The 221,766-nt window shown below is 40.3% G+C and overlaps 3 protein-coding genes and 1 non-coding gene across 5 annotated transcripts; 2 read left to right on the top strand and 2 right to left on the bottom strand.

Moving 5' to 3' along the window:
- Positions 1 to 14,788: 14,788 nt before the first annotated feature.
- Positions 14,789 to 91,552, top strand: LOC148346680 (tyrosine-protein phosphatase non-receptor type 14-like). The gene is made up of 20 exons (XM_088325081.1): positions 14,789 to 15,143; positions 34,466 to 34,863; positions 39,001 to 39,176; positions 58,058 to 58,155; positions 61,139 to 61,206; positions 61,289 to 61,359; positions 61,446 to 61,533; positions 61,611 to 61,699; positions 61,774 to 61,861; positions 63,807 to 63,889; positions 64,003 to 64,063; positions 64,523 to 64,601; positions 66,704 to 67,170; positions 73,250 to 74,446; positions 76,606 to 76,746; positions 79,689 to 79,907; positions 88,404 to 88,532; positions 89,698 to 89,932; positions 90,008 to 90,171; positions 91,047 to 91,552. The coding sequence occupies exons 2-20, from the start codon at positions 34,690 to 34,692 to the stop codon at positions 91,173 to 91,175; spliced, it is 3,756 nt and encodes a 1,251-aa protein (XP_088181207.1). The 5' UTR covers positions 14,789 to 15,143; positions 34,466 to 34,689; the 3' UTR covers positions 91,176 to 91,552.
- A 2,497-nt stretch (positions 91,553 to 94,049) lies between these two features.
- Positions 94,050 to 116,609, bottom strand: LOC148346679 (N-lysine methyltransferase SMYD2-B-like). The gene is made up of 12 exons (XM_088324840.1): positions 116,442 to 116,609; positions 106,841 to 106,904; positions 106,091 to 106,201; positions 105,962 to 106,022; positions 104,336 to 104,460; positions 104,208 to 104,275; positions 101,704 to 101,806; positions 101,515 to 101,625; positions 100,470 to 100,584; positions 97,474 to 97,648; positions 95,291 to 95,399; positions 94,050 to 95,233 (listed from the first exon to the last, which is right to left on the bottom strand). The coding sequence occupies exons 1-12, from the start codon at positions 116,606 to 116,608 to the stop codon at positions 95,126 to 95,128; spliced, it is 1,317 nt and encodes a 438-aa protein (XP_088180966.1). The 5' UTR covers position 116,609; the 3' UTR covers positions 94,050 to 95,125.
- Positions 116,610 to 126,060: 9,451 nt separating this feature from the next.
- Positions 126,061 to 126,143, top strand: trnal-uaa (transfer RNA leucine (anticodon UAA)). The gene has a single exon. It is a non-coding gene; the product is annotated as a tRNA-Leu (tRNA).
- A 36,233-nt stretch (positions 126,144 to 162,376) lies between these two features.
- Positions 162,377 to 211,792, bottom strand: LOC148346677 (prospero homeobox protein 1-like). 2 transcript variants are annotated; one of them, XM_088324751.1, is made up of 5 exons: positions 211,439 to 211,792; positions 207,444 to 209,514; positions 204,038 to 204,145; positions 188,999 to 189,193; positions 162,377 to 168,172 (listed from the first exon to the last, which is right to left on the bottom strand). In XM_088324751.1, exons 2-5 carry the CDS (start codon positions 209,442 to 209,444, stop codon positions 167,987 to 167,989), a joined length of 2,490 nt encoding a protein of 829 aa, XP_088180877.1. In that variant the 5' UTR covers positions 209,445 to 209,514; positions 211,439 to 211,792; the 3' UTR covers positions 162,377 to 167,986. The 2 variants fall into 2 exon arrangements, with proteins under 2 accessions (XP_088180877.1, XP_088180878.1); XM_088324752.1 differs by lacking the exon at positions 211,439 to 211,792 and adding an exon at positions 211,226 to 211,322.
- Positions 211,793 to 221,766: the final 9,974 nt, after the last annotated feature.

Genomic DNA, 221,766 nt, shown 5'->3' with positions numbered 1-221,766 from the left:
GTGTACTTATATTAATCGCACCAAACTATAAATGTTCTCCAATCATGTTTCTTCACAGTATAGTCCTCAAGGGCGTCAAGCATGCATCTATTCAATGATTCTCTCCTCCAATGCACCTGGTTCAAATGATCATTATCGTTAATAGGCAATCTATAGATTGCTGATAAGTTCATCATTTAAATGAAGCGAGTTGGAAAAGTGAAACACTTGAGAACATTTTGGCTCTCAAGTACAATAGGTCTATGTGGATTTGATGTTTCCCTCCTCAGACACACCTTAGTCAAATAAGCAGGATCATTAGCATGCTGGTTGTATAAATCAGTAGATAAACAAACATGCCAGAGACATGACATGCGTCAATGTATACCACCTTGAACACATCTGATTAACATAAACGGAAATATTAGCTGGCTGATTATTTGAATCTGGATTTTTGATTCAGGTGTATTTGAGGTGGGAGACATTGAGGGCTTTCTTTACTCCAGCATGTTTTTTTCATGTTCCCCTCCTGATTCAAATAATCATCCTGCTAATTACCCTGAATATTTGACTCAGGTGTGTTTAAAGTGGTAATACATGAATGGATTTCAGGACTCTGGCATGTTTCTGATGTTTCCCTTCTCTAACACCCCTATGTAAATAAATGGGATTGTTATGTTAGGAATTAAATATATTAAAATGTATCGTTTAAAAAAATTGTTCGAATTAGTTATCTGACTCCATTAACCCAACACAACCTGCATTCTTCTAATAATGCGCGCTCGTTTCTTGATGGAAAACTGAAAAAGAGACCGGCATTTCCACACGGGGGCAGATTTAATTTCTTAAAATAATTTAACTAAGTGAACTCCATCGTAAATAGACGAATTAGCCGAATTAGTGTCGCTCGAGTCTCCGTCAAGCCTCCTCTCTCGATCTTCTGCCTCTCTCCCTCTGCCCAATGTTCCCTCTAATTTTCCACGGGTCTGAGCGTTCACACAAAGTTGGTGAGCAACGCTTGAAACAAGAGTGAGCCACCATAATCCCAAGTGTGGCAAGATAATTAATTATCAAACATGTCCAAAACTTGACATCAAGTTACATTTTGCTGAGTTTCCGGCAATGCAAAATTATTTTTCTCTTTTGAATGAATTGACTCATGTACTATTGCAAAGGTTGTACGGCCTACAAACGTTGTTTGTTCTTACAATTCTTTCACAAGTTATCCATTTCTTTTTATTTCCTGATATAATTTGTGGCACAATATTAAAATTTGGGGGGGCTCCTTTAGTCGGTTGTAAGCTACAGAACTGTACTTAATCACATTTTTTAGTGGAAGTACAATGTTGGCAACAAGATTCACTTGATATAATTGGAAATTATTTGATTGGAACACAAACTTTTTCTTCTTTTTTCTGTGTTTTTTTCTACTTTTTTAAAAATTCCTTTAAAAAAATCTCATAGTGTTTATTTTTTCCGAGCTGTTACTTTTTTCTTTTTGTTCTCTATTTACTTTTTTTCCTACATTTCTTTCTTTTCTTTTTTTCTGGCTTTTTTCTAAATTTTACTTATTTTTTCTCTTCCTTTTGTTTCTTTTTTTCTCAGCTTTTCACTACTTTTTCATTTTGGTATTTTTTTCTTTTTTGTTCTATTCCCCCCTTCCTTTAAGTCATTTTGTGCATAATTTTACATAATATTTGGTCATGTTGGGATTAAAGAAGCAAAAACAACCCGAAGAGCCGTTTAGGACCCGAAAGAGCCGTTTTTTTTGTGAGCCGAGCCGAAGAAGCCGGTTCCCCGACAAACTCTACAAACTTTACACAACTTCGTTCTCCTTCGACTCGACTTTAAAATACCGCATTTAGGACACAACGTCAGGGGAACCCATGTATTTTTACGTTCATGCACTGTAACTTTGACTTGAGTCGCTTCTTAATTAGTAATTTTGAGCCCTCATTTTTGTGCGCTGGCTAGATTTTCTTGTGCGCTGATAATGTGCGAGCAGTGCGCAATTGCGCACGCGCGCATCTTAGAGGGAACACTGCCTCTACCCACGTTTTTTTCCCTCAAGCTGGTGTGTCGGCTCCTCCCATGGACGTGCCAGGAAAACCCCCACAAGGGGTCCACCCCCTCGCCTCGATGTGTGGAGAAACTCAAAACAGGAGAGCGTTTCTACGTCATCGGGGCCTTGTTCTCCAAACATTGCCTGCCGTCCCCCCCGTCAGAGTCCTGTTATCAAAATTCCCCAGCCAAAACAATCCGCATTCGGATCAGCGTGACCTGACATTGAACTTCAGCCTACCCGGTGAAAATCTTCATTGCACTCGATAAATGTAACTTTAATCGTTTTTTTGTCCCTGTGGTGAGGGGGCCTCTCCTTGTGAGAGGTAAGAGAATTCTCCCACCATGGTCGCTGTGTGTCGTAGGTGGCGACTAAAGTGGAGGGAGCGAGGGGATTGGAGATCCTCTCCTCTCTATCTCTGCTCCCTAAGACACAGCAAGGCAAAGAAAGGGGGGCGGGAGACCGAAAGGTCTCGCAAACCCTAGTGATAGGGTCATTAAATGTGAGAGGATGTGGAAGTAAAGCGACTGAGTGGAAGAAAGAGGAGATCGGAAGGATGATGACTAAAAGGAAGGTTGATGTATTAGCCCTGAGTGAAACAAAGATGAAAGGAAAGGGCGAATTACAGCTTGGAGGTATGTATGGTAGAAGGTCTGGAGTTACGGGTGGACATGCTAGAGAAGGAGTGGCTGTGCTTGTGAGTGAGAAAGCAAAGGAAAAACTGGTGGAGTGGAAAGAGATATCTTCCAGATTGATGTGGGTGAGGTTGAAGTGGGGTGTAGAAGTATGGGTGTTTATAAGTGCATATGGACCTGTTTCAGAAAGAAGCGCTGAGGAGAGAGGAGTTCTGGAAGGACTTGTCCGAATGTGTGGCAAGTGCGAAAGAAGGGTGGAAAGTGGTAATACTAGGTGACCTGAATGCTGGAGTGGGTGATGAAACGGTTGAAAATGTGATTGGTAGATATGGAGTACAAGGAAGAAATGAGAGTGGGAAGAAATTGATTGAGTTATGTGTGGATAATGAGTTGGTGATTGGAAATACATTGTTGAAAAAGAGGGACGTGAATAAGTATACCTTTGTCAGAGTGGATAGTGGAAAGATGGTGGACAGAGCACTGATGGATTATGTAGTGGTTAAGAAAGGGATGTTAAGTAGATTGTTGGATGTGCATGTTTACAGAGGTGAAATGAGTGGTATGTCTGATCATTTTTATGTGGAAGGAAAACTGAGAATAAATGGACCGTGGAGGGCTAGTTATAAGAAGAGTGTGAGGGAAGAGGTGAAAATGTCAGAGTTGAATAAGGCAGAAAAGGAAAGAGAGTTTAAAGAGAGGATAAGGAAAGAGTATGAACGGGTTAGTGGAAGAGTAATGGAGAGTGTGGAAATTGAACGGACGTGGTTTAAAAAGGGCAGTGTTGAGGAGTGCAATAGAAGTGTGTGGAATGAGAAAAGTTGGTCGAGGTATTAGGAAAAGAAGTGAATGGTGGAATGATGAGGTATCAGAGGCTGTGACAGAAAAGAGACGTGCCTTTGAGGAGTGGCTGTAAGATAAGAGTGGCGATGCGTATGAAAGATATAAAGTGAAGAAAAGGTTGGTAAAAGCGGAAGTGGAAGCAGCGAAAAGGAAAGCAAATGATGAATAGTGTCGAAAGATAAGAGTGAACTTTGAGGAAAGGAGAAAAGTGTTCTGGAAAGAAGTGAAAAGAGTAAGAAACAGGGAGTCTGGAAAGGTAGAGAAAGTGAAAGATAAGGATGGCAGATTGCTGGTTAGCGGTAGTGCAGTCAGGACGAGATGGGCAGAGTATTTTGAGGAGTTGCTAAATGTGGAGAATGGGAGAGAAGTGAGAGTCGAGGCGATCGATGGTATGGAGAGAATGCCCGTGTTGGGTGATTTAAATGTGAAGCCTCTGGAAACATGAGAGGTGCAAAAGGCAGTGAAAGAAATGAAAGGGGGAAGGCACCTGGGTTGGATGGTTGTACTGCTGAATGCCTGAAAAAAGGTGGCACAGCTATGATTGACTGGTTAGTACGCTTGTTGAATGTATGCTTTTTAAGTGGTGTGGTTCCTGTTGATTGGTGTAGTGCATGTGTGGTGCCATTGAATAAGGGTAAAGGTGATAAGTATAAATGTAGCAATTCGAGAGATATCAGTTTGTTGTCTGTGCCGGGTAAGTTGTATGGAAGAGTCTTGATTAAGAGAGTGAAAGAAAGAACGAATGAGGTGGTGATGGAGGAGCAGAGTGGTTTCAGGAAAGGAAGAGGATGTGTGGATCAGGTGTTTGCAGTACGACAGGTGTGTGAGAAATATTTTGCAAAAGGTAAGGATGTTTATTTGGCTTTCATGGACTTGGAAAAGGCGTATGACAGAGTTGATAGAGAGGCGTTGCGGCAAGTGATGGTGATGTATGGAGTGGGTGGAAAGTTGTTGGAAGCATTGAAGAGTTTTTATATGAGCAGCAGAGCATGTGTAAGAGTAGGGAGTGAGACAAGTGAGTGGTTCCCTGTGTTGACTGGTGTGAGACAGGTGTGTGTGATGTCACCATGGCTGTTTAATGTGTACATGGATGGTGTGGTGAGAGAGGTGAATGCAAGAGTATTTGGCAGAGGTGTAGACATGATGGACAACAGTGGAACAGTGTGGCAGGTAAGTCAGTTGTTGTTTGCAGATGACAGCGCTTGTGGCTGAATCTGAGGAAACATTGAGAACATTAGATTGTTTAGAGGTCAGATTGCCTTAGTTAACACATTGCATCCTGTCTGACGGGTAGGACCTAAACCACGAGAGTACAGTTCCTGAGATACCAATGCGTTCTAGACGAACCAATAATATGTTGTGGTCGACCGTATCAAAAGCAGCGCTGAGATCCAGCAGCAGTAACATTGATGAGGCACCGGAATCTATTGTTAAAAGGAGATCATTGGTTACTTTAGCCAGGGCTGTCTCAGTAGAGTGATTTGCCCTAAATGCTGACTGGACAGTTTCAAAAACGTTATTTTCTGACATGAAGTCATTTAGCTGCTGTGCAACGACCTTTTCGAGTAATTTCGCAAAAAATGGCAGATTTGACACTGGCCTATAATTACCTAGGCTTTCTGGGTCAAGGTTAGGTCGCTTAAGCGTAGGCTTAATGACGGCAGACTTGAAGGCTACAGGAACAATACCCGAGGATAGCGATGTATCAATAATATTTAAAACTGATGGTCCTAAGATCCCAAACAAATCCTTCACCAGTGAAGCTGGAAACGGATCAAGCAGGCACGTAGTTTGTTTGGCCCTACTGACCATCTGTGTTAGATTATCAAGGGACAAATCATTGAAACTGGAGAATGTTTCTGAACAACCGCCGACACGGTCCATACCTAACACCTCCACATTTTTGATATAGGAGGAGGAAACAGAGTGTTCTTTTGAAATTTCATTCCTGATTAGTTGAATCTTTTTATTAAAAAATTCCATAATGTCGTTAGCAGAATAAGTGCAACCATTTGGGTTAAGTTGTTGTCTGGTGAGTTTCGCCACTGTGTCAAACAAAAATTTCGGATTATTCTTATGTTTAACAATAATCTTAGAGAAAAACGAAGCTTTAGCTGAGGCAAGAGCTACTTTATATTTCAGCAAACTGTCACACCAGGCCAGTCGAAAAACCTCCAGCTTAGTAGTGCGCCATTTTCGTTCAATTTTTCTGCAACTTTGTTTGAGTAACCTAGTTTCTTCAGTAAACCAAGGTGTATTCTTCTTGGGTCGGAATTTATACTTTAGGGGCGCCACAGAATCAAGAACATTAACCAAAGCAGTATTGAAGTTGTTTGTAAGTGAGTCAACAGACCCAGTGTACGAAGGGAAGGCTGCAGTTACCGTAGGTAATAATTCTTTTAAGGCTAAAACCGTTTCAGGTCGGATATTGCGACTGCTAAAGCCTACATTTTCACAGTCACAGTAAATCACAGTAAACATTAAACAGCACCTCACATTTAACAAGATAGTGATCAGAGATGGCATTAGGATACGGTAACACTGTAACATTTGAGGCTACTACGCCACGGGTCAGGACGAGATCTAGAGTGTTCCCATCTTTATGAGTGGGCACATCAACTATTTGATTGAAACCAAATGTATCAATCAGTGACTTAAATGCAATTGCAAGTGAATTTGATGGGGAGTTTATGTGAACATTAAAATCACCAATAATTACAACATTGTCCGCATAAGTTACTAAGTCTGTTAACAGTTCCGAAAATTCTTCCAAAAAATTTGAGTATGGTCCAGGTGGGCGATACACAACAACTAAATAAATTGGTGTTGACATTAAGGACCTCATAACAAGTGCTTCAAACGTTTTAAAACTAGTAGGGGTATTAGGAGTAAATTTCAACTTATCTTCCGATATAAGAGCAACACCTCCACCTTTTTTGCATGGTCGTACCAAGTGCGAACTCACAAAGTTAGGGGGAGAAGCCTCATTCAACACTACAAACTCATTTGGTTTTAACCAGGTCTCACAAAGGCCAATAAGGTTAAGATTGTGTTCATTAATAAGGTCATTGACAAGTAAAGCCTTGGAGGCTAGTGATCTAATATTCAGAAGGCCAAGATTCAGCACTGTGGACTGAGCTGAAACCTTTCGCGAGTTTTGAACCTTAATGGCAACCTTAGTGGTAACCTCCACAGGATTATACTGCCGGTCCCGGGTCTTGTGCCTTGCATGACGGCAGATGCGGCACGAATTCCATACCACAGGAATATTGTTTACAGGTGGAGTAGCAGGATGACTATTGGTAGAAAATAATGTTATTTCTTCTCCCTCCTCACCTAACAAGGGAGAAACAGAAGTAAGAAGCACAGAAGAAGATGCTATAGGAGAGTATAAATCAGGGTGTATGGTGCAGTCAGTAGAACGCTCTAAACTACAAAAACTATGTGAATTGCATGAATCTAGCATAGCGCTAGTTAGCTCTAGTGTTACAGACTCCACACCCATGGTTACAGGTTCACTAATCACCTGTGACCTGGCCTGCACTAGTGTGCCTTGTCATGGAAGGCTTAAACAGTAATCTATATTTTTAGAAAGAGTGAGAGCACCTTCCTCAGCAGGTCAGGTCGGCCCCAGAAAGCAGGCCAGTTATCCACAAACCTAAATCCCTTCTGATTGCAAAAACTTGCCAGCCACCGGTTTAGCGAGACTAGTCTGCTAAACCTCTCATCATTGCCTCTCGCAGGCAAGGGGCCAGAGACAATTACTCGATGCTGACTCATCTTTCTGGCGAGATTACAGGTCCGAGCAATATTTTTCTTTGTAATCTCAGATTGTCTCATTCTAGTATCATTAGAGCCGACGTGAATGACTATATCGGTGTAGCTAGCCCTGTCCTGGTGTCTAGGTTTGCTCGTCAGCTCCCTCAAATTAGCCTCAATGTCGGGTGCTCTGGCCCCAGAAATACACATAACCGTTGCTGGGGTGCTAAGCTTTATGTTACGGGTGATGGAGTCACCTATAACTAGGGTGCGGGAGCCAGTAGACCGGGGTGGAGTGGGAATAGCTAGGGGGCTGAACTTGTTATGCGTCTGAAATGGCTCACCGCGATTAGCATGCCGTTTAGGGCTAGTGGTAACCGGACTAGCAGGTTCGCTACAACCCACGCTAGCAGTGGTGTCCGAGGCACCTAACATTTTCCGTTTTAACTGCTCTAGCTCACGGACACGTCCCTCTAGAAGGGCTACTTGCCTACGGACACGGGAGCAACCTTTACAGCAACCCATACTCACTTGTAAGCGTCGGATGCCAAAGAGCGTCTTAGCAGCCGTGGGAGGGGATGCCCTTCAACAACGATTGGCAGCAGCTTCCGACTGTAAAACAATTGTGCGCGGCACTTACCTTGCGCCAATCGTCCGAGATACTTACCCGAAACTTTTCAAGATAAAAAGTCTCAATCCAGAATTCTGCTATAGTAGGAATCTGAAACAATCTCGTAGACGCGACTATGAGGACTATGTTAGGAGTGACAAGATTGGATAGACTGAGTAAGGTGAAGTGTTCATGTGATGGAGTCGGCATGACGTTAGAAATCAGGTTGCATGGACAGGTGCTGGAAGAAGTTGAAAGCTTTAGGTACTTGGGTTGTGATGTGGCCGCAGTTGGTGAAATGGAGTGCGAGGTATTGCACAGAGTGAATCAAGGAAGCAAGGTTTTGGGTGCTCTGAGGAGAGTGATGAACAACAAGAGTATGAGTATGGATGTTAAGAGGGGACTGTATGAGAGTGTGATTGTGCCGACTGTGTTGTATGGTGCAGAGACTTGGAGCCTGAACGCAGATTTAAGAAGGAAGTTGAATGTTTTTGAGATGAAGTGTTTGAGGACTATGTTAGGAGTGTCAAGATTGGATAGACTGAGAAATGAAATTGTGACAGACAGAACTAGAGTAGTCGTGGAACTGAGCAAGCGTGTTTATAAGAGAGTACTTGGTTGGTTTGGACACATAGAGAGGATGGATGAGGAGCGAATGTTGAAGAGGATCTACAGAGCAGAAGTCAATGGAAGGAGACCAAGAGGAAGGCCACAATTGACGTGGAAGGATGGTGTTATGAGTGCACTGCAGGAAAGAGGTCTAAATATAATGGAAGCTAGAGCTCTTGTTGGTGATAGAAAGGAGTGGAGAGGTGTTGTGAAAGGATAGTGGGATTGTGGACGCGTTCTTAAGGATGGGCTGGGCACCCGTATGATGAGCCAGGGGTAAACCAGTGAAAGCTGTCGGGCCCTGCTGTTGAACAAAAGAGTGTGTTGTGTCACCCTGACCCGAGTGACATGGCCGCTTTCTGGTGTCCCGTTTCATCTGGAGGGACGAAAGCATCACCATCTTGGGTGCCAAGGTGCTAACTTGTTTGGGTGTTTGGGCAATTGGGTTGGCCATGGTCCAAAAAATGTTGTGTGGGTTTATTTTTTTCATTATTATTTTTTTGTTATTGTATGTGTGTGTCTTGCTGTCGGTCACCCCTCTTGAGGGATATGACCAAGGTAGATAGATAGATAGATTTAATCGTATAGAATCCTTTATAGTAAAATGTATGAAATGCTTCAGTTAGCAGGAAGGAACCCATTGAGAACAAATTATCAGGATCATTAGCCGGCTACTGCATAAATTCCAGATAACATTTAAATAAAGTGTGCTGGAGGAGGTAATCCCCGTGAGAACAATCAGGCGCTTGAGTAAAGGAGGTTTCCCTCCTCAGACACACTTGGGTCAGGTAATGGGTCAATTGTGATTGATAAAGGTTGGAAACATCTAAATCAATACTGAATCTGGCCCCTGTTTTTTGAGTGGTTTTGCGTCAGGAACCCGCTCTACAATACCTTATTCAAATCATCTGGCGTTTTAGCTGGCTGTCGTAGATCTTGCCGATAAAATTATTATTTTTTTAATCAGATTTGCCTCGTCACAGCCGCTTGGAGTTGAGAGAGTCCATACAAATTCCAAGGGCAAGGCATACAGTTCTCATTTTGACCACAAGATGTCAACATTTGGCCAAAAATAATGACAGCGCGTCTATGCAGAATACAGATTGAGAATAGTTTATTTTATCCTTCTAAAAATACATTCAGAATAAAAAACTAAACGAGGGCCGATTTCAGGTTTTAAGCTTTGAGAGTGCTGAGCACCCAGATCAGTGGTGGGCAAACCACGGCCCGAGGGCCAAATGCGTCGGGCTATTTCATCCGGCTCGACAAACAAAAATGGTCCATATATATCCAGCCATCTATCCATTATCTGCACCGCTTATCCTCAGTAGGGTCGCGGGGGTGCTGGAGCCCATCCCAGCTAACTTCAGGCAGTGGGCAGGTGACATCCTGAACTGGTTGCCAGCCAGTCGCGGGGCACACAGGGACAGAAAATTTGCTCGCTCATTCTCACCTAAAGATAATTTGGACCGGCCATTTCACCTGACACGCATGTTTTTTTGGAATGTGGGAGGAAACCGGAGTGCCCGGAGGAAACCCACGCAAGCACGGGGAGAACATGCAAACCCCACACAGGAGGTTTGATTGTCGTGTCCAGCATGGTCGCCGTGGCAACCGACTGGCCCCGCCTCCTGGGCAACAGCTGAAGCAGATCGCCTAATTTGCGCTTTTGCTTCTTAAGGGGGGGTTTGGGTTTTGCGGGTGCTGGCTCATTGCATTTTCTGTTTTGCATTTTCTGTCTGCATCTCCCGTTCTGTTTTGCTCTGTCCTGTTTTGTTTGAGTCAGAAGAAACCTGTGTTTGCATGTTTTTAGTTAAAGCCTGTTTGTTCTGTCTTGTCCCTGAGTTTTGGACGACTTTTATTTTACTAAATAAAAGTTTTGATCGTCAACGCAATTGAGTTCTCCCTTCCTGCCTCCTGCCTCCGTTCTGGTCCGGTCCCTCGTGACATCGATCTCATGTCAAGTCATGTTTATTTGTATTGCCCTTAATCACAAAGAGTCTCAAAGGGCTGCACAGATCAAAGAATATTGCAAACCATTATTACAGACTAGGGCGTAAATGATACACATATTATCAACATAAATTATAGGTTATTCATATGCTATAGAATAGAAGTGTGATTTAAATATTTTTACTGAGGTTGCAGATCGAATCTCAGGGGGAAGAGCATTCCACAGCACAGGGGCCCAGACAGAAAACGCTCTCGAACCTGCGAATCTCTTCTTGGCTCCTGGGATGACCTCAGAACTGTGCTGCACAGGCGCTAACCACTGTGCCGCCGCCGTGCTGCCTCGGTCAAAATATAAAGGAGATACATATAATAGTTAATATAATACTAGTGATAAAAAAAACTTTTCTTCAGTGCCAAGTTTGTCATCATTGTCCTTTTCAATGTTTGTAACAAACATACTACTATAAAATTACCTCAAGACTCAATATTAAATTTACTGCTTAAAAAAGGGGCCTAACATACAATTTTGTCATCATTCTGATAAGAAAAATAATATAGACATACTACAAAAATACTATTACAGTAACACTATGATATAAAATACTATTACAGAAATGTTACAACATAAATGCAACAAAAATATATAAACAGTAATATAAAAAATACTAAAGGAATACTACAAAAATACTAGTATGTAACTTCTTCAAAATACTTCGACAAAAATACCATTTCAGAAACACCATACTGTAATAGAAATACTGCTACATAAATGTTACAACAGAAATACTCCACACATACCTTTACAGAAATAATACAACAGAAATACTACAAAAATACTACTGAAGAAATGCTACAAAATACTTAATAATAAAATACAGTATTACTAGAAAATACTATAGAAACACTACAAACATCTTACTGCAGAAACACCACAAAAATACCACAAAATACAACTAAAGAAATTATACAAAAATACTACAGATTTACTACAAATATTCTACTATGGAAATACTACAAAAATACCATAAAAATACAACTTAAGTAATTCTACTACAGATATACTACAAATATTTTTGTCACAAAACGGACCAGGAAGCAGAAAGCCGGAACTCATTTGCGTAGCCGATCTGTCACTTTAATTGAGAAATAAAAGTTGTCCAACACACAAATGGACCAAAAACAAAACAAAACAAAACAGATTCAAAGGCAATCAAAATTAGAAATTAGGCATTACACAGATCAAACAGGCATGAACAGGTCTTCAACAAGGTAAAGCAATGGTCTGGCAACGGGCAGTCCCAAAAGGAGCGTTTAAGTACTCCACAAGCAATCAGTTCAATGCGTCTCAGCCGGTGTCAAGGGGCGGCGCCAGCTGGGCGCCATGACAACCGTGCAGGACATGCCAATTTTACTATGGAAAAACCACAGAAATACAACTACTCTACAGTAATACTACAGATATATTACAAATATTGAATTATGGAAATACTACAGGGCAGCACGGCGCCGCAGTGGTTAGCACGTGTGCGGCACAGTTCTGAGGTCTCCTGCGTAGGTTCAAATCCATCTACCGGCCTTACTGTGCGGAGTTTGTATGTTCTCCCCGTGCTTGCGTGGGTTTCCTCCGGGCACTCCGGTTTCTCCCACATTCCAAAGACATGCATTTCAGGTGAATTGGCCGGTCCAACTTGTCCCTAGGTGTGACTGAGCGAGTGAGTTGTCTGTCCCCGTGTGCCCTGCGATTGGCTGGCAACCTGGCAACCCCTGCCCACTGCCCGGAGATGGCTGGGATGGGCTCCAGCCCCCCCGCGACCCTAATAAAGATAAGCGGTACAGCTGATGAAATGAGAATACTACAAAAACACTACTGCAGAAAATACTGCAGAAATACTACAATGCAGTACTAGGATTTAAATAGTTTCAGCCATTTCAAGGCAGTGGAGTAATACCAACGCTGCATTGTTCACATTTTTGTTTTGTTTTACTTTTTTTATATAAATAACGTTTTCCATCATATTTCAGCCTATCCTGTCATTTTTATGGAAAAGAGAGTTTCAAAAATTCGATACAAGCGACTGTTTACACCCATGAACTCAGACGTTTATTAGTTGTAACATACCTGTCAACTTGTACGTTTATTCTGCATTTTAAGATGTGTACGGCGCACAAGAAAATCTGTACGGAAAAACGCAAATTTGTCAATTATGGGTACCTTCCGGTACACCGACTATCATGAAACGGCAAATCAATCAAGTATCGTTTTTTTCGTTGCAAACGAAGCGAGCGGCTTGATGCTACTGTGCGCATGCGTCTGCCGCCTGGGGATTTCCAATCATGCATCATTCAAAAAAAAAAAAAAAAAAAAAAAAAAATATATATATATATATATATATATATATATATATATATATATATATATATATATATATATATATATATATATATATATATATATATATGGTGTATGATTCTTTTGCATTTTTTACGGGAAAATACGACAGTTTGTACGGGCATGGAGCCGTGGAGGTTGACAGGTATGGTTGTAACGTAAAGAAGACTTTATTAACTTTTCATTCAAAGTGAATTACAATGATTACAAACATCCAGCTTACTCTCATAGCAATCGTTTGTTTTAATCACTTTAATCAAAACATTCAAATGTTATCAATGGAAATAAAATGTGAAGATAAACAGTCGTCATTACTGTTACTGTGAAAGCTTAAAATGCTTGTTCAGCGGTCTTATCTTCTAAAGATGTGTGTAAAACGATTCCTCAATTGAAGTTGTGGGTCATAAAGAAGATCAAGAGAAGAGGCGAGATATAATTTAGAATTATAGTCTTGTGGGTCCTTTGTTACACTTGTGTGGCCCCTGGAAAAGCCTGAAAGCAGGAGCCCCGCATACCTTACATTCCAGACTTGTGATGTCACAGTCTGCTGCCTTCATGTTACCCCCTAAAGCTGGGAAGTTTGAAAACTTAGTCATGATAGCCTCTATTCATTTTTAAAATTTTCAATGAATCTTTAATAAATCAGACAAAATATCGTTAAATTATCAATATTATTATTATTATTTTTATTATAGTGATAACTTATATCACTATTATTTATATCGCTTGTTAGATTTAACAGTTTGAAACAAGGTTACAAGGGGTTACATACTCCCAAAAAATGGCTGAGAACCATCTATCTAGACTAAATTTTGTCATCACTATATTTTTAATGAGCCGCATTATAAACGTTGAGCATTATGTGAAATAGTTCAGTCAAAATGAGCTACTGTGAGTTCAAATTTTGTAATGATAAGACATAATCGAATGCCTTTTCTTATGTAATTTAGACCCTTAGCGGTCTAGTGATTACTCAATTAATTTGGGATTATTATTATTATTTTTATAACATTTTTTACAAATTTTATTATTGGGACGGGTTGCAAGAATATAGTCATCCTGTAAACCTGTCCTGTCCTCGCGGCTTGCTCATTTGGGAGTATCGCATCTGATCCCATCTTATAAAGTTAGAGGTGGTGTCTGTAAATTCAAAATATTCTGCTTGCTGATGCCATCTTCTTGCTGAAATCATCATTGCAGCCACTGTCAAGCTGCTTGCATGGCGCATGCACATACATGTCTCTCTTTAATGCGCTTGAATTTTTTTTTTCTGGTTTTATCTTTTTGGGAGGATATATTTTCTTTCTTTCACCATTTTCATCCTAGAATAAAAGAAAACCACGAGCACGCACGTGAAATCACCCTAGAAGCCTCCTTTCCCTCAGCCTAATGTGCTCCGTGGCCGAAACACCAATGAGAAAAGTAAGATCAGAGCAGATAAGCACTGTGGGAAAAAAATATAAAGGCTCTTTGAACTCAGCTGGGCATACTTGACACATACTCAACTGTTTAATTTTAAGCTTTTTAAGGATATCTAAAACAACGCGCCACACCTTAAAATAGATAGTTTTATGCACTGTATTTTTGCTAGACAGTAAGAAAGAGGGGGAGATGGGAAGACAAAAAACAAAACAAAAAACTTCAGAAAATATAATATGTAGGTTTTGAGTTAACCCATTGTAATCCTTTCTGAATTGACTAATGACTGCTATAATGATTTTAGAAATGATATATTTTATTGTTTCTGATTATTTATGATAATATATACAGTTCCACTGCAGATTGGAGCAAAATCTTGTGGACATAATGCCCTAATGCAAAGCGTTGAGAAAAACAAAAACAAAAAACGATTTCCCTAAATTCCGATCTTAAGTGGTGTCGATGAATGCAGCACTGCCACCACCAGCTCACCCCCGCCCTCTGGTGTCCAGAACGCCCCCTTGGGGCTAGCAGGGTCTCCTCGACTGCTCCGCTTTAGCCTAGCAAACGCGCCCCGGCGAAGATACAACATCACGCCGCTTTTCGACTGTCCTGCCTCCGCTGAGTTTTTTCACTTTCGCGTGGGAGCACTTTTTCATAAGTTTTGGAAGAACCCAGGTCCAAATTGGGCCAGCTGAAAACTTTTTTTTGGGGGGGTAAAGAACAACCGAGGGTCATCCGAGATTTTCCCCGATCCCGAGAGTCCGTTACAATATCCAGCGTTTCTAGTGGAAACTTAATCCAAACTGGATGTGGATTATGTTTTTGACCCAAGAAAAAAGACGAGAATTGTAGAAGATTCTTTAGACCACATCGGCATGTAGTGGGGTGAGTTTAAACTTTGAAGTGTCTGTTGTGCTACGTTTTGGAAGGATGCGGATCTTTTGGAAAAGGCCGTCAGGGCCACGTATGGAAACGAAACGGAGCATCCCTCACCTAATAGGCACGCCTTGCTCCCCACCCCCTTAAAAACAAAACAAAATTATTTTAAACTCTAATATTAAGATGATCTACATTTTTTTTCAAGACTGAAATAACTCGATTCTAGATTGTCATAAAATGAAGTATTTAATCAAAATCTACTACCAACTAAAGGTTAGCCAAAATTGACACTCGATTTTGGGTTTAGAGCTTTGGGTGTGCGCAGCACTCAGAGTGGTTGGTTAAAAATATTTCTATTTTCACCTAAAGTGATTTAGGATCATTCAACACTGTTCAGGAGTGTCACTTTGGTAAATGGATTGCAATTTTATAGTGATTTAACCATCACTGAAGACTTTCTAAAGTGCTTTCCAACATACTTCACTCTTACCTATTTGGACAAACACTCTAAAACCAATTGCGGAGTGAGCTATACAAGGCGCTTAACTGCTTATCAGGGCGATTTGGGGTTCTGCGTCTTTGAGGAGCTCGGAATCGAACTTGGGACCTCTTGTTTCCCAGACGAGCGCTCTACCTCTACCTCTGCAGAGCCACTTTGCGGTTAGCAACAAGACTATTACTACTCTATATGAGCGGCAGGGGGGAGGTGGCTGGCCTGAGCATTGCTAGGAAACAAAGAGACTGAACCATTTCAAGTGTTTCCGACGCTGAGTTGTTCATTTCTGTTTTGTTTTACTACTTTTCAATATTTTCATCTGGCATTTTTCCGTCGTATTCAAGGCCACGTCTCCTTTGTTAAGGAAAAGAGAGTTTTATTAATGCTATAACTTTGGGGGGTTCTTGGGTTGAATATGGAGGTGCTTGAGCACCCCCAAAAGGGGCTCTTTACGCCCATGCTCCAAATTTAAAGTTTTTATGTAGCCTATTGGTTCTCGTGATGGTAGCCGACACCACGGTCGTATGCCTTCAAGTAGCCATTCAACAATAAAAACCTAAAACCAAAACAAAATGACACTCCAGTGAAAAGTTAACAATTCTGTTACCAGTTTATCTAAGGTACTGGTTTTCATGGTGGTGGTCGATACTATGGTTGACTGATGTGAAGTGTTCATTTATGAATTTGAAAAGCTAAAATAAACCCAAAAGTGACAATCCGGGGAGAAGTTCACAGTACAGATAACATCTATCCGTATCAGTTTCGATACGTAGGTTTTTAAGGTATAAGTTTTCCTTATTCTACCTGGTATCATGGTCTGCTGCTTTCACGTGGCGGTATAACAATCAAAAAACCTGAAATAAAAACAAAAATGACTCCAGTTAGGGGTAACAGTACTGGTACCATTCATTGGGATTAGCGCAGATGGCAGTTTTTTTCGCAATGTATTTTTTCTCAATATCAAATTGACCATTGTTGGTTGCCTTGAAATGGCCATTTAACAATCTGAAACCTGACATTATAACTAGTTTAAGACGTTAGAAGTTTAACATTTCAATACAGTACCAGTTTTTATGAGGTTTGGTTCGTGTGATTGTCGCTGATACCATTGCCGGTTGCCTTCAAGTGGCGGTATAACAATCTGAAACCTAAAATTAAAACAAAAATGACACTCCAGTGAGATAACAATTTGGAGTCAGGGGCCGCATTTGGTTAAAAAATTCGACCGAGGGGCCAATCCTTGGTACAGACATATACATGTTCAATTTCTTCATATTTGTTTTATAATTTATTTAGTTTCATCAAATTGGTTTTGAAACGCTCAGAATTAAAGCAGAATTGTTTTTTCCAGTTTCAAACACTAAATTTGATATGTAGTTTTGTAGTGTTACTTTAGTTTTGTTTTTGTAGTATTACTCTTGTTTTATTTTTGTAGTATTTTTGTAGTATTACCATTGTATAGTTTTTTAGAATATATGTAAAACTGTTGAACAGAAGAGTATGGTGTGTCACCCTGACCCGAGTGACATGGGGTCATAGCATTGTGTCCCATTTCCTATGGAGGCACGAACGCACCACCAACTTGGGTGCCGACGTGCTTAACTTAATGGGTTTTTGGGCATTTAGGTTGGTCATGGTCAATTTTTTGTGTGTTTTTTTTTCCTTTTTTCTTTTCTTTTTTTTTGTGTATGTGTTTGTCTTGCTGTCGGTCACCCCTTTCAAATGATTTGACCAGGGTAGATAGATAGATAGATGGATAGATAGATAGGCACCCAAGTTGGAGGTGCATTCGTGCCTCCATAGGGACACAAGAAAGCGGCCATGTCACTCGGGTCAGGGTGACACACCATACTCTTCTGTTCAACAGCAGGGCCCGACAGCTTTCACTGGTTTACCCCTGCCGCATCATACAGGTGCCCTGCCCCTCCCTTAGAACACATCTAAACATCACACTATCCCTTTACAACACCTCTCCACTCATTCCTATCACCAACAAACTAATACTATTCAGTAATGCAAAAATGCTACTGCAAAAAAATTATATAAGACTACATAAATATTCCAACATTAAAAGTACAACAAATACAACTACAGTAACACTACATCAGTATTACATATATTCTAAAAAACTATACAATGGTAATACTACAAAAATACTACAAAACCAAAACTAAAGTAATGGTACAAAAAATACTACAATTATCCAACTGCAGAAATACTACAAAAATACCCCCAAAAATACAACTATAGTAACACTACAAAACTACATATCAAATTTAGTGTTTGAAACTGGAAAAAACAATTCTGCTTTAATTCTGAGCGTTTCAAAACCAATTTGATGAAACTAAATAAACTCAAAAACAAATATGAAGAAATTTAACATGTATATGTCTTCACCCAGGATTGGCCCCTCGGTCGAATTTTTTAACCAGATGCGGCCCCTGACTCCAAATAGTTGCCCACCCCTGATCTCGAATTTATCTATGTGTGTTTATCTTGTATAACCTTTACGAGTTTCTGTGTGGAGAAATTGTTTTGACATGCCTCTTGCACACACAAATATCTAAAGGTAAATATAGCTGTTGGATGTGTGGTCATACGCACACAACGCACACAAAACACACAAAACACACGCATATACCCACAAATATACACATCTGGCTGCATATCCCGACCAAAAATACGCAGTGTAAATGACACGGTAGCAGGGCCGGCGGTTTTTGGGGAATATGCAAAGTTTGCAGTTTGCAAAAGAATGTAAAAAGTCTGAAAAATTTCCTGTCCTTCCACTGCTTATTTAACACAGAGTCGAGGTAATTGGTTGTGGAGCAAATGCATTGGTGTCTGCGTGTGTTTTGGTTCAATTGGGTACACATATTTCAAAAACAGATTGCTCTCGAACGTAGCTTGACTGTTTTGTGGCAGTCAAACATGTTAAGACCTGCCTCTTACTATGAAGCAGGTGGGAAAAGGTTGTCATGCCAATGCAAATTTGCCCCAAAATTCAAGAGCTAAGGGCCCCCTTTCGGACAGAAGTTCTCGATACTTGCTAAAATCCCAAAAGATCAATAAAACTGATAGATTCTTACTTTGAACGTCAGAAACAAAGTACGATGAAGTTACCTACCTTGTGGAAGTACCTTGAATGCACCATTTTAGTTGCTTAGCATTAACAACTGACAAGTAATGTTTGTGATTTTTTTTCCATGTTGACTGTTTTACTTTGTCTTTAAAATCAAATCAAAATATGCATAACATATGTAAACATATCTTCACTTCTTATGTGAGAAAAAAAACAATCTCCAAATTTACTTTTTTGTCAGGAGGATGAAAAACACTGTTATTCTGCAACAAATGAATGATATATTCAAATGAAAGCAATTGTACTTTTAATATATATAGATTTAAGATACAAGTACTCTTGATATAAATATTTGATATGCTGAGGGAAAAAAATCAGAGATTTGTTTGTCTTATATAAACACAACAATAAATATTAATACTATTAAATCATATTAAAATATTCATTTAAATTATACATTTTGCAAAAAAAAACAAAAAAATATACTCTTCCTTCTTTTCTTTTATGCATTATTTATATCTAAAAACAAGCAGCATAATATTCAATAGTTTTATTTATATTTATTTTTCATCAAAAATCTTTCAGGCCCTAAAATAATTTTACACATGTATTTTCTGCTAGTCAATGTGATGTTAGTTGACGAAAGGCGAAGTTTTGAAAATAATTGAATATTTGGATCAGTTGTAAAGAATATCCATCCATTATCTGCACCGCTTATCCTCAGTAGGGTCGCAGGGGTGCTGGAGCCCACCCCAGCTTTCTTCAGACAGTGGGCAGGGAACACCCTGAACTGGTTGCCAGCCAGTCGCACAGCACACAGAGACAGACAACTCACTCGCACATTCACACTAAGGGACAATTTGAAAGGGCCAATTAACCTGACACAAGCGTCTTTTGAAATGTGGGAGGAAACTGGAGTGCCCGGAGGGAACCCACGCAAGCACGGGGAGAACATGCAAACTCCCCCCAGGACTTTGATCTCATGACCTCAGAACTGTGCGGCACACGCGCTAACCATTGCACCACGGTGCTGCTGTAAAGAGTATATAAATACAATTAATGGTTAGTGTTGAAATTGCGCAATTTAAGTGTTGAACTGTTGAAGAGTTTAGAGTTTAGAGTTTAGTACACACTTTTCACAACTTGTACTTTCTACTGTACCCAATGGTACCAAATACTACGAATCGTCCGTATTTTTCTATGCCAGTTTATTGTAAATAAATGATACTAGTGTCTGATATAACAAATAAAATAACGATGAGGAAAATTGAAAAATGTAAAAATTATTTTCATACTTTCTGGAATTCGATTTTCAATGTTTGGCATCTGTGCGTACGAAATTGGTCCTGATCCATGTTGGGAATAATGCCGTTATAAATAACACTGTCACGTAATGGAATTATTTTTTCAGTAACAACACCGTTACCTTTACTGACGGTTAAAAACGGTACGTTACTTTTGCTGCAGAATGGCAACAGCAGTGTGACCCCGCAATCCTGTTTTCCGCTCTCCTCTGAGTTGTTTACATCACGTCTTTTCGGATCGTGTCACCATTCAAAATAGTGACTATCATATGGTTGTATAGTGATTATAAATAAAGTATGATAGTATACCAATCTGCCGAAAGAAAAGGATAATGAGGGCTGAGTTGCAACCGACTCGTGAAATGTCCCAATGAAAGTGAACAAAGGGAGCCAGGTCCCCACCAATGAACAGCTGAAATGCCATTTTTCTGTTGTGATTGGCTAACATGCTTTTTTAGCATTAAAAAGGTTTCTATAATTATTATTCTTATTAATATTCTTTTTTTGTAGATTTATAAATATTTCAATTATATTTCCTGTGTTTTTCAGTGTTAATGTGTTTATATAAAAATGTTAAGTTTATTCTTTTTTTGCTTCTTTTATCTCTCTTTTTTACCTTTTGTTATTGTATTTTTGAGTGAGCAACTATAACTAATTACTTTTTTAAAGTAAAGTGCGCAATCCTGACTAGTTTTTTTCTTAGAGGGTAAAATTGATAAAAGTGCAGTTTTTGGTAGCAAATTAGCATCAGGGGTGGCTGTAAACAGAAGCCATATGTTAACGCAAAGCAGGCGCCCGTATTGGAAGCTCTTGTTTTGGTTTCGAGTTTGATGTGGTTCCCAGGCGCGGGAGTGGGGGATTACAACTTGGGGTTGGTGGAAATGTCATGGAAAAAGTGAACAGTTCGCTTGTTCGGCGCCACCATGAGATGCGATGAGATGTGACGGCGTACGTGGTTCCCGTTGTTGACTTTTTCCTCCTTTCCGTACTTCTTCGGAAGCACTGGAACAACATGATAAGAAATTCTTCTTAACATTTATTTCCCACGAAAAGTGTCCCTGGATCCACTTCCTGTTGTGTCCGTGTAATGGCCATTCTTCTTTATTTTTCGATTTTGCATTCCCTCAATTGTCAGATACATTAATATAGAGTACATATGAGTTTAGGGTTGCAATTGATGAATCAGCTGATTAGTTTGTCGTTAATCAATTAATCGGATTGTTAAAATACACATTTTTAATTAAATTTTTTTCATTCAATTACTAAAGTTTGGAGGGATAGAAAATAGTGCACAAAACAAATATAATGTAATATAAAACAATAAACGTATGATAACCACCTGCAAACATGTAATATACTCTTTTCCCACTATCTTATCTAAACATCAATCATTTTACATTTGGACTCATCATACAAAACAAAAAACGAAGAAAGAGCAATGAATTTAATTTATCTGTTGCCATTTTTTTTCATCGACAAAAAATATATCAAAAATGTAAACCCACTTTTCTAAATGTTGACATTAAATGTGCTTTTGGGTGAAATCTTTGAATATAATAAAAAAACGTCCAGTGTTTCCGATATCATTTTGTGAGACCCCGATGGGTGGACAGGGTAGGGGGGGTCCGGGGGTGTTTTTTTTGTAAATACAACTTTGAGACCCTGGCAGGGACAAATTAAACCCGAGCAGTCCAACAATAATTTGTATGGTTTGGTATACACTGATGTCCAGTGTGAAAATGATATATAACAAGAATCTAAGAATTTTAAGAAGTTGAATATTTCATCATTATTATTTTACTTTTAACCTTGTTCATTTTTCAAATATATTTTCAGATTTTTATCTCTGTATTTCTGCAGCAATTTCTGTTTGCCTACATTTTTTTCCAACTTTTTAGTGTTTGACTGTGTCATGCCAATTTTGTTTGTAATGATGCAATGTTCAATAAAAAGTATTCAAAAAGATGTACCGTATTTTCCGCGCTTTAAGGCGCACCTAAAAGTCTTAATTTTTTTCAAAAGCTGACCATGCGCCTTATAATACAGTGCGCCTTATATATGGCTCAATATTAAATCGCAAGGTCTCGCAACTTACGATACAGCCGCCGACTCGATTTTCCCCCGAACGTGGAGTAGTCCGCGGTGTATGCTGGGATTTATATACCAGCGTTTCATTGGCTAACCAATGTGTCAATCATCATTTGAATCGATCGCTATTGGCTAAAATTATTCGGTACCTCGGATAGGCTAGAGGGCCGAAACAAACCCTGCAATTGGCCGAAAAAGGTGTGTCAATCATCCATTAAATCGATCGCTATTGGCTGAAGTTATTCGGAGCCTCGGATTGGCTAGAGGGCCAAAACAAACCGTGCAATTGGCCGAAAAAGATGTGTCAATCATCCGTTAAATCGATCGCTATTGGCTGAAGTTATTCGGAGCCACGGATTGGCTAGAGGGCCGAAACAAACCCTGCAATTGGCCGAAAAAGATGACTGAATAGCAAGCTTGCTAAACTACGCCATAAAGAAACATGTTTCATTAGTCTGTATTTGTAAATATTTTACTCTCCTGGATTTACTACACTCACAGTTGTAAGAAGACCATGATTGCGTATCATTATTGAACGTGAGAACTTATGTGAGCTATGCGGCTTTATATTTTCCCGGTATCTTGTTTTAGAACGATCTTGATGTTGCTGTGATGAGTTGAGTGAATTAAACTCAATTCCAAGTGTTTATTGTCATATGCACAGTAAAGTTGCGAGGGAAAAAGAAAATAGAAACTAAGGAATGGTTGGCATTTCTTGAATTCCAAGACTTTAACCTTCCGAATGATGTTTGAAATGATGCATTTGAGTGACATCGTACGGACACCGCATCCGCACGTGTCTATGACACGTACTTGCTTCTTTGCAAGTTTTGGGAATGTTAAGGGGGTAATCAGTTTGACTGAATCATCTGACTGTTATGTCGACGTTCCCATTGTAGCGCCTTATAATCCGGTGCGCCTTATCTATGGAAGATATAGGACCAAAAACTATTTTTTGGGGGTGCGCCCTATAACCCGGTGCGCCCTATAGTGCAGAAAATACGGTAAGCTATTTTTTTATGAATAAATCTGTTTCGAGGTGCCTTGCCAGACCAAAGTGGTCAAAACAACTTCCAAACGGGATTTAATACACTCTTTTGCTTTGATTTCAACACATCAACATCATGTATTATTTTATACATTATGATTTTGAGAGTGCATGACTTTAAAACAGGGGTCTCAAACTCAATTTCCCTAGGGATTGCTAGAAACAGGATTCAGGTGAGGTTGGGTCGCATAGGGGTTTTCACAGGAAAACCTCTGAAAAAAACATCCCGATGTTTTCAAATGCCTTTTTTACACAAGAATAAGATAAAAAAAAACATGAACATCCATCCATTATCTTCACAGCTTATCCTCAGTACGGTCGCGGGGGTGCTGGAGCCCATCCCAACTATCTTCAGGCAGTGGTCAGAGACATCCTGAACTGGTTGCCAGCCAGTCGCAGGACACACAGGGACAGACATTTCGCCCGCTCATTCACACCTAGGGACAATTTGGACCGGCCAATTAACATGAAATGCACGTTTTTGGAATGTGGGAGGAAACCGGAGTGCTCGGAGGAAACCCACGCGAGCACGGGGAGAACATGCAAAATCCACACAGGATGTTCGATGTCATGACCTCAGAACTGTGCTGCACACGTGCCAACCACTGCGCCGCTTTGCTGCCCACCATGAACATATTAAAAATAAACAAGGAAATCAATCAAAAGGAATAAAAAAATGATAGAGGAGATCCAAATGGCCGAAGAAACCACATATAGTTGCTTATTAGATAGACTTATTTAGTTCGGTTGCCTGTATTGACAGTTCTTTAGCTTTTAATTTTCTAAACATGAATGGAACAGTGAATATAATTGTTCTGAAAATGGCTTCTTTTGCCTACTTCTTGCTGCTTGAAAAAAAAACTACTCAAAATGACAACGCCAAAACAACTGAAAAATGACCGACCTCAAATTTAAAAAACGACCATAGTGACCCCAAAACCGACCAGAAAAAAAAGCACCCCAAAAATATAACATGTAAAAAGGATGAAAAATTTACTGAAAAGTATGACTGAATTACTACTGAAAAAAGTACAAAAGCAAGTGAAAATAAGTACAGAAACAAAACCAAATAGCATAAAAAAACATGGATGAAAAAGTGATAAAAAGTTTGTACAAGGACTGAAAGGTAGCTGTCACGAACCAGAAATGGAGACGGGACCCAATCGCGTTTGTTTACTCAGCTTTATTTAGAAGGAGGAAACGGCTTGCACCCACGATCCGGTGATCGTCGGTCACGGGTAGCAGATCGCTTGGAACTTCCGTTTCGAGCGAAGGCAGTGTCCAGAGCAAGAAAAAACAGGCCGATGGCTGGGACGGAGGAGTAAAAACGTTAAACGGGTTCAGAAAAGAGGTCGGCACCGGGAATCAGACGGGAAACAGGGCAGAATAGAGTCAAAAAGAGCTGGCCTTGTGTGTAGCTAAGGTTTGCAGAAGAACTGACAATCGTTGACAGGAAAGCTGGGGTTTAAAAAGAGGTCAGCAGCCAATCAGCGTCCGTGGCTGTTGGCGCCAACAGAGCAGACTCAGGTGCCCCGCATCAGTAGTCATGACAGTAACAAAAAGTACATATTACTATAGCAACAGAGAACCTATGAAAATCACGCAAAAATATAAATAACATGCTTAAAATAAAATTAATACTTTTATTTTTCATTCATTATTTATTTAAGACGGATTCCACAAACTACCAAATTAAAAAGAAAAATATCATTCCTATTTTTGTTTTGACAATTTTGACTGCTCCTTATCCATTTATAATACTTTAGTGCCATAGCTATGGTAACAGCAGATTTGATGTGCGATTTCTTTTTAAGCGACATTGTCTAAGAACTGCTTTGATGTAAAAATGGCGCTCTCAAATGTAACTACGAAAATTAAAAAAAAAAAATATATATATATATATATATATATATATATTATATATACATTTTTAAAAAATTGATGTTCAATGTTTGACAGGTCAGGTACCCAAACATATAATGACGATAATGTTTATTTAATACGCAAAAAGACAAAAACATAATAAATAAATCTATGCCACCCTCGGAAACCTAATTCCTATGTGTCTGTTTTTTCCTTTGCATCCTGAGCAAAGGCTAAGGGTTAGCATCTGTCCAAGAAGGAATTCTTATGTTCTTGCCACCACATCCTTCCCTTTTGTGAGAGGGATCAAGGTGGAAAAAGAGAGTGCTGAAAAGTGAACAGATGCGCTTTCCACCAAAGTCTGGCCTCACCAGCTGTGTGTTTGCAGCTGCTTGTGTGTGTCTGCATGCATGTACTGTATGTGTATGTATCATGCAATCGCAATTCACTAAACTGCATAACGGGTAATATAGTAACCGCCTTACATGAACATTTTGCTGTTAAAATATATTTGTAATCAGAGTTTCCTGTAGAATTTTCCGAGTCCCTGGTTGGTGGACGTTCGGAAGAAAATCTTTTACATTTTGAATTCAATTGCATCTATCAGGATGATTTCTAGAGTAAAATGAAGACGCTAGATCTATGATGAATGTGTTTTCTTGTAAAGTATTGAATTGTAAATACACTAGTTATGAAAGGCACTGACACAGAAAACAAGCCACACCCACAAAGCATGGGAAAGGAGAAAGGAGTTTAATGCAATAGAATAGTTGCCCTATTTATTCACAGCAAGGCTGACTATGTAGGATAAAAAAAAAATTGTGTGAACAATACGCTTGAAAAATAAATGCTTGATCGAGGATAACATTTGCTAGTGTACTACAGTAATATTATCAATTTACGAGACGATCTGGATTAGAGCCGAACTGGGCAAGAGAGAATCACTTTAACAAAAAACACATTTTTCTTTTTTCATTTTTCTTGTACAAATCAAAACGATCAAAAACGTATAATGTTTAGAAAAATTGTATAAGTTGATAGGTATATTTTTAAAATAAACAACTTATTAGTGATGGGGATTCTGGCTTTTTAGAGAAGAGGTCGCTCTTTAAGCTCGGCTCACTACAAACGGCTATTCAGATTTTTCTTTTGCTTTAACCTATATATTACCAATAATAATGTAAATTTTTTAATAAAAAGAATTATTACAAACTGTATTATACTACTGTTATACTAGCATTTATTTTTTTCACTCTACAGTGAACTTTGACCTAATTTTAAACTTTGAACTTTTTTTATACCCAGCAATTTTTAAGTAACACAGAATCCCTAAAAAAGAAACTACAGAAAAAATAAGAATGTAAAATATTCTTCATTGCTATAAAAAAAGTATTACATAAAATAACTTAACTCATTTTACAATTGGGGCGGCATTACCTCAGGAGGTAGAGTGCTTGTCTTGGGATCAAGAGGTCGCAGGTTCGAATCCCGGCTCCTCCGTGTGATATGTCCTTGGGCACTGAATCCTTAATGCCCCCGATAGCAGGAAGTTGGCTGACGTTGCTATTGGTTAGTTAGTGTGTAAAAAGGGAAAAATGTGAACCAAATTGTAGAGCGCTTTGGGAGGTCCTCATTGACTTGAAAAGTGCTGTATATATGCAGACCATTTACGTTTACAATTGAACCTTTAACAAATGTAGACTAAAGCAACAGAGAACCTATGAAAATCACGCAAAAATATAAATAACATGCTTAAAATAAAATTGAAAATATCATTAGTTTCTACTTATTGTTGGCGTTTAGGAACACCAAGCTTTGAGGGACCGATTCAAGTTCTTGTGTCAGTGATAGGCAATGCTCCTGCTTTGGTGCCATTAATAGAATAAAAAATTAGTCCAAATTGGGATCATTTTATCGTTTTGATTTTTTTTTTCTTTTCTCTCCTCTCTTGAACCGTTCTTGTGCTCAATGTGCTGTGCCGCTGCCCGCCAACCGCTCCTTCCTATGATCAGCGAACAAATTAGCTCAGCAACAGAGATGACGCCACGCGAATTATCCAATCAACCAAAAGCGAATGAGAGGACAAAAAAGTTTTTTAATACATTTTGCATTTAGAAGTATTTAACGATATTATTACATTCTCTGATAGTACAGGTTTATGAGACTTTGCAAGATCAATTAAACCTTAACGGCTCACCATGGACTTTAGATAATATGGGAAACACTGGTAATTATGGATGAAAATATCAAGACTGAAGAAAAGTCAGGCGGCAAAGCACTTAACCCACTTGTTGTGCTACAGCGCTTATGCACAACAGATGGTTGTGTGTGTGTGTTGGGGTCATCGTTGGTATTTGAGCCCCAGACGATCTACACAGATCAGATTGATTGAGTTACACATGCTATACTTGTGTCCTCAACTAACATCTCAGCGGTGGGCAACAAAGTGCTCTTTTGTCGGCGTTCCCCCCTTTTGTTTGGCCCTGAATGGGCCTTTAAGCGACTCACCCAACTGGGGAAAAGTGTGGCTGCAACCGGGAGAACTTGTGTCTATGTATGCATATGAGTTGCAATAATCGTGACATACTTGACATGCTTGAATGTTTTAATGTTTTGTTGACAATGTAGTAAAATCAGCGTCCATACAGGTGTTTGAAATCCTTGTAAATGCTTGAATTGTAATGTTGCGTTTTCAAAGATTGAATAGTGCTTGAATTTTAAGTGCTGGTAAATGATTGAATATTTTTCCAACAATGTGCTAAAAAACGATTCCGACAATGCTCTCTGGTGGCTTCGCTTTGCCATAGCATCTTCTTCGCTAATGATTAACAGCAGCTGGTATTTGTTTGTACGGAATTATCCTATGAAGTGCCAAGAGGACAGGTGAATGTTACCCCTAGAAAATGCACTAGGAAGGGTGTATTAGTAATAGGATTACATATCAAATATGGACATTTTTTATGCGCCATGCAAAAAAAATGAAGTCGTGTTTCCCAGTGTATAAATTGTACTAGGGAGAACTTCCTGTAACTGAAATTGTAAGCTACGTTTTACATGATTTTTACCCAACACCTTTATGTGGGGAGATTTGTCTCAAAAACAATTATATTTGCAATTTACTCGAGATCTAAAAGTCATATGTCTTGATAAAAGCACACAGATTTAAAATCGCATGTGTAAATCATAGATATATTTATGGCTCTGCACAAACCATGATTCACACCGGATATTTTCTTTTAATGGTACTGGAGAAATTGAAAACTTTACTTTGAAAGTCCTGAAATAGTGCTTGAATTTGGCCATGAAAAAGGTGTACAAACCCTGTAAAATACTAGGCTAGCTACTTACTGTATTTTCGTCTCTATAAGGCGCACCGGATTATGAGGCACACCCCCAAAGAATAGTCTTTTGTGATATATTTTCTATATGTATGGTGCACTGGACTACAGAATGAACACTACGGTAAGCGCTAGTGTTGCATAAAAAACAAATAAATACATTTAAAGTGAAATCATGTTTTTATAGAACATTAATTTACATCACAACCTCTGGTTTCGCTACTAAAATAACTTTTACCAACAAACAATTAACAGGTTGACCACAAGGGGACACTCAAAGACCACTCTATATGTTTCTCAAAGGCAGAACAGTTATCATATGCAGTATAATCTGATAACAATTCAAACAAGAGCACGTAATTTTGTACAAAACATTACCACAGTGGTCCCCAAAATACGGCCCGCGGGCCTACACTGCTGGTTCGGTCCGCTGAACAATACCAGATAACATTTTGACACACTTTTTTTTTTATCAGAAAGAGAAATCAAACTGGGGGTGTGAATTTTTGGTCGTGAACAGATTTTAATCTGGGTCTTGGTTTTTTGGTTTGAACAAATTTATTGACACTAAAAACAGAAAACAATCATGACAATCTCAACAGCAATTAAGCACATTCACAATATTATATTCCAATATTACGTTTTTAACAGCAAACACAAAGTGAGGTTTGAACAAACCTTCTCGAAAATCAAACATATTCACAATTTCATTATATAACATCTTTGTTAGTGTCAATAGATCCGTCCAGGCCAAAGTCGATTGTCCTCGGTCTGAACAAATCCACCGACACCAACAGCAGCAAAACACAGCCATCAAGCATATTCACAATTTTTTTATATCTGACAATATGACGTGACGATATGACGTTTTAACATTTTTTCCTGACATTTTCAACATCAATTAAACAATTTCAGAGTTATTTTCTTTTAACAGTAGTTAACCAGTGTGTAAAAGGCAATACTATTGTGCAAGGGCATAGCTCTGCCATCCCACCCTCCCAAGCAGCATTCTTCCAGTCCTCTGTGTGGGTCCTCTCCCTTCTGCGTGGGTCCTCTCCCTTCTGGGTTCCACAACCCAGGCCGTTGCTGCCGGGACTCCCACAGTGTAGCTCCGGCTCCCCCCTCCGGGTGGGTGCAGACGAGTCTTCTTTATGGCTGCGTCCTAGGCCCGCCGCTCGCAGATTGTATGGTATCTGCAGCCATTTGGAGCACAGCCACGGGGGGGATCTGCCTGCACCTCCATACCAGCAGGTTTCTGGAGGTCCAGATGGCGTCCTTGATGGCGGCGAGAGTGAGCCAGTCCCTGGCAAAGTCGTTCCGAGGCCTCCTCGACCGACTCACCCCGTAAAGCACGTACTGTGCATCAGGGACCTCTCCTGCTGGCAAGTCCGGGAACTTCCCTAGTTGTTCGGCCATTGTCCACAAGACCTGGGCAGCGCTGCACTCACAAAAAAGGTGCCTCACCGACTCCTGGGCGCCACAGCCAGGTCGAGGGCACGTCGAAGTCGCTGACATTCCTCGGTGGTGCATTACAGCTCTGACTGGGAGAACTTCATGAGCCACCATCCATGACAAGTCTCGTAGTCTGTTTGGGAGGGCAGGATGATTGACGTTGCTCCAAACCGTTGTGGATTCGCCAAACGCAAGCCCCCGCACAGGGCTTACTGTAGCTCGCCCTTGCACAATAGCAATAAGGGCCCTGTGGTTTTGTAAAGTGTGACATTCTTGTGTTTCCAAATCAAACTTCTTCAAAAAATCCCGAATAAAGAGATGTGTTGGTGGCAAGTTAAACGAAACTGGAATCAAACGATTGTCTGGTACAAGCTTTAGCTTCCGCAAATATGAGCCCATCCAAAACCGGGTCATTGCTTGACTTTTCGGGTTGTTGGGTGGGCCCACAGCGTTTTGGAAGTGGAGAGAGACATATTTGCTTCCCAGGAAAAGCTGGAGGTCAGGCACTCCTTTCCCCCCTTTTTCCTTTTTCTTTTTCATTGTATCTCTTTTTATCCTCTCCCACTTTGAGCCCCAGACAAAGCGAAAGATGGCTCGGTCCAGTTGTAACAGCACGTTTCTTTTAGGCATGAAAATTAAACTGATTGACAAAAGCATTGGGAGGATGATCGCTTTGATGATTAGAGTGCCAAACTCTTTCCAATGGACTACCAGTGATATCGATGACTTATTAAAAGGGTTTTATCTCATCATCACACTATCTTTAGTCACAGTACCAGCGACAAACATTATTTTTGTCGTGTAGTTTACATGTTTAAATGACAATACACATGTCACTTATATTTCTTAGATGAGAATAGAAGAAAATAATATAATTTATTGTCATTGTAACATAAAATGCACAACAAAATTAACATTCCTTTGTGCTACTGTGACTAAAAATAGTGTGATAATGTTATAAAATCTATTGCCTTTTTGCATGTCATCTATTCCACTGGTGGTCCAGTGCTCTGAACAATCGGATGATTTCGGACTTGCTCGGCACAACAGAAAGTTAATGTTTTTCTGTATAGAAACCACAGTATTATTTTGTTATTTATTTATTTTATAAATAGCATTCTTACTTATCTTCTGGCTTTTGTTCTGTTAAGAATCCAGAAGTGATAGTTGATTGTGGCTTTCTGGAAAGCAATACATTTTTACATTTAGGCACTCCTGTCAGAACCAGAACAAACGGAGGACCCAGATGCGTAACGTTTTCACACAAGCTTTATTTTACGGGAATGGGGCAGTCATGCGCGTGAACACAAACGCCAGTGATTCGACAATCGCTGGGCGGAAGAAGTAAGTCAGAAGACCGGCGCGGAAAAACAGAAGTCAGAGGCCGACGAGATCGATACCGGATACACGAGCAGATACCGGACAGATACCGGACAGGACTGGACAGGATCGATACCAAATACTGGAGCAAAATATCGGACAGGACGAGCTAGACGGGATCGATACCGGATACTGGAGACTGGAGACTGGCACAAGATATTGGACAGGACGAGACAGGGGGGATCGATACCGGATACTGGAGACTGGAGTCAGATATCAGACAGGACGAGATAGACGGGTTTGATACCAGGTACTGGAAACTGGAGTCAGATATTAAACAGGACGAGATAGACTGGATCGATACCCGATACTGGAGACTGGAGACAGATATCAGACAGGACGAGACAGACAGGATCGATACCAGACAGGACACACGTGCATGATACCGGACAGAGTCAAAATACCCGTCTTGCAGGTACAGAGGTTCGTTGACGGACTGACAAGGTGTGAATGAGAGTTTAAATAGGAGGGAAGCCAATCAAGCAACGAGCCGCAGCTGGCGCCAAACGGACGGGGCCAAGTCAAGGAAATGGGCAACCGTGACAACTCCTGCAATTGTCACTCTTCAAATTGACAATATCTTTTATACTTATGGACAATTATTGTCCAAAGCATGAACAAAAGTATTGTGTCACTGGTTTTAAATCACTTCACCTCAAAATTAACTCAAAGCTAGTGAAAAAAATTGTTATTTATATCTTGAGCATAACCTAATTTAAGTCAAACAATTTCTTTAACTATCATAGTTTGATAGTAAGCAACATGTTTTACTATCACATTCAAATTTTTGAATTTTGACGGTTTGCAAAGTTTACAATAAAGATCATTTTAATGTTTTTGATTTTTGAAGTGACAAATTCAATTTATTGCTCAGTGCTACTCAGCAGAATGTTTACTTGTAAATTCAGCCGAAACTTGATACAGTGGAAAAGAATAACAACTCCTTGTCACGCCGCAAGATTACAGTGAGCAAACTTTCAAACGTTCACGGCTTTGAATAAATTTGGAACCTTATACGTTTACTAAGCTATTGTCTTATTTTCTGTCTGCCTGTCTTGACCCAGCCGCATTTTTCACTGTGTGACACTGATTACTAGCTGTAGAATGTGTTAAACTGCAGTCTGGTCCTTGGCTAACCTTGCACTGTGTTTTTGTTGTTCTGGTGTGTGTTCGCGGTGCACCCGTGTTAGCGCATGTCTGTGTTTGTTTGCTACACTACAAAAGTATGTGATGCTTTTGCCAAATTTGGTACGCTTTGTCAGTGTCCCCTTCAGGTCAGCAGGACATCTGTAATTCAAGGCTAGTAAATTACTCCTTGTTTGGATTTTGTTGCTTTCCAGTTGATACAAAACACAAATTCCTTAGTTTTACGCTACTCTGAAAAATGCAATGCCATTCTGTATTTTTTTTTAGCAGTGTCAACATTTTTAAAGCTCACCAAACATTGATATTAGGAATCCACTTTGTAGTTTATATTTTATTGCTCGTGCTTCATGCTTCGGTCAGGTGTGCCTTGTTTTGCGATTCGGAGACTAAAGGAATCTGGGCGGACGTCCAAATTGACTATCATCGCTACGTTGCCAGTTCCCGGGACAAGAAACAACACATCCACAGATCCACTTCATTGATTCTGCACCTCCCCTCTGATCATTCAAGCATTCTTTTTACACACATTCTTCTACTTAACATTCATTTTGTTCTTTTAAGATAAACACAGCGTTCGTACAGGTCCTTGAAATCCTTGAAAATGCTTGTAATGCTTTCAAGGTGAGGGAAATGCTTAAAGTTGTTGCCATTGCTATGTTTCTTGGCAGTCTGACCCTATAGACAACGCAATAAATGAAAAAAAAAAAACCTGTGAAAATGACGCCGACACGCCAGCTCTGGTGGCTTGTCATTATGGCGTTGTCATGTGAAGTGTCACCGCCCCCCTACTGGTCGCACCCAAGAGGACCGCTCTATTTAGAAAAACGGCTCTTTTGGCTCGGTTCACTGAAAAGAGCCCTCTTTTGTCTCCCAAATGATATATTATCAATTGTACTAAACCATTATGCATCACATTATCGGTCCATCCATCCATCCACTATCTGCGCCGCCTATCATCACTAGGGTGCAGGGCCCATGTCAGTCATTCTTGAGCAGTGGGCAGGGGACACCTTTAACTGGTTGCTAGCCAGTTGCATGGCACACAGACATACACTATTCATTCACACCTAGGGACAATTGTGTCTGGCCTATTAACCTGGCATATTTCTGGATTGTGGGAAACCCATGCAGGCATGGGGAAAACATGCAAACTTTGCATAGGTAGCTGCGGTAGCTGGAATAGAACCCTGGACTTATGCATCGTGGGGCTGCTCGCTAACCACCAAAGCACCGTATTTAGCAATTCATAAATTATATATTTTGCCAGGGATCCCTTAAAAACATAATACATATATCTAAATATTCACAGATCTACAAAAAAAGGTTAAATACAAAACAATTTTTTAACACTCAACGTATTTAAAGACGAACCACAACACAAAATCACTGAAAATATAGAACAATCAAATACAAATTAAAAACAGGAACTCTTTAGTGCTATTAAAAATGATAACATGCAAAAACAAATGACTAATTGCAAGTCTATTTTTACCGATTAAGTCACAGAAAACACAAAAAATGAGAAATTCAAAAATGTAAAAGATCAGCAGTCGATCGATAGACTGATTGGACTCTGCTTCGGAGCAATCAATTTAATTAGAATGAGTCAAATTTTGGCTCATTTTTCTGTTTTTATACCTACAGTACTTTCTTTTTTTCTCTTCCGTATATAACTGAATTATTACTCAACACCTATTGAGGCCTTTCTGTGTTTGTAAACAAGTGTGACGTAGCCTAGCTTCGCGCGCAATGTTGAAGTAGAACGCTAGAATTTGTGTCAATGAAAAGCAGCTAATTGACACAAAAATATGGTAGATTATAGATAGGAACAACTCAAATGAGCGCAAAGTATGTGCTAGCAGGAAAATGCTGACTTTGTTGAAGGCATCGAAGTCTACAAAAAAAAAACGCTCTTATGACCGGCACTGGATTTTTTTCCTTTGGAGGCACTGGAAGAATTGAAAAATTGTCCTTGAAAGTGCTTGAAAAGAGCTTAGTTTTGGCCATCTAAGGTGTACGAACCCAGAGTACTGGCTACATTGATTTAAAAAAAAAAAAACACTGCTCTAAGTCTATTATAATTTGTGGAAGTCAGCATTTGTTGACATTTGCCCCGTTTTCTGTCTTGCAGCACCAGTCCACCTGTCCTCATCCCTTGGGAATGGGCCAGCTTCTTTCCAGGGAGCTTCACTTCAGGCGGTGGTGCGGCCCGGTGGGGCTCGAGAGTGAAGGGGGCCACGGCCTGTTCCCAAAAGCGGCCTAATACCTCCCCCTCCTTCTCTCGCTACCCTCTTTGCCGCTCTCTTTCTATTTTTCCTTCTCTCCCCCATCTTTGCCGTGACTCTTGAACTTGCCATGCCCTTCGGACTGAAGCTGCGGCGCACCAGGCGCTACAATGTCCTGAGCAAGAACTATTTTGTGACGCGCATCCGCCTACTGGACAATAACGTGATCGAATGTACTCTTTCGGTGGAGAGCACGGGGCAGGAATGCCTGGAAGCTGTGGCGCAGCGACTCGAACTACGTGAGGTGAGGCTTTTAAATGTTTTTTTTACATTTTTATTCCCTATCACGGGGTCGGCAACAATCAGCTCTGGAGCTCAGGGTTGGAATGGGTGCTTGAATTCCTTGGAAATGCTTCAATTCTAATGTTGTGTTTTCAATGATTGAAAAGTGCTTGTAAATGCTTAAAATTGTTGACATGTTTCTCAACAAGTGTGCTTCGCTTTTCCATTGCATTCCTTCTTTCCTCGTGATCAACGGCAGCTGGCATCTGTTTGTATGGCATTGTATTAAGAAGCGTCATTGCGCCCTAGGGCTCCCGCCCAAGAGAACAGGTGTATGCTCCACATAAACAGGGTACTTTGACATGTGTCACTGTGCAAGAATTACGTCTCAATTATAGATATTTGTTATGGACCATGCAAAAAATTAAGGTAGCGTTTCCTAGTGGGAAACAGTGTTGGGCACGTGACTTTAAATAAATAGTTAGTTATAGTTACTCACTATTTCTTCCAAAAGGTAACCAAGTTATTAACTGTATTACTATATAGTAAAAGTAACTAGTTCCCAGGGAAAGTAACTATCTAAGAAGAAGTTTTATGTGAAAGTATTTGAAAATGCCTACAGTATATGGGGAGAGATTTTTCTAAGAAATATTTACACAAAATTTGTTCAGATCCACAAATAGATTTAAGGTTTACTCAAGATCTGGAAATCACATGTCTTGATAAATACAGACACAAGAATAAACACCGCAAATGTAAATATGTCAAGAAAACACTTTTGCATTTGGGTTAATTTATCTTATTAAACTTAGTGTTTGAAAAAAAGGGCATATAATATTAATTTGCTTTAATTATGAATGTTTCAAAACCAATTGTTTGAAATGGTCCTTTAATAAACAAATATAAAATTAAATACAGTGACACCTCTACTTACGAGATAAATTTGTTCTTGGATTTAGCTCATATCTAGAATTTCACGAATCTCGAACAGTTTGTTTGAAATAAGAAATAACCGAAAACCAATTAATCCAATCCTAGCCCTCTGAAATTATCCAAGTTAACCCTACATAGATATAAAACATATCTTCTCAAATACTATTAACACATTTAATTAGGGTAATGATTTTACCATGGTAATATACTTGTACAATAGATAAGATGATACTAAAAAATTAAAATGCGAGTTTATTATGAGCACTTACAATGAAGGAAATCAGCGTTTGCTAATGGAGTATCCAAGATTTTTTCCCGAAAGACATCTCGTATCTTGAATTTCTTGTGATGAAAGTAGCTCCCATGTTAAAGGGCGACTGTATAATATGCACATATGTCTGCGTGTATATTTACATATTAATACATATTACAAGTTTAAGATATCTTATTTTCCTCATGCATTGCAAAGGTATATGATCCAAACACTGTATCGCCCGCCACTAGCGTTAGCGGCTATCGTCGCCAACACAAACACTAGCACTAAGCAGTTAGCACTTGATAGAAAATCCAAATTTCTGTTAAAAAAGAAACCACAGAGATCTATTATTTTACAACACTGATTAAGCAGTAAGCAGGGGTCAGGAACCTTTTTGACCCAAAGAGCTATTAATATATATATATATATATATATATATATATATATATATTTTTTTTTTTTTTTTTTTTTTGAAAGAGCCATACCTTTAACATAGATTTTACGACAAAATTCAACAAAACCTCCAAACACGCTGTCTTGACAAATTCTTTAGCACATTTTTTTTCACTGTTTGTCGTTTGATATTTTGATAAACTCTAAGAAATAATAATATACCTCTGCCCCATATCAATATGAGACACACAATTTGTCTCCCTCACGCAATTACCTAAAAGTGTTGAGTCTCATTTTTACTGTCATTTTTGTTCCAAATAATGTTTTCAAAACATAGTGCAAGCAAAGTTCTTTTGTATAAATGTCCCAAAACAAAGATACATACTGTACATATTTACCTTCAGAGCAGACGGCAGTGGGATAGGAAAAAGAATGTGTGTGCTGCATGTATAGCTCCGACCATTCCTACAGCTCACTCAATCAAGTTGCCCTGGGTGTTTTGCTATCTTTCTTATGTAGCTTTTCATCATAAATTGTCTCAACAATAAAAATAGATTGTTTAATGAGCTCCCGTCTGAAGGATTATTTAGCGATTTCCAGGCAAAACGGGGTCTGTTGGTGTAATTCTTTGACTGTAAATTGTCATAAAGATACTGGACCGAACCCCATTAGAATTTAGTGCCATCTCGGCTTTGCACATACCATGATCGGCTCCGTGTATATCAATTCAAAAAATACATTTGCATGTTCCATTTTAGCTCTTAGCCAGACTTACCCATGAAAGGAGCCATAGGGTCCCGACCGACCCTTGTGAAATAGAATTAGTGATGCCTCAGCTCCTTGGCTGTTGATCTCCATTATTGTTTACGCAAGAATTTGCTGCTCTTGCGTGTGAAGGGGATTTTCTTTGACTGATGGTGGGTGGGGGGGTCACTGTGCCGACGTGCGTCTTTGCAGCTGTATCAGCTTTTTTGCTGCATTTTACAAGTGTAGAAGGCATTACTGTATAGTGTTTGCACAAAGCAGGTGTTTGGAAAGTGGTGACACATACGCTAACAGAAAAAAAAACAAATGTTACTTTTGCAGGCTCCTTCACGTCACAAGGATGATCAAGTCACGTCACGGTGTTTTACAAGCTCACAAAATGCTCACTTGCCTTGAGGGAAAAGGCCAATGTGTGTTTATTTTAAAGGATATTTTGGATTACATGATTGGAAGGTTTTATACTGAAGGTCTCATGGGAAAGCTATGACATTGATCTAATTTTGCATGGACAGTTTCTTAATAATACATTAGGCTGAACTGTATATTTTTGGGCTGTAAATATATTGAAATCATAACTATTCTGATATTGGTAGTGGTACGGTACATACATATGGTTAAGAAATCCATAGTTTTTAACATCATCTACCGTAATTACAATATAATCACTAAAAATACATGGATTAAACATGTTTATTTTACTGCATTGAGTTCTAGTTTTTTTATTTGTTTCTGAGCAAACCAGTTTAAATGAAACTTTCCAAAAGACCAAGTATTATGAATCATCTCTTAGCAAAACACAATAAATTATCATTGTTTTGTTGTATAAACAGTACACGCATATACATCATTGTATTTGTATTGTATTGGATCCCTTAACCACTAGGGTCGTAGGGACACCATTTTCTGTGGTGTGTCCTGGGCAATCCCAGATCAAAAATTAGAAGATAAAAGGAAACAAAAATCTGTTTAAAAAAAGGAGAGAAGAAGAAAAAAAGATACTAAATCACACCCGTACTTCATTTTTACAATAATAATAGTGTAGTAGTGTCTGCTTCCACTTTACATATATTGAAATATTAATATATGGATCCTCTTCTCCCATATTTTAACTACGATAATATACATAAGGCAATAATATTTGGAGAAAAGACTAATAATTATAAATATTTACAGAAAATGTGTTTATTCATTATATCGTAACCATATCATAAAGAGTAATCCCTTGCTATAACGCAATTTACTTTTCACGGCTTCATAGATTTGCATGTGCATTGTGTTCTGGATTTTGATTGGCTAAACAATCTCTCTGCTTGTTATTTTTTGACCGTACTTTTATTTGTTAAACTAATGCTTGAGCCTGTAAAAAGGGTTTGTCCTTTGTTTTAAGTGTATAATGCAGTATTTAATTGTATACTTATTCTATAAACAATGAAACAAGTTTGTACTTAAAGGTTTTTGCCTGTCACAGGTTCTTTTTGGAAGGTAACCCCTGCGATAAACAAGGTATTGCTTTAGTGGAAGGATTTTTTTAAGCTATAAAGATTCTTGTATTGTTGATGTTGTATATTCAAATTATTCCAGTTTTACCTCCCATTTTACTTTGAGTCATGCGATATTCTTTTTATAAAAGCAATTCTTTAGTTAAACAGCTTAAAGTTTAAACGTTCTCAATAACCTTAGGTAGGCAGTTATGCTCAGGTCTGATAAAGTGGTAGCTATGACATTTCCCCCTTATTTTTCTCCTGAATTCTTCCTATGATAATGAATATTCCTTCTGATGTGCATTTTTTTCTTTTCACTTCTTGGCCTTAGACTCACTACTTTGGCCTGTGGTTCCAAGGAAAGACCCAAACCCCTGCACAGCGTTGGGTCGAGTTGGAAAAGCCCCTCAAAAAACAGCTGGACAAATTCGGCAATGAGCCGCTTCTCTTCTTTGGGGTCATGTTCTATGTGCCCAATGTATCCCGCTTGGAACAGGAAGCCACAAGGTAAAATAACAGCTATATCATTATTTCCCCCCCCCGGATATTATCTACCTGAGAATCAGCTGTGCAAAATAACAGAATAAATTTTTTGAAGCTGAACTGGTCATGACGTTGTTTTCAATACAGGCCCTATTAGGTTATCACAGGCTAAGGACCGCTTTAAAAAAAGCTCGCAATTGGCTAGGAGCTTTGTCAATCACAAGGTCAGGGCCTAAGAGAAGTGTTGATACTATTCTGACAACTCTATTTATTTTTAATGGGGAGTAATGAAGCCAAACAGACAGATACAACGATGCTCGTTAAACATTGCAGGAATGCTTTTAGGTGGATTTTTTTTTTAATCCGTTGGCATTATTATATGTTTTAGGGTAAATACTTTACTCCGTTAGATATCACTGGCCTTTGATGAATGTAACCACACTATATTTGCGGGAAATCGTATCATGAGCTGACTCCCAGGAGACATTATAGGTGAGCAATAGCGGCTTTATAGTTTTCGGGTATCTTGTTTCAGACTGATTATGATGTTTTTTGGAGTGAGTATATTTTAAAATGGTCATTATAGTTTAAGCTTTCCAATGATATGTGGCGTATTTCAGTGACAGGTGACATAGTGAAGACAAGACTTTGTTTGCCAACCCCTTAATGTTAAGGGGTTAAATCTTTACGTTTCTTTAGAAAAAAAAAGTAAGTTTTCTAGCTTTTACCATTGTTAGGTAAACATCAGTTGATGATGAAACTACTCTTTTCTAATAAAATTGATAAAAATGGCTTTTATCCAATATCTAAACAAGGCTTTCCATAAACACAAGGGCACTTTCCTTGCAAAATAACATTTTAATGCAAGAACACTGAACTTATACAAAAGCGATGCATGAACTTTGCAAAAACCTTTTAGCGCCCGATGATCTCACAATTTCGTTCACACAAGGGGGTGCCCACACAGTCTCAATTGCTGCATACAGGAAGCAATACAAGGAAGTGTTTACTTCCTCGATGTGTGAACAAAGATCTAATCAAAGCCACTTGTGCCATCTAATAGTGATTTATCATATTGAAATCTTTCCCTGAGGCTTGATGCTTACTAATGAGCAGTGGCAGACCCTTAATTATATATTTTTTAATCTAGCTATCTACCCTGGTCATATCCCTCAAGAGGGGTGACCGACAGCAAGACAAACACATTCAAAAACAAAGAAAATAAAAAAAGGGAAAAAGGAGCAAAAAACACACACAAAACTTTTTGGACCATGGCGAACCCAAATGCCCAGACACCCAAACAAGTTAAGCACCTCGGCACCCAAGTTGGTCATACTTTCGTCCCTCCAGATGAAACGGGACACGAGAAAGTGGCCATGTCACTCGGGTCAGGGTGACACAACACACTCCGTTCAACAGCAGGGACTGACAGCTTTCACTGTTTTACCCCTGCCGCATCATACAGGTGCCCTGCCCATCCCTTATAACACGTCCAAACATCCCACTATCCCTTTAAAACACCTCTCCACTCATTCCTATCACCAACAAGAGCTCTAGCTTCCACTACAATTGGACCTCTTTCTTGCAGTGCACTCATAACACCATCCATCCACGTCAATCGCGGCCTTCCTCTTGGTCTCCTTCCATTTACTTCTGCTCTGTAGATCCTCTTCAACATTCGCTCCTCATTCATCCTCTCCATGTGTCCAAACCAACCGAGTACTCTCTTATCCACACGCTTGCTCAGTTCCACTATTACTCCAGTTCTGTTTCTCTCAATTTCATTTCTCAAGCTTGAGATAGAGAATTGTTTTAAATAAAAGAACAAAAACGTTTTTTTTTACGTTTTGGCACTCAGGGACAATGATTTATGGCACTAAATGAGTTAATAATGATGTTACCCTGTTGCAATAGCGCAAACCGAAGATATTGTCCAGATGGTCAGAAAGCCGCTGATGATTTTCCTGGCTGTGTTGATGATTCTCTGTAAGGTTCTTTTGTCTGCTGTCGTACATCGAGCCTACCATTTTGTGGCTCCGTAGAAGGACACCAGCAGGTTGTTTTTTCTGAACACAGGAAGTGGATTCGATCCTGGGCCTTTTCTATCACAGCTCTGGTGTTGGCACAACAGGAGAGGGCGAGCTAAACGCAGTTGTTGTGGTGGTCACATGACTCCCCTTTGTGATTGACTGGAGTACTCAATCACTACTTGCTTCAAATTATTGGTGTTTGTTGTGGTTGCTCATTCAACAGCCCACAGGATTCTGCTACCGATTTTTCAAAACATTGGCTCCTTGATGCTTACCCTAACCAAGAACAAGGCACGCGCTTGTTAAATCCACTCTTACGTGCCTTAATGCGCCTTGATAAACGTCAGCGACAGCTGTCTTCCTGCGTTCCGCGCTTGTGCGCCAACGTTTGGTTGAGTGGCAAGCAGATGTGAGAGGCCGTCCGGGGGTCAGCGTGCAATGCGGACGACTTGTACGCGCACACGCATCACTGACACCCAACTGCTGAATTTGTGGCGAGAGGGTTGACAGAGGGTCACGGCTCTTGACTTTGTAATTGAATTAAAGACGTGCCCGAGAACGTATAAAGCATTAATTACAGTACTGTACATGATCATAAGGTGTGTGTTTGCATGAGTTCCCCAGCATGCATTGAACTTTTTTGACCCCCATATATTATTTTTTTGTCACAGTTTGGTTATTTTTCTGCAAAGTGGTATATCTTAAGAATACACATCAGATAAATAGAGTGAACACAATAACTATGTGGGATTTTACAGACAATTGGCATTACTTACTGACATCTTTTGACTCTATATGTGTGTTTGTTTTGGTTGTGTAATGTGGTATTAGTTATAAATGCCAGCAAAGGAAGTCTACAGGTTCCAAATTGGTAGGATTTTATAAACAATCGTTTAGTCAAGTCTATCTAGGGGATTATTTTATTATTAGATTAATCCGTCAATTATGTTGTCAATCATGAGTTGGATTTCAAACAAAACATTATAAGAAATTAAACATTGTATGAAAAATTTAGATATAATTTATTACTGGTCCGGCACACATGAGTCAGAAAATATTTAAGAATTATTTTTACAAAAGTAAACAAATGGTTTTGGGCTAAAAATGTTTACTTTTTTTCGACCAAAAAGTGTGCATTTTCAACTTAAAACTAATCAGGAACTGATGACCCTAAAGATATGCCCAACAAATAGAAATGTGTGAAGCAAGAATTCTGAGTTTTGGGAGAATTTGTCAAAATGTTCCCAAATGTTTAATTAACTATATAAAAAAAAAATTCACATTTCCTTTTATAGTAAATTTCATTTAGTTGTTTTGCCTCTTAGTCAAGTTCTGGTGTGCAGATACAAAATATGGGTTTCAAAAAGAGTTATTTACAGATGTCAACAAAGTGCAAATCTCTTCTCCCTTCTTAAATTATAAGGCTGAAACAAATCAAAAATAATCTGATTCTTCACATCTGAAAAGGAAGAGCCTTCATCTTTACAACCGACTTAATGAATAAAAATGACTGTTTTTGAATATGCACTGCCAAAAACATTCTATCGCAGTACCACAGCTATGGCAATTTTCAACGTTAGAATTCGGATAAGGGGACCTCCCCAAAAGCTTTGTGGTTGTTTAAAAAACACAGCATGCTCATTATGTCGGCCTCAAAGACCACCACTGCCTGCTCATACCATGTTTGGTATTGTAAAAAGGTTGCCATTTTTGTAAAAAGACACAAGGGTATAGTGTAGGAAGAGAGTGACGTTTCCACCTGTGAAAAGGCGGACATATTTTTTTTAATTCTGTGCTGGTAGTGTAGATGGTTTCATTTGGTCATGAGACTGATCAGCCTGACTTCGTTGGAGAGGTTTGTTCTGCAGACGCCACGATCTGCTCTGTTAAAGGGTTGGTATTCCAGGAATCCTCTGCTGCCTTTTATGCTGTGTACGTGCATGTGTGTGTGTCTATGGGAGGGGGGGTTAAGAGTTTATGAAGAGGACAGAGGGGAAATTTTGGCAACAGGAGGCTACCATCTCCCCCTTTGGTCTTCCTTTTAGCATGCCCGTACATACTGCGGTATGGGGTCGCCAGCTCATTTTCATTCGATTCTCGTCTTTAGTTCCCTTTCACTCCTTCCCTTCTCTTTTTTTCTCTTGTGTGAGTCAGGAATGTTGGCACAGCCGGCCAGCGTAGGAGGCGGACCACACATTCCTCTAAGCAGAAGTGCAAAAAAAGGGGGAAAAGGGGGATTGAAGAAAGGAGCTGATGTCTGGTTTACTCAACACACACACATTCATGAACGCATGCTGGCTTCAGCTCACACACCTCGCAAAAATTCTCGTAGAAGCCAGCTGCACAAGCGCTGTCAGAGGACTTCATCACAATGCGGCGCATTGTGGGCTCCTACGCGCTGCCCGAGGGTTTGGGAAAGTCTTCCCTCTCCTAACAGCCCTTCCCCGCTCACTTCAGGCTTGTAAACAATCCTCACAGTCCCAAAGTTTGTGCGCCACACTTAGGGGAAGGCATGACATGGATGTTGATTTGCCAACAAGCTCACAAAAAGAGGATGACGTGCTTTTAGAACTGCAAAAAAATGCATGCCAGGCCACTAGTTGGTGATGCTACTTTGAAATGGTAAATGGACTGCATTTGTATACGGCTGTTATTCAGACATGGAAGACCTCCAAATCGCTTCACAATGTACTTCACACTTTACCTCACACTTTACCCATTCACACGCACACACATACTCCTACCTGCCTATTGGGGGAATTAGGGTTCGGTGTCTTGCCCAAGGACACATCGACATTCAGTTCGGAGGAGCCTGGAATCAAGGGTCCTAAGACAACTGCTCTACCTCCTGAGCTACTGCCACCCAAGAGAAAGACGTTGTTTTCCTGACTGATAAGTCTTTTATTCCAGTAATCTAGTTAAATCCGGTGTTTAGCTGCAGGGTAGAGAATTTGATTTATACAAATATTGATCTCAGGTCGATCTGCCATTATTATTCATTGTATAGCATAAAAAGCCAAGCGCTGGAGGAAACCCTGTAATCCTTTTTTATCAGCTAATCTGACGGAGTTGGGGTAACTTATTAAGTTATGGGCCAATTTATGTTAAAAAAATTGTCAAAGGGATGGGGCCATGAGGAGAAAAATTATAGACTGGTTGACTTTCTGTATCTGCTGACTCAGCAAATCCTGTCAAAAAAGATGATCATAAATGTAATAATTGATAATAAATATCAAATTGGGTTTGTTTATGGATAAATATTGATGCAGAAATTGTTTACAAATTGATGACCTTCCGCAAATTGGTTTTGAAACGCTCAAAGCAAAGTAATATATCAGACCTCTGTTTTAAGCACTAAATTTTAAACATGCATTAAAAAAACTCAAAATCCAATCGTGATAGCTCAGAAGGGTATTTTTTCTTGCACAAAATTTGTTTGGTATCTTGATTAAATAAAATAAATACTTAATAAAAAATGGGAAGTACTTAAGATGTCAGTCACTAGGAACGGAGACGGGAACCCAATTGCGTTAGTTTCTTAGTTTTATTGAGAAAGGAGACATAAGCTGGCACCCACGATCCAGTGGGGAGCAGGTCGCTCGGGACGCGGAAGTGGCACTTCTCTGGCGGGCGATAGCGGTGTCGAAGAGGGAAAAGCAGGTCGGGTTGTCGGGGCGCAGGAGCAGAGACGTGATCAAACGGAAACGAGTCGAAGTCGGGAAACGTACAGAAGTCAAAAAACAGGGAGTCAGGTTCGAAAGGCTTGCCTTAGCGGGAGCTGAAGGTTCGCAACGATCGGACGCCGGTAACGGGGAGCCGGCGGGTTTAAAAAGTGGCAAGGAGCCAATCAGCGACCAGGGCTGTTGGCGGCACCGGAGCAACCGCAGGTGCCCCGAATCAGTAATTATGACAGAGCCCCCCCCCTCAGGGGACGGCTCCAGAAGTCCCAAAAAACAGGAATGCAAAAAGACAAAAAGTAATCCAACCGGCAGGAAAGAAAAATTCAAAACTCCTCCGAGTGAACCGAGGCACCATCATCAGCATCAGGAAGTGGGGCAGAAGCAGGGCCCGGAGGAGACCGAGCTGACAGGCAGGCGTCGTAGCCGGACAGACGGATGTTGCAGACGGATGTCACAGACGGGTGAGCAGGCAGACGGACGTCGGGACAGGCGGGTGGACGGACGTCGAGACAGGCGGGATGGCAGGCGGACAGATGGACTTGATACAGGCTGACGGAAGGACTTCGAGACCGGCGGGAAGGCAGGTGGACGGACGGACGTTGAGACAGGCGGAGGGACGTACTTCGAGACAGGTGGGGAGGCAGGCAGACGGGTGGATGTTGAGGCAGGCGGACGGGCGGACGTCGAGGCAGGCGGACGGGCGGACGTCGAGACAGGCTGGCAGACGAAGCGTCGGGCGGGCAGGCGGCCGGAGCATCGGGCGGGCAGCCGGACGCAGCATCAGGCGGGCGGGGGAATGAAGCGTCGGGCAGGCGGATGGACAAATTGTCGGACTGGCGGGTGGACAAGCCGGACGGGCGGGCAGAAGAGCCGGACGGGCGGGCAGACGAACAAGACGGGCAAGCAGACGGGCCGGACGGGCAGGCAGACAGGCGAGCAGACGGACCAGATGGACGAGCAGACGAGTCAGACTGGCGAGCAGAAGAGTCGGACAGGCGGACAGGTGAATCAGGCAGGCAGGCCGGCACGGCGGACCAACAAACAGACCTGGCGGGAGGCATGACGGGCCGAACGGGCGGGCAGACGGGCGGGCAGACGGGCGAGCAGACGGACCAGACGGACGAGCAGACGAGTCAGACTGGCCAGCAGAAGAGTCGGACAGGCGGACAGGTGAATCAGGCAGGCAGACCGGCATGGCGGATCAACAAACAGGCCTGGCGGGAGGCCTGGCGGGAGGCATGGCAGGCGGACAGACGGGCATGGCAGGTGGACAGGCGGACGAGCCAGACAGGCAGACAGGCGGATCAGGCATGCAGACGGGAACCTTGCACAGATCGGGCGTTGCGGGAGGAGGCTTGAAGCGGACATGATGAGAGGCAGCGTGCAGACAGGTCCGGTGGCATTCAGCACCTCACGCCAGAACCGCCCCCGTCCGCCAGTCCAAGCAAGGATAGTGCTTAATCAGCCACGGGTGTCCCAGGACGAGCGGTTGACCGGGCGGAGGAAGCAGGTGGAAACGTATCCGCTTGCGGTGGTTCCCAGACAGTATCATCTCCACCGGCTCTGTAACTTGTGTTGCCGTGCCCAATAGATGACCGTCCAGAGCTTGGGCAGGAACTGGTGTTGGAAGGGGAACATACTTAATCCCCAATCTCAGGGCGAAGGCCACGTCCAGGACATTGACCTCCGCGCCCGAGTCCACAAGGGCGGACAGGGGCTGGGTTGACCCGGGACTCCGAAGGTGCACCTGGAGCATTGGCCTTCCGGTCGGGGAGATCGGGGTGTGGACGGAACTCAACCGGACAACTCCAACCGCCCGGTGAGTTTCCCCTTCTAACGGGCAGGATGATTCTGTCAGGCACCAGGAACGGAGACGGGAACCCAATTGCGTTAGTTTCTTAGTTTTATTGAGAAAGGAGACGTAAGCTGGCACCCACGATCCAGTGATCGTTGATTGTGGGGAGCAGGTCGCTCGGGACGTGGCACTTCTCTGGCGAGCGATAGTGGTGTCGAAGAGGGAAAAGCAGGTCGGGTTGTCGGGGCGCAGGAGCAGAGACGTGATCAAACGGAAACAGGTCGAAGCCGGGAAACGTACGGGAGTCAAAAAACAGTGAGTCAGGTTCGGATTGCTTGCCTTAGCGGGAGCTGAAGGTTCGCAACGATCGGATGCCGGTAACAGAGAGTCGGGGGGTTTAAAAAGTGGCAAGGAGCCAATCAGCGACCAGGGCTTTTGGCGCCACCGGGGCAGCCGCAGGTGCCCCGAATCAGTAATCATGACATAAGAATGTAACAGCCATTTCAATGTCGGCACTGAGAGCAGTGCACATTAATGTTTTATGAAAAATGTAATTTTGGTGACAACCAAAGCAAAACTGGGTACAACAACCATTTTAATTAGTAGAATTTTATTCTCCTTTACATGTTTTATTATTTCATTTTTTACTAGGATTGTTCGGCGGGCCAGATTAAAAATTCCGACAGGCCCAATGTGGGCCACATTGGACTTTAGTTTTCCCACCCCTATTCTAAGATACAGATGGGCATTTAATCTTATTAATTTGGAGGATTTAGAACATTTGCTAAATTGTGTTATCGTAGAAATTAATGAGTGGAATTTGATAATCAAACAATTGTTTCAAATCAATTAAAAAAAACGACAGACTATATTCTATTTTTTTGGCTCAATGGATATAAGGTACCGATGCAGAATGGCGTTGGTCTTAGTATGTGTTTTCCCCGCTAAAATCGAGCCTCATTTCTTGTTTTTCAACAGCTTCTGGGTCGAAGATTCTGAGGGGAATCACACTTATCAAAAAAGTAGAAAACAAGCGTTGGTTGGAGAATGTAGATATCTTCAGCCACATTTTTCATTTTAGTTTTCTCCATGTCATTTTTATGGTTAAGACTCGCTGCCTTCTCTTTTTTGTTTTTTCGGTTTGAACTTTAGTGTAATTACGTTTAGCTTACCGCACACAAGCCTATATTCATCGTTTTTTTATTGTAAACACAGTATGAATACGTTTTTTCTTTGGGTATATTGTTTCCCTGATCGACCACTAGCAAAACCAGTGAGTGTTTTTGTTTTTAGAAATGGCTTTAGCCTAAAGAACCAGTAGGTAGGAGTTGTTTTTGTTTTTTTCTTTTTGGTTTCCCCTAAAGCTACAAGCTATACTTATTTCCAAGTATTTCCTCAACTCTAGTCAGAAAATGGCCTGGAACCGGAATTGTAAGACTTCCTGGTGTAGTCCTAAAAATGAACCCACAACATGTGGCGTGCTAAAGGATGACCGGTGTTCCATGCGGCCTCTCCACAGTGTTGTGTTTGATGTAGCGAAGCGGCGAACCTTAGACACAAGAAAGTGATGGTTGTTGAATCAGCACTTTGATGCAGAGGCCGAGACTGATGTGTAACCCGACGCTCGTTCTCTCTCCTCTCACCGTCCGGCCTTCCATTCATCTGTCTCTCCTTTACTTCTGTGCAGCTGTCAAAACCTCCTTGAAGTTTTTTTTTTTTTTTTTTTTTTTTTTTTTTTTTTCAGTCGTTATAATACTTTTTGGGGACAATGACATTTTTAGCTAGTGGAGGCGTCATTAAAAAGTGTGAGCCATCAAAACAATTATATGCTTGCATGGACTATTGACTGTCAATACTGGGAAATCAGATATTTGAGTACTTATTTGAACATCAAATAACATAAAAAAAATATTGTGAATGCTTGAAATCGTTGCCATTTTTCTCAACAACTTTGCTCAAAAATAATGCCAACACTGGCCAAGTGCATGCTACACCTAACCACGGTATTATGACATTTTTATAAGTGCAAGGATTACGTATCAATTATGGAAACTTATCATGAACCATGCAAAAAGTTACGGTTGTGTTTCTTAGTGGTGAATTGCAAAGATAAGAATTTCCTGCAACTGAAAATGTAAGCTACATATTACTGTCTTTTTACCCAACATCTTATATAAGAAGAGATTTATCTATTATTATTATTATTATTATTATTATTATTATTATTATTATTTATCTCAAGCATATTCACACACATATTTTTACGATCCACAAACAGATTTTTCATACGTCTTGATAAATTCACATGCAAGATTAAACATTGCTCATGTAAATCACAGATATATTTGTGGATCAGCAAAATACATGATTCACACTTTATTTCTTTTTTTATGGAGTAGTTGGAAAATTGGCTATGAAAGTCCTTAAAATGTGTTTTAATTTGGCCATGAAAAAGTTGTACGAACCCTCTTTCAGTTTCAGTTAATTTTAATATTTGCCGATTTATGGATTACCTGCCCCAATGGAGGATGATAGGAAAAAAAGCTGCGTATTTTTTATTTTTTTTAAATAGGACCACTCAGCATCCAAGGTCTTCAGCCTGGTGCTATTGCTTTAGAGTGCCTCGTTGTTGCGATTATGGTGTTTATTTTAGCCACAAATGCCTTTAAGTCCATGCATTTTCACAGCTCAAACATGTGGGTTAAAAAAGTATCCCCTTTTCCAGGTCACAACGCAGTTATTTGATTGATAGTTGAGAGGGGTTGGTTTCAATTGTTCTTAAACACAGATTCTGGTGACCTCCCATACATATACGCTCATGGCTGGTAGGAGGCATGGCTTAGTTTTGCTGCAAGTGTTAGCTGGCACTTGCACACATGAGCATATGCACACATATGTTCACTGGCCCATCGCACAAAAGGCCTCCTTGGACATGTGCTCTGGTCGGGTCTTGCTCGAAGTTTTGAAGCTTTTCTCTGTATAAAGGGCTCTTTGTGTTCCCACGAGGACTGAGGTGCTAAAGTAGCACTTTGCCGGTTGGAAGTCTCAACTGGGCCAATTTTAACCTGCAGAGCTCAATTCCATTTTTTTTGGTAAAATCCGATGCCTTTATGAGATGGTTCACATTTTTTTTAAAGTTATATTTAATCAAAAATTATACATTATGCATCAAAAGTTATTTAGTAATTATTAATTTCATATGTTTTAGAGGGCAACCCTGAAAAACACATGAAACATAATGTAACATATCTACAGATCTACACGCTGAACAGAATTAATATCGAACAAAAACACAAAATCCCTGAAAAGGCAAAATAATGAAATATGAACAAAAATATTGAATCTCAGTGCAAAAAATAATAATAATGTGCAAAAGAAAAACTATTTACAATTTTAATTTAACTAATGTTAACACAGATCTTCAGAAAACAATGCAAAATATACAAATCAAATTAAGTAAAACAATGAGCAAAAAATCAGGAGTCCATTGAATGCAATGATCATCATTAAAATAAGTCCAAATACGGAAAATTTCTCAGCTTTTTATACAAACAGTACTTTTTTGCCGTCTATATTGAACGCAATTATTACACCTATACATCCCTTTCCATGTTTGTAAACATGTGTAGCCAAACCACGGAAGCATTGTTGAAGCAGAATGGCAGAGTTCATGTCAGTCTATAGCAGCCCATTGACACAAAAAGATCATCTCATTAGCTGCACGGCTTATCCTCAGTAGGGTCGCGGGGGTGCTGGAGCCCGACCCAGCAATCATCGGGCAGTGGGCAGGGGACACCCTGAACTGGTTGCCAGCCAATCGCAGGGCACACAGGGACAGACAACTCGCCCGCTCATTCACACCTAGGGACAATTTGGACCGGCCAATCCACCTGAAATGCATGTCTTTGGAATGTGGGAGGAAACCGGAGTGCCCGGAGGAAACCCACGCAAGCACGGGGAGAACATACAAACTCCGCACAGTAAGTCCGGTAGCTGGATTTGAACCCACACAGGAGGTTCCCGAGACCTTATAACTGTGCCGCAGACGCGCTAACCACTGCGCTGCCGTGCTTCCAAGATAGTAGGTTATAGATAGAAAAAGCTCATAATAGCACAAAGTGTGTGCTAGCAGCCAGATAGCGACTTTATTTTAGTTATAAAAGTGAACAGAAAACCCTAAAACATTCTTTAGACAGGTGATGGATTTCCTTCTTTAAACGTACTGGAACAATTTTAAAATTGGCCTTAAAAGTGCTGGAATTTGGCCATGTAAAAGGTGCACTAACCCTGGAGAGAGTTTGAGCTTCATAGTTCAACATATTTTTGTGGACCTGATTTTACTGCACTTTTGCATCCACAGTCGTTTTAAAATCTTCCTGTCAGTCCCGTCATCTAACCCTCTGTATAAACAAAGTCCACAATAGTCGGATAGTTTTGGCTCTTCCTTTCTTGACCGCATCAAACTCCGCCCACCCATTCCCCTTTTCGCACTGCAGCGGCCATGCGGCCTAGCTAATTAGAGGGTTGCCACGGGAACGGAATGGCATCTTAGCCAACGGGTGTAATGACAGGGTGAGGGAGGAGGTCAGATTATAGGCCCGCCGCTATGCGCCGAGAGGAGCTAAAAAAAGGGAAAACATGGCTGAGATGAAATTGAAAGAAAAAAAATGCACAAAAGAGTCAATATGAAGGCGTAAAAGGGTGTCGTCTATGAAAAGAGGGTATTATGCACCCACAATGTCATTTTAACACAGAGTCGTGGAGATTTGGTTTGCTTATGTCTTTTATTTCGACCCTCCTGTCTTACCGTAGCCAGCTTACGGTATTTTTTTTTATACATCAGGAAACAGTGTAAAAATAAAAACAACATGGCAGATAACCAAATACTCACCGCAGCAATCTCAATATTGAACACTTGGAAGATCCAAACCTTTTTACAAAAATTACGATTAAAATCTTCACTTAAAAGGTATGAATGAAAACTCTTCAGTCTTTTTTTCAACAAGTATTAAATCATGTTCGCTATCTTCTAAAGCAGGGTCGTCAAACTCAGTTTAGCTTTGGGGGCACATAGTAGAAAACAAAAACCTCACGGGGTCAGACTAGTCGGCTAAGGAGAAAGAAAGAAAGACAGAAATGGAGAGTAAGAAAAACAATTAAACGAGGAAAGAAATGGCGAGAAAGAAATATAGAGAGAAAGAAAAAAGAGAAATAGAGGGGAAGAAAACGAGTAAGAGTGATAACAAGAAAGAAAGAGAAAAAGAGATAGAGAAAAAATACAAAAGGAGAAGGAGAAATGGAGAAGAGAAAAATAGAGAAAGATAGAGAAAAAAAGAAAGAGAAAAAAGGAAGAGAGGGAAACAAAAGAGAAAGAGACAGAAAAAGGGAGAAATAAACTGAGAGTGAGAGAAAAAAAAAGAATGACTTAGAAGGAGAAAGAGAGATTGACAAAGAGAGACAGTGACATTTAGTGGTCACATACTTGCCTTAGAGACCACGCTGGAAAGACTGTCCCTTCAAAAAAGGGCCACATGCTATATTTTTACTTTTTTTCACCAAAGGTATGAAAATGTGATGGTTGCTATTTTTTAGGTTTATAATTTAATAACGTTTTTGGCTTCTTTTATTGCTTTTAAATGGAAATGGTCCATGTTTCGTACAATGTTTATTTGAAATCATGTTCTGTTTTAGAATACAAGGATTACAATTGAAGCCTTTTTCATTTCATCTGATTAATCAACAAAATAATCAAATGATTGAACGGGAGATCGACAGATGGGTCGGTGCAGCGTCTGCCGTCATTCGGACCCTGTACCGGTCCGTCGTGGTGAAGAGGGAGCTGAGCCGAAAGGCAAAGCTCTCGATCTACCGGTCGACCTACGTTCCTACCTTCACCTATGGTCATGCACTTTGGGTCATGACCGAAAGAACACGATCCCGGATACAAGTGGCCGAAATAAGTTTCCGCCGCAGGGTGTCTGGGTTTTCCCTTAGAGATAAGGTGAGAAGCTCAGTCATCGGGAGGGACTCTGTGTTGAGCCACTGCTCCTCCGCATTGACTATTGACTATGTTTCCCGGCTGGCTTGGAAATGCCTCAGGATCCCGTCGGATGAGCTGGAGGAGGTGGCTGGGGATAGGGACGTCTGGGCTTCTCTTTTAAGGCTGCTCCACCCCGCTACCCGACCTCGAATAAGCGGAAGATAATGGATGGATGGATAATCAAACGACTCGTCATTTGTTATTAAGGTTTAACGATGTTAACTGCTTTCGGTTGGACATGTTCATATTTATACAATAAACACTAAAAATGTATATTTGTCTATGTCCCGTGAAGAATAGTCTTAATAGCCTTTACTGGGATTAAATTCGGGTTAGAGTGGTCCCAAGATTAAAATGAGTTGGAGACCCCCCCGGTATCAACGAATTACATAGTAATAAGCTCTGTGTCGTCATCAACGAAAAAAGTCGAATCTCAACTGGAGCAATTGAGTGAATCAGCAGCTGTTTCTTGAAAACATCTGGCAGTGAGTAAGTCACATAAATCATCAACCACAAAGATGTTTTGCATTTTCTTTTCAAGGATATTTCCAAACAAAGAGCCACAAGCAGACATCTGTTGATCCGTGACAAAGGTGGGTAATGTAGCAAAAGATTTGAATCAAGTAAAAGTACTGTTACTTCAGGATAATGTTACTCAAGTAAAAGTTAAAAAGTAGCAATTCAAATAATGACTTGAGTAAAAGTGAAAAAAAACTTAAGTAACTGGAGCAACGTCTGATTTATTATTTTAACTATTCAATCAGATCATCAAATCATCATAATCCATCGAATCAAGAATAAATTGCATTCAACTTAAAACTAGATAAAAAAACAAGGGAGATGAAAGTGCTTAAACACAATAAAATTATAATAGTATGAATTAAATAATTAAATGAAGCACAAGTAGCACATTTAAAGCTCAAATAATATTTTTAATAGACTGGAGGCACAACAACAAGCGAGCTAAGAGGTTGGCACCCCAAAATGTTGAAAGAGCCATATTGGACCAAAAAAAAAAAAAAAAAACCCAATTGGTTGGGAGCCGCAAAAAAATAATAGCTAAATAAAAGCCTTATAATGAACGCATTAAGTAGCTATATCATCCTATTGTATAAGTTGATTGCAGTACATCCTGTGGAGAATGACTCTGTTGTAGGATACCGCCTCAAGTTTTTTAATGAAATTACGCAATGTTTAATTGTTTTGATAAAATTAAAGAAATTCAATTAACAAACCCAATTTGTTTCATGACATTTTATTTTTAATTTAAAGCATTGTAAAACATAACAAAAAAGCTGCATAATGTGCCCCTTATCTGGCCAACAGAAAGAGTGCAATGAAAATTAGCATGCATTTATAAAAATAATATAGCAACCTTTTGAAAGGTAAAGTAAATAAAATCACAATAATACAGTGTAAGTTTGATGTCTGTGGAGTTGTTTTTTATTTTAACCTTTGGGCACCATGTATGAACACACACGACGGTTTGTTTAAAACAGCCACCTGCTTGGTATGTGACGCTGCGGGGTGGGGCTTGGGCTGCACAGTGGTTAGCACTCAGGGGACATCGAAGAGAAAAAAGCAAGCAAAGGATTTAGAAAAATGCGTGTATTTACATGGAGGGGATTTAAGATACTTAGTAACGGCTTCAATGTAGTCTAATGTAGTGGAGTAAGAGTGCAGTTTCTTTTTCACAAATCTACTCAAGTAAAAGTAAAAAGTGTTGTGATTTAAAAATACTCCCGGGAGTACAAAATGTCCCAAAACTTACTCAAGTAAATGTAACGGAGTAAACGTAACTCGTTACTACCCACCTCTGGTCTGTGACAAGCTGTGGGGAAGTATGCCTTAGAGACCACGCTGGAAAGACATGGCCCACAGTCGCCATAGCGATAAACAGGAAACGGGGTGAAATAATTGAAACGGTTTCGCTCGCCTTCCTCCTTGTGTGGCCATTTTTTTAAAGACAAATGCTAGCCGAGGGCTAAAACTGGACGAGAAAAGAGCTGGGAAACTTCTTGGACTGGAGAGCGCATTGTTGTGAAAGTGCCGGTGGCCTCGGCGATCCCCACAGAGTCGAATTCTGGCACTCAGCTTGCAGGCCAAACCTCCACTGCTCCAAACCGCGAGGCATCCTGGGTTTTTTTTTCTACCCCCACACTGACACTTGAAATTCTTTTTGACGGGCTTGTGAAACGTCAGTCATAGCTTCGAACTAAGCAGATTCAGTTGAAAATTAGTCATTTGGGGGAATCAACCATTCCTTCCTTGAATTATGTAAAAGGCTTCTGTGCAGGCTTCGTATGGGTGCTTGAAATCCTTTAAAATGTTTGAACTTTGATGTTGTGTTTTCAAGGTTTGGAAAATGCCTACATTTGGGGTAAAGTGTTTGAAAATGCTTGAAATTTTTGCCATTGCCATGTTTCTTGGTAGTCTGACTCTATAGACCACGCTGTAAATGAAGACAATTTTTACAAAGTGCGTGAAAAGGACGCCGACGCGCCTGCTCTAGTGGCTTGCCATTATGGCGTTGTCAGGTGAAGCATCACTGCACCCTACTGGTTACACTCAAGAGGACAGCTCTGTTTAGAAAACAGTCTTTTTTGGCTCGGCTCATTGAGAAGAGCCTCTTTCTTACCCCAAAATAATAATAATAATAATGACAAAACATTGTGCACCAAATTATTTAGGAATTGGTAATTTCATTTGGTTTGCAGGGGGTGCCTGAAAAACACAATCCCTAAAATATATATTAGAATATTCAAAGATCTACAAAAAAAGGTAAAATACAAAACAGTTTTAACTTTTTATAAACTGAACAAATATAAAGCCGAACCACAATACAAAAAACAAATAAAGTAATTATTTACAATTCTTTTTTAACACATTTAGACACAGATCCTCTGAAAAACATGCACAAAATATAAATGATGATAATTAAATCAAATAGCAAAAAATCAGCACTTTCTAAAATTGAAAGATTGAATGCACTCTGCTTTGGAGTAATCAATATCATTAAAATGAGTCTTTTACATAAACAGTACCTTCTTTCATTTTTTTGTCTTTCGTATTAACCTTATTGTTAGCCAACAGCGAATGACAGCCCTTTCCGTGTTTGTAAACAAGTGTAATGCAGCCTAGCCGCGCGTGCATTGTTGAAATAGAACGACAGAATTCATGTCACTTTATAGCAGCCTGTTGACACAAAAATATTGTCGATCATATATAGATAGATGGCTCAAATTATTACAAGATATGTGCAGGCGAGATAGCGAATTTAATTTAGTTATCAAAGTCAACAAATAACAAAAACGATTTTTTGATATGCGCTAGACTTCTTTAACAGTACTGGAAAAATCGGCCTTGAGAGTGCTTGAAAAGTGCTTGAATTTGGCGATGGAAAATGTGTACTAACCCTGAAAAGTGGACGAGAAAAGAGCTGGGGACCTTCTTGGACAGGCAAGCGCATTGGTGTGAAAGTGCCGGTGGTCTCTGCAATCCTCACAGAGTCGAATTCTGGCACTCCGCTGGCAGGCCAAACCACCATGGTCCAAAACCACGAAGCATCCTGGGCTATTTTGTTCTTTAGCCACACTGACATTACAAATTCTTTTTGCCGGGCTTGTGAAACGCCAGCCGTAGCGTCGAGCTAAGCAGATTTTGGTTGGTCATAAATCTCCTATTCAAAATGAGGCACTTGGGTGATTCAACCATTCCTTCGTTGAATTCTGTAAAAGCCTTATGTGATGTTGCCAACTTTTTTTTTCCTTCTCCCAACTTGATGCCTGCTTTGTGTTGCAAGGTTCCCCCCTATCTATCATCGTGTTACTTTCTTCTCGGGTACTCTGTTTTTACAGAAGTGGTTTTGGAAATAGACAAAACGTTGAGAGCTTCAAAAAATGCTTTCAAGTAAAATATTTGAAGGAACTTTTCTGGGTAGTAGTTCTGCTTTCGTGTTATTCTTTGAAGTACACTCAATTCAAAGGGAGAAGGTGTAGTGGCTCAAGATGAAACGCTTGTCTTTGCTCACAGTTTTAAAAGGTTATCATTAAATCTTATTATTGTCCTGTTTCTTTATTATATTATATGATCTTATTTTTTTGTTGTGTAATTTATAGTCAGTTATTAGTCTTTGGACACAAATTTTTATGTAATGCGTTAATAATACGGGGAACTTTAATAAACTGTTTAGATTCCATTGACGCAAATTCCCATGAATTGGAGCCCAAATGAACATTATCACCGACAGAAATACAATTTACTTTTTTTTTTTGACAATGTGCAGAGAAATAGCTTTGGTTTCCATATAAGCCCTAGGAAATTAATGATAGTTGTAGCCACCAGAAGATCACAATTATTGCTTATGGAAGAGGTCACTTTTTAGAGAAAACAGACCCACTTAAAACTTTTTTTTTCATACATGTGATGATTGAAGGAACTGCATATGCCCACATTGAAACATGAGATATTTAGAGAGTATAAAATATTTACTCCAAAATGCATGATAATACCGAAAGATAAATAGGAATCCGCCTTAAACCTGTTTGCTTTGGTGGGCGCTGCTTCTTGTAATCTGTTTGTTTTGCCATATTATTTCCGTTTGAAAATAAATAGACTTGTAAAAGTATTCCCAATATAGTAGTTAGCGCTCCCTTTTTGATTGACACATGTTCCATGATGAGGGTCTGTTTGTGCTAATTTTGTTAATGCACAAAGCGCAAAGTTACATTAAACTTGCGTCTTCCTTGACACATATACACATATATTCCAACTATTTCACTCTTAACCTTACCGCTTAGGCGCTCCTGTCGACCGTAAGCCGCAGGGTTGAAAACTTGGGGAAAAAAGTCACGTCTTATAGTCCGAATTCTATGGTATGTATTTTTTCTGTTTTATAACCTCTGAAAGAACCCTCTCATTGCTTTTCTTTTGTTTTTTTGGGATCGCATGCAAAAATGCAAAGGGATCGTGTGTACTATTTAGTGCTTCCTATTGGTAAAAAAACTTAATTAAAAACATTTTTGATATACATTTGATATACAATGATCGCATAAACTTGCATTTTAATTGTCATCATAGGTTGAGAAATGTATTTTATATAACTTGAGCTTCATCTAGAGCAAGCTGACATAATTGTCTATTATCCTGCTGCTAAAGCTTGCGAAAAGCCTGGGATTTAGTCACTTTCTCTCTCTGTAGTTTGTATAATTCCTTGTGCTTTTTAGCAACCGTTTTCAGTTGCACGAGACAATAAGTGTCATCTGATGGTCAGATAATACACAATGAACCTACAACAATACACCCTTTCTCTCAACTCAAACCCCCCCAAAAAATTCCCTTTTTCTGCTTTCCTTTTGCAGGTATCAGTATTACCTGCAGGTAAAGAAGGAATTGCTGGACGGGCGTCTCCATTGCACGGTGGAGCAGGGAATCAGGCTAGCTGGCCTAGCAGTACAAGGTAAGGCCAACTGTTACAAAACTATAGAACAGGGTTTGGGAACATATGGCTCGCCAGCCATATACGGCTATTTTTATTACTACATATGGCTCCGAGATCAAACTTGGCTGCAGCACATTACTCTATGACATTTCAAAATCGGGAGATAGGATTCTGATTTTGGTACTAAGAAAACCGAAAACACCGAGGAAGTAATGGTTCAGTCCAGTATATGTAGGGCAATTTTTCAACTACAGTTTACAGTCAGGGTGTCACACCAACTTACCACGTTTTGTCGCTAAGAAATCCTTTAAATGGAAGCTCATTGAACTATGTATGTTCACTGTTGAGATACTTAATAATGAAAACCCCCAAAAATAACTTTAATTACGTGAAACCGCCAGCAAACCACTCAGCAATTTTATTAGGTTTCCGGTAGAGGTGGGCAGATCTCTGCACACACCGCAAATTTGACAATATCATTCTTCTTTGCTGTATTTTGGGACATTTTTTACAAAATAACTTGCTTGCACTCTGTTTTGCAACCATTATTCAGGACAAAAAAATCTATCAAAATGAGCAACGATACTCTTAAGTTACTGAGGGAGGGTGACAAATGTTAAGTGGTATATTATTAATATGGGACACAGGCTCTGGCATTATTATTATTCCATATATTTGAACAATACTCAAATTGACACACGATGAAAAAAATGTGCTGAAGAATTAGCTTTTGTCTGGAGAGCGGGTTTGGTGGTTTTGTTGATTTTTGTCTTGAAAATATAAGTTGTATTTATATTTGCTTTTTTTTGCTTTTTGCTTTTATTGCTCTTTCTGTCAAAAAGGTTCCCGACACCTGCTTTCTCATTTCGCCAATAAGACTGAAACCACAACCAAGCCGACCTTGCTTGCTTGTTCTCAGGTTGTCTTGACTCCGCTACCTAATATGGCTGCATACCGTGGTAGAGCCCAGTCCACTTAAGTTCCTTTGCTATCGCTCTTTACACACATCCACTCTCCTGGTTGATGTCGGTATCACTGAGGAGGGAATGTAAACAGATGGTTTACTTATCGCCGGCTCCAAGGTTAGTCTTGGCCCGCGGCGGGAAGTTTACTATCAGGCGAGGAGGCAAGGATCCACTTACTACAAACGGGACTTACGATGTACTTAACAACGCGTGCTTGGATGCTCCAGCATTGATGTGGGAGTGTTATTGCTGTGTTGTTGCCGCCGCATGTACTCACAACACTAAGTAAGGGGGGACTCATAAAATATAAAAAGCACTTAGGAATGTTCTGATGAGTCTTTTTTCAAAAGTTGTTTTAAACATGTTGAAAGAGGACTACATGATAATAAGTGTAATCTAAATCAGTGGTCTCCAATATGATCCCCGCAGGTACCAAGTAGCCCCCGAAGAACACCTGAGTAGCTCGTGGACAGGTTCTAAAAATAGCTCACCTGTGATAGGTCATTGTGATTTTTTTAGTAGATTTTTTTTTCAAACTGACACAATGTTTCCGTAGGTGATTTGACTTCAAATGATTACAACCTTATAATAACATAGTAACAACATAGTAATAATGTTCTTATTATTTTAGGGATGCGTATCAAATTGGTAGTCCTTCCAGCTTATTTGTAACAAAAAGTAGCCCTCAGCTTCAGAAAGGTTGGTGACCCACAATCCAAACTAAAAAAAAACCCTTTTATGTTTTGTTTTTTGTGCTACTGTGACATAGTCAAGTTGCGACCAATTGTCAATAGTTTCAAATAATAGCAAAAACAAATCAAGATTAAAAAGCTCATAGAAAGAGACTACTACAAAAGTTAAACTTTAAACTGGAGATACTTTCATACATGGGTCTCCACAGTAGTGCCCACGGGCACCAGGGTGGCCCCTAAGGACAGCTGAGGTGTTCTGAAAATAGCTTATCACTGCTGGGTCATTTTGATTTTTTCTTTAATCGTGATTCTAAAATGACTTTTTAGTTGTTGACTGAGTCTATTTAACCTTATTTCAAAAAAATAACCGGGCAATAACATAGTAAGAACATAATAATACTAACATGATGAGTTGTTATTTGAGAAATACATATCAAACTGCCCTTTGCTCCAATTAGTAACAAAAGTATCTCTCAGCTCTAAAAACGTTTTAGACCCCTGCCTAAAGGATTTGAGGTGCTGCCTCTCATTACAAATACTGCAAAATGTTAAGTTCAAAAAATGTAAAATAAAATACTTTATTTCGTGTACATTTCTCAATCCATTTACCCATTTACCAATAGATTTATTTTGCTTATTTTGTGATGGATTTTTAGGAATTATAATAATAAAACAAGCAATTATATTTGCATGGTAGAATAATTCGATTTTTATTGTCTTAAAAATAGTTATTACAATCAATTGCAAAATAAGAACAACCTAATTTAAATAGGACAAAAGCATACTTGTTTTACTAAGCAGACTCACTTTCCCATTATAAGTATGCTTTTCTTATTTGACCAGAAACAATTGTTTAAATCATAAAATAAAACTAACATTAAAAAGGATTAAGGAAATATTCTATTTTACGAAGCAAATCTTTTTGCCCTCTGAAATATAAATTTTTTTGTTTAACTAAAAGTAAGTTTTAAAATGTTTTTTAAAAAAGGGAATATTTCATCACATTTTTAATTCATTACCTCTACTTGTTTGTTCATGTCTATTTTTTTTAATCACCTTAAAATGAAATGGAGTGGTCTGCATTTATATAAGCGCTTTTGACGTCAATGAAGACCTCCCAAAGGGCTTTACAATGTGATTCACACGTTTCCCTTTTACACACTAACCGATAGCAAAATGGGCTGGTACTATTTTTTTCTTTGCTGTTTTATAAATATTTTATTTAAAACAATAATAATAATGCCAGATATTTTGTTAAAATACTGTATAAAGAAATTGTCACCATGATACTGAAAAGTAAATATGCCCAAAAGTTTAAACTAAAGCAACTTCCTTGTCTTGCAGCCGACTTCGGGGACTATACTCAGTTCATGTCTCAGGACTTCCTTAGGGAGTACGTTCTCTTCCCAGTGGTGAGTAGCCTCAAATCTCTTTTCTTTCAAACACATTAAGTGCCTTTTCTCTTCTCATTTTCCACTTTGTTGTAAAACGCAGAACTGGCCCAATGGAGATGAGGTGCTGGAGGAGTGGACACACAAGGTTGCGGAAGAGCACAAGAGTCGATGGTACTAACTTTTTTGAATTAAAAAGTAAAATAATTATCAGTTTTTTAGGTCCTATCTTTGCAATGTTTCTTCTTTTCCTTTTGTAGCCGTCTGCAGGCTGCTGAAGCGGAGCTGTTGTACATCAAGGAGATCGAAAAACTGGACGGGTTTGGCCAAGAGAGTTTCGCCGCCAAGGTAAAGTGTCATGTGATCCCCGATATATGCCACAATTAAACACCGTCTTCTTATGAATGATTTGATTTCTCTCACAGGACAACTACACCAACGATATTTTCATCGGGATGTCCTTCATTGGCGTGTTCGTCAAACACAGAAACGGAAGATCCATCATGCTCCACAGGCGAGTTATTCATTGATATATTTAATTTTTACACTTTTCAATCCAGTGTTATGAAATTATTGTGTGGCCAACAGGTGGAAAGACATCGGCACCATCGCACACAATAAGTCGGCCATCACAGTGGAGATAACAAGTCGGGATGACACCATCATCTTTCACATGGTGAGTGCAAACTCGACACTTAATTAGGTAGGCCTCTGACCATTTGGACTGATTTCATCAACTCATAAATTGGAAAAGCAATAAAAAGTCTCCACTTTAAAATACTGTTTGTGGTATTAGAGTTGGGAAGAAGTATGTATCGTTTTTTTATGCAAGTAGTGGGGCTGTTATTTAGACAAATTGCATTCAAATCTATGTTTTGATTCTTTTGAGCTTGGTTTAGAATTTTAACGATTTTAAGTAATAATTGTACTATTATGGATATATCCTTGCAAGTACAGCACGATTTTTCGGATCCACAAATATATTAGCTATCTACTCAAGATCTAAAAATTTTATGTCTTGATAAATGCACATGCAAGATTAAAAATTGCATATTAAAATCACAGATATATTTGTGGATCTGCAAAATACATAATTCACACTGTATTAACGGTAATGGAGAAGTTGGACTTTGGCTATGAAAGTCCTTACAACATGCTTTAATTTGGCCATGAAAAAGGTGTACAAACCCGGTATTAAACAAAATAGTTTATGATTAGTTTGACTATTTACCAATTTATCGATTAGTCACTTCAATGGAGTAGTAAGGGAAAAAAAAGCTGTGTACTGATAACCCTTGGTTTTAGCGGTTAATGGGGACGAGAACGACCCGCGAAAAGTGAAAATCCTTAAAGTAGCGTTGCACCTTCATTAAAGCTCCCAAATGGTTAAACTTATCTCAAGATTATGTCATTACCGACTGAGAGTTCATGTCTGTGACAAAATAACAATTATAATCAACAAATAATGACACACAAAACATAGTTGTGGTTGAACGAATGGTTTTATTGTCATGATACATAAGTAAAATGATAATCGGAGGGCCTCTTCTTTCAGTGTAAAAAAGCAATTTAGAGAGCGGCAGGCTAGCCACACGCTAGCATTAGGTGTCCTCGGATGGGGACTGAGTTTTTGCTCCAAGTCATCCGTTTCACGGCTAATGATCCTGGCGTTGGCAAGATACAGGGTCTGCAGCGGTGGCTTCAAAGAGTTATTAGCTTAACCGTTAGCAGTAGGCCAAACCAGCATCACTGCTCTTGCCTTCTCCCAGACGACGCCTGAGTCGCGAATGCAACCCTAAAAATAATCCCATGAAGCACCCCCTGGTGATCCTTGTGATCACAATTTGGTCGCGCTCTTCTGACTTTCCTTACAGTCAAATTTAATTGATACATTTCTTTCCAATGTTACAGGCCGCTGAAAGTTATTGGTCGCTATGCTTCCTAGATTGTTTACGGAGGCAACGCCCGCCCGCTGTTTGACTGACAGCAGACACCAGCCTCACAGAGTTGCGCAAACAGACAGTCGAACCCTCCCTAATCAATTCCTTGCTGCATTATTGGATCTGTAGTTTGTGACTTATCCACGTTTAATATAGCCGGGCCATTACAGTAGATGTATATAAAATTATTTTACGGGCTGAATATAATTGTACGTCGGGCCAGATGTGGCCTGCGGGCTGTGAGTTTGATACTTATGCACTCTGCGTTAAAGACATGCATGGGGCTCTTGAGGAATTTTAGCAGGACGAGAAGTCCACTTTTGTTGTCAATGGAAAGTGTCTTCCTCTGTTTAGCTAATCAGAACGCACAATGCACGATTAAAGTCTGCAGAGCAGCAAAATTGTGAAGATATAGCAAAGGGATTACTGTATAATATACATTTGTTTTCAAGTAGTATTCAAATCCTATTTTTAAGTCAGATCTCAAACCTTATAAAAAGCATTAACACCTAAGTTTTCAGTGCGTTACCTTAAGAATTCTTATGCTTTGATTAAGGTCTTGTATATTATTAAAAGGCGTAGTGGTGTACCTAATGTTTTGACTCATCTATGCACACAAGGACGACATTCCGCCCTGAAAGTGTCAAATAGCGCTCCAATGTTTTGTCTTTTTGGGCGCAGGAGGATATGGAAATGGCCAAGTACATCGCTCGACTGTTCACGGCCAGACACAAGTTCTACAAACAGAACAAGATTTGCACAGAGTGAGTCTGGAGGACGTCTGAAGGCTCCAGGAAGAAGCATAAAACAAAACAAAAAAAATGCCGGGAGCTGCCTTGTCGTTTTCTTTTATGATGGTTTTGTCTCTCTTCTTTAGGCCAACTCATTCCCCGGCACCAATCAGGAGGAGGCCAACTTGGACACACCGACTTTCTCTGGTACGCTCAGCCTATTACAAGTCCAGTCAGTCCGGTCGTTTTGGAAACCGCAGGCTATTGCCAAGGTCGCGGGTCATTGTAATTTCCGGTGCGACAATGAAACCCGTGATTTGTGCGTCTCGGCACAATGGCGCGGCTAAATGTGGCACAATGGGCTCTCCCTCGCTCGCGCTAATGAAATATTCTCAAGTGTCTACGTGCGCAACCACAGGCGAGGTTGTTTACAACCACGCTCACCACAAATATGTCGCAAATGTCCAAAATGGATAAGTGAGTCTTCAGAATACATGCCTTGTGGCTAATTTAAAAGTAGGCGACTCACTCTTGGTGTCAATTTTAATTGTCATCCTAGCATCAACTAACGCTTATTTTTGTTTTGCAATACCGGTCATGTAACAATATTTCCTGTATTTTTTTATTTTTATTTTGCATTTAAATTTGAATCCTTTTTTCTTGCAGCCTCGGCCTCAGTCCTGTAACTTCCAGACAATGCACTCCCAGTATGGAGAACATTACCAAGACACTAAGAGCTCTCAAGGTACATTTAAGTGTTATTTTTCATCATCTTCCCCCCCAAAAATAATTACATATTTGTCTTAATTCTTTTTTAAAGTCTTTTTTTAAATTTTATTTTATTTTTTTTCTTTTCTTATACTTTCCTTTAATATTTACTGCTCTACAATGCTAAAACACGATATAGATTTTTTATTTTCTATTATTTTACTACAAATATAACATTAAGGAAAACAAAGTAAAATTTTATTTTTCTGTTGCCAATTTTTCGCAATTAAGTTTTTTTTCCCCATTTTCCTATTCTTATTTAGGCTATGGACTTTTTTCTTTTATTTTAAGCTCAATTTCTCAAAACCACCTGTTAAAATTGGAGGAAAATGTATAGAATTAAAACCCATTATAATCTTTTCCAAGTATAATTTTCTTTAGTTAGCAGATAGTATTGTTCAGTTTGAATGTTGTTTTTTTTTTGTTAACATTTTTTAAAATGTTACTATACCTCCAAAAGTCTGCCTTAAAATTAATGAAAAATCGAATTTTTAAAAAAAAGAAAGTAATAATATTTCCTAGTAAAATGTTTTGCTCAGATGGCAGATATCCATCCATTCATTATCTGCACTGCTTATTCTCAGTGGGGTCACGGGAGGGCTGGAGCCCATCCCAGCTATCTTTGGGCAATGGGCAGGGGAAACCTTGAACTGGTTGCTGATAGCAAATCATTTTATCTCAATTTATATATTATTTCCAAATTGTTTGCTCTTTATTTGCAGCAAAAGTATTGTTAAAAATTCGAAAACAGCATGCTAAAATTAAAAAAGTATTATTTTTTGGATAATTTTTTCAGGAGATGATTTTTCTCAAATGATGTGTGCATTATCTTATTTAAAGAGCATATTATTCTCTTAAATGTTTATTTTTCATTACAAAACAATACAGGTTACTTTTACAAGCCTCAAACATACTTGTATAAACTTTAAACATACTTATATAAACCTTAAACATACTTATATAAACCTAAAAATACATTCCATACAAAATATAGCACTGAAGCAACTTACGAACAAATTCAACCTACAAACGATCATCTCGTTCGTTAGTAGGGGAGCCTCAGTAAATGCTGAAAAGAAGGGGGCCAAGTACTAAACCCTGGGGAACGCCACAAGTTACCCAAAATGGCTCAGATGTCATTTCACCATATTTAACGCAATGCGTCCGATCTGCAAGGTAGGATCTGAACCTCGAAAGGACGATTTCTGAGAGAATAATCAATTTTTTCAGCCGATCTAGTAAGGTATTATGGTCCACAGGGTCAAAGGCAACACTAAGGTCAAGCAGCGGCAATAGTGATTAAGCGCTGGAGTCCATTGCCATTGGAAGATCATTGGTCACCTTAACCAGGGCTGTCTTAGTAGAGTTATTAGCCCTGAATCCTGATTGCATAGATTCAAAAAGATTATTTTCAGATATAAAATCATTCAGCTGCTGTGCCACAACTTTTTCAAGTACTTTAGAAAGAAACGGTAGGGTTGACACAGGTCTGTAATTACATAAGTGTTCTGGGTCAAGGTTGGGTGGTTTAAGTGTAGGTTCAATAACAGCGGACTTGAAAGCCGCTGGAACCACACCTGAGGAGACTGATATGTTGATAATATTCAGAACTGAAGGTGAAAAGATCTTTAATCAGCAAACCCCGAAGTGGGTCAAACAGGCAAGTAGTCGGTTTGGCCGTACTCACCACCTGTGTAAGATTATCAAGTGACGGATCACAAAATCAGGAAAAAAAATCACCAGTGTCGCGGACGCGCTAATCTCTCAGCTGCCGTGTCGCAGCCTATTTACACAAAAAGATCCTAGTTCATGTAAAGGAACAGCTCAAAATAGCACAAAATATGTGGTAGCAGCAAGCTAGGGACTTTATTTTAGTCATCAAGGTTAACAAAAACAAAAAAACGTTCTTTTGATTGGATCTGGATTCCTTCCTTTGAATGTATTGAAGACGTTGAAAAATTGACCTTGAAAGTGCTTGAAAAGTGCTCGAATTTGGCCATGAAAAAAGTGTACAAACCTTGATTTGTCATTGTAGTAAATTGTTTATAAATGTCACTCCTATGCAACCGCTCCATGCAGACAGCATCTTCCACGACGACCCGTACTACAAATCGGAGAGCAGCCTTGACCACTGCCACGCCGACTTCCCCTTCCGCAATGGCACCTTGCCTAACGGCAGCATGTACAGCAGCCCCAGCCTAGGATCCCTCAACCACTCGCAAACATTCGTGCCGCCCTCACCTATGTCCTCCAACCTCAGCATCCCGGGCAGCGAGCTGATGAGGCCCGACTACATCCCCAGCCACCGGCACAGTGCCATCATCGCGCCTTCCTATCGGCCTACGCCCGAGTACGATGCCGTGATGCGGCAAAAGCGCCGAATGCTGCACGCTCACCACGACCTTCACAGCCAGTCGTTGCGCAGTCTCAACATCAGCAACGCATGCGCCTATCGCCAGCCGGAGGCTCTGGTATACAGCCAGCCGGAAATGAGGGAGCGCGGCCCTTATCATGGACTGGGACCCAGCACTGGACCCTACACACAGGTTAAAAGCCAACTACAATTTCATATTTATCAAGTAGGATCACTTTAGGTTAGTCCACAAGTAGACTGCTAAACTGTAAGGGAGCTACAGTGCATCCGGAAAGTATTCACAGCGCTTCACTTTTTCCACATTTTGTTATGTTACAGCCTCTTTCCAAATTGTATTACCGTATTTTCCGCACTATAAGGCGCACCTAAAAGTCTTAATTTTTTTCAAAAGCTGACCATGCGCCTTATAATACAGTACGCCTTATATATGGCTCAATGGTGTGTCGCAAAGTCTTGCAACTAATGCAACAGCCGCCGACTAGATTTTCCCCCGAACGTGAAGTAGTCCGCGGTGTATGATGGGATTCATATACCGGCGTTTCATTGGCTAACCAATGTGTCAATCATCATTTGAATCGATCACTATTGGCTAAAGTTATTCGGAGGTAAAGGGGGCAGATCCTTTTTATCATTTATTGGCTTGCATAGGCTAAAGGGACAAAACAAAGTCTGCAATTGGCCGAAAAAGATGAATGTGAATAGCAAGTTTGGTTGGTTTGGTTGTCTACGGCATAGAGAAAGCATGTTTTACTATTCTGTATTTGTAAATATTTTATTCTGCTGGATTTACTACACTCACGGATATAAGAGGACCATGGTTTCACATTATTATTGAACAAAACGACTTCGGTGAGCTATATATTTTCCCAGTATCTTGTTTCAGAGTGATATCGATGTTTCTGTGATGTTTTTTTTTTAAATTAAACTCAATTCCAAGTGTTTATTGTCATATGCACAGTAAAGTTGCGAGCGAAAAAGAAAATAGAAATTAAGGAATGGTTGGCATTTCTTGAATCCCAAGACTTTAACCTTCCGAATGATATTTGGAACAATGCATTTGAGTGACATCGTACGAACACCGCATCCGCACGTGTCTACGACACGTATTTTCTTCTTTGCAAGCTTTCGGAATGTTAAGGGGGTAATAAGTTTGACTATCTGACTGTTTTGACGACGTTCCCATTGTAGCGCCTTATAATCCGGTGCGCCTTATCTATGGAAGATATAGGACCAAAAACTGTTTTTTTGGGGGTGCGCCCTATAACCCGGTGCGCCCTATAGTGCGGAAAATACGGTAATTTAATCTCTTATCTCAAAATTCTACACAAAATACTCCATTATGACAATGTGAAAACGTTTTTTTTTTTTTACTTTTTTTGAATTTATTAAAAATAAAAAACTAAGAAATCACATTTACATAAGTATTCACAGCCTTTGCCATGAAGCTCAAAATTGAGCTCAGGTGCATCTTTTTTCCACTGATCATCCTTGAGATATTTCTACAGCTTAATTGGAGTCCACCTACAGTAAATTCAGTTGATTGGACATGATTTGGAAAGGCACACATCTGTCTATATAAGGTCCCACAGTTGAGTGTGCATGTCAGAGCACAAACACCAAGCATGAAGTCAAAAGAACTGTCTGTAGACCTGCGAGACAGGATTGTCTTGAGGCACAAATCTGGGGAAGGATACAGAAAATTTTCTGCTCCTTTGAAGGTCCCAATGAGCACAGTGGCTTCCATTATTCGTAAATGGAAGACATTTGGAACCACCAGGACTCTTCCTAGAGCTGGCCGGCCTTCTAAACTGAGCGATCGGGGAAGAAGGGCCTTAGTCAGGGAGGTGACCAAGAACCCGATGGTCACTCTGTCAGAGCTCCAGCGTTCCTCTGTGGAGAGAGGAGAGCCTTCCAGAAGGAGAACCATCTCTGCAGCAATCCAATCAGGCCTGTATGGTAGAGTGGCCAGACGAAAGCCACTCCTTTGTAAAAGGAACATGGAAGCCCGTCTGGAATTTGCCAAAAAGCACCTGAATGACTCTCAGACCATGAGAAACAAAATTCTCTGGTCTGATGAGCCAAAGATTGAACTATTTGGTGTGAATGCCAGGCACCATGTTTGGAGGAAACCAGGCACCGCTCATCACCAGGCCAATACCATCCCTACAGTGAAGCATGGTGGTGGCAGCATCATGCTGTGGGGATGTTTTTCAGCAGCAGGAACTGGCAGACTAGTCAGGATAGAAGGAAAAATGAATGCAGCAATATAGAGAGATATCCTGGATGAAAACCTGCTCCAGAGCGCTCTTGACCTCAGGCTGGGGCGAAGGTTCATTTTTCAGCAGGACAACGACCCAAAGCACACAGCCAAGATCTCAAAAGATTGGCTTCAGAACCACTCCGTGAATGTCCTGGAGTGGCCCAGCCAGAGTCCAGACTTGAATTCGATCGAACATCTCTGGAGAGATCTGAAAATGGCTGTGCACAAACGTCTCCCATCCAACCTGATTGAGCTTGAGACTTATTGCAAAGAAGAATGGGCAAAACTGCCTAAAGATAGGTGTGCTAAACTTGTGGGATCATATTCAAAAAGACTTGAGGCTGTATTTGCTGCCAAAGGTGGATCAACAAAGTATTAAGCAAAGGCTGTGAATACTTATGTAAATGTGATTTCTTTTTCACATTGTCATAATGGAGTATTTTGTGTAGAATTTTGAGATTAAATTAAATTAATACAATTTGGAATGAGGCTGTAACATAACAAAATGTGGAAAAATTTAAGGAATACAAACCAAACCGATTGTTTTTTTGTGCATTATTTCCAAGCAGAAACCCAAATAGTCTTCTATGTTTAGAATTTTTTTTTAAATTATCGGTTTCATGAAAATATATAGTAAAGTGGCATCTTTCGTTATTAAAAAAGCTTTATACCGATAAAAACATTCATGTCATTTTCAGTATATGCAGCAGACCCATGAAACAATGGCCCATATTAACCTACAGGCTATAGTTTGGACACTTCAAATGCAGGCTGCTGAGAAGGATTCCAGTTAGGGCCCGGTCACACAGCCTTTCACGGGCGTATCGAGGCTGAATCACGGCCAGAAATTTCTGCCCGTGAAGCAGACGCTGTTGGACGCTTTGAGATCGCCATACAGACGAGATACAGCCGTGCTTTGCACGCGGTCAGAAATTCACACGCAGTTGGCCGCGCGAAAAAGTTTTGCGCTGCTCAAAACTTTAAACCATGGGTAACCGCGGGCGGCACACGTGTTACACACGAAGTAATGACGCGGTACAGACGCGGAGTGACGTGCTACGGCCGCGGCCAGGGCGTGGTTACGCGCGGGTAGGACGCGAAATTTTAGCGGGTAATCGCGGGTGGAGCACGGTCATAACACGTTTGTTCTGCGCGTGTATCGCGGTGTTATCACGTGAATTAGCGTGTGTAACACGTGTGACGGTCAAACGCCTTTCTCCGCGTATATACAGCGCGATTTGCCGAGCACACGTCAGTTGTGCTCGAGACGTCAAGGGGTGAACATGGATCCCCGTCACCGTAGTGACTTCGTCTTAATCCAGTTTTATTTCTTGACATTTCTTTTCATTTCATAACAAGATAATAAAATAAAAATGAAAAACTATTACAATAATAACATATTGACTTCTTCTTCGGTGCCATAGCTTGAAATCTTTATCTTCACGGGACTGTGTCTTGAGTGCTTATGATTTCTACAGCCCGGCTCGGCAGCTTTTATACCCGTGGTCCACACGCGGAAACGACGTGGAACTGACGCGATGAGGAAGTGGAACTGTCGTGGGCGTCTGTTTTGCGGGCATACCACGGATGAACAGCGGGTTGGCCAATTTTGCGCATTTTCTACCGCGGGCAACCACGGGCAAAAAAAAAATCGCAAAATTTTACCCGCGATACAGACGCAAAAGGCTGTGTGACCGGGCCCTTAGACACTTATGCCATAACATTTGAAAATACTTATGAATTGTCCCTATTTCTTCTTCCGAAAGCCTATGAAAATGAATTGCATTTTTTTTACAGTATTAATTAATGTATGTATTTTATCCATCCATTATCTGCACCACTTATCCTCAGTAGGGTCACAGGGGCACTTGAGCCCATCACAGCTATCTCCGGGCAATGGGCAGGGGACGCCCTGAACTGGTTGCCAGCCAGTCGCAGGGCACACAGGGACAGACAATGCGCTCGCTCATTCACACCTAGAGACAATTTGGACCGGCCAATTAACCTGAAATGCATGTTTTTGTAATGTGGGAGGAAACCGGAGTGCCCGGAGGAAACCCACACAAGCACGGAGAGAACATGCAAACTCCACACAGGAGGTTTGATCTCATGGCCTCTGGACTGTGCCGCACATGCGTAACCACTGCGCCGCCGTACTTCCCACGTATCGATTTGATTTGGTTTGATTTGATTTGATTTGATTTGATTTAATTTTTATTTTTTATTTTATTTTATTTTATTTTATTTTATTTTATTTTATTTTATTTTATTTTATTTTATTTTATTTTATTTTATTTTATTTTATTTTATTTTATTTTATGTTGTGATGTGACTGCAGTTAGTGGAATGGAGTGTGAGGTATTGCACAAAGTGAATCAAAGAAGGAAGGATGTTAAGAGAGGACTGTATGAGAGTGTGATTGTGCCGACTGTGTTGTATGGTCCAGAAACTTGGAGCCTGAACGCAGATTTGAGAAGGAAATTAAACATTTTTGAGATTAAGTGTTTGAGAAGTATGTTAGGAGTGACAAGATTGGATGGATTGAGAAATGAAATTGTGAGGGACAAAACTGGAGTAGAAGTGGAACTGAGCAAGCGTCTGGATAAGAGAGTACTTGGTTGGTTTGGACACATGGAAAGGATGGACGACGAGTGAATGTTGAAGCGAATCTACAGAGCAGAAGTAAATGGAAGGAGACCAAGAGAAAGGCCGCGATTGACGTGGATGGATGGTGTTATGAGTGCACTGGAGGAAAGAGGTCTAAATATAGTGGAAGCTAGAGCTCTTGTTGGTGATAGGAATGAGTGGAGAGGTGTTGTAAAAGGATAGTGGGATGTTTGGACGCGTTCTAAGGGATGGGCTGGGCACCTTTATGATGCGGCAGGGGTAAACCAGTGAGAGCTGTCGGTCCCTGCTGTTGAACAGAGGAGTGTGTTGTGTCAGTGTGACCCGAGTGACATTGCCGCTTTCTTGTGTCCCGTTTCATCTGGAGGGCCGAAAGTATGAACAACTTGGGTGCCGAGGTGCTTAACTTGTTTGGGTGTTTGGGCATTTGGTTTGGCCATGGTCCAATTTTTTGTGTTTTTTTTATACTTTTTCCTTTTTTCTTTTCTTTGTTTTGTGTATGTGTTTGTCTAGCTGTCAGTCACACCTCTCGACGGATATGACCAGGGTAGATAGATAGATACGTTTTATTTTTGTCGGCCATCTCTGATAAAAGTCCTCAGTCAACTAGATTTTGATCAACAACTCTTCTTCTTTGCTTTTTTTTAATTTTATTTTTTGAAGTGTACTTCAGTTTATTGTAAGTTTTAATATTTAAAACTAATTCTCAGATATAAAGGTTCTTGAAGTATCACTAAATTTCAAATTATATCGTCAAAGTAATTGGTGAGAGCAATGTAGTGTACAGTAATCCTCTTAAACAAAATAGCCCTTTATTATTTTAAATCAATATAAATGATTTGAAATTTTAAAGGTTCAACATGTACAAAACATATATCAGATCATGATTTTTTTTTACTAGCCTAGCCCTATTGCAGCATGTTGGCCTAATAGATAAACAGTACTGGATGATTTCCTTTATATGAATATCTACAAAGATGTATTTAGAGTTATTATTAAGAATTGGCCATGTGTATAAAAACACTGATCATTTTAATATTTTTTTATGCAAGTTGGAAAACCGATACTACAAATTAACAACAACAACAAAAAGAAACCATTCCATATGAGTCCTTTCCATTGTTTACAAATTGAAAGAATCCTAATGATCCATCACTGATTAGCTATTTTCAGAACCAGTCTAGGGAATACCAAGGTGATCTTTAGTGGCTCGCTCTTACCTGCTGGCATCAGCTAGTGACCCCCAGGCTATCCTGTTGATTTTGACACAATCGTGTTGCTGCCATCTTGTGGATATTCATTGTAAGGCTGAAGGGCATCCATATTTCTGTATGCTCTCCATGGTAACGCTATTTATGCTTTGTAGATCAGCTACAGCAAGCCAGTGTCTCATGGCCCCCATCAGGGAGGACCAACCAGCAGTCAAGGTCCCTGTCACTTGCCCTGCATTAACGGTGGCGGAGTCAGCAGCGGTGGTGGTGGCGCGGGAAGCTCAATATCTCACACGGTTAGCACACCTGAGTTGGCTAACACCAAGCAACAGGGAAACAACACAGCCAGTTATCCGGCCAGCGCTCTTATCACCAGGAACCACATATCCCGGCCCCCGCCGCCATACCCCTCCACACCTTTCCGGCCCGCCACCAGCACACCCGACCTAGCCAGCCACCGCCTGCGTTGCATCGGTGGCAGTAGCCCGGAATTGGTAACCCGTATGGTGCAGCTATCTGTCAAGACCTTCCAACCTGACAGCTCGGCAGTGGTGCACCAGTCCCTGCAGGAGGTCAGCGAGCCGCTCACCACCACTGTTGCCAAGCACCGTTCCGCCCTGGGTAAGCGGCACAGCATGGAGGTGATCACCAGCATGAGAGGTGCCGGGATGGATGGCGTGGCTGTGAAGGCCATTAACGCTCCTCTTCATCGGAGGAATACTCTACGAGAGCACGTCATGCCGCCCCAGCCTCATCCTCCGCCACCTCCCCCACAATCCAAAGACGTACCCATCTCCCTGCCCCTTCAAAAGGAACCCCCAGTGGCACCCGTAGCCTATCAGCATCAAAAGACTCTCTCCAATGCCACCATGCTGATCCACAGCAGCGAAAGCGAGGAAGACGAGGATGAGGTAGAAGAGAGACCGGAGCTGGACGTCCAAATCCCAGGTCTTAATGAGGATATCAGCATCAGCGCCCAGTTGCAAGCCGCCCTAGCCAAGTTGCCTAACAAGCCCCCGCCTGAGTACCCGGGCCCCCCCAGGCCCCCCAGTACTATTTCCATCCACAACCACATGCACCACCACAGCCACAATTCACCTCCGCACATCAACCACGAAGTGACGGATCAGCCCCAAGGGCGGGATCCCGAAAACGGTGAGGCCGGCGACAGTGGGACTCTGACACGAGGGGATCAGAGTACAGTCAACAGCAGCGTCTTGGGACCGTCTATTTCGGAGCCGGACCTGACCAGCGTAAAGGAGAGAGTGAGGAAGGAGCCGGTCAAAGAGAGGCCTGTGTCAGAAATGTTCTCTTTGGAGGACAGCATTGTGGAGAGGGAGATTGCGCAGAGGGTAAGACCTTCACAAAGTACACAACAAAAGTGCTTTCGGTGATCTTAAGAAATCCTTCGTTATCTTGGGGGTTGCAAACCAAAAAAGTAATCCGATAGTCAAAACCTGCAAAGTAGAAAGAATATACTCGAGTATACATTTAAACCAAAGAACAAACCCTATTTACAGGGTCAAGAATTTGTTTAAAAAGGTTTTTTCAAAATAAGTTCTCTACGGTCAAATTATAATTGTAGAAATAATCTAGCTACTTACCTGTATTGCAGTAAAGAATTGAAAATTATTATAGGACACAATCCTTACTTCAGATGATATTTTATCGCCATCATGCGGACGGTATTAACAAAGATTTGCGTAAAGTAGCTTTGTCGAGCCGTTTGTGTAAACGGCAGTGTAATTGACGCACAGGCAGACACAGTAAGAAAAGGGATGGGATGTCTGTTTAGCCAATCAGAATGCAGAACACATTGCACGATGAATTTCCGCGAATCAGCAAAACCACAAAAAGTCAACTGCGATACAGCAAGGTATTAGTGTATTCTGGTCTTTCTTGCCTGTACAGAACAACTCAATCTAGAAAAGAAGACACCAACTCCAATCCCAAAGTCATTATGCACATGTTTGAAGTTTCCCTCCATCATATTTGATTCAAATGATCAGAAATATAATCAGGCTTCTGCAGAGATTTTTCTAAACATTTGATTTAAAGTTGCATCACAGGTACTGAGTTAGTGACCCTAGTTTTAGAGGCACAATGAAGTGTGATAATTGTATTTAAGATACATGTCCAGAATTAATTTAACACTAGTGTTTTTTTTTTTTTATTGTGCCACATACTGGATTTTACTTGCTGTAATTGATATGCACAATTTCCCTTTTTTTAAAGTGGAAATTGGACACCACATAAGGGTTATAAAGTTGGGAACTTGGCTTATTTCATAAGTACATATGGCTCAAAGATAAAATTAGACTTATGCTTACCTTACTTACAGCATCCAATTCAGATAAGCTTGAAGTCAAGTCCAGTGGTCGTACAACTGACATAGCACCAACAAAACAAATGATTTGGTCCGGTATATAAAGAGCAGACTTCCCACTTCATTTTAAAGTCAAGGTTTCACACCAACAGACCCCGTTCTGCTATACGTCACTAAGGAAGCCCTAATATGGAAGCTCATTAAACAACTAAGGTTCACTGTTGAGACACTTTCTGATGAAACCTACAGTAAAACTCAACAGCCAGAAACCCCTGCGAAGCACACTGAGCAACTTGATTGGTGTGCAGGAGGGGTAGGCCGAGCTATGCACTCAACACACAATTCTCTTTGCCTCGTCTTCTGCGCCCGAGGTAAATATGTCAGTATCCTCGTTTGCAGTATTTTGTGACATTCTTACAAAAGAACTTTGCTTGCAACTTGTTTTGAAACCATTTTTTATGAAAAAAATAAAGGTCATAACGTGCCCCAACCATCATAAGTAATTGCAGGAGGTTGACAAGTTTAAAGTGGTATATTTGTTGATATGGGACACAGAATCTGGAATTTTTCCTATTTCATAAATGTTCTCGAATCATCTAATGTCTCACAGAGAAATAAAATGCGCTGAAAAATTAGCTTTTGTCGGGAGAGTCAGTTTGGCAGTTTTGCTCAAATTTGTCTTAGGATATATGGTATGGCTTTCTCCCCCAAAAAATCAAAATAATTTGCCGTTACAGCTCATTTGGTCAAAATGGTTCCCGAGCCCTGCTATAAAGCATCATTTCATCTCCAACCCTACCCCCAAATGTTTTTATCTTGTCGCCTGCTTCTGATCATCAATCATCCGCGGTTCAGGACCTAAGAGGGTGACACCCGTCTGAATCCATCCAGATTTGCTAAAACATTCTCAAATCCTGTAGATAACATTTATAAAGTTTAATCATCTTGATGGTGCCACATATTGGTAAAAAAGCAAGGCTGAGGATCACCTCGCTACTTGTTGCTCGAGTTAAGATAAGGCTAGAGTGAAGCCCCCCCTGCAACGCTCGGAGATTAGTAACAGTAATCGGATTTCAAAATAGGAGGGAGTGGGGAATGTGTGTCAGAAGCAAAAACGTGGGCAGGAACTGTGATATGTTTCCTGTACCGGCGAGCATGACTGCAAGCTTCTCTTCTCTCCTGAAGACGTTGGAGAGACAAAAGATGTCTGTGGACTCCATTAAGCGGCCGCTGATGATGGCCGCCCTCAACGGGCTTTATGTGGCCCGCATGCCCGTCCCTGAATGTCCGGCCGAGGACGGCGCCAAGGCAGCCACCGACGAGCGGGTAAGAAAAGATGACGCACAAGGAGGTCATGGCTTTTTTTCATGCAACTCCTGTTTTTTTTTCGTGCGGATAATATTCTTGGGTACTACCTGCTTATTGATCGTTTTCGCGTGACATCCCTGAATGTAAACAGTTGGCCATTTTTACGCAGTTTGATGTCATGGGTCTATGCTAATTTTGTTGCATGTTCATTTGAAAAAGGAATGTGTTAGGTGTTACCGTTTATTTATAAGTACTGTTACTTGGTGAGTGAAGGCCGGAGCCAGAACATCACTTGCATTGTGCCAGTTCAAAGCTATTGGTGGGCGCAAGCAATAAACACTAGGCAATAATATAATAGGCTCCAAAGAAAGCCCCGAGTGTCCCTGAAAGCCTGGTCGAAAAGTGTGCGCCCTTATCTGGTGAGTGGAGGGCAGATATAAGCTCCGAATGAACGCAGTGCGACTCCCGCGGACGGCCCGGGAACGCCTTGCCCGATAATAGTGCGCCGTTCGCCGGCTGAAACGAGTCCCAGATATCGCTTTATTCGAACCCTAACCCCTACATCACATGCTTTTTATCTAGTTCGTATTGGTCTTGTTTGTACATCACTGAAGATTTATTGTCGTAACTTAGCCCGGAATGTTTAACGACAGCCACAATAGAGCTTTGATCGCCATATTTTGAATGTCATCACACTAGTAATGAGGTAAACTACCAGTGCTCCTTAATTATTTTCTTTAATGCCCACCTCAGGAAGGAAAAAAATGCTCCCTACTATAGTAGTGGTGCAATTGCACTTTATTCTACGACAGTTAAAAAATTATAAAAACTTCCTCAAGGTCAAACGGCCCTATATTTGAGAACAATTGCCTAATACACATCCAGCATGGCCACCATTACTTGGGTTGCCCTTATGTTGTTCACGTGATTAGGAATTATTGATTAATTGTAATACACACTGTACCTATAGTGTGAAATTTTCGACAGATAATTCTATATTATGGAGGATATTAGGAATCTGTAAAATTGAAATGAAATGAAATGATCTGCATTTATATAGCGCTTTTCAAGTCAATGACTTCCCAAAGTGCTTTACAGGTGCTTCACATTTCCCAATAGCGGCCTTGTATTGCAGCCCTGTAAGACGCTAACCTGCTTATTGGGGGTATTAGGGGTTCAGTGTCTTACCCAAGGACACTTCGACATGTAACACGGACAAGCCGGGATTCGAACTGGGATCCCTTGATCCCAAGACGAGCGCTCTACCTCCTGAGCTACTGCCGCCCCAATTATATGATTATCAAAATAGTCGGTAATAAAATGATAGTTGACTGGGGATTAATCGAGTGGTTGCACTCCTTATTATCATGCTGCAAATAATTTAAATACATAATACACATTGTCCCTTGAACAAATGTTATTATTTTCAAATCAACATTTTGCAAAATATCACAAATCCGCCAGGACGGCAGTGCAGCGGTTAGCGCGTGTGTGGCACACTTCTGAGGTCATGGTATCAAACTTTCCTGTGTGGAGTTTGCATGTTCTCACCGTGCTTGAGTGTGTTTCTTCCAGGCCCTCCAGTTTCCTCCCACATTACAAAAACATGCAGTTCAGATTAATTGGCCTGTCCAAATTGTCCCTAGGTATGAATGGGCGAGTGAGTTGTCTGTCTCTGTGTGCCCTGCGACTGTCTGACAACCAGTTCAGGGTGTCCCCCTCCCACTGCCCGAGGATGGCTGGGATGGGGTCCTGCACCCCCATGACCCTACTGAGGATAAGCGATGCAGATAACGGGTGGATATAACAAATCCATGAAAATCATATTTCACTAAGGCTTCAAAACAATTATTGAAGTAATGCAGTGTTATTTGAAATGTTTTAAACTTTGATTAGTAAAACACCAAGAGAATAATAAAAGTAATAATAATAATAATAATAATAAAACTATTGTAAAAAAGGGCAAACATATCTTATTAAAGTAGAGTGTAGATGAGGTTAGTGTAACACTTGGCTACTTCTAATGATGCTTCTTTTTTCCTTTATTATATGAACATAAAAATGTTTTTAAAAAGGCTTAAGAATCCTTTGTTATTTTGTCATTAATATATAAATAGTAATGATAAAATAAATAAATACCTCAATAAAAATTCAGGCCTTGCTGAAAAATGATTTTTTGTTTTGTTTTGTTGACTTATTTTTACTTTTAGAATAAATACAGGAAAATATAAAGTGTTGTGTAAGTGTCGAATAATCACCAAATGTCGAATAATCACCAAGAAAAATCTAAATATTCTCTACAAAACATTTAACAAAAAACGGACATCGATAACCATAGAAATGAAGTTTAGGGTTGAATATTGTAAGTGTCTGTCTGTCTGTCTGTCTGTCTGTCTTTCCGTCTGTCTGTCTGTCTGTCTGTCCGTCCGTCCGTCCTTTTTTTGAGTTAACACAGAAATGAGTGACAGAATAAAATAGCATAAGTCTTTATGTCGCACACATCATCCACAAAGGCTCAGGAGGTAGAGCGCTCGTCTTGGGATCAAGAGATCGCGGTTCGAATCCCGGCTCCTCCGTGTTACATGTCGAAGTGTCCTTGGGTAAGACACTGAACCCCTAATGCCCCCAATAAGCAGGTTAGCGCCTTACATGGCTGCACGGCCGCTATTGGGAAATGTGAAGCACACTGTAAAGCGCTTTGGGAAGTCTTGACTTGAAAAGTGCTATATAAATGCAGATCATTTCATTTCATTTCACACTGTTGCTAAGTTAAGGACAAGCCCTCAATGGGCCAGAAAATGCGAGGCATGTCAGAGCTTTATTGCCCGCTGGTTCAACGGTATGCCAAGAATGTGTCACTGAAAAACAATAATAAAGATCCCCCTTAATACAGCGTGAAGCAGGAGTGAAAAATCTCCATTTTGATTCCTATGCTAACACAATTCCGGTGTCTTCCTCAGTGTAAGTCACTGGAACTGAAGCTGGAGGAGGAGCGCGTCTTCACCGAGTACGAGCAAGTGCCCAAAAAGAGGGCGGACGGGACCATATCCATCGCCACGCTGCAAGAAAACGCAGAGCGCAACCGCTTTCGTGATGTCGTCCCTTATGAGGAGAACCGAGTGGAGCTGGTGCCCAACAAGGAGAACAACACTGGCTATATCAACGCTTCCCATATCAAGGTGAGAGGCTGCATTTTTATTCAATTATTTTTATTATTTAATTTTTCTGAGATCAGAGATATTCATTTGTCATCTTTCTGAAGGTATAATTTTGTGACAAAGGTACTTTTATGTTTAAAATTAAAATATTTGAAAAACAGTGATTATTATTATTATTTCTTAGTTCAACATAATTTAATAATTCACTTTCAGTCTAGCTTAAAAACAGTATTATTTTATTGTAAGTACTAAGTCTACCTATACTCTGAAGAAATGAAATTTTATAAAACATTAAATAGATTCAGAAGGAAGGAAAGAAGGCAGGCAGGAAGAAAAAGACAGAGGAAGGGAGGGACAAAGGAGGGAAGGACAGAGGAAGGAAAGAATGGAAGGAAGGGAAGTAAGAAGTGGAGGGAGGAAGGAAGGAAGGAAGGAAGGGAAGAAAGGAAGGAAGGAAGGGAGGGAAAGAGGCAGAGAGGGAGGGAGGAAAGGAGGAAGGAAGGAAGGAAGAAAGGAAGGAAGGAAGGAAGGAAGGAAGGAAGGAAGGAAGGAAGGAAGGAAGGAAGGAAGGAAGGAAGGAAGGAAGGGAAGAAAGAATGGACTGAGGAAGGAGGGAAGAAAGGAAGGTAGAAAGGGATGGAGGAAGGAAAAAAGGTAGGAAGGGACAGAGGAAGGAGAGAAGGGACCGCAAGAATGGAAGGAAGGAAGGAAGGGACAGAAAAAGGACCAGAGCAAGGAAGGAAGGGACAGAGAAAGGAACAAAGGAAGGAAAGAAGGAAGGGACAGAGAAAGGAAGGAGGAAGGGATGCATTGAAGGAAGAAAGAATGGAAGGAAGGAAGATATATATATTTTTCAAATTAAAATAAAACAAATACATTAATCTTCCTATAAGGAAATTAAGTTTGAATCAATGTTAGCAAAACATTTCATTTTTATCTAGATTCCTACTCAAAACCTTCCTCTAAATCAATTCTTACATATATGAAATATTTGTATTTTATTTACGTAGAATAAAAATGCACACTATAAATAATTTTGTACCTGATTGCATTTATTTTTAATTTGAAGTGTTATTTTAGTTTAATAGTATAGCAAAATATCTTTGTCCTTTGAAATATTATTTTTCTTGTTTTATTTATGTTTTTCTAGTACAATAAAAAGTATTAATTATCTTACTTTTCTGTATTTTTCAATTTTAATTAGTTTTTGTAAAGAAAAAAGGGAAAAATACTCTTCCTAAAATGACCTCAGTTGCTTCATAGGGCAAATATATATTTTTTCTCATTTTGAGTATTATTTTTACCTATTTTAGTATAAAATTACACTTCAAATTATGAGCCATTCGTGCGTGTTTATAGAATAAGTACAGCATGCATTAATTCTATTTCATGAAAGGAAGCAAACCATGATGAAATCTTCCGAATGTTTGTTTGTTTGACATTTTGAGACAGTACCGTGTTCGGGGAGCTAGCATCAGGGTTCGTACGTGTGCTTAAAATCTTTGAAACTGCTTAAATTTCAATGTTGTGTTTTCAAGGATTTAAAACTTCTAGAATTCTGTGTAAATTGCTTGTAAATGCTTGAAATTGTTGTGATGTTTCTCAAGAAGTCAGCCTAAAATGAGGCCGGCACTGCTTTCTGATGGCTTGGAATACTCTTTACTGTTTAAATCTAGGCTTAAAACACACTTCTATTCTATAGCTTTTGAATGACCTATATTTCCTGTTGACGTTACCTGTGTATTGATTGTTATTACAACATCCATTGCAGCCTGGTCATCCTGGAAGGTATTACCTCATGTGCGTTCCCTTCTCAAGGTTTCTTTATTTTCCCCATATTGAGTTTTGGGGGTTTTTCCTTGCCCTTGTGTAGGTTTTAAATCAGGGAATGGTGTAATAATAGTCTGTGGTTTGCAATAATCTGTGGTCTGTGCAGCCCTTTGAGACTCTTTGTGATTAAGGGCTATACAAATAAACATGACTTGACTTGGCTTCTCTTGTGATTAACGGCAGATGGCATTAATTTGTATGCCATTGTCTTATGAAGCATCATCGCCCCAAGCTACGCCTAAACAGGGCACTATGAAATGTGTATCAGCGCAAGGATTATGTCTCAATTATAGACAATTATTACGGGCCAAAAATTAAGGTGGAGTTTCCCAGTGGTAAATTTTAATGGGAAGAACTTCTTGAAACTGAAAATGTAAGCCCAATTCTCTGTAATTTTTACCCAAAATCTATATAGGGAGAGATATGTCTTAAAATAAATTCAAGATATAAAAATCATATGTCTTAATAAATGCAGATGTAAGATTAAAAATCGCAGGTGGAAATCAAAGATATATTTGTGGCTCTGCAAAATACATGATTCACCCTGGATTCCTTCATTTAATGGCTTTGAAATTCCTTAAAACGTGCTTGAATTTGGCTATGAAAAAGGTGTACGAACCCCGTAATACGCCTTGCTAGCATGGCTCATTTCAAATGTTGTTGTCGTCCCTTGATGTGGCCTTTCATTCATCAACGGCCCCCAGTGTGACGACCACATCACACGGCAGACATGAGGGCCGCAGGGCTTAACAAATCTCTCTTCTCCTCTTTCTTGCGTCGGCCTTTGAGGATCTAAGGGATGAAAGGACCTTTTTGGCTGCAAGGAATTCTGCAGGAATGCGCTCCCAAAATCTAAAACCCTCTTAAGTCTCTGTGAGCCGCTAAGACTCGTGCCCACATCGCCATTGCGCTCGGTGCGAACGGCGCCTGTCACAGTTTTGCTAACCCGCTTAACGGGATGTTGAAAGAAACTAGGTTGAAAAACAAAAAAGGCGTTATTTGTTTTGATTCATAGCTGGTCACTTGTTTCTTTTGAACTGAATTGATTATTGTCATTTATAGCGATGTAAAACATTGTTTGCAACGAGATTAGACATGGCACTCCAGGGTAATAAATGTAATAAAGATGTTTAAAAAAGGATGAATAGGCAAACATATTTATATACTTACAGTATATATATATATATATATATATATATATATATATATATATATATAATAAAAAAATAGTGTAATAACATATTACACTTAAACCTTTGAATTTTTTTTCCGTCAAAATTCTTCTGTCCAAGACGAAATCGTAAAGATAGTTTTACCTAATTACACAAAATTTGTTTGAGTTTCTCGAACCTTCCTGTGTGGAGTTCTGTGCCACGGGCTTGCGTGGTTTTCCTCCGGGCACTCCGGTTTCCTCCCACATTCCAAAAACATCCATGTGATGTTAATTGGCCGGTTCAGATTGTCACTATTGAATGAGCGAGCGAATTGTCTGTCCCTGTGCGCCCGGCTGGCAACCAGTTCAGGGTGTCCCCTGCCCACCGCCCGAAGATAGCTGGGATGGGCTCCAGCACACTTACGACCCTACTGAGGATAAGTGGTGCAGATAATGAATGAATGAATGAATGAATTTTTGACTTTCTTCTTCACCCTCCAATAAAAAATTCTCTAGGAACACTGATAACAAAAACACTGCTGAGCTTGCAGCAGCTCGTAAAGTGTGTTTAAAAAATTCGGAACTGCAGTTCTGCTATCAAAATTAAAATTGCTAATAGATTTGTATGTCATTATATAAAAATAAAAAATGTAAATGTTCTATTTCTTTTTCTTGTTTTTCTGTTGTCATAATCATGATTTGACACATCAGTAAACTAAGAAAGAATTTTTAAAATCAGCCACGTCAGATAATTTTGCTTGAACCTTTTGTTGTAGTAAAATACCAAAAAATAGTACTCAAAATAAACTAAAACTTAAATATTTTTTCAATATTATATACTATTTATTTTTACTTTACCGAATAAGAAGTTACTTTTATTGTCAAAGAGTAAAATCAGTAACATTTGGCTATTTTATTTAAAGTAAGAACATGTTTTAAATTAGCAAAGTTGAATAGACAGCTCCCGTGTTATTTTCGATTGTTCTCGATTGTTCTCAGCTCAGGGATGCTGCTGGAAATGTGAATTTCCCTTCGGGGATGAACAAAGTATCTATCTATCTATCTATCTATCTATCTATCTATCTATCTATCTAGACATAAATGAAAATTAAATAAAATCATATCAAAGACAGAAAAATAAAAAAATCACTGTATTTTAAGATCAATTTTAAGTAAAAAAAACAAAAAATACAGTATATGAAATTTTTAACAAAGCAATTTGCATGTATATATATATATATATATATATATATATATATATATATATATATATATATTAATCCCTTGGTTATCGCGGTTAATGGGGACCAGACCACCCACGAAAAGTGAAAATCCGCGAAGTAGCGACGCCCCTTCAAAAATGCTCAAAAAAAACAACAGATTACTTTTTATTAAAAAAAATGTTTTTTAGACCCGCGAAGCTCTGAACCCGTGAACGTGGAAGTTTAATTAAATTAATAAATATAAGAAAAATCTAATCACTAAATACAATCAAATAAAAAAATCACAGTATTTAAAGATTGTTTTCTAGTAAAAATAAAAATGTGCATGTTTATCTAACACAACAAATAAATTTTCTGTTTTTAAGTAATACAGTGCTACCAAATACTATGAATCGTCTACTAAGCCAAACCATAGCAAATTCCAAAGTATACTTTTTCCTATGAAGACTACTAAAATTAAGGAAAAGAAAGAAAGCAGTGCTTATTTTTGTAATGTTCATGTTGATTCTTCCTTGGTTATTATTGGTGCATTTAGTGCCATCTGGCGGACACCTGCAGGAACACCAGGTTTTGTGTGCCGTTTCTTAGATTGTCTAAGATAAACTTTCGACTTGAATGGTACTCTTAAATGCGACTACAAAAGATCTGAATATTCTCTTTTTCCGATCTCCTACATTATTTTTAATATTGGGCAGATTGGTGATATTTTCCCTTTATGGAAAAACATTGAAACTTTTTTATAACCGTTCTTTAATGCCATACATGACAGTATGTATTGGCTTCCTTATTAGGCTTATATAAATGGTTCGTATGGATGCTTGAAATCCTTGAAAAAGCTTGAATTTCAATGATAGGTTTTCAAGTTCAGGACTGTGGTGTCGTGTAATACACTCCCCTTCCTGCGGTGTCGCTGTATACTAATGTGCAGCCTTGAACTTGTGCTTGAGAACTGCCGAGGAAGAAGTTAAGTAAACAGTCTATGAACCGTACAGTCCGTGCCTGTCTTGAATCTCCTACAATCCTACTACAATCCTACTACATACACAACAAGGACAATGGATGAATTTTGGATGAAGTGCTTGAAAATGCTTAAGATGGTGTCCATTGCCAGGTTTCTTTGCAGTCTGATTTATAGACCACATAATAAATGAAATACAAATGTATAAAAGGTGCGTGAAAATGACTCCAACACGCCCGCTCTATTGGCTTGTCATTGTGGTGTTGTCACGCGAAGCGTCACCGCCATCTACTGGTTGCACCCAAGAGGACTGCTCTATTTTGAAAACTGGCTTTGTTGGCTTGGCTCACTGAGAAGAGCCAACTCTTTCGGCTCCCATTTTAGCTTTGTACACACAAAACCAATTTTAAACAAAATCCCTTAAAATGCAAAACAACAAATATAAATCAAACATATTAACTCTTAAGTGCTATAAATAAATGGTAAACTGCCAAAAAGTAACTACCGTATTTTCCGCACTATAAGGCGCACCTAAAAGTCTAAATTTTTTTCAAAAGCTGACCATGCGCCTTATAACACAGTGCGCCTTATATATGGCTCAATATTAAATTCGCAAGGTCTCGCAACTACGAGAAACAGCCGCCGACTCCATTTTTCGCGCTGTGCATACTGGGAAATATTAAACAACGATTCTCTTTCATACGTGCATTTGTATAAAAAAAATGGCTCCTGTTAAGAGACACGCGTACAACGCCAAGTTTAAACTCAAGGCGATCAGTCACGCAGCACAACACGGCAATAGAGCGGCAGCGAGAGAGTTAAACCTAAATGAATCGATGGTACGGAAGTGGAGAAAGGATGAAGATAAGCTCCGCCAAGTAAGGAAAACTCAACAAAGTTTCCGTGGCAATAAAGCAAGATGATGAAGAGATGGTCAATTCGAACACTGCAGAAGAAGAATTCGAGGGATTCGTCGATGAGGAGCTTATAGAGTGATCTTTGTTTTTCTTTTGTGTGTTTACGTTTTACATTTTACAGTTATTATGTTATTGCTTTATTGTTATTGTTTTGCACTTGTTGTTTTTGCACATTACGAGTGTCACTTTATTGCGATTGCACTAACGTTTCATTTAAAATAACAGTATCAGACGTTTTTTTTTTGCGTGTTGACTAAATGGAGGAAAAGTAAAATGATATGCCTTGATGTTGTTCAAAGATGTTAAAGATGTGTCACGAAAATGCTTTACCTCAGAGAAAATAATAAAACGGCTGTTTATTTATTTTGGGAGTGAATGGAGTTGTGGAAAGCTTGTTTGTTAACAATAAAGTTTGACCTTTTTGAATGTTTTGTTGACATTCCCTTTAGCGTGGCAACATTTAGAGGTTGCATAACGTAACTACATTCTCTACTGTAGTCAAGTCAAGTCACATTTATTTACCGTAAATAGCCCTTAATCACAAAAATGTCTCGAAGGACTGCACAGGATTACAATTACAAAATTGCACAATTACCTGATCTTAAACCAGCATGCACTTATAGCGCCTTATAATGGGGTGCGTCTTATGTATGGCAAAAGTTTTAAAATATATCATTCATTGAAGGTGCGCCTTATAACACGGTGCGCCATATAGTGCGGAAAATACGGTATTTACAATTCTATTGTTCACCGATTTAAACACAGATCCTCTGAAAAACACCAAAAATATACATTAAAATAAACCAAACAAAAAGCAAAAGATCAGCAGTCGATTGAAGAATTGATTGCACTCTGCTTCGGAGCAATCGATATAATAAAAAAGAGGCCAAATTTGGTTCATTTTTCTGTTTTTATGCAGACATTCTTTCTTTTTTGTCTCCCGTATTAAACTCAATGATTACCCAACACCTATAGAGCCCTTTCCATGTTTGTTAACAAGTGTGAAGTAGCCAAGCCTTGCGTGCATTGTTGAAGCAGAACGGCAGAATTCATGTCAGTTTACAGTATCCCATTGACACAAAAAGATCGTAGATTATGGATAGGAACAACTCAATATCGCACTAAGTATGTGCTTGCAGTAAGATGGCAACTTTGCTGAAGTCATCAAAGTCAACAAAAGTGCTTGAAAAGTGCCTGAGTTTGGCCATGAAAAAGGTGCATGAACCCTTTAAAATGCGTTTGGCTCTTTCAATATTTCAGGTTTCCCTCACCAGGTTTAGCCTTAAAAAGAAAAATTAGCATTTAATATTGGTCTCAGGTTTGGTGACATGTACCATACTTCCAGACTATAAGTCACAGTTTTTTTCATAGTGTGGCTCTGGGTGCGACTTACACTCCGGTGAGACTTATAAGTGAAATGATTAACACATTATATTATTGAGTTTACTTTTTTAAATTACGTTTACTGTATATCACTTCACACGTTATTTCCACACTAAACCGCTGGAGGGCGCTCTAAGCCTGTGTTGATCATTTTGGCCTTGACCAAAGATAAAGCAGCCTTTGGTCTAACTCCCGAGTAAGGGGAGTTGTTTACCGGTAAAAGTGACACCGAGGATGAATATTTCATTGGATTTATTGATTAGGAATAAAGCTGATATTTTGGTAAGCATGTTCTTTATGTTACAGTTATCTGAATAACTCTCGATATGTCACGTCGTTACTGATGTATTCGAGGGTGTCCAATATATGCACGTACGCGCTTAAGTGGGTAAAATAAACTTTTATTGAAGTCAAAGTACTGTTACTTTGGAATAATATGATTCAAGTAAAATATATGCGAGCCTTCTGCTGTATACGCTGCACATACAGTACAGTAAAAGAGCTTTATTAACCCTACTCACGTGTGCCACCTGGTGGTTGCTTGGGTCACTGGTTAAATGTAATGTAATAAAAGAAAGTAGGTCTCTGACCAAGAAATGCGCCTAAGCAAAAACAGACAGACGCATACTTACATGAAGGGGATTTGAGTAACGTAGCTTAATGTAGTGGAGTAAGAGTAGAATTTCTTCTTCACAAATCTTCTCAAGTAAAAACTATAGTGATTCAAAAATGTCCCAAAACTTACTCAAGTAAATGTAACGCTGTAAATGTAAATATTACTACCCACATCTGTGTACGTGTAACGTTAGTATACCGTGTTCTCTACTTTATTTAAATTCTAAATTGCTTTTCAAAATGACATGTATGTTTTTGGTGTTGGATTATCTCAAATACATTTCTCCCCAAAATGCGACCTATACTCCGGTGCGACTTATACATGTTTGTTCTCTCTTAATCATGCATATTTCGGCTGGTGCGACATATACTCCGGAGAGACTTATAGTCTGGAAATGACGGTATTTATTCATGTATTTATTTGTATTTTTTGGGCAGGTAACCATCCGGGGGGAGGAGTGGCACTACATCGCCACCCAGGGCCCACTGGCCAACACTTGCGCCGACTTCTGGCAGATGGTTTGGGAGCAGGGTGTCAACGTTATCGCCATGGTTTCGGCCGAAGAGGTACGTTAGCGATTGAGCGGTCGCCGGATCAGGGCGTGGTCGCTTCTGACCAATGTTCCCTCTAATCTTCCCCGGGTCTAAGCGTTCACAAAAAGCCGGTGAGCAACGCTTGAAACAACAGTGAGCAACAGCAATCCCAAGTGTGGCAACTAAGTCAATATCAAACATGTCCAAAACTTGACATCAAGTTACATTTTGCTGAGTTTCCGGCAATGCAAAATTATTTTTCCCTTTTGAATGAATTGACTAATGTACTATTGCAAAGGTTGTTCGGCCTACAAACGTCATTTCTTTTTACAATTCTTTTACAAGATTTCCACTTCTTTTTTTCCTGATATCTTTTGTTGCATAATACTAACATTTTTGGGGGCTTATTTAGTCGGTTGCACGATACACAACTGTATTTAATTACATTTTTTTAGGGGAAGTTCAATGTTGGCAACAAGATTGACTTGATATAATTGGATATTATTTGAATGCAACACAAACGTTTTCTTTTTACCCCGTTTTTTTTCCTTTTTTAAATTCCTTTTTTAAAAAAATGTCATTGTGTTTATTTTTTCCTAGCTGTTACTTTTTTCTTGCTTTTTTGTTCTCTATTACCTTTTTTCCTTTATTAGTTTTTTTCTTCTCTTCTGGCTTTTTTCTGAATTTTTCCTGCTCTTTTTTTTCTTTCCTTTTGTTTCTTTCTCAGCTTTTCACTACTTTTCCATTTTGGATTTTTTTAATTTTTTGCTCTATTTCCCCACCTTCCTTTAAGTCATTTTGTGTAAAATTTTACGTAATATTTGGTCGTGTAGGGATTAAAGAATCAAAAACAACCTGAAGAGCCGTTTGGGACCCGAAAGAGCCGGTTGTTTTTAGTGAGTCGAGCCGAAAAATCCAGTCCTCGAAAAACTACTGACTTTACTCAACTTTGTTCTACTTCGACCTTGACTTCCAAATACCGCATTTAGAACACAGTGTCAGGGGAACCCGTGTATTTTCACCCTCATGCACTGTACCTTTGACTTAATTCGCTTCTTAATTAGAAATTTCGAGCCCTCACTTTTGTGAGCTGGCTAGATTTTCTTGTGCTCGGAAAAGCTCTGGGCAGTGCCCAATTGCGCATACACGCAGCTTAGAGGGAACATTGCTTCTGACTCCGCCTTTTATACATTTTCAGGAGGGAGGGCGTTCCAAGAGTCACCGCTACTGGCCCAAGCTTGGCTCCAAGCACAACTCGGCCACGCACGGCAAGTTCAAAGTGACCACCAAATTCCGAACCGACTCGGGCTGCTACGCCACTACAGGCCTGAAGGTCAAACATCTGCTGTCGGGCCAGGAGAGAACCGTGTGGCACCTGCAGTACACAGACTGGCCTGAGCAAGGCTGCCCGGAATATGTTCAGGGCTTCCTCTGTGGGTGACCGTCTTCTTTTTGTCTTGTTTTTATAAGAGAGCCTTTCTTTCAATGTATTTCATTTTTGTTCCTAGCCTACCTGGAGGAGATCCAATCGGTGAGGAGGCACACCAATTCTATGTTGGACACCTCCAAGAGCCTCAACCCACCCGTGGTGGTGCACTGTAGTGCAGGGGTGGGCCGCACTGGTGTGGTCATTCTTACAGAGTTGATGATAAGTTGCTTGGAGCACAATGAGGTTCGTACTTTACCCCCCAAATAATTAACCCCTTAATGTTGAGAAGCAGAGTCGTGTCTTCATTATGTTACCAGTCACTGGAATAAGTCAGGCCAAATATCATTGGAAAGCTCAAACTCTTGGGATTCAATATACCATAGGGGTAGCGAACACGTTTGACACAAAGAGCCGAAATTTTTACCTGTGAGAGTCAAAGAGCCACACCGCGCCTATGAATGTCTGTATTGAGAAAACAGACATGAAAATTTTACCTTCAGCCATTAGTGACCAATTCACATTTGTTAACCGATCAACTTTCCGAAATAATTGTATGCAATTTTACCTGGTGTGTTAAAAAAAATCAACATGCATAAATCCATTTTTACGCGCAATTATCATACGCAGGTGTGCAAAATCAGTGATTGACTTCTGGAAAGAGAAGTTACACGTTTACAACTCTTTCACAATGTCTAAAAATAAGTCAAATACACGATTAAGGAGGTTTTAGAGCTGTTAACTGGCCACTTTTGGAGACACTTTGACATACCTTTGGAAAAATGTGTAAAATTCAATGGTTATTTTTTCTGATTGCTATCTAATTTGACCTGGGACCAGGTAAGGTGTCATGCTATTGTCCCAGCTGTTTTCCAGCTAAGATGGCCTTGTTACACCCGTGTGATTGCAAAAGGAAAAAAATCAGAGGAGGATAAAAACTTAGTATTTTGGTTTGTTCCAACTTAGATTACTCAATGTCAGTAGCACTTGCAGTGATTACTTCAGTTTGGGACAGTACTTCAAATCCAATCATATTTAAAGATGTAATTGTATAGTACATCTCTATTTGTGACCTTGGCTTGACCTTGCACTTATTTTCAATGTCTTTTTGTTTTATTCAGCCGGTAGAGATCCCCACCATGCTTTCGGGCCTGAGGCAGCAGCGAATGCTGATGGTCCAGACCATTTCGCAGTACAAGTTTGTCTACCAAGTCCTCATCCAGTTCCTCAAGAACTCTCGACTCATCTGAAGCCTCCAATCAAAACAAACCACACTTCTTTTTTTTACTTTGTATTCATTTTTTAATTTGGTGTACATTCAAAAAGTGGCCCTTCGTTAGATTTGACACAAGGTGGCGACATAGCACTGCCTCATTTTATACAGGTAATAATTTATTTTAGACCCGAACCAACAAACTCATTCTAAATCAAAGGTGTCAAGCGTGCAATTCAGGCCTGCCAAAGGATTCAATCTGGCCGACGAGCGACTGCTGGGAGAAGCTCAAGAGAAAAATAAGTTCAAATATGATCTGTAGTTTTCAAGAAAGCCAGGCACTTCCCCAAAGCAACTGTGGCTGTTTTTTTCCTCTCCCATTCTTTTATGTCCTTCTTTCGCTCTCTCTCTCTCTCTCTCTCTCTGATAGTCACTCTCTTTCTTGCTCTCTCTCTTTCTATCTCTCTTCCTCCATGACTCGTTTTTGTCTTTCTCCATCCTTGTCTCGCTTTCTCTCTCTTTTTGTTTTTTTTCCATTTCTCTCTCTCTTTCGCTCCTTTTGTCTCTCTATCTTTGTCTTTCTCTCTTTGTCTCTGTCTCTCTATCGCTCTTTCGCTCTCTTTTCCTCAATTTCTCTCTCACTTTCTTTGCCCTCATGCTCTTTATCTATCCTCTCTCTTCTCTGTTCTCTTCCACATTTTTTATTCATATGACAAGTACTACTGACATTGAGTAATCCAAGTTGGAACACACAAAAATACGTTTTTATTCCCGCTTGATTTTTTTTCCTGTTTTTCTTCTCTCTTTCTCCTTAATATCGTTCTCTTTCTGTTTTTTCTCTTTCCCTTATCTTCGCTCTATCTTTCTTTGCTCTCATACTGTCTTCTCTTTTTCTCTCTTTCTCCTTTTCTTCTCTATCTTCTCTTTTCTGTCTTTCTTCTTCTATGTCTTTCTCTTGCTTTCACTCTTTCTTTCTCCCCTTTTTTGTCTTTTTGCCTTTTTCTTTTCCCTCTTTTCCCTTTTCTCGCTTTTTTGCCTCTCTCTTCCTCCTTCTCTCTTTGTGTTGCTTTATCTTTCTGTTTGTTTCCTCTCTCCCATTCTCCTTCTCTGTCCTTCTTTTTCTTTCTCCCTTTCCAATTTTCTCTGCATCATTCTTTTTCTTTCTTTTCCTCCTTTTCTTACTTTCTTTCTCTTTTCTCTCTCACTCTTACTCTCTCACTCTTTCTCTTTTGTTTCATTGTTTTTCTCACTCTTTCTTTCTCTTCCTCTCCTTCTTTCTTTTTTGTTTCATTGTTTTTCTCTCTTTATCTTTTACTCCAGCCTCTGTGAATGTTATTTATCAACCACGTGGACCCAAAGCTAAAATGAGTTTAATACCCCTGTTCTTAATGAAAAAATGGCCCCTTTGAATGTCGTTGCTAACCAAAACAGCAGTACCTGTCAACGCAACTTATAAAACTGTAAATATCTTCAAAATGTGCCTTAGAAATCTCCGCACCTATCCTATCTGAATTCATAGAGTCAGTATTTATCCTTTGTTAATGCCCTTCCCTTTTGTACAGACCTGTTTTTGCGTGAAAATATGTGTTAATCGTCGATGACTTGGTACTATCAAAGATACCGCAACCTGTTCAACTATGCATGCTTTTTTTTTAAAATATATCTATTTGAATGTATATATAAGCATATAAATATTATCTATTCTTTTCCAGCTCTCTTGCGTTTTATTGCACTCGTTTATCACGCGGCATTCCACAGTGTTCGTGTTTGATTCCGCTTTCTTCTTGGCATGTGTACAGAAATGTTTTGTGACTGTTTTCACTGCATTCCTTTGTGTAAACATCAAACCCGCTTCTCATGCAATAAAGCCTTATTTTCTCTATGTGTTGCTTGGTTGGATCCCTTAACCACTAGAGTCATACGGGCACCATTTCCTGTGGTGCGTCTTGGGCAAGGACAGCATGTGGCGCCCATCTCTTTCCAACGTATGTTTCCGCTCGGTCTCAAACCGGGGACCCATTGCGAATGGGCTGCTTCATTTAATCATGGGTGGGAAATATGTGACCCTCGGGCCATTTCAAGCTTGGCAACAGATTGAATTCGGCCCGCGACGCAAGGCTGAGCGAAGCTCAAGAGTAAAAAATTGTCAAAATACGAGTTGCGGTTTTAAATAAACCTAGGCGCCACTCCCAAAGCAACTGTAGCCGCTTTGTTTCCTCTCTCTCTTTCTTGTTTTTCTTTTTCCTCCCTCTTTGTCTCCATCTCTATCTCTCTTTCTCCATCCCTCTTTTTTCTCTTATTCTCCATTTTTTTTCTCCCTTTGTCTCTCTTGAGCTTCTCCTTTTTCTCTCACTCTCTGCTCTTTCTCTCCGTTTCTCTTTCTCACTCCCTTTTCTTTCTTATTTCTCTCAATTTTTCTTCTATCTTTCTATGTCTTTCTGTCACTGTCTTACCTCTCTTTCTTTTTTCTCTCTCTCTCACTTTTCTCTTTTTCTTCCTTTCTTTGTTTCATTTTTTTTTCTCACTTTCTCTCCCTCTTTTTTTTTTATCTCGTCCGGCCCCCGTGAGTTTTTTTCCTACTATGTGGCCTTGAGCTTAAACGAGTTTGACACCCCTGATGTAAATGAACTCTTTCTTAAAAAGAATAAGTAAAACACATGTACTCTCATTGACATGATTTATTCTTGAAGTCTTTAAGGTTTAGAAATGTGGGATTATACAACTTGAGGCACCCTTTGAAGAATCTGGCATGATTGGTTGCCTATAGTTGGTTCCCTATTATCAGTAAAAATTCAAAAGATTTTTTTTAATAATATTTATTTGTATGTTACTCCACTGCACCACAAAAAATCAAATATGAAATTAAAAAAAGAACTGTTGGCAATGTTTCTTATAACTATACTTTTAGTGTAATTTTGACAATTCAAATCAAATGATGATTTCGGTATAATTTCCAGTATCATGTTTATAGAAACAACACTGTAAAAGAGGAAAACTATTAATCCTTTCAAGTATTACCGTCAGAAAGATAATATTTTTTTAAAAAGGAAAAAAAAAATCTGCCAACAGAAAAAAAAATGTTTCCTTTAACAGATGATTATTTCCATATTTTACAATTGTTTACGCTTTTTGTTGCCGAATAACTGTACAAGGACAAAAACTAACTTTTTAAAACATAAAAACCAATGATACTGTATATAATGGCATGCATTGCGCTCTTAAAGGGACAGTGTCTGTGATATGACCACCAGATTTTGCTTTATTGTGTTGTGCAACTGAAAAGGAGTTCTAAGAAAAACACAAGAAAGAAAACAAACCACGCAGACCCAAAGTGACCAAAAAACACACATTTAAAAAAAAAAAAAATGTGCCCAGCTTTTCGCATTTTTTTGTTTTTTTTTTTGGGTCGTGGTAGCAGCAAGAACTCTAAAATCTATATCGTCTCCCTCTAGATGAGGTTCAAGTATTTGAAACAATTCCACGTTTGTCCAAATTGTCCCTAGGTGTGAATGAGCGAATGAGTTGTCTGTCCCTGTGTGCCCTGCGATTGGCTGGCAACCAGTTCAGGGTGTGCCCTGCCCACTGCCCGATGATTGCTGGGATGGGCTCCAGCCCCCCCGCGACCCTACTGAGGATAAGCGGTACGGCTAATGAGATGAGATGAGATATAATATATGAATATATGAATTTACTTTTTTAATGAATGAAGTTTTTACCACCAAGAGGTTAAGATAGTACTGGTGTTAAGTAGTCTTTTTCTTTCTCCGTGTGTCTGATTCCAGGTAGCGAGACGATGGATTTTCAAAATAAAGGCTAAAAAAGAATGAGCGTTTCCTTGGAAGGTTTTATTTCCAGAATATTCTGGACATGAATGAGCTACAGACAATGGTTATATGTTAAGTCTAAGACAGCTTATCATCATTCTTAAATCAATATATATTTGTAATGTTTTTTTGTACCACTACAACTGAAAAACACACTGTCCCTTTAAAGCGGCATGGTATTCCTCTGATTTGAACTTTCTTTAATTTCTTTACGCAGTTGCCGGACGTAGGGATGATCTTTTCCGTGGGTCACTTCCATGATGGTCATGGCCTGCCGAGGCAAAATGTTCTCAACTGAATCGTTCATTAAGTGCAAAAATCGACTCACCTTCTTGAGTGCGCCGACGCTCGCCGAGGCTTTATTCAAGGCCGTGTAGAGACGAGATAACTTCAGGTACAAAGACGACACGTTCAGCGAGTAGGCCGGGTAGAGTTGGCTGCAAGGTGTGTATATTTATATTACTGAAACCGAAAAATCCCAAAATAATCCAAAAAATGAATGTAAAAGTATAGTAATCCCTTGTTTTTTACGGGGCTTACAACCCCCAAAAACATCATAGTCCAAACCTGCCAAGTAGAAACCCTAATTTATGCATATAAGTATCTGTTTATTACCCAAGAATAACCTTAATTTACAAGATCATGTATTTGTTTAACAAAAAAAGTACTGTATATTAAAAATCGTTTTGTTTTTTTACAAATAACTTACAAGTTCCAATTTTCAAAACGACCTTGCTGTTTTGTTGCACAACTGTATGAACCCGGTGTGAAATATGAGGCTTGCGGGCCAGATCCAGCCCACCAAGGTTTGTAATTCGGCCCGCGAAACAACATCTAGAGCACAGGTGTCAAACTTGCGGCCTGCGGGCCGGTTCAGGCCCGCTAAGGGATTGAATCCGGCCCGCGAGACAACACTCAGAGAAGCGCAAGAGAAAAACAAGCTGCAGGTTGAAATATGTGAACTTGATGTTGCCAAAGCCAGGTGCCTCGAACAAAGACACTGTACTTGTATTTCTCTCTCTCTCTCTCTCTCTCTCTCTCTCTCTCTCTCTCTCTCACCCCTTTTCTCTGACTCTGTCTTTTTCACTCTCTGTGTCTCTCATTTTCTCTTCCTTTGTTGCTCTTTGTCTCTTTCTCTGTCTGTCTTTTTAACTTCTTTTGCTCTAACTTCCGATTTTCCTTTTCTCTTTCTCTCTTCATACTCTCCTTCTGTCTTTCTATTTCTCTTTGGATTTCTTTCCTCCTCTCCCTTTCTTTTCCCCCTCTCTCACAACTTTTTATCTTTTGTTTCTCACGCTCTCTCCTCTTTTTCTTTCTTTGTCCCGCCCTCTCTTCTTTTCCCTCCCTCTTTCTCATTTTCATTCTTCCTTCCTCATTAGTCCGGCCCCAGACAGAATGTTTGTTCTATCGTGTGGCCCCCGAGTTAAAATGAGTTTGACACCCCTGATCTAGAGATAAATCAGCTGCAGTTTGAAATAAGTCCACATGATGTAGACAAAGCCAGGCCCTACTCGCAAAGCAACTGGAGCTATATTACTTTCTCTCTTCTCTTTCTTTCTCTTTCTCAGTCTCTCTCCCTCTTTGTTATCCCTTCATTTCTTTTTCTTTTTTTCGTCTCTCTTTCTCTGTCACTCTCTTGTTTCTCTCTTTCTCTATGTCTCTTTCTAATGTTTTCTCTCTGTATTTTCTGCCCCTGTTATTCTCTTCTTTCTCTCTATTGTTTCCTATCTCTCATTTGTTCTCTCTTTGTTCTGTCTTTCTCTCACTTTCTGTGATCACTCTGTTTTTGTCTCTCACTTTCTCTTGTTCTGTCTTTCTTACTTATTTTCCAATTGTCTCTTTCTCTTTAATCCACTGGCCCATGTAGCTCCCTAGCTAAAATGAGTTTGAGCCCCCTGCACTACTTTTCCATCATCATGTGGCCATGATAGAAAACTACATTCACCTTGCAGTTTTGTCCTACGGAAACCAAACCAACCACTTTTGAAAATGTCCCAGAAGGACACTAGGGCGCGCCAAAGATCACACACTTGTATTCTATAGCTTATAAATGACCTATATTTCATGTTGACAATATCTGTGTATTATTTGTTATTGCAACATCCATTTTGGCCTGGTCATCCTGGAATGGGGATTACTTCATGTGCGGTCCCTTCTCAAGGTTTCTTCATTTTCCTCATGTTGAAGTTTTTGAGTTTTTCCTTGCCCTCATGTAGGTTTTAGATCAGGGGATGGTGTAATAATAGTCTGTGGTTTGCAATAATCTGTGGTCTGTTCAGCCCTTTGAGACTTTGTGATTAAAGGCTATACAAATAAACATGACTTGACATATTGCTTCATAGCAAGTTTAGCGGGCCAACTTTGTTGGCAATTGAAAGTATTTTTCTCTGATTAGCCAATCAGAATGCACAACATAATTTAGAACACAATGTATGACCTAGTAGCGAAACCACCATAAGTAAACCAAGATTAAGCAAGGGATTACTGGACTGTATTTAAACAAATTCCTACTTGAATGGTCGCAGAAGTTTCTCTCCATAGCGCACTGCGGCGTGAAGGTCTCCCTGGTAGATGCACACGCCCATGGCCTGGTAGTTGATGTGCAGTATGTAGACATTATCGTCATGCAGCACGCCGCCAAGCTTCTCTAAATTTCGCTCGCAGATCTCCAAAAGCTCGCTAGGGGGTGCCCAAGAGTCAAGGCTGTTTTTTTTTTTTCCAGAAGTTCAACGAAAGTTACCATTAGTTATGATGAATTAAAGTGACAGTGTGTTGAAATGTTTCCTATTCGGTAGGGTTGGACAGTACATAAAAACGGAAGAATTTCTTTGGCATTTTGAACAATGGACAACTTGAAAATAAACCAAATTGTGAAATGGAGCTGAGGAATTTAAGAGTTAGCACTACTTTTCATAATGGGCAAATTTCTGGATCATGTGTTTAAGAAGACATGCTTACAACAATTACTTTGCACTCAATTGTGTTAAAGCTCAAGGAACCATTTTTTTGCACAAGATGTAAATATTACATTAAAATCAATCATTAGCTGAACCTTTAACACAAGGTTCTTTCTTAAAAGGGACATTATGTATCATATAGCGTCTTCTAGTGGTAAAAACGAAGGTGACGAAAAATGGTTCAGTTTGGTCACTTTGAGTCCTATTAGTTTGTATTCTTCCTTGACTTTGTAGCACTACACAATACAGCGACATTTATCGGTCAAATATTACACAGTGTCGTGAAATACAGCTCAGTTACAATAGTTGTACTGTTTTGTTTAAAAACAATGAATTTTCTTTTCCTTACATACTGTCTTTTTAAAAATATTTTTTAGATATTTTGTAATGCATTAAAATATGTTTTACTATATATTATCATTTGATTATGTTTTTACATATAAAATTGATTAAAATTGATTCATCATTGATTCAAGACACTTAAGACATATATGTTTTATATTTTTGAAGATGAATTAAGATTTCATAGTATTGTTATTAAGTTTTTTTTTTTTACTAAACATTTTTTATTACTAAAAAAATTGTTCAAAATAACTTTGAATATACAGTATATATGGGCAGCACGGCGGCGCAGTGATTAGCACGTGTACGGCACAGTTCTGAGGTCATGAGATCAAACCTGAGATCACCTCCTGTGTGGAGTTTGTATGTTCTCACTGTGCTTTTGTGGTTTTCCTCCAGCCTCTCCGGTTTCCTCCCACGTTCCAAAAACATGCATGTCAGGTTATTTGACCGGTCCAAATTGTCCTTAGGTGTGAATGACCGAGTGAGTTTTCTGTCTCTGTGTGCCCTGCGACTGGCTGGTTACCAGTTCAGGGTGTCCCCTGCCCATTGCCCGATGATTGCTGGGATGGGCTCCAGCACTCCCGCGACCCTACTGAGGATAAGCTGTGCAGTTAATGAAAGAATGAATGAATACAGTATATATAAACACAAAGTGAATTTTTATTCCATTGTATTTATATTATGGAATAGCGAATTATTTACAATAAAGCAGGGTTCTCCAACATGTTGCCTGCGGGAACTAGGGTGCCCTCTAAAGACAGTAAAGGTGCCTGCGGACCTATTCTAAAAATAGCTCACCAGTGCTGGGTCATTGTGATTTTCTGACAAAATGCTTTTTATTGGTTGACTAGGTCTATTTAACTCCATTATTAATCATTAACTTGGTGATAACACGGTAACAACATAGTAAACAAATGATAAGTTGTTATTTTAGAAATTCAAATACTGTAAATACATTTCAGTACATGGGCTTCAAAGACCCAAAAAATATATAATCAAGAATTGAAAAATATTTTTAAGCAATTAGTAAAAGAATAGAATGAGAATCTAACCATGTATTAAACAAATGTATTTATTCACCTTTTTATTTGTTTATGTTATTGGAAATACAAGAATAACAGTTCCAGTTTTAGGGTTTGTTATAGTGAATGAGCAAAATTGTGTCGTTTTTTTAGGCTAGCTCTGATCTCCCCCTATGTCCCGGCCCGGAGCCTTCGTTCCGAGAGCGCCGGTCTCCTGGTGATCCCAAGAGCCAAGAAGTGTTCCGCTGGTTCGAGAGCGTTCTCCATCCGGGCACCGGTGTTGTGGAATGCTCTTCCCCCTGAGATCCGATCTGCAACCTCGGTGGAAATGTTTAAATCTAGGCTTAAAACTCACTTCTACTCTATAGCATACGAGTAACCTAATCTTATATGTAATAACTTGTGAAGCCCTTAGAGACTAATTGTGATTAAGGGCTATACAAATAAAAATGACTTGACTTGACTTGACTAGCTATCTGGCTAACTATTTAGCTTTGAAGCTAGCTATCTTCCTTCCTTCAAGCTATCTAGCTAGCTTTTCATTTTTTTTGCATGCTATTGATCTAACATTTTAATCTTTTTTGCTAGTTATCAAGTTTTATGCTTCTTTCCAGCTATCTATCTAACTTTTTTTAGCTTTGTACCTGGCTATTTAGTCAATATTTTACTATTTTAGCTAGTTATCTTGCGCCTTTATAGTTTTCTCCCTGTTTACTTTTCTAGCTTACTATCAAGTTACTATTTAGCTATTCAGCAAGTCATCAAGCCAAGTTAGTATTTCATAAATTGATACAAAAGTGGGTGCTCTTTTCACTAATTAGACACAAAAAGTAGCTTTCAGCTTGAAAAAGGTAGAGAACCCGGCAAAAATTCTCCAAGCACCATTTATTTTTTATATACGTATCTATCCTGACATTCTTTTTATCTTATTTTTCTCTTTCATGTCTTTATTGCATGTTTATCCTGGTGTACCATGTCTAATCCTGTTGTAAACAATACATTGTTATCAATGACAATGTTAATGGTTCTAATACGGATTCAATTCATACTATTACAGAATAACTGGAAAATAGAGATTCTTTTGGGGTTTGGGGGAGATAGGGTGTAGGCTATCACCCAGCCCTACCACTGGATAACAAGCGAAATGCAACAAATGCAGAAAACAAAAATTATCAAAGGATATTTTTGACAAGTTTCAGTTCCCGAAACTCGTTGATGGCTTTGCGGGCATAGACCAACGTAGAACTCGCCTTTTCCGCCGGGACGCCACCATTATGCACTTTCAGCTTCAGTTCGTTCTGCTCTCGAACACACGCAGAACAGATAGGTTAGAACAGGGATCAGGAAATTTTTCAACCCAAAGAGCCATAAAACCAAAAATATTCGAGAGCCACACCATATATTTTAAGACAAAACTGCCAAACCTGCTCTCCAGGCAAAAGCTAAATTTACAGCGCATTCCATTTCACTCAAGTTTTAAGATTTGATAAATTTCATGAAATAATAATGCCAGACACTTTGTCACATATGAATATAATTATACCACTTAAAATGTGTCTCCCTCCCGCAGTTATTTATGACTGTTGAGGCTCATTTTTGTCCTAAACAATGGTTTCAAAACAAGATGCGATCAAAGTTCTTTTGTGAAAGTGTCAAAACATACTGCAAAGAAGCATGCCAACAAATTTACCTTTAGTGAAGAGGGCGCTGTTTGTATAGCTCCGCCCATTCCTTCCACTCACCCAATCAAATTGCTCTGGGTAATTTTCTAGAGCGTTTGGACATGTACGGTTGTTTCTATGGCTATTCATAAGTAAGTGTCTCAACAATGAACACAGATTGTTTAATGAGCTTCCATATAAAGAAGTATTTAGCGATTTACAGCCCCAACAGGGTAGGTTGGTGTGACACCTGGACTGTAGACTTAAGTCAAGACCCTTTATATATATATATATATATATAGTGGACAGAACCCTGTAAAGAATTAGTGCTGTATTGTCTTTGCATGTGAATAGCTAATGGCTTCAAATATATTAATAGAGTAAAAAGTTGCACATGTTCGGTTTTATCTCCAAGCCAGTTGTTGTCACGAAAAGGACCATTTGTGGCACAGGATCCATACGTCAGGAACCTATGGCTCCCGACCTATGGCTCTCGTGCCACATGGCCTAAAAAAGGGAAATACATGTTACAGTTTTATTGGTGCACCAATGTTTTTGAGTTTTCACCTTGGAGCCGGCGAGACATTCTTCACAGTCGCAGGTGAAATAGTATGACTCCTGTAGCCTTTTGCTGCGCTCGTCCGTCGGGTAGAGGAGGTCAATATAACTGATCAACACCTACAATTACAAATTCATTCTTTTTCTTTTTAATCTAAAGAAATACATTTAGTACAGTCAAGTGAGCGCATGTCTTACTTCCTCTCCCGCCTTCATATCCTTGACAGCTCGCACGTCGGCGTTGGTCCCATCAAAAGTGACGTTCACGTTTGGATCACAACTGTGGTTAATCAGCGCCACGCTACAGAACCCCAGAAAACAAAGACTACTCTTAACTCGTTCACTGTCAGACTCTGTATATTTGACGTCTGTAGCCGTCCATGGCATCCAATATAAAAAGGATCTTTAAAGTCTAGAGCCGTCTATGGCAGCCTACATAAAAAAGATCTTTGACGTCTGCGGCAGCCTATAGGAAATGGATCTATATATATATATATATATATATAAATATATATATATATATATATATATATATATATATATATATATATATATATATATATATCTCATCTCATCTCATTAGCTGCACCGCTTATCCTCAGTAGGGTGGCGGGGGTGCTGGAGCCCATCCCAGCAATCATCGGGCAGTGGGCAGGGGACACCCTGAACTGGTTGCCAGCCAATCGCAGGGCACACGGGGACAGACAACTCACTCGCTCATTCACACCTAGGGACAATTTGGACCGGCCAATTCACCTGCATGTTTTTGGAATGTGGGAGGAAACCGGAGTGCCCGGAGGAAACCCACGCAAGCACGGGGAGAACATACAAACTCCGCACAGGAAGTCTGGAGCTGGATTTGAACCCACGCAGGAGGTTCCCAAGACATGAACTGTGCCGCACATGCGCTAACCACTGCGCTGCCGTGCTGCCCATGTATATATATATATATATATATATATATATATATATATATATATATATATATATATATATATATATATATATATATATATATATATATATATATATATATATATATATATATATATATATATATATATATATATATATATATATACCGTATTTTCCGCACTATAAGGCGCACCTAAAAGCCTTTATTTTTTTCAAAAGCTGACCATGCGCCTTATAATACAGTGCGCCTTATTTATGGATCAATTTTAAAGTTGCAAAGTTTTCCAACTAACTTGCAGCCGCCGACTAGATTTTCCCCCGAACGCCAAGTAGTACGCGGTGGATGCTGGGATTTATTTACCGGCGTTTCATTGGCTAACCAATGTGTCAATCATCATTTGAATCTATCACTATTGGCTAAAGTTATTCGGAGGTCAAGAGGCGGATCCTTTTTATCATTTACAGGCTGCCATTGGCTTAAACGGCAAACAAAGCCTGCAAATGGCCGAAAAAGATGTGTCAATCATCAGTTGAATCGATCACTATTGGCTAAAGTTATTCGGAGGTCAAGGAGCGGATCCTTTTTATCATTTACAGGCTGCCATTGGCTTAAACGGCGAAACAAAGCCTGCAATTGGCCGAAAAAGATGAATGCGTATAGCATGTGGCTGACGGCATAGAGAAAGCATTTTTTTCTATTTTGTATTTGTAAATATTGTATTCTCCTGGATTTACTACCCTCACGGATATAAGAGGACATTGGCTGCATATTATTATGAACACAACGACTTAGGTGAGCTATTCCGGGTCTTATATTGTCCCTGTATCTTGTTTCAGACTGAACTCGATGTTTCTGTGATAAGCGGTGCAGATAATGGATGGAATGGAGTGTCTATTTTTAAATTAAACTCAATTCCAAGTGTTTATTGTCATGTGCACAGTAAAGTTGCGAGCGAAAAAGAAAATAGATACTAAGGAATGGTTATCATTTCTTGAATCCCAAGACTTTAACCTTCCGAATGATGGAACGATGCATTAGAGTGACATCTTACGGACACCGCATCCGCACGTGTTCTCGACACGTATTTGCGTCTTTGCAAGCTTTGGGAATGTTAAGGGGGTAATAAGTTGGACTGAACTATCTGACTGTTTTGTCCACGTTCCCATTGTAGCGCCTTATAATCCGGTGCGTCTTATGTATGTCAAAAATAGGACCAAAAACGTTTTTTTTCGGGGTGCGCCCTATAACCCGGTGCGCCTTATAGTGCGGAAAATACGGTATATATATATATATATATATATATATATATTTCAGGTGAATTGGCCGGTCTAAATTGTCCCGAGGTGTGAATGAGCGAATGAGTTGTCTGTCCCTGTGTGCCCTGCGATTGGCTGGCAACCAGTTCAGGGTGTCCCCTGCCCACTGCCCGTAGATGGCTGAGATGGGCTCCAGCCCCCCTGTGACCCTAATGAGGATAAGCGGTACGGCTAATGATATATATATATATATATATATATATATATATATATATATATATATATATATATATATATATATATATATATATATATATATATATATATATATATATATATATATATATGTTGAAAAGTCCTCAAAAGAAAATAAAATATACTGAAAATATAGCCATGGAAATAAAATCGAATGCTAAAACAAAGATAAACAAATAAACCGAAGTGAAAGTGGCCGCTAACCAATAGCAACAAAGATCTTGATCATGATCTTACTTAATGTTGAGAACTGAGGGGACTAACTTTGGTCTTACTCTGGGTAGACAGCCGTGCCAATGTGGGACAGTTCCTCGTCTTCTATCGTGAAGCCGTTACAGGAAACCTGATGTACGAAATACAAAAACGTCAGCAACTCTAAGGTTTTTTTTTAAGGCGTTCCCACCTGTGAGAAGAGTGAGAGAAGTTTTTGGGAGTCGGGGAAGTCTAAATGTTTGGAGTAAAAGCGGTGGAGTCCGGCTGCATCTGCTTGGGTCCTGTCCCGTTTTTCCTTGTCCATGTCCCCCATGTCTGACAATCCAATACACAAAAGAGTGACTATTAAATAAATCATAGTGGATTAAATAAAATAAGTCAAAGGACAGTGTGGATTTTTGGAATATTGAGATATGTCACTGCCTAGATTTAGTCCTGATTGTATCGTTTATTCTCTTATTGCATTATTATTTCAGTCATTTATCATTTCTTTATTGGTTTAGTCATAATAATGAAACTCCAGCTGTGATTTATTTTGAATAGAATAGAATAGAATATACCTTTATTGTCATTGTTACAAATGGGCTAACATATTGTGACAACGAAATTGGGCCTGACACTCCAGTTTTACACATTCATAGTGAGGTATGAGCAAGAAGATAAAGGAACAGAGAAGATAATGTTATAAGACAAGGGGGATAAGGCTATAGTTATAATTTACATGGTATTTACACAAGAAATGTCGGCATGTGGGATGTTACATACAGGGTTGTCGTGATAACGTTGGTATCGTAACGGTTGTGCAATATTGCATTTGGTGCAAAGTCATCATAGTGCAAAAATAGTCAGCATATGCATTTTGTAGCCAGAAGTGGCCTTGAGTGCCATTGTAAGGTCTTACACCATAATTCTTGGAATAGAATACAAAATGATGGACAAGGGGACACAATCGTAAATGGGTAGTGTAAGTAGAAACAATACTAATTTCCAGCACGGAGGTACAAGATCACACCGAGCAAAATCGAAATTGCATCCCTGTTAACAAAATACAATTGATCCTCTCAGGAAGGTTAAAAGGCTCCCCCCAAGGATGATGAGTCTAGGGTTTGAAACCCAGATGACACTTTGAAATAGGGCTGCACGATTAACCAAAATCGAATCAATATCGCCACGTAACAGCGCTAGTGCGTTTCTTTTCAATGAGTCATAGTTCCATTGTGTTATTTGAGTGACGGAGTGTTGGCCAACAAGAATTGTCACGTTTTGTGGTTCAACACTGCTGGCCAATCAGAAGCAGTTTTGAATGGCACCAGCCAATAAAATTTTGCAAGTTGTTTGTGCACGACTTTGATAGGCTGAAGTCGCGGGGACCCGACTCTAGCGGGTAGCTTACCAGACGCTTTTAATCGTTTTCTTACACTGAAATGAATAGCCCTCCCCATTCGTTGTCATTTTGTATGATGACAATAAAGACTGCAATTCTTGTTTTTTTGTACATCTCTCGTTTTGTTACAGTCGTATACTGTACTCTCTGTCTCTAAGTACGTCATCTCAAGTTATGTTTCCATGTAACTATGTTTATCCATCCATCTGTTATCTGCACCACTTATCCTCAGTGGGGTCAAGGGGCACTATGTTTATGTTCTCCCCAAAAACAAAAAAACTAGCACAGAAAATGCACTTTTCTTTTAAAATCGAAAATTGCATCAAAATTGCAATTAAGGTCTGAAAAATCGCAATTAGTTTTTTTTCTTTTTTTTCAGAATCGTGGAGCCCTATTTTGAAATGGGGGTAGGGTTTTAAATGATAGACTTACGCGACTGCAAGTCATCTATGAGTAAAATCCTCTCAGATGTGCTTCTCCCTTTTTGGGTTTTCTGGTGGGTTGACCACAAGTTTGGATTAGTTCCTCCCCTAATGGACACCACCGACTCCTCCCGCGTACCTTCTTGTCCAGGATTCGGGCCACCAGTCGGCTGCTCTCCGAAGGGCCCCAGTTCTCGCCGAACACCACCGTGGCCGAACATTCCAGCTTGTGCGCCGCCCAGTCGCCTTTCTGAACCCGGTGAAGAAATAATAAAAAGTCAATTAAGAATAAGAAAATTTTGATATCTAGAGTGATATCAAATATTCAACTGACAATGAAACTCAGTGATTTTTTGTATCTCAAATCACCTTTCTTCCCTAGAATGAATGGAAGTGCCATCAATTCGGGCACATGTATAAACTAACACACTTTTCAAAAAAGCATAATTCTCAACCTCTATGTTAAGAATTCAACAGATTTTTTTTATCAGTATAGATTGTCCTCTTTCAGATGTGCGTGACTTGACCACCGGGGGCAGTGTAAGACAGTCATGCAAGCAAAGAAGAATTTCAATCTGAATAAATGTGAGGTGGGTTTTTGTTTATGTTGCAGAAGTGTGTCACAACTATCAAGGGAAATCTGGAGTACTATGAAATCTAAATGATTTTATATTAATGATTATGAATTGATACTACTACTACTACTACTAATAATAATAATAATATATTATATATTACATTTTTAGGGAACTGTGAGTTTTGTGCTTCCTGCGTTTGGGTCCAGTGAAAAACACATGACAATTGTTTTTATCTTATACCTTTTTGTTTGATGTTTTGTTTGACACAAAAAATTCTTACGTCAAGTCTAATCCTTCATCAAAAATCCTACCTGACATTTGACGTTGCAGTAGTGGGCTTTCTTGCACTTTCCACATCTTGCCAAGCTCTCTTTCCTAATAAAGTGACAGGAGATTATCACATTTGTTGGGGCCATCAGTCCCTGCCAGGCCTTCTCTGCTCGCCTAATAAATAACTGAATCATCTCATCTCATCTCATTAGGTGTAACGCTTATCCTTAATAGGATCGCAGGGGGGGTGGGGGAGCTGGAGCCCATCCCAGCCATCTCCGGGCAGTGGGCAGGGGACATCCTGAACTGGTTGCCAGCCAATCGCAGGGCACACGGGGACAGACAACTCACTTGCTCAGTCACACCTAGGGACAATTTGGACCGGCCAATTCACCTGAAATGCATGTCTTTGTGGGAGGAAAGCCGGAGTGCCCGGAGGAAACCCACGCAAGCACGGGGAGAACATACAATCTCCGCACAGTAAGGCCGGTAGCTGGATTTGAACCCACGCAGGTTTCCCACGACCTCAGAACTGTGCCACAGACGCTAACCACTGGCCCGCCGTGCTGCCCCTAACTGAATCATGTGATGTCAATTATATTTGGTCCATGAATAGTTTAAAAATATTTTAACCTTCCTTCTATAGAGTGCTTTGAGGTCCTAAGATTACCCGCAATGCATTGCTGGCGGCCATTTTGGAAGTCCACAAAGCTTTTCACTTCATTGTTATTGTTCAGCGAACCAGTTAGATTCTACATTGTAATGCCGAATACGTGCGTTATTGTTGGCTGTTGTAGCCGAGGGGAAAAGGGTGGGAAGGGCTTCTTTAGACTTCCGAAGTGTGTTTACAATCAGGGGATTGAAGTTCAGGAGAAAAGTGAACGGCGAAGACGAATGTGGCTGGCAGCTATTAACCGGTCGAATTTGCCAAAGCTTGACTGTGTTCGTGTTTGTTCTGACCACTTTCTGACAGGTAAATTGAATTATTTATGATGTAGAAATAAATTTTAAAAAGGTTATGGGACATGTGTACTAAATGTACATCTGTCGACACCATGGCTAGGTTAAATACTGTAGGTGTTGCTTCTTGAGTAACATTTCCATACTTTTGTAATTTTGAAAATCCTTCAGTTCACAAAAGGGACTTGGGTGGAAAATAAGATAGTTAACAAGTTCGATGTAAGTCACACACGGCAACAAATCGGGATCAGACTTCCAGTCCTTGTTTTTAATTTTGTAGGGATCCAATTTTCCAATAAAATGCAACTTCGCAGCGTACCGCTCGCGTGCTTGCTTGTCTAAACTCTCCACGTAGTTTTCCATAGTGTTGATGGACAAAATCCGTACACAAACGAAGCTAGTTGAGTAAATAAATAGACAAACTGAGTAAATATTTGCTCCTCTCGCTATCACCGCTTGTAATCGACAGACTTCCAAGATGGCGGCACGAAGCCGTGTTACTATTTTTAGCACAAAGCGCGGAGCCCTCTATTACCTTACCCTTTTTTGGGCTGCTTTCAGATTCATGCATGTTTTCGTAGCACTCAGAGTATATGTTGCATTTTTGAGGGACATTCATTTGATGACATCTTAAACCAAAAACATACATGTCATCTTGAAAGGCAATTTGAAATAAAAATGAAAGAGAACACGGTATAGCAGGGGTCGGGAACCTTTTTGACTCAAAGAGCCATAAAAGCAAAATATATTAATTTTATTTTGGGAAAGAGCCACACCATATATTATGAGACAAATTTACTAAATTGCTAAACCCGCGCCACAGACAAAAGCTTAGTCTTCAGCACATTTATTTTTGATGATTTGATAAAAATTATGAAAAGAGAATAATGCCAGAGCCCGTGTCCCAAAATCAACAAACATACCACTTTAAACTTGCGTCTTTCTTGCAATTACTCAAGATCGGTTAAACTCATTTTGACCCTTTTTTTTTTCCACACATATTGGTTTCAAAACCAGATGTAAGCAGTTATTTTGTAAAAACGTCACAACATTCTGCAAACAGGGAGCCTGATGTGCTTATCTATGGCGCAGACGGCGTAGGGCGAGAGATGGGAGGGAGTGCTTGCACTTTTTGCATAGCTCCACCCATCCCTCCCACTCACCCAATCAAAAAACTTTAAGTTCTCTTCCGGTGTTTTGGCGTATTTACAGTGTGTTCTGTGGATTCATCATAAGGTATCTGAACACTGAAGACAGATAATATAGTGAGGTTTTATATAACGGATTCTTTAGCGATGTACAGCCAGAACGAGTTTTTTTTTTTTTTTTTTCGTGCAACACCTTGACTGTAAATTGTAGCGAAAAACGTGCCCTATATATACTGCCAAGCACAACTTTCGTATCAGCTTTGGTTTGGCTTTGTGAGTCTTTGAACAGTATTATTATCTTACGTTTTGGACGAGATGGAGAAAATTTGCATGCAATCAAATTTGTCTCCGAGCCACAGGTACTCATAGAAAGAGCCATATATGGCTCGCGAGCCATAGGTTCCCGACCCCTGCGGTATAGTAATGTTTCGTGTACGCTCAAATACGTCAGTAAGATGTTAAGAGTTCAATAGAGTTCAATTCAAATAACTAACTTAAAGAGCGTGTTTACCAAACAACGAGTTTAACCCTAAATCACTAAGCCCAATGAAATATTCATCCCGGGTGTCACTTTTACCGGTAAACAACTCCTCCAAGACGATAAGCCGCTTCTCTTCCTTTTTCCGCTTGGAAAAATATCCGCCCACAACACGGCAAGGTTGAAATTACCAAGGCAGGCCCAGAGCGCCCTCTTGCGGTTTAGTGTGAAAATAAAAATTGAAGTGATATACAGTAGTCATGTTCATTTGTATAGTCCTTTATCACATGGACCAGTAATGAAAGTTTAAAACTGAATGAAATAATGAGGTGTCAATAATTCAAGTAGCTAGAGTTAGGTCAATCATCTTGGGAACAAGAGGTCACAGGTTTGATACGCCGCTACTAAGGGTTTAATGTGAACATATCCTTGGGCAAGACACTGAACCCCTGAGTCCCCCGATAAGCAGGTAGATGCCTTGCATGGCTGCTTGTGGTTATCGGTGTGTGTGAGTGCGTGTGTGAATGGGTAAAGTGTGAAGTACCTCGCTACACTAATACAGTCCATTTACTATTTATTTTTCAATCCATCATCTTCTGCTTATCTGGGGTCGGGTCGCGGGGGCAGCAGCCTTAAAAGGGAAGCCCAGACATCCCTATCCCCAGCCACCTCCTCCAGCTCATACGACGGGATCCCGATGCGTTCCTAAGCCAGCCTAGAGACATAGTCTCTCCAGTGTGTCCTGGGTCGCCCCCAGGGCCTCCTGCCGGTGGGACATGCCCGGAACACCTTCCGTGGGAAGTGTCCAAGAGGTATCCATATCAGATGCCTGAGCCACCTCAACTGGCTCCTCTCAATGCGGAGGAGCAGTGGCTCTACACAGAGTCCTTCCCCGATGACTGAGCTTTTCACCTTATCTCTAAGGGAAAACCCAGACACCCCGCGGAGGAAACTCATTTAGGCCACTTGTATCCGGGATCGTGTTCTTTCGGTCATAACCCAAAGTTCATGACCATAGGTAAGGGTAGGAACGCAGATCGACCGGTAGATCGAGATATTTGCCTTTCGGCCCAGCTCCCACTTCAACACGACGGACCGGTACAGTGTCCGAATGATGTCTGTCGATCTCCCGTTCCATCCTACCCTCACTCGTGAACAAGACCCCAAGATACTTGATCTCTTCCACTTGGGGCACCCAACCTAGAGGGAGGATGCCACCCTTCCGGCTGAGTACCATGGTCTCGGACTTAGAGGTGCTGATCCTCATCCCGGCCGCTTCACACTAGGCTGCGAATCGCTCTAGCGAGAGCTGAAAATCAGGGCCTGAGGAAGCCAGCAGCACCACGTCATCTGCAAAAAGCAGTGACGCAATGCTGAGGCCCTCTAACCGGACTCCATCCCCACCAAGGCTGCACCTAGAAATTCTGTCCATAAAAGTTATGAACAGAATCGATGACAAAGGGCAGCCCTGCCGGAGTCCAACCCTCACCGTGAACAAATCCGACTTACTGCCGGCAATGCGGACCAGACTCTGGCACCGGGCATACAGGGACCGCACAGCCTAGATAAGACTGTGCGGTAACCCATACTCCTGAAGCACCCCCCACAGGGACTCCCGAGGAACACGGTCGAATGCCTTCTCCAAGTCCACAAAACACATGTAGACCGGACAGGTAAACTCCCATGCACCCTCAAGGACCCTGCAGAGTGTGTAGAGCTGGTCCAGTGTTCCACGGCCAGGACGAAAACCACACTGTTCCTCCTGAATCCGAGATTCGACCTCCTGGCGGACCCTCCTCTCCAGTACCCCTGAATAGACCTTACCAGGGAGGCTGAGAGGTGTGAGTCCCCCTGTAGTTGGAACACACTCTCCGGTCCCCCTTCTTAAAGAGGGAACCACCCCAGTCTGCCAGTCCAGAGGCCCTGTCCCCGATGTTGCAGAGGTGTGTCAACCATGACAAGCCTACAACATCCAGAGCCTAAATGTACTCCGGGCGGATCTCATCAACCCCCGGGGCCCTGCTACCGAGGAGCTTTTTGACCACCTCAGTGACTTCAACCCCAGAGATACGAGAATTCAGGGTCCTCCGGCTCTGCTTCCCCAGAGGAAGACGTGTCGGTGGGATTGAGGAGGTCTTCGAAGTACTCCGCCCCCCGATTCACAATGTCCCAGGTCGAGGTCAGCAGCGCCCCATCGCCACTATACACAGTGTTGATGGCACATTGCTTCCCCCCCAAGACGCCGAATGGTGGACCAGAATTTCCTCGAAGCCGTTCGGAAGTCGGCTTCCAAGGCCTCACCAAACTCCCATGCCCGAGTTTTTGCCTCAACAACCGCCGAAGCCGCATTCCGCTTGGCCAGCCGATACCTGCCAGCTGCTTCCAGAGTCCCACAGGCCAGGAAGGCCCGATAAGACTCTTTCTTCAGCTTGACGGCATCCCTCACCACGGGTGACCACCAACGGGTCTGAGGGTTGCCACCGCGGCAGGCACCGACTACATTACGGCCACAGCTCTGATCAGCCGCCTCGACATTGGAGGCGCGGGACATGGTACACTCGGACTCAATGTCCCCCATCTCCCTCGGGACATGGGCAAAGTTCTGCCGGAGGTGTGAATTGAAACTTCTTCTGACAGGAGATTCTGCCAGCCGTTCCCAACAGACCCTCACAACACGCTTGGGTCTGCCGGGTCGAATCGGCATCTTCCCCCACCATCGGAGCCAACTCACCACCAGGTGGTGATTAGTTGACAGCTCCGCCCCTCTCTTCACCCGAGTGTCCAGAACATGTGGCCGCAGGTCCGACTAAACGACGACAAAGTTGCTCATCGAACTACGGCCTAGGGTGTCCTGGTGCCAAGTGCACATATGGACACCCTTATGTCTGAACATGGTGTTCATTATGGACAAACTTTGATGGGCACAGAAGTCCAATAACGAAACACCACTCGGGTTTAGGTCAGGGGGGCCGTTCTTCCCAATCACGCCCTTCCAGGTCTCACTGTCATTGCCCACGTGAGCGTTGAAGTCTCCCAGCAGTACGAGGGAGTCCCCAGGGAGCGCGCTCTCAAGCACACCCTCCAAGGACTCCAAGAGGGGTGGGTACTCTGAACTGCTATTAGGTGCATAAGCACAAACAACAGTCAGGACCCGTCCCCCCACCCGAAGGCGGAGGGAAGCTACCCTCTCGTCTAACGGGGTGAACCCCAACATACAGACGTAGAGCAGTGGAGCAACTAATATGCCCACACCGGCTCTGCGTCAAACCCCTCTCGAGAGGACTGGTACCAGAGCCTAAGCCGTGCGTGGAGGTGAGTCCGACTATATCTAGTCGAAACTTCTCAACCTCACACACCAACTCGGGCTCCTTCCCTGCCAGAAAGGTAACATTCCATGTCCCAAAAGCAAGTTTCTGTAGCCGGGGATCGTCGTGCCAAGGACCCCTCCCTTGGCCGCTACCCAGCTCTCTACGCACCTGACCCCTTTGGCCCCTCCTACAGGTGCTGAGCCCATGGGAAGAGGGTCTCAGGTCGTCCCTTCGGGCTGTGCCCGGCCGGACCCTGTGAGCAAAGGCCCGGCCACCTGGCACTCGCCAGCGGACCCCACCTCCAGGCCTGGCTCCAGAAGGGGGCCCCGGTAACCCGCGTCCAGGCGAGGGAGATTGTAGACCAACGTTTTTTATCTTCATAAGGGGTCTTCTGATCTGCGTTTTGTCTGGCCACTCTCCTAGAACCTGTTTGCCATGGGTGACCCTACTAGGGGCTATTTATTTATATAAGCCATATACTGTATACTATCTATATAAGACTCACCAGATTATAAGTCGCACCCCGGCCAAACTATGAAATAAAGATGCCATTTATTGTCCGGAAAATATGGTAAACATTTTATAGCCATGAAATAGTTACAGAGGGTTGGACTGATTCAGACGTAGCAGTACTAAAGGCCTTGGTGTGAAATTCATGGCCCGCCACTGTCTGAAGGTGTTGCTTTTTTTTAACGTGACCACATGTTTATATTTTGTTTTTTTTTACCCTTTTCTGTCTCTTTTCAAAGAGGACATTCGGAAAGGCCAGTCCCCCATTTATGAGAAATAGCATATGCGAGTGAAGGCATGTCCGTTGTTGCGACCCCCTCCAGGCGGTATTTATAGTTTTGACCTTCTGGAGGTCCACCACTTGTTTGTAGATTTGTATTGAAAGAAATGTGACAGTGCAAATCCAATACGCCTTCGTTTAGACCAGGGCTCTCAAACTCAATTGACTTGAGAGCCCCCAGAGCTAGGGCCTGGCTAAAGTTGGGCTGAATTGGGTTTTCTAAAAGAAAACTTCCAATTTAAAAAAAAAAAAAAGTAATCCACTGTTCGCAAATATCTTTCAAAAGAAAATGCTACACAAAATAAGATGCAAAAAGAAAAAGAAAATTCAGAAGTGATGTGAAAATAAATTAATCAGTAACAAATGAATCCATAATTTGTATGGTCTGCAGTTACATCAAAGGGACAGTATGTATTATTTGACCACCATGTGTTATTGTGCTGTGCAGCCGAAAATCTGTGCTCAAAAGAAAGAAGATATACTACAGATATTTCAAGTGACCAAACCACAACATTGTTTCCCTTTTTTGGCCAGATTTTTGCAAAGAAAAAAAAAAGGAAAAGGAAAGGAAAAAGGGTAAAAAAGACAAAAAGGGGAAAGGAAAGGAAAAAGGGTAAAAAAGACAAAAAGGGGAAAAAGAAAACAAAAGACAGACAAAAGATGGAAAAAGGGAAAAGGGAGAAAAGCAAAAAGACAAGGAAATAAGAAAAGAAACAAGAAAAAATGTGAAAAAGAGAGAAAAAAAATACTTAAGCAAAAATAAGAAAAAAAAGGAAAATAATTTGGGCGTACTTGTAGCAGCAAGATGACTGACAATGATTTTGGCTCCATCTGAGTGAGGCTAATGTTATGTAAAATAAAAGCAAATTTCTCTACCTATGAGTATTTTAAAACATAGTTGATGTATTTTTGCTTATGTTTTAAATCAGTATTTTTGTTTTTAATGAATTATATTTCACCCACAAGGAGGCGCTAAATAATACACACTGTCCCTTTGGACTATCATATTAAGAGTGGGGCCTCAAACTATCACCCCACGAGCAGCAATTGGCCCCCGGGCCGTGAGTTTAAGTTCATGGTTTGGACCAGGGGTGGCCAACCCGGTCCTCAAGAGCCGCATGTCCTGCATGTTTTTGGAGTTTCTCTGTTCAAATACAGGTGATCCCAATCACCTGGGTCATTATTAAGCTCCTGCACAGCTTGCAAACAATCTTAAAATTTGCATCACCTGAGAAACCTCCAAAACATGCAGGACATGCGGCTCTTGAGGACCGGGTTGGCCACCCCTGGTTTGGACAATCTAGCTACTAGGAAATCTGGCATAATAAGGATGCACCTATCAAGTTGCAAATGCAAAGAGATTTTATAGGAAGCCAGTTCCTTATTTTGACTATTATTGTCCACTGTTGTTTGTTGTTTTTACGATTACATCATTGTTGCTATCGGCTAATTATGTTGCTGTTCTTTGATTCCTACACCCTTCAGGGCTGATCTGTTTTTTGTAACTTTGAAGATTTAATAAAAAAAAAGAGAGGGCTCGTAAGAGTGTTTTACGACGAAATGGAATTCTCTAATCTGAACGCTCCTCTCCCGGTCCTCCTTGCAAATTCAAAATCCATTGATGTCTTCTCCCCAAATTTTCAGTGTCTACTAAAGTTTGAATTTAACACTGACGAACACAAAAACTGTGCCCGCGGGATTAGAAGAGGGAAAAATGTGTACATCTCTCCCCTATCATAGACTAAATGATACAATACACAAAGTAATTGCACTTCCTTAAGCCAGTCTCTAAACAGAACCTTGTAAATATTTTGCCTATCTATCCTGGCATTGTTTTTATCTTTTTTGTCTCATTTAAGTCTTTATTATGTGTTTATACTGTAGTGCCATGTCTAATCTCGTTGTAAACAATGTGCACTATGTTGTTATCCAACAACTGTACTGTAAACATTGATTTGAATAATACATGAACTATCAAACTAATCTTAATTAAAAAAAATCATAGGTTGAGAAATGTGTATTTTTTACTTAGTAGTATTCCCATTTAGGACCGCCATGTTTATTTGTCGTTTTGTTGCATGCTATGGCACTGGTTTTCATTCGTATTAGACAACAGTGCCATCTAGTGGTCAAATATTACACACTGGGGCTTTGTGTACCGTATTTTCCGCACTATAAGGCGCACCTAAAAGTCTTAATTTTTTTCTAAAGCTGACCATGCGCCTTATAATACAGCGCACCTTATATATGGATCAATATTAAGTCGCAAAGTCTTGCAACTAATGCAAGCAGCCGCCGAACGCGAAGTAGTCCGCGGTGTATGCTGGGATTTATATACCGGCGTTTCATTGGCTAACCAATGTGTCAATTATCATTTGAATCGATCACTATTGGCTAAAGTTATTCGGAGGTAAAGGGGGCGGATCCTTTTTATCATTTACAGGCTCGCATAGGCTAAAGGGGCAAAACAAACCCTGCAATTGGCCGAAAAAGATGTGTCAATCATCAGTTGAATCGATCACTATTGGCTAAAGTTATTCGGAAGTAAAAGGACGGATCCTTTTTATCATTTACAGGCTCGCATAGGCTAAAGGGGCAAAACAAAGCCTGCAATTGGCCGAAAAAAATGTGTCAATCATCAGTTGAATCGATCACTATTGGCTAAAGTTATTCGGAGGTAATGGGGGTGGATCCTTTTTATCATTTACAGGCTTGCATAGGCTAAAGGGACAAAACAAAGCCTGCAATTGGCCGAAAAAGATGACTGTGAATAGCATGTTGGGTAGAACTACGCCATAGAGATAACAGTATTTTACTATTCTGTACTGTATTTGTAAATATTTTACTCTCCTGGATTTACTACACTCACGGATATAAGAGGACCATGGTTGCACATTATTGGTTGAAAATACGGTACTTGTTTAAGTTGATCTGAATTTTTTATGTAATATTGCCTACCTGTCAAGGCAGAAATCGCAATATTGCCCCCTGTTGTCGGCGGAGAGGACGTGCGCGTAGGGGGGGCATGAGAAAAGCAATTCCCCGACGGCAAAGGTCCTGCAGACCCGCAGGCCTCGCCCTTTGAGCGGGCTCTCGAATCTCTCGATGCCAGCGATGGAGCTCATGTTGACGGATTGTCCTTGGTTTTGCTCTTCGTTTATTTCCTTCATTGACAAGAATACACCCGTCCTCCCCTCTGGGTCAAGTGGGCAGGACCACTGTATCTTTTTATAGATTGGGGCCCAGCTTGGACCCTCACATACCTACGAACACTAGCGCTTTACGCGTTGGACCAGAGTTAGGCATGAGGTTTCTCGTCTTCAACTAAGGTAGTTTAGGGGGGTGCTGAGCACCCAGCGTTTCTGGCTGTTTTTTCTTTTTTCTTTAATTTCTCTCAATGATTTAGGATCATTCAACACTGTTCGGTAGTCACGAAGGTCACTTCCCATTTATACTCATTTATTTCCAATAGAGTACTCATACAGAAATCCATTGACTTACCTGGCTCTTCCTGTCCTTGCACCATCATCTCCTTGCCCTTTTTCTTTCTCTCTCCCTGTCTTTCAGGCATTAACAATAGTAATTCTGTTATTTAAATAAGTAATAAATGATAAAATAGTAAATAAATAATCAACTAAACTAAACCACCGACTAAAAATAAATAATCTACATCTGTCTTCTCAAACACTACCAAGAGGATAAGAATTAAGTATCATAAGAGACTGGTGCAAGGAATCAAATGGACTGAACCATTTCAAGGCAGTGGACTATTACCGACGCAGCATTTCTTTTTAAAGCCTATCCTGTCAGTTTATAAGACGGGTGGCAGGAGCTTGTAAATAACCCTGATCATTAGATTAACCTGATTTGAAGAAGAGAAACCTCCAAAATCTTGCAGGACATGCGGCACTCGAGGACCGGAGTGCCCACCTGACTACCGCTTTTTTCCCCTTAAAAAACATTAAAAAAAATATAAAACATAAATGGGAAAAATCTACCGTTTTTTTAATACAAACAATAAAAATTTTGACTGGAGACTAGTATTTTAGTCTGCAGCTGCTTAAGTTTGAAGTGAACCAACCGCGTGAACGAACCGCTCCGATGATCACATTCGATTTCTGTTTCTGTTATGATTACTCATTACACTCACCTGTGCCCGCTCGTTTGGCGCCAGCTGCTGCTGGTTACCTAATTGGTTCCCCGTCCTACTTAAGCTCAGTCCTTTCACTCACCTGTTGTCAGTCCATCAGCGAACCTCTGTTTTCACAAGGTAAGCATTTTTGACTCTGACTCTCGTCTGTCCCGTTTTGTCACCTGTTTTCCACTCGTCCGTTCCTGATTCCCCCTTTTGTCTCCTGTTACAACCCGTTTTTGACCCCGACCGCGTATTGATCTCCCGTCCCGGCTAACGACCCGTTCTTTGACCTTGACCACATTCTGATCTCGCGTCCTGGCTAATGACCTGTTTTTCCGTCCCACTACGCTACGATCTCCCTCTCTGGAAGATCCACTTCCGCATTCGTAACACGTTCCGATCCCATGAGCGACTTGCTTCCCGCGTCCAGCGAGCACCGGATCGCTGGCGCTGCCGTTCTTCTATATTTCAATAAACTTGTGAGTAACGTTACGCATCTGGGTCCTACTTCTGTTCTGGTCGTGACAGTTTCGATAAAAGATTGCCACTTTCAGTTTAAAACAAGCACATGTAGTTTTTGTTAGTATTCTGGTGACGGAGTGTGTTTAGCGTATAAAAAAAGAGAGCGTGATAACATCTTCTGCTTTTTAATGTAAAAAGGTTAGCAAACATGTACTGTATGCATGCAGTTAAGGCAGAGGGGGGTAGAGTAGCCCCAAATTTTACTCAAGTAAAAGTACAGTGACTTTAGAAAAATATCACTCAAGTGGAATTAGAAAGTAGTCATCACAATAATTACTTGATTAAAAGTAAAAAGAAAAAAATACTCAAGTACTGAGTAACTGTAGCAACGTATTTTAATATTTTCAAACAAGTATTCAAACACATCATCGAATCATCAAAATCCATCTAATCAACAATAAATTACAATTTATTTCATAGTAGATGAAAATAACAAGGTGAATTCAAGTACTTAAATAGGCAATGCAATTATAATAGTATAAATCAAAGAAATAAGTTAGCCACAAGTAGCACATTTAAAGCCAAAGTACTATTTTTAAGAGGCTCTGCAGGCGGAACAATAAGCTAGCCCAGGGGTCAACAACCCAAATGTTGAAAGAGCCATATTCAACCCAAAAAACAAAAAACAAACTTAAAAGCCTTATATAAGCCTTATAATGACAACACATGCTATGCTGTATTTATTTTAGCGATAGTAGCCTTCTATCAAAATGACGAAATGAAGTTTGATGCAGCACATCCTGTGGAGAATGACTGTTGTATGATACCGCCTCATGTTTGTTAATGAATCACGCAATGTTTACTTGTTTTATTAAAATGAAAGGAATACAATTTTTAAAAATCCCATTTTGATGTCATTTATATTTTGAGGATTGCAAAAAAACAACAAAAGTGCCCCTTTCACTCACCAACAAAAAGAGGGGAATGAAAATTAGCCTGCATCTATAAAAACAAAATAGCAAATCGTTTAAAGGTAAAGTAAATAAAATCACATTAGGACAGTTGGCTTTCTTTGCAGTTACTTTTGTATTTTTATCTTAGGGCTCTATGGCCTTTCACACACCGGCTGGTTTGATATGAAATAGCCACCTGCTTAGGGTGTGATGCTGCCCCTTTAAAAGGGGCAGGACTTGGGCTGCACAGTCGCTTGCACCGAAACGAAAAAAAAGCAAGGGAAGGACTCGGAGATATGTTACTTTGTAACGGCTTCAATGTAGCATAATGTAGCGGAGTAAGAGTACTGTTTCTTCTTCACAAATCCACTCAAGTAAAAGCAAAAAGTATAGTGATTTAAAAATCTCGGACAAAATGTCCTAAAATCTAATCAAGAAAATTAAATGGAGTAATTTTAACATGTTACTACCCACCCCTGAGTCAAGGTCACAATTTTATAGCTCATATTAATTTGAACTCCATTAAAGACAAAATCCCTGAATGGGGAGTTTCCACAACTTTCAGGTGATTATTTTTACTGTGACATAAAATAAACTTGCAGCCAAAGTAATCTTTATTGTAAATCAACGTTTTTGAGGCTCAAATTAGGGAAAACAGTGACTTCCTGTGGGGAAAATGTATGAAACATTAATTAAATAAAGTATGATCTTACATCGAAATATAACCCCGTTTTTCTTGATTAAACATGTATTTGCTTTTAACATGAATACACTAAATTTCTGTAACCACTTGTGAGGACTAAAAAGTAAATTATAAAAGCATTAATTAGCAAAAAGCAAATACATCTATCAAATAAGACCGTACAATAAATGTACTATTAAAATTGCGGGGGGAACAAAACTATTTTTTTGAAATAAACAAATTAACTAGAAATAAAATAATTGTTTTTTTCTAAGGAGCTTAGTGCTTCTGATCCAAACTCATATTTTCCCTTTCTCCCCTAAAATATTCACGACATATTTTTGAATAAAGAACGGTCACATTATCCTACAAATGCAATTTTAAATACAAGGATTCAGATGAGGATGATGAGATTATATTATAATCGCTGTAAACCTCGTTTCTTCCATGTCTAAAACAATACTTCATGAATAGTTATTGTAGTAATCCTTTAGAGGAGCAGTTACTACCATCTAGCGGTAACATTGTAGAATTACAAGCACGACAACATCAGAGCATCGTTGCCCCTTTCCCCCCAATGTCATTGATTACGACATATATTTCTTTTTCAAAAAACATTACATAGTTTATATACGCAAATTTCAAGAGAAGGGTTGAGATTATTATTATTATTATCATTACTGTTATTATTATTATTATTATTATTATTATTATTATTATTATTATTATTATTATTATTATTATTATTATTATTATTATTATCATCATCATCATCATCATCATCATCATCATCATCACTAAAAAACTCGTTTATTTTATCTGTACAAAGATACTTGATAAAGATTTACCGTCGTAACATTTTGGAGGAGCGTTTACTACCATCTAGTGGCAAAAGTGGGAAATTACAGGCCCAACAACGCCACAAGTTGAACACCCATAACACAAGGAATGAATCAATAGATAGATAGATAGATTGATGGATGATAGATAGATAGATAGATAGATAGATGGATGGATGGATGGATGGATGGATGGATGCTTTAATCAATAACTTTAGTTTCTCTGGGTTCCTTCCTGAAAAGCATATATTGCTAAACATTTCAACAGAAACAAATCACATTATCAATCAAAGTAGATATAAGCACAGACATCGTGAAGAATAACATATTTAAAATAAACACAGGTTACAAACAAACATAACAGAATTCAGAAATATAGGATTACAAATAACAAGAAAAGGCAGAGTAACCAAATCACCCCAACAAAATGGATGGCAAAAGGCAAATATTACTGTTACTGTTTACGTTAAAAATGGAAACTCAACACAACCACAAAAAGATTCAAATGAGTGAAAAACAAACAAACAGGAAAAAAAGCCCCCATCAAATTGCAGACATAAAGCGCCATCTTGTGGAAACAGGTTTGAACTAAAACCTAAAGATATACAGAGACCCTTTGCTACTTCATGCTTCCGCTCTCGCTGATTCACTCATACATGTCAACCTGTACGTTTTTGCCGTACAAAGTACGTTTATTATGCATTTTAAGATGTGTACAACGTACAAGAAAATCTGTACGGAAAAACGCAAATTTGTCAATTATGGATACCATCCGGTATACACCGACTATCACGAAACGGCAAATCAATTAAGTCAAACGAGTTTGCCGCGGTATCGTTTTTTTTTGTTGCAAACGAAACAAGCATTTGATGCTACTGTACGCATGTGTCTGCCCCTGTAGTGCCTAATTTAGACTCCCCTGCAACCCCCCCCCCCCTCGCTTCCGGCAATAGCAATCATATTCTAAATAATAAGCTTATTTAAACAATAAAGCTATTGTCAAAAGCGCAACAGAATGGGCGTTCACGCGAGGGGGGAGGATTTTGTAGAGGAGTTGAAATTAGGCACTACACATCAATGGTTGATATTGTAGTTTGGTTTACAAAATAGAAATTCCAACTGATTATTTCCTCCAAAAATATCTTTATTTTCAAATTTAAATTTAAAATTGTATTAATGGAAATTTTAGTTACGCTGATTACAATTGTTCTTAATTTTTTTTCATTTTTATTATTTTTTTATTATTAAGAATATGTACAGAATGATATAACGAAACACATGTACAATATAACATGTTAAACTACATAAATAAACACATTTGAAAAAAAACATGACATTGATACAAACATATCACACATTGGGTTCGGAGCAGACAGCACACGGGAAATGCTATCACAGGGGCAGGTTAGGGAGGGCTGTGTGTGGTAGTTGGCCGTGACTGTGTGCGTGACTGTGATAGGCCGATGTATGCTGTCAGTCAAACAGTGAGGCTGGCGCACACGTCAACGTGTCCATCGAAAACAAACTGGGAAACTGGCGAAAGCTAGTGACATTGAAAAGAAATTCATCAAATAAATCGGACTCTGAGCAGTTTTCAAACACTTTCAAAAATTCCAGTGCCTTCAAAAGAAGAAATGCAGCGCTTTAAAAAATACGTTTTTTATCTTTGATGCGTTTCTACCTTGCTTCTAGCACATACTTTGTGCTGTTTTGATTCATTCATTTCTATCATCGTCTACATTTTTGGGTCAATGGGCTGCTATAAACTAACATGAATTCTGCCACTCTGCTTCAAAAATACACACACAGCATGGCAACATGACACTTTACAAATACAGGAAGGGCTCTTTAGGTGTAAGGTAATAGTTAAGTTTAATACAGAAGACAAAAAAGAAAGTACTATACGTATAAAAAAACAGAACAATGAATCAAAATTTGGACTCATTTTTGATATAAATAAATAGGATTGTAAATGTTTTTTGTACTTTATCATTAATTTATTCCAATAAAGAGTTAATATTTCTAATCTTTATTCCATTATTTTGCATTTTTAGGGATTCTCTTTTGTTGTTCGATTTTAAATCGGTTCTGTGCGTAAAACACTTAAATTGTTTTGTATTTGTATTTAATAAATTACATTTCAGAATATTTTAATTTATATTTCATGTTTTTTTCCTTGGATCCCCCGCAAAACATATGAAATGGCCAATTACTAAATAAGTTGTTGCATGAAGTTGTACTTTTAATGATAATATATAATTGAAAAAAAATAATCTGGGGAGCCGAGCCAAAATAGCCAATTTTCTAAATAGAGCTTGGGTGCGATCAGTTGGGGGCGGTGATGCTTCACATGACAAGCCACCAGAGCAGGCGTGTCGGCGTAATTTTCACGCACCTTCTAAAAAACTATTTTCATTTATTGCATGGTCTATGAGGTAAGTCTACCAAGAAACCCAGCAATGAAAAACACTAAAGTATTTTCAAGCATGTCTACCAAAGTTCAAGCATTTTCTTGACCTTAACAACCCAACATTACAATTTAAGCATTTTCAATGATTTCAAGCACCTGTACGAACCTTGTCTGAGGAAAGTCAGAGGAGCAAAAATAAATGGTGATCACCTAGCATAAGGGTTAAGGGCAATACCGAGGCTGCAGGTTTGGCCTACTGCTACAGCTAGGCTAACAACACTCGCAAGCCAACCCTGCCAAGCCTGTATCTCTCAGACAGCGGATCCATTACCCATGAAACCGGTGACTTGGGGCTAAAAATTGTGGGTAACCGCTACATTTGTGACTTGTGTTTATATCATCACAGGAACCTGGCTCAGTTCCAGTTTACCCGATGCTAGCGTGCTACTAGCCAGCTGCTCTCTAAATTGCTTTCTTACACTGAAAGGAGAAGCCCTCCAACGTTACCATTATATAATGACAATTAAGAGCATTCACTTCACTGCAGCTCTGTGTTTTTACTTGTAGATCAATAGTTGTTATTCGTTTATTTCCAGTTGGTTAGGATATAATGTTGCCGTAAGTTTGACACTATTTGCTGGGGTTGTTTGGTCCCCATTAACTGTCACGAGGTTTCGGACGGACCCAATTGCAGGGCACAAGGGAAATGGAATACAAGGGATGTGGTCAAATCCCACTAGGGGGGACCTTTATTTAACACAACAACAAAGAAGACTTTACCGGCAAATGGAAGCTGTGGGACTGGGACAGCTGAGAAGAGATTTGAAGAGGGAGGCTTGCAAGGTAAACTAGAGAAGGGGTCTTGGGGTGTAGAAAAATCTTGAAGTGGAAATTTGAGACTACCTTTAAGAAAGATGGCCTAAGTGGACGACCATGGGACGAAGAAGGGAACCGGAGAAGATGTTTGTGTGGCAGGTCTTGGTGTAAATGAGACTGGAACGAATTGAAGCAGGAGGCCGTGGGACATGAAGCTTGACGTTTTGGCGAGTGAAAGTTTTCGGGAATCAAAACGGTTCACCATAGTGAAGTGGGAGCCTGGAGTATTTATAGTATAGGTCACCGATTGTCTCATTGAAAACACCTAGGGAGAGGAAAGGTGAGGTGACTGGAAAATGAGGTAAAGATGCCATCTTTTGGGGGAAAAGAAGGACTAAAGGCACCAAACCATGACACTAACCGCGATAACAGAGGAATTACGGTCAAACCTTTACTTAAAGTGCATCACCTTGCTCATCTTTTAATAAACTTACTTATTTCCTTTGACTTTAAACGCTATTCTTTTTCTAGAAAATATCAGAGTTATTTAAATTCGTAAGCATACAGATGTGCTCACGTCACACAAAAATAAGTACTTGTTGTCCTTTGCGGGCATCTGAAGCCTTTATCCAACCTTGCCCCACTTCTGCCCCATCCACAATTTTTTTATTATCATTTCATGTCCCCCGCTCTCCCAATCTAAAGATGTGTTCCTCCTCATTTTATAATAATGTCGCAGCAGATTACCGGCTTGTCTTTGGCGTCTCGTCTTGATTACATGAGAGGAACTGGATTTGTTTGGGAAGAAGCCCCCCAACTCATCCCTCGTTCCCTTCGGACCTTGGCTGGTGTGCAGGGTCCTCGCTTTGCCCCACACAGGATGATCTTGATGAATATGATCTGAAAGAGGGAGGATTAGGTGAAAGGATTATAATTTCCAATGATGAGGAATGATAAGAAACCATAAATCCTAAAGTAGATTTAGTTCTCAAGGAAAAACCTGTTATGGAAAACAAAATAAGAGATAATAAATAGATGCCCAAGGCGTGACCTGTTTCCAAACTTTTCTCGATTTGTTTTTTCGTGTTTTTTTTTCGTGTGTTGACTTTGGTGCAATGGGGGCAAACATGCAGCCTATGGGCATGCGAGGGTTTGTAATGGGGCCAACGAGAAGACGCTGAGAGAAGATCAAGAGAAAAACGAGTGGCAGCTTCAAGTACGTCCAGGGACGTCGCCAAAGCCAGGCGCCACTCATTAAGCAACCGTAGCTGTCTGTCTGTCTGTCCGTCTGTCCGTCCGTCCGTCCGTCTGTCCGTCTGTCTGTCCGTCCGACCGTCTGTCTGACTGTCTGTCCGACTGTCTGTCCGACTGTCCGTCTGACTGTCTGTCTGACTGTCTGTCTGACTGTCTGTCTGTCTGACTGTCTGACTGTCTGTCTGACTGTCTGTCTGTCTGTCTGTCTTTTTCTTTTGTTCTTTCTTTTTTTTTCTTTCTTTCTTTCTATCTTTCTTTCTTTCTTTCTTTCTTTCTTTCTTTCTCCCTTGCTTGTTTGCTTACTCGCTTGCTTAGTTGGTTTTGATCTTTCTTTCCTTTTCTCTTTCTTTCTGTCTTTCATTCTTTCTCTCTTTTTTCTTTCTTTCTCGCTTGCTCGTTTGCTTACTTGCTTGCTTACTTGGTTTTGATCTTTCTTTCCTTTTCTCTTTCTTTCTGTCTCTCATTCTTTCTCTCTTTTTTCTTTCTCCCTTTCCCTATTTCTCTCTGTCTCTCTTTCTGTCAGTGTCACTTTCTCTAACCATCTTTCTCTCCCTCTCTTTTCCTTTATCCTTCTTTGTCTCTCCATATCTCTCTTTCTCACCCTCTCTCTCTCTCTCTCTCTCTCACTCTCTTACGCACGCACACACACACACAAAACACAGGCACATTCTCTTTCTCTATTCTCTTTTTCTCTCTCTCCCTGTCTCTTTCGCTCTCTTTTATTTTTCTTTCTCTTTTTCTTTCTGTTTTACCTCTCTCTCCCCCTCTCTTTCACTCTTTCTCTCCCTTCCCTCTACCTCTCTTCCTCCCTATTTTTCTCAATCTCTGTTTCTCTTTTTTTGTCTCTCTCTCTCCCTCCCTCTCTCCTTTTTCCCTCTCTATCTTCCCCTTTATCCCCCTCTTTCTCCATAACTCTTTCTCTATTTCCCTCTTGCTCTCCCCCGCCCTCTCTCTCTTGTTCTTGTTCTCCTTCTCTCTTTTGCTCTCTCTCTCACAAATTCTATGCCTCCGCTGTGTTGAATGAGCACCCGGATGGCCGAGTGGTTAAGGCGTTGGAGTTAAGTTCCAATGGACACTAGTCCTCGTGGGTTCAAACCCCACTCCTGGTAACTTTTTTTGTCATCAGTCTGTATGTTATAGGGGAAGTGTAAACTATTTTGACTCCTGTATGTGTTGTACGACTCACATTGACGGAGCTGTAAAACTTTCCTCTAATTTTTAAAATTATTTTCATTATAATCCGTTGGAAATTTCTGCGCCACCGTATTCCACCATATTCCTCGTCCACGTGGAAAAATGACACTGTTTCGTGAAACAAAAGCATTAAGAAAATAATACCTTTCAATGATTTGTCCCTTGATAGTCTAACACAGATGGTCAGTAGGGCCAAACAAACTACTTGCCTGCTTGATCAGTTTCCAGCTTCACTGGTGAAGGATCTGTTTGGGATCTTAGGACCATCAGTTTTAAATATTATTAATATATCGCTATCCTCGGGTATTGTTCCTGTAGCCTTCTCGTCTGCTGTCATTAAACCCACACTTAAGCGACCTAACCTTGACCTAGAAAGCCTAGATAATTATAGGCCAGTGTCAAATCTGCCATTTTTCTCAAAATTACTTGAAAAGGTCGTTACACAGCAGCTAAATGACTTCATGTCAGAAAATAACCTCTTTGAGACTGTCCAGTCAGCATTTAGGGCAAATCACTTTACTGAAACAGCCCTGGCTAAAGTGACCAATAATCTTCTTTTAGCAATAGATTCCGGTGCCTCATCAATGTTACTGCTGCTGGATCTCAGTGCTGCTTTTGAAAGTGTCGACCACAACATATTACTTGTTCGTCTGGAATGCATTGGTATCTCAGGAACTGTACTCTCGTGGTTTAGGTCTACCTGTCAGACAGGATGCAATGTGTTAAGTATGGCAATCTGACCTCTAAACACTCTAATGTCCCCTGTGGTATTCCACATGGCTCTGTACTTGGCCCCCTTCTTTTTAGTATTTATATGCTTCCGCTTGGTGACATTATCCGCACGTATAATATTAGTTTCCATTGCTATGCAGATGACACTCAACTGTATGTGCCACTGGAGACAACTGGACAGTTAAGTTGTTAAAATCTGGAGGACTGAGATTCAAAGATGGATGTCACTTAAATTTTTGCGCCTTAACCCAGAAAAAAACTGAAATGTTGATTATTGGTCCAGCTCAATGGGCACGGCGGCGCAGTGGTTAGCGCTTGTGCGGCACAGTTCATGTCATGGGAACCTGTCGTGGGTTCAAATCCAGCTCCAGACTTCCTGTGCGGAGTTTGTATGTTCTCCCCGTGCTTGCGTGGGTTTCCTCCGGGCACTCCGGTTTCCTCCCACATTCCAAAAACATGCATTTCAGGTGGATTGGCCGGTCCAAATTGTCCCTAGGTGTGAATGAGCAAATGAGTTGTCTGTCCCTGTGTGCCCTGCAATTGGCTGGCAACCAGTTCAGGGTGTCCCCTGCCCATTGCCCGGAGATGGCTGGGATGGGCTCCAGCCCCCCCGCGACCCTAATGAGGATAAGCGGTACGGATGATGAGATGAGATGAGATGGTCCAGTGAGTTGTTTTCAAACAATTCCCTGAACCTAGACAAATGTAATATCACCCAAAGTGACTCGGTCAAAAATCTAGGTGTTATATTTGATCCTAATCTGTCGTTTCAGTCACACGTGAAAAATATTACTAGAATAGCTTTCTACCACCTCCATAATATTGCTAAGATTCGTTCGATGCTGTCCCAATCAGATCTGCTTGATTACTGTAATGTATTGCTTTCTGGTCTCCCGATGTCTAGCTTTAAAAGTTTGCAGCTGGTTCAGAATGCAGCAGCTAGACCTTTGACTAAGACCAAAAAGTTTGAGCATATTACTCCTGTATTGGCCAACTTGCACTGGCTCCCAGTCCACTTAAGATGTGAGTTTAAGGTTCTCTTATTAACATACAAATGTTTGCATAGACTTGCACCCTCTTATCTCTCTGATTTGATTTTCCCCATGTTCTTGCACGGAGTCTGCGCTCGGAAAATGCCGGTCTACTGGTGACTCCAAGGGCCAAGAAGTCTGCAGGCTTGAGAGCGTTCTCCATCCATGCTATGGAATGCCCTGCCTCCGGAGATAAGATCTGCAACCTCAATGGAAGTTTTTAAATCAAGGCTTAAGACACACTTGAAGTCAAGTCAAGTCACCTTTATTTGTATAGCCCTAAATCACAAAGAGTCTCAAAGGGCTTCACAGATTATTACACTATATTACACAGACTATTTTTCAGCCGACGAGAAGAGTAGGTTATTCATATGCTATGGAGTAGAAGTGAGTTTTAAGTTTAGATTTAAACATTTCCACTGAGGTTGCAGATCGGATCTCAGGGGGAAGAGCATTCCACAGCACCGGTGCCCGGATGGAGAACGCTCTCGATGAAGACTGGCACTCTCAGATCGTAGGCTTCGGACCGGGACATAGGGGCAAATCAGATCTGAAAGATAAGAGGGAGCAAGTCCATGTATGATTTTGTACAATACTAAGAGAACCTTGAAGTCACATCTATGGCTAACTGGGAGCCAATGCAGGTTAGCCAAAATCGGTGTTATGTAATCGTACTTTTTTGTCCTAGTTAAAAGCCTCGCTGCGGCATTTTGTACCAGCTGAAGAGACTTGATTCTAGACTTCGGGAGACCAGAGAGTAGTGCATTACAGTAATCGAGACGGGAGGTAACAAATGCATGAATTATAATTTCCGCATCAGACTGAGACAATATTGAACGGATTTTAGCAATGTTACGAAGATGGAAGAAAGCGGTTCTAGTAATTTTCTTTACATGCATTTCAAAGGATAGATCAGGGTCAAATATGATACCTAAATTTTTAACTGAGTCACTCTGTGTAATGTGATATTTGTCAATGTTCACAGCAGTTTTTGAGAATAAGTCACGGCATTTAGATGGACCAATGACTAACATTTCGGTCTTTTCAGAGTTAAGACGCAAGAAATTGAGTGACATCCACTCTTTTATCTCAATGAGGCAGGCCTCCAAATTTCCACAGTTTAGTGTGGGAGATTCCTCCAACGGAAGATATAGTTGAGTGTCGTCTGCGTAGCAGTGGAAGCTGATATTGTACTTGCGAATAATATCACCTAATGGAAGCATGTAAATGCTGAAAAGAAGGGGGCCAAGCACTGAACCCTACGGAACACCGCAGGTAACATTAAAGGGCTCAGATGTCATTTCACCATATTTAACACAGTGCGTCCAATCTATTCCAAAGCTTATGATTGATGCCCACCTCATATTCTGTATTGTCCTGTCTTTTTCCGACTGCCTGCCTGGTGGTAATACGAAGGAGAAGGACGATTTGAGATGAGTCAGCGGACCAGCGTCTGACCTGAAGCATGTCAATGCCTGCATTGACCAGCTGGCAGAGATGGGAAGCTGCGTCGAGGCCGTCATAGACTTTCTGGACTCGTTTACAGGCTGGGGGCGTCATTGCTGTCATGCACTTTCTGGACAAATTTTCAATATTTGACCTAGTGTTTACTATGTTTGTGTACTATAATTATAAATCTATTTCACCCTGGTCATCCTGGAAGGGGGATTACCACTTGTGAGGCCCCTTCTCAAGGTTTCTCTTTTTCCCCACGGTGAGGTTTTGAGGTGTTCCTTGCCCGCATGTTGGTTTAAGATCAGGTAATTGTGTCATTGTAATCCTGTGCAGTCTTTTGAGACATTTTTGTGATCAAGGGCTATATAAATAAATGTGACTTGACTTGACTTGAAATTGCCAAATACGCTACAGCGTTAGTATCCATGAGTACTTCCGCAAACTATGCAGTGCATGGGACGCCATATTTCCTCTTCTGCTAGTAGGAAACTTGTGGCATTTAGCATAAAAGTCACAGGGGAATGCATGCACGTCACATTTAGTTGGAAATGTAAATTATCTCAGAAAAACATTTCATCCAATATGGTATGAGTCTTGCCTAAGCCAAGGCTCGAACCTGTGACCTCCCAGTCTCGGGGGGGTGCCGAATCTAGACATTATTGACACCTTACATGAACCACAAGGCGCACCGCAAAACAGTGTATGGTATTTGATATCGCTAACCAGATAGCTTTAACACTCGTATCTGTACCAGAAAGAAAATCATTGTTGCGTGAGTACCCTGTTTTCCGTCATGTAGAGACCAGCATCATTTGAAAACATGGTGGCTTAGTCATCAGTCAAACAAAGAGAAGCATCTCACACTCAAATAATCTAACTAAATACTGCAAATGAGGAAGGTACTGGTGTATTCAGCTCTGAGATATGGTGATAGATATGTTCCTGCTCGAAGCCTTCGCTCGGAAAATGCTGGTCTACTAGTGATCCCAAGAGCCAAGAAGAAATTTACTGGTTTGAGAGCATTCTCTCTTCCCTCTGAGATTCGATCTGCAACCTTAGTGTTTAAATCTAGGCTTAAAACACAAGCTCACGAATTACTTGACTTGATGGTGTATTGAGCTCAGGGATGGAGTAATTATTTTTCCACCAGGCTATTTTAAAACAATCAATGGTCCATGTTTTTGTCTAATCATGAGCCAAAGAAATCCTCACTGTATGGTCACAATTGCATACCTGTCAACCTGTACATTTTTGCTGTACAAAGTATGTTTATGATGCATTTTAAGACGTGTACAACGTACAAGAAAATCAGTGCGGAAAAAGGCAAATTTGTCAATTATGGGTACCATCTGGGGCAGCACGGCGGCGCAGTGGTTAGCGCTTGTGCGGCACAGTTCATGTCATGGGAACCTGTCGTGGGTTCAAATCCAGCTCCAGACTTCCTGTGCGGAGTTTGTATGTTCTCCCCGTGCTTGCGTGGGTTTCATCCGGGCACTCCGGTTTCCTCCCACGTTCCAAAAACATGCATTTCAGGTGAAATGGCCGGTCCAGATTGTCCCTAGGTGTGAATGAGCGAATGAGTTGTCTGTCCCTGTGTGCCCTGCAATTGGCTGGCAACCAATTCAGGGTGTCCCCTGCCCACTGCCCGGAGATGGCTGAGATGGGCTCCAGCCCCCCCGCGACCCTAATGAGGATAAGCGGTACGGCTGATGAGATGAGATGAGATGGGTACCATCTGGTATACATCAAGTCAAACGAGTTCGCTGCTATCTCGGCAGGGTTGGGTGGGGTTACTTTAACTTGATTACTTTCAAGTACTTTTGGATTACTCCAATACCAAATATGCTAATAAAAGACAAAATAAACTCAATTTGAATAAAATTACTAAATTTTGTGCAGGCTTCGGGAGTAACGGAATACATAGAACGGCAAAAATAATGTTGGCAAGCTGTTTGGATTTATTTTCTTTTCGTTTCGGTCGCATTTTATGTTAGTTTTGCCGGAGATCAAAGAGATCAAAGCCAGGAGAGAAAGCTTACCACGTGTTGTGAGTCATAATTTTATTCATATTTAGTTTCCTTTGTCTTTTATTAGCATATTTGGTATTGGAGTAATCCAAAAGTAATTGAAAGTAATCAAATTAAAGTAACCCTACCCAGCCCTGTATCTCGTAATCGTTTTTTTTTGTTGCAAACGAAGCGAGCGGTTTGATGCTACTATGCGCATGCGTCTGCAGCCTCGGATTTCATGTGGTAGTTATGTAGTGCAAGGAAGTCCGTCTCTTTTTAGAGAACCGGCTCTCAAACGGCTCGCTCGCTTTGATGCATTATATTACAAATTGTTATGTTGTATAAAGAAGTTAAGAAAAAAAGGAAGTATAAAAGGAGAAAATGAAAAAAGACAGGTTTGTGGTTATCCCTTTAATCAGTATATTACCAACAATAATTTAATGCAGAAAATGAATTCATAATCTGAATAAGATAATGTATTATTCTACTTAATTATGTTTGCATGTATTTTTTCCTTCTACGGTGAACGTCCAAGCTACTTAATTTTTGAACCTTTTTTTATAATAAACCTCATTCATGTCGAGCAACTCAGTATCTCACAACAAAATGTTAATTAACAATATATATGGTATAACGAAACACATGTACAATATAACATGTTAAACTATATAAATAAACACCTTTGAAAAGAAAATATGGTGTAAGAAAATTTTGTATTTTGTAAGAGAAAATACAACATTTTGTAAGGGCATGGAGCCGTGGAGGTTGACAAGTATGCAATTGTTCCATCATTTTCATTACACGCATGAACTACTGTCCAAATAAGGCCCAAAAAATTTACAAAATCCATCACCATTTGATTTTTTTATCGGCTAAGAGACCCGGAATTTCGTTGAGGCTCTCCAATCTGTAATTGTAGAAAATTGTTAGCTAAGGAAAATGTTTTTGTACCTAATATTTTAAAGTTTGTGATTGTCAAATGGTTAAAGGGCAACCATTACTGATCCTGAAAAAAAGGCTTGTGTCTGCACCTAATCCTCACAAGTCAGTAACACTTTTATTTAGCTATTGTCTTTTAACACATTTACACTAATGTTTTTTTACCAGTCTGATCTCTTCAAATAGCAGATTTTCACCTTTTGTAGGAGTGTCTATAACCCATATCCCCTCTCGATAAACGAGGCTTTGCTCTACTGGTTGAAGCAGTTCAAAGCTTTCGGAAGGATTTCAGCTCAGTGCCAATGTTTGTTAGAATTCAATTTAAAATTTATGGAGGCGATTGAAACGTGGGCTCGCCGTTGCATTGATAATAATATGCAGGTCAGTCGGGCTCATCCGTCGTCACAAGCTAATAATAGGCGTGTCCAGAGTCTGTCGTACTGTACATGAAAGCTTTCTGTTTATGCTTATGTCAAAGTGAGATTACATGGTGTATGTGGATAGCAACGACGATGTGTTTGCTGTTTTATAAATGATCCGCTTTCCCGGCGCGGTAAGCGCTCTGTTTTTACACCCCTCAAAGACGGCGTGCGTATAATTTACAGTCTCAGCGTTGATGGATACGCAGGGGCATTGTCACATTGGGAAGCTCATAAAGCAGCAGCTGCTAATGCCTCGCTGCCGGGAGGTCGCCCGTACGCGGCCTGTGTGAAATCCAGCATGGTTAAAGACCCTTTGCCGCTCTCGGCCTTGCGGTCGAAGTGAACCGGTGCCCTCGTCACCTCTTATTCATGACCTTGTCATCGCGTGCCGCCAACGGCGCGCCACGCTAACAAGGGGTGGGAGGGTCACTGGCGGGGCAGGGCTCCGGAGACGGACGCCAGTTTGTATGTGCCGGTTGGCTCAAGAGGGACCGCGTGCCAAGAATTGTCCCGATTTAGGGACTGACACTAAATCCCCTTTCTTACTCGTCCAGAGACAATGTTCATCCCGCCCTTATTTCGAGTGGCGAGCCTCAAGTCTAGTCCTTGGCCCCGTAAAGGGAGGGCGACGCCGACCGTCTTAACCGGCCCGAAAAGCCCTCTTCTGTTTATCCACGTGTCTTTGCTTTGGCTCGCTCCCCGAGTTTCGGGCCACCGTTGGGCCGGCGTCCCCTACAACCCAGTCTAAGCTGTGCTTTCACTGCAGGGCTTAGCGCCTTCAGCCCTCGGTCGCTTTATGAGGAGACAGCTGGGATAATCTGTGGCCCCCTCCTTGTCTCCTTCAGTCCTGTCCGATTGCGTCTTTGGACTCCTTTGGTTCCGTGATTAACTTGTGCTTGTGTGACTATTTAGTCTGAATTTTTGGCTGTGTTTACTCGGTCTTAAAAATGAATATTGTCATCCACTCTGTAAGAAAGTTTCAACTACATAAAACTGCACTCAAGATTTTTCCAGAGTCAAGTTACATTTATTTGCATAGACTTTAATCACAAAAAGTCTCAAAGGGCTGCACAGACCACCATTACAACCTTTACCAACATGAAGGCAAGGAAAACAAAACAATACTGATCAGAGATAGCGTTAGTACTTGGTAACATCATCACATTTGAGGCTGCCACACCTCGGGTCGAAACCAAGGACAACATTCAGAAACTAAAAGACCTCCAGTCTCCAGAGATGTCAGAATAGATGGGTCCATACTCATATTAGCTAATTCATTGCTTGTTGGGCATTTAGGTTATCCTACAAAAGAGTATTATTTTTCAAATGATTACAGTCAGACAGACATTGATAAGAAGGATATTTTCTTGATTAAAGGCTGCATTAAATCTCTTCAGACACAGCAGTTGGTCTTTTGGAAGTGAGTCACCATAGGTGAAGTCACCATTTGACCTCATAATTTTCCATCTTGTCCACGGTGTTGCCTCCCAAGTGCATTCTTTCCGTCTTCCATTTGCGTCCATTTCAGCCGTCCCCTCCTCATGTCCCGCCTTCTCTCTTTCCTCCTCCTTGTCCCCCTTCTTGGCTCTGCCCTTTCAGCTAAACTTAGAAGTGGCAACAGTTGCGGAGTTACACCAAAGTCTAAATAGGATCAGAAACAATAGTCCCCCCACCACCCCCTTGTCTCATTACTGACCATTGTTCTCTCTGTCCACTCTCGCTCTTACAGGGAGTTTGTCAGCTACGTTATTGAAAGACTGTGTTGGTGGGAAAATAATGCTGTTTAAAGCCATTTGTCGGAGCAATGGGAACTTCATTCGAATCACTTGACTGGAATCGGTTTTGAGTCTTAATTAGAAATGCCCAATATAGTTCAGGACTGGTATATTAAACTAGGTGACAGAAGTATTTTTTAAAGGAATGTTGCGATCACACTTGAGAACAGAGCTGGCAGTGGAAAAGTGACAACCTTCGCATTGCTCCTTGTAAAACATATATACTAGCTCTTTTAAATGACTTTAAAGACAGTTCTAATTCTAATTCTATTCGGGCCATGGCGTACTATTTTCCTTGAAAAATGCATTTTATGACATCATTGAGGGATCTTTGAAGAGGAGTGTAAATGTGCAAAAATCTTGATTTTAGGGTGTAGGAAGAACCTGTAGCACAGCAACTCTTTAGGAACACAGTCAAAGTTTATACAAAATAAGTACAGTAGAAAAACAATGGGTCATGTGTCATTAAAAAGTCAGGCCTTCCTACGGTTTGAGTATCCTCAGACCCTGCGGCAAGACAGCACGCGTAAGACAAGACGCGGTCGTTTGAGTCGGCCGCCGAGACATTCAATCAGTCAGTGAAACCTAAAATAACCTCGGCTCCTTTGAGCCGTCGTCCAAGAGGAATTCTGGTTCTCCTTGGTGTATTAATAGTGCCGGTGCATTGTTTCCTACAACGGCAGCACTCCTGCAATCAAAGGAAGCTGGCCTGCCAAGTATACAAATATTTTCATTTGTCCCTATGTTTAGATGGTGCGCAAGAGACACTTCCGTGTGCGCACGTGTCGACTTGCTTCTGTATGGTTGTCGGCTTGCTTATTTGCGTTTTTACTCATACATCAATGGATTATTTTATCGTTTTGTTGAGACCACAATGCTGTTTCTTGGGTGACATGGTCATTTTATAATCTGTTATGCAGTCTTTTTGGATAACTGTACAAAGATTCTTCAGTTTTTCGGGCTAATGGGGACCAGAACCATCCGTGAAAAGTGAAAATCAGCTAAGTAGTGTCACACCATCATAAAAGCCCCCAAAGGGTTAAACTTACCTCGGGATAAGGTCATTACTGACCAAAGTATACGACTGCAAGAAAATAACAATTATAGATCGACGAATAATAACACACAACACATAATTGCAGTTGAATGAATGGTTATATTGACACTATACAAAAGTAAAATGAAATTGGACGGCTTCTTTCAGTGTAAGAAAGCAATTAAGAAAGCGGCCGGCTAGCTGCACGCTAGCACCGAGTGTCCTCGAATGGAGACAATTCACCGCGATGATTAAAATAAAACAGTCCCTAATGTAGCGGTTTCTCACAAGTTGTTGATTCCGGTCATCCGTTTGATGGCTAACGGACATTTTGTTGTCAAGGTTCCGGGGTGTGCATCAGTGGCACCGCTCTTGCTTTCTCCCAGACATCACCTGAGTCGCATTTGGAACCAGATAATAATCTACGAAGAACTCGCTGGTGGTCACAGTTTTGTTGAGCTCTTCTAACTTTCCTCAGAGTCCAATTTACTTGGATTTGCAGTAGATTGCGGTTGCGATGTTTTCCATTTTTTTTTCATTTGGAGACGTTGACTGTGCATGCCCACTCCGGCTGTTTGACTGACAGCATACCCCAGCCTATGACAGTCGGGCAAACAGCCAGTCAGACCCACCCAACACAGTCCGCCTTTCCTAATTTGTCCCGGTGGTGTGCTGTTTAACAGAACACTATGCAGGATACAATCAATGACAATAAAGACCAAATATATTAAATTCAAAATCCGAACCAGCGATAACCAAATAAACGAAGTAGCGAGGGCTCTTTGTGAACCTAAATAAGTGATCTTTAGGATTGATATATAATACTACTAGCACTGACCTATGAACAGATCTACAAAACTAAACAGATCATAGATGGGAGGGTTTGGGTAGATTTTTTGGGAGGGCGTTATAGGGTGAGATGTGGGCTTGGGCCGGTGCGGGGCCGTGGAGGTCAGCTGGCCCTATGCCATGTCACTGGGCTAGGGGTGGCTGCTTATCCTGGTGCTGCTGCGGACGGTGGGATTGGCGTGCCATGGTGCTACATTGGGCTCAGGGAGTTGGTTCGATAGGTGGATGGAAGGGGATGCTGCCCTGTTGGGTTTTTTGCATGTTCATCTCTACAATCAACTTCCTTGATTCAGGTGAATAGTTCCCTTTAATATTATTAAGATAATGGCAGTGTTTTTGTCAACAATCTATCTATGCTAATTTCATTCTCATTCCTCCTTTAGTTTTTCTTTGGAAGATAGGCACCAGAATGCCGAGTTGATGAGAATCAATACGTGTATCACACTGCTACATCCACTATTCACCTATGTGGGTTTCCTAGGAGCTAGGAGTCAAAGATGTGTAGGAATGGCCGAAGTATTACGAAGAGATATACTGAAGAGCACAAATCCACGCACACACACACACACACACACACACACACACACACACACACACACACACACTAAAAAAAAAGAAGCATAGATGTTGTCAGATCCTCGGAGCCCCACAAACCAAAACCAAAAAAAGTTAGTAGAAAAACACTTTCTACAAGTGAATTCTTGAATCTACCACCAAAATTTAGGAAAGACTCTTAACCCCTCTTTCTTGAAGCCCGCAAATTGCTTTAGGCATTCTGGAGTGTGGCTCTCACAAGCCCAGATTGGTCATCGAGCCCCAAAGAGAGATCGGGGCGAAGCGGGTCGGCAAGCGGGCGACGTGGCCGTGGAGGCACCATCGGTCACTTGGGAGTCCACCCGTGACTCACCAAGGACACAATGGAATTAGTGCCATCCTCCACCGTGTGACAGCTTGCTCTGGCTAAATGGTGTAATAATCTAGCCCTCGTCTCACAAAACGTCCGGCGGCAAAACACACTCAAACGCACGCGCCTCATTTTTTGCCCTCCCCGTACCAACTGGCGGCGATAACATTGTCTTAAGCTATAAAAAATAGATTTCTCTCCCTCCCTCGCAGCCCTCCTCCCTCTCTCCATTGCGGTAATTATTGAATTAATGCAGATTGAGAGAGACATCTGCATGTTAAAGTGTTGGCCTCTCTCTTATGCGCAGCAGATGTTCCCCTGTCATTTACTCAAATTATGCCGCACAGATACACGGAGGGAGCGAACTAGATCCAGAGACAAACTTCCCGGCCAAGGCGACATTGTCTCGCAGTCGGCGGCCAGATACCTTTTACATCTGTTCTTGCCGTAAACCAACTTGTTTTCCTGTACCTAAGACTCTGCAGGGAACAAGCTTACCTGAATTCCCAGACAAGATGAGCCAAGTCCTCTTCCACCGCTACCTGTTTTTTGCTATATATTCAAGAACGGAGATCTTGGTTAGGTGTCTATTACAACCATCTTGGGATCTTGGTACAAATAAAACCTAGCAAAATGTTTCAATCATCAGGCGCAAAAGATGAACCACGATAGGATAAGTCTAGACTGTAAATACCTATTTTCCAATGTCTAGCATCAAAAGTTCGCAACTGGTGCAAGACAATAAAGTTTGATGAAATTATCTCAATTTTAGTTAACCTGCACTGGCTTATTTTGAAATTTAGGATCTGATCTTAAGGTTCTGTTAGATAGATAGATAGAGATAGATAGAGATAGATAGAAATAGATAGAGATAGAGATAGAGATAGAGATAGAGATAGAGATAGAGATAGAGATAGAGATAGATAGATAGATAGATAGATAGATAGATAGATAGATAGATAGATAGATAAATAGTCATGGTCTTCCCACCGAGATAAGATCTGTAACCTCAGTGGAAGTGTTTAAATCTAGACTTAAGACACACTTCTATTTTATAGTTTAGAGCTGATTTTGACCTCATACATTTGTTTTCTTGTCCTTGAGGGAGAAGATGATCCTGAATTTTCCCCGGTGCATGCGTTCTAAGCCATCATACCTGGAACTGATGAATGCTATTCTAGAAAAAGGGTCAGGAACCTTTTTAATCCAAAGAGCCAAAATAGCAATAAATACATAAATAGATATATATTTTGGGGGAAAGAGCCATACCCTGTATTTTGAGACAAAATTCAGCAAAACCGAGAAACCCGCTCTCCGTACAAAACTTATTCTTCAGCGCATTTTATTTCACTGTGTGATCATTGGTAATTTGATAAATGCCAGCGCCTGTGTCCCATATAAATACACTACTTAAAACTGCTCTCCTTCCCGCAATTACTTAAGAGTGTTAAGGCTAATTTTGAACATCGATTTTGTCATAAATAATGGTTTCATGGTTTGAGCAAAGTTCTTTACAAAAAAAAAATCAAACAAATTCTGTAAACGAGAATCCCGACCAGGCAGAAGCCGCAGGGCAAGAGACAGGAAGGAGTGCTTGTGCTCTTTGCATAGCCACACCCATCACTATCTCTCACCCAATCAAATTGCTCTGGGTGCTCTGCTGGCGTTTCGGCGTACTTACAGTTACTTCTGTGGATTTTCATCGTAAGGTGTCTCAACATGGATTATTTAATAAGCTTTCATATAAAAGATTCCTTAACGATGGACAGCCAAAATGGGTGTGACAACTTGACTGCAAATAAAAAAACGAGCCCTATATATATATATATATATATATATATATATATATATATATATATATATATATATATATATATATATATATATATATATATATATATATATACTATATATTGGACAGTACAATTATCAATCTCAGCTTTGGTTCAACTTCAAGTTCACCACTACAGGATTTGCCCACGCAAATCTGGAAAGACATAGAGATAATTTACACTGAATCAGTTTTGTCTCCGAGCCACACCCACTCATTAAAAGAGACGTACATGGCCCCGGAGCCTTAGGTTCCCAACCCTTGATCTAATGCCTGCTTTATCAGTTGAGACTTTGAGACAAGAGGCTTTTTGTTTCTGTCCACAGGACTTTTTCCATTATTTTTGTTATTACTTGAAATTTATGTTGATGTTGACTGTAAACTGTCTTTTGATGCGCATGCAACATCCATTGCAGCCTGGTCATTTTGGAAAGGGGATCACTATTTGTGTGTGACTCCTTTCCAAGGTTACTTAAATTTCCTCAAGCTGAGTTTTTCCTTGCTCTCGTGTGAATTTCAGATGGGAATGTTGTAATGGTGGTCAGTGCAGCCCTTTCAGATGCTTTGTGAATAAGGGTTACACGAATTAGTGTAACTTGACTTGACTTAAATATGACAATGTTCACCTGAAATATAAGGTGATCACCATGCATGTCCACTTGAAGATTATCTGTTGATTATTCGAATCCAGTTGGAGACATACAGGGAGTCCATGTACAAGTTTGTCCGTGACCTTCTCCTTGGGATTATGTCCCAGGTTGGTTTGGCCTCGTATTTCCGGATTATGTTTGATAAAAACATTCTTGTATTATTTTTTGCTGTGCTTATTGTATTAATACTCTCCGGCAGTTTGCCCTCCAAAAGCTCCGTCCCTGTGCCTGCTTTAAGGTAATCTCCCACTTGAGCTTTTAAAATGTTTTAGGGAGGCTGTATGTCTTTGAATCCTTTACTCCTTCATTTAGTGGTGCTCGTGCCTAAATTGCATACCAAAACACTTGATCGTGAATCAAAAAGGAATTTTCACATTCATCATGCTCTTTGTATATGTATTAGCTTCATTTGTCTTCCAGTGCATATATTTTTGGCCTTATGTCCAGTGACAGTTGCCCTCTAGTGGCAATCATAGCAATAAAATCAAGTGCATAGCTTAAACATGTTCAGAAATACAACTGACTTAACATCCTCTTTCCTACTTCAGGTTTCACATATGCAAAAAGGAAATCAAGAATCTGTTCTGTTCCTCCAACCACAAGTGACAAGGCTTCCATTTAATAACACAGACGGTTTTTATTGTAGACAGAAGAACAATCGTTAGAAATAGACACTACCACCGGATTGGGGAAATGGACACTACCACCGGATTGGATGATGAAAATTAAACGTTCCATGGATACACATATTGACACACAACTGCACACACAGCACCCGCTCTTCCTTCTCTTCTGAAGCATACCCTGTGGAGTCTGGAAAACTTCCTTCTTTTCTCCAACCAAAAGCTTTAAAGCTGCAGATGCTTTCTGGCTAGCATTGCCCGTTACCACTCATATCTCTCCCCGATAAGACATTACTATCTGACCCTGATGTTAAGGAGTTCAATTTATTCGATGCACGACAAGAGCAGGCTGGCGGGGAGGAGGTTGGATAAGTGAGCAGGGAAAAATGCCCGCTGACTGGAGAGATGAGATGTAATATAGCTTTTTTTTGTTTTGTTTCTGGAGCTGGGGTTAGTACAGTAAGGAGCTCAGGATCTAAAGAGGCTTTGGTATAGGCGGGAAAGATGTGCCACATTACGGCGGAGCCAGAAACCTGCTTGATTAATGGGGCAGGATAATCACCTCATCAAATCACTCTCACTTATTAAATCTTGTTTAATATCGTAATGAGGGCCCTCCTGAGCTGCTTTGCTAAATTCCCCGCCCCTTGTCCTCCTCCTCTCTTTTCTCATATCATAGCAGGAAGAAGGGTGACCAAGCCATTCTTTTCAACTGGGTCTTTATTTCTGTTTAACCTTTGCTCTCTCTCTTATAGCCATAAGGAATCACATACCCACAGAAAAGTATGCTCCTGGCTGATTCAGACAATCTTGTTCATCTTAGCATAACAAGGGCGATCTGTGCTGCAAGGCAAGCCTTTGTGTGTTTATTTAATCTCTTATTTGAGATAGATGATGTGTGAGATTGTATCACCATAAATCAGAGTATGTGCAGGGCAAGACCTTCTTGAAGAGTGATACCACTTCCCAAGGCTTTGGTTCACTGGACTTTATGGAAACACTTCAGGTGAAGCAATATCCAACCTGTCTACTTGAGGATGATTTGTTAAGTCTATCAGTTGTACCCCGACGTCAGTGTTACTTCTAGTATGAGGCTTTCATTTCCTTTACTTGACCTTCAGCAGGAAGAGTGCTGCCAGATGATCAGGCTTGGAAGAAAACAGCACAGCATTGTCTATTTGATTGTGTCCCATTTATCTAAGTCAACAGCTGTGACTGGGCACTGCCTTTCCAGGGGTAGAAGAACAATCTTGTGCCCTACTTTGTTATGGTTGAGTTCACTGAGGTTAGAGATGAAGATCAAGCTAGAGATTTTGCTTTGTCATCTACCCTCAATATACATTTATTTATCCGGGATTGTTCTGGGCTTGATTAGGCTGTCCATTTATGATGAACATTGACAGTTGGTGTAAATTTTGGGTTATTTGAAGGCACACCAAATGATCTGGATATGGGGGATAAACTTACTTCATTCTTCCAGCTTTTTCCACATGATTGCAAAGGTATAATGCCTTGACTTTACAGCTACTTTTTAAATCTTGATTTGTTTATTAATTACTTTTTGTATATTAAAACGTTTGATTAATTAAAAAGGATGCCAGCAGCAGTTACCACAAACTCACCCTGAAGTAATCTTCAACCTTTTGAATTTCCTTAAGATTGGCACTCAATGGCAACAAATGGCTCAAGGTGACCACTCGAGGATTGAGAGAGAGGTTGCAGCGGCATCTTCCGCCCCTGACACCCCCCATCCTGCCTGAGTGCCACCCATTTTTGTTGCGTTTATCAGTGAGCAGCTGTCGAGTACCTGGCCCTCTGAGTGGCGCCTGTGCTTGGTATCTTGGCAGGCCGGCTCCCCTGGGGCTTTGGATACCAGCGTGAATCAATTCTTAAAGATGACTGTCTGCATGCCGTGTCACATGGACAAGCCCTGAGTGAAGGGCTTAAGGGGCTCTGAAGCTGGAATGCTCTTTGATGGAAAGGGCCGGAGAATGATGAGGGAGGGGAGGAAAGGAAAATACAGAGGGAGGAGATGGTCCTATTGTTGTGCCAAGGAATGCCCTTGATGGAGATAACAGGGTATTGTTTGTATGCCCGTGAGCTGGTTTTGGACTCGGGGTATTAGGAATGATCTCGCAGCCAAGCCCACCATCATCTTGGTGTCTTGGCTATTTTTTCCCAGCCACAAGTTTCTCATTGTTGTTAACCCGCAATGAAATAATCCTGAGATGGAGCATGTGTGAAAAGCTTAGCACCAAGGTGAGAAGGCCGGGCAGTTGTCAAGCATCTGAGAAGAGCCATTGTCACAATACACTCAGAACCAAACTAGGTATGATTTGCACTAAACAGGAAATGGTGGGGCCACCTGAGGTCTGCTGAGGAATCTGAGACTGTAAAGATCATAACGGATGACTAAAACCCCAACTGACAGCACAAAGCACACTCACTGCATTTCCCCCGTTTTCTTTCTTCTCACATCCTTTTTGAAAGGTAGTGCTCCCACCTGATTCACCCCCCCACACTTTTCCACCACACCTTGGAGAAGGCAGGTTTATTAATAGTGTTGTGCTTGGAGCGAGCTCGATGAGAAGGTTAAGAATGATTGGAGCCATGGCGACGGTGGTTGCGATGTCTTTTTTGGAGAATGAGCCTTATGCTCATTCCGTGTCTGTATCCATTTCATGACAAATGAAATACCACAAGCCCAAGCCAGAAACAATGGCTCGTTTGGCTGGCTGGAGGCCTTGCGGGGGAGTGGCGAGAGAGAGAGGTGGGCGAGTTGGGCATAAGACTGGCTTCTAGTCCCTGCAGCTGTCCCGGTTGTCACTCCTTGTCTTATGGCTCACTCCTGGCTCAGCGTTCCAGTCCGAGGATCAAGGGGATGTTGAGTCGGCGCAAGTGTTTGTGTATGCATCGGCAAGTCCCCAAGAAATACGGAGTGGCGATTCTCTCCACTTAACAGCACCTGAAAAAACAGCCCCAGACACAAAAAGCACATCGAACACTGTTATTAGCCCTCGGTTGACTCCAGGCATGAAGTCATCTGCCTTACTTTAGCGGCCTTTGTCCCACCGCCTGATTGACAGCAAGGGTGGGATGTCAATAACAATTGCGGAGTCATAGAGCCGCAAATGGCCGATATGTCGCTAGTAAAACATATACAGTGGAACCTCGGTTTTTGAACGCCTCTCAGTTCGAACAAATCGGAGTCCGACCAAAAATTTCGAGAAATTCTTGCTTCACTGTTTGGTCAAAAAATCGGAGTTCGAACGCCGGTAATGCGTGAGTGCGTACGCTAGGGTGCGATGCTGAGCGGCATATGGGTGTTTTAGCCCCTTATTATGCCTCTAAAGAAAGTCAGTGCAAGCAGCAAAGTTGCTACAGGTGAAAAAAGAAAAGTAGTGCGTACAACTATTGCATTTAAGAAAGAAATAATAGCAAACTATGAAGGAGGTGTGCGAGTGTCTGATCTTGCTAGGGAATACAGCATGGCAAAATCTACGATCAGTACGATACTAAAGAATAAGGAGGCTGTGAAATCTAGTGATGTGGCTAAGGGAGTGAGTGCTATAAGCAAGCAACGGCCGTCCACCTGCGCCTTCTGCTGACCACCACAAAGGTAAGAAATCCTATCCATAATTCTTTTTTTTTTATCCTTTTGTTTTAATTTTTACACGTTCATGTTAGCGTAATCTTTTGTACGGAAGATTACGATAACGCGAACGTACGATTAGCCTGGGTTAGCTTTAAGTGGGTGTTGGAACAGAGCCCAACTTTCAGGGTGTTGGAACGGAGCCCCTTTCCAATGAACCGCTCACCACTTGTTGCGGAGACCCGGGTGCTAAATGACTTGTAAACGACCTGATTTTTTTATTTTTACACGTAATCTTTCGTACGGAAGATTACGATAACGCGAATGTACGATTAGCCTGGGTTAGCTTTATGTTTACGTTAAACATTCAAGGTAAACATTCAGGGTGTTGGAACGGATTAAAACGATTTACATTATTTTTAATGGGAAAAATGATTTCGGCGATCGACCAAATCGGTTTTCGAACAGGGTTTTGGAACGGATTATGGTCGAGAACCGAGGTTCCACTGTATCTGAATATTTACAGAGTGTAATGTCGAGTCATATATGGTACTCATCTGGGCACATCTATGAGTGTATTTTTCAAAATTATCCTTATGGCTCATTATAGGAAATATGCCCTTCCTTAGTTTTCATTAAAATGTATAATTATAAAGCATGGTCTGGAAAATCACATACATTTCATAAAACACAGCACCATCAGATCTTGGAAACAGTTTCCAAACCTTGTCCGATGACTGATCATGTCTGTGCCTCTTTTAATCTTTTATGCATAACAGGTGGTAAAGTTTAAAGCTCTGTTTGTCTTTGTATGAATGTCTGTAAGGAGGGTGGTGGTGAAGGAGAAAGACAAATCTCTTCCCGTCTCCCCTTTTTCACCCCTTTATGTCTCTGAGATTAGCCTTTGCTCAAATGCCTCCTGTTCATCTAAGTAATTAAAACATTCGAATTATGGGATTATGAACTGCTTTCGAATTAATCCAGTCCTCAATGCTCCAACCACCTTGCCAAATGGGTCAAGAGGAAATATAATGGGCCTCTGTGATTTCTGATTGGGGGATCTGAAAGAGGAAAAGAATGCCAATAATAGCTATAAAAAGCGAGAGTGTCCTGGAGGGAGGCATGGAAAGGGAGACACAAATCCCAGACCAGCTTTGCCCTGAGTGCCATCTGTCTTGGAGCCACTAAACTCAGCTTTTAGTGTAGAAGAAGCCAAACTAGTTTCCCTTTTTTTCTTAAGGTACTTGCTGAGAGACACACAGCCTGTTTTAGACACACAATTTAAATACAATGTCCAATGTGCAAAGTGTTTGCAGGTGTTTGCCCAAAGGCCCCTGGAGCGTCTTTTAAGGCTCTCTTGTACCTCCTCACACCATTGTCCACCGACACTGAAAAGAATCGTCACATATCCTCGCTTGCTTTGAAGTCTTTTCACCAAGGGATATAATTTCATAGTTAAATTCAGGAAAAGTGTACATGCAGGCCAGCAAATATAGGAAGTATGTGTGTTCAAGAACGTTTTTTTGTTTTGTTCGAACGAGCCGTTGTCAGAGTTTATAAATATATAAACTCTTTGCTGGCGGAATTATTCAGATAAAAGCACTCATTGAGTTTTGATCTCCTTCGTGGATGAAGGAGCACGGCCCAGTCGCCATCTTGCCAGGGCCGAACTGCCTACATCCGGTCAGTAGGCGTGGTTTATTGAGAAGTCGCACACAAACAGGAAATGGAGTCACACATGAGTGTCATATTACATTACAATGAAATTAGACTGAAAACATAGAAATAGACTGATCTTTGAAACGTGACTATGTGTGTGTGTGATGATTACTTGTATATTAGGAATATAAAGACAGATTAAACAAGTTAATTTCATAGCATGGGAGTCTGAGAAATACACACTTAAAATAGCTAACTTTACATTTCCCCCCTGTTGTGAATTTCAAAGAATATCAATAAAAACAATACCAGCGGTTTCAAATTAAAACATCATAAAAGAAAACATCGGATTGGTAATCTCATGGAGAGGCAAAAAAAGAAAAAAAAAATCCTCTCCTCCCAGGAATGACTTTTTCTGAAGAAACAGAGGATAAAACAAAAACAAACAAAAAACAAACAAAACAAATTGGACAACTAAAACAAACAACAACAAAATACGCTTATTTTTCAGTGTAGTTCATTCTTCTCAAAAATGAAAACAAATCTCCAGTTAAGCAATCGTTAACTATAAGGGTCATTGATGGAGACCGCGAGAATCAAAATAAAAAAAAGAAAAAGAAAAGAACCCCAAAATCCTTTTCAAAACTGTAGCATCGCTAACTATGCAACAGATTATCTCAGATAGAATTACCCATTCAGCCCATGCCTTTATGGCCTTCAATGCGTACGGGAAGAAATTTCTAAAGACATTGTTAATTCATCACATTTGCAATAACAATGGAACGCCAGCTAAAAGTAGCGTCAGATTAGAATACGATTGCCTGGTGCCAAGTTACCAAAAATGGTATGCATAAACAAACATTCAAAACCATTTTTCATTAAGAACAATATTGAATTTTAAATACTAGCAAATATGACAACCGACATCGATAAAATGTGTGGATGTCTTACTGGAAATAAAAACAAAATCAAAAGTATTATTAAATATCGCCTGTTACCAAGATTGATCCTTCATTGAGTTTATAAGAGACCTAATGTCGAAACGCATCAGAAAAATCTTCTTTGAGTGATAAGATGTATTTTCTTTTAAATGTAAATACCTTGTCATAATATGTTCGTTACATGATCTGATTAATGTGAAAAGACTGTCAGGAGGACAGGACAAAGCTCCAGATTTTCCCCATAAGACCTTTTTTCCTTCTGTTATCTCAACTGTCAAAGTTGTTGACCTAGCATTTGTTGAACAGAAAATAAACAAAAAAATGTCAATCAAAGAATCGATCAATTATTTAGTGCTATTTTTGATTACACCAGTAACTATGATGTTTATCGTGCATCCCCCTAGTGTAAATATATGAGACTTGTGCAATATCCTGCTATTATCAATTATCAATCATGGCTCAATTTAACCCGAAAAACAACTAATTCATTTATTTATATAGATCCGTATATTTTCTTAAAGCATCTTTATTTATTATTAGTGAAGGCAAAATCCCTGCTATAAGTTGCCGTATCCATTCTGAACACTTCATCCCAAGACTTTAAATCAAACCTAAACAATTTATTTTTCAAAATTGTTAGCTCTAAATCTCAAATTTGCCTATTTACTAATTTCAGTCACTGAATTTGTTTAATTATCAGAATCACCCACCCTGATTTGAGTGACATGGTGTTTTCTTGTTTGTGGATTGGTCATTGTCCAAAAATTCTCTGTGTGTATTTTTCTATTTTCCCTTCTTATTTTCTTTTCTTGATTTTTATATGTGTTATCTTGCTGTTAGCCATCCCTCTCGAGGCAGATGACCAGGGTAGATCGTTAAATCATCAACTTAGCCAAATAAAACGCTTTTACTGTTGTAATTCACTCTTTGTTTAGCTTTTTGTAAAAATCATAACCGATGTATTATCTTTTCAGTAAGTGAATTTGTTTAAAATAACAGTATTTTACAAAGAAGGCAGGTAATTCACACTCAAGGTGAATGACTTTGCCAAAATGAAAAATACCATCCAAAAATGTTGTCAATGTGGGCGATACTCTAACGGTGTATGATCATTCTAATTGATTATTGTAAAGCTATTTGACAAACATTTGAATTGTTTTATATTATAGCATATTCTTTTTGTGTAATATTTTTCAATCTGTCCAAAACTTCATAATTTGAATTTCAAAAAACAGTTATATGGAGAGCTTATTCAGAAGACAAATTTTCATCAATTGTGGACAAAACTAGTGTAAGATCTTAACTCTTGTTATACTGAATTCTGACCAAAAAAATTTCACGTGTCTCGTTCTGAAGTTAGAATTTACCAGCCTCTCAAAAACTTCCCCCCAACTGAGTTCAAAACTCAGTTTAACTTTTATGAATACAAGTGAAATAAAACAGCGTATATAATTTTGCAGGATAAATTCATCAATTTTCCTCATTTACATATATACTTTGTATTAACAAGACTCTATATAACTTCAAGCAGACGTACTCATGAATGTTCTTGTGTTCCAGTTTTTGATTTGCGTATTCCACAGTACATTCACCATTTCAATGTTGCTCTTGGCCCATCAAAAGTACTTTTTCAAAATGTGTACATCTCAAAAACGAAATGACTTTATTGTCTTTTTTGTCGGTTCCACTGTCAATCAGTTAAGGTATCTCCTGTTAGCTGTCCGAAAAGCAGCTGGGGTGTGCTCCATCACCCCTGTGACCTCACTGTTGATAAGCGGTGCAGACAATGGATGAATGGATGTCTTTGTTAATTTTTCTCAACTGTGTTCCCCATCACAGCAAATAACATTTTGTCCATCTTTATTCTGATGTGCCTCCTTTTTGACAGTTTGATATGTTCTTTTGAGAGTCCATTGATTTTCCCCCAAAAATGTCTTTTGTGGAACTCAGTGGCGCTTAGAGTTTCGTTAATTTTATCATGCTTACGTACTGGGATGTTTTAGTACATTAGCTGGATTATTCAATGGCCTAAATTTTTCTCTAAATTATGGTACTAGCAGACATTATCTTAGTTTAATTAATTTCTATCCATTTATTTCCCGTGTAGTTATATTTTTAAATTATCATGATCTGTCTCGAAATCAATTAATCCGTTATTTTTAAATTCCTATGATCCTTTCCAGGATTGATCAATCTGTTTCTCATTGTCTTCTAAATATTCTCTTTTCCATAGAAACTGTTTTTGTTTTATTTAACCAAACTATAAGTCAGCATTGCTTACATATTTATTAATCATTTGTCAATCGTAACACGCTCATCTCATCTCATCTCATTAGCCGTACCGCTTATCCTCATTAGGGTCGCGGGGGGGCTGGAGCCCATCCCAGCCATCTCCGGGCAGTGGGCAGGGGACACCCTGAACTGGTTGCCAGCCAATCGCAGGGCACACAGGGACAGACAACTCATCCACTCATTCACACCTATGGACAATTTGGACCGGCCAATTCACCTGAAATGCATGTTTTTGGAACGTGGGAGGAAACCGGAGTGCCCGGAGGAAACTCACGCAAGCACGGGGAGAACATACAAACTCCGCACAGGAAGTCTGGAGCTGGATTTGAACCCACGACAGGTTCCCATGACATGAACTGTGCCGCACAAGCGCTAACCACTGCGCCGCCGTGCTGCCCTGTAACACGCTCATTCTTAAAAAAAAAATCAGTGTGGAATCAATTTTCCTCCTAAAGGATCTTGTCCTTTGGGCTAAACTCATCAAAATTCCAAACCCTCACACTGCCTAACCATCAAAAATCTCAAAAATTGCCAAATGGAACTCAATGTCAAAACTTTTTAATTGTCATTTCCTCTTTCTATAATCATAATCAATCTTTTATTATTGATTCAATATAAAACAATGCATACTTGTCACTTATGAATTATCTTCTTGACTCGCATTTATTTTATATTTTCATCATAATCTTTGTTTCGTGCAATAGTCTTTGTTCTGTGCAATAGTCTTTGTTCTGTGCAGCCCTTCGAGATCCTTTGTGATTAAGGCTATACAAATGAACATGACCTGGCCTTGACTATTAATTGTTGTGTGTCATTTTTCTTCTTTTTTTTTTTTAAGAAAACACATTTCATTCAGTGACTGAAATAGCTTCAGCTACGTTTTTAATGATTTCTAGTCTCAAATTTTCTTTTCTGTGTTAATACGTCGTTATTTTCAAACTTGTTTCAAAATTGTAATTATTTAAAATGATTCAGATCACCTGCTCTTTTGTGTGCATTATTCTATTGAGAGTAATCTGTTATTGAATATGAGTAAAAACTAAGGAAATAATATATTTCCATATTACGCATCTTTCGAACTGGTCCATTTACGAACAAACGTGAAATTGGACACTAAAATTATGTAAGTTCCCAATCGCAGTCTTTGCTTTATTCGTCTTTGCTTTATTATTAGGAGCAAAATTACAAGTCTTAAGAGTTTTTACCCTTTCGCTATTCGCATGTTCAACGAGAAATTATTAGTCTGGTTATTTACATATTCTTTCTTTTTAAACTATTCTGTATAATTATATTGTATTATACACTCAGTGTTCTGGTTTGCCCACGTACCTGTGTCCTAGACGCATCATTTTTGCTAGTCTCAAATCAACGTGTGTCCCCGGGACACAACTTTTTGCCACAAAATTGTCATTATTACTTAATTACTCTTTAACAAAGATTTACTGCACTCCAAACTTTTCATCGTTGTTTTGGTCTCACAGTTCGAGTTTTTATTTTTCTGCAAACCGATCTTGGCTAACGAGATCTCGTCGCTTCGAGGTTGCGTCATTGTTGTGGTATTTGTCGTCGAACGAAGGTTAAGGCTGTCTTTTTTAGAGAACGCGCTTTTTTGGCTGAACTCATTAAAGCGAGCCGGCTCTCAAATGACTCACCTACTTTTGATGACGAATACGAATTATGTTGTATAAAGAAGTTAAAGAAAGAAGGAAGTATAAAAGGAGAAAATGAAAAAAGACAGGCCTGTGGCCATTCCCCTGATCGGTACAGTACAACAATTCAATGCAGAAAATGAATGAATAATTTGATGATTAAAACTGAATGAATATATAGATTTCTACTATATATTTGTCACCGACTTACTACCTCCACTTCGATAACACTAAATCTTGGGGGCCCATAGATCTCTGCCGGGACCCACAGATCCCTGAGCATGCGAGTCCCCGGGACTCACCAGCCCTCAGGGGCAAAATGAACTCAGTACACTACAATATCTCTATTAATCTATTCTTTTAGATCTATCACATTATCATTATTGGAAGTTCAGATGTCAAATGATTTCATACATATATATATATATATATATATATATATATATATATATATATATATATATATATATATATATATATATATATATATATATATATATGTATATATATACACCGTATTTTCCGCACTATAAGGCGCACATAAAATCAGATTTTTTATTTAAAAAGGTGACTATGCGCCTTATAATCCGGTGCGCCTGGCTAACTGGGAGCCAATGCAGCTTAGCCAAAATCGGTGTGATGTGATCGGACTTTTTTGTCCTAGTTAAAAGCCTCGCTGCAGCATTTTGTACCAGCTGAAGGGACTTGATTCTAGACTTCGGGAGACCAGAGAGTAGTGCATTACAGTAATCGAGATGGGAGGTAACAAACTCATGAATTATGATTTCCGCATCCGACTGAGACAGTATAGAACGAATTTTAGTAATGTTACGAAGATGGAAGAAAGCGGTTCTAGTAAATTTCTTTACATGCGTTTCAAAGGATAGATTAGGGCCAAATATGACACCTAAATTTTTAACTGAGTCACTCTGTGTGATGTGACATTTGTCAATGTTCACAGCAGTTTTTGAGAATAAGTCACAGCATTTAGATGGACCAATGACTAACATTTTGGTCTTTTCATAGTTAAGACGCAAGAAATTGAGTGACATCCACTCTTTTATCTCAATGAGGCAGGCCTCCAAATTTCCACAGTTTAGTGTGGCAGATTCCTCCAACGGAAGATATAGTAGAGTGTCGTCTTCTGTGTAGCAGTGGAAACTGATATTGTACTTGCGAATAATATCACCTAATGGAAGCATGTAAATGCTGAAAAGAAGGGGGCCAAGCACTGAACCCTGCGGAACACCACAGGTAACATTAAAGGGCTCAGATGTCATTTCGCCACAGTGCGTCCTATCTGAGAGGTAGGATCTGAACCATGAGAGGACGGTTCCTGAGAGACCAATCCATTTTTCCAACCGTTCTAGTAGGAAATTGTGGTGCACTGTGTCAAAAGCAGCACTAAGATCCAGCAGCAGCAAAATGCTTGGTTTGCTTGGGTCACACCCCGTCAGGCCAGGCGGCACAGGACAGCCGCAGCCCCCTCTCATTCGGAGAACTACGGAGCCTCCCACGAGCGGGTCTAGCGCTACTAAGGATTACCTTAGGCGCCTTGAGTGTCTCAACAACAACAACAGCAGCAGCAAAAGTGATGAAGCGCCAGAATCCATTGCCAGTAGGAGATCATTTGTTACCTTGATCAGAGCTGTCTCAGTAGAGTGTTTAGCCCTGAATCCTGTTTGCATGGATTCAAAAAGGTTATTCTCGGATATGAAATCATTCAGCTGCTGTGCCACTACTTTTTCAAGTACTTTAGAAAGGAAAGCTAGGTTTGACACAGGTCTATAATTACATAAGATTTCTGGATCAAGGTTGGGTCGTTTCAGTGTGGGTTTAATAACGGCGGACTTAAAAGCTGCTGGAACTACACTTGAGGAGAGTGATGTGTTTAAAATATTTAGAACTGAAGGTCCAAGGACGCCAAAACGACTTTTAATAAGTGAACCTGGGAGCGGGTCGAACTGGCAAGTTGTCGGTTTGGCCGCATTCACCACCTGTTTGAGATCATCAAGTGACAGTTCACTAAAACTGGACAAATTCCCTGGACAGCCACCCTGTCGTGCATCTGTAGATTTCAGCCCTTTAATATGTGTGGTATTAATAATGTCTTTAGCAATGTCTTCCTGTATGCATTGAATCTTCTTAGTAAAGAAGACCATTAAGTCATGAGCAGAGTTGGTCGAACTATCTGCGATAGTCTGTTGCCTTGTAAGTGATGCTACAGTGTCAAAAAGAACTTTGGGATTGTTCTTTTGAGATGCAATCACCTTCGAAAGGTAGGCCGATTTTGCAGAGGCAAGGGCCGCTTTATACTTTAACAAGCTGTCACACCAGGTTTGATGGAAAACCTCAAGCTTGGTAGCGCGCCATTTTCTTTCCAATTTCCTGCATTCTTGTTAAAGGGTTCTAGTTTCATCAGTAAACCAAGGCGTGCGTCTTTTAGGACGTGGTATAAGCTTTATGGGCGCTATTGAATCCAGTACACTAGCCAGGGTGGTATTAAACTCATTCATGAGTGAGTCAATAGAGCCATTGTATGAAGGAAAGGACGCAACAGCTCCAGGAAGGAGTTCAAAGAGCTCAGAAACTGTGCCAGTGCTTATATTGCGTCCGCTAAATCCTTCAGCTTTTTTAGCACTACATTTAGCTAGCACCTCAAATGTAACTAAATAATGATCCGAGATAACGGTAGTACACGGTAAAACCATAATGTTTGAGGTTAAAACTCCTCGAGTCAGAACCAAGTCTAGCGTGTTTCCATCTTTATGGGTTGGCAAATCAACCAGTTGATTAAAACCAAATGCATCATTTAAAAACCGAAACGCAACAGTAAGTGAACTGAGTGGGGAGTTCATATGAATGTTAAAGTCCCCCAAAATTATAATTTTGTCTGCATAGGTTACTAGTTCAGACAAAAGTTCAGCAAATTCATCTAAGAAAGTTGTGTATGGCCCAGGTGCACGATAGATAGTTATCACATAAATTGACAATAGAGAGGACCGCATCACAAGAGCCTCAAACGCCTTGTAATTATTAGTGGTACGAGGATTAAATTTGAGCGTTTTTTCAGAAATGAGCGCGACATCGCCACCCTTCTTCAACGTGCGTGTTACATGGCTACTCACGTAGTCTGGGGAGAAGCATAATTTAGCGGTAAAAATTCATCCGGGCGTAACCAAGTTTCACAAAGACCCATACGGTTAAGTTTATAATCACGAATACTTTTATCAACAAGTAAAGCTTTAGGAGCAAGCGATCTAATATTTAAAAGACCAAATTTTAGCTTTGCTGAATCATTTGACTTAGCTGAAGTCTTTGTAGTCTTTGTAGAGATCGTCACAAGATGTTGCCGTTCGTGAGCGTTGAGTTTAAAGCGTCGGTTGTCCGGCGAGGAATGAATGGTGGAATTAGTCACATCTTCGCGTCCTTCTTGCTCCTTCGACTTTGCACGCTTCACAAATTTACCCGCACGGCAACCACGCTCCGTTTTCTGTCTCTACGGCGCCTGCGTCTTTTCGAAGGAGTTGTTGTCCAGAGAGACGTTGGATTTCTTTGTAGCTCGTTCGGGATGTCATAGGCGGTGTAAAAAGTGCCCGAAAAGTCGAAATTTAGACGGCCACCCAATCGAATAAGTTCGTCCCTACTGTAAGTATTTTTGGCCAGCATGTGTCCAAAAAAGAAAGCAAAAAAGACATGAGAACGGTAGTAAATAGAAGATTTGCTGGAGAGCATCGAGCCGCAGCATCCATTCTATGCGCCGCAAAGTTTCCGTGGCAATAAAGCGAGATGTCCACAGTTAGAGGACACACTTGAACAGTGGGTTGTTGAACAAAGAGCAGAAAGTAGAAGTGTCAGTACAATAACTCGAATGAAGGCAACAGCGCTGGCACGGGAACTTAACATTAAAGAATTCAGAGGTGGTCCTACTTGGTGTGTGTTTACGTTTACATTTTACAGTTATTTTGTATTGCTTTATTGTTATTGTTTTGCACTTGTTGTTTTTGCACATTACGAGTGTCACTATATTGCGCTTGCACTAACGTTTAATTTACCCTAACAGTATCAGACGTGGGCAGCACGGCGGTGCAGTGGTTAGCGCGTGTGCGGCACAGTTCTAAGGTCTTGGGAACCTCCTGTGTGGGTTCAAATCCAGCTACCGGACATCCTGTGCGGAGTTTGTATGTTCTCCCCGTGCTTGCGTGGGTTTCCTCCGGGCACTCCGGTTTCCTCCCACATTCCAAAAACATGCATTTCAGGTGGATTGGCCGGTCCAAATTGTCCCTAGGTGTGAATGGGCGAGCGAGTTGTCTGTCCCTGTGTGCCCTGCGATTGGCTGGCAACCAGTTCAGGGTGTCCCCTGCCCACTGCCCGATGATTGCTGGGATGGGCTCCAGCACCCCCGCGACCCTACTGAGGATAAGCGGTGCAGCTAATGAGATGAGATGAGATGAGTATCAGGCGTTTTTTTGCGTGTTGACTAAATGGAGGAAAAATAAAATGTTATGCCTTGCTGTTGTTCAAAGATGTTAAAGATGTGTCACGAAAATGCTTTACCTCAGAGAAAATAATAAAATGGCTGTTTATTCATTTTGGGAGTGAATGGAGTTGTGGAAAGCTTGTTTGTTATCTATTAATAAAGTTTGACTGACCTATCCGACTGTTTTGTTGACATTCCCTTTAGCGCGGCACCATCTAACGGTTGCATAATGTAACTACATCCTCTACTGTAGCCAAGTCAAGTTAAGTCACATTTATTTATGACGCCCTTAATCGAAAAAATGTCTCGAAGGACTGCACAGGATTACAATTACAAAATTGCAGAAATACCCGATCTTAAACCAGCATGCACTTATAGCGCCTTATAATGGGGTGCGCCTTATGTACGGAAAAAGTTTAAAAATATATCATTCATTGAAGGTGCGCCTTATAACACGGTGCACCTTATAGTGCGGAAAATACGGTATATATATATATATATATATGTATATATATATATATATATATATATATATATATAGTCGTTGCCATACTCCTTTAATATCATCAACAGTGTTAGCTTACCTTTATTATTGATATCTTCCTCTTCGTTCCATTTCCTGGTTCCTCCATCTTTCGCGATTCTGCCAATAACCTGATTATTTTCAAAATTGGCATCGACTTTCTTACCTCTTGATTTCCGTACCTCCTTGGTCTGGCCATGGGGGGTCGTCATGTGGAGTTCAAATGAGACAAGAACCACATCTTATTTTTATCTTCATCTCTAAAACTTATAAACCAGCGTTCGTGTAATAGTTTTACTGTAAAATCAAATTTTAAAGTATTCCCATGGTAATATTTTCATGGTAGTTCCATAATAATATTTCCGTAATATATCTAATATTTTCTCATTGTAAAAATGAAATAATGTAATGTTTGTATAGTATTTCTATAGTATTGTTGTAGTAGAATTTTCATTATCGTAATACTTTGCCATTGCATTCCTTTTTCCTTTGTGGTTAACTGCAAATGAATGGCTGGATTAAACCCGAGAGGTTTAACTCGGACCCAAGTGTGGAAAAACTTCTTTGATTATTTTGCTTACCACTGTGCTCAGCATCTTTCCTCTATAATATCAGTCGTATATGTATTCTGTGGTATTTATTTCTTCTTATTTTAAAGCAAAACAATATGTTATGTCCATGTTCATTTGCATTCAATTGGATATTCATCCTTGTAATAATTTTCTTTTATTTTTGTAGCTTTTCTATAAAAGTAATGTTATAAATGGTATAATGGTCTGTATTTATACAGTGTTTTTCAAGTCAATGAACACCTCCAAAAACACTACATAATGTGTTGTGTTGTGTTTCATACCTACCCATTCATTTTAAATCAGCTAAAATGAAATACTGTTTTGGCTTCACCCATTTAATGTGAAAATGACGTATCTTGATTGCAACAAGTTATCTTACTCATTTGTATTCCAATTGATACATTTTTATTCCATAATTTTTTAAAAGAAAGTGTTTATTAACGAATTTTCAATATTTTTGTATAAAAATGCCTTTATCTCAAATTAATCTATTCTAATTCACTCAATTAGATTTTTCCTCGTCTTTCCAGTCCTTAATTTTCCAATTTTGAACTGAAAACAGGAACATTTTATCTTTTTCGGTATTATTTTATCTTTTTCTGTATTATTCTGGCATTATTTTGATTTAACACATCTAAAATCACTCAATCATATTCTTCCTAAACTTCTTACTCCTTAATTCATCGATTTTCAATTGAAAAAAAGAAAAACACGGTGTCTTATCAATTCCTCTAAACACCTCACTTTTTAGACAATCTCCGTTATTTTAAAAAATGATTTGCATAATTTTTGCATCTTTTTTTTCTGTAAACATAAAGGACAGACATAAAACAATGGAAATAAAAGTTTGATAGGAAAGTTTTGACAACACAATTTACAAGACAACATTTAAGACACACAGGGCCCAGACAAAACGGATTTTAATTAAATTTGTTTAATTTAGAATGTGAGCCTGATGTTGCTATGGCCACCATTTTGTTTTCGCCATAAGGATGCCATGCGTCCGTCAGCAATCCGCGAAAACCAACCCAAAACAACATCCATCCGGGTCATCGGCACCAAAAATGTCAGAGTTTATAAAGATATAAACTCTTTGCTGGCGGAATTATTCAGATAAAAGCACTCATTGAGTTTTGATCTCCTTCGTGGATGAATGGAGCACGGCCCAGTCGCCATCTTGCCAGGCTGCCCGGGCCGAACTGCCTAGTCAGTAGGCGTGCTTTATTGAGAAGTCGCACATAAACAGGAAATGGAGTCACACATGAGTGTCATATTACATCACAATGAAATTAGATTGAAAATGTAGAAATAGACTGATCTTTGAAACGTGACTATGTGTGTGTATGTGATGATTACTTGTATATTAGGAATATAAAGACAGGTTAAACAAGTTAATTTCATAGCATGGGTGTCTGAGAAATACACACTTAAAAATAGCAAAGTTTACACCGTAAACAAGAGGCCTAAGTCACATCAGTGACAGTTCATCTTCAAGCAACAGAGAGGCCCCACCGTGCAACAACAGAGGCTTTGCGTGCTGCTCCCCTTGGCTTGTTGCAGCCTTCCTTCCCTCTCTCACTCTCTCTTCTGCCCTCTTTCTATTCCTGTATTTTAGCAAGGCCAATTCTTGTCTGAAGTCTTAATTTGGGGCGCTGGCCTGTGGGGATAGGGAAGAGAAGCGAGTGGAAAGAGGGATAGAAGAAGAGGATTGGGGAGTCATAGCGCCAAGTGTGGAGAGGAGGTGCGGGGTGGTGATGGCTGCAGACGGATGGCCCTTTGTTCCTCCTTTCCCAGGCTCCTCTCTTGAGCCTCCGAGGCTCCAGTTGCATTGGAGCCCTCCAGTCCATGGGAGAAATTGAGTGAACGCAAGAGAGACAGATTGAGAGGCAGAGGAAAAGAGGGCGAAGTATAATCTCTCCCACTTGAATTTTCGAATTCCGGGAGAAGTAATCAGGGAAAAATATGCGTGAGGTGATAAAAAACGAGGAGGGAATAAAAGGAAGACAAAATGATGTTTGTCCTAAGATACACATGCTGACCACAAGGTGTCCACTGCCGCAAGATCAAAGTTAATTCCACAATCTGGTGGCTGAACAGAAAAACCTCAAAGGGGCTTCTTTCACAGCCATATCACAGAGGAGAAGGCATGTTTTGTGTTTGGATGTACAAACAGACTCAGTCTGGGTAGTTTTTTTATATATGTTTAGTAACATTATCGCAGCAATAAAGTGGACTGTCTTTAATTTTTTTTGGTCCATCTGCACTTGTATTCGATGAGGAGGGATGAAATAGTCTTTGATTCTTGGGTTGAAATTTGTACTCGTTTTTGAGTTTCATGTCTTTGCTTTTTATGGTTAAACTAAACATTTGATTAGATGATCCTTTTTGATAAAGCCAGTGGAGTCAAGATTTCAATTACTTTTAAAAAAGAACAGTTAATCCAGTACAGAACATAAAAGACTCTTCATAACACGTGCAAGTTTAGTAACCTGATTCTATCTTACATCTACATGCTATTTTGCACAATTCTTATTATGCCTCGTTGATTCATTAAGTCAGTTTTCCTGAGTACTGCAAACTTTTTCGAGCATTCACGCCAGTACAAAGTATCTGTCTTCTGGTTTTCCCTAAATTAGTGGGACTTGCTGATATGGTGTTTTATTTCCTTTCACTAGATGTTTAGAATTACAATGCTCTGAAAGCTGTCTTGAGGGTGAACTATGGCAGCCCTGAAGTGATTAAGACACACACACGTACAAACAAACTGCCCCAGGCAACTGCATGAAAAAAACAAAAAAAAACAAAAACTGTGGCCCGCACAGTCATTAAACCTTGATATCTAGCATTGCCTGAAGAAATTTCACCCCGCTGGCCGCAACAAGGCCTCGGGCCAGTAGTTTGAGAGACCTGGTTAGGTGGTCGTGTTTTAGTTTAGGCCAAGTATGTTAGCAATAGCCCTTTGCCATGTAAAAACCTGCTACAACAGCAAGCGGCAACCCATGTTTTTACCATTACAAGCTTTGCAGGACACATTTTAAAATTGTCCTTGGTCTGAAACTGTAGAAAAACTAATGGTCCTTTGGCCTGTCACTCATAAAAACTGGTTGGTGCACCCTTGAGCCACTGACGGGTACTTGGCCGTGCTGCACTGTTCAAGATTTTGAGACAGGAAGCATGTTTTTGCTGTCAACTGGACTTTTTGCATGGTTTCTGTTTTTACTTATATTTAATGTAGAAGTTGTGTTATGTGTTAAATGGCCTTTAAACAGCCAATGGAGCCAGGTTTCCTTGACCTCATTTAGGTTTCACATTAGGGGATGTTTTAACGGTTGTCCGTGGAGCCCCTTGAGACTTTTTGTGACCAAAGGCTAGACAAAAAATATGACTTGCCTCAAAATCGTTGGTTGGTCACTTGTTAAAAGCACATTCCTTGTTGTTTGGTGTTGATTGGTCCTTGTGGTCAGGGTTGGGCCCAAAACTACAGTTTGTACTACTGCTACCACTGTGATGCCTTATTTCACTTACTTATGGTTTGACGTGCTATGAAAAAAATCCAGCTGAGACACGACACAGGCCCTGGTTGTGGAATAGAAAATGTTCTTGACCATGAGCATGTGACAGGTGACCACGGGTTGGCCGGGGAGAGGGAAAGGGGGTGGAACCGGCGGCTGTCAGAGAGGGACCTTGGGGACCGTGTCAACGTTTTCTGTGCCGGAGCAGGGACAAGCTTTGGGCAAACATTGGGAAAGGCTGGCAGCCTTTTGAGATAGTCGGCTGTTGATCTAAGACTGAGAAGCTGAAGTCCACTATCTCCCGTCTGATACAGCAGCCAAGGTCTTGCTGACACACAGTCACAGAACAAACACGGATACCTGAAGACAATGACCTTTGAACCGCCATCGAGGTGGAACAAAACAGGAAGCGACGAAAGTGACGCGAGCGACTTCCTCCCTATAGGCCAAGAAATGAATCAGGTGGAATGATTGTTAGTACATGGCTCATAAAACACACACAAGTGTGGACATATTGTCTAGGAGTGAGTAGCACAGATGTGACGTGTGCACGTGTTAGCATAAGCATGTGTGTGCGTGTTTGTGTGCATGAGGCAACGCAGGGAGTCTTCAGATGTAGCGACAGATGGTATTTGATTACAGAGCAGACGGTGGGTGTTGTACAAAGATGCTGTCTCAGCCCGGGCTAAGAAGCCGTTTTCGCCTCCGGTAAGGGAAAGAGTAGGGGCGGCAGGTGGAGGACAAGAGGAAAAAGAACAAGACAAAAAAAAAAAAGAAAACACTCAAAGCTAAGGGGCAGGCAAAGACACAAAAGAAGCAACTGATGCAAAAATGAGCATCAAAGCAAAAAACTAACAAAAACAAAACAGTCAGACAAGAACAAAAAGAATGAAAAGAAACGTGCGCAGGCATGCTGAAAAGTAAGATGAGGTCATCATAAAAAGGATGAAAAATGATCCACAACAATGGTATAGAGCATAGGAGTCAACAATGCGGCCCGCGGGCCGGATCAGGCCGGTCAGGGTTTTAAATCTGGCCCGCAAGACAACGCTGAGAGGAAAAATGAGCTGCACTCAAAAATCTTCACTGGATGACGCCAATGCCAGGCGCCACTCGAAATGCAACTGGAGCTGAACTACTCTATCTCTTTCACTCTCTCTCTCCTATTTTGTCTTTCTTTCTGTTCTCTTTCATTTTCGCTTTTCTCTCTATTTCTCCCCCTTACTCCCTTCTCTCTTTTTTCTCTTTTTCACCAATTCTCTCCCGTTCTCTCCATTTTTTTCTCACTCTCTTTTTCTCTTCCTTTCTGTTTCTCATTCTTTATCTCCCTTTTTCTCTGGTTGTCTCTTTCTCTCTCTCATTTTTCTCTTCTCTCATTGTTTTTTTATCTTTCTCCCTCTTTATCCCCCTCTCTTTGTCTTTCTCTCACTTTTTGCTCTCGTTATGTCTTTCTCTCTTTTCTTTCTCTTTACTTCTCTCCCTTTGTCCATTTTTTTCTTCATTTCACTCTGTATTGTGATCTCCCCTTTTCCCTCTCTCATTTTCTCCCTTTTCTCTTTCTCTTTCATCTTCTAGTTTGGCCCCGTGAGTTTTTTTTCTAGCATGTGGGCCCCAGCTAAATTGAGTTTGACACCCACGGTACATAGCTTTTTAATAACTTGCACCATCAGAAGAAATGCCAACAAATGATAGATATAAAATTTGTTGTGCCCTTTTTTCTGACATTATGATGAACCTTCAAAGCATGTTTTGAGTATTTTAAGTTTTTGCTGAAGATGATCTGAACAGTGACATGTGGTGAGGTTTGTTTCTGGTGACAATTAGTCAGATTTATAAATAAATGAACCTAAACTTTATATCTCAGTAGATTGGCACTGCAAGAGAGTAATATATACACTTAAGCATTGGAAAAAAGGGATTTTATTTTATAACTTTACCGTCCTTTTGAAGTCTATGCTGCTCCTTTGGAATAAAGGCATAAAAAAATGATAAAAGCCACACAACAAGAAACAAGGAAGCATGCACAAAATCTGAATTCTCCGTCTCACTATCGCCCTCTGCCATGAGACAAGAGAATTGCGTGCCTCCCTCTGCATCTGCAGACACTCAGCAGAGTAACATGTCACATACTAATTTTTTTAATAATACTCATTATGCACTGTAAAAAAACAGCAAACTTGAAAAAGAAAATCCCCAAATTGTGAAGTTAAATGAGAAAAAACTTCAACACTGAATAAATATAACCTTTTAATATCATTTTAATTTTATATTTCAATGAAGACAGGTGAGGCACAGGATCTTGAATTTCTAGCCAGTTTATTCAGTTACAAGAAAATATTAGGAAAAGCTTTTGTTAAGTCAAATGTTGTTAAAACTCTTCATTTAAAAAATTGTGTTTGCGTGTTCCAGTAATGATCAATTTTTAGCTTGAACAAATTTGCCATCTGTTGTACAGCTTATAAAACGTTCTAAAAATTGGAAAAAGTCAAAAGAGTGGGAAACCTATTCAAAATATTACATTATTACAACCCAAATGTGAATTTGTGGTTGTGTAATAATTGATGAGCTGGAAAATAATCAATTCCGTTGCCACATAGTAAATATAAAAAAATAATAACTCGCTGTATTGTTTCTGTCTGTCGAGCACATCATGACAAACACCAACCGAGGCATCAGTTCCTCATTTTTATTAAATTTTTTATTCATTTTTCACAAGCTTGCATATATACTGCACATACATTCAGTTCAGAGAGGGTGAAGGCACAAAAGGCAATTTGACTACTGGTTGTGTTTGGGCCGGGACGAAGCCATTTAGTGAGGGTTGGGGCGGAGGTCAGAAAAGGGAATAGGGATTGGAAAAAAAACGTTGTCGAAAGAATACAATACGGTTTGAATTTTGAGCTCTCGGGTCTACCCTCAGCCCTGGCGAGGAACACACACAAACAAATCCAGAAAGTCTAAAAAGAAATTCAAAATCTTCATTTAGCTGCCGAGACCTTTCCCACGGTTGTACTTTAAAAGGACTGTATGTTATTTGACCACTGTATTGTGGAGTGCCACCATAAACGAGTGCTAAAAAGCTCAAGGAAGAATACGGACAACGAAGGATCAAAGTGACCACAAAAAAAAAAAAAAAACATCCGTTCATTTTTGTTGCCCAGCCTTTTTGAGGTTTTTGGGTACCCGTAGCAGCAAGAGTGACAACAATGATTACAGCTTCCTCTAGGTGAGGCTGACGTTATTGGTAAGTAAAATAAATGCAATTTTTTTCTTACCTTTGAGTATTTAAAAAATGAATGTCTTAATGATAGTTCATGTAGTTTAGCCTATGATTTCTATCAATACTGGTTTTTTTTACCATTAGGAGGCTCTAAATAATACACACTGTCCCTTTAAGTCAATATTTTGAGTGGGAGTCATAGATTATTTTCGGTATGGTTAAACGTGTTTCTAATTTTGTTTTCGTTTTATATATTTTTTTATTTTTAGTTTTAGGAAGGCAAATTATGTTTTTAGTTGGATTGATATTGTAAATAAGTTGTGTGTACCCCAAAGAAACCAAAAACCTTGTAAAAGACAGGGGCAAAATAATTGGAAGAAAAATAGGGAAAGTTTCGTCACTTTAAGATTCCGTAGTATGTATACTTTTTTGTTTGTGTGTAGCACTTGTTTTCGGTTGCCACACACAGTACAGGGACATAGAGGGGTCAAATATTACACAGTGTCTCTTTGACAAAAGCAAACTCAATTTCAGATAGAATGAAATGTATCCGTTAAACAAAATGCAGTACAGCTTTCCCTGCTTGAAAAAAAGAAAGCAAATGAATAAATTAAGATAAATTAAACCAATAAATTACACACAATCGGCAGGACGTAATAGACACCAATAACAAAAACAAAGCAGCCGTAATGTTACAAGTTGTACTTGACAGCGTGTGTGTTTGAGGAAAGTAAAACACAACAAAAATCCACACCATCGCTCCTATTGGAATTACTGCACTAGTATAATAATCATCATTGTGTCATACAAAACAAACAAAAACTGATCAACAAAAACACTATTTACACAACATATTGCCAAGTACTACAAAGGCATGAATTGCTCACTTTTCAAGTCATGGATATTTACAAAAGAAATGCCACAACTTTTAGTATTAATAATAATAATCAGCAAAAGATTTGAACTAGTCAAAGCATCAGGAAATACAGGTCAGAAAACGGATCAGAGGAAAGGATGGAGACTCGCATGCACGCTTGCACGCACGTCACCGAGGCTTAATGAGAGTCATTTACATGTCAGGATGGCACTCCCAGGGCTGGGGGGAGGGGCAGGGGCTTCCTCGCGTTGAGAATTGTGTCACTAACTGGTTCACAGGTTCCCATGTTTGGCCTTTTCTCTTTGCACGCACACATGCACGCACGCACTCCCTCTTACACGCACGCAAAAATGCAAAGCTGTCTAAAAAAATCACCCAAACACAACAAGGTTCCTGCAACTGTGAAAAAAGAACAATCTGTTCATAAATCGGCATATGAGTTGATGCCCCCCCTCCTACGGTCCTTGTACCCCTGTTTTGTTGCCGTTCTTCGGGTTATTCTCGGATTAAAGTGACAGTGTGTATGATTTGGCCACTAGATGTCGCTGTATCATGTAGTGCAGGGGTGTCCAAACCTTTGAGATGGCAGGCCAGTTTTGATAAGCTGAAAATATGTGAGGGCTGACTATTTAGCCCGGCATTCTTTGAACAGTCTTTAATAAATTCACCCTCCGTGAATGGTTTGCGGTGCTTGGCGATAAGTGTCGCGGCCTCGTGGCTCGCCTTTATAGCATTTTCATACTACGAAGACTTGAAGTGACCATTAAAGCACAAATTTTCTTTTCACTTTTTTTGATCCGCCTTTAGCAATATTTTTTTGGGGGGGTATCCATAGCAACAAGATGGCAGACACATATGTCAGCTCTCTCTGGGTGAGGCTCTTACTATTCAAATATAAATACAAACTTTTGAGCATACGAGTATATTTAAAATGTATTCATTATAATGATAAGTAATGTATTTTTGCTTATTTTTTAAATCAAAGGTTTTCTTACCCATACGGGGGCCATAAATAATCCACACTGTCCTTTAAAATCAAAATATACTGGTGTGTTTCAGCCACATGCCAAAATACCCTTATAAAACTCAATATATTTCTTGGTTTGCCCCTTCCCTCCTAACTCTCACGCCATTTGACAGACCATAGAAAAACTGTACAGCTATTCTTCATTTTATCTTAACAATATTTACAGTAGTAACATTCTCATACTCAGGAAAAGGATTCCATGTTTTTTTTTCCAGACCTGAAGAAAACAATTCACTGCTTATTTAGAAAAAATAAAGAAGGGGCCAAATCAATTCTCGAAATGGCTAAAAATTACTCCTAATTTTCATTTCACTTAACAGATTTGCTTACTTGCATCCCCAACAATTGCTGGTAAAGTACAATACCGTTCAAAGGTTTGGAGTCACCCAGACAATTTTCTTTTTTCTATGAAAAAGTCACACTTTTATTTATCAAATGAGTAGTCCAATGTTTGTGTTCTTTTGCCCACATTAATCTTTTTCTTTTTTTGGCCAGTCTGAGATATAGCTTTTTCTTTGCTTCTCTACCTTTGAGACCAGCATCTGATTCACCTCTTCAATGTATAGGTGGCACTGGTGTTTTGCAGTTTCTATTTAACGAATCGTTTATTTTCAAAGGCTCTAATGTACTTGTCGTCTTGCCACTTCTCTTTCTACTGTGGTTTGTGCTTTTTTTCTCAAGGAAATAGTTGTTGGAAATCTTCAGGTTCTGGGCGATTTCTTGCATGGGATAGCTTTCATTTCTTACACCAAGAATGGACTACTGATTTTTACATGAGCATTCTGAAACTCCAATCACAGCCACAAACATAAGGCTCCAGATACTCGACCAGCTCAAAGGAAAGGTAGTTTTACAGCTTCTTTAACCAGCTAACTTGTGCTAACATAATTGCACAAGGGTTTTCTATCTTTTCAGGGGCTGAAAACTTTCAGAGCTTGTAAGGAGGCACCAGATAATGCAAGGGCGTGGGGCCATATTCAGGAGAGTATCCTCTCCTTTTCTTTCTGCTTTTGTTTGGGACACTTTGGAGCCCTGGGTAGGCGCTTTGAGACGTTTTGGGCCAAGCCCAATGCTCAGTGAGAAACATGGCTGGCGCGCTCTCTCAGGGCCGCCGATCTTAAGAACGCCGCCGTCTGGGGAGGAACGAAGGACAGATAATGGAGGGAGTTGTTCCGGCTCTGTTTTTGCATCCTTTTGTCAGTCGCTTTGTCTTTGTCAGGTTAAGTGATCCTGCTCCCTTCTCTTGATCTTTTGCAATGCCCGTAGACGCACCCCAGGCCCCTTGTCGCCAAGACACCTGCGTGCAAATAAGGACTACCCTTCAAGTTTTTTTTGTATTTAGTTGGGTATTTTTGAAAGACTCCCCAAAAAATCAAATCAAATCGCCAAAGTATAATCTTCCAGAAGCACTTCCTTTTTATTTTCACTTTTGACTGTAGCGTGGTCGTTTGTTGAATATGATTCATTTTTACTAACTTTTCATGAATATCTTTATATTAGCATTAAAAAGTTTATTCTGATTTTAATATTGCAAAGGAGAATTCATAAGATACCAGTTTTTTTTACTATATGAATATGGCTTAAGTATGGATATTTGCAAGAAACAAATCAGAAATATTCCTGTTTATTCGCACAATGGAGCTCTTAGAGAGCTCTGCAACCGACAAAAACATTAGACCAATGGTGTCCAAACTACTTCCCGAGAGCCATTTGTGGCCCACAGTACATGATACCTCGGTATTCGATTGACTCTGACCATTTACTTATGTTATGTTTTTAATCAATTTGCAACCGAAAGCCAAGGACAAAGCCACTGCAGCCAATCACGTTCCTGAAAACATGCAATTATATAATTGTTCCGTTTAATATTATTTTCTCAAAACTCAAATTATTGTTTTTTTTTTTTAAATACCCTTGCTAATAGTTACCACTTGTTGTTCATTGTCTCTGTGTTTTCCACAGCAAAGTGTCTGAAGTGGAAGCTTTGGGGTACGTGTGGCCTCTCATGTCGAGTCATTTGTCTGTGCTTTTTGTAGTTGCCGACATCTTCCGCGCCTACCCCTGGGCCACAGCCCTCACCTCCGACCTCATATTGTTCCTTCCACAGTGGAGCCATATAAATGCAGGTGAACATTGAGATGCAGGGAGGGAATCTAATGACGCTCCTTTTTTGGAAGGAGGCACTTAATTATCCATTGTATCTTTGCTTCATTCTTTCCATAAATTCAAGTATCAGCTGCTATTGAGATCATTTGCAACAAAACATTCGAACCCTTGGATACAAAATGGCTCGGTGGAAAACTGTGTTAGTGTGAAGTAAAGAGAAAACCATTAATAGGAGCTCCATTAACTTAAATGCGTCTCACTCGAGAAGGAATAATAAAAGAAAATAGTGTAAGCGATGGACACAAAAATCAAATATTCCAAAAGCTAAATTATTTCCAGTACTCTTAATAGGAATAATTTATTTTTTTTGTCAAGGGGACAAACACATTTTCAAGTACCAACCTTCAGCAATTGGTGGGTGGCAAATAATAAAATCGTCATACACATAAATGATCAGAAAAAAAATAATGAAAATAACAATAATAATGCTAATAATAATAATAATTATAATAATATACACCCATTAAACACAATGCCCTTCTTATAGGGAAACACACACTCCAAAACCAGGTTTAGAGGTTAGAATCTATTTTAGGGCGGTCCAGAGTGGCACCACCAAGTCCAGTAAGCTCCTCACTCAACCTGCTCTTTGTGCTGCACGGTCTACATAGGTGGGGGGGTTCATGGGAGGGGGGTCCTCAAATGGACGGTGATTGGGAATCTACACAGAATCCATTTCCTTCATAGCCACACCTCTATTAGTTCAGCAGGTTGAAAATCTTCAAAATTCATGTGAAAGGTTACGCAGTCCCCATCCAAAAATCAGTCCAAAGTCTTAAGAATCTTTAGTTCATCAGGAGGAAAAAGAAGAGCAACAACAACTGTTATTGTCAGCTGGGCAGAAGCAACACAAGAGCTAGAATAGACAGCCCGGCTTCAAATGGGGAATGCTACTTCGTTTTTAGGCATTCACAAAAAAAGGAGAGCGATAAAAGGAAATAAGTAAGAGAATGCTGTTGAAGTGCTGAAGGGTAGTCAAGGAGTGAAGGGGGTTACTCATGTAGAAGCTCCTGAAGGCAGTTGGGCGATTTGAAGATGTCGGGCACCTCGCTGTCCAGCTTGCAAATCACCTTGTAGATAGCCTTCTTCCATGAGGGGTCAACGTCTTTGCCCGCCACTATGGCGTTGAAGAACTCCCGCAGCGTGATCTCCGCCACCTCTAGGAAGCGGTCGGGGACCTGCAATTTGGAATTTGAGGCGTCAATACCAAGTCGACTTAAGATAACAGAGTTGTGTAAACGAGACACTGCATTGAATATAAATTCATTCAATTACCGCACTTTCTGGACCAAAAGGCTGATGAGTTTATATGTAGACACTCAAAATGACGAGAGAAGACGTGAATGAATTTCAAACATGCAACAGAAGAGTACTGTGCAAAAAAAAAAAAAAAAATCACCATGCCAAATTCCATATCTTTTCTAAAAAATCTCCTATGAGATCTTTCTTTTGATGAAATCTCATAGGTTACAAAAATAAGTTCCTGCTTGAAAGAGTGTGGAAATCAAAGAACAGCACCATTATTGGCCGATAGTGACAATGATGTTAACCAAGGGTCTTTTTTAACCAGAGAGCTACTTTTGTTACTAATTAGGGCAAATGGCACCAAGTTTGATATGCATTTCTAAAATAACACTTTATCATGTTATTACTGTGTAAGTTCTATAATATTACCGTGTTATTGATTGGAAGTAGGGTTAAATTGACTGAGTCAACCACTAAAAAAATGCACCAGGAAATCACAATGCCCCAGAACTGGTGAGCCATTGTCAGAACAGGTCCGCGGACACCTAAGCTGTACTTAGGGGGCACCGTGGTGTCCGTGGGTACCATGTTAGAGACCCTTGATGTAAACTGTGCAATGGTCAAAATAACTAAATGGCATCCTTTGCAATCTTCTAGGGCCAGTGTTCAATATTAAAAACAGGATTAACTTATCAAACGCACATCTGAAAATTTGCTAGAATTTCCAAAGTGCGTTTTATAATCTAGCACGCCTTATAGGCTGGAAATACAGTAAATTAATTGGAAATGCAGAATTATGATGAAATGCTTCTACATAAGGTAACCATTTATGAATGAATCAATTTATAAAACCAAATTTACTAAAATTCTATGTTTTTTTGTGTTTTGTTTTTGAGGTATTTTTTATGCAATCCTTGCTTTTGTTGTATTTTTAATTATGCACACCTTAGAAATGAAAAGGTATTTCACAAAGGGTTGCATTTTAAGTTGCGCCTTATGATCGCTCCTAAAGTCCCAAAATACGAAAAATAAATTACTTTTTTTATTCACCCTCCCTGTTGAGGAAAAGTAACCATTATTTCGGTTTCAGATAAACGACAAAAGAAAAAAACAAAAACAACCGAGCAAGTACTTGTTAGCCACGACAATGATTTAAGTAGGGTAGCCCAAACGTCTGTTACCAATAATTGGATACTTTGACTTAATGTACTCGGAACAAATTTAAAATGATCTGATTGTGAGTTTGAAATAAAACGTTTTATATTAAAAATGGGTGTTGTAATTTGTCGCCATATAAATCAAATACAATCTAAATGTATTTGAGTGTTCCCCCAATCGGGTCTCATGCTGGATTACATCTGACAAGACCTGCCTCATCGCTGCTTTATGGCCCACGGTAGTAGTACGATAAAAACATAAATCTGCGTCCTCCTGACTTAACTTCCTTAAAGCTCATCGGAACTTCCACCTGAGAACATTCACTTCTTAGAAATGTTCTCACGACACACACTTCCCCCCCACAATGTGAGATTTTATAGGTCTTGCTGTTCCCTAAAAATACAGCCTGTGACCCGAGTGTGACAAAATAACTTTCGTACAATTGATACCGAAGATTAAGTAAAGATACTCATAGAAAAATGAGTCGTCCAAGGTAATGTTGTCCGCTAACTGTATTTCAAACTTCTGTGTATCTTGTTTTAATAACTTGTACCAAACATGTAAGAAATTCAATGATATTGGGACAGGGCTGCGGTTAACTACATGAATAATAATTTTAAACATGGCATGAAGGGTTTGAAAAAACGTTTTATTGTCTTACCGTACATTATAAATATGATTTTCCTTTAAGATAAAAGCATCAATAAATAGGTAATCCTCTATTGTGAAAAAATATCCATGTAACAAGAAAAAAAAATGACACTGGATCGTTTTCTTTATTGTTAGGTTGCTGGTACTATCACTACTTCTTGTGTTTCTATTGTATTGTTTGTATCTGGTGAGACACAGTCACATTTAGAATAGAATAGAATAGAATAGAATAGAATAGAATAGAATAAAATAAAAGACTATAAGAATAAATGGGCAAAAACAAATAATTACTACGTGGTGCATAGAAAAAATGGCCTAAGTTATGAACCTATTTATCATTTGATTGGCAGAGCGACAAAGCAATATATGAACTGTGGCAACTTCCTGCGGAGGATGAGGAGAGCCCACCTGCCCCCACCCTCCCTCATTACATTCTACAGGGGCACCATAGAGAGTATCCTGACCAGCTGTATCTCTGTGTGGTGTGGAGGCTGCAGCGCTACCGACTGGGGTAGTGTGAGGAGGGTAACGAGGACAGCAGAGAAAATAATCGGGACTACACTTCCCTCCATTCAGGACATTGGCCAGAAGCACTGCCTATCCCATGCTAAAAACATTACCGGGGACCCCTCTCACCCCCATCATGGACTGTTCACTCTGCTAGCCTCTGGGAAGAGGTACTGCAGTGTGCGGTGCAGGACCACCAGGCTCCGCAATAGTCTAGTCCCCCTGGCCATTAGACTGTTAAATGGTCAATCTAACATATAGTTAACTTAAATCTAAACGGCTGCTAATCTGACTTTTTGCACTACTGGCAGTTTTTTTTTATAGCTTGCCACTCCTTGCACATTGCTCTCTGCACTATTGTAATTACAGCGTTATTGTTACAGTGTTAATGTTACTGTGTACCTGACTTGTTAACCTGACTGCCCATTTTGCACATCTGGTTAGCTACTCTTCTTGCACTATCGGCACTATGGTAAAATACTATACGTAGCCAAATACAATACAACATTATTTATATCTGTACATTCGAGGAAACTGTGGGGGTCAGATGCATCGACATTTCGTTCTGTATACACGTGTACTAGAATGACAATAAAGGAGATCTGAATCTGAATCTGAATCTGAAAGAAAAACAAAACATCTTGATGTCTTAGCTTAACATTATTAATGAGGTCTGTGTGCTTGATACTCCTTTTTAATTAAAAGCATCAATAGATAAGTAATCCTCCATTACGAAAAAAAGTACATCCAATGAGAAAAAAATTACTATTGTCGTGGGCTCAGATGTGCGACAAATCGAATCCTAGGTCTTGCCATCGGCGTCCGCCATGAGGCAAGATAATTGCATGCCTCACTCTGCACCCAGAGACACTCAGCACAGTACTATGTTACATTCTAAAACTTTTTACATCATGTAAAAATCCAGTAATAAAAATAAGTTAAAAAATGTGACATGGAACTTTAGCCCATCCATCCATCCATCCACCAATCCATCCATCCATCCATCCATCCCTCCATCCCTCCCTCCCTCCCTCCCTCCATCCATCCATCCATCCATCCATCCATCCATCCATCCATCCATCCATCCATCCATCCATAATAGCCTATCATGATTCAGTACAGAATCTCGTGCCCTTGATAATTTGTGAGTAATATCGGACCAGTTCAATGACTGACAATATTTACGCAGCCCGGCCCAATAATAACATCACCAATTTGGTAGTGTGACTAAAAATTGTGTGCTGGTTAGAAAAGACCCAATGCCTTTTCATGTGTCATTTGTATCCCTACTGGTTAGAGGGGAAAACCTAACACACTCAACACAATGTTCGTTGCATTTAAGTTGGATCCAATGTTAATCATTTTTATGCAATTATGATCATTAATATATTCCAGTTCATCAATCAATACACAAATACAGCACCATTTTTGTGCAACCCTAGGCCTTACAGGAGTTGTAATTCTGTGCTTTTGATAGTCCGGTGTGCCTTATATATGAAAACATTATCACAAAGGAATATTCTGCCTTCTAATCCGGTGCACCTTATAGTGTGGAAAACATGGTACTTGGAAGTGCCCAACTACGGAGTGTATCTATGTATGTATGTATGTATGTACGTTTGTACATGCCAATGTCCGCTAAGCAAGGAGGGCCGGGAGACAGTCAGCAATATCTGAGCAGGTGACCCCTGAAGGCTGCATCGCCCTGACGGTCAGGAGGAAGGAGACGCAGCCAAGCTGGTGCGAGGGTGTATGTATGTGTTTGCATGTGTTTGTGTGCAATATGTGGCCTCTATCGCCGTACAGGATGTGTCATCTCCTTGGCACAAGGAGGTGTGTTCGCTTGTGCGGGTGCATGTGACAGCGTGTTGGCTGGCAAGGAGGTGTGACGGAGGCTTGCCAGCCGTGGTGTGGCTGAGCGCTCCTGTCAGGGACGCTAAAGGGCCCAGCCGGGTCTCCCACTTCCTAAAGCGTTTACTACTTCCTCTTTCGCCTCCCTCACACTTGCACCTCTTGTCTTGTTTGGTCACATGTTGTGTGCCTGGGTTTTCTTTTGTTTTTGACAAAGACACACAAAATCTAGTGTGAAGAACAAATGTTGTGCTGCTGTACTCAAACTTAGTCTTCAGGTTATCATTATTAGTTGTGTATCCCTATACTCATTCTGTATTGGGTTTGCATTTGTCTATAACTAGAAACTGCAGACGAACGTATTTTCAACAGCAATAGGCGCACATAAGTCTCAGATTTTCTTCAAATTGCTCACTCTATTGCACCGTGTGCCTTGTGTGTGATATAAGGCGGCGAACGTAGCTGAGGCTAGGTTCACACTGCAGAACTTAATGCCAGATTCCCATTTTTGTGTGAAATCGATGTTTTTAAATGGAGAGTTTGTATTTTTTGAACTCTAGATGTTGCTGTTTTCTGTAGTGCACCTTAAAACTAGTGTTAAAAATCAAAAGGAAAGATTCAAACTATTACAAAAAAGACATTTATAATTTTGTTTCCCTTATTATGTATTGCAAACCTTTGCATAGATGTTGGTAGCTAGTTCCACAGTATGCAATGTTTAACAAGCATCAGCATGTTTTAGAGACAGTTATCTAATGATGTGCTATGTTTAAGATGATTTTGACTATCAGACATGGGACCAAGTCACACATGTGCAAGTCTCAAGTAAGTCTCAAGTCTTCACCTTCAAGTCCCAAGTAAGTCCCAAGTATTTTTTTCTTGGGCAAGTCAAGTCACAAGTCAAGTCCCGAGTCTTAGATTGCCAAGTCCAAGTCAAGTCACAAGTCATAAAAACAGCGACTCGAGTCGACTCGAGTCCAAGTCACTAAGTCTCAAGTCCCCATGTCTGTTGACTATTACCTTTGTATGCACAGCAACTTTTTATGTTAATGTAAATTTCTGCATAATTGACACTCAAGTTATGTTTTAAGTTTGCACTTTAATCCATTTTTTCCTTATCTGACTTGGATTGAATAAAGGAGTTGAATCAGTGATTTTTCCACCTTCGCCCACAATACGGCAGAACAGCTTACATGGCCCCCGCTCCAATGTCCTGCAGATACTCATCACGAGTGTCAGGACACAGCAAGGTTAGTGGCTGTTTCAAACACACACCAACACACTTTTGTAGTCATGCCTGTTCACACTTAACACACATGGGACGACAATCTGCCCCCTCTGCACCCCCTTCCAGGTGATGAATGGAGGCTACGAAGCCTGTTAGCCCGTGCCGCTGTACACTATGTACGCAGTAATGTGAAAGGTGAGTTTTGAATAAGAAGCCGCTATCCCTGTCCAAACCCCCCCAACGCACTAGCTTGTTATGGTGGCATTGGCTATGACGACTAGAATATTCCCGCATGAAATTTCTCCTGACGTTTTGACTATAAAAGGACAGCAAAACGCTGACTACAAGGAGAATACAATGTCAAGGAGAAAAGGGTATTGGTATTTTAGATCCTCTTGACTAAGGGAGGTGGCGGGGTGGGGGTAGGTAGTAGGAACGGCGAGGAACAGAGGAGCTGTGAAGAATCTCAGGTCCAAAGGCGGTGTGACAGAACAGTTATTCCGGTCATATGTTTTTTTCTTCTTACCGAACTGTTTGTTTCTGCCCCAAACATCGATCTGTCAAAGTATGTCTACAGCGGAGGTCAGCAACCTTTTTGAAACTGAGAGCTACTTCTTGGCTACTCATTAATGAAAAGGGCAAATACTTTGATCCATACTCCTGAAGTAACAAATGTGCATCTATGGTATGACAACATGCATGTTTAAGATTTCTCACAATAAAAATCAATCTTGATCAACAAAGTAAGGCAACAAATGAATAGTTTCCATACATCTATACGACAAGTTTTCAGTTTTTCACTTCTAAAGCTTTCTTAGGAAAGTATGATGTCTCAATCATAGTAAACAATGAAAAATGTTCAAAGAAGGACCATTTTTGTGGCTGTTAGTCTGATACAAAAGTTCTATATTCATATTAGTTGTCTGTACATTAATATTATTTTCACTAAAACAGCATAATTAATTAGCACTGACGTGCAATGTGGTTTTTGTCTGGTAAGACATTGTCAGATCTACAAATAAATAAAACTACATCTTATACCTCGTTTGACAGACAGAGCAACAAAACACTTTAAACGTTACCATGGAAAAAGACATTTGAATGTCTTATCTTAACTTATAAACAAAGTATTTACACTGCTCCTTTATATAAAAAAAGTCCATTGATTGAAAAAGAAAATACTCGATGGCTTGTCTTGCTGTTAGCTTCCCAATACTGTCACTAATTATATTGCTCGGGGGTGTGGTTATCGCCAAATCCAAATCGTCAGTCTCACTATTGCCCACTGCCATGAGGCAAAAGAAGCAGCAGATCTGCAGATGCTCAGCACAGAAATCTGTTGGATACTAAAAATGATTCATAATATGTGTAAATTCAATGATTTCAAAAAGAAAACCCAAGAATTGTGAAGTAAAATGAGAAAGAACTTTAACAACGAGAGAATAAAATAGTTTAATATATTTCTAATATTACGTCTCCATTATGACAGGTGAGGCACTACATTACCTGCCTCCCCAATTTCACACATCCAAACTTAAACTTGGAGCCACTAGGAATACAAATTGTTTGTAACTGTTATCAAGAATTTCACCACAAAACAGCCAAAATAATCCACACAAGTAAATGGTTTCAATAGTTTGTCATGTGCTTTTCATCCTCAACATGTCTTTATCTTTCTCTGTGTACTAAGCAACATCCTGATTTCTATTTTATTCTTCCCACATTACCTATGCTATCCCCGAGCTTTTTTTTCACAAAATGTTTAGAAAAAGATCTTTTCCTTCAACTTTGATTACTTTATTCAGAAATCACACAATCAAAATGAAAAGTGCCAAATAAAGTGTACTGTTTCATTTATGTATGAAATAGTTTGAAATGTTAAGGCAATTCGAACTGGTCAGTATTGTACCATGGAGTGAAATTATAAAGTGAAATATGCAAACCAAATCTTTGCATGTTAGCGATTAGCCTCCATACTGTTTGTTTGCATCTCTGTTCGCGCACAATTTACCCTACCCCCTTCCCCTTCATCACTCTCTCTTGGGTCAGCTGTTGGGCTTTTGTTCCAGAGGCATTGTGGAAGATTATCTGGTGTGGCCGCTTATTCGCTCTGCTGTCCACTAAATGGGGCCAATCGCGTGGCTCAAAATCCTTCATACATATTTAATTGGGCTTTTAACAATTCTTCTCAGAACTTAAAATCAAATGACAGATATACAAATTAGAGAGGAGACTAAAAGGCAAAAAAGGTATTGGAGTACAAACTCTTTTTGACCTTTAAAAAAACATTCATAAAACTAGTGAAGCATTGAAAAAAGAACTTTTAACGACGTGCAGCAAGGACCTAACGGTCTGTTTGTTTGATCGAAAACGTTATCTTGAAAGGTTAAAGACCTTAAAAAAGATGATAAGCAAATATACATTTGAAGTTTCACTGCAAAATAAAGCCATCAACTCAGTACCCATTACTTTAATCCCTCATGAAATAAGATAGGACCCCAAAGTCCATTTTTATTGTCAGTAACCAAAACAATGTTACCAAACTTAATCATTCTGTAAAGAGTGCAAAGCAGTACGTTACAGGTCTGCTACACAAGTAACAATCAATTGTGCCCATTAAGTGCAGTCAAGTTTGTTTTTTGAAAAGCACAATAGTTTTTAGGGAGGCAAACTGTAGCTTTCATTCTTATCTGAGGAAGAAGCTTTTGGTAAGAAGTTTTTTTTTTTTTTTTTTTTTTCACAAAAAAAGAAGAACACAGATCAATTGTCAGTTAATTTTGTGTGCACCTGCCCACGAGTGAATTTCTTCCAACATTTGTCCCAGTATAATCGGCATGCACCCCTAAGGAGGAAACACCGGACTACAGAGTACGGTACTCTAAATAAGTGTTTATATGCTGTATTACTAAATTAGTATTGGATTATAAGCAATGTGTCCTGTAATTTTCCACGGGTCTGAGTGTTCACACAAAGTCGGTGAGCAACGCTTGAAACAACAGTGTGCAACGGCAATCCCAAGTGTGGCAACTAAGTCATTATCAAACATGTCCAAAACTTCACATCAAGTTGCTGAGTTTGCAAAAAAAGTTTCAATTTTGAATGAATTGACTAATGTATTATTGCAAAGGTTGTACGGCCTACAAACGTCATTTGTTTTTACAACAAATCTTTCACAAGATTTCCATTTCTTTTTTTCCCTGGTATCTTTTGCCGCATAATACTAACATTTTGGGAGCTTATTTAGTCGGTTGCACGATACACAACTGTATTTAATCACATTTTTTGAGTGGAAGTACAATGTTGGCAACAAGATTGACTTGGTATAATTGGAAATTATTTAAATGCAACAAAAACTTTTTTTTCTTTTTCCGTTTTTTTTCTATTTTTTTTAATTCATTAAAAAATCTCATTATGTTTATTTTTTCCTAGCTGTTACTTTTTTCTTGTTGTTCTTTTTTTTACTTTTTTTACTTTGTTTCTTTGTTTTCTTTTTTTCTGGCTTGTTTCGGAATTTTTCCTTCTTTATTCCCTTCCTTTTGTTATTTTTTTCTCAGCTTTTCACTCCTTTTCCATTTTGGTATTTTTTTCTTTTTTGTTCTATTCCCCCTTCCTTTAAGTCATTTTGTGCATAATTTTACATAATATTTGGTTATATAGGGATGAAAGAAGCAAAAACAACTTAAAGAGCCGTTTAGGACCCGAAAGAGCCGGTTCCTTTTAGTGAGCCGAGCCGAAGAAGCCGGTTCTCGAAAAAACTCCGCTGGATAGATTTTCTTGTGCGCTGAGAATGTGCGGGCAGTGCGCGATTGCGCACACGCGCAGTTTAGAGGGAACATTGATTATAAGTAGTAAGCAACCACCACAAAGTGGGGGTTAATGGTTGTCTACTGCAATCCATTGACATAGCATGAATTGTGTTGTCCCTTAAACTTCAAATAGATGATAATTGCCAGGTCAGGATACAATTGTAGCATCCCCTGTAAAAATACAACAAATAATTTAAATAGATAATTGTAGCTTGTCTTTGTTGGGTAAATACAAATTAATGAAAAATAATAAAATCAAGACACATGAAAGAAAAAGAGGAGTCTTCTCCGGCAACGCCGTTAATCACTCTCATTCACTGCCTTTCCCCCCTCCCTTTCGCTCTCCTGACAGGTTGCTTTGAGACACAAGGATAAGCTCTTTTTCAGAGAGAGGGAATCGGATTTCCTCCTTTTTGATGAGATAATAAAATATGATGGTGGACAATAGGAGCCTGTAGACGGCTTGCTGGGAGCTATTCAATACAGCCGCAGCACCCTGTCTTAAGACTGCTCAGACAAACGTTTAGAAAGGTAGCCAGAAGCCAAATGCCTCCATGCTGGGCTTAATGTTGCACACCCGGCGTTTCAGTGTGCGTTTAGTTAAAGCCTGAGAAATCTCCTTTCTCTTGGTGACTCAGGGTTGGCTGTTTGTTTGGCCAACGTGTTTCGCCTCTTTGCTTTGGGGAACTGTCAGGAGATGTATTGCGCCTTTTATTTGCACAGCATTGGCCAAACAAGACAAGACCCTGGAAGATAAGGATGCGCTTGTGTGAGTGTGTGTGCGTGTGTGTTCTTGTGTGTTTGTGTACTGTATAGCCTTGAAGGATAAAATGCAGTGAGATGACACAGACCCTAATGATGACCAGCCAGGTTAATTCCTAACCCTGACTCCGGGTGGGAATACTCAAGCTTCCCATGGCTTTTCTAATCTCTGCACAACTATAATGGGGTTGATCATTTTTTTAGCTTTCGCATTTTGGACTATTGCCAAAAGTTCTTATTTCCAAAGGTCAAACAATAGTGACGGCAGATTGAATAGATATGATATCATGAATCCCTTTAGTTTCCAGTCACTGTTGCAAAGGCTTAAGGCATTGAGTTAAAACAGAGCTTCCCGAACCTTCGCAACACTCTCACACACGAGAACACATAGTACCCTTTGCCTCATCTATCTGCTCGGATCAATAATCTACAAAGGCTTCGATAAGTCCTTGGCCTGCACTGTCACTTTGGACAAACACAACCCATGTCCCCTGTCTTTCTGCCCCACGCTATGTTCGTCCCCAACTACTGATAAGATTTATGCCACGGATGAAGAGTCCAACAAAAGCACAGAGTCCTTGTTTTTACACTCACCCCCCATCAACTTATACATGTCTCCTGCTAAGGTTCCCCTCAGCTCCTCAGTAGAGAGTCTTAGGTGAGTGCTGGGACAGGAAAGGGGCTTTAAAGCTGAGCAAACACAGCAGCCCTCAGTCCTCTGATAGCCTTGAAAAAGTCGAGCCCTTGAGGCGCTTCTGCGTCCACATGTGTGCTTGTGTATGTGTGTTTTTGAGACAGAGCAGTGGTGTCACATTAGCTGCTCTCCAGGTTCACAGAGTCAATGGTGGCACAGGGTCAAAGACATGTATAAAGTGCTCACACTCCTGTCTCCAACTTTCCCACTTGATCTTCCTTGCCTCAGTTCCAACTACTCTCACAAAAATACCTCTATGTCTCACTTTATTATTAGAGGACACTTATCTTTGACATTAACACCCTGTTTTGGCTGGTCTAAGGAGCAGTGGTGCTGGAACTGCTGTTCTTCCTATTTCAGATGTCTACCACCTCCAACACAACTTATACAATGATTAGATTAGTGTTTAAAATATTGTATAGCATGCTTATAAGCTGAACAGTTTAATCAGTTGTGTTAGAGGAAGGGCACATTTTGAATAGGGGAGACACATGCTCTCAAAGACTTCCTATTTTGCAACCTGAAAGTTGTTTCTTACCCATGTAGAACTTCTTGCTAGGGAGTAACATATCTTCTTCGCAGTTATTTTTTATTGTTTTGTTATCATTCCCTCATCAAGCAAATGTTGATAAATCTAGTGGATCGAGTGTTGAGACTTTTGCAAGATCCTAACTTTACTTAAAGTCTATTACTATTTCTTCTGTATCGCAGGAAAAATCAGTGGACTTACAACAGAGCGTTGAGGAATATTACCTGTGTTTGTGAAGGAGGATCAGGGGTTTAAAGGTGATGTAAGTAATCAGGTCTGAAGGCAAACAAATGTGATTTTGATATAAGGAAAGCTAATATTATTCTAATGTTAAGATCCTTCACCATTCATAATATCACGGTCTTAATGAAACATAGGTAAAAACCAAGAAAGCAAGAATTAATTTACTTGTATACACAATGAGTATGGTCACCAAGTCATTGAACAGAGATGAGAATTGGGGAGGTGGTCTTGGAAGGTCAGCAAGTCAAACAGGAGGTGGAAGGGAAAAACAGATCAAGTGCGTCTGAAAGACTGTAAGAAGACATCTGGAGTGTGAGGCTGAAAAAGAATAGATGAGCAAGAAGAAGGGGGAGCAGATAAAAAGAGGAAGAAGATGGAAAGATGCAGATTGGAGGATGATGAAAGAAAGGGGGACTCATGCACGGAGTTGGTGGGAGGTAGCGGGGGACTTGGACACATCTGTACCTCTGATGCACGCCCTGGTCATTTTGGCATCAGGCCCTTCGCCACGCTTCATTAGTCTCGCGGACACAAAACTAAAAATAATGACATCATCAGCAGCTGTGCCACTGAGCAAGGTGACTATGGAAGGAAGGAGGTCAAGAGGAAGAAGTGAGGAAGGGTCAAGGAATGGTGGCAAGCCCGAAGAATGGGAAAAATTTAACATCTTTGAGCAGGTAACACGATCAAAGCTCTTGAGAGGCACTAATTTCAACACAACACACCCACACAACTATGCTCTATGTGATCAACACTTGCACACACAGGGGGACCACCACACGGTGAAAAAAAGAACTGTCAAGGGACATCAAGCGGGGGCCCTCAATAGCCACCGGCCATTCACCGACCAGCAGATGATGCCAATGGCTTTTCTTTTCACCCATCCGAGAGACACAGAGACAATTGAAAGGCCAGAAGACGTTGCACACGTGTTGATGCTTTTGCTCTCTTCATAAATCATTTTATTCTAGTGAATGTAATCGCTCCGTTAAGAAATCTAATCTGTATTCACAGTTTTAGGACCTTTTTCTTTATGTCACAGATTTAGCTGGTGCTTTAGAAGGTGCTTTCTTTCCTAAGTGTGAAAGTTGTGGGTGGAGTTTGCCTATGTTTCAGAGAGTGTTTAGTGTATCTTTATTTGAGGAGAATTGAAGCCTGGAGGAGAAATACTATTGGTGTATATGAAATCTATATACATTCAGGCGCGAGATGCCAGTGGCATGGCATTGCTTTTATCTGTGGAAGGTCTGAACTTAAATCTATAGCACCATCTTATTCATCTCTCAAGGTTTTGTTTTATTTATTTCTTTTTTTATTCAGGCCAAGTCCCAACACTGAGTACATCTCGGTGTGTGTATGTCGGAGCGCGACGTCAATGTTTGCATTTAGATCAAATCATTCTGGTGTGTACTCTTCAACCTTTCACCTTTAGTTCTCAGAGGTCAGGCTCTGGTCAAAAACGCACGCCTCCTTCCATACATGCACAATCCGTGCCCTACCGTCGTGACATACCCCCACCTAGAATGGGAAATTTGGAGCACAGAAAACAGTTGTCGGAACAAACAGAACCCCAAGAGGAGTGAAGAGGGAGGAACGGAGGGGGAAGGAGAGGTGAAGTGCACAATGCACCGGGGCATGGCGGTTGGACAGACAGCATCTGCTCTTGGCTCTCCGGTAATGGATGAAGAGGCCAAGAGAGACGAAGAATGAGACAGGCGGGCAGCAGGATGGGGGGACAGCAGGTGGATGAGGAAGGCAGCAAAATCATCAAAAAATAGGTGAATTACATAAATAAGTTTTTGGGCATCACAGACAAGATCATGATTGTCAAAAGCCATGAGTTATCTTTTGAAATAATTATTTTCATCTTTTTCCTCGCCTTATTCCATCTTACCAGTACGACTGTGCACTGAAAATGATGCGACGATACACCCAACCGATGAGTTGCAAGACCCTTCTTTAGGGGGGCATTAGGTGACCAAACCCCCCAATTCCAACTCCATAAGGCCGAACACCAAGCGGGAAGGCAATGTTGTAAGTCATAAGTATGACTCAATGGAGACTCGAACACACAACCTCCCAGTCTCGGGGCGTTGCGAAAGGCCACAGACCGGGTTTTTGAAATAATTATCAGAAAAATATCGGGAAAAATAGTATGATTTAGAAGGTAGAAATTCATACACACGATGAGATAAACCTCAACATCTGTTCACTCTCTGCTCACCGTGCCCTGCCAGCCTTTACTACTGTTTTTTGAGACCTACATACCAACGGAAGAGTTGTCTAAAGAGTTGCCTGCAATTAAGAGGAACAAAACTAGACCGGTTTGTATTGTCCATCAGATACCTGGGGCGAAATAATGTTTTGGTTCTTTACTGTGGGTCTGATTTTTCCCCCTAGACTACCCATTTTTTGTGTGATACGTGGTTTGTCCTAAACACACCCAGACTAGGAATTTAGTGTTGAAAAATGTATTAATCAACCAGACAACAAGACAACAAGTGTGACAGTCTTAAGTTAGGTGGACAAAAGAAAAGGAAGAAAAACCCCAAACCAGGTTGTGTTTCACCACTTTCACCAGTATCTTCCTCTCACAAAGAGATCATAGTAACTTCCTCTTTTAAAGGTTCCTGCGTGTGTGTTTGAGGAAACTTGGCCTGGTTTGTCTTATGGAAATTTGAGAGTTTCCCAGAGCCATCATAAAACTGTCTTTTTATCAGACCCCCCCTAAACCCCTCTTCACTATTAACAGGTCACACACATTCCTGTCTCATGAGAGATGATGTGTGTTGTCATTGGGGGTTCAAACAGAAATGGGTAGGAGGGGGCTACCAAAAGAAAAAGGGACACTAAACGAGAGTTTTTGCTTGACATGAAAGCGCCGCCCGCTCAAAGTCAAGGTTTTTTTCCGTCAGAGGACCACACTTTGATGGTTGCGGACGTTGCCAATGAGAAAGCGGAGAAGAAAGGGAAGAAAAGTGGAAGGGTGCAGAGGAAAGGGGGAAGAAAAGAAAGGAAAGTAGGTAATTAACGGCAAACTCTTTTAATTACCAGCTAGTGTTCATTGTGCCAGAAGGAATGTGACAATTATGCCATTAAAAGTTTTCTAATAGGAGGAAAAGGCGAGGCAGGGGGAAGACATGCGAGAAGAGGATGAAAGGATGAAAGGAGAGAGGCGACGGACGGATGGAAGGAAGTGAGCGAGGGAGCGATATGAAAAGGAAAAGAGGAAACAATCGCCACAAAAGAGGAGCTGGGAGGGAAGATGGAGAGCGTATTAGGCCAACACAGTGACAGAGCAGATTAGCATCAAACAAGAAAGGCCACGGACGAGTGTGTTTGTGTGTGTGTGTGTGTCACCGAAACAGAGGACATATTCATTCCAAAGACGCCACCAAGGTGGATGGAACTTTGATGATGCAGAATCTGGCAAACGGAAACTTCAGTACGTGTGTGCGCACGCTGAATGTGCGTAGGCTCCTGTTTCAAGTGGTGGTGCATGCAGGTAGGGGAGAAACAGAAAGAAGAGGAGGTGTAGGAGAAAGGGGAGAGATCCAGAGAAAAACGGCCTTGGGGGCATCCCGATCCACACATGCAGTCATCGCCATCCATCTCCACATTTCCTCTATGACTCACGTGCACACACGGGAAAAAATACACACTTAAGACGGAACATTCGAACAAACTTGCACATTTTTAACACACACATGAGTCCCACACAAAAACCCACGCTCCCTACACACACACATGTGCACAAACAACACCCACGCACACAACAAAAGGCCACACAAACATTGCGAAGTTCTCTTCTGTGCTGTTGCAATTTGCATGGCTGGGCATTTTTTCCCCTATGTTAGCCTCTAATCAACTCGGGCATCTCTCAGACACCTGCCCGCCTTTATAAAAAGCCTTCATATGCAAAACCTACTCCGCCCCCAATCACCTCAGCGCAAGCCTTGTTTGCCCATCCTCTTTACGCACAGCCGTCCGAAGACGTATTCACCTGCACTGGTCTCTTTTTGCAAACGCTCACATCTATGAGGTTTACAAGCTGTAGGTGACAATTTGTGTTTGTCTTGAGTGTCAAAGAGAAAGAGGATTACCTTATGCACCAAACTTGTACTTAATCACCAGTGTTGTGCAAGTTACTTAAAAAAGTAATTAGTTACTCACTACTTCTTCCAAAAAGTAACTGAGTCAGTAACTGTACTACACTGTAGTAAAAGTATCTACCAGGGAAAGTAACTATTTATGTTACTTGTTAAAAGCTGAATGTCAAAGTTTTTGAAATTTCCTGACCAGCATTTGAGTCTGGCGATATTTATCACACCGTGGTTTCCAACACCGTTAATCACTGCTAAATTGATATAATTGTAAAACAAATTTTTTTTATTCATCCCCTTCAATTTTTATGTATCTTTTGTCTGGATTTTGAACTCAAAGAATTACCTAAATTAGCAGACTTGGATATTGTTTATTAAATTATTTTTGCGAGTCTAACCCTGAGCAGCAACCTTTGCAAAGTCCTTTATTTATTTCCAGGAATTATTAGCATCTTTGCTGTCATATTATGAGCAGAAGATCCCATTTTTATGTCACAAAAGATAAGGTCCAAAAGTTTAAGAAAAAGTTTGGGACTCATTCTAGAGCTTGCATATGAAAATAAATATGCAAGGGTGTGATGATGAATTAACAGATTAAGCTTAAGTTTAGTGTTTTTCTACAAGTGTTCCAGGGCACACTTTTGTGTCGTGGGCGCTTGTTTAGTTTGCCGCAGGAGATAGCTCAATCTTATATTTGGAAAAAAAAAAAAGATACCATTGCTCAATATCCTTGCTTTCTTCTAGTGATCAGCCCAGTAAAGCGAACATTAATCAATATGAGGAGTTGTCAAAAGAGTACTTCTTTCATTTTCTTCTTATATATTAATCATAAGGGCGGCAGGGCTGCTGATTGGTTAGCGCGCCCGCGGCACAGTTCTGAGGTCATGTGATCAAATCCAGCTACCAGCCTTCCTGTGCGGGGTTTGCATGTTCTCCTCTTGGTTGCGTGTGTTTACCCTAGGCACTGCGGTTTCCTCCAACATTCCAAAAACATGCATGCCAGGTTAATTGGCAGGTCCAAATTGTCACTAAGTTTTATGTCTTTGTGTGCCCTGCGACTGTCTGGCAACCAGTTCAGGGTGTCCCCTGCCCACAGCCCGAAGATAGCTGGGGATGGGCTCCAGCAACCCCGCGACCCTATTGAGGATAAGTCGTGCAGATAATGGATAATGGAATACTTAAAACGGTGCCCCCATAACCCAGGTGGTTGAACCATTAATATCAGGGTGGGTTTCCCCAATGTTCTCTGGTTGATTAATGGTATTCACTAAATACAACTAGAGTATGTGCTATGCGAATGGCGACATCAACTACACATTTAAGACTGCAACTGTTTCTTTTCATGTGCTTCTTTCTCTCTTGTCTCGAGACCAATTTCTTTGTAATGGCCCTGAGTTTGCCACAAGTGTTTTATGGATATTAGTTCTACGCTGATCATGTAATACTGTATATTTATTAACTTTTTCACTTGATGAAGGTGTAACTGTCTAAGATTGCAAGCAAATAATAAAAACATATGTCAAATAATGTGAAAATGTTTGACATAGGTTTGCTGATTTCATTTAATTTTTTTAATGGTTACAATGTAGTTAAAAACAAATGCACCACTGGCAGAGAATATTTGCCCAATTTAACTTTGGATCCATAATTTGGGTAAAAAATGAACCTATGGGTTGTTATTCTTCAAAACCTTAAAAAAAAAGTTGTAATATTGTCACAATGTCATATTCCAGCTATTCCTCATAAAGCATGTTTCTGACATGATGCCATGAGTATTCTCCCCCCCCCAAATTTTCGACCATACTCATGGAAGAGTGTCTGTACTGGTAGGTCATATATCCAAGGGTTAAGTGCATGCAATTTACTAAAAAACAAGAAAAACAGGTTAAAAATATTGTAGAATCCAAAATTACAGCAGAAAATCCACCTAAATAAATCAGCCATATCCCCCTCCTAAACCACCATGACAAATGATAATAAAAACATAACTTAAAACTTTACTGTCATTTTAGACAACATGATAATTTAAGATTTTAAGAAAAATCTGAAAGTGGTGCCTGGAATTAACTTTTAAACACATTCAATGGCTTTGAGATTTTTTTAATGAAAAAATGTGCCTTGGCTCTAAAAAGGTTGGGGAAAAACTGTTAAGTTATTGTCATTCATTGCTGTTTTCCAATCGACTTATGGAGACATCATCACCGAGTGCTTCTGCCAGCAAGAGCCTTTCAAAAGCCTCCCTTTAGAGGACAGCGGGTGGATGCAGGAAAGTGTTTGTGTGTATGTGTGAGTCTGTGGCCCCTGTGGACTAATATCGTACATAGAGAAACAGACGGGTGGGTTAGGAAGGGGTTTGCAGAAAAAAGAGAAAGAAAAACGGGAGTGAAGCACTTTAAGTGTGAGCTCTGCAAAACTCCCACTGCTCGCAAGGGCACTTCTATCCAGTACGTCATTTTTCGCTTTACCCCACCCCCCAAAAACCACCTCTAGTATCCCCTGACTCCCTGCCTCTCTCCCCTCAATGCTCTTTCTTTTGTCTCTCAGCTCTCACCCTCCATAGCCTATCTATCCATCTCCCGCTTTCCCCTTCTCCCACTGCTCTCTTCCTCTCGCAAACACAGTAGGACGCTTAACCTTGATTGCAGCGAAAGCCTCCCCCCCTTGCCTTCAAAGTGACACACACACACACACACATGCACGCTGGAGAAATGCTTTGCCAGCATGCTCCGTCTGGTCCAAGGGAAAGGCTGTACCCTTCGAGGTGAACAGGACACTGCTGGGAAATGCAGCAACAACAAAACGCTCGCACGGGGCACTCATCAAATGGCGAGCGATTAAAAACAAAACAATACAAAGGAGCGGACCTTCTTAAAGTTGAGTCTGCACCGAGAGGGGAAACGAAGAGCCAAGGTGGCTGAAAAAAGGAGAAGTGTACGGCACAAAAAGCCAACAAAAGGTGAAGTTACCTATTGAGAGTTTACGGTAAGACTGGAAGACTGCTAAGCACGCAAGAGGCAAATGAGAACTGGGAAGTCTCAAATGCACACCAGCCGCAAAACAATAGATGGTCAACACAATCAAGTCAGTTAACTTTTCTTCCTCATTTGCCTACTAACTTCCATACTCTTAATGCAAAAGCTAACAACAAGTTTAAAAACACAAGTAAAATGGTTCATCACACCTTTCTTCTTATTTTAACCCTACTCTTGTTTTATTTTTCAGGTAACACATTTTTGAATGTCCATGGCGACAGTGTCTAAAATCATCTGTAAAGTACACCTAAAAACATACTACCCTTTTTTCCAATTCTTGGTTACCTTGTTAGGCTTCCTTATCCATGAAATCAAGTTTTTTTTCTGTTTTTGGTGTTGGGTCTCTGGGCATTTTCTTTGCCAGTATAACCCTCAATTTTGATTTTGAAAAATGGTAACATTTACCTCAAAATAATTATACAAACAAACACGAGTATATTTTGTTCCCTATCACTTAAGGCTATTACAAAACATCCTCTAAATATTTTTTTCCTTTTGATATCATTAACTATAATGACATATACAGTGTAAGAGTCGCTTTCAAATCATAGTTACTCAATGAATAAGGCTAAAAATCTTCTTTTCAGCAATATAATTTTTATATTTATAAATCAAAAAGCACTACAGGAGAGAACAGAAAATGTAGATTTGCAAGACCAAAAAAACAAAAGGCAAGAAGGACCAAGACTGAGTACTTATTCTAAAACAAATAAATAACAAAATTGAAGGAAAAGTCTATGTGTGCAAACACTTGCATGTGTATGCAAGTACGTGTTAAGAAAAAAGTGACACTTGTAGTATCATTTTTGCAAAAACATTACTTGCAGTTGATACACCACATGTCCAGTCCACGCGTGACTTCAGTTTTAGCTGTTGTGTTTGAAATATTGTTTTATATAAACTGACCCTAACAATACAATTGTAAACAATTTAATCACAGCATTTTATAATGTAGTGATTTTTTTTGTGGGAGGAGGGCTTTATTTTGATGAAGTAGACATTCCCGGAAATCTCAAGAAGATTTGATTAAATACACAAAAGTATGGGGTTTTTGGATGCATTTAAAATCCAAAACAACCCAGTAGCGATCCTAACACAAGAGGAGGGTCGAAGTACATTGAAAACAGTTTTCCCAAACTGCCATGTATCCGTTCACCCAGTTTCGGATAATCTAGGAATATGTAGCAGATTCTGTCTGAACAAGTTTCTTGATACAGTTCTAGACAAAACTGATGATAAAGAGACAGTTGCCTGTAAGTAAATTTTGTGAAACATAAAACAAAACGTGATAATTTTGTAAAACCACATCCATTATACATTTTTAAGCATGAAAGCTGTGATTTTATTCAGCCTTACACATTTGTCAAGAATAAATTGAATCACCTCAAAACCATTTATCGCATCTTTCTGAGCATGATTTCCGTAACACTTGACTAAAGTTATTCTGCAAATAAATTTGTTGCAAATTCCATCCTTTGTTAGAATGTTTAGCTTTTATCTTCTATTTGAAAAAGGTTTTTGAGATACTTCCTGTCTATTGAAAACCCCGGTTATGTACTGCAATTGTCCAACCTTATTTCAGTTCATCTTAGAAAAATCAACCTTACAAGTGTTGACAATTTTTGTTGCTTTTAAATTGAAAAACAATGTTGTTAAAATAACAATTCCCCTCCTCCCATAAAAAATGCATTCAACTTAAAATCCTGCGAGCAAAGGTGTGCTATGCTGGGAGAACAGCAGCGGATAAGAAAAGTAATCGACACGGCCCAGAAAATCATTGACTGCTGTCTGCCCAATCTGGATGACTTTGCCGGCTTGCAATACCCTAGCAGATCCATAAACATTATAAAGGACTCTTCTCACCCTGGCCACCCCATCTTTGACCTGTTGTCCTCTTTTTGTCTCCATTCACTACCTTGTAAATATTTTTTTACTATTCATCCTGATATTCTTTTATCCTATTTTCTCTTTTAAGTCTTTATTACGTGTTTACCTTGGAGTGGCATGTCAAATCACATTGCAAACTATTTTCACTGCGTTGTTAACAATAAATACATTTCAGTTTAAATTAAGAAAACTCTTAATACATTAAAATAGCTCTGGTTAAAGTGTGAGTATAAAGTCCAGAAACAGGTAATGGTAGGTACAAGCAATTAGGTTCCTAAACATTTGTAAATATTGACTCCAGTTCTTACCTCAAAGTCATTGGCCTTGTTGTAGTGCATGTTGAGTGCTCTGAAGAGCTCACAGTCCCGGCTCACGCTCAGGTCCTCCACTCCGCCGGCCCCGTCGTTGATCGCCTGCCGGGCGAACTTCTCCATCTGGATGTAGTAGAACTCTCTGAAGTTGCTGAACCACTTGATTAACTGTGAGGTGATGCAGCGATTGAACTGGATGAAGGAGAGCAGATACGGTTAGGACAAGTTTGTTAAAGGTTCTTGAGAACCACCAAGCACAAATTGTCATTTGGGTCTGATACAACAAGAAAAACAAAACCTGCCCCAATACTGTAAAGATGCATTTTACAGTTAGAAGAAAAATACTTTACTAAGGGGTAAGTGTTATAAGTAAGTCCATGAATTTCGTCTGTGTTCTGGAGTTCTGGACTGATACAGACTTTTTAATTTCTGAAACAGCAAACGCAGTTTTCACACCAAAATTCCCAAGAACTTCCTTCTTAGGGACAGAAATTTGGTAATGGTTTTTGAGGTTGTGCGCGGACGACTAGTTCGGTTGAAACATAAAAATCCAGGGGAAGGTTGTTAAGGAGACTAAAAACTTAACCTTTAAAAAATATCTCGCGTTTCATTTTCAACTTCAACTTTATTGTCATATATGCTCAATGCACAACATATAGGACAGATGAAATATTATATTCTTCATCACATGCCAACATACAATAAATAAGCCACAATACGAATAACAAATGGCAGCAAAAGCAGTTTGGCTGGAGTAATTAGAAAACTTGACCAATAGGTATATGTTGGATCCAACCAACCAATACAGCTATTTTACGTGCCCTCACTAGACACAAACCTAACACTTTGCTGTCTCAAACCCATTTAAAAGCGGCACACATACCAAATTTTTCGGTCAAGGCAGTCTTTCCAGAACACTTTTGCCCCCTTCTTGTGTTGGGGTAGCCACAGACATACGCAAAAACCACATAGATTTATATATTGCATCATAACTTCTTGACTTTGTAAGGAATGTCTATTTTAACAAAAGTAAGTCAAAATTATCTGTACATTTTAAAATGCTCTGATTGAAATGGTTACATTTATATTGATAGGGTCTGATTTGATCTGGTTATAAAAACAAGATTGTAAAACACTAACTCCCACCAACATTGATATATGGTTAAAATTGTTATTTTTTTTAATTTAGCATGTACTGTAATAGTCAGGTAACAAAAACCCTTTCATTTATTCATATAATTATTGTATAAATATTTTTTTCATTGCTAGCAAGCTCATTTTTAAGTTCTGTGATTCAAAATATGGGTTTCTTTCTGATACTTGGTGTTTTGTGCAGAAGATGAGGAATATGTGCATGCTATTAGCGTGGTTTTTTTGGTCATATATCGAATCGTGAATGCTAGTTTAGATGCCACTGGTTTTAAAATACGGGTTTCAAAATCTGTTCGTTGCAGAGGATAAAGAATCAGTGAATAAGAGCAGTGTGAGCATATTTTAATTTCAATTATTCAAACAGTAGCTTAGGAGGTAGAGCGCTCGTCTTGGGATCAAGGGATCCCAGTTCGAATCCCGACTCGTCCGTGTTACATGTCGAAGTGTCCTTGGGTAAGACACTGAACCCCTAATACCCCCAATAAGCAGGTTAGCGCCTTCCATGACTGCAAGGCCGCTATTGGGAAATGTGGAGCACATTGTAAAGCGCTTTGGGAAGTCATTGACATGAAAAGCGCTATATAAATGCAGATCATTCCATTTCATTTCATTTCAAACAATTGTTAATGCTAGTTTGGACTTAGAGCCATTGATGGCTAAGAATGTTACTGGCACAGAATGAATCAAAATTAAAGGGTACACTTACAGGCAGGAAATAGGACCAGAGACCCACACCAAAAATAAAAATAACAATATTTTCATGGATAAGGAAGCATAACAAGGAAACCAAGAGATGAGGGGGAAAATGGGTGATGTTTTGTTGTTTATAGTATATATTACAGCTGATTTAAGTAACGGCTTGCCACCGACCGGCTAACGTGGGGCGTAGTACCCAAAGGCTGACACAAGGAGAAGGTTAGGGGAAAAAGCAAAGGCCCACTTCTACAACTTAGGTGGAGGCCTGTCAGGTCTTAGCCCTAAAATGCAACTGGATTTGGAAGTAAAAAGATAAGACCTGCAAGGTTGAAAGACTCCTCTCATCTGGGAGTCGAGATGTGGGGCGCGAAAAGAAAAACGACCAAGTGCAAGAGATAATAGAGACATTAAGTAAGACAGCAAGACAAGAGAGAGTATGTAAGTGAGAGTGTGTTCATCTTCCCCGCTGGGAGCCGACATCCCCCCCATAACCTCCTCCCCGTCATAACCCAAAGAGTGGAGGGAGAGGTGAATGAGGCGGCGGCGGGCTTTGGTCGGCAAACGCATAATTGAGCAGAAAAACGATTAAGTCATCATCTGAAGCGCCCCGGCCTGCGGGGGGCTCAAACAAGTACTTAACCCCGTTCACCAATTACACCCTGATTCTCCTCCCCTCTCTGCACCTCCCGGGCAGGGAGAAAGGAGAAGGAAAAGAGCAGGGGGAAAAAAGAGTGCAAGAGAAAGGGGCCGGAACGATAAGCTGTGCCGAAGACTTTGGCTATCTGATCTGTGCCGCTTGGCTAGTTTCAATAGAGCCAAGTAAACCTATTAAGAGCCTCAGCGGGTCCCCGGCTTTTTTTTTCGCCTGTGAAAACACACTGTCTAAACAAGCCAGACACTAGATAAGGACCCCAGGCACCCAAACAAGAGTTAGACCCTCCAAACAGTCATTGTTACCTGTTATAAGCTGACGTGAGATGAAACTTTTGCAAGGTTTCTTGGCGTTCTGAAACATTTTTCTAAGCTGATTGAGATTCTTGTACTTTAAAGTCTTTAAAATTCTTAAGGATTGAATTCATCAACTGGGTGAATTCATTCTTTCCTGTGCGCTGTACGCTTGTAGGTGACTCCACTATCTGGATAAGCACTCATTTAAAACATAAAATAAAAATGAACTCACTATTAACCTTGTTACCATGGTCGAGCCCGTTTTACAAGGGGTATTTAAATTACCGTAACGGATATAAAAGAAGATCAGATTGAATCAATTTAGTTCTCCATACCACCCACAAGGTGGCAGCAACTCTCCTCAATCGTATCTCACGGGCATCCACGTGTGGCAACGGACTAATCACAGGCAAGAAATGACACAGACAAAGACACATTTAGATCCTTTTAACGTTACTATTTTACTTTTGAATTGGTATGTATGATGTGGGTCTTTGTCCCATAAAAAGCCTGGTCATTGTGAAAATTAGTTGAAAATATGTGGACAACTGAGAGAGCCAGACTTCCAAAATTTCAAGCGGCCTGTAAGGACATATATTATGTTTTCGCAGTGAAGCACAAGTCTCAGTTTGGAAAAATTGATGTGGCTAAATTATTAAAGGAGACTCCCTAACTTTCAGCGCTTGAACGACAGCTTTAGTTATATAAATATATATCACCGACGTGAGGAATTTGAGGCAGTGCCTCACCTGTCATCAGGTGTATATAAAAATCTTAATTGAAGTATACGTTGTATATAAAATTTAAAATATATTAAATGATCATATTTATTCTGTGTTAGAATGACTTCATACTTTTATCATGAATATTATTTATACAATTCGGCATACTGTGCTGATCATCTGAGGATGCAGAGTGAGGCACACAATTGACTTGCCTCATGGCAGAGGGGTATAGGGAAACCAAAGATCCTGATATGGCGCACACCTTAGCCCCAAACAATAGAATTAGTGAAAGTGTTAGCAAGCTACCAGCAAGTAATTTTTTTGTAGGTACATGGATTTTTCCGTCATAATTGAAGATTACCTATTGATTGATGCAGGTGCTTCATGACAGAGGGTGGTAGTGAAACCAAGGATTACCTATCATTGATGCTTAAAGTCAAAGGAGCAGCAAACAGACTTTATTTTTAAGTTAAGGTAAGACAAATAAACTTTGTTATATGTGCTACAGTTTAAATATTGCGTTCTTGTTCCGCTAATCAAATGATGAATATGATGTAGGTCCATTCATTTGTAAATCTGCTTGTGCCTCACCAGACACGAAACTCAACAGCGCTATATATATTTGTTAGTGGCGAAGTCGTCCAAGAAGGCCCAACTAGCAAATAGCCCCATGAGCATCATCTGCTCACTCACAAACGTGCCTTACCGCCTCCTGTGCTCTTTTTATGCTGCGGCGAGAGTAAATCAGGGGGGTCAAAACGCTGAGCGGACCACTAGCTGGGGAGGCCATGCGTTTTTGACATGGAGATTAGGGCTTCGGCCATTGTTGGCTGACACGCAGATGCGCACACAAACATGCACACACTTCTCATGATAGCGCTATTGTGTGAATGTGGGGGGAGGGGTTCGAGGGGGTAAAGACAAATAAGTCAGGAAAAGCTGGAATCATTGCAGGTGATGTCACAGCCCAATAAGTCTGCTTGACATTGTTTAGGTTAGAGGTGTCAATTATGCGGCCCGCGGGAGGGACCAAGCCTGCCAACAGATTAAATCCGGTCCACGAATGCCGAGAGAAGCATAAGAGAAATATGAGATGCAGTATGTCTACTTGATATCGCCAAAGCTACTGCGCCACTCTCGAAAAAACGGTCTTCCTTTCTTTCTTTCTTTCTTTTCTCTTTCTTTCTTTCTTTCTTTCTTTCTTTCTTTCTTTCTTTCTTTCTTTCTTTCTTTCTTTCTTCGTCTTGCTTTGTCTTGATTTGTCTTGATTTGTCTTTTCTTTTTTTCTATCTTTTCCCATGTATTTCCCTCTCGCTATCAATTTTCTCTTTCTGTCTCTCTTTACTTATCTTTCTATTTGCCACCCTTTCGCTCTCTCTTTCGTTGAATCTTTTTAATTTACTACTTTTTCTATCGTGTGGGCCCCATGTAGCTAAAAAGAGTTCGACACCCCTGCTTTTGGGTTTCGGTATGGTGCGAGAAGGGTGGGGCCATCCTGAAGTGCATGGTGAGCATAAACTGGGAAATGAGGTAGGGAGGGAGGGAAAGGGTTGGACGGGTGCAGGTCAGCGCTGTCGGACAATGGCGTAGGGACGGGGAGCGGCTGAGGGTTGCAGGCGGCGGTGACGGGGGGTTGGAACGTGAGCAGTCAGCAGGCCGGGGTCATGACATGGAATTGTCAAACAAACAAATTACTGACACTTCCAAATATTCGCTGGGCAGCAGGCGGCTGCTTAAATGCACACAAAGGACGTGTTGCTACCAAGCAGCAACATTTACCAAAAGGAAATAAAATGCAAACTATACCAGGTACCGTAAGGTTCCAACGCAGTGCATCAGTCTTCTAAACCTTTTGGGAGCTTATATTGGCTTCGGATAATGCAATAAGTTGCAACTGATTATAATACGAAAACGGTGCATTTTTTTCCTAGTCTATGAAGTCAATTTCTTTATTTGATTATTTTTCTAATCATTTTTGGAGTGGGGGCGGTACTTTATTGAGTTGCACGTTAAACGAAATCTGTGTAAAATGCGACCACTAGATGTTGCTGTATTGTGTAGTGCAATTAAAAAAAGTGCTACAAAGCACAAAGAAGAACACAAATTACGGAGAAGCATCGTGCCAAGCATTCAGATTATTGTTTTTTGGGGGGGATCCTGTAGCAGCCAGATGGCAGAAAATTACATCACCTCTATGTAGGTGAGCTACATGTATTTTAAAATAAAAAACAATTCCTTGACCTACGAGGTTTTGTTTTTATGCACAATTTATAAAATAGTTAATCTAATTTTGCATATTTAAATCAATGTGGTTGTTTTTTAGCACTAGGAGGTGCTGAATAATATACAATGTCCCTTTAAGAAATATATGTACTTATCCTGTTCACGCTCATCTCAGACCATCAGTACAGCAATAGTGTCAGTCAGTCTTTAAAGAGGATAAAGAATGCATCAATGCAAATTATATGTTTATTCTGTTATTAAAATTGGACACTTGCAAATGAGATTGATGCCAAATAACAGTTTGTTATTTGGACTATTATTTACTGTTGGGATCATTGTCACATTGCCACAGCAAATAATGTTGTTGTGCTTTGATTTCCATCCCCATTAGGGCAGATCTGCTTTTTGTAACTTTTAAAAAAATATTTGAAAAAAAGACAGTGCTAGGGGAGGGCTTTTACAACAGGTTATGATATTGTATTCATGATATTGGTACAGCCCTCTCCTGTTCTCCTTGTAAGTTCAAAAATCATCAATGTCTTCTCTCCTTATTTTGAGTGTCTACCAAACTATAAACCTATCAGCAATTAAACATAACACTAATACAAAGTTAGAAAAGACATTGCTTCCTATTTCCCATAGGAAATGTAACCACCAAATCTTGCCTTGCTCAACTACCAGGGAGAGCGTCACCGTTTGTCCGTAAGGCTTCCCGAAAGGCATCGTCTTCTCGACCATCGCGACATGTTAGTGAATTACTGCCTTCAGAAGCTTCGCGAAGCGGCTCGCTTTGAAGATTGGAGTCGGGCAAACGACGGCCATCGCTCACGGCGGAGACCTTTGGTGTCAGCGCAAGGCGACTGAGTGACAGATAGACGTATCACTTTATTACGGAGACAGCTCAAGAGGATGTGTAACTCGAAGCCCCCTCCATGCAAAGCATATCATAAACTACTGTAAATTCCGGACGACAGAGCGCACCTAATTAAAAGCCACGTGCTCAAATTTGAGAAGGAAAATCAGTTCTTCTTTGTACTACCTACACCGGATATTAAAGAGCCATAAAATGGAACTTATTCACATCAATTTCTTACATTTCAAGCCTGGCACACCGCGTGGGGATTTGGCTTTGACGCCTTTGGTTTCAGAATGCCAACAGCGCTGTGCACCTGCACACCTGACACCATTTGCAGCTGCATCATTTTTCAGTTCTGCTCCAAGTTGTTTAAGTCACATGTTTTTGGATCATTTGATCATTCAAAATGGCAGTTAGAAACGATGAGTGCATATTTACTACTGCGTCCAAAAACTCAAATGAAATGCGTAAAATGTGAGCTAGAAGACAATAGCAGGGCAACTATATCGTGAAAAAAAGTACCAGATTGTAGTACAGACGTGGAAGTCTTTTTTTGTGTTGTCAGTGGTGGTTGCCGCGGTACTGAACCAAATTGCATTTGCTTGTTATTGCTCCTCAAGGATTAAAGGAAACTTCAGCTACCTGACATTGACGCCTATGAGAAAAAAGAGAAGTGTAATATTTTTTATTTGTGGATAGATACCACTGTAATTCCATTCATTTGTTAAATTGAGTATGTTGTAAATATTAAATAAAGTACCGTCAAATCCCACATTTCGCTCCTGTCATGTATAGTCATATTTTCCGCATTATAGGGTGCATGGGATTATATTTTTTTATACATGATTCACACTGGCTTAGGTGTATGGCATCAAAACTACAAGATTGCATTAAAAATAATGAAATGCGTTTAAATAAAAATAAGTAATTTCATAGAACAAACTTAACAATATGAAATGGTTTCACCACAAAAAAAATAGTTTTGGCAGAAGACAATTAACATGTCAACTACCAGGGGACACACTATATGTTTCTCAAAAGAAGAGCAGTTACCGTATGCAGTATCATTTCATTGTAACCATGCACTTCCAATTTTACAACCATTTCTTTAACAAATAAAAGTACTGTACTTTAGGAAGTTTTTAACAAAAACACCTCTGTACCCTAAAATTATAATTTAAAAAATAAACTTGCTGCTTTATTGCACTACTGACTGATTTTGTCGCCATCATGTGGGCATTATTAGGAAAACAAAAATGTGTCATGAAAAAAACATTTCAAACAACAATAAAAATGACTGTGCATTATGAAATAACATTTGCATTGTCAATTACGGTTTTGAAAATAATCTTGCGACTAGATTGCACTATTGATTGGTTATCTAGAATATATAATTGGTGGATTGACATGGGCACTTGTGTAGATAAAGAAGCTTTCAATAGGAACCAGATTTAGGTAAAAATCTCAATAATTTAATTATACATTGGTGTTAATAGTGTGATGATATATTTCTAAAATATTTTTTCCATTTTTGTTTGGCAGGCCGTAATAAAATATAATCAAATATTAATTTTGAGCTTTTCAAAAATATCCTTATTTCAAATGGCACCACACAACACCACGTGAACGTTATTGGGAAACTAAAGTGTAAACACATTTGCGCGAATGTAATGTAGGTTGGTCAAGCTGTTTTCCTTTTGTGTAGAACTTAGACCGCAACGTTATTGATGCACAGGCGGACACAGGCAAAAAAGGTGCGTGGTGACTGTTTAGCCAATCACGATGCAGAACACAATGCATGACGAAAATCCGTGAAGTAGCGAAACCACAATACAGCGGGGGATTACTGTAGTCTGGAATTTTAGGGTACGCAAATTATATACAGGGTAAAAATTCAACTTTGACCATATTTATTTTGGACAACACATCTTTTCAATCAAGTGAGTCAAGTCCCCCAATGACACTGAGCGGCTTTGCTTTATTTGGTTTCTGATAGGAGACCCCGGACTCCCTCACCAACCCAACCAAGTTCTAGTCGCTGCTCAAAATGAGTTGGTTGAAAAAAGAAGGGAACAGACTCAAAGGAACACATCAGCATGGCTCCTTAATCAGACTTGGCAAGGGTCACATAGCACTCACATCAGATGTAACCTATACGTGAGTGCGCGTGTCTACGTCATGTGTGTGAGAGGCAGATGAGAGAGGGACAGCGAGAGTGGGTTTCTCACACTCACACTCAAGAGCCTGCGAAAGGTCAACCCTTAATGCTAACAGCACAGATAGAAGTTGGCACACGCGCACCCACATGCAGAGTCTAGAATAGAAGCCACTTCAGCCGGAGCTTCACTTGAAATAATGGGCGTAACCAGACAGTTTTTTGGGGTGCTCGAGCACCCCCAAATCCAACCCGAGCACCGCCGGAAATTATAGTGTTTTTAAAACTCTCTTTTCCTCAATAAAGGATCGGATAAGCTAACATATGATGAACAATGTTCGATAACAAAAAAAGTAAAATAAATTGAAAATGTTTTGTAGGATATCTGTAGTATTATTAATATTAAAATTGTTACCGTATTTTTGTAGTATTTCCGCAGTCAGAATGTTGTAGTCTTGCTGTATTATTACTGTAGTTTTATTTTTGTAATATTTTTTGCAGTATTTCAGCAGTTGTATTTTTATAGTAGTTCCATAGTAGAATCTATAAAGTATGTCAGTAGTATCTTTGTAGTATTACTTGAGTTATATTTTTTCAACGTTTTTTATTTTTATTTTTTATTTTTTTAAATTGGGAAATAAGATGATATATATAACATTATTTTTCATTATTTTGTTAAAATAGATGTATAGAAAAATTCTACCTTAAATTAAAACGTATCAAAAGATGAAAAAAAATGTTGGATGGCTTGACTTTCTGTTTCTGCTCGCTAATACTATCACTAATTCTATACTTAAGGGCTGATATGTGCACAAATTTAGAGTACTTGGTCTCTCTACCGCCCTCTGCCATGAGCCAAAAGAATTGCGTGCTTCACTCTGCATCAGTGCAGTAATACATTACATTCTATCCAATAATGTGAAAATTTTGAATTGAGATTTTGAATTACAATATCCAAAAATTGGGAATTAGAATTTAAAAATATACCCATTTAATATATCTTTAATTCTGTATTTCACTGCTTCACCTGCTTCCCCTGACTACTGATTCAAACAATATTTTATTTAGTACTTTTAATAGCAGAATTTAACTGCCCAGGTGAACTGGATTCTTAACAGAATTCATGATAAAGTATCTCTATAGTGTTAACATTTTAGTGTATAATTCATTCAAAACAATCATATCAAAGAAATTGTGGACATTGTTCAATCTAACACCAAAGGTTGATTGAATAGCATTCAATTGAATTGTCTTTATTGTCATTATATCATGTTGTAAAACATTGTTACCAACGAGATTACACATCCATATTAGACAGCCAGGGTAAAACATATAATGAAAACTAGTGGAGAGAAAAAGGATAAACGACTATCCGGATAATTAGGCCAAAAATAATTACATTGTAGCGGCCCAAGTTAAAATAATAACGCAATGAAAAAGAATAGTGTATCATAACAATAGTGTAATGAAAAGAAGCTTAATAACATTTAATAACAACAATTAAAAAAAAAACAAATAAGTCACAAGATATAATGATATGATATATGATACGGTCTGATATGATAGGATATGATTGACGTAACTGTGGTAAAAAAAATAGCAGTAAATTAAATTAAAAACATAAAAAAAAAAAAAATGTAAAACAAAACAAGAATTTGTGTCACTTCCTTGAACATTTAACCGCTACTGATATGCTTGTTGTTGAAATATTTTTGTGATCTTCATTTACAACTCCGGTAAGTGATTTTGGTGCCAAGCTAACAAGTGGAAAATTGGCAAAAGCAAGACAAACTGCCAAATCCAAACTAGATGACTAAGAATGTTTCGATTTAAGAATTTTCTGGAGGAAAATATGCAATCCATGGGCATTGAAATTGGACAACGGACTTGAAAGCACACAAATGACCTCAGTGCGCCAAGCTAGATCGAGAACAAGCAGCAGAAAGACACAGAAGCCTGTCTGGGCCTCCCTCGCTCTCGCTCTCGTAAGCCCCTTCACAGTCATCTGGGCTTTCTAACGTTTCCTGTTTTTGCAGGGTTGAATTGTGGGAGATAATCTCCGGCTGCCGATTGGCTGACTGCACACAAAAAGCGGCCCTGGAAAGCGGCCTTTTGTTAGCGACAGTGACTCAAATCCAGCCGCTGGCTTTTCTTTTCTTTCTTTTCTTTCTGGTTGGCCCCAAACAGGCGCATACGCGGTGCCTCATCATCAGCAAAAACAAAAACAAGGAAAACACAAGCCATGGCCTACAGAAAAGGGCCGACCCTCCCGAACCGTTACGGGCAGGGGTGAAAATAACACTCTTGGTCTTCCCTTTAAAACATGAGGACACTGACTTGACATTTATTCAGTCACCATGTTGTCCACTTGGAAAACATGTGCCTTTAAGAGCAAGGCCTGGTGGGATTTTCCGTCGCTTTTGCAATTCCAACACAAGCTTTGGTAATGTTCATATAAAAAATTTTAATACATAAAGTTATTGGAATCTCACCAAAAATACTAACTTTTTTATAACCTCAGTTCAAGAGACGTTCTGTAGGGGAGGCAGGGAAGGAACAGCCCCACCTACCATCATAGAACTGGAACATTAGGGGCCGGTCACACAGACATTTGCGGCTGAATCACGGCTAAAATTTTGCGGTTTTTTTTTTGCCCGTGGTTGCCCGCCATGGAAAATGCGCAAAATTGGCCAATCCGCTGTTCATCGGTGGTATGCCCGCAAAACACGCCGGCGACTGTTCCGCTTCCTCATCGCGTCATTTCTGCGTCATTTTCTCGTGTGGACCACGGGTATAAAAGCTCCCGAGCCGGTGTTAAGCCCAAATCCGACTCCTACGTAACACCCCCAACCACCCCCCACCCCTCGCGTGAACGCGCATTCTGCTGCGATTGCTTTTGACTTTTTCATTCGCGTTAAACAAACGCATTTTGTAGAATACGATCGCACTTTATTGTTTAAATAAACGCGTTATATAGACTAGGATCTCCCAATTGTTATAATTAGCTCACTTTATTGTTTTAATAAGCGTTTTATATAGAATACGATCGCTTTTGTTGGAAGCGCAGCAGAATGCACGTTTACGCGAGGGGGGGGGATTTACCGTTCGATTACGTTCACAACAAAAACGAAGACGGAATGGTTTAAATTGTATTACATTCCCAACAAATGCAAGACGAAGTGGTTTTGGTTATATATTCGCCATTACATTCCCTAAAAGTGAGATAAAACGAGGTAAAAGTGGGGATGCGAATCTCGACAGGGATGCATTTCTCGGGTAACACCGGGCTGTAGAAATCATAACCGCTCAAGACACAGTCCAGTGAAGATCAAGATTTCAAGCTATGGCATCATTTTTATTTTATTATCTTGAAAAGAAATGTCAAGAAATAAAAATGGATTAAGACGAGGTCACTACGCTGACAGGGATCCATGTTCACCCCCTTGACGTCTCGAGCACAACTGAGTGTGCTCGGCAAATCGCGCTGTATATACGCGGAGAAAGGCGTTTGACTGTCACACGCGTAACACGCTAATTTCACGTAATAACACCGCGATACAGGCGCAGAACACGCTATTACCATGCTCCACCCACAATTACCCGCTGAAATTTCCCGTCCTACCCATGTGTAACCACGCCCTGGCCGCGGCCAGAGCACGTCGTTCCGCGTCATTTCTGCGTCATTACCTCGTGTTGACCACGTGTGCGGCACGCGGTTTAACACGTGCTCAAACTTTTGAGCAGCTCAAAAGTTTTGAACGCGGCCAACCACGTGAAAATTTCCGACCGCGAGTAAAGCACTGCTCTATCTCGTCTATATGGCGGTCTCAAAACGTCCAACAGCGCCCAACGGCATCTGCTTCACGACCAGAAATTTCTGGCCGTGATTCAGCCTCAATACGCCCGTGAAAGACTGTGTACCCGCGCTCTGAAGAATTGAGCAGCGCAAAACATTCTCGCGTTGCCACCTGCGCGCGTATTTCCGACCTCGTGTTAAGCACCGCTGTATCTCGTCTTAAAGGGTCCGCCTCAAAGGCAGAAATTTCTGGCCGTGATTCAGCCGCAAATGTCTGTGTGACCGGCCCCTTAAGAATAAATTAAATCCATTCACTGTTAAAGTTCTTTACTCAACTCCTCCATTTTGAAATCGCAGAATTTTTACATTATATTATGAATATACCATTGATACAAATAGTGTGTAACATATTACGATGCTAAGTGTCTGCAGATGCAAAGTAAGAGATGCAATTGTCTTGCCTCATGGCAGGGGACAGTAGTGAGACCAAGGATTCTGATTTGAAGGACAAACAATAGAATAATTGATAGTATTAGCGATCTAACAGCAAGTCAAGCCTTCCAATTTATTTTTCTTGTTGCATGAACTTTTTTCCATCATGGAGGATTACTTATCTGTTGATGCATTTATTTAAAAGGAGCTGTATGTATTATATTATTGTGCTGAGCATCTGCAGAGTGAGGCATGCAATCCTCTTGCCTCATGGGAGAGGGCGATAATGAGACCAAGTATTCTTATTGGCACATGCTTCTGCCCCAAACTATAGAATTAGTGATCATATTAGCAAGCTACCACCAAATAAAGTCATCCAATTGTTTATTTTCTTGTCGCATGAACTTTTTTTCTATTGATCTATTGATGCTTTTATATAACAGGAGTAGCACAGGACTCCATTTTATCAATTGAAGATAGGCATTTTTTTTCTATGCTACTGTTTATGTATTGGTTTCTTGCTTTGCCAATCAAATAATGAATACGCTGTAGGTTTGTTAATTTTTGTAAATCTGACTGTGCCTTACCAGAAATGAACTTCACTGCACTCCATGGGTCAGTACACATTTACAATTGGATGGCACCTGACTTGAACACCAAAATGACATTTTCTGGGATTATTAAAGTGAATATATATTTGGTGAAGCTTTCTCTAATCTGTTGGTTTAATTTGTGCAATCATTTTGCACATATTAACTGTTTTCGTCCGATCAAGATGCAAAGTCTTAAAGCTAGCGTATATTATCTGGTGTCCAAACAATAGTCTTTCGACATGTGTCAAAACATTGTGAAACCAAGCCAAAGTACACAAAAGTCAGTATCGCGATTAATAGCGAGAAGGCACGACGTCCTGTGGTGGTCCCGACCGCCCCACTTCCCACGTTCATTAGGTCTTGACTGATTAGCAGGGACCTGATTAGCCCTAAAGACTTGTTGTCTGAGAACAGCCACTTGCAAGGAGGCCCACGCCGGCGGAATCTCATTAGATAGTCCGTCTAATTCCCATACATGTCTACAAACTTAAGGCTCGGCGGCTATTGTCTTGCGTGAAAAACAAAAACAAACTAATGTGACTCGTAATCCTCTTAACTATCTTGACCTTGTTTCGTTGTCTGATGAGGTCGCCTGTGATCATGCCACCTCCTCCTCCTCCGCTGTGGCCACAAAGTCAGTCAAACAAAAGCGGTTTGAATCATTCATAATATTAAGATCTTGCCTTTCTCTCTCTCAATCTTGTGTCGGGGAAAAAAAAAAATCCGAGCCCAATTGGCAGGTCCCAAAAAGGCTACGGCAACCCGCACTCCCTTTTTCAGCCCAAACCCCAAAGTGGCGATTGAAAGTCACATGACCCGCAAATGGCGGCCGGCGCCAGAAGCATCCAAGAGGAGGCAGCTGAGAGAGAGAAAGGGGAACCTTTATCTTCTGATTTGAATAAGATGGCCTGGATCTGTCACAGTGTTTACCCCTCCGTATGGTCAGAAAGGGGCGCGCACACACAAACACAAAAACGCGACGGCAACGTACAAACTCGAACTGTGCATGCTTACAACAGCTATTGTGTTTCGGCCATTTTTTTCCCAGTACAGCTTAAAATTTAATCTTTCTTTATCTTCATAAAACTTCCAGTGGGGTTGCTCCTTGCCACATAGGCTAAACACACTCTTCCACTTATAACTTTCAATCTCTAGTCCACCTGCTTGGATAACCACCTCCAACATGATAACTACAGGCAACTACTGAAGCGCTCTGACTGACCGACTTCCTCGTCGCTCTCCTTTTGCATAAAACCACAAGTTATGGGTGGGGAAGGGCCTCATTTGGAGGATGACAACCATGTATTGTTCATTGGAACTGAAGCTCATACAGCAACTCAAATTACAACTTCCTTTTTTTAAGTGGGCAGGTGTGTCTTTGACAGAGAAAAACATCTGCCATTCATATTGTGAAAGTACAGGAGGGTAGTGAAGGATGTTTCAAAGTGGACTACACTCACCTTGACATCAGAGAAGAACATCTTGAGCATGTTGGAACTCGGGTACCGGGTGTAGAAGAACATAAGCTTGGCTTTTTTCAGGTGATTCGGTGACAGCCCCTCCTGGATCTGAAATATCTGATGTTAAAGAACAAAACATTTCGGATGATTTTGAATAATTTCCTGGTACAACCCTACTGCACAATAATGCCTAATAATACGATCAATAAGTGATTCCTTTTTGAAGAGCTTTTATAAATAAAATCAGAGATGACAGTTGTCCTTAAATATTTATTTAAGAAGATAGTGGAGCGACTTTAAAATTTGCCTTGTATTAGCATTGTCTGTGTCTGGCGTGACGCCTTCATGGCAAATAAAACGCAGACCGACGCTACAGCTGATGCTATTTTACATAAGGAGACTCATTTCACAGTCAAAGCAAGTGCCTTCTCCCAGTACTAACCTACACACTAAAAGAGGAAGAAGGTCCGCGAGGGGAAAAAAAGATCGTATTTGCATATCACAGACAAAGACGGCAGTTAACGCCAGCGATGGGCAAGAAAGCCTAATGGCTTGGCGACAACGCATGCCAAGCCTGAATATGAGTCTCTGATGTTGGCTGTCCTAACAGGCTCACAAACAAGATTCGGTCAGATCGCCTGCTGCCCTCTTAAAAGGGTTGTTTCACTAAGATAGACCACCTTCAAGCAGAAGTCTTCCTTATGGATCACCTTTATTGTGATGCGGTTACAGAATAGAGATGGTTTTAGTGAGGGAGTTATCTTGAGAGATAGTACCGTTCTAATCTACAATTACATCCCCTCCTGCCTCCTCCCTGTGTTCCACCTCAAACAACCCCCTTCCCCCGTTTGCCAAAACCTTGGAGAAGCAGTGGAAGGCGGAGGAGAAGGAGATGAGGCCCTCCGATGCTTTGCACCGAGCCAACCACGGGGGGACTGAAACACATCTGCGCCTCTGAACAGCCCGAGCCATTTCCACGGTGAATTAACATCCGTGTAATGCATCAGATCGTGTCCAGCTGAAGGATAACCATGCAAAGGAAGGGATCTGAATAAGTAAGGAGTGGCAGTTTTGAACTAGTCTGTTTCCAAAGAAGAATCATATGCTAGCAAATGTTTAACCCATAAGCTCCCATGAAAATTTACACTTGACCGGACAAAGTACACTGACTTGACTTGATTTACCATCACCGTGGGTAGCCGGTGATCGTTAAAACCAGTCAAGTGTCCAGATGTAGCTGTGACTATAGAGAAAGAAGAAGGCATCAGCTGCTAGATTGGATTGCCCTTGGCCTCGGGGTTACACAGCTAAGCCAACAAATGCGGAACCACGACGGCTTGGCTCCTTAAAAGATCCTGTCTACTTTTGTCTGATTCAGTAAGCAAGAGGCAGAGAGGGAGTGAGGGAGTGAGGGTCTTGCGGGGACGGTAGAAGGGGGGCCGGAAGGGGGGTCACTGGCAGGCTGGTGTTACTCCATCAGGCCTGGCCAAAAGAGCAGCACTTCATTCCCCGCACCACACCATCTGCTCCAAGTGGAGGGGATACAATAGATCCTCAGACACAGAGGCGCAGCTCGTTTTCAATCTGCAAGGTGGGATACTTTTGAGGGATACCCATCTTCAAATTCATGAGTACATTGTCACTTTTTATCAGGATTCTTTCACTTTTAAACAAACACACCGAGCTGGTATTGCCGCAGCCTTCAACTGTCGACTATTAAGAAACCCTCGCATCTCCTGATGAGACGTTTTCATCTCCAATTCCCTCACAGCTTGCAAATGTAATTGTGATTGGACTTAGGGGTGGCGTGCAGAGCTATTATTTTGTCATGATGGCGTGCTCGCACCAGCTGGCTCCTGCAGTTCGCCGGGACGCAACCCTGACAAGAAATCACCGCTCCCTCAATACTTCCCACTAGCCTGGAGTCATGAGAGCAAAATAGCCACTTCACTCTGTAGTTCCAGGTGTAGGGACAAGAATATTCAGAGTTGGATCAGAGACAAACGAGCAAAAAGTGATCGCGGCCATCTGCTCGGCGAGGGGCACAGAACGGCGGTGAACTTGAACGTGCCTCGCAAAAAATGTCTGACAAGCTGTCACTGACCTCTGAGGCTCGGAAAGAAGTTAAGAGTGAATCATAAATTGGTGCAAAACGATAATGTGGGGATGCACAAAACTCAAGCTCAAGTATGGCGATCAATAATAAAAAAGGTGCAGATTGCTCAGTCTGTGAATAGCCAGAATGTGTAAAAGCCACCGTGAAAAGCTCCAGCATCTGGCCTGTGTGCTTGTTGTTTGATTGTTTTCGACTTCCTTCCAGTTACTGTTCGCCTCCATCTCTCACTTGCTCTCTCGTTCCGTGTCTCTTCATCTATCCCTTTTCATCTCTCCATCGGGAATCCGCAAAAGCAAAGGATTATGGATCTCTGGAAAGCGTTCAGCCTTAGGTCAGAAGACAAGACAAGGCGAGGTAATGAAAGATAAACAGCTCGCTGCAAACACCTGTTAACGTCCGCTTCAAAAGAAAAAACATTGGAGGAGGGGTATTTTCAGGGAGGCAAAACAAACAAAAAAAAGAAGTGTTTGGCTGCCAAGCAACAGCCCTAGGGCCCCCCGAGCTGTTGACAGATCTTTATGAAACGGGAAAAAAAGGAGAGAAATGACAATGATTGGGGGCTTTTCAACAACGATGGCTGATAAGAGGAGAAAACACATCCAATCTTTACTTGAGTCCCCGAGAGAACCTTCTGTGACTTGTGCAACATGCAAAAACTAGTCATCCTGTTGCTTAAAATAATCATGTACTCCTCCTAAGCAGGTAAACCAAATGAGTGATTCATTTAGCACAAAATGAATTTTAATGACTTGAAGCTTTCGAGGGATAACCAAGGGCGACGATCAAATTTTTATGAGGGTAAAAGGGCTTGAGTAGTGTGGGGGCTAAGGAGCTATATGGAAAAGAAAGGGAGAGACTGGAGGCTATTAGCCTCCAGTCTCCAGGGGGATTCAATCTGAGCCTCCCGTAGGGGAAGGCTTCTTTATCCACGGGCCACCAGTGGGTTTAAACTATAAGTGACGATGTAGACCACTATTGTGTGCCAACTATCAGGATGCTATCTTCCCCCTCGTTCTTTAAGGACATTTTTAACCAAAGCAATTTGGGCAGAAAATGTCACTAGGACTCAATATGCCTGAGTGAGCGATAGACGATAAGAAAGCACTTATGCTTTGGAAGATGGGAAAAAAAACTCGTGAGAAGGTGAGGTCAGAATGTAGGAATAAATACTCCAAAGCTGTTAGGTGGAAGAAAATGTGATTCATCAAATATTTTGCTGATTTCTTAGCGTGAAAAAACAGAATAAACATGAATGTTAAATCAAGACATTTTATGAAGAAAAAAGGATACGTTGCTGCCTGAATAAGGCGAGATGTCAGACATGTCCTGCAGGTCACCACACTCTGATTTGATGAGCGATAAGGAAAGTCCTTCTGCCGTGCTGCCTGGGTGCGCTGGTGAGAGTGAACGATGATGGTGCCCCAGGTGATGACTGGATGCCATCTTGGTCCGCAGGCTTGTGGTCTCCCGAGACAGGTCCATGGAGTCTGGCGAGGAGCGCTCCTTGCTTGGGTATCCACCCGTGGGTGGGCCAAGGGGACTCTGGAATGGGTAACCCATCAGAGGCAGGGGAAAAGGGTGTCTGAAGGAAGGTGGGCTGAACCCCATTGTTGCAGAAAGTGAAGATGGGTGGAGAGAAGGGTGGTGGTGGCCACCATGAGCACCCACAGCTGAGGACTGGTGATGGTGGTGGTGATGCTCACTTGGAGTCTTCCTAACAACTAACGGCAGGGCTTCAGTTTGGTCATTGACTGTGCCTGGAATCCCGGGAATGCCAGTAAAGGAGTCCAGCGGATTCGGAATGATGACATCACCGAAGCACTGCAGCCTCTGGTTGGTGGTGTGGAAATTTGGGTTGTCCCCATTAACTACAGCTGAGAACCTTTCAGGGGGTAAGGGAAGTGGGGGGAATGCCTGCTGGGGTGTTGGGCGAGGCGGCTTGGCAAACACCTTGACAACAGTATCCACCACCTGTGTCATAGCCGAGTTGAGTTCCTGCTTCAGTGTTTCTGCAAGCTGTTTACTTTCGCCATGCATGGGAGCGCCTGGGCCTCCTTGCACTTTACTCCGGCTGATTCCATCTCGTCTCGGCTTATCTGTGTCCCCCAACAGAGTCCGGTCTTGAAGCAACGCACGTGCCCGGTCCAGGAAATGGCCTGGATCCAAGTCTGACATCTCATTGTCCGAGCGCAAGTCTTCGCCTCCCCGGTCATCGTTGCCCCCGTCATCAGCACCGTTGTCGGATCTCACTGGGCTGTCTTCGGACAGGTTTCCTATATCGTTGTGCAGGTCGTTGTGCAGCTCATTGTGTTCTGAGTCATCTGTGGAATCGTAAATCTGGAAAAATTTCTCTTGGAGCTGGCGGAGCTGCTTTTGCATGTCCTCCAGCTGAAGCTTCAGTTGCCGCCGCTCCTCCTGCTTCTGTTCTTTCCGCTGACAAACCAGCTGGGTGAAACTCTGCTGCTGCTGCTGCGGCAGACGCTGCTTGCGCTTATTCTCGCGGCTGCTGCCTCCACACACCTCACCTGCTCGCGGGCTGCCTGGGCCCTGGTGCTGGTTGCGAGGGGGCGGGCACTCGAGATCCATTTCCCGTTCTCTGTCCATCTCATGGTCGCGCTCGTGCCGAGAATTCGGCGGCACTAGGACGCTGGGTGAGTGGCTCATGCCGCGAATGATGTTCTCAACACGGGCTCGCTTGGCGCGTAAGTGCTCGTCGTTAAGGCGCTCAATGTCGAACGTGCCCAGGCCGGGCGGCCGGCCAAAGGGCGACAAACATTCCTGAGGTGTGCTTTCTTGGGAGGAGTTGCTGCAGGCATCCTCCTGAGGTGCGTCTGAACTCGCATTGGAGAGGCTAGACCCGGGAAAGCCGTGGTCCCCTCGATCCCCTCTTTCTGGCCCTCCGCCGTTCTTAGCCAAGTTGTTCTTGAGCAACTGGGAGATAATGGTAGTGCCTGGGAATGGCATCATGGCGTCCTCATATGAGTTTGCCCGCTTCAGCAGCTTCCGCAGTACGTTGGACTTTGACTCGCTGTCCCCGGCTGACACCACACCAGCCCCTCCGTGTGGCTGCACTATAGAGCACTCCATGGCGTCTGCGTCTGATCCGTGGTGGGAGTGAGCACTCAGAGAGTTCATGGCACTAAAGATGGCTGCTTTGGCCCGCGCAATGCTGTCAGTGGTCACTGTGGCTGCGGCAGAGGCGGCGCTGCCCACTGTCCTCTTCACACCAATGTCCACGCGTCTTCTTTTGGTCTGTCTGTTCAGGAGGGACTCGCTGTCATGGTCCGGCATCACGGGCTGCTGCTATTGGGCCATGTCCCACAAAACCGCACGTGTCTGTGAGACAAAAGGATGAAAGCACCTGGGAAGGGGGACGGGATCAGAACATGTTAAAGTCATGAAAAAAATGGGAAAATAAGTTGCAGCCTTTAAAGAAGTGCCAATTTGACCACTTTTAGGGGATGATGGGAAACAGGCATCACAATTGGGCCTCAGCCTGACATTCCAGGGCAAAGTCCTACATTTTATCCTGTCCCCTGTCGCACGCCCCGTGACACTGAACCAGTTCCCACGCAAAACAAAGCCGCATAAAATTATGATAATGACTTAAGCACTTGTCCTCATTTCCATGTTTGCGAAAACATAGGCGCTATTAATTGGAGGGACCTCATGACCAAAAGGGGTTGAGATGACGTGAAAGCGGCACTGGCTCAAACTTTCACTTTTCTATTGCGCACAGATCAATACGCCCGTCACATTTTCGATTGGTGACAAAACAAAAGCAAAAATAGGACAATTGATTTTGCAGCCTGTGTGAGCTCAAGGCTGGCTTTTTTTAGAGGTGGGGGTGCTTTTCATGTGGCAAGGGCATTTAATTCTGCTCAAACGGAGAGGTCACATCGGTCAAACGGAGGCTGAAAAAGCGCTTTCTGAGACCAAAGAAAAAAGCTGCAGCGGTCGCCTGCTGGCGTCGTGTGACAAATCAATCAAGTGCAAAATGTTTATTTCGATACATTAATGCAACACAATATCTAGAATTGTGTGAGGAGAAAAAAACTTTTCACTATTATATTTTAACCTTAGAAACGCAAACTTCCGTCGTGGAAAATAAAAACTCCATTATAAAAGAAGATAAACATGAATGTTAAAAAATATTTACACATGCACTCCTGTTAAACTGTTTGAACGTTTTAAAAAGCAATATATCCTTTTTAGCGCAAGACAACCACTCTGTGATTTTCCCGACGCCACGGGACTGTAAATTATTATCTTCATTCATATAATGTTTTCTCTCTTTGGCAATTCACTATTACCGCTCAGGGGAGTATTATTTTCTATTAGGAGGACACAAAAAATAATAATGAAAACCCGCAGAAACCTTGACAAAGGAGCTGGAAATAGTCCCCAGCATTAGCACCTGTCTTTTGGGAACGAGCACCTGTCTACCACAACACACACACGCACACACGGACACGCTCACTAAAATCACAAAACTTCGCTATAGGCCTACTTAAAAAATGTAAAACTTTGCCATAAAATGCTAAATACGTGATGCTCCAAAAACATTATAATAACAACCTATTGCGTATTTATGAAAGGTAAAAAGTAATCTATAAAATACTCACATATTCAAATTTAATATGCGCCACGGATGGAGAACACATTTGCCTTTGGAAAGTGACACAAACCGAGATGCGCTCGCACGCAAATAAAAACAATGTCATCGAAAGTGACAACCGCAACAGTTTCTTGCCAAGGGCCGTCACCACCCCAAACAAGATCGCAAAACTATTAAAATAAATATATTACGACTTGTTTGTGTTTTTGTTGTTGTTGCTGCTAAATGTTATTGGATTACTTTCTATTGCATTTGTCATAATAACTCGAGTCTCTAAGCACTACTTTGTAAATCATGTTTCCTATTTATCTTGAGAGCCTTTTACCTTATTTGTCTCTATTAGTGCTTTGTTCAATGTTTACCCTTGATGGCCATGTCTAATATCGTCGTTTATTGTGTTTCATAACGTTTATATCAATGACAATAAAGGCAATTTCAATTCAATTCAACTTACTTCGAACTTTTCCGAAGCAGGAAGATCATCCTCACCATTGACTAAAATACCGTAAAACTTTGCTCCAGAAATGAGAAAAACTAAGACAAGTGTCCCCACCTTTTAACACCCACTTAATAACATTTAATTCATTTTTAAATATGTATTTTTTTCCTCTGACCGCCCACATGCACAAACACAGAGGGGAGGTATAGCCGACGACAAGTTACTTACCCCCGCAGATGAGGAGGATGATGATGATAGTGATGACGAGTTGGAGGAGGAAGAGGAGGAGGGGGAACAAAATTACAAACTCAAAAGCACCGTGTCAAAAAAAGATGCAAGAGATCGGCGTTTGTGGCGGGATGTTTGGATTTATGCAGAAAGAAAAAAGGACTTTGAAAGCAAGAAAAAAGAAATGAAGAAGGATGCGGCAACGTGGATTTCGGATCTCCTCGGTTTTACGCGGGGAGTCTGGTGAGAAAGGAGCGTGTGCGCGCGTGGCAGAGCAGAAAAGTGGACTGGGATGCGTCCGTGCGCTCCTCCCCGGCCCACTAAAAAAAGATCCACTTGAAGACGCGGCTTGAAGGAAGCCGGAAGACGCGGAGGCGTCACGGCCGAAGGGGCGTGATGTAACTGTGGCAAGCCACCAATAAGAGAGGACACCCCCCCTTTTTTCCCTGATCCATCCCTCCTCCTCCTCACCTCCTCCCCTTACATATAGGAGAACCACGCGCTGAACTTGAACCGGGAACCCTCCCCTCTATTAGCCCCACAAAACCCACCAAAAACAAATCCAAGCATCTTTGCCAGTAAGACTATTTCTCACTTTTTGCATCTTCGACAACAACTTTGCATTTGTATGCGGTCGCGCGTGGAATTTGCACGCGTGCATTCATGCAAAACATTTTCCGCTTCCTTTTTACCATGCTACAGTTTTCTAAATTTATTTTGATACATACAATAAACAGAAAATTAAAGACGTAAAGGTATATTCATTATATGACTGCGTTTTACGCATTTTCTAGTGTTTATTGGAGTCTTCTTTTTTCCTGCGCATATGTCGCTTTTATTATACTCCTGCAGGTTTTGCACATGTTGTTCTCCCACTTTCCAAATATCCTACAAACGAACTTTGATTAAAAGATTCAATTCATCCACATTTGTTTTTTATTTGTTTATTTTTTGGGGGAACTTGCTGTTTATTGTTGTTTGTCGTCTTTTTTGAACATACAATAAACAAAAGGTGAAAACATTGCAGTGATGTCAAAGTCATATTCAAAGTCTAGTCTTCATTTGTTTCTTTTCGTTTTTTATCAATTTTTTCTATTTGTCTTTGAATTGGGTCTCTTGTATTCTTATTCAATTATTACAAATTATTCCTCCACTGTGCACACCCACTGCTCCACGGTGGGGAGCTCTTGTTTATAGTCATGTTTCATTTTTTACTTGAAATCCATTGCAGTGACCATAAAGGGGCCTATTTTATGGTGGACAATTTACAAATAAAATCCTAAAAATTAAACATCAGTTTAAAAATGTTTGTATTGCTCATAGGTTTTCTCACAGCTGATTTTCTTCATGTTGCATTTACTCTTGAGTTTTTTTCCTCCCCTCATGTATAGTTTTCAGATCAGCCCTTTGAGACTCGTTGTGATTGAGAGCTAAACAAATAAACAAGGTTTGACGTGAACAAATCAAACTGGATCAGCAAAGTTTGACGTCCACCCTTCAGAAAAAAAATCCATGTAGAAAAAAATGCTGGAACCCCCTGCCGTCGATAAAACTGTCAAACCATACCGTTTTTGCATGCACTGACACATTTATTTGCGTTAACATAGCCTTTGGGGGTGGGGGTGGCCGCGGCTATAAGGCCGACGGGAAACGATATTGCCCCACAGGTGTTAAAGGTGTCGTTTTATTGCTTTTATCTATTCTTGCAATTATTCGATGAAGGAAAAAAGGGGGAACCAATTTAACGTGTATTTTTGTTGTATTTATATTGGACAGGGAGTCGTTAAAAATAATATAGAGGAAAGCTGTTTTCCCTTGATAATGATGAGGAAGACGTCGACTTCTCTTCTATCCGGACTATAGCGCGCATTAAATGCGAACGCTGACAAGACTGCGCTCCAGATTTGGCCTCATTAGGCGCAATTCTAACACTGCGTTTAATTCATTTTTTTTTCTAACATTCTGGCGCGCCCACGATAGTACAATAAAGTGGGGACAATTCCCCCGTACGCCACAGTAAATTTTAATAACGTGTACAGCGGTGTTCCAATTAAAATAGTTTGATATGAACACCACACACCGATGTCAGATTGAAAAAAGTAGATATTTCCGATTGAAGTCTTGTGTTAAAGGGACGGTTTATATTATTTAACACTTTCTAGTGGTTGAAATAACGTACTTTCTACTAAAACAAACAATATTCATTTGGATAAAACGGTAAAATTCACGAGGTATATATATATATATATATATATATATATATATATATATATATATATATATATATATATATATATATATATATATATATATATATATATATATATATATATAAGTGGATTTTTTTTTTAATTCTCGCAAGTGGAGACATTTGTATTTATTTCACATAACATGAATCTCACCTATAGGGGGCTGTCCTGCTGTTATGGAAACCTTAAAAATAACATTTTTTCTCTTTTTTTCTTTTTTTCATACCTTATTTTCCTATTTTAATTTTTTTCTTGTTTCTTCTTTTCTTTCCTTTTCTTTCTTTTCCTTTCCGTTTATTTTCTTTTATTTTCCTTTCTTTTCTTTTCTTTTCTTTTTATTTCATTCGTTTTTCTTTCTTCCCCCCTTTTCTATGAATTCATTTTGTCCTTTGTTTCCATTCCCCTTTTCTCTTTTTCACTTTTGCTATTTTTTTCTCATTTTTTTCTTATTTTTTTTGTTATTTCCTTTCTTTTTTCTCTTTCTTTGCAAAAGTCTGGGAAACACAAGACAAAAATAGTGCAGTTTGGTGACTCTAAGTCTCAATAATTAGTAGTCTTATTCTTTTTTGCTCACTGGATTTAATGATATAATGATATCTGCTGGTCAAATATTATACCCTGTCCCTTTGAAAGTACGGATATACACTTTTCCAATTTCTCTCTCTCTCTTCCTTTCTTTTTCTCTCTCTTTATCCGCCTGTCCCTTGACTTTTTATCTTTTTTTCGTTTATTTATTCTTTCTTTAATAAAGAAAAAAAGTAAAATATTGGTCATTTAGAGTCTCCAAAATGTGTTAATTGTATTCTTTTTTGGTTGGAGGACACAATGCAGTGCAATGAAGTGGTAAAATATCACACACTGTGCCTTTAAAAGTAGAGGTGTATGTTGATATAATCTATTAAAGCGACTCAGAGTAAGGAAGAATACAATTAAAAAAAGGAGGGGGGGAGGGGGTCCTTATAATGGGCGCACTGCCGCGTGTGTAATAATTCCCAATTTGTTACTTTTTGCCAGAGTTTGGCCCTGCCTAACTGACCCAGATCCACGCAAGAAAAAAAGAAAAACTCACTCACACACTCCAATTGAAATACGCTGCGTGAGTGAGTGCCTGATTTGCATCAAAGGGGACCCTTGTTACAAATAACATATAGAGGAGAGAGGGAGTGCTTAATTACATTATAGTACATATGGTAATAATAACCCTCATCTTTGTAGGTGAAATTCTATAGAGTCGAACTTGTAAATGGTTAGTATAACACGATTAACGCAGAGGACAACTGCTTTAGAATGACCACTATAATCAGCTCCGTATTTACGTTATTCCAAGTGCGTGCACGTGGACGTTTAGAGTGACGCCATCAAACGAAAATAAGCACAACAGACAGTATGTCGTTTTTTTTTCAAATACATTTTCTCCCGTTACCTATGGGTTTTGCGCACCCTATGCATGTTTCCAATTTTCATTGCGTGTGGAAGTTATGAGAATAATTTCAAATGTCAACAGCTTTTAGAGGAAAAAAATGAAAGCAAAAAAGGCAGTTAAAATGGTTTTAATCTACTAATCCCCAAAACAGATTATTTTTTTTTCTTTTGGGTGAATTTTTACAGTTTGGATGTTATTAAAAAATGAAGAAGTTGAAGCTCCAAACTGACAAATACGTAGAAACAGGAATATTGTGCAAATACACGCCACACACGCGCACGTAACACACGCGCGCTCACACGATGTTAATTTCTCTCTCTCTCTCTCTCTCTCTCTCTCTCTCTCTCTCTCTCTCTCTCTCTCTCTCTCTCTCTCTCTCTCTCTCTCTCTCTCTCTCTCTCTCTCTCTCTCTCTCTCTCTCTCTCTCTCTCTCTCTCTCTTTCCGTCCGTCTCTCATGCTTGCTCGTTCTGTTCCTTTTTCCTCTCACACTTACGGTATTTGTCTTACATCACTATTTGTAATCCATATCACTTTTCCTATTTAACGCATTCTCTCTCTCTCTCTCTCTCTCTCTCTCTCTCTCTCTCTCTCTCCCTTTCACATTATCCTTCGCTATCTCTCTATTTCTTTTTTTTGTATTTTTGCTCTCTCTCTCTGTCACGGTATCTCTCTCTCTCTCTCTCTCTCTCTCTCTCTCTCTCTCTCTCTCTCTCTCTCTCTCTCTCTCTCTCTCTCTCTCTCTCTCTCTCTCTCTCTCTCTCTCTTTCTCTCTCTCTCTTTCTCACTTTGTGCATTTATCCTTCTCAATATTTGTCTCATTTCCTTTTTTCTATTTGTATTTCTCATTTGCTCACTCTCTCACTTTACCTTTCTGTCTTTGCTCCATATTGGCCTTGTTTTGCTCTTTCTATTCCATTTCTCTCTTCCTCTCACGCACTCTCTCCCTCCCTCCCTCTCTCACACCATATCTCTCTCTGTCTCTCTCTCTCTCTCTCTCTCTCTCTCTACCTCCCCCCTATATCTAAATTTCTAAATGTATTTGTCTCATTATTTGTCTTATTTCACCTTTTCTATCTCTTTTTCTTCCCGTATTTTTCTTTTTCTCCCTCTCTCACTTTTTCTCTGTCGCTCAACAATGGTCTATCTTGCTCTTTTTATTCAATTTATCTTGCTCCCTCTCCCTCACTGTCTCACTCTCTCTCTCTCTTTCCCTTTCACTCACTCACTCCCTCTTTCTCTCCCTCTCTCTCTCTCTCTCTCTCGCTCTCTCTCTCTTTCTCTCTCTCTCTCAGTATTGGTCTTATTGTACTCTTTCTATTCCATTTATGTCTTCTTCTCTCACTCTCGCTCGCTTTTTTGCGTCTTGTACTTGTCTTCTTTTGTTCTTTTTATTCTATTTTCTCCTTCTCTCTTTTACTCACCCTCACACACACACTTTCCTGAAGGCGGTCAACCAGTCGAGGGTCTCCCTGTGGAGAAGTTTCCAGCAGGTGTCACATACAAGAAAGGGTCTGTCCATACATGACCTCTACCTGTTGACAGCTTCTCGACTGGCCTGTGTATCTCCGCTCAACCTTTGTACCTTCTGCCTCAAGCCTTTCACTGACCTTTCACCCTGGCGGCAGGCTGCCTAGGGTCGGGTCACAGAAAGGTCGGCCGACTCGAGCGCAGCCGTTTGGTCACGAGAATTCACATCAAGTCGAGTTGTACTCTAAGGGGGAGTCATCGTTCGGTTCTAATGGAGTAGAAATAGAAAAGTATTTGGCTCTTGAGTTGCAGGAAAATGCAATTTGGAGTTGGTTGCTATTTCTCAAAACAATTTGGAGTGGGGTGTGCTGTGCACTGAATAAAATGATCTTAACTCTTTGACACAATGTGTTTTTTTAACTATCATTCTACATTTTTTTATTAAATAAGGGAGTATTAAGTATGTTAAATGGTCTTATATGGCATATGGTAGATGATTTGTCTTATATTTTAAGTATGAACATTCAAATTTTGGTTAAAAAAAAGAGAAAACTCATCATCATACCATAAAAGATGGCTAACTTATTATTTTAATTGAATTTGAGAAGCCCTCTGATTTTGTTTTATTTCAGTACAATGAGAATAAAACCATTCATTCAACTGCATTTATGTGTTGTGAGTTATTATTAGTAGATCTATAATTGTTATTTTGATACGGTCGTATACTATCAGGACGTAATCCCAAGACAAATTCAACTATTTGGGATGCTACTTCATGGATTTTCACTTTTCAGGGGTGGTTCTGGTCCCCATGAACCACGAAAATCGAGGAATCTCTGTTTATCAAAAAATGTCAAGTCAAGTCGCCTCATATTTTTTGAAAATTCGTATTTAATATCTTTTAATGCATTCTTTGGTGAGTTGGTTTCCTTCATTTGCTATTTTGGTCTGATTGTAGGCGTGCGTCTGGTTTTTACAAAGGATTCCCCCATGATCACCTCCACAACCTTGCAATTATCGAAACCAAACAATACGGCGATATAACAGCACGCAATATACATAATCGGGATGAAAACGCCCTTGCCTACGCACTTAAACACGCACGATTGAATGCGCACACATTCGGCACGTTCAAAGACTTCCTCCCTGGACGTGTTCGTCTGCCAACGGGACTATAAATCAGGCTGCCGCTGGTGCTGAGGGCAAGGCGCACCTTGTCCACTCCTGGGCTGAATAAACCAAAACATCCTGCCTCTCGTGCCGCCCGCCGGCAAGCCTGCAAACGCCACCCAAGAGAAGACGCCCCCCTTGTCCGTTCTCCCCCTTCCCTTCCTCTAATCCCTGCCTCCATCAAGCCAATGACTTCCTGTTTGGAGAAGGGGATCAGCGCTAAACAGAAAAGGGCCAGCAAAACAGCAGGAAGTCAAAGTGGAGGAGCACCAGGCCATGGCGGAGAGCTGGCGGGCTGTTTTGGGCCTTAGCTTTGGGCAAAGATTTTTACACTGCACTTGTGTTTCTTTTTTGCCCTATCCTAAATTAGAACTGATGAACTTTAGACATGTGACTAGAGACCCACAAACCTTTAAGAAAATGTCTTGTTGGTCAAAGCTTGCTAGATCCCACATTTCGGCAGAGTCTTACATCTCCTTTCCCCCAAAAAGCAGCAGTGTCGTGCAACAAACTCCTCCTCCCCTGGGTAAAAGCTAGCTTTACATGGCCTGCGTCACCTTAGACGTGAAATTATCACAACGTCGTATCTCAAAAGGCTTTTTTTTTCGTTTTATTTTAATTCCTTTGGTTGAAACCTATAGTCATTTTCTTTAGAAAAAAATGGGTTCAGAAAATGTGGTGTATCCCTAGTAAAATCCTTAATTATTGTAAAGCTAATTTGTGTCAGAGTAAGGTGACCAGAGGGGCAAAGCATGACCATTTATTTATAGATTTAAACCAGAAAAATGATGCACAAAATGCACACAATATTGGCATCGTTTTTAAGTAATGATAAAATAAAATTAACGTGTGGGATTTCTGCCAAAAGTGTAAATTATACTTTGGTTCTAAATGAATGGTTCCATTACAATTGGCTTTTGTTTTTCGGTTTTTATTTAATGTAAACAGGACGTAGTTTATTGGCACGAACAAAATTTGGGTAATTTAATATATTTTTCCATAGTGTCAAATACAGTTTCACTATACGTACTAAATTGGTCTATGTACTTCAACCCCTCCCATGTCAACAATGACAAGTTTATTGTTAAATAGACATTCAAAATAGGAGAAGAAAATAATGAATATTGAGTTTGCAGGGAGAACAGGAACAAGAAGGACCGCTCTATATTCCCAAGATGTACAATATCCAGCCTGCTCTAGAGGTCCTCTTCAAAAATGTTTTTTGATTTAAATCTTCTAGGTTACAAATGGCAGATTGACACTAAAGGTTGTTGGAATCAAAGAACCGCAAACTGAATGGCACAGTGACAATAATGCAAACAGTGCGGGGGCGTTCAATGATAGTGAAAATAACCCAACCCTGTTATTTTAAGAAATCTTTTTTGCAACAGTGTGATGCTTTTTGAATTAGATATATACTTAAAATAAGGAAGGAAAAAATGAACTAATTTTGAGCTTGCAACAAGAACAGGAGAGGACATTACAAATAACCCTTGAGATGCAAACAATCCAATCTGTTCTGAAAGGCCTCCTCAACTGTTTCTTTTTGTTAACTCTATAGGTTAGAAAAGGCTGATCTACACTTATTGGTGTGGAATCAAAGAACAACAACATGATTTGGAAATCGTAACAATTTGTAAATAGTGCATAACAGTCAAAATAACAAACAAATGTAAGCAATAATAATCAAAGTAATAAAAGAACCCTGGTATCATATGCAATCTCCTTTGCGGTTGTCCAATAGTAAAAACCGACCTACATCCTTTGTTGTAAGCAAGCAAAATAACAACAACAATAATAACAACTGTCAAAAAAGAAAGACCCTGGCATTAGAAGCATTCTTTATTGGAAGCTAGCAGACTAAAAATAAATATAATATAATTTCAAATAAACCTTATGTTTTTTATGAACCATTAATCATTCAAGTTTGTGAAAATGTATCAGTGATTGGTTAGAATTGGACACCACCAACCACAAATTCACAGGGATAAAACAAGGCTAGAATTGCATTACTATTGCAAAATCCAACATTGCAAAATACTGGTATTGGTCCAGATCGAGAAAACAACAGTAACGCTTGTTTTCATGAAATTGTCCATATGGCACGATGGCGGGTCATATACAGGCAGCGGCTCCTCTCTATCTCACCTCTTACAGAGTCTCAGATCCAGAACCATCAGGCTCAATGACAGCCTCTTCCATCAGGCTGTTAGTAGTCTAAACTCATTCCCTGTTTTACCCCCTCCCACTCTTTCTGCCATATAAAAGTAAAACTGTTGTAGTTACAATCCGGCTATAATTTACACATTTTTTCTTTAAAATCATCTATGTTTTCATATGCATACTATTTTTTTTTGACATTGCTGCTATTTTTTATTTGTATTATGTGTCATTTATTGCATGTTTGCACATCAGTTGGAGGAAGTAATTTAATTTGTGCTGTTTGTTGTGCAAATAGCACATTTGACAATGAAGATGAAGTTGAAATATTAAAAAAATGAGGAAGGTTCGAGAGTGGTACGACTAATAGATACCTGTTGATCCTATTCATCGAATCCATCCATCCATCCATCCATCCATCCATCCATCCATCCATCCATCCATTCAAAGTACTTTGCAAACCTAGAGTGGAAAGAAACCCTCACACTTTGACGTGTGTGCTGTGGACAAAGTGCAGCATCGATGGAAAAAATATCCCTGAAATGATTTTTCTTGGAAACAACTCATAATAGTGCGGCCACCCAAAGGAGACATAAAAGAAAAGGTGAAGACAGAGGCAAGAAGATGGCAGCAGTCAGGTTATCTGATGATTGTTGCTCATGATTTTTATGGCCACGCCGGTGAAGCTGAGCAAACAAAGCGCCCGGCCCTTGGCTCCGCTTGAAGCGACCATTGGAAACAAAAGAACATAGTCAGAATCACCTGTGGAGTTGGCTCGCGGACACACTGATGATTACTTCCTTTTCAAATTACTCCGACTTTAAGACTTTGCAACTTGCGAAATTAGAGTCTGACCTTAAATATTGGTATGGGTTTGGCACAAGGGGGGTTCATACATGATCCGTTGAAGAAGATGTTGTATGTAAAATAACTTAACTTTTTCCTTGCTTTGTCCACCAACACTTTTTGACCTAAGGCAAGGGTGCCTAACTCAATTGCACAGAGGGCCAAAACTCAAACCACACGTTTGATCGGAGGCCAACAGGATAAACAGCTATTGAATACACTAAAACTTGTTTTATTCCAATATTAAATTATGTTATTGATCTCTTGCTAAGATAATTTAAACGGATAGTGTGAAATAATTATTAATGGTAAAAAAAATATTTGTTTCAGAAAAAATGATTTATAAAATAAGGATTTAAAAGAATCTCCAACTATATTTTGTTCACTTCATAAACCAAATACTTATCTTGACTTTTCATACATTTTTGCCTCTGGTAATGTTTTGAAACGGTTGAGTTTTTAGTGCGAAAGAAATAATGTTACGAAAACAAAATTGCCTGTTTTTAAAACAAGATTGTACAAAACTCCACGTGGATTTTGCTTCCCTTTTGACTTGATGGCAGGATGGCACAACAATTTTGTGTGTGTTTTCAGTAAGATATTGAAATTCATGAACATTTTAATGACTTTGTCAATGATAGCATTTGAGTTCAGTTGTCTCCTTCCTGGGTTCAATTCTTTTTTTCACTTGCATGATAGTCACGAAACGTCCAACATGGTTAAATGAAAAGACAAACGTTCATTTTAGATGTTGGACCCGTGACACGAATGTCTGCATAAGAATAGCGCGAGAGGCGTGTCTATTTATAGCAGGGCTGTCATCGCCACTCCAATGTTGGGCTCGTATTGGGTGGAGACGGCAATCGTCGTTTAATTCGTCCCATGAGCGTTTTTGAACAAGCAGCTGCATTGTGATGTAGAGTTTGTGTGCCTCTGTGTGTCGTTTTCAAAGAGTTTCATGCGTCATGCACAAAAAGCCTCCGATGCATGTGGAACACTTTCAGGAAATTTT

This window comes from Urocampus carinirostris, chromosome 20 (genome assembly GCF_059441175.1).
Source record: "Urocampus carinirostris isolate Australia breed hairy pipefish chromosome 20, RoL_Ucar_1.0, whole genome shotgun sequence".
Lineage (NCBI taxonomy): Eukaryota > Metazoa > Chordata > Actinopteri > Syngnathiformes > Syngnathidae > Urocampus > Urocampus carinirostris.
Note: the sequence above shows the minus strand (reverse complement) of the source record. Positions and strands in the feature narration are given on the sequence as shown.

Bases quoted from the DNA above. Each gene is read 5' to 3' on its own strand.
- LOC148346677 (XM_088324751.1), bottom strand. From the start codon at position 209,444: ATGCCGGACCATGACAGCGAGTCCCTCCTGAACAGACAGACCAAAAGA. The intron at 204,146-207,443 runs GTATCCTTTTTT...CAGATATTTCAG, and splicing joins CGCCTTATTCAGGCAGCAAC to ATCCAGGAGGGGCTGTCACC. The intron at 168,173-188,998 runs GTAAGAACTGGA...TCCAAATTGCAG, and splicing joins ACAAGGCCAATGACTTTGAG to GTCCCCGACCGCTTCCTAGA.
- LOC148346680 (XM_088325081.1), top strand. From the start codon at position 34,690: ATGCCCTTCGGACTGAAGCTGCGGCGCACCAGGCGCTACAATGTCCTG. The intron at 63,890-64,002 runs GTGAGTCTGGAG...TCTCTTCTTTAG, and splicing joins CAGAACAAGATTTGCACAGA to GCCAACTCATTCCCCGGCAC. The intron at 64,064-64,522 runs GTACGCTCAGCC...TTTTTCTTGCAG, and splicing joins GGACACACCGACTTTCTCTG to CCTCGGCCTCAGTCCTGTAA.
- LOC148346679 (XM_088324840.1), bottom strand. From the start codon at position 116,608: ATGAGCTCCATCGCTGGCATCGAGAGATTCGAGAGCCCGCTCAAAGGG. The intron at 101,807-104,207 runs GTAAGACCAAAG...GGGGTTCTGTAG, and splicing joins GGCACGGCTGTCTACCCAGA to CGTGGCGCTGATTAACCACA. The intron at 95,400-97,473 runs GTAGGAATTTGT...CACACCTTGCAG, and splicing joins AAACTTCTGCGACCATTCAA to CCAACTCTACCCGGCCTACT.